Genomic DNA, 288,358 nt, shown 5'->3' on the forward strand with positions numbered 1-288,358 from the left:
ACACATAACAAAATGCACTACGATCAAATAGGTTGATGACAACATTTGATTGAATGGACTGCACTGCGCCATGATTACGGGAAGAAACCGGTTCAAATCCTTTGTTTGGAGCCAATCGATAAACGCAAGGCCTCTATAGCTATCATTGAATACTGGCTAGGATTCCAGTGAGAACATGTTATAAGGCGCTTTTGAAGGCACACAATACCCCAATGGCTTTCCATATTATGTGCACTCAACTATTCAGTATCGAAGCCCGTATCGAGGTTACGTAATGTTACTATGTCAACGGGATCACGCGCAAGTAATGAACCACGATCGAAACAATCAGTACACAAAAGGCATACCAAAATAGCGTGATCGTAATGATCGCCATACAAACAGTGCTTGGTTCCGATACCATCACGGAGTTACGTAACTACTTCGTGGTCTGATAGTTATATGATCAATGGTCTGATCTACTTGGGTTCGATCCTTTTAAGAAAAGAAAAAATAGCTGATAATTTATAATGCAAAAATGAATAAAGTAATGTAGTTACACAATTTGAAACATTGAGGCCGTTCTATTTTTCAAAGGTCATTTAACTGTTAAATGTAGTGGAATATATCACGCATTGATAGGTAGCAGGTGGTGCAAATTTTGTCAGCGGTTTTTGTTGCCGTTTGTTCACAGTCCCTATTTATCTAAAAAAAAAAGAAAATTAAACAAAATTCACAATATTCGTTAGTAAAATGGGGACAAAATCCAAAAACATTTCTTGACCCTTCTTCACATAAAAGTGGGGGCAGAAATCAAGATTCGAACAAGTACTATTCACCATTCAAGGCGCACCCTCTACCGACTGAGCTAACGGGTCAGACAATAGAAGGGTGTAATTTTGAACTGAAGAATATTAAAAAAATATGAAGAAATTACAATGTTATAAAAAGATTTACCAAAATGAGTTAGGTATAACGTATGAATCGATTTACAAATTAAGTCCAATGACACTTTGAGAAAGAATACGGAAGAAACCCCAAAACATTTGCTGCTCTAGCAACTAACCTAGTGACCTAAAGTATTGGGTCATGTCACGATATTTTTTTCTGAGGCATTATGTCCAGGTTGCTCAATTTAACATACACGTATCCTTAATGCTGTTGAGATTTTACAAGGATGGCGCTCTCACATTTCTAAGAATCCAAGAGCGCCATTAGGCGAACGTTTACGGTACCATTTTAAAGCTTATGATATATATTTTCTAAACACGAAATAAAACAAGATTGACCGGGGACCGAGTTTACGGCTGATTCGTAGTGTCCAATCACATATGTAACAATATTGGGAATGAATTCTGAGAAATTAAGCTTTCAAATTGGGTAAAGTTCTTTTTGGACCACACTGTATACAAACTACAGAGAACGCCACATAAAGCTCACAGAGCAGGCAGCAAATTCAAAATCTAATTACAAGCAAAAAGTGAGAAACCATGGAAAGCAAAAATCCAAACCATGGCAAAGAGCAAACCCATAGCCAAGCAAATGGCAACCAGAAGAGCGAAAACTATCTCTGGACCGCACAGACCAGTGGTGTAAGCGTCATAGGGGCACATGTCCCCCCATCAATCTGATATTTTTAAAAACCCCATGGAAAATTGCTGAAAAACGACTTGTGCCCCCCAATTAGATCCGGTGCCCCCCCATGTGATGGCCCACGCTACTGGCACAGACATGCATTTGCCACACAAATTTTGAGCCAATGGCAGCACTGATGCTCAAATACTTAGCAATGGCTTTGAAATTCAACTATATATGCCTTTTTTTCGATTGTTCATCAAGGATGTGTTTAAGTCCGGTTTTCTATGTAGGCCTACATAATGACATACACACATACACCCCTACAGTAATATTGAATTGTTATATTTAATTCATCCAGTAAAAATATCAGTAGACCTGTAAAAAGGCAGGCAAACCTGCTTGGCCACTTAAAGGCACATTATAGAACATCTTAAATTGTGATACGATCTGGTCCATGGAGGCCAAACACGGCAAATCTGAAATTGAGATAAAAGGCAAAATATATGGAGCAACTAGAGCGCGGTTACCACACCATAGCTGAACCATGGGCCATTGACAGCGGTTTCTGAGAATTGAAAAAAAAAAAAAACATGAAAATTGAAGGAAAAAACTGGGGGGAAAATCAGCCAATCCACAGTGTCATCCACTACCTCGATCTCAAGGGCTTAACACCCAAGCAGGTCCACTAAGACGTAGTGACCACACTTGGGGGTTTCTCTTCGTACAGCATGAAGTGGGCTGTCATGTTCAAATGTGGAAAGGAGAGACTGGATTACGATCCCTGCCCACAGGAAAGCCAGCCACCATCCCCACAGGGTCTAAATTGACAATTCTTAGAAACAGCTGACTGTCAAGTGTCAAGGTTCAATTGTCTCCAACAGAAAAACTAAAAAAAAATAATTACTTCAAACTTTCTACTTAATCATTCAGTGAACTGCAAAGAAAATCAGTTACAACTGTATAGCTCATCTTCTACTTTAAGTCACAAACTTATCAATTGCCCCTCATATCTACTGAAGATAGCACATGAATACAAAACAATCGAAGTGCTCTCTTTAGTAGATAGCATGCATGTAATACAAAACAACAATCTAAGTTATGATCTGCAGTAGTAAGCATGTGTGTAATACAAAATCTACCTGGTATGTGCTATCTTCAGTAGTAAGCATGTGTGTAATACAAATCTACCTGGTACGTGCTATCTTCAGTAGATAGCACATGTGTAATATAAAACAATGTAAGTGATATCTTCAGTAGTAGATTGCATGGGTTTCACACAAAACAATTTAGATGCTAATATTAAGTGCTAGTGACAAACCAGCAGTGGCGTAGCAAGCACTTTTTCAGAGGGTATGCAAATAGCGGGCAAGGGGGAGCCAACTTTTAAGGGGGCAAAGATTGCAAAAATGGTCAAAAATGAAGGACAAAACAAATCTTCAGTAGATAGCATGTGTAAAATACAAAACAAACTACGTGCATCTTCAGTAGATAGCATGCATGTAATACAAAACGACAGTCTAAGTTATGATTTTAAAATCTGATCGGGGATATGTTCATTTCAAGTGAAATGTTTACAAAAAGGCCATGTGTCGTGAACTAATAATAGCACAAATTATACATTTTCTTTCAAAATAAAAGGCAAAAATATGGAGTAACTAGAGCGATTACCACACCATAGCTGAACCATGGGCCATTGACAGTTAGCGGTTTCTGAGAATTGAAAAAAAAATCATGAAAATTAAAGGTAAAAACAGGGGAAATTCAGCCAATCCAAGAGTGCCATCCACTACCTTGGTCTCAAGGGCTTACACCCAAGCACATAATACCCTTGTATCTACTGAAGATAGCACATGTATACAAAACAATCAAAGTGCTATCTTTAGTAGACAGCACCATTATGGCATGCAAAACGATCCAAGTGTAACCTTTAGCAGGCTTTTAGTTTAAAAAAATTAATTGAGGTGTGTGATAAATAGCACACCTCAATCTTGTGAGGAGTGCTATTTTGTGAATCATGAGTGTTAAGCTTAAAGATTAAAGACACTTCTTATGATAATTTAAGGAGTGTTGTGGAGTTTGATCACACTCGCACTCCTTAAAACTCAAAGCCTGCTTTAGTAGATAGCATATTTGAAATACAAATCAAACTATGTGCTACTATTAATTTGTAAGCACTCTTTAGCAAAGTCATAGCTCATTGAAAATAGTAACCTTTTGCACACGATTTGTAATTTAAGAGCCAGTCTTCCTTATTATGTACCCAACTGCGATACAAAAAATAATTAAATTTTTTCTAAAAAATTATATTGGTACATATTAACACCAACAACTCACATGTACAATATGAGCATGCACAGCGCCTTCATTCAGCTGAAAAAATCTTGAAATTTCGGCCTCTGTGAGCCTAGTTTACAAATGGCAAACTTTGGAGGGGCATAACATCATCATCCCAACCTGCGTTTTGCATTTTTTTGAAGTACCAAATGGTTACATCACAAAAACCAAGAAAAAAAGTTCTTGATGGTACATAAAAACAGCAAATCCAATGTTTTGATGAAAAGCGCCTCAGGCAAACTTCAAAGCATCATAATGGGCCACTTATAATCGAGATCCCAAGTCCAAACAAGTTTGTAATTACAGACCTCCATGGTAAGTTTCATTTTCCAGCAAAAACTTTTTGGGATTTTGATGGCGCACAGAGTTAATAAAGGTCAAAGGTCAAAATTCCCTATTTTCGGGCATTTTTAAGTGCCTGTATTTCTGCACGTCCCATCAAAGAAGACATAATTCTCTATCAATTAATATAAAAATTAGCTTGGGATCTCTTGATCTTCATATTTTAATGATTTTTTGAAAATTGACTTAGCCTGATTGTGGAGGTCAATATTGACCTCAATTCCCTTGAACAATGACGCGCAGCGCAATGTGGGCTTTTTACTGCATTACAAAAAGATACGCCAATAACAATAAGATCCCAATTTCATTTTTCATGATCTAGCTTCTTTGGTGACTAGTAGACAAAAAACAAGCAAAAGCTACTTGGGCACTGATATAATAGAGGTCAAAGTTCATGCTTTGTGCCAAATTGGCATTATATTGCCTTATGTGCAGCACAATATGGTATAGATGATAAGAATTCTGTACAGACTTTGTCAAAACATAAACTGTATCATCTTCATAATTTTAACTTCAGACTAATGTTTTATCATCATAATCAAATCCCCAAATAAGCAAATATTGGGTGTATCGATGTGGAAACTGCATAGATGCATTTATGAGAGAATCGTTTTCATAGTCAAACCTGTCTTCAGTAGACAGCAATAGCATGCATGTAAATACAAAGCAACAATCTAAGTTATGATCTTCAGTAGTAAGCATGTGTGTAATACAAAACAATCTAAGTGATATCTTCAGTAGGGGGCTAGTAGAATGCACGTGTTTCATACAAAACAAGTTAGATGCTAATATTAAGTGCTAGTTTCAAACTTGCAGTGGTGTATAACAAGCACTTTTTCAGAGGGTGGGCAAAGAGCGGGCAAGCCAACATTTAAAGGGGGTAAACATTGACAAAAATATGCCACTACAAACTCACAAGCCATCGGTTAGCAGACAGTCTAAGTCTGCAATCCAGTCTTAGACCATGCTCACACTGCTGTTCAATTAAATTATATCAACTGGGGCAATGCTAAAATCCTATGTAAGGAGTCCACATGAGAATATACAGGACACATTAAAGAATCAATTTTGATCAGAAGACAAGGACCCAATGTCATGAACAAAGACAAAGGGGTCCATTTTTTTAAAGTCATGTGAATGATCCACTCCTGCCTAATAAGACACCATCTTCAGTCAGGATACATCCAAAATTAGAACATTTCCACTTTTTGCAGCTATTTTGCAAAAAATTGGTTGATTTTGCCCACCCCTCTTACTGAAATTCACTTTGCCCACCCCTGAAATTCACTCCCACAATAAAATTAATTGTGCTGTCACTGACCATGATAGGTGAAACCGTCAAGAATCAATTTTGATCAGAAGACTTGGACCCACTGTCATGAACAAAGACAAGGGACCCACTTCATAAGTCATGTGCATGATCCACTCCTGCCTTATAAGACACCACCTTCAGTCAGGATATATCCAACTGGAGGAAGCACCAATCATCATTTTGATGATGCCCATCGATCATGATCAGTGGCGGAACTACAGGGAGCAGGAAGGCATTTCACCAAAATTGGAACATTTCCACTTTTGCAGCTATTTTGCACAAAATTTGTTAATTTTGCCCACCCCTCTTACTGAAATTCACTTTGCCCACCCCTGAAATTCACTTTGCCTCCCCCCAATAAAATTTGTCACTGACCATGATAGGTGAAACCATCAATGGCAAGTGAAAGTTTTGGTTTTGTTTAAAAGAAACCTTTCATATTGTCTACCAATAACCTTGATGAATCTATTTATATAGCTAGCACCTGTACTATCTTCAGTAGATAATACCTGTTTAATACAAAACAATCTATGTGCTATCTTCAGTATATGGCATCTGTGTAATACAAAACAATCAAAATGTTATCTTCAGTAGATAATTATATTGTTTTGTATGATAAGTGATATCTTTAGCAAATGCATCCTTGTATAACATGTAGAATGGGGTTCGAACCCACAACCTTACGATCATGAGTCCAATGCTCTAGCTACTGCACCACAAAACCCGGAAGTGTATCTTCAGTAGAAAGCACTAACTAATAAAACTAATAATAGCAAAAATTATACATTTTCTTTCAAAATAAAAGGCAAAAATATGGAGTAACTAGAGCGGTTACCACACCATAGCTGAACCATGGGCCAACTTTGAGAAATTTGCACCAAAAATGGTCAAAAATGCTGATTTTTCAAAGAAAAATCATAAAAAGCCAGATTTTGGCCCAAATTTCAAATATTTTTGGTGAAATTGGTCAAAATTCAAAAAATGAAAAAAACGGGTCCTAGATATTTTGATCTAGTTTTTAAAATTAATAAAAAAAATTTGGCCCAAAATTTTTTTTGTTAGGATGCACGAAAAAGAAGTGGGCCAAAAACCGTTATTTTGGGGATTTTGGGCCAAAAATGGCATTTTGGCCCAAATTTGACCTCACAGATGAAATTATCAAGTCTTTGCCATTCTAAATAAGTATACTTTTATATACTTTAGACCAACAATTTAGAAGTTATGAGGCCCGAAAGTTTCCATAATTCCAGGGTTCAGACCAACCTTAAATACAAAACATCTTATCTTTAGAGTAAAAATTTCATTTGAATGAACAAAGCTGCCAACAGTGCGATGATTGTCCACGCATACTGTGTGATTAATTATTGCATGTGTCTAACAGGGAAGAGAATCAAACTCACTCGTGATTAGCTAGTGTTTTTCATTAAGTATGCAAGGTTGTGCGTTTGCATTGTGTTTTGAAATAAGATCGGGGATATGTTCATTCAAGTGAAATGTTTACTATAAGGCCATGTGTCATGAACTAATAATATGATTATACATTTTCTGGAAGGAAAAATGGTATCTACATACAGTAGTAGGGGCAAGTCTTAAGGTTAAACAAAGTGTTGAAGGGCTTTACCTCCAGAAAAAATATATTATTACCTTATACGTAAGAAAATATGTCTACTTATCATGTGAAATAAAAAATCCGGAAAAATTGTGTGAAAATGTGTTTTTAGCCTATTTTTTTAGCTGTTATCAAGCACTATTATTCGATTTGTTTACAAGCGCCAAGCAACTGTCGTCTAGGAGAGTGATTGACATCTTTATTATTAGAGAAGAATGGAATCTGTATAGTTCATGAATATTCATGTAGTATTTACACAACCTGTATCCCAGCCATTTTTGCCTAGTTATCGTAATCGTTCATATAAGACGCCCATATGATCCATGGTGTTAAACTTTATATCTCTCGATCTTTGCGATCCGAAATATTGAATTTCAACTTTAGGCACATCTCTAGCAAGATAATTAAATACCTGTCACAAATAGAGGTCTTGAAATGTTACTTGCAACGTTAAAAATGTGAATAGAGAACAAATCGGGTTCAAACATGCTTCAAAAATATGAAGCTAATTGTCAACGCCTACTACCAGAATAGCCGGAAGAGGGCAGACTTCATAAGGGAGTGTTCATAATATATTTTAGTGGGGGACAAAGAATTTGGAACTTATTTCGGAAATTTCCTGGGTTTTTGGTTTTGTTTTTTATTTTATCTTCCTGTTCGGGTGTTTCGGTTGGCACATTTTGGGGCATTTTCATGCACTTCACAGGAGTTTTTCGTGGTTTCTCTGTAGCTGCCGTGTGTACTTTTCCCCCACGTGCACAGGGTATAAATCCCGGGTATAAATAAATAAATGAATAATAACATCATAAAAAAAGAATCTGGAACTTCAACGTCAAAAAACAAGACAAATTGTACCCTGCTAAAAATATCAACCCCTATCCTCTCTGAGAATAAAAATAATAAGACTCCAACCTCACCTGCAAAAAATATTTTTTCGGGGATAATTTGGGATAAGTTCGGGCCTATTTTATTGCGACAATTTTCAAAATCTATAAGGTGAAATGTGTCGTGGGGATGTCGGCAGATTTGGGGTGCATTTTCAGCCATTTAGTTTAGACTCTGTTGTATTTTTAGCCATGATTTTATTGACCCTCAGTGTCATGAAAATTAGGTTCAAGAAGGGTATTTTCAATAATTTTCTCGAAAAAGTAAAAATTTGCGAAAACTTTCAGTCCAAAAGTTGATACAATTTTGGGTCTGTTTTCTTCAAATTTGGTTTAAAATCGCACCGTAGTTTTTTTTTCGAGTCACAGCCTCACATCCTTACCCAAACCAGCTTGAGAAGGTTCCCCGGTGTGTGCAAATTTGCAATTTATAGGCCTACACTCGTTATTTAAGCCTAAAATCAAAGTGTTAATACCATTAACACTGCCATGGCCCGTTTTGTCGTGATGACTGGCTTCCAAAATGTAGGCCTATTTTAAATTATAAATCTGGTCCCGCTAGAGCAACAAATTATTTATGACGATGCGTGAGATTTTACTCATTTTCCAGCTTTTTGCGTGAGATTTATTACCTAGGCTTGAGATTATACTACCTTGGCGTGAGACCGTGAGAAAGTGACCCAATCGCGTGAGACTCACGGCCAATGCGTGAGAGTTGACAGCCCTGCTTGTAGGCCTACATGCCAGTATGTCTACCGTGATGACAGTAGCGTAGCTGCCGGGGGGGCAATTGCAAAATTGCCTATTTGGGCCCCCGCCCCTAGTGCAAGGAAAAAAAAGGGAAAGGGGGGAGAAAGAGGAAAAAGAGAGGAGAGGGTGAGACTGAGGGGCAGAGAGATGGGGAATCCAAACGATATGCAATACAGCTCAATAGGCCTACCATATACGATTATGATAAGCCTGGCAAAAATTGTCTATTTGGGCCCCCGCCCCCAGTGGGAAATTTGGTGGCTTTGGGCCCCGCCCCATAGGGCCTACAGTCTTGCCCCTCCTGGAAAAAATCCCGGCTACGCCGCTGCGTGATGATGTTGCAAAGTTGCGGAAGTTCATTCATAAATTTCCCATTTCCACTCGACAACAACAGACCAGCACGCAGCGCGCAGTAGCTAATCCCCGAGCTAATCGGAGACATGTGCGTTTCTCTTTCAACAGAAAATAATGTGACCATGTGACTGACACGATGTACGGTACGCTTCAAATAATTATGCTCTCGGCGTCAAAAGTATGATAATGGAAAATATTTATAATGAACACTCCCTTATTTAGCCACACCTTTCTCGTGTTGCCTGGTATATCAGCAAAATCCTACACCTATCGCCTTCCCTTGGTAAAATCCTGATAAAAACTCGTGATATTGAAATTGAATTTCAGCGCCAGAACTTCCGTCATTCTAGCATCATGAGTGGATATGCAGTGGCGCCGCTAGGGGGGCAGTATTTCCCCCAATATTTTTTCTTTCCCATCCAGTTTTTAGGCAAAATCCCCACAATTATGTAATTTTCCACTTTTTGCGGCAATTTCAAGTGCAATAAGTGCCCCCGTCTCAAATTAAGTTCCCCGGGCCCCATGCCCCGCGAAAAAATTCTGGTTCCGCCACTACGGGTATGGCCATAGCTAGGGGCGTCCCCCCCCCCTGTTGCCCTTGGTTATGCTGGACGTATGAGAAATTTAGAGCTTGTTCAATTCCGCCAATTTTAGAAATTTTAAAGGTAGGCCTATACAGTGTAGGCATGTATATAGCCTATAGAAAAACGGATCACAGTCAAATAAAATATAAAAATCGTAGGCCCAATAATTTTACCAATGGCATTTATTGAGCTGCTCACTTCTTGAAAATCCTATGGTTTAATATTGATATTATATAATTGAGCTCCTTGTCAAGCTCCTCAGTAGGCCTACACATAGGAGAGTGACTAACTGAGCTCCCGCTATTTTCAGAAATGAAGGCCTGGCCTATTAAATGAATAATTAGGATTGAGGCAGCCTTTTGTTTCATTTTACAGAACTTTTTTAGTCCCCCAAAATTAGTGTTTTTTTTTAAAATGGGGAGTAGGCTTTTAAAACGAAATTCAAATTTGGCAATATTTTCCATTGCTTAATGAATTGATCTGCGTGAAAATGCCTAAACATGTGGCCAGAGCGGGATGACTGGTATAAAAATCTTAACTTGTGAGAAAGGACGTAGGCCTATGGGGTTGTATGAGGCTGTGGATCACGAAACGCCCCTTTAATGTGTGCTAGGTAAAGTCATTCTTCCTTTCGACCTGCCAAAATTTATTCCCTCCCCCGGCCCGGCTTGCCAAAAAATTGCTTTCTCGAAAGGCTGTGCAATCAGTACCGGTATTAGCCTACTAATTAAAAGCCAAAATTTCCAAGCGACTCGCTAAAATCGCTTGCCTCCCGTCTCGGCCAGCCGAAAATCGCTTGTCCGAACCCCCCTGGACTGCCAATTTTTTGTGGCCCCTATATCCCCCTTGGCCTGCCAAAAATGCCCCATCCCTTTGCATATCTTAATACTAATTACGGCGTGTCCGTCCGTCCGTCCTCTGTCCGCGCGCTATCGCGTCGCGTGGAGCGCTTTCGCTGAGTCCGCGCGCTATCGCGTGCTCGCGGATCGCTTGCGCGGATCGCTTTCGCTGAGTAGCAACGGCAACAATAGACCTAACAGTATGACTACCAGGTGCATCTCATCGGACCAATAGGCCTATTTTAAACACATATTTCAATACGGAACGCGTGCATAGGCCTATTTCAGTAGAACATGACTATGATTTCCGGGGTCATCCAGAATGGTTAACATTAAAATAATCAGTTATGGTAAGGCATTATAACCCGTTATATAGGCGTTATTGCGTTTACTAATTTCGGGGTATTTTCGGGATCCTCCTTGGAAGACGTAGGCCTAGGCGCTAGGCCTATATCATTGTAGTCATGGTAGCTAAAAAGGTCAGGACAGGTATATTATTGGTAACGGGTGTTTAGAGAATAAACGATAGGAATTTTTATTTTGCCTATCCTCTACCGTGTGATAGACGACAGGCAGGTCCAATATTTTGAGTAGTGGATGCCGGCGCAGCCGGTATCCACTACGATACAAATATTGGACCTGCCTGTCGTCTATCATAGGTAGAGGATAGGCAAAATAAAAATTCCTATCGTTTATTCTCATTCTTAGTCAGTTAAATATTATTTTAATAACTGTAAACAATTTTTTAAAAGCAAAAACTAAGTTACCGTCATAAAAACTCCCCTCATTATAAAATGAACGAAACTTGTTTACAACTTCACGTATTCTGTTGCGAGTACTGCTAGCGCGTCGCGTATTCCGCACTAGTCTACGCATTACAGCGCAATACATACGCGCACCTCTACAAGCGTGTAAGGCATTATCAAGACGCATGATGACTGATAAACGGCACCCGAAATCTTGCGATTGTCCAATCAAAAATGTGTCTACGAACTAGACCACTCCCACTGACTAAGAATGGGCAATTAGAGATAGGCCTATTAGGCCTACAAGAACTGCCCGACCCGAGAACCGCGAAATCTAGTAGCCTATATTTAGGCATATGCCAATTTTTTGGGATCCCCAATTTCCATACCCATACCCATACTTTAAATGGATTTCTAAATATCTAGGGCCTACCTGTTGCAAGCGCAGCATTGGCGCTAGATTTTAAGCTAGAAAATACCTAAATATTTTAAAATCCAAACTCGGCAACACCACTTTGTGACGAAAGGAATCGGGCAAATACAGCCCGTCGTAATCGTACGTAAACAACGTGTTTAAAAAAAATGAGAGTGTCACTTCTGTCCAAAAAATTTCGAATTTTGGCCTTGAGCAGCGACAATCAGAGGTAAGAAAAACACAGTATGACGCAGCTTGAAATATAGAATCACTATATCAATTTTGAAGTTTGTACTTCAAAGCACAAGCCGAAACGAGGTGAAATGGTTCGAAAAAAATTGATTTCGCTGTATCTTTTATCGCGAAACTAGACAATTTGGCAGCAGCGAGTCGGAAAAATAGCAAATATCTCAATTTTCTGCTATCGAAATAAAAATTTAAATAGCACCTGCATGCAGAAGAGGGTTTATAGAAATAATGTAGGTCAGAATTTTGTCTATGAAATCTTGCACGGAATTATTATTACTGGTTACAAAACGACATACAAGTGGAGGCCATTTTACTTCAAATTCGGCCAACATTTTAAGCTTACATAAAAAATCGAGACAACCAATATCAAGAATGAATATGCACATTCTTTTATTGACTTGTTTGTAATGTGCGTCGAAGTTCCCAACAAAATCGCCACTTCCAATGAGAAATTATGGCCGTGTTCCCAAAAATCTTGATGCTCCGGATATTGAAAAAAAATTGAAATGTTTGAAAAGTACATTTCATTTTCAGCCAAGTGGAAAATTCAAGCATAATAATGACCCTTACACTTTCAGCTTTTAGACGTAGTTTGCGTTTTCTCTCTCCGATATATATTTCCAGAAATAGATAAGTTTAAAGGGGGCGACGTGCATCCCATTTTGCTTCTGAAAATGGCAAAATTGTGTATAACCTTAAGCAGTCCAAGCAGTATTCTTGTACAGTCCTCATCTCTAATGAAAATTTTGTGTATCATAACGATACATCAACTTGGTGCAACCTTATCAAAGTTTACAATTTCAGATGAGCCATTGCCCCCACTTTGCACCAATAAGGTTGTTTTTGATAGGTGCTATGGTTTTGATGCTACATATTTTTGATGAGAAGCTACTTTGTGACAACTTTGTGATAAAGTTAAAACTTTATTTTGTTTTCAAATTTAAAAGAAGAAAATATGATGCAAAGTGAAAAGTGGCAGTTATGAATGTGGTTAATGACAGGTATTTTGAGGGTATTGTAAAATATCTAAACATTGTGCTTTGCACTGCTCCTGATATTCCTTGATACCAAAGCACAATGTTTTAAGTAAAATTATTTTACAATACCCTCAAGACAAATGATGCACTGTCATTAACCTCTAAACAAAATAGGTAGAATCTGTTAAAATAATAACATAATGTGATGCGATCAAGCAAAATCAGTCGGAACTCGGAAATATTGATTTTGCGATATAGCCACACAAAGTAAATATTTCCTTTTGTTTCTAGTTGCTTTGGAAACTCTTTAGTTGCTCATATCTTTGGAATTGGTTGTTCAATTTCAATGCTGTTTTCTGCAAAATCCAGATTTGTAAATGTTTTTACTATCCTATAAGAAACAGAAAATTTAATATTTCCGAGTTCCAACTGATTTTGCTTGATCACATCACATATTAATAACAAATTACAATATTGCTATGATCTTCAGTTGACAGCATGTGTGGAATGAACTACTTGGCATAGCTTCAGTAGATAGCATACAGACTATCTTGATAGCATATGAAACATACTTAGCATTAGCTTCAGTAGACAGCATGCAGACTATCTAAGTGCTACTTTTAGTGGGATAAAAGTTATTGTGAATCAATTTTGAGGAGATGAGTTTACAGGAGCTTGCAGTGATTACACAGCCGTGACGTTAGTCACGGCTGTGTCTTTTTTCTTACAGGTTCTTTCTTTCTTCTTCTGTCAACCATTACATTTGCTCTAGCACTCACATGCTTACATCGATTTTGACCTAACTTGGTCACAATGATCACTGACCGTGCCCCTACGTGTCACATGAAACTTGTGGGGTCAATGGTCACGCAGGGGTCATAGAGGTCAAAAACGTGATTTCAACTAAAAATGCATCTTCTCCCACATATAAAGTAGGACAGTGATGCCAATTGCACACGTGCATTGTCATTACCCAGTGTCTATGTGGTGTACACAGATTTGGGGTCAAAGGTCATTAAGGGGTCACTTCCGGTATAAAACGAAAAACCTTCACAATTTTTTATTAGCTCAGTCAAACATGGGACAGTAACAGTATGTTCACATATGATCTGCAGTCACCCAATGTATATGTGGTATTTTTTTTATTTAGGGTCAAAGCTCATTAAGGGGTCACTTCCGGTATAAAAAGAAATACCTTTAAAATGCATCTTCTTCCACAAATAATGTAGGACAGAGACGCCACTTGCACACATGCATTGTTATTACCCAGTGTCTATGGGGTGTACACAGATTTGAGGTTAAAGGTCATTAAGGGGTCACTTCCGGTATAAAACGAAATACCTTCAAAAATTTCTATTAGCTAAGTTAAACATGGGACGGTAACGGTATGTTCACACATGATCTGCAGTCACTCAATGTATATGTGGTATTTTTTTATTTGGGGTCAAATCTCATTAAGGGTCACTTCCGGTATAAAATGAAATACCTTTAAAATGCATCTTCTTCCACAGATTATGTAGGACAGTGACGCCACTTGCACACATGCATTGTTATTACCCAGTGTCTATGGGGTGTACACCGATTTGGGGTCAAAGGTCATTAAGGGGTCACTTCCGGTATAAAACGAAATACTTTCAAAATTTTCTATTAGCTAAGAAAAACGTAGCACAGTAACGGTATGTTCACACATGCATTATGGTTACCCAGTTTATATGTGGTATTATTTTATTTGGGGTCAAAGATCATTAAGAGGTCACTTCCGGTATAAAACGAAATACCTTTAAAATGCTTCTTCTTCCACAAATTACGTAGGACAGTGACGCCACTTGCACACATGCATTGTTATAACACAGTGTCTATATGGTGATACACACATTTGGGGTCAAAGGTCAGTAAGGGGTCACTTCCGGTATAAAACGATATACCTTCAAAATGCCCCTTCTCCCATATCAAAAAATGAGACCTTTTCGGATAACTTCCCGATAGTCACCGGGTAGACACCGGCAAATTTCACATGCAAATTAGATAGGTAGCGGGTGACTACCCGATAAATTTTTGGGAAACAATAGTGGATACCTTTCAGGTAATAGGTACCCGATGACTACCCGATGACTGTTTCGGGAAACTATCGGGTAACCACCCGATGACTTTTTTTGGGAACTAGCGGATAACTACCCGATAACTTTTCGGGGACCTAGCGGATAACTTTTGGTGACGATATACCTGGTGACCTCTTTGGAGACTTCCTGTTGACCTTTTGGGGAATGCAGAAGTACAAATTCATGAGTATGCACAAATTTATTAGGCAATTTAGCTTATTATTTGATTTTGGAGAAATATAACTCTGCAGTTATGGCAGTTGAGCTTGTGCTATCTTGCTTTAAGAAACTTGAAAGTGTACAATGTAATTTTAAATATTCCTGATTTAATTTAATTGGTTCACACCTTTATAAGGTGCATACCTTTCAATTAATGTACACCAAATTGTTATGATATCAGCATACGTGTATTACAGTACCTAAATGTGATCACATCACTGACACAGCATAATAATTTTCATATCAAATATTATAATTTTACAACAAATAGCTTTTAAACATAAAGCTGATCAGTTAATTGACACATTAGCTGATGATTTAGTAATTTAATTGACATTAATTTACTGTCAAAATCATGTATGATTTACTAGAAAAGATATAAACTAAAACATTCAAATGTGTCATATATTAGGTACATCAGTGAAAGACTGCATCAATACAAATCATTTCATACAAATTTTCCTACCTGCATTGTCATATGAAATCAAGCATTCAATGCTTTATAATTCCTACAGCATGTTCCAGATTAATTAGTAAACATCTTGTAATGTCCTACATGTAAATCCATACATTTTGGACCACAAATAACTTGAATATTCTGCACAAATATATTCCAACTGCCAACAGCTAGCTACTCCATTATTTGAATTCATTCAGTGACCTTTGACCATATATACCCACCCACGCATTCTTAAGATGCTTAATGCTATTTTCAAGGTCAAATTAAAAGCGGATAACCACCGGGTAACTCCTGCAAAGAATATAAGTTTCTGGGAACCTTCTGGGTAACTCATTTGAAATATTTGAGTTTTTGGGAGACTTCCGGATGTCTACCCGAAAACTTTTGGATAACTTCATTAGGTATCCGCAAGGTATCCGCTAGCGGGCACTTTCGGATAACTCTGGAAAAGGTATCCGAAGGTTTCTGATGACCACCGAATGGTCATCGGGTGGTCACCGAAACTTTTCTTTTGCTATGGGCTGCCACATAATGCATAGCAAAGTGATGCCACGTGGACACGTGCATTGACATTAGCCAATGTCTATGGGGTTTTCATATATTTTGTGGTCAAAGGTGATTAAGGGGTCACAACACGGCTGTGTTCGTGGTCTTAGACCACAGCTAAGTCTAGTATGCCTTTTCTTTGGAATCAATCGGACATACGGTTTTCAAAATACATCAATTACACAGCCGTGACGTTAGTCACGGCTGTGTCTTTTTTCTTACAGGTTCTTTCTTTCTTTACACAGCCGTGACGTTAGTCACGGCTGTGTCTTTTTTCTTACAGGATCTTCTTCTTCTTCTGTCAACCATTACATTTGCTCTAGCACTCACATGCTTACTTCGATTTTGACCTAACTTGGTCACAATGATCATTGACCATGCCCCTACATGTCATATGAAACTCGCGGGGTCAAAGGTCACGCAGGGGTCACAAACGTGATTTCAACTAAAAATGCATCTTCTCCTACAACTTACGTAGAACAGCGACCCCACTTGCACACATGCATTGTTATTACCCAGTGTCTATGTGGTGTACACAGATTTGTGGTCAAAGGTCATTAAGGGGTCACTTCCGGTATAAAACGAAAAACCTTCAAAATTTTTATTAGCTAAATAAAACATAGCACAGTAACGGTATGTTCACATATGATCTGCATTCACCCAATGTATATGTGGTATTTTTTTTATTTGGGGTCAAAGCTCATTAAGGGGTCACTTCCGGTATAAAACGAAATACCTTTAAAATGCATCTTCTTCCACAGATTCTGTAGGACAGTGACGCCACTTGCACACATGCATTGTTATTACCCAGTGTCTATGGGGTGTACACAGATTTGGGGGTCAAAGGTCATTAAGGGGTCACTTCCGGTATAAAACGAAATAACTTCAAAAATTTTTATTAGCTAAGAAATACATAGGAGAGTGATGGTGTGCTCACACATGAATTGTGTTTACCCAATGTATATATGGTATTTTTTTACTTGGGGTCAAAGGTCATTAAGGGGTCATTTCCAGTATAAAACGAAATACCTTTAAAATGCATCTTCTCCCACAAATTACGTAGGACAGTGATGCCACTTGCACACATGCATTGTTATTACCCAGTGTCTATGGGGTGTACACAGATTTGGGGTCAAAGGTCATTAAGGGGTCACTTCCGGTATAAAACGAAATAACTTCAAACAAAATTATCAGCCAAGAAAAATATAGCACAGATACGGTACATTCACACATGAATTGATGTTACTCAGTGTATACGTGGTATTTTTTTTATTTGCGGTGAAAGGTTATTTCCGGTCTGAGACAAAAAACACTTCAAAATGCCCTTCTGCCACAAATAACATGGCAAAGTGATGCCATGTGCACACATACATTGACATTAGCCAATGTCTATGGGGTTTCATATATTTTGGGGTCAAAGGTCATTAAGGGGCCACAACACGGCTGTGTTCGTGGTCTTAGACCACAGCTAAGTCTAGTTATAGTTCTGTTCTCTATAGACTATTTTAGTCTCAATTCCATGAGACTATTAATACCAAACTACCAAGCAGCCCTATGAATATTCGTAAGGAACGCTTCCTTTCTTCCGGTATAAGGTTGGCTAGCAAGTGGATGTCATCAAGCGCCCATCACCTCTATGGAATTCTCCTCTTTTGAGACAAACAGCTGCACCTCTTCTGTTCGACGCATTGTGATTTTGGTATGGCGAATATGCATGATCACCTGTGATAAAATGAAGATTTATGGAAATTAAAATTAATAAAATAACAGCTCAGTGGTTAACCCATCTTTCTTGGAATCATCAGGCTTTCAGTTCAAGTTTAACACAAATAACACAATACATAATATAGGTTTTTTACTCTTGTTACTCTCGTTAAGAGTTTAAGTAATGTTGTTTGTTTAAACTTGCATTTAATTAACAAAATTAAGTTCTTGATTTGAGATTAATGACTAGATATGATTTTTATTGTAGTTCAAATGACAAATATCAATGCAAATGCTGTTTATTTTTTCCTATATGATACAACCCCGAAGGTGGAGTGCATTATGATGGAAAAAAATAATGTGCAAGGGCATCAGTATTTTGACTGCTCTGTGCCATAAGTAGGTAAGCGCAATAGCTGCCCTGTGACCATTTTGGCAGTTTACACACAGTATTGTACTCATACTTCACATGGCAGCTATTGCACTTACCCACTTCTGGCACTGAGCAGTCAATTTGGCATTTGAACATCAACAAACTTGTTTCAAACAAGCCCCATACTAAATAGGGACGGGTACATGTAGCAATCAGTAACTATTGATGTGACGGGTCACATATTCTTTAAATTTTAAAAAAAGGTGAGGAATGGCATCCTGGGCAAGTGGCAAGAAATGGTGAGGTACTTAATTCCAGCACACTCAATTGGTCATAACCTTCCTGGGCTGTCTGGCAGGAATTACTGTTATAAAAATTAAAATTGTAATGACCAATTGAGTCAACATGATAACATTGGGTGCTACTTATGGGTGCACACCACCAAATAGATTTCCTATTCATTTATGTGTTAAAAGGTATGGAGGAATTGATCGTTTTCTCATTGTTAACCCTCCTGGTTCATTCAAAACACCCTTTTACCTAATGTTTATGATATCTTCTACAATATAACCAACAAATATTGGGTAGGTAAGCAGCTCAATGGTTCTTACAATAAAAACACTGATTTTTTTTACCAGCCATTTACCTTGGTGGTGTGATTTGGTGGTGTGGAATCTACAGGGTTAATTTTTTTTCTTAAAACCCCATTTTACATGATCTGCAGCCTTTCTCAACATATCTTGACCATTAAAAGCGAAATTATTCAAGTATTTATGCCGACTCAAATTAATGCAGCATGTGTATTGTTAACCATGTGCTATCTACTGAAGATAGTAACATTAAGATATGATAATCAGGCAGTAGTCAAGCAGCAAACTAAATTCCGTGGCCTTTTTTTGAAGACAATGTGCCACCTATCCTAACATGTTGTTTGGGTCCCAAGTAACATATTTATGCATGTTTACAAAAATCCAGATGCAGCAGATGGCGGCCATCTTGTTTTTCAAAATGGCGGCCATTTTTTCAATAATTTTCCAATATATTTCAAACTGACCTTCCCATTGTGAATTTATTGATACAATAGCAATTGTTTTAGGCCTAGGATATTATTTATGACATGTATGCACTAATATTGACGATTTTGATATTCAAAATGGCCGCCAAATTCAACTTGTTTCCTCTATACATACAATGAGCATTATAAAATATAAGTTTAAGCAAGTAACATGTTAATTAATATACCAACAGATATACAAACTCCACTACACTGCAAATACACACCACACCACCCCCACCCACCCACCCCCACATTCAAATGCTTACCTATAATTCACTCTCTATGATAACATTTTATTTTAAAATAGTTCCTGAATTTAAAATCTGTAACTTCCACCTTAAATGTCTTCATGCCTCCTCATCTGGATATGATAATAATAATTATGTTCCCGCTTAAGTTTGATGTGCCGGGCCAGCCCATACTCATACCCGAACCCTTAAGCCTAATCTTTACCCCGATCACCCCTAACTTGGTATCTAACTCATAGGCCCTAACCCTGTAGGCCTACCCTGTTAAACCTATATCGTACTCTGATATATCTATACCCAATAACATGTATCCTGTACTAGTACCCGAATGTCCTACCCTAATACCCTCCTCGGTTCACATAACCCTGTATTCTTGGTACCCCTAACCCAATCCCTGGCCAGTAGCACTACCCATCCCTGGGGCCCATAGACCCAGCCAAGGGACCCCTTAACACAACACCGGAACCCATAATCCACTGCCCAGTGGCCCATAACCTGATATGTTCTATAGCTAAATTTGATGTATTCGGACCAGCCCATAACCACACCCTTGGCACCCTACCCATATACTTTTATATTACCCTAAGTCTCTTACTCCAGTACCCTTACACAGTCCTCGGTACCCCTAACGCCATCCCTGGGACTCCTAAAGCCAAACCTGGAAACCCGAACTCCATCCCCAGTACCCTAACCCTATTACCGGGACACCTAACAACAACTATGGACCTTTAACTCCATTCTTCCTAGAACCTCTAGTCTAATCCCATCTTTGGTACCGTAACCCCACATCCGGTACCCCTTAACCCCTTTCCTGGTACCCATTACCGCAAGTTCCATACGCAGGGACCCCTAGGCTAACTCCATCTCCATTACCCCTAACCTTATTCCCTGGGACCTCTAACACCAACTTTGGGACTTTTAAACTCCGTTCCTGGAACCTGGAATTCTCGCAAGACCCATACAGACCTGCCAACTGTCCCTCATTTTGAGGGACTGTCCCTCATTTGGGGTTTTCCAAAGTGAAAAACAGGGACAGTCCTGCTTTCTGAAAATTTCAGTGATGGCAAATTTAAATGTAAGAACAGAAGAAAATTATGCAAATGTCACTTTAAAATTTTGCTATAGCATTCTCTTTAGTCTATTGTGATAAATTTAGACCTGCAAAACCTTCCCTGAATTCTGAAAATATTGCACACCTCAAGTCTTTGAATTTGTCGGTACCTGGTTTGTGTACATGTACACAATTTTGGCCTCAATGTCTCTCTTTCTTACTGCGCTAGGTTGGCAAGTCTGCCCATAACCCGTCCCTGGGATCCTAATCCCACCTTTGGTACATGCAACCCCACAACCTGTTTACCCTTAACCAATGCCTGGCACCCCTTACTCTGTTCTTGGTACCCATTTAATGGGCTACCCCAACCCTGGGACCCCTAATTCTATCACCATTACCCCTTACCCTGTTCCTGGAACCTCTAACACCAACTATGGGACTTTTAACTCTATTCCTGGAACCCGTAACTCCGTCCCCGAGACCCATGACCCATCCCTGGGACCCTAATTTTTCAATTTAATTCAAGTTTATCTGGTTTCTTCTCAAATATATACAAATTATTATTAAATACAGATAATTAAATACATTATAAATTATATATCCCATCTTTGGCTCCTGTAACCCCACATTTGGTTGATTGGTTCCCCATATTCAATGCCTTACACCCCTTACCCTGTTCCTGGTACTCATATCCCTAACCCTTGGCCTCCATCCCCATTACCCTATTCCCGGGGACCTCTAACACAAACTAAGTGACCTTTAACTCAATTCATGGAACACCAAACTCTGTCCCTGAGACCCGGCCATGAAACATCCCTGGGACCCTAATACCATCTTCGGAACCTGTTGGCCCACATCTGGTTCACCATACCCAATGCCCAGTACCCCTTATTCAGTTCCTGGTACCCATTTCTCCAACCCTGGTAGTACCCCTCACTCAATCCCCAGTCACCCATATCCTATCCCTTGGACCTCAAACACGCCTCACGATCATGCGACCCATTCCTGGACCCATGACCGGTCATCTCTGAAACCCCTAGCCCCTTCACCGGGACCCATAACCCGTTACCCTGTCCTCAGTACCCCTAGCACTTCCTCAGTGCACCTAACGCTGTCCCGGTACCCATTATCCAAACCCTGGGACCCTTTACTCCATCCCAATACCCCTCACCCTATCCAATATTTTTCAAATTGACCCTTCCCATTGTGAATTTATTGGTACAGTAGGCATTGTTTTAGGTGCCCTAACACCGACCATGGGACTCTCCCCATTCCTGGAACCCCTAACCTCATCCCCCCGAACCCCTAACCCTGTCATTGGTACCCCAAACCCCATTGCTGACACCCCTAATGTCACCCCTGGAACCTAGAACCTTCACCTGGATCCATAAACTATTGTCCCTGGGACCTACTGTACCCTTTACTAGTAGGCCTACTCTTTTATACCCCATCCCTGGTATCCCAACTCCATCCCTAGAAACCATTGAAAATTCCATCCCCCGGGACCCATAAACCATTTCTGGGACCACTCTGTACCTTTTACCCTGTTCTCAATACCCCTCAATACCTCTCAATGTCTGGCCAATGCCATATCCCTGGGGGGTCTTCCTGTTTGAAGGTGTACAGGAAGGTGCCACGGTTTTGGGGTACCTTTTTCAGCGATTTTGGTATATCGATGGGTGGGTTTTCAGTGGAGACCAGTGCAACCAACTGGGCACATTTGGGCAAAATTGTCCTTAAATGGTTCAAATTTTTTTGAAGAACCATGTACCCCCTGCTGCCATGTACTTATGGATGTAGTAATACAGCCTGTAGCCCAAACTAGCACCACCAACTGTTCTTGTATAAAGGATACCCATTATGAGCCAAGAAAATGTTTTTGATACATTTTTTGTGGCACTTTAAAATAATAAACGAAATATACGGGGGTGGAGGGGGTGGGTAAGGGTGTGGGGGTGGGGTGTGCATTTAGTATGGGATTTGTGTGTGTTATTATTTTAATATTCATGTCATGTGTCCAATCTCATATGTTACCAGATTGATGTAGGCTTGTTGTATGTTTGAAGGAAATAAATTGATTTCTGTGGCCATTTTGAATTTTTGGCGGCCATTTTGAATTTTTAAATCATTAATATTGGTGCTACTGCATGCCAACATGACAAAACTACTATAACAAGCCTAAAACAATCACTACTGTGCCAATAAAATCACATTGGGAAGGGCAGTTTAACAAATATTGAAATATTTTGCCAAAATGGGTGCCATTTTGAAAAACAAAATCTGGATTTGGATTTTTGTAAACATTTTGTATAAATATGTTACTTGGGACCCAAACAACATGCTAGGATAGGTGGCACATTGTCTTCATCAAAAGGCCACAGGCCTTAAAAACTGGGTAGTTTGCTGCCCGACTACAGTGCCTAATTTTTTGCTTCTCAGCCTTTCAGATGTTTTTAATTGAGTCACAGAACAGTTCAGTGAGTTGGACTTACCCATGAAACACAGCATCACAGATGGTCACATACATGGTCATATCTGAACAAAAACAAAATTGAAATCAGACAGATTACTGCAACTGCATTAATTAAACCAAACTCAGTCATGTCTCAGAGTCAGTAACTAGTACCTAGCCTACTTGACAAAACCCCAATTTTTCAGGTTAGGCTTATAGGCCTTAATTAATATCTTGTGCAAGAAGAATGGTCTTGACTAGCTGATAAATAATTACATGTACTTGGGCATGGTAAGAATACTTTTTCAGGTAAGCTTAAAGCCTTAATGTACGATTTCCTTCTAAATTTTAAATTTGAAGGAAATCCTTTAACTTTCAAAATTCAATCTGAAGCCATTTTTGAGCATATTTCCAAATCCCTAGCCCCCCCGCCCCATGTAATGCAAATTGCAAATTAGCAAAAAGCTTACCCCAAAACAGACAAAACAGTGGAATCTACAGGGTTAATTTTTTTTTCTTAAAACCCCATTTTACATGATCTGCAGCCTTTCTCAACATATCTTGACCATTAAAAGCGAAATTATTCAAGTATTTATGCCGACTCAAATTAATGCAGCATGTGTATTGTTAACCATGTGCTATCTACTGAAGATAGTAACATTAAGATATGATAATCAGGCAGTAGTCAAGCAGCAAACTAAATTCCGTGGCCTTTTTTGAAGACAATGTGCCACCTATCCTAACATGTTGTTTGGGTCCCAAGTAACATATTTATGCATGTTTACAAAAATCCAGATGCAGCAGATGGCGGCCATCTTGTTTTTTTTTTTTTGGCGGCCATTTTTCAATAATTTTCCAATATATTTCAAACTGACCTTCCCATTGTGAATTTATTGATACAATAGCAATTGTTTTAGGCCTAGGATATTATTTATGACATGTATGCACTAATATTGACGATTTTGATATTCAAAATGGCCGCCAAATTCAACTTGTTTCCTCTATACATACAATGAGCATTATAAAATATAAGTTTAAGCAAGTAACATGTTAATTAATATACCAACAGATATACAAACTCCACTACACTGCAAATACACACCACACCACCCCCACCCACCCACCCCCACATTCAAATGCTTACCTATAATTCACTCTCTATGATAACATTTTATTTTAAAATAGTTCCTGAATTTAAAATCTGTAACTTCCACCTTAAATGTCTTCATGCCTCCTCATCTGGATATGATAATAATAATTATGTTCCCGCTAAGTTTGATGTACCGGGGCCAGCCCATACTCATACCCGAACCCTTAAGCCTAATCTTTACCCCAATCACCCCTAACTTGGTATCTAACTCATAGGCCCTAACCCTGTAGGCCTACCCTGTTAAACCTATATCGTACTCTGATATATCTATACCCAATAACATGTATCCTGTACTAGTACCCGAATGTCCTACCCTAATACCCTCCTCGGTTCACATAACCCTGTATTCTTGGTACCCCTAACCCAATCCCTGGCCAGTAGCACTACCCATCCCTGGGGCCCATAGACCCAGCCAAGGGACCCTTAACACAACACGGAACCCATAATCCACTGCCCAGTGGCCCATAACCTGATATGTTCTATAGCTAAATTTGATGTATTCGGACCAGCCCATAACCACACCCTTGGCACCCTACCCATATACTTTTATATTACCCTAAGTCTCTTACTCCAGTACCCTTACACAGTCCTCGGTACCCCTAACGCCATCCCTGGGACTCCTAAAGCCAAACCTGGAAACCCGGAACTCCATCCCCAGTACCCCTAACCCTATTACCGGGACACCTAACAACAACTATGGGACCTTTAACTCCATTCTTCCTAGAACCTCTAGTCTAATCCCATCTTTGGTACCGGTAACCCCACATCCGGTACCCCTTAACCCCTTTCCTGGTACCCATTACCGCAAGTTCCGCAACGCAGGGGACCCCTAGGCTAACTCCATCTCCATTACCCCTAACCTTATTCCCTGGGACCTCTAACACCAACTTTGGGACTTTTAAACTCCGTTCCTGGAACCTGGAATTCTCGCAAGACCCATACAGACCTGCCAACTGTCCCTCATTTTGAGGGACTGTCCCTCATTTGGGGTTTTCCAAAGTGAAAAACAGGGACAGTCCTGCTTTCTGAAAATTTCAGTGATGGCAAATTTAAATGTAAGAACAGAAGAAAATTATGCAAATGTCACTTTAAAATTTTGCTATAGCATTCTCTTTAGTCTATTGTGATAAATTTAGACCTGCAAAACCTTCCCTGAATTCTGAAAATATTGCACACCTCAAGTCTTTGAATTTGTCGGTACCTGGTTTGTGTACATGTACACAATTTTGGCCTCAATGTCTCTCTTTCTTACTGCGCTAGGTTGGCAAGTCTGCCCATAACCCGTCCCTGGGATCCTAATCCCACCTTTGGTACATGCAACCCCACAACCTGTTTACCCTTAACCAATGCCTGGCACCCCTTACTCTGTTCTTGGTACCCATTTAATGGGCTACCCCAACCCTGGGACCCCTAATTCTATCACCATTACCCCTTACCCTGTTCCCTGGAACCTCTAACACCAACTATGGGACTTTTAACTCTATTCCTGGAACCCGTAACTCCGTCCCCGAGACCCATGACCCATCCCTGGGACCCTAATTTTTCAATTTAATTCAAGTTTATCTGGTTTCTTCTCAAATATATACAAATTATTATTAAATACAGATAATTAAATACATTATAAATTATATATCCCATCTTTGGCTCCTGTAACCCCACATTTGGTTGATTGGTTCCCCATATTCAATGCCTTACACCCCTTACCCTGTTCCTGGTACTCATATCCCTAACCCTTGGCCTCCATCCCCATTACCCTATTCCCGGGGACCTCTAACACAAACTAAGTGACCTTTAACTCAATTCATGGAACACCAAACTCTGTCCCTGAGACCCGGCCATGAAACATCCCTGGGACCCTAATACCATCTTCGGAACCTGTTGGCCCACATCTGGTTCACCATACCCAATGCCCAGTACCCCTTATTCAGTTCCTGGTACCCATTTCTCCAACCCTGGTAGTACCCCTCACTCAATCCCCAGTCACCCATATCCTATCCCTTGGACCTCAAACACGCCTCACGATCATGCGACCCATTCCTGGACCCATGACCGGTCATCTCTGAAACCCCTAGCCCCTTCACCGGGACCCATAACCCGTTACCCTGTCCTCAGTACCCCTAGCACTTCCTCAGTGCACCTAACGCTGTCCCCGTACCCATTATCCAAACCCTGGGACCCTTTACTCCATCCCAATACCCCTCACCCTATCCAATATTTTTCAAATTGACCCTTCCCATTGTGAATTTATTGGTACAGTAGGCATTGTTTTAGGTGCCCTAACACCGACCATGGGACTCTCCCCATTCCTGGAACCCCTAACCTCATCCCCCCGAACCCCTAACCCTGTCATTGGTACCCCAAACCCCATTGCTGACACCCCTAATGTCACCCCTGGAACCTAGAACCTTCACCTGGATCCATAAACTATTGTCCCTGGGACCTACTGTACCCTTTACTAGTAGGCCTACTCTTTTATACCCCATCCCTGGTATCCCAACTCCATCCCTAGAAACCATTGAAAATTCCATCCCCCGGGACCCATAAACCATTTCTGGGACCGCTCTGTACCTTTTACCCTGTTCTCAATACCCCTCAATACCTCTCAATGTCTGGCCAATGCCATATCCCTGGGGGGTCTTCCTGTTTGAAGGTGTACAGGAAGGTGCCACGTTTTGGGGTACCTTTTTCAGCGATTTTGGTATATCGATGGGTGGGTTTTCAGTGGAGACCAGTGCAACCAACTGGGCACATTTGGGCAAAATTGTCCTTAAATGGTTCAAATTTTTTTGAAGAACCATGTACCCCCTGCTGCCATGTACTTATGGATGTAGTAATACAGCCTGTAGCCCAAACTAGCACCACCAACTGTTCTTGTATAAAGGATACCCATTATGAGCCAAGAAAATGTTTTTGATACATTTTTTGTGGCACTTTAAAATAATAAACGAAATATACGGGGGTGGAGGGGGTGGGTAAGGGTGTGGGGGTGGGGTGTGCATTTAGTATGGGATTTGTGTGTGTTATTATTTTAATATTCATGTCATGTGTCCAATCTCATATGTTACCAGATTGATGTAGGCTTGTTGTATGTTTGAAGGAAATAAATTGATTTCTGTGGCCATTTTGAATTTTTAAGTGCCATTTTGAATTTTTAAATCATTAATATTGGTGCTACTGCATGCCAACATGACAAAACTACTATAACAAGCCTAAAACAATCACTACTGTGCCAATAAAATCACATTGGGAAGGGGCAGTTTAACAAATATTGGAAATATTTTGCCAAAATGGGTGCCATTTTGAAAAACAAAATCTGGATTTGGATTTTTGTAAACATTTTGTATAAATATGTTACTTGGGACCCAAACAACATGCTAGGATAGGTGGCACATTGTCTTCATCAAAAGGCCACAGGCCTTAAAAACTGGGTAGTTTGCTGCCCGACTACAGTGCCTAATTTTTGCTTCTCAGCCTTTCAGATGTTTTTAATTGAGTCACAGAACAGTTCAGTGAGTTGGACTTACCCATGAAACACAGCATCACAGATGGTCACATACATGGTCATATCTGAACAAAAACAAAATTGAAATCAGACAGATTACTGCAACTGCATTAATTAAACCAAACTCAGTCATGTCTCAGAGTCAGTAACTAGTACCTAGCCTACTTGACAAAACCCCAATTTTTCAGGTTAGGCTTATAGGCCTTAATTAATATCTTGTGCAAGAAGAATGGTCTTGACTAGCTGATAAATAATTACATGTACTTGGGCATGGTAAGAATACTTTTTCAGGTAAGCTTAAAGCCTTAATGTACGATTTCCTTCTAAATTTTAAATTTGAAGGAAATCCTTTAACTTTCAAAATTCAATCTGAAGCCATTTTTGAGCATATTTCCAAATCCCTAGCCCCCCGCCCCATGTAATGCAAATTGCAAATTAGCAAAAAGCTTACCCCAAAACAGACAAATCTGGTTATATACTATTCCACAATTTGTATTTTATCTTGCTCGGTGATCTAAATATAGTGCATCCCCACACAGTGTTTCTAGAGTATCTGTCATACATGTCAAATACAGGGTTAAAATTTGCTTAAAACCCCATTTTACATGATCTGCAGCCTTTCTTAACATATCTCGACCATTAAAAGTGAAATTATTCCAGTTTTAGTATTGATGCCGACTCAAATTAATGCAGCACGTGTATTGCTAACCATGTGCTATCTACTGAAGATAGCAACATTAAGATAATTATGATAATCAGGCAGGGCCTAATTTTTTGTTTCTCAGCCTTTCAGATATTTTTTAATTGAGTCACAGAACAAATTGAAACAAACATTAATACAGCCATACCTATTGTTAAGTAGGCAAAGCAATAGTTCAGTGAGTTGGACTTACCCATGAAACACAGCATCCCCTTTTAATGGCTTTTCTTGTTTGCGGCGGTTTTCTTGTAAATAGTCAAAATGCTTGTGGCTGAAAGCCTAAAATTTGGTTGTACATGATGTTTTGTTTGAAAAATTAATAAATGATCCCATCAAACAACCGTGGGTTCATTCAAAACACCATGTTACCTAATGTTTATGATATGTTCTTCCATTAACCAACAAATATTGGGTAGGTAAGCAGCAGCTGCCAGCTTGATTTTTTCGCAGTGACGCGTGTTGAAAAATATGTACATCCTGTCAATCTTACAGCACACTGATTATATGTAGTGGCGTCATCTGGTGAAGAAGAACAAAAAACGTGCCTCAAATTTCATAATTGTAACAAATGTAATCTTTTATGCTTAGATATTGAGAAAACCATCCACAAAGTACAGCTATCACAAAGATAGGCACATGAGCCTTCTTTTTGAAACTTTTTTTCCATTAAATCAATCCCGGTGTGGTTCTTACAATAAAAACACTGATTTTTTTTACCAGCCATTTACCTTTATGGTGTGATTTGGTGGTGTGGAATCTTATATAAGTGTCTGTGGCAGGTATGGATGTGCTGGATGTACCTTGCCTTTCCTTGCCCAGGATCTGAGCAAGATTTAATCTGAGCCATTCCTCGCCTTTTTTAATATGCTACCTTGCCTTTTACCTTTTCTCGCCTAGCCTCGCCAAATATGAGCACTTTCTTGTCTTTGTGGGTTTCTAGTGTTTGGTCTGGCCGGGTCTGTAAGCTGTAGCCACTACAGTATTTACTCGTGGTGATGTTGCATTTTCAAAGAGGGGGCATTTATTAGGTCTTTTTCACAACGGTAATTCAAGAAAAAATAGGTAAGCTTAAAAATCACACCAAAATGACTAACTATATTTGGACTTCCGGTTCAAATGTTTCGGTTGAAACAACTGATGGGGCATTGATGGGTGGGGGGCAAAAATAGTGTAAATACGGTCTATAATACGTTCAATATCTAGTTCAATAGCCCGTTGAATGCAGGGGCTCAATAATGTTAAAATTGTAGTGGATTTATTATACTGCAATAAGGCCAAAAAAAAAAGTTGTTTGTTTGTCCTCCACTGCCCGCTCCTCAGATCAAGGCCTGACCATTTTTTTTTTAATTTATTTTTATAAAAATAAGTAAAAGTCAACATTTTTCAAATTTGGAGTATCTCTGGACCTAGCTAGAGCTAAATACTAAGATCTTTCATGGTTGAAAGTAAAAAAAGCCCCCCAAAACATTTTGTGTCTTCAATATGCAAAGTTATAACTTTTAGTGACTTCAAAATACATTGGATATAAAATCATTAAAAGACTATGACATGAACACAAATTATAACTTTAACTGCATATTAAATACACAAAATGTTTTTTTTTTAAGTCACCATGAATGATTGTAGCATTTAGCTCTAGCTAGGTCCAGGAATACGCCAAATCTGGAAGAAACAAAAAAATATCCGCCTGCCCACACGTCCTCTTTCAAAGCTGTGGAGGACAAACAAACATTTATTTTTTGGGGGCCTACCTAACAATTGATTTATATTTTATACGCTAAATACTGGATAATCTGGCTCACTATAAACACGCACATAGAGTAGTGAAGTAAAAATAGTCCTATAGTAAAATAATAAACTAAGCACAATTTTGATTTATCATTGCCCAAATCAATATAAAATTCAAATAACATGGTGAAGTTTTTAACATGGTGAAGTACATGATTTAGGCCTATAATTATGTCAACACTATTATAGTTGATTGTACGAACAACATAATTTTTTTCTAACTCCTTTTTCTTTCATGGCAAGTTTCTTTGAGACGCGAATCAGAAATTCATAATATAAATCTTAATGACCAATAGTCTTAATGACCAATCGTCCCCTATTTGGGACAATGGTCGAGGCCCTTGTCGAGGTCCAATGACCTTTAACCTTTTCCCATCGCTCCAACATGATATGGAATCTATATCAGTATCAGAGAGAGCACAGAGATTGCCCGGGGAGAGATTGCCCCCCCTGCATTACTGGCTTGCTTTTCAATTTCTTACCTCTGGAAACCTCGAAGTCTGTAACTTGTGATCGATATACCGCCATTTCTATATACTTCCTTCTACATTAAGGTTCTTCTAGCTGTAAAATCAAAAAATACAAATTAACAAAGAATAATGAAGAATTAAATTTTACACTCCTGTGTAATAAAATAAGATTTATTCCTATTACTTGGCAATTAAAGCAATGTTCAACGGTTTTAGTCACAGGTTTTAAGAGCCTATGCATATGATCCTAGTCCCAATTCTGCTACGAAAAAGGAAATACTCCTGCTGATCCCTATACAGTCCAACCTCTTTTATACGCCCATGATGGGACCAAGCATTGTCCGGATAAGTGAAAAATCCGGATTTAAGTGAATTACATGTAGGCCTAATTCTGCATTGACTGACCAAGTACTGAAATTGGGAAAACAAAAGATTGTTTCAACACTAATAGATATGTCATTCCTGGCATTCAGAGCATGGAATTAAGGTGTCAAATTATCAAAAACATGTTCTCTAGTGAAGATTTCTAAGCCGGATAACAGAGAGATCCGGATAAAAGAGGTCCAGATAAGAGAGGTTGGACTGTACTGATAAGTTGACAAGGATTTACAAGCATGTCCACTAATTCAACAATAGTCGTGTTCACATTTTGAGTTACACCCGGCGGCGTAAAGTTACGCTAACATTGATAAAAATTCCACAAATTTATTCGCTACGGAACTCCTACCGCGTGTCCACACCTAGCCTACTCCTAGCCAGGGTTTTCTTTAAGCATTTTGCTGAAGGGTATTTTCAAATTTTTTGACCCTTTCAATTGTGAATTTTTCCTCTGAAGGAGTCAAAACATTGCCCAAGGGGTATTTTTATAATATTATTTTTGAAGACATTTTTAACAATATGTGTGTTTTTGGAGCCATAGGCGTAGATCCGGATTGGGGTGGTGGGGATCTCCCCAATATTTTGCCAGGGGGATGGTCCATACAATCATCCCCCAATGTTGACGCCTGTATGTGGGTTTCGGGGCCAAATTAACCTCATATTTGGCCATTTTAGCCCCAAAAGTGCAAATTTGTGCGCGCTTCTCGCGAATTTATTCCACTTTTGCACCATATTTCAACAGTTAAGCTTCAAAATGGCAAAATTTGTTGTACCATAAACTTATTCTTTCTCCATAAGGTGCTGGATTCACTATACTTCAAGACACCCCCCCCCCTCCCTCCGAGTCAAAAAGAAATCTACGCCACTGTTTGGAGCAGTGGCGGATCTAGAGCAGTCAGAAGGGGGTGGGGGCAATTTTAGAAGAAAATAATAATATTTAAAGATGCCCCCTGAGAAGTAAGAAACTTTTGCAAAATGAAGACCTAATTGAAGCAATTTGGTGGATCATTTTGGCAATATAAATGTGTAAAATTTTATTTTAAAAAAGCCGAACATTTGTGAAATGAGCAGTCCATGGAGTCTTGCGTGGACGGCAAGTTTTCCCTATTATGGTAGGCCTATAAATTGTGTTAAACATAAATTGGCAAATGTCGAAAGCAGAAGTGAAAGTGGCCATTTGTTTATCAACTACGCAGGGTGATGTTCCCCCCTTAGAACTTGGAAAATTTTGCAAAATGAAGACCTAATTGAAGCGATTTGGTGGACCATATTACTGTGTAAAATTTAAATTTGAACAGTTGAAAAGCTGAAAATTGTGAAATGCCGGTCCATAAAGCCTTTTGTTGTCCTACATATCGGGAGTATAGGTCTTAAATGCCAAAAGCCGAGAATAAATACACAATATCAGGTGTTTCTCTATTCAATTCTTGCAATATCTGAACGCGTACGTTTTCAAGATTTTGTACGCATTGGACTTTGGAACTAGGGATTTGTGCTTTTGTGTTTTGTGCGTTAAAGAAAACCCTGCTCCTAGCACTATGCCGACCAGATCCACCAAGCATTCACTTCTGGTCGGTGTAAACATCGACTACCACTTCCAGTGTTTCTGTGACCTTTTTCAACCATGCATTATGTAATGTCTTAGTTCCAACCAACAAAAGGTGAAACTTACACCGGGTGTCAGGAGTAGCAGCGTTCACATTGCAACTTATGCCTGGTGGAGGTTACTCCCAACTCGCTACTCCTGACTTTTGTCAGGAGTAAATCGTTGGAAGTACGCCTGGCGGAACTTACGCTGACCATCGTTCACACTGCCAGTACTCCTGGCAACGCCTACCGCTACTCCCAGCAACTTACGCAGGCCCCTGGGGGGTCACTCCCATTGTGGCCTGTACACCATCCGCGATAATGAAAACGCGTAAAAAGGGTAGTTTTTTGTGGGTAAGCACAATAAGCGAGTAGCAAAATTGCAATTGCTAATACGCGGAAATGAAATTTAGGGTATGGAAATTTGATGCAAGGAATAAAATCCGGTTAAATCCCTGTTAGGGTGTGAAAACACTTGTTTAGGTTATTGTTTTAGCCAAGGGTTAAATCCTTGTTTAGGGTGCTTTTCAAAAGTTGATTATCGCGGATGGTGTACAGGCCACAATGGGAGCCCCCCCAGGCGCCGCCAAGGTCCACCGGCGTCGTCCGACAACGTGAACACAACTAATAATCATCCTTTTCAGACTATTTACAAATTGACCTCAAATGACCTTTGACCTTAGTGACCTTGAATACCACCATTACATGCAAGCTCTCATATCGTTGCAATTGGATGTAAAGTGTAAACTATTCATTAGATACATGTACCAGATTTGTTATTTTCAGCCTATTTACAAGTTGAATTGTCAGAACTAAACCAGATGAATTCTCGTGTCTTTCTTGTTCTTTACTCACATAACTGGGTATTAATCTTAGATCACAAAATTACTTCACAAGGGCAGTGGTTCAGCTCTTCTTCTTCTGCAGTGCAAAATGGGGCAATTTCTTTCTAGCCATGCTATAGAAAACTGGTGAAAAACTGGTGAAACTTCGATGACAATTAACATGATGGTTTTTTTTTTTTTAAAATTGTCCTTGCTATCCGCAGCCCGTAGCCAAATGTCTAAGGGCGCGCACCACCAACTTGCTATAATGTAAATCGTGTAAAAATCGGAATTTTGACAAATGAAATAAGGGGGGGCTAACTCATCATATTTTACAATATTGCTATATATAATAATAACAAGTGACTATAACTTTGGAATTTAGAGTGCTCAAACCCATTACATAAATAATTATATATTTTTTTTATCTAACTTTATATGAGTGCCTTTTTAATTAATTTATTTTTTTAATCTTCCAAAATTTGAGAGCTTATAATTAGCAAAAAAATATTTGTCTTTTATAATTGTCACTGTGCATGTCAACTTACATTAAAGGAGGATTTCGTGATCCTAGCATCCTCTTTTTATGACATTTTGCAATAGATATCTACGAAAAAATTTCAGTTGCTTCCAATTTTGCGTTTGCGAGTTATGCATGATTTAGTGTATTACACTGCACTGCTCCATAGGCCACTGTTGTAATTTCGTTCTGGTATACCAGTCCGAAGGAAATTCAAATTTGGTGATATTTTGGCTAAACAAATTAATCTGCAAGAACTTTTTGGTACATATGGGGCTGTGCAATCCCGGGTGTACAATAATTATGATTTCCAAACAGCGTGCCAAAAATCGCTTGCCCCCTCTCTCGGCCTGCCAAAATTGCTTGCCCCACCCCTCTCGGCCTGCCAAAAATCTTTGCCCCCCCCTTGCACATGCCAATTTGCAAACTTTAAATGGTCTATATACACATGTTGCGAGCGTAGCGAGCAGGAAAATTTGCAAATTTAAGCGTTTCCATACGGTTTCCCTACGGAGGCTACGCCTTTTTAGAGCGCTTTTATTTAAAAGGCCCCCAAGAACGCTGCGGCAAAAAATCTCTTGCCCCCTCTCAGCTTGCCAAAAATTGCTTGCCCCCTTTCGACTCGCCAAAATTTCTTGCCCACCCAATTTTGCCCTCCCCAGGCCTTCATGTGCTTTACAGATTATTCCAATTGAATGAACACAGCCTGACATAGGCATAGCATGACAAATTTGTGCGTACACTGCGCGATATACGCCACCTTGTACGACTGTTCATGCCTAACACGGACCCATCCATGCCAATGCACTCATGATTGGTTGGTATTGTATGGTATCCATTGTGCGCTCGACCGCTCATGTTGTAGTTTGAAATACGCAATATAGGATGATGATCGCAGTTGCATTGTGTACAGCTGTTGAAAGCTGCATTCATTCAATAGAGGCTGTCAGTGTGACGTCATATGCCGCCATATTGTGGGTACACGCTGCGATTGTCCTTCGATCTCCATGTGTGATGATGCATGATAACAGTTGCATGGCAAGCTGCGCCCTGCGCGTAGTGTCCGATGCATTAACACGCGTATCATTTGTACCCACAAGATGGCGAAAGGCTGACGGCGCGGCATAATTCCCAATGTAAACAATAACATGAACAAGTGGAATAATTTGAGATATTTGAATTAATCTCAACTCCCTCAAACAAATAGCTTGCCAACTGCATCGGCACTAGCTTTGAAATTGAAGTTCAGCGTATGTTATGTTGGCTTATGCCCCCAGCATACTTTCCTGCCGCTGGCAAGCGGCAGGGCGTTTCAACCAATGACAAGCCTTGATTGTGTATGTTTGTCTGCAATGCGTGTGCGCCACGCCGCTCAGCGGCAGGGTAGTATGAAACCAGCTTTAGCGTGGTTTCTTGTGTGCACATAATTTTATGCGGCACATTGATCGCCCGCATAAAAGTATGTACATGCACCAAGTAACGCTCTGTCCGGAACACGCGTAACTTCAAAGCTAGTGCCAGTGTCTCGAGGTAGATAGACTATAGATAGTGTCACACATGCATGGTGAAACTAAAACCATGTCCATGAATGATGAAAACAATCAATATTATTTTGTATTTTATAGTATACTGTCATGACTGTACACTGTCACTGCACAGAATGTGCAGTTCATGTGTTACTGTAAATAGGCTAAAATATACAGGGTGTATACTTACTTTGCTTAAATCAAATCTGTTTTGTGCATCGACTGTCAGTACATGGTTACAGATTTGAAGTCGCCATGTCCGTACATACATGCATGGATGTATCCTGGAGATATTTTTGCCACTGAGCAGCGACTTCTGATTCAGAAAGTGACGTCGAACGGATCTATCCAAATAACATGGCGGGTGCGGGTTGACTATTGTATACGTTCTTAATTGATTGAGGATTAAGCAGTTTAATTTGAAATGAATTCTAGATGCTTTTACAGCCATTGCATATGTTTAAAATTCTACAAAAATGTTTACAAAAAATAAATTTCATAAATGATTGAAAAAAAAAAAATGTTTGTACAAAAACATAAAAAATTAGGCCCCATGAAAATATTACGGCAGTACGGGGAATTTCGAAATCATCAATTTGGCGACACAAAATATCGGGAGTTATTGATAACAACATCATCCCAAAGACAGACAAATAATACTGTTTTATAATCAAATTTGATATTTTTGTGACATTTTTACACAATTAGTATTTGCAGTCGCTCAAGTTAATATATTGTATCGTAGTTTCTGAATAATAAAGGCCACTTTTAATGATATCATCGAATTTCATATGAATGCCCTAAGTCGCCATCTATACTTTGAACGTAAATAGTATTTAATACGCATTTTCTAATAAAACATTCTTTCTCCCTAATTTCTTGAAAAAACCTTACAAATACAATATAAAATCTTCAATATAATGACATTAGTTGGCAGAAGTAACATGACTGAAAAATAATAGAGATTACGTGAGATACACGGAAGTGAAAATTAGGGCGTATGCCTTAACTGCTAGTCAACTTACAAATCGCGAGTTGGGGCATTTTTGAATGCCCTAACTCGCTATTTATAATAATAATTGTAATAATAATAATAATGACAATAATAATAATAATAATAACAGTAATAATAATAATAATAATAATAATGACAATAATAATAATAATAATAATAGTCAAAACAAAAACAAAAACAAAAACAAAAATACAAATATAAATACATAGAAATGGGCTATAGAGGGCAAAAATGATGTTTCAAATAGATATAGGGTACCTTGCATACAGCTGACTGGAAGCAGCTCGCGATCATCCTCCAGAGCATCACCTTTTAAAAAAAAATCGCTTGAAAAATGAGACAATGCCAGCCAAAAAGGATGTATAAGTTGTGTTTCTTTTTACCCCACCCCTTTTTTTTCCACTGTTTTGTCTATTATGGCAATTTTCTTTGTTTGGTGGATTTTGATAGTTTAGATGGTTTAGGGACCCATTTCTGAAGTAGTTATTACCAGAATTGTATGTTTTAAAACAGGTTGAGTTTTAAGCTCTGATTTAGAGTGTTCAGCCTAAGAGCTGTTACGCACCCATCCCTACTAATATTTTTATGTATATCTTCAAATATAATTAACCAAATCTACACAGTTATGTCATAGAGTGTTTCACTCATTTTTTTTTCTACAAATGTTTTTGCTTTAATTAATATGTATCTTGTATCTATATTATTATTATATGTACTTTATGATAATCAGGAAAGAAGAACACATTGTGCTTGGACTGTTTAGTCTATTTCTTCTTTCCTGGATTGTCATTTAAATTGCTTTTAATGTTTTTTCATGTTTGTAATTTATGGCAATTGAAATAAATATTATTATTATTATACCCGCAAGCTTATTATGCCTGCGTGTAGTACTTTTTAATACTTAAGTAAAATTTGGATTTTCATTGAATCACCTGCAAAACAAAAATTTGTTGACCCTGTATAGGTAGGTTTCCCCTATACTCAATGACACCAAATCAACCACGTAGCGTCATAGGGGCACCAGGGGAGGCATGCCCCCCAATTGATTTGAAAATTTAGAAAATCCCATAGGAAAATTACCCAAAAAATGGCTTGTGCCTCTCACAAATAGGACGACTCAGGCTACACTACTGCACCAAATGTTATAAATGTCTGAAATTTCAGAACATGCTTAATTGATCATTGATAGGGTGTAATTTGACACACTTACTAACACGCCCCCTACACGTTTTCACCGACAACCGGGGACTCATATTGTGTGTGTGGTTGTTAACAGTGAAACCGTGAACCCCCACACATGTACACAGACGTATCATAACCCAAACATGGGACTTCTGAGATACATGTATTTCACCGCTAACCATGGACCTGGTATTACACCCAAGATAGAGGACCCCACCCCATATGCAAAGTTATGCTGTATAGCACCCTCTGCCGCTGTCTTATGACTGTGGACGTCCACATTTCGTAGTGTGTGTGTTTTTCACTACATAAATGTGGACTCAAAGTCCATATTTGTAGGTGAAAACAAACAGAGTTTTGTATGCAGGGATATTGCTGTAAAAGGGCCCATTAGTTTTATTAAAATCCATCATTTGACCTCTGATGACCTTGAAAAATTTTCAATTCCATCACTCATCATATTCACTTAGTTGCAAAAAAAATTCATGAAAATACAATAAAATCTTTTAGTTACTTGACCTCAAATGACCTTCAAATTTTGTCAAGCATATTAATATTTGAAAGTAATTTAAATTAAGCTTCAACTCTATGTCAGCCAATGTTGTTAGCTCTGACGTTTTTCTTGGAAACAGCTAGTGACCATCCTGATCTGATAACGTCACACTAGATGACGTTACCAAAGTTAGAAAATTCCTGCCCCTGGTGCCGCTGGGTTTGATCAGGTTGTCCCACAAAGGATCTAATTCTAATCCTGTGTCTTGGTTCAATGAAGATCTATATAGCTTGCTTCTTGATCTGGAGAGCTTCCAGGACTCTCTTGGGAAAGTTTTGTTTCTTTCTCCAGTACTTTCATATTATCCAAGAGAAACATTGGATCAAGCTAATTACAATATCGGCTGATGACGAGGAAGTTCCTCAAAAAGGCTCCCAGTAAGCGAAATAAAAAAGGAGTGTTGAATTTTAATTTTAATTACTTTAATTTTATTACCACTACATATACGGCGTAGAAGTGACGTCATAATCGGATTAACTACCATAGCAATGGATGAATACAATTTTTGAATTTTTGTACCGTGCTGCACTACATACAGGCAGGTTGCACTCATCACCTGTGCATGTCTGCAATCATAGATTGAATACAATACCACTCTTTTCAATGATACTTATCTGACAGGTGCGAGTGACTAGCATTTCTTTGACATATATGGTTCAATGCATCGGTACCGCATGAACGTTGTAGTGCGGGGCAATATATTCAGAATTGTATTCATTCATTGCTATGGTAGTTAATCCGATTAACTACGTCACTTTTATTACATATAAATCTGCAATTCTATATACTAATATTAAACTCACCAAATTTCCTCACAATAGGATCAGGTTCAGGTTCAGCATGCCAAATGAGCCATAGACATTTCACTTGATAGCCATCCCTCTAGTGCACACCATACCATTTCTTCAATTCCTGATGTTGTCAACCCATTCTGACCGCCTCCTTCCTTTTCATCCCTAAGCAGCTTCAATAGTTGATAGGACTCGGCTGTCTGTCACTTCTTCGTTTCCAGTATACCATACATATTTCAGGCCAGCTTTCTCTTCTTCCTTCCAGAAGTCCTTCCTTCTCTGGGACTCTGATGGTTTTCCTAACCCATTTGTTTGTTTTTCTTTGCCTCCAGCACACTCTCAGAACTCTTCTCCACAGCCACAGTTCAAGGACTTGGATCATCCCCTCTTCTTTCTTTCCCAGTGTCCAACTTTCACAGAGTAAATAAATAGGATAAATTGGTACCAAAAACAATTGAAAATCCAAGGTAATTCACATTTGCACTTTTTTGCATCCGAATCTAGTCCAAGTACTTTGGTTTTTATATATTAGCCTTGCTGTTTCATTTTTGTAGTAACACACACAACATTCAAGGCTTTGACCTAATGGTATTGAAAGAGCTCAAAGTCAATATTATCTCTACTTAGAGCATGGTGTACATTGATGAGAAAATTGGTAACTCAGATTTACGCAAAAAGGACATGCCAAAATGGGGCATGATTTCAATTGAAAAGTTTCCAAGGTGTTCTCACCATTTGAGTTTATGTACTAGGTATCTATAATGAAGTTTAAAATAGCTAGGATGATAGCATGGAGTAGTAGAGCGGAAAAGTCTGGTACTTTTCGTATTACAGTAACTTACATTGTACACAATGTACTTTGTCTGCCCAAAAGAAAGGACCAAATTGAGATAATAAACTATACATAACACAAACAAAAATTTTTTAACCCTCATTCAACAATAGTATACAATAAACCTTAACGGGGATATGCAAATGAGATTCAAACTATAGGCTGTTTTTCAACAAGTCACAAATTGAGCAAAAAATGGGTTTTTAAAGAAAATTTACAGTAAACACACTGTCACATTGATTTAACTGTAAGCTTATAAGATGGCTCAATTTAAAGAGCATTTTGACCTCTTTCACCATTACAACCTGGGCACTTGTAATTTGTAAGTTCTAAGGATTTTGCATGTTTTGGTTCTTGTCCCTGTTTGCGTCATCAACCCCGACCATTCATATCTTGATGACCTACAAGAGCACTCTCTCCATCTCATGTAGTGAGGCAGATATGCGACACAGGTCAAGTGATATGTTCTCTACTGGCAGAAATCATCAAGATTTGTACATAAGGTATGCCGATTTCAAAAACCTGCGGCTACATTTAAACAAATAAAACCATGCAGCTGCACTTCCTCTTATATGTTTTTTCCAATTTTTATTATTTTTTCCCCTTTTACAATTTTGCCTCACCCCTCCCCCTAGATTGTGGCCCCTGGGCCCAGCCCACTGCACATTGTGGTAAATCTGGGCCTGTGACTCTGTATAAGGCCCCATGTCCTTTCACAGCAAAACAGCTGGTCAGATTTATTTTGTTTCCTTTTGCAACCAGCACACCTTATAAAACCCCTATATGTACACATTCTTATGATTTCTGCTACAAGTGAACATATGTGATGCGATCAAGCAAAATCAGTCGGAACTCGCAAATAATAAATTTTCAGTTTCTTATAGGATAGTAAATAGCATTTGCAAAGCTGCATTTTGCAGAAAACCCCATTGAAATTGAACAACCAGTTCCAAAGGTATGAGTAATTAAAGAGTTTGCAAAACAATAGGAAACAAAAGGCAATACTGCCTTTGTTTGGATATATTTCAAAATCAATATTTCCGAGTTCTGCCTGATTTTGCTTGATCGCATCACATTATGTCACCTATCAGTCCCACTAAGGTGAAAACTTAATTTTGACAGAAATATCAGTTGTCACTTTCTGCCATAATATGAGGCAGGGTACAATCACTGACATTGCTGCAAATAGCCTTGCTGAAAAGGGTTTGTCTCAAAGTTGCATTTGTTATGATTTATAGTGCCAAACTTTTGTCTTGGTGAAATCGGTAGGTTGATTTTTTTCCTCTAATATTTGCTTTGTATAATTTTTACAACACAATCAGCAATTATTTAAATCATCTGCCGAAGAATTATTAGATTAATATTTGAGCTGTTATACTAATTTAGCTTGAAGGTTTGATCAGGGGGAAAAGACAAAATAAGAAAGATGTGTTCTGCAACCAATGAGACAAACCTTTTTCTTGGCCCGAGTAACTTGCAAAATGTGAAACAAATATAAACCATGGTATGTTTTTGTTTTTATTGACTTTCAATGGCAACATGTGCTTTTTTAGACTGTTTCTTCACATGTGCAATACTAGCAATAACAAAATATTGTACAACATATTATTTCACAAATAACATAAAAAGTACTCCTTAAAATGTCTTTTATAAATCATCTTTTGTCTAAAGTATGATTTGAAGCTGCTAAATCAAGCAAGAAATGATTATATAAAAGTTTACATGTCACAGAACACTATTTGAGAATCTTCCAACTTCAGTGTTTTAAAATGTACAAAAGTATTTGAACAGTCCTTTTAAAAAAAGCCATGTGATAACAGGCTTTGCCGTCTGGATTTTAAAGGCAAGTGGTTAATCACTCGCTACCATTATGTTTCGAATTTTCACAAATATCACTTATTTGGGTATAATCAAGTAGAGCGCCTGTCTTAAAACAGTATTCATGTGTTTATGTTGAAATGAGCGCAAAGTGCGCTAAATTTTTTGATTTTACCACTCTGCTTGGAGGGGACACAGAATCGATTAAATGCTGAATTGACTGGTTCGATGGCTGATTTTGGGAGACTCGCAGCGAGTGATATTTAGTGTTTTTGGTGAGTGGAAAATCGCTCACTAGAAATCGAGTTTGGGCAAGCAGTGGCGAGCGAGAGCATTCGCTCGCCTCGAACGGCAAGGCCTGTGATAAGTATTTTATGTCTAACTGTTCAATGTAACTGGTGATTGCAATCCAACTCAATAACATGATAGAGGATATTCACTTGACTGCCACCTTCCACCAAGTTGAATCATTTACTAGTACATGTTTACATATACTCCCAAAACATATAGCACGACAACACAGCATAATTTTATACAATGTTGTTACCTGCCAAAACAATGTGACGTGTGTGTGCCTGTTTATTTGCAGGGCAAAGTTTGTCAATGTTTTAAAGTGCTGGAGAACCGGCTTTGCATTTTAAATGCAAAAGGGACAAGCTAATATTTCTGTGCTTGAGCAGAAAGTTCTTTGCAATTTCTTTCTTTTCAGTGATGGTCCACTCCTTAAAGAAGTGCTCCCGACCAACATTTGGGTCAGACCTCAGTTTGGGAAACCCTCGCTTAAACACTTGCTACAAAAACTTGTCTGAAGTGGTAGTATTTCTGACAGAATCTGCAATAGATTCTCTCATATATTCTTGTTAAAAAAAAAAGAGATTTGTTTAATTCAAAGTTGATTCTTGCAACATCTACACAAAAGATACTTTTGAGTGTTTCACAGTCTCAATCAGTATCTCCAGCTCCACATGAATTTGGTGTTCAAACACAGTCCAAAGGCAGCTATATATTTCCATTTCCAATGAACATGGCAGAATGGCTGCTACCTGCTTTCAAAAAATTTATTTGTCTATGAAAAGTAAGCAATTTCAATTTTAAGATGCGGGCACCATAAGGCACCAAAAAATTAACAACCAACCCAGATTTTCCATTTTTAGTCTAGCCGAGCGGCGGCTAGACTCCTGTTTCCCAGTAGTTTCTTTCTTCTTCTTCTTCTTCTTCTTCTTCTTCTTCTTCTTCTTCTTTCTGTCAACATTTAACATAATTTGCTCTAGCTCCTTTATTATTTGACCGATTATGACCAAACTTGGGCACAAGCTCCACTACCCCAGCTTTTACATTTGACCAGACCCCTTTGGGGTCAAACGTCATGCATGAGTAATTTTGGCTAAAAATGTGATTTTTACCAAACATGCTTCTTCTCCTACAGATTACATGGTAGAGTATCGAGATTTGGACATTTACCTTGGCTATAGCCGGGGCCTATGGGGTCCTCATATATTTGGGGTCAAAAGGTCATTAAGGGGGTATTTCGCACATAACCAAATACCTTCAAAATGCTTCTTTTCCTACAGATTCTATGGTACAGAGATGCGACTGACACATATGCATTGACATTAGTTGGTGTCTATGGGGTCCTCACAGATTTTGAGTTCAAGGTCAAACAGGGGACAAAAATGGTTGATTACTGAAAATCACTTTAAAATTCAATATTTTCTGCATATTTCGTGCTGTGATCATCAGAATAATGCCAAAAGGGCTCTAGCATTATGTTCATGTACGATTGTAATCAGATTTGGCTTAAACATGGAGGAGGGGTCTGTTTTGGGGTCAAAAGGGTAAAATTCTAAAGTTTGTCCAATTTAAATGAAAATTAGTATATGTGATCTTGATATGATTCAAAATATATTGGAGGTCATTTCAAGGTCACCAGAGGTCAACGAAAGGTCAAAAGGGGTCAAATTCTAATATTTGTCCAATTTAGATGAAAATTAGTATATGTGATCTTGATATGATTCAAAATATATTGGAGGTCATTTCAAGGTCACCAGAGGTCAACTAAAGGTCAAAAGGGGTCAAATTACAAAGTTTATTCAATTTGAATGAAAATTAGTATATGTTATGTGGATATGATGCAAATGTGGTGAAGGTCATTTCAAGGTCATCAGATGTCATTTCAAGGTCACGGCTAGACTTCGCAGCCTTACTAAGGATGCAATATATCTAGTTTAAATTGAATCTATGCATGTAAAATCGGTTTTTTGGCCAAAAGCAGATTAAGCAAAGAGATTCATTTGGTAGGATTGTTGAGATCATAAACTGGTTAATTATGTTAGCCAAATCCAATAAATATTACTCACGGAACTGAGCTTTCGCCATCTTGGCTGATGGCTTGATCACAGATGAACTGGTCCACTGCTTTTCCCTGAAACTTGGTTGCTATAGACGCATCCTCGTTACCCGGAAGTGATGTTGATTTAAGCAGTGGGTCATATACATGATCTAGAAAGTACGCACCCTCGTCGCGGTTGAGTGAGTTCTTCCCCTTTTTTCTGATTTGGATGGCCTCCCTGACTCTTCTTGAGAAGGCGTGTAATAAATCATACATAGGTGAGACTGGTAGACCATTTGGGGTAAGGAAGAAGGAGCATCAGAAAGACACTGAAAAGATCGCCACCAAAAATTTCACCAGAGCCAGCAGAAAGCTCTCTACCACTGAACAGCACAAGTCCGCAATAACCGACCACGTAGCACAAGAAAATCACGCCATCGACTGGGAGGGGGCCAAATTACTGGATAGAGACTCCAACGCCTTCTCAAGAAGAGTCAGGAGGCCATCCAAATCAGAAAAAGGGAAGAACTCACTTAACCGCGACGAGGGTGCGTGCTTTCTAGATCATGTATATGACCCACTGCTTAAATCAACATCACTTCCGGGTAACGAGGATGCGTCTATAGCAACCAAGTTTCGCGGGAAAAGCAGTGGACCAGTTCATCTGTGATCAAGCCATCAGCCAAGATGGCGAAAGCTCAGTTCTGTGAGTAATATTTATTGGATTTGGCTAACATAATTAACCAGTTTATAAAAGCAGATTAAGTTTGACAAAGTGTTGTATGCATGTAAAATCAGCTGTTTTGGGCAAGAAGTAGATTTATCATTACTGACAAAAATGCGAACAAAGTCAAATTTTTAATATTGCAATTCATTTGGGTGCTTTTTAGAAAAATTTCTTATAATAAAAAAAAAAAGATAAAAAAAATCAGTGCTGTATTTTTTGGAATAGGGAGTAATTTCCAGTGACTCATACGAGTATAGTGTACACACTATACTAACATTGGAAATAGATTAGGTGTTCAAAAACATTTTTGCAGGAATGAATATGCCTTGTGTCAATAAATTTTGCTTCAAATTCTTATGCTACATGTATATGAAGAGTTCAGATGCAACAGCTAATAAATGTCATTTTCAAGTTTTTGAGCTATAAGGAAACTAACGTTTTGAATCTATGATCAAAAGTAGCACACATTATCTTATTAATTTCTTTATATTTTATGAGTAATATTTGCTTATATCTCAAATAGAGAAAAATGGATATATTGGTTTTTGTACCTGAACTCTTCATATACTCATGTATGGATAATAATCAGTAGGTGCACAAGGGATTGTGCAAAGTTTATTTACAATTTCAGTGACTGTGGTTGCTCTTGTAAGCTCTGAATGTCATCGGTTCCTGCATGTCATCGTCTATCACACAGTAGAGGATATGGTCCACATCGTTACGGAACACGCTTGTTGATGTGCGCACTTGCTGCGCGTAAGTAGCACGTTGTAAGCGCAGTGCGTGTTCAACTAAATCTGAAAACATGTTTCGCTCATTTTAGAATAAGGGGAGATTTCCTGACCTTAAGTTTTGTAACTTATTTTTTCCTAAATAAAACTAGTTTTAGTTATGAAAACAGTAGTTAGATAATTGAATACCTCAGTGGAAGAAGGGCCCAACTCCAATTTTTTACAAAAATGAGTTAGACCCAGCATTTTATTTCCAGCAGACTGATCTTCCTTGTGTGTGAAAGATGAGCCAAAATCCACTCTCTAAATAGTCTTTCACGTACACTTAATCATGGTTTTCATGGAAGAAAGGCCCAACTCCATGGAGTTGGGCCCTTCTTCCACAAATATAGGGTTAAAGAGGAATTTTGTTCATCCATGAAATCTGCTTTTCACTACAATAAATTTTCTTGCTAACATATTATTGAGTTCTACTTGTGCAATTAATGGTGATTACGTAATTTCTGTAGCTATTTATAACACAGAACTGGCACTTGCAGTATATTAGTGGAAGAAGGGCCCAACTCCAACTCGTATTAAGACCTGTACCGCTGCCATGGAAACATCAAATATAATTTCGAATGTATGTACTATTGTATGTTCATGTATTAAAGGTCCCCTGAAGATGAAAACGTTCTGTCTATAAAACTTTTCCAAATATTAAGTTTTTTTCTTAATATCTCAAAAACAGTTTTGATGGAGTTGGGCCCTTCTTCCACTCAGGTATTCAATTAATAGTAATTACCATAGTAAATTGGACCTGCCTGTCATCTATCACACGGTAGAGGATAATAAAAACAAAAATTCCTATTGTTTATTCACTAACTATAGAATGCATGTGAAGGGATTACAGTCCAACCCTCCTTATTCAAACTTCTTATATGAATCTATCTATTATCCAGCTGCAAGATCTTAATAGAAAACATGTTTATAATAAATTTATAAAGCTCTGACACCTAATTTTCATGTTTTGAAGTATTTAACAGGCCATACGTCGTATCTATGCTGCAAACAGCAGTCAAGTACCACCTTTCAGTGTTATTACCCCGTATTGAGGAATCCTTTGGTTGTCCCAAATATAGGATTTTGTACATTCAATGCAGAATTATACATAATTCACTTATCCAGATTTTCACTTATCCAGCCAAAGCTTGGTCCCATCATGGCCGGATTAAAGAGGTTGGACTGTATATTGATTTACAAAATCTTTCACAGCATACTCTTATTCAAAATACAGATGTCGGTACACCGACTGTGATAACGGAGGTTTAAAAGTCATAAGTACTGCTAAAAGCTGTGCAATAGTGGCATTGTTGGCATTGTGATTCTTCCAACTATCCAACATAGCAAACACTTGTCCCCAAACGGTGGAATTTTCTTGTTTCCAATGATATAGCTTACTAGTTGGAAAGCCCATGTGAATGGCCAGTTGCTCCCATTCTGAACCCAGGTTAGTAGCAAGAGTGCTCAGTGCTTGAGTTGATACAAGAGATAGAGGAGATCGTGGTTTCATATGACGAAGGATGACTTGGCCTGTATCAGTACTGCTGGTTATTCTTATACATTTAGCTGTTCCACTTGGTCCACTGTCAGTAAGTACTAGAGAGGAAAAACAATGATATAATCATTAATCTATAAAACTGCAGATTGCATTTTTATACTTAACTCTTAAAAGCCAATTAACACAAAGCAATTTCAATTGCAAGACCCATTAATTAGTTCACCTTACAGTAAGGTATGTTACATTAGATTGCATACACTATCCTAGAGAGAAGAGCAGCACTCTACTATTATATATTATATCCTTCATTAAAGGAGTATTTTGTGATTCTAGCATCCTCTTTTTATGACATTTTTCAGTAGATATCCACGAAAAACACCTATTCCCAAAATTTCAGTTGATTCCGATTTTGTGTTCGCGAGTTATGCATGATTATGTATATTACACGGCTCCATAGACAATGCGTTGTAATTTCGTTCTGGTGCACCATAACGAAATTCAAATTTCACGATATCTTTGCTAAACGAATTATTCTGCAAGAAATATTTTGTACATAAACATTATGTAGCCAGAGGTTTCCAGTGATATAAAAATCTCAACTTTTTTTGAGAAAAGTGGGGGATGAGGCTGTGGATCACGAAATGCCCTTTTAATGTATTCTGAAATCAAATCTTACCTGGTTGAGAATAAATCCCTGATGGCTGCTGAAACTGAAGAGATGCACTTTGTGTTGTCACAAACCTTAAACCCATTGGTCCTAGAGGAAAACAAGTACAATCAAATATAAAACAAATGTAAGGATATCTGGAGTTTTTAAAAACTAAGCACGGTTATGTGTTAAAATCGAAATTGTTAAAGAAACTTTGGATCCTGCGGAAAACTTTGTTCCAATTTTACACATATCAGATGGGGCAGCTGTAGATGTACTTTCTTTCACAACATTGAAATTCCTGATTTTAGTGACGTTGCATCTGGAGCAAATTTTATTAAGCGCAGCTTCAAAATGTGAGTGTTCACTCAAAGTGCTCTTTAAGATCAGATGAGGAGTGTAGGTGATGTCAGATTCCAAGAGGATCAGCTCCTTGGAAAATGTAAAGAAATAGTTTGAACTGACTTCTCTGCTTAGTCAATCAATGCAGGGCACCAAGAAGACTGACAGAGGGCTGGTCCCACCCACAATTACAGACAAGGCAACTTTTAGGCAAGGCATGCTGCCTTAAGTTGGAGCTGCTGCAAATGCTTGAGATCACTTTCGCGTGCACCCACAAAGCAAATTAATAAAGAATTGGCATAGTCCAGTCGAGATAGGACCAACCACCTGACAGTATTATGACAAGCATCCTACAATATGAAGCAGCAAATATGCCATAGGTTTTGTATATGAAATTAACAGTTCTTGAGTTTCAATAAGATTTAAATTTGTTGATAATTTTGCAAAAGAGAAAATGTATTAAACTTGCAGAAAATAAATAAATTCTGCAATACCCTATAGTCATATGGTGACTGGAGAATATTTGTTGTTTATTGATAGTCTAAACCACTTACTTGATTGCTGAACTGATCGTGCAATTTCTTGTTCAGTTTCAACTAGTTTTTGATAAACAAAAGTTTGTTCTTCCCTCAATACACTCAACAATTTGGTGTATCCAACATCGCCTTTTCTTGGCAAAATATCCAACAGGGCTTTGGTTTTGGCACGCGCTGTCCTTTCTGCACTTAGATTGTCTTCGTCAGCTGCTGTGAGAAGAAGTTCACCAACAAGGTTCTGGATGATGGTATCAACTTCCAGGTTTTCCATCATGTAGACTCGAACTTTGCGTAAAACGTCTCGATGACATTTTGTCATTGCTCCCATGCTGCCATGTGGGATTAGAGTGTCAGCCTGAGTGAAAAGGAATGGAAAAAATTATAAAGATGAAATATTTGTGGTGGGATGTGCCATGGGATGTATAGGTTTAAAACAGTGATCCGGGCACTAAAATACACTTCAAATTTTAAGATAGCATGACTACAGTACATACAACTACATACTTAAACTTGGCACTGTACATAACTACATATGAGTATGATACGACTCCATACTAAAGTTAAAATTGGACCCCCAACCACCCCTTGTAGGGTCACTTGCTTCTTCCAAGTTCATGTACCACGAACACTCGTTTTTTCCTTGAATCAAATTCACTCACTCTATAAAGTTTAAATTCACACTTCTATCTCATTTCCATGACTACACTGATTTACGTAATCAGAAAAGACAAGTTAATGTGTCACAGCAAAATCATGTGATTGATTGTGAGGGAGCAAAAGTTATCGACAAAGACTCTTGCAGGCAATCAGAAACAATGTGGATCAGAAAACAAACGGACAACCTTATCAACCTTGATGAAGGGACATACTCACTAAAATCATGTATATGACCAGCTACTGCAAAGAACTGTACACTCTAGAGATGAGAGTAGGAGTGTTGCTGGTTCATCGCATTACTGATGAAGTCTTCCGATCGGAAGATGTCTAAAACGTGAGTAAATTATTGGACTTCTAAAACATAATTTTACCAATAGTATATTAAGACAGTTTATGGCAATATCACCTTTATTAACTGTAGATTCATGCATAAAAGTGTTGATTCGTAGAAAATAATCTACAGTTTATTGAATAGACTGACGTCATAGCAATGTATTAAGTCGATATATCCCATCAGTATACTATTCTAGGTGTCTAGAATGCCATTTAATGGTATTTTGGCAGCCATTTTGAAAATAAGCCCTCTAGCGGGAGTTCCCCACTGAACCCAAAAATTCTTATTCAGCACCCTTGAAAGTACAAAAAACATCTTCAAACCTTCTCCGCCTCGTTAGACCCACCGGGTATATTCTACCTCTACTACTTACAAGTTGACCTCAAATGACCTTTGACCTCAGTATATGACCTTGAACCAAAACCAAAAAAAAGTAGCCAGAGTTTCTGACCATGACCCACCTATCCTGAAAATCTGAAGTCAATTCGCCCATCCATGCCCGAGATACAGCATCCGGATGGACGGATGGAAGCACAGACATTGCAAAAACAGTATGCCTCGCAGTGGAGGCATAAAAATCATTTTCTTGGCTAAGAAAAGCATAAGGGGGTCCTTGGTGGGGGTTAGGGGGCGAATCCCCCTGAAGCTGTTGCTTTTTAGTGAACAATAGGTATAGACAAGGCGGTTCTCGAACCACGAGTCTCGCCTGCTTTTGCGACCGCCTGCATTTGCAATTACTTTTGGTAGAGGTAAATGAATTTGGCGGTTATCGGCTGGGCACGATTATCTGGCTGATGGTGACTGTACCCACCAAGAGTCATGCCCATGCAACAGTTTTTACTAATTTGACCTCAGATGACCCCTGGTGACCCTGAAATGACCTTCCAAAAATTTGGCTCTAAATGTTGACTGTACCCACCAAGTTTCATGCCTATCCGACAGTTTTTACTAATTTGACCTCAGATGACCCCTGGTGGCCTCAAAATGACCTTCCAAAAATTTGGCTTTAAATGTTGACTCTAGGCACCAAGTTTCATGCCCATACGACAGTTTGTACTAATTTGACCTCAGATGACCCCTGGTGACCCCGAAATGACCTTCCAAAAATTTGGCTTTAAATGTTGCCTGTACCCACCAAGTTTCATGCCCATACGACAGTTTTTACCAATTTGACCTCAGATGACCCCTGGTGACCCCGAAACGACCTTCCAAAATTTGGCTTCAAATGTTGACAATACCCACCAAGTTTCATGCCCACCCGACAGTTGTTACTCATTTGACCTCAGATGACCCCTGGTGACCTCGAAATGACCGTCCAAAAATTTGGCTTAAAATGGTGACTGTACCCACCAAGTTTCATGCCCATACGACTGTTTTTACTAATTTGACCTCAAATGACCCCTGGTGACCTCGAAATGACCTTCCAAAAATTTGGCTTTAAATAATGACTGTACCCACTAAGTTTCATGCCCATCCGACAGATTTTACTAATTTGACCTCAGATGACCCTTGGTGACCTCGAAATGACCTTCCAAAAATTTGGCTTTAAATGTTGACTGCACCCACCAAGTTTCATGCCCATACAACAGTTTTTACTAATTTGACCTCAGATGATCCCTGGTGACCCTGAAATGACCCTTCAAAAATTTGGCTTTAAATGTTGACTGTACCCACCAAGTTTCATGCCCATCCGCCAGTTTTTACTAATTTGACCTCAGATGACCCCTGGTGACCTCGAAATGATTTTCCAAAAATTTGGCTTAAAATGTTGACTGCACCCACCAAGTTTCATGCCCATACGACTGTTCTTACTAATTTGACCTCAAATGACCCTGGTGACCTCGAAATGACCTTGTAAAATTTGGCTTTAAATGTTGACTGTACCCACCAAGTTTCATGCCCATCCGACAGTTTTTACTAATTTGACCTCAGATGACCCCTGGTGACCTCGAAATGACCTTCCAAAAATTTGGCTTTAAATGTTGACTGTACCCACCAAGTTTCATGCCTATCCGACAGTTTTTACTAATTTCACCTCAGATGACCTCTGGTGACCTTGAAATGACCTTCCAAAAATTTGGCTTTAAATGTTGACTGGACCCACCAAGTTTCATGGCCATACGACAGTTTATACTAATTTGACCTCAGATGACCCCTAGATGACCTTGACCCACTAATCAATACTAACCGGTTCTGTCTCGGGTCAAGATGCACCCACCCACCAAGTTTGAGGAACGTGCGACTCATAGTCTCCGAGAAAATAGGCGGAAAGCAAACTTTAACCAAAACTTTAACAAATTTGTCACATACACCCCCCCCCCCCCACACATACACCCCTACACCCCTACATACGGAAAAGTGATTATATAGTCTCCTGCCTTATCAGGCGAGACAACAGGCGAGACAAAAACCCATAAAATCGTCACAATTCAACCCCTGAATTTGACCAAATTCCGTTCTTTCCTCTTTTCTCTTTTTTTGCTCTCCTTCTTTAGGGGGAAATTGCCCCTGCCTCCCTGTGGTGCCGCCCCTGTTGAAGGGTTCTTTATTAAGGGTTCCTTAAAAGGTTCTTCAAGCTTAGAAGTTCTATATTTGTGGTTCTACAAAGAACCATTTTCTTGGCTATAGATATAGAACCTTTTGTTGGAAAATGCTAGCACATATAAATGCATCAATCCACAAGAACAGCACTGCACGTACCACAAGGAGTGCACACCCATACAATTATTGTACAACATTTACGCACACCTCGTATATTACTAACATTTGCTCTGATTGTTTTCAGTATCTAGGAGTGTATGAATGTAAATTATTAACTTCTAAGAAATAATGCTCTTGATGTAGGTCTTGTCTATGACGTGTTGTTTGGGACCCAGGGCTGAAAATAAATACTGCTGAGTCAGTTTGGTGGTGATGGGAAAATTGAGTAATTTTTGCAATCAGGATGAAAAAATAGGGACGGCGGTCCCAGATAGGTCGTCCGAAGATATGGGTAGTGAACACCACGCAGAGTAAATATTCATGTCAAACTTTTTTTTTTCATTTTCAGCCAATTTACAAGTTGACCTTAAATGACCTTTGACCTCAGTATGTCACCTTGAACACCACCATTACATCGAAAGTTCCCATAATGCAGTTTGGCTCAAGTTAGGTTGCATTTGGATGTGAACTGTTATATGTAAGACCAGATTTTATATTTTCAGCCTATTTAAAAGTTGACCTCAAATGACCTTTGACCTCAGCATATGACCTTAAACACCACCAATAGATGAGAGTTCCCATAGTGCAGCTATGACCCAAGTTTGATATAAAATTAAATCGATTGAGCCCATATTAATTGGTCAGCTGTGAGTTTTAAAATATTGAACCAGACGTAGTTGAGTACAATATTTTAAAACTCATAGCGAGACCAATAAATATTAGGCGTAAAGCATCCAATTTTATCACTATTATGTGTTGGATCTAATATGGATTCATCAAAACATAATAATGGTTACAGACGGATGTGAACTGTTCATGTGAGACCAGATTTTGTATTTTCAGCCAATTTACAAGTTGACCTCAAATGACCTTTGACCTCAGCATATGACTTTGAACACTACCAGATCTGCTGCGTTCAGAAGATTGCTTTACTGTAATTATGAATTGAACTTTGCCTAAATATTTGCTTTTGGTTATTACTTTGTCAATTGTACTTGCTTTGTATGTTTAATTTATATTTTATCACTTTGTCATATATAGTTTTTATACTTGTTTTGTATTTCCATTTACTTTTAATATCCTTGATTCTATTACCTCCACGACCCATTATTCAAAATCGCGCACTGTGATTTGTTGAAACGCGTCACGTGACAGACCATTAATTAGCGATAAAGTGTCAAGGCAACGAACTTTATGTTCTTCTATCATCACAGCCACAGCACACCTGCTTATGTAGGGGAGAATGGAATGTCAGGGGTGTGCTATTGTATGTGCATACCTGCTTATAGGGAGAATGGAATGTTAGGTTGTGTTATTGGAATGTGCATACGCTTTGGCTGCCGTATATGCGCTCCACCTTGAGGTAAACACCTTGAAATATTTGGGCAAAAAATTTGATATTTTCTCTTTAAATCACACTATTTTGTGGTAATAGAATAGAAATAAAGGGTGCAGCATTATCCTTTACACGCAAATAATGTGTCAAAAAAAGAAAAAACGTTTTAATAATGGGTTAGGCTGCGCCTCACCCATTATTTACGCTTTTACTGCCTCGACACATTATTTTCGTAAAGGATCACGCATGATACCCTTTATTTCTTAATTAAAGGGGTAACCCTATTGGTTTTGGATATGGATTGTCTTTAAAATTACATAATAATATCAAATATCGCCTCCTTTATGCTGCTTTGTGAAAAAACGAGAGCATTTTCAGCGTAAATGTGAATAAATAGCCAAATTTGCAATCCAATACCTTGGTATACGTGAATTTACGAATGCTGACATAATGTACAATGCCCGGCCCGAATTGAACGGAAAATGGTTTTTTTTTCGTACCGTTTCAGAAAAAAAGGAAACAAAATATATTTCCCTTGCAATATGTACATTTCAAATGAATATAAAAAAGTTTGGGTAAAATGGAGAGGAAAAAAAAACCTTCCGAGACCGGGTTTTGAACCGGTACCTCTCGGTAAAAACAAACGCGCTAGTCAATTGAGCTATTTAGCACACCACGCTTATTGTTGCCGTTTTCATAACTATATATGGCGCACCGTCTCCTCAGCAGTTAGTGTGGTTCGCTTTTTTCACAGAATGTGTATGACGCGAAACCAAAGTAGCTGTTGCGGTGACTGATATTTCGTTCATAATTCCCTCCCAGAAATCCAAAGTATTTACCATTGTTTACAAACTGGTATACCTGTAAAAACCGCTGTGATTCATGATTTCTCCGAAATACATCGACTTGGGCGTCAAATTTCAGGATAGTAATGAGAAAAATAGTATCTATTATGTGATACCAAAACCTCATCAACAATGAAAAAAATCGGGGATGATGCTGTCGATCGGGTTACGGACCTTTAATGATGTAATGTAACATGTAAATTTATGTAGCAACACGGCCCCAGGGAAGACCAGCTCAAGGGCTGATCTGGGCTTTTCTGTGTATAAATAAAATTGAAATTGAAAAATTGAATTGAAATACCAATAGATGAGGTTTCACATAGTGCAGCTAGGACCCAAAAATTGGATCGATTGAGCCCATATTTATTGGTCGAGCTATGAGTTCTAAAATATTGCATGAGACGTAGTCGAGTCCACTGAATATTTTAAAACTCATAGCGAGACCAATAAATATTGGGCATAAAGCACCCAATTTTATCATTACTACAATGTATGTTTCGGATCCAATATTTTCACACACTTAGATGCATCAAAACATAATGGTTGAAATAGGATTTGAACTGTTTGATGAGCCCAAATTGTTGACGGACAAATGGACGGACGGACACACGACTTGTGATGCCACAAGGTCTTTTCCTTCGGACTACCTAAAAAAGCAAACCAGGGCAGTCCAGGGCTGGGTTTTGGGTTTGCAGCCGGTTTGATCAGGTCGGTGAGTGAAATTAACTTGCCCCACTCAACGGCACGAGGTATGTGCTATAAAATAAAGTTATCCAGAAAACACCAAATTATTTAATGCAACATTTATTATTTGATCCTGAAGTCATTGCAAAAATTTGCAAAATCAAAATGCTGGCAAAATACATTTTATGTTTACAGTATAACCTACTTGATTTGTTGACTCTGCTTTTAGATCTTCTGCCATATCTGGTGTTATGGTCTCCTTCCCAATAAGGAAGTCTAACACTGGTGGGTCAACTGGATTCATACTGTCAACTAGTTTTGAGTAAAAACAAAAATTATTATTTGCACAACAGCATAAAACTAGAATTACGCGGTTCGTAATTAAGGTGGCCCCCACACAAAGGTGTGTAAACAACAAAGGTTTGTGAATACAAATAATATGCAATATGTTAATAAGCTCATTGATATTCATAAATATGCAAATAACATGACACAAAACTATCCGACACATCAGGCCACCATATACTATCACTAGACCGTGTTAAGGTGATCGGTTATTGCATTTAAGCTGCAGAGTGGATTAATGAAAATGAAGGCAACTGCAAAAGCGTGAGGCAAAATATGCAAATAAGCTCATTAATATTCATAAATATACGCAAATAACATGATACAAAACTATACAGCACATCAAGCTACCATGACCAATCACCAAACCATATTTGAAGTTGATCGGTTATTGCATTCAAGCTGCAGAGTGGATTAATGAAAATGAAGGTAATATATTCAAGCTCATTAATATTCATTAATATGCAAATAACATGACACACAACTATACAGCACATCAGGCTATCATATCCTATCACCGTACCAACTACCAATTATCGGATGAATATAAAAAAGAATGAAAGAAAGAAAGAAAGAAAGAAAGAAAGAAAGAAAGAAAGAAAGAAAGAAAGAAAGAAAGAAAGAAAGAAAGAAAGAAAGAAAGAAACAAACAAACAACCAGGCAACCATTTGGATGATAACATAAGCCCCACATATGTGTGGGGCCAAAAACAAAATAATTTGTTAATGGCTACATTATGAATGTGATGCACAATACTCAGTATCCAGTATAACCACCCATATCACAAATAATTTCCCCAGTCCTATACTAACTTATAAATCATGTATACTGAGAACAGCAAAAGCCAAAGACTACTCTGATTGGTGATTTGTTTTATGCAGGGATGGGCAACCTTTTCAACTTGGCAGGCCAGAAATTACCAATAACAAATTGACATTATGTAGCTATTTTTCTGCAAGAGTATAGTAACTGAGTTAGCTACCTTAAAGCAAAATTGTAACATTTTCATAAAAACACACTTTTAATAGTTTTTTACCAAATGCTAGTTTTCACTATCAAATATGTTCCCTTTTAATTTTGAGCCGAACAAATGAGGTAACTCAAAGAAAATCGCGATTTCATTCCAGCACCTATATCAACAATGCGTAGATCGTTAATGATCGGCTTTATGTGTTATGAACATTCTGTAGATTCACACATTGATGATTTAAATTGTGAATGTATGGATAAATTTGACGCTAGCCATGAAAAACTATATAACATATTTGAATACAAATAAAACTTTAGCTTACATTTATATCCGTGTTAGCTATTTTGTTTTATTGGTATTAACTATTGGTGCTTGTGAGTGCACATATATAGCTGATACATGTATGTGCCCAAAAGACTAATTTGCAGAAATCTCTGCATCCCCTTCACTCAAAGCGCTTTTTAAGATCAGATGAGGAGTGTAGGCGATGTCAGATTCCAAGAAGATCAGCTCCTTGGAAAATGTAAAGAAATAGTTTGAACTGACTTCTCTGCTTTACTGGGAGTCAATCAATGCAGGGCACCAAGAAGACTGACAGAGGGCTGGTCCCGCCCACAATTACAGACAAGGCAACTTTTAGGCAAGGCATGCTGCCTTAAGTTGGAGCTGCTGCAAATGCTTGAGATCACTTTCGCGTGCACCCACAAAGCAAATTAATAAAGAATTGGCATATTCCAGTCGAGATAGGACCAACCACCTGACAGTATATGACAAGCATCCTACAATATGAAGCAGCAAATATGCCATAGGTTTTGTATACGAAATTAACAGTTCTTGAGTTACAATAAGATTTTAATTTGTTGATAATTTTGCAAAAGAGAAAATGTATTAAACTTGCAGAAAATAAATAAATTCTGCAATACCCTATAGTCATATGTTGACTGGAGAATATTTGTTGTTTATTGATAGTCTAAACCACTTACTTGGTTGCTGAAATGATTGTACAATTTCATGTTCGGTTTCAACAAGTTTTTGATAAACAGAAGTGTGTTCTTCCCTTAATACAATCAGCAATTTGGTGTATCCAACATCGCCTTTTCTTGGCAAGATATCCAGCAGGGCTTTGGTTCTGGCACGCGCTGTCCTTTCATCACTTAGAAAGTCTTCGTCAGCCGCTGTGAGAAGACGTTCACCAACAAGGTTCTGGATGATGGTATCAACTTCCAGGTTTTCCATCATGTAGACTCGAACTTTGCGTAAAACGTCTCGATGACATTTTGTCATTGCTCCCATGCTGCCATGTGGGATTAGAGTGTCAGCCTGAGTGAAAAGGAATACAAAAAATTATAACGATGAAATATTTGTGGTGGGATGTGCCAAGGGATGTATAGGTGACCTTAAACACCACCAATAGATGAGAGTTCCCATAGTGCAGCTATGACCTAAGTTTGATATAAAATTAAATCGATTGAGCCCATATTAATTGGTCAGCTGTGAGTTTTAAAATATTGAACCAGACGTAGTAGAGTACAATATTTTAAAACTCATAGCGAGACCAATAACTATTGGGCGTAAAGCATGCAATTTTATCACTATTATGTGTTGGATCTAACATTTTCACACACTTGGATTCATCAAAACATAATAATGATTACAAACGGATGTGAACTGTTCATGTGAGACCCGATTTTGTATTTTCAGCCAATTTACAAGTTGACCTCAAATGACCTTTGACCTCTGCATATGACTTTGAACACTACCAATAGATGAGGTTTCACATAGTGCAGCTAGGACCCAAAAATTGGATCGATTGAGCCCATATTTATTGGTTGAGCTATGAGTTTGAAAACATTGCATAAGACGTAGGATAGAGTCCAATATTTTAAAACTCATAGCGTTTCGGATCCAATATTTTCACAAACTTAGATGCATCAAAACATAATGGTTGAAATAGGATTTGAACTGTTTGATGAGCCCAAATTGTTGACAGACAAATGGGCGGACGGACACACGACTTGTGATGCCATAAGGTCTTTTCCTTCAGACTACCTAAAAAAGCAAACCAGGGCAGTCCAGGGCTGGGTTTGTGCTATAAAATAAAGTTATTCAGAAAACACCAAATTATTTAATGCAACATTTGTTATTTGATCCTGAAGTCATTGCAAAAATTTGCAAAATCAAAATGCTGGCTAAATACATTTTATGTTTACAGTATAACCTACTTGATTTGTTGACTCTGCTTTTAGATCTTCTGCCATATCTGGTGTTATGGTCTCCTTCCCAATAAGGAAGTCTAACACTGGTGGGTCAACTGGATTCATACTGTCAACTAGTTTTGAGTAAAAAACAAAAATTATTATTTGCACAACAGCGTAAAACTAGAATTACGCGGTTCGTAATTAAGGTGGCCCCCACACAAGGTGTGTAAACAACAAAGGTTTGTGAATACAAATAATATGCAATATGTTAATAAGCTCATTGATATTCATAAATATGCAAATAACATGACACAAAACTATCCGACACATCAGGCCACCATATACTATCACTAGACCGTGTTAAGGTGATCGGTTATTGCATTTAAGCTGCAGAGTGGATTAATGAAAATGAAGGCAACTGCAAAACGTAGGCAAAATATGCAAATAAGCTCATTAATATTCATAAATATACGCAAATAACATGATACAAAACTATACAGCACATCAAGCTACCATGACCAATCACCAAACCATATTTGAAGTTGATCGGTTATTGCATTCAAGCTGCAGAGTGGATTAATGAAAATGAAGGTAATATATTCAAGCTCATTAATATTCATTAATATGCAAATAACATGACACACAACTATACAGCACATCAGGCTATCATATCCTATCACCGTACCAACTACCAATTATCGGATGAATATAAAAAAGAATGAATGAAAGAAAGAAAGAAAGAAAGAAAGAAAGAAAGAAAGAAAGAAAGAAAGAAAGAAAGAAAGAAAGAAAGAAAGAAACAAACAAAGAAAGAAAGAAACAAACAACCAGGCAACCATTTGGATGATAACATAAGCCCCACATATGTGTGGGGGCCAAAAACAAAATAATTTGTTAATGGCTACATTATGAATGTGATGCACAATACTCAGTATCCAGTATATAACCACCCATATCACAAACAATTTCCCCAGTCCTATACTAACTTATAAATCATGTATACTGAGAACAGCAAAAGCCAAAGACTACTCTGATTGGTGATTTGTTTTATGCAGGATGGGCAACCTTTTCAACTTGGCAGGCCAGAAATTACCAATAACAAATTGACATTATGTAGCTATTTTTCTGCAAGAGTATAGTAACTGAGTTAGCTACCTTAAAGCAAAATTGTAACATTTTCATAAAAACACACTTTTAATAGTTTTTTACCAAATGCTAGTTTTCACTATCAAATATGTTCCCTTTTAATTTTGAGCCGAACAAATGAGGTAACTCAAAGAAAATCGCGATTTCATTCCAGCACCTATATCAACAATGCGTAGATCGGTAATGATCCGCTTTATGTGTTATGAACATTCTGTAGATTCACACATTGATGATTTAAATTGTGAATGTATGGATAAATTTGACGCTAGCCATGAAAAACTATATAACATATTTGAATACAAATAAAACTTTAGCTTACATTTATATCTGTGTTAGCTATTTTGTTTTATTGGTGTTAACTATTAGGCGCTTGTGAGTGCACAGATATAGCTGATACATGTATGTGCCCAAAAGACTGATTTTGCAGAAATCTCTGCATCCCCTTGGATATGTCCCTGGTTTCCTAGTTCACAAAACATTCTAGACAGTGTTACAGGGAGATGAATATTACCTGGTAATAATGTCCAAAACAAGTTAATTATCACACCCATATGCAAGAATCTAGAACGCAACATTATACAGACCGCAAAAGAATTAAGGTACCAGTTATGTTCACCCCTGTATCATTAGCACCAATCCGGCTTGAAATGTGGGGGCGGACACACGGCCAAAATTGTTAAAAAGTGACTGAAAAGAACAAAAACTGACAGCTGATTCATCTCTGTTTAAGTGCTCATATTTAACATGTACATACTCTGCGTGTGGCGCACCATCGCAGGGGAGCACTGTGTTTTAAAGTTTTGTTTCAATCAACATTGAAAAACATGTTTGTTGGTAAAATGCAAAACTGATCATTTTGATAGCCCAATATCACAATTTATAACACGCCTGCACACATCTTGCAATTCTTCTTCCCAATGAACTGATCCCACCAAAATTCATGAAAAGCCCTTTTGTTACAATACACCAGTGCACAAAAACATTAATAATGAAGTGCAAAAACATAGTTTAAGAACGAATTAGCTGCAATGGGGTCATTGCCTTCTCACAAGCTGCACACACGTATGTAGCGTGTCGTAGGGTTAGTATACAAATATATACTGACATGAGAGGTTCTGGTTAAAACTATGGGCCGAGGTGAGATCAATAGTACTATTTTCCTGAGGGGCATCGCCCGAAGGAAAATAGTATTAATTGATCTCAACGAGGACCATAGTCTTAACCAGAACTTGAATAAAGGCAGTATATATTTGTTTTATATACTTCATTAATATGTTCTTTGTTCATTGATTGGTTAAAAGAAAATTATTTGACGTTTTGACTCTCCAGCTCCTATCCTGAGTGAACAGCACGACCAATTTAAGCACAACCTATATTTTTGCCCTTCCAAAAAATCGAATAGGCTAAAATCGGGCTAACCAATTACAGTGCTCAGCATGAAATCACGCTATGGCAGTTTCGCGTGCGTGAACTGTTCCGTCACATCAAATGCTCGCACGCGGAAGGCATGGTCAAAAGTACTATTTACGGCTTGGAGGTACTATTTACGGCTCATCCGGGACATTGCAAATACTATTTATATGGCTTAGAGGTACTATTTACGGGTAGGAGTACATGTACTGATGGTAGAACTATTTTTGGTCATGTGATCCACTTTTAACCAATCAATGAACAAGAATATATTAATGAAGTATATAATGTGTAATATGCATGCGTAAATCGACCGCACTCTGTGTAATCTTGGCTGGTATCAACTACTCAACATATTGGATCTGCTTATCGTCTTTGACATGATAAACAATTGCAGTTTTGGCCATGTGGTGTCATTGTGCACCCTGGGTGCTATTACTGTATACTAGGGGGATTCACAAAAAATGAAATTGGTATTTTTCAATGGGACACCCCTCATTTTGTTCATTTTGGTAATAAAATTATACCTGCAAAATATGAAAAAAATTCAAAAAAGTTTAGGGGGTGCTACCGGTCAATGAACTTTTGTACACAAAGTCAATGCAGGTATGATTTTATTATCAAAATGAACAAAATGAGGGGGTGTCCTGCTGAAAAATACCAATTTCATTTTTGTGAATCACCCTACTGTATACCACCCTGGGGAACTTTCTGTATAGCTGTCAAAAGGTGGGAAGAAATTTGTAGGCATTGTATCTGTAATGCGGATATAACATTGAACTTTCTGTCTGGATAAACCATCTCTTTGCCCAGAATCTCAAGTGCTTTGGTTTAGAGCATTTTTTAAAGATCTGGTGCTTCACAAAAAAATAATATCATTCATGAATTGATCAGTTATACTCACCTTCCTGGGCACCTTTCACAAGTTTTCTTGTCTCTTGCATATGTTCTTTTAAGCTGTCAATATCTGATGCATGTATTGAAACAAATGAAAACTAGAAACGTCACGGTTTTCGACGCCTTGCCAATTGGGATGCCTCCACCATGGGGCGATTTAAATTCAGAAAGATATTATAACAGCTAAATAAGTGATAAACAAACAAACATAACCTCAAATGACCTTTGACCTCTGTATGTGACCTTGGATACCACCAATACATGAAGGTACCCATAATGCAGCTACGACCCAAGTTTGGTTGCATTAGGATTTACACTGTTCATATACAAGACTAAATTTTAAACAAAAGTAAAAATAATGATATTTTACAAGTTGACCTCAAATGAGCTCTGACCTCAGTATATGACCTTGAACACCACCAATAGATGAGGGTTCCCATGTCGCAGCTGTGACCCAAGTTTGGTTGCAATAGGATTTGAACTGTTCATACGAGACCAAATTTTAATTTACAAGTTGACCTAAAATGACCTTTGCCCTCATTATATGACATTGAACACCACAGTTTCTGATCATGGCCCACCTATCCTGAAAATCTAAAGTCAATCCGCCTATTCATCACAAGATACAGTATCCGGAGGTACGGAAGCACATACGGACAGTGCAAAAACAGTATGCCTCACGGTGGAGGCATCGAAAATTATAGATTATCTGGCACAATGTGATCCTCTAGGACAGGGGTTCTCAATTATCAATGTTCAAAAGCCATTAAATTAGGTCAAACATATTTCAAAGGTGCCTGCTTGAAAGCTGTCTGAATTTACCCCAGCATTTCAGCATTTTTTGGAAATATTATGTACTCCAAACTTATCTGAGTTGAGCTTATGCAAGCTTTTCCTGCCCTAATTTACCACAGGGATTTTCTTAAATATTATTAGGCCAGGTATTCTTGAATTAATCTTTAATATTCTGGGATTTCCAAGCTCATTTCAAAGGGGCAGAGCAGGAAAGTCTATATCAGGCCTAATGATCTATATACTTGCCTGCATTCTGGATAACTCTTGCAACTACAGGATTCCCGCCTATATACAGGATCATTGTGCTGAAAGATGCTGCTACTTGTTTGCGTCCTTGTTCATCTCTTTTAGGAAACCTGTTCATATGCACCAAATTTGATATGTATTGTAGAGGTAGAGCATGAAATTCTATCTCAGGCCTAATGATCTGTTCTTCCCTTTCCTTGGCTGAAGTCATTGGAGGTGTATGGCATAGGTGAGTTGCATCTACTGCTGTTTGGTATTTCTCTATTGCAACTACAGGATTTCTGCATAAATACATCATCTTCGTCATTGTGCTGAAAGATGCTGCTACTTGTTTGTGTCCTTGTTCATCTCTTTTAGGAAACATGTTCATATGCACCAAATTTGACATGTATTGTACATCGAGCTTGCTATATGATTCACTGATAGTCTCAACAAGAGACTGAATGTACACTGATCCCTGGTCTGTACACATTGCATCTTCACTTAAACCTGGTAAAGCTGCATAACTAATAAAGAAATCACGGTCATGAATTGGTATGGTTGGTATGTCATATAGCTCTTGTGTCTTGGTGACACCACAAGGCTTAATAAAGAACAGCTTTGGCTTCCCTTCTAATGATGGGCAAACTACTGGTATGAAAAGTTGTATCAGCTTAGAAAGTGATATGGGTGTTACATCACCGCCATAGAGTTCACTCTTGCTACCATATCCTAATATGAAGCATATGAAAGCATCAAACTTGGAGTGGTCTGTTTGGCGCTTTGAATCCAGGACTTCATACATGGCAGATGATGTCAAGTTGGTGTGTACTTCAACCTTATAATCAAGCTTTTCAAATAGGCACTTCAGCTTTTCTGAAATTGGGAAGAACAGAATAATACATAGCAATATTTATTATCCATCACTATACTAAGGAATGAAATCAAAAGGTTCTGGGCGGTTCCGACCGGCTGCCATTGTTTAGAACAATAGCAACCGAACGGAACCACAAGTTGACCTCATCAAATGACCTTTGACCTCAGTATATGGCCTAGAACACTACCAATAGATGAGGGTTCCCATAGTGTATCTATGACCCAAGTTTGGCTGCATTAAGATTTAAATTGTTCATATGAGACCAAATTTTAACTAAAAGTCTTAAATAATGATATTTTACCAGTTGACCTCAAATGACCTTTGACCTCAGTATATATGACCTTGAACAACACCAATAGGTGAGGGTTCCCATCGTGCAGCTACGTCTCAAGTTCGATATAAAATTGGATCGATTAAGCCCATATTTATTGGTCAATCTATGAGTTTTAAAATATTGGACGAGACGTAATTGAGTCCAATATTTCAAAACTCATAGCGAGACCAATAAATACTGGGCGTAAAGCATCCAATTTTATCATTATTATGTTTTGGATCCAATATTTTCACACACTTGAATTCATCAAAACATAATAATTAATGGTTGCAATACTCAAGATTTGACCTGTTCATACGAGACCAAATTTTAATTTACAACTGGAGGTATGTACGGAAGCATGGACTGTGCAAAAACAGTATGCCTCTCGGTGGAGGCATAAAACTCTATCTGTGGTATGGCTAAAAGCTTCATCATACTTCTTGGCATTCACATCTACTAGATTCAGGTCCAGGGCATAATTTAGTGATCAGATTTTGCATAGCAAAAGTGCTATACAAAATTCTAATTGTATGCAGTTTCTCAAGTTTAAGTAGCAGATTTTATTCCCTCCCGATTTCTTAGTCTTAGCGAATTCTTACGTGTAATTTATTTTCGTTCAAACGTGACGTAAAATACACCAAGGCTCCCGCTAGCCTTCAAAACCTATGTGTCCGATCACACAACTGTAAAACCTGGTCGGGAAATGTGTTTCCCACAAAATTTGTGTGTGTCCGTACATGTTGATGTATTGGGCAACAGGGAATACAATTTTACAAAGCCCCCGATCGCTAGTATTGCATTGTATTACATTGTAGTTTGATGCAAATTTTTGATGATTTCCTTCCATTTTCCTGATGAGATTTTAAAGATTTACGTAAATATTATTGTCAATAACAAATTATGTGAATGCAAACTTGCTGACACTGTACGATAGCTTAGAAAGTTGCATTTGTGCTCTCATGTTTCTTCACACATCCTGCTGCCGACCGTAAGAATTTTCATTAACTGTTTACCTCGCAAAATGGGAGTGGTTAAATATGAAAGGTCAAAAACTTGTTTACTGATTGGTCCATTGGTCTAGTCTATATGTTGCTAAAATATTGATTTATGCACGATGCAGGTTTAGAATATAATAAAAATATTTATTTTATTTCATGAAAAGTAGATTGAGTAACTTTATACTTGATGTCATGTTTTGTAAGTGGTAAAATTTTGCGATGCATCGAAAATAATGAATCACAAGTGACCTAGATTGAGTAGCAATGCGATGTAGACTAAATTATGCCCTGTTCAGGTTCAATAATCTATACTCACTTGTATCCGCTGCATTTTCTGTCCTATCCTTGATATGAAGACCTGTTACAGCCTTTCCTGGGATGATGTCTCCATTGTTAATGATTACACATAGGCCATGAGGTTTATTTTTCATGGGATAATGGAGATGCTCACATACATCACAATCAGCAGCTGCTGCTTGGGGTTTCTCTTCAGGTTTTGTTGAGGCTCCTGTGTCATTATACATGTAGATTTCAAGAGAATATTAGAAGTTTATGTTTATTTTTAAACAAAACATAAGCAAGAGATATAATTACAACAACCTACATACATGTATACCCAACATAGAAAACGTTTATATGTCAGGTTGAATAACATATAGTATATAAAAACCTTATAATAGGGATGACCAATGAACCATCAACTTGATTAGAACACTCCCATAGACATGCAGCTGCAGGGAGCTCAGCTGTGCACTGCTAGCACAGATATTTCTAAATTGAGCTCATTCTTTAATTTTTCAACATTTTTCTGTAAAAATTGCGGAAGTTAATGCCAATTATATGTTGTAACTATCCTGCAAATTACAGCAACATAACTTATTTTGTTTTTCTGTAAGTGCGAGTCAAAATTGGTCCATCGCCACAGTGCGCTTAATAAGTTAATTGCCAGTGGCTGGGTTCAGCACTGCTCAAGAACAGTGTTGCCAAAACTTTTCAGCATCAAGGCGCGGCGCATTGACTCGCCAGGCCGGGGTAAAGGATTTTCAAGTAGCCCAATTTTTAACGTTCCAAAAAGCGTCCAATACCGGATATTTGGGCGGATTTACCCAAATTTAGAACGCAAAACACCCAATTGGGCGGAAAAGCACTTGACTTTAAAACTTCCGGTACTTACTGGGAAGTTACTGACCGATCAATAAATGGTCACAAAACCCATTGTAATTTCAATTTGGAGCTTCAGGAACTCAAAACCTTTATAAATCGGCTAAATTGAAAGGAAAATACATCAAATTACTGCCGCGGCTTGAGACTGGCAAAAGTAGCCCAATTTTAGGCAAGTAGCAGCATGCTTTTTTGAGTAGCGACAAGTGATTGCCAAGTAGCCCAATTAGCGCCTAAGGCGCAAGGCGTTAGCATCACTGCTCAAGAATGGCACAAAATATTCAGATCAATAGGATCAGGTGAAAACCTTGGCCTACTGAGCTGTAATTTGGCAGAGTTGCCAGTATACCTCTATCATACCCTCTGTAAAAAGGTTAAAAAATTGAACAAGTAGATCTCGAGTTACAAATTAAATCACCAGCTTCCCTTTAGAATTTCCATATTCCTTTCAATATCTTCAATATGAAAGGTCAAAATTTTCAATTGATCGTCGGCTTTTCTTCCTAGCTACATACGCTTTAGGTAAGCTGACAATATTATTTATAAGATTTCCTGCAGTAGAACGGACGCGCCGCATCTATTGTTTTTTATACCGCAGGCCGCCGACACAATTAGTTGTTATCAGCTAATCTGTTTTATCACCGAAAAGTGTGAGACTGATCAATAAACACCCTCGCATCAACTCAATACGAAGCCTACCGCGGTAAGCTTCCAGCACCGATCTATTTACATAGGCCTACCTAAGGCTGCGATCACATAGAAGTATACTATTCGGGTATACGGTGCACGTTTTACAGGTGCACGCGTATATAGTTAAATCGAGCAAGGCAATTTCATAGTACCGGGTCACATAAGGCTACGATCGCATAGAAGTATACTATTCGGGTATACGATGCACGTTTTGCAGGTGCACGCGTATAGCGTAAATCGAGCAAGGTAATTTCATAGTACCGGGTCACATAAGAGCTATTCGAAAAGGCCGTATACCTGCGTATAGTATAGTATAGTGGGAATCGCGCATGTTCGATTTTAGTGCAGCGTATACCGTCCAAACTTTAAAAACCTAAACCATATGTGGGCAAATTCATTTTTTTAATAGATGCGCTATCTAATTCTGCACATTATGACACCTCATTGAATGCAATGTGACCTCAAGAAGTAAAGTTACAAGCATTTGATAAGACGAAGAAAATGGGTAAACTGACAACTCGCTATTCGCTATAAGAAATACGCTCATTCGATCAGGCTGAGTTCACATAGTATACTCCTATATGAACTCAGCCTGAATGAATGAGTGTATTTCGTATAGCGAATACCGTATACCGTATACTTCTATGTGAACTCAGCCTAAAGTCACTGATTTGAAACTATTATCTTAAATCATGTTTATATTGTTAATTAACATATAACTGCTAGGGGAAATGGCCTGGCGGGGTTGAAGCTTTTAGATAATAGCTTTTTAAAAGCCGATTGGGAGCCATTCTGGGCTACTGATTTCTTTATTAAAAATGACCCTGAAAATAGGACTCATTTTAAAATCGCTGGTAAATTGGTAAAAATGGTTTAACCATTATGGTAGACCCTGGGTATAACCTAGAAAGGTTTTCGATTTCAACACACCAATAAATGAGCCTAATAGTAACATAATTATAACATTCCTCATGGTAATGTTACATGGGTTATATATCTGTTTTTATACCGCGAAAACTTCAGATAACTGTCCTGAAAACATCAGTCGCTCATCGCATGCAATACACGGCATGACGGCAATCCCGTTTTCCGCATTAAAAAATCTGCACAATCGCCTCGTGTTTTCATACACCCCACTACACCTGCGAAAGGGCAATCTTTCCCAGTTTCGTGGGATTTTTAGAAAGGAGGGTGAAAGCATTCCCTGCGTATTTTTTTCTACGATATCAGAATCAGAAGTTATGCTGAAAAGTATAGTCCATATTTATAATAAATCTTCCCAAGAGAGAAAAAATCTGATTTTTATATAATTTTATATGAGCTTAAACTCCTTAAAATGTACTTAATTAAAAATTTTAATTAGTATATTTGAAAACGCTTCAGCACAGAGTCGGGTTTCCCCTTTACATGATAAATGAAAACATTGGGCGATCTAAAACATGCTTCAAAGTCTTACTTTTTAATCGAGTCGTATCAATTTCATGTATATGATCAACCAATTAGCTTCATTAATATAATTATAGTCCTGAAAACGTTTGTGACAATGTACAGTATTTCCTTGTTTCCAGTATTTTTTCGACAAATTCAAATTATCCATTTCGTAGGTTGTCATGATCTGATCGCCGATACACCTCCTGATTGAATCGCCGCCCCAATTAACATTGTTTGAGCATTCAATGGTATAATGAGCTAATCTGTTAATTCTGTTTACCACTGAAGTGTGTGAATTGATTGACCGGGAACGGGACCGTGTTTACAACTCTATCGTAATTGCGAGATTAAATCAATTACATGGGATTTGGCAGTTCACATATTGGATTTGGCAGCCGTGTTTACAACTCTATCCTAATTGCCAGATTAAATCAATTACATGGGATTTGGCAGTTCACACATAGGATTAGGCAGCCACAAGTCAATAATATTATAATAATCTGCATTGCGTTTGCCACTTCGATTTTCGTTTTGCCGGCCAGTTCAAATCAAAAACATTTAGCCTATAATCTGCAGCATTTTGGCCAATTCGATTTTCTTTCAATGACATTATTTGGCCGCAATCGACCGCCCTAATTTTGAAAAAGGGAAAAGGTGTACAAAAGAATACCGACCTTAATTTATAAAAATCAAGAAACATTTGTCACATTTTTCATCTTTTTGCATTTTAATACCACAAATATGTTTTTATACAACAAAATTTACCGTTTAAAAAAACCCAAAATTTTAGAAAGACTGTACTTTCAATATTATTTCCCGTGACAAAATTGCTGCTCAGTGTGTTTGATAACTCGACCTTCGTCAGTTCTCACCTTTATAGCTTTCGGTGAGAGTCTAGACACCGAAAAAGGTGGTCTTTCAGTGAGAAGATCCAAAAAAAAGAATCTTTCCGTGAGACTGAGGAAATTCTGACCAAAAAATGGTCATTCAGTGAGACTGGGAACAATTTTTGGTCAAGATATAAAAGTTGATACAAAACTAATGAAAAATAATGAAAAAATGGGGTCATCCAGTGAGAGATTATCAGAAATTGTCCCAACATTTTTGAAAAAGGGGGTCTTTTGGTGTAAGGAAAACAAAAAAGGGGGTCATTGGGTGAGAAGGAGTTCAGTAAAACAAGAAATGGGGTCATTGGGTTAGAGGGAGTTGAAAAATGCGGGTCAATGTGAGAGCAAACTGTAAAAAATATGGGGTCATTGGGTGAGAGCATTATTTTTGGCATTTGGTGAGAGCAAGATATAAAAAATATGGGGTCATTGGGTGAGAACATAACCTTTTTTTATGGAATCTTTGGGTGAGAGCCGAAACAGCGCAACACAAACCTCTAGTTCAAAATGGCTTCAAATTTCTTTGTTTGATCAAAATAAGTGACAACATCAGTGATAAATGAAAGTTGCTGTTCAAATTGAACAAGTAAGGGTCTTTGGGTGACAGATCAAATGAAAAAATAAGGGGTCTTCGGGTGACAGAACATGTGTTCGTAAAAAAATATGGGGTCTTTGGGTGACAGCGATGCTAAAAAAGGGGGTCTTAACAGCCCTACATACGCGTCACCTCCAAAGTTGGAGTGTCCCCGGGCACTGATGAGTAAAAAAAATCCTACCCAGCTCTGTGAAGGTATAGGCTACATTTAAATTTAAAAAAAAAACCAACAACTTCATTGAAAAAAATTATGATTGCCCCCAAAGGCGGCAAAAGAAAAAAGAGAAGAAGTTTGCCTGTCCCTAACTCCCTAGCCCCCCCCACAAAGGAACCAAAATAACCGTTGCATAAATGTGCAATTTTTTTTCTAATAATTCAAAATCGTTGAATGCATTCGTATTTTTTGTCAAATCGATGTAAAAAATAAAGTGTCGTGGACATGATAAAATATTTACTAGTTTAATTTCATTTTGTTTCTAAAATTGATTTTATTATCGAAATATGTCAAAGCCTTTATTTAAAACGCATGTTTGAGAAGCACAGTTTGATTCCTTAGACCTATTTACTAGTATTTACTTCAGTCAGAAAAAAGTTCCACCTGTTCGATTATTTTTTTTTAAAATCCAGGGGCCAACTACATCAGGCCCCGCCCAAAACATACTTCCAACACGAGATCACGACGTATTAATGGTCACGTGGTCATTTTTGATGAATGAATGAGAGAAAATAAACTCATAGTCATAGCGCGATGTTATTGCGTAGTGATTAGAAGTTTCAGAGCTCATTAATTATTAATCATGCCTGCCGGCACCATTTCCCGCAGAATATGTATTAACAGAAAGTCACGTTAACTTTCGAAATTTTCTTTTTTATGCTCTAAATTTTAATTCCAATCCACATATTCGAATGCTCTAGATATTGGTTGGCTAATTGGTTATACATGTATGATATTGGCGCTGAGACAAGCAGGAAGAATTTTACAAAAAAGAAACAAGAAGAAACTGAATATTGATAAATCTGTGATAACGGTCATGCGTGTATATAAAATTCGGGAGATGTCTGATATCTGTAAATAAAGATCAATTATCAGATCTTTATCATTTATAAGGCCTATAAAAATTGAAATTATTATTGAGAAAGTAAATAGATGCAAAATAAATTGGAATTGGAGAGGAAAGGCAAGCATTTTTTGGCAGGCCGATGGGGGGGGGGGTGATTTTTGGCAAGCCGTTTGGAAATCACCCTCGGGCTCATAATTATTATTGTCCAACCCTATAGATAAGAGGCTATCATTTCCTTCGGGGGAACTTTTCCAAAAGTTAGCGTCAATAAAATTGCGTTCCCCCTATTTCGGCAAATGACCCCACCCACCAGAACCGATAGGCCTACACCTTACCCCAATAACCATGTTAACAGGTTAAAATTGTATTGAAACCAGTCTTTTTGTGACTCCCTCCATAAAATATTATGACCCCCCCCCCCCCATATATTTGTGACAACGTTAACCCCACCTCCCTTTCCGAAGAAAATGACAACCCCGTTATTGGCCAGGAACATTGGCGGAAACTATAATTATGAAACAACGTGGCTGCCTATGACCCCCGTAATTATTTATTTATAAGCCTGACACCCAACCCCCGGGACCCCAACCCGGCACTCCAACAAGCTGGTCAATTGAGACACAGTATTCATTAATCGAATACCCCGGGATCGAGTAACATGTTGACAACAGGCCATTCATAAAATTATAATAAGGTGAACTTGTTTCAGCTAAGCGCTGTGATTGGTTGTATGCGTCGTATACCAGACATTGACCACAAAGACCGTCGTCCCGTGTTACCATGGTTACAACTAGATGTCTTGGTACACTAGTCTCGGGGTAAAGGGTATGTTGGCAACATTCCAGAAATAATATAATCAACTGTTGCCATGGTAGGCTACTAAATTATTGGCCTAGATGGCAAGGAAGTAAATAGCCCGCTACATATTCTCCCGTTCTCGGAGACATGTTTTCAAATTTTCAACATGTTTTTTCCGATGATCATGTAAAGTGGTTTTATGAAGCACCTGGTAGTGAAACTTCTCCAAAATATTAATCGGACCAAGGGCCAGGTCTGGGCAGGCAGATATCTCTGACCAGGCTAGTGCAGAAGTCCGTCGTACTGCGGTGTACCGCGACTGATGCCACTACTAGTAGTGACCATTGATTTTATCGGAAAACTCAAGAGGTGCCAATTGCTACTTACTTGTGGTTGAATATCGCCTACCCCCCCCCCTACCCCGGTATGAGAGGAATGACGGTGATTCGTTCAACAAAATAGGCCTATGAGGAAATAACATCCTGTGTGTTTCTTTTTTTGTGAAACTTTGACTTGACATGAAGAAGTGTAGATTGTATATGCCTTACCCGTAAAAAAGATCGACGTGCAGCGGTATTAGTATTATTAATACAATCGGTAAATCAAAGTATCAAACCCAATTTTTGGACATATCTTATAAACAGAGCTCAAACACGGATTTAATACATCGCACAGCACCATGCTAACACAATACTAGTGCCGCCCGTAAAGCAAAAATCACTAGCTACCAATACCATCAACAATAGCTGGTTAATACTGTAACAGTAAACAGTTATATTCATCCATTATCACACACTCCCTAGAATCTGTGTATAGTTATATTGACCCATGATTTAAACCAGAGTAAACAATGAACATTGTTTATTCAATGTGCACTAGTGCAGAAGTCCGTCGTACTGCGGTGTACCGCGACTGGTGCCACTACTATTAGTGACCATGGATTTTATCGGAAAACTCAAGAGGTGCTAATTGCTACTTACAGAAGTGTGACAAAATGGGATGAGGTACGCCCCATTTGCGGGATCCTGCTAAAAACCGCAGTGCGACTGGGTAGGCTTTATAAATAATATTGTCAGCTTACCCTAAGTACATATCATTAGATTTTTAAAGTTTACTATATGAGGACTGTTATATATCAAAAATTTTAAAACTATCAAATTTTAATAATTTGTCATAAAATTTGTGTTGTATCACAAATGTCAAAAAATGAAAATTATTTGATATCAGAAGGACTTTCTTCGTATTCAGAATGCAGTTCGATATGTCTGATGTGCTCTCATATCCCACAAAAAATACTGTCGAAACGCTCATTCTACATCCCTTAATAGCAAATTCAGCTTAATTTTGAGATGAAATCATTTCAAAATCAGGAACATTAGTCTTTTGGAGTCTCTTTTTTTTCATCAAATTTGATACATTTTCGGGGTTAGTTTTCCGAACCCCTGCTGTAGAGCTGGAGTGTGCAATCCATCCAAACTCAATTTACCCCCCCCCCCATGGGTAAGCATGTCAATGACAAAGCAATGCCTGTAGAAGTATAGGACCTTAAAAATGGTAATATAAATAGAACTACATGTATTTCCATCAAACTACTACCAGAGAGAGTCAATTCAATTTTATTAGTCCAAGGGTTTGTTTATTTATTTATATATTTAATCTTTCTTTAACCAGGGTAGCCCCTTCAGTACCTGGTAGTGATCTTCAAGATGGGGGAAATACTTATTTGTCCCAAATAGTAATATAGTAAAGGGATGGAAGTCACATTATAGCCACCAAATAATAGATATGCTTATCGACTTCAAGAAAATGCTGTTGTCATTTGAAGGGTTCATCAATAACTGCACAATATGAAGTTGTTCTATTACAGGTATCACAGTAAATTATTCTAACAATCTGAACAGTAACATGTGCCCACACATAAATCATATTAAATACCGTAAAGGTTAGCCTAATGGCGCACATGGGCTCCTTTGCCTTGGGGTAAATTTCATGTATAAAAAGCCCTCCTCTGAAAATCCCCACAAGAATTAAGGGTATGTGCCCTTATTTGCTGGTGGGATTTTTACGGGAGGGTACTTTTAGATTGTGCCTAAAATTCCAGTTAGGTCAAGGCAGCCAATAGCGCCATAATCTTTATGGTATGTGTATTAGTGCACAGAGACAGGTCAATGCATGGTCTGTCACCTTTCAACCAGCCTAAAATGTATGATACCATCCACACTTAAAATTGACAGTGCCCAAGACCTGCAAATACCATATTCTTATCTACAAAAATATCTAACCTTCTGTCTTTGTCTCCACGGCATCTGCATCTGTCTCCATGTCGACACCCTTAACATCATCGTCTTTGACAGATGTCAATGGTGCACTACTGGCAGTTACTTCTGCTGCAGGTTCACTGCCTTTTGATGCATCATCACCATGATCTCTGCTAGTTTTGTCAACATCTATGTTGGTCCCATCACCAGCTTTACAAGACTCGTCAGTAGTCTCCTTGCCAACTTCCTCATGAGATTCCTGGGAGTCTGTTTTTGTCTCTTCTTCACTTGTTCTTCCTTCTTGGGTCTTCTTTTCCTCCACTTGTTTCTTTTTTGCTTCCTCTTCTTTCTGTCTTTCCTCACTCTCTGCTTCATCAAGCTCTTTATGGGATGCTAGCAATGGGCCTGAATAAGATTTGAAGAAACAATTTATTTAAAAAAATACCCCCTCCATGTGCTTTGCATATTTCTACACATTCTTTCAGTTTTTAGGGTCATGGCTTAGGATTATGGTGGGGTACACAGAATACTACTAATTTGTGTTATCCACCCAAATTAACTTTGTTGTATAAGTGCCCTATATGCTAAAGGGAATGAACACTGAACAAACCACCTGTTCTAAAACACACAAACGTCAAACAAAAACCACACACATAAAAAAACTGAAGAAAATTTCATTTTCGTTTCAAGAAGAAACTGAAATAAAGAATTTAGAGATTGGATTTCAGAGAAAATTATCAATGTGTATATATCCATATCAAAACGATGCACTTGTCGGCTGCTACTTGTGTCTCATTTCACATAATAGCTATAGGAATAAACACCAGACTCATTTCAAGTGGAGGTCACTTCAAATCATCCTCAAGTCACATGGTTTAGGAATACAGAGAACAATCCATGTGACTTGAGGATGATTTGAAGTGACCCCCACTTGAGATGAGTCTGGTATTTCTAGCTATTATGTGAAATGAGACACATGTAGCAGCCGACAAGTGCATCGTTTTGATATGGATGTACACAAATCTGATATTGCCTTGTTTTTAGATTTGACATTTTTGTGGAGCTGTACTCATTCACAAATTCAGCTCATCCTAGTTAATGCCAAGATCTGAGGCATTTAGATGATTTTCCAAAGAGCACACACATGTATAAAGGCAAAAAGTCAAAGACAGGCAAAGATATTGAAAAGAAATGCCTTGATGAAATGCTATACCTTAATTGAATTAATTCTCTTTCATGTGGAATTTACTTTGGCAGTCCAGAAATTAAATCGAAAGTTGGTTAATAACCTCTCCAGCAAACATTCTGAATGTGAATATTGATAAATTGATCTTCTTGAATTATGGTTAAACAAAACGTACATGAGCCGCACATGAGGTCTTCAGAGTGTTCCTGAAAGAACTATACCAACAGAGCTGTCAATGTCAACATTCAATATTGTATCAAGTGTGCGATAGCTGGTTTATTTCTCAACAACATCCAACAATTTAGTCCTGTCTGGTTCGGGCATTAAAATATCCAAAAATAAAAGTTTCATATGGCACAATTTTTGGCAGAGCTCTAATTTCACTCTGGAACAACACATTGTAATTATATTTACATGTAAATTTCTCTTCTGTTGGAGACTATTATTTATCTACAGTGTCAAAGGGGAGGGGCATTTCCCCCCACAAACTTGGACTTTTCCCCCAGTTAGAACAAAAAAAAAACTTGGTGCCGCTACTGTTTACCTACAATGTACTTTTGACGTTCTGTGTGATTAAAGACAGACGTATCAGGAACCAGATCATGATCAAAAATATTATGTGTTATTAGTTTTGCAGTGTGCAGTTTCAAAATGAAGGCACTTAAAATCAAAGTGTTGAAGGAAAAATAAGTACAAATCATTTGTTTGAAAATGGTCCACTACATTACAGTGTGCGTCATGTTTTTGTGACATGGAAGAGTTATTAATTGAGGCCCAATTAATTGAGACATAATTATTTAAATGGTCTTTCAGGTGCTAATTAGTCAAAGATAGCGAGTCCTAATTTATAAGATGACATACCTGCTTTAACATCCTGCACAGAAATGTACTCTTCACCTTCTACTTGAACACCAAAAATGTTCATTTCTGTAAGCCAGCTGCTGTTATTTTTGTTTGCTGTTATCATATCTTTGGCCGATTCTGGAGGTATTAGAAACACAACCACAATGCATCCTTCATTCAGAGCTGCAAATCTCACTTGCTGTGGTTTGAGTCCTAGCATCTGCACCAATTTCTCTCTGTACTTTTCTACATCTTGCTGTAAAAAGTGCTTCACGTCCCCTTCAATCTTAAGCTCCACAAATACATACTCATTATCTGTTACACAAAACAACACAAAAATGTGACAGTAGACAGTCAAGTACATAAACTGGTCCCAAAAAGTAACTTACCAGGTAAGAAATTCGTCTGTCAAGTTCAAACGACAAATCGTATTATACTGAATAGCATATGAGTGGAAGCGGTGTACATTTACGCTGAGTTTGACACCTCATTTGTCGCAAACAGATCAAAACTTTTGAAGTTATGCTCATTTGAACAAGCCTACTATCAAATTTGAAAGTTGCAGGTCCGCCCCAATGAATTCACACAATAAACAGACACATGAAAGGATGTTCAGAACTTTGATCATTCTTCATCCTCACAAGAAGCAATAGGAAAGTTAGTCATGCAAAGAAGAAGAGGAGAGCACTGATTACACCTGTATACTGCCAACCATCTCAAGTGGTATGAGTGCAACTTTCATTCCAGTGGATAGGTTCGGTTAAATAAGCATAACTTCAAAAATACTCATCCGTTTGCAACAAATGAGGTGTAAAAATTCGCGTCAATTAACACTGCTTCCACTCATATCCCATTTAGTGTAACACAATTTGTCGTTTGAATTTGACAGACAAATTTCTTACCTGGTAAGTTTCTTTTTTGGAGCAGTTTATAAAGCCATCAGTAATATCAGAGAAGATGACCAAACAACAAAAAACCACAGTTCACAAAGCATATGCACAGGCAGGTATCACATGTGATGCGATTAAGCGTCATCATGCGAACAGTCACATGGTCACGAAAGCTTGGCGGGCAAGCCACTCCCCGTGGCAAGGTAGGCCCGCACGTGTCTGGCACCAAGGGTCGGTGGTTCTAAACCGCACCCGAGAAAAAAGTTTTCTCTTCTTCTTTGTTTCTTCCTTCCTTCTTTCCTTCCCCCTCGCCAAAAAGCAGCTAGGGCGTTAGGGTTAATATAGCCTTGTAAAAATTTGTTATAATAATTATTAAGGGGTACTACACCCTGTGGTAAATTGTGACTATTTTTGCATTTTCTCAAAAATAATAACACACTGGTAACAAGAGTTATGTATATTATTGGGGCAAGGAATCCAATTACTACACTGAAATTTCAGTGACCCAAGACAAGCGGTTCAGTATATATGATAGGAAATGAGGTACACCCTAGCGGTACCTTATTTCTTGTCATAAATAACGAACCGCTTATCTTGGGTCACTGAAATTCCAGATAACTTTTGTTACCACTGTGTTATTAGTTTTTGAGAAAAATGCAAAAATAGGCACACATTTATCGAGGGGTGAAGTACCCCCTTAACAACATTTTACTCATAGTTAGGCTATCTTTTGAATAAAGTGCTCAATCCCAAAAGGGAGAGCGTATAAAAATTCAAAGAACAGACCTTCCAGAATAGGTAGTCGTTACTCTGAGTTTCATGCCTAAAAGGCAATCGTCAGACGACACGATGAAATGCTTTGAGTGGACATGGAACAATATCCTGGAAACGGCAATAGCTCATTTGCATGAGCCGCACTGTTATGTAAATAACGTATTATTATTCAAATTTGCTCCTGGTCTTATAGTCGGCGCTATTCATAGCATGCAGGCGGAGCCTGTCCGAACTAAATGGAAGTGTGCAGGCATGTTAAATTGATGCGTAATATCACCTTTCTGTGTTATGTATAAGCTAGTATATTTCGTGCACCTTGGTTATATAAAACAGAATGTAATATTCAATGTATTGAAGTGTAGGACATTTGACATATAGTAGCCTTGTTATTGTCTGAAATGCAGAGCTCTGGCGACTTAAGCTGGGCGATGTATGCAACGTGTCCGTCCCTGGCTGCATGTAGAATTCAATTCCAATAATATTGAATTATATCCGATAAATTTGAAGCAATCACAATTGGCCTGCATTTAAAAGAAATGTTAATTCCTAAAGATATATAATCGAGCATCACGATGTCATTCAATCATGTTAAAGCAGCTATAGATCTTCAAAAGTTCAAGGACATGGGTTACGTAATTTCCACAGCACGCGTTTGATGATAGACCTATGAATAAGGGATAAAGTACTCTTCATTTATGATCCGCTACTGAACAACGCCGCCATCACTGGCACAATAATTAAGGATTAAACCTACAAACTTACATCCCTGTTAGTGTTAGCTCATGTTCATGAGAATGAGCCTTGGGTAGGCATATGCTTTATATTACACAATGAATCGGTGATTCTGATATTTAGACTCGGGTATTTTAGGCCGAGATTTGTTTGTGGGTAGGGCCCTAGCCTATACTTGCTTCCTTTTAAAATTTTGTTTTTATTTCCTATGATTATGATCACACGCGTTTCTCTCGATCGGCATAGAATCAATCACAGATAGATTTGTCAACAGTCTGCACTGACACGTAGATAGTTGGCGTACATCATGCATCAAGGTGTGCAATGACACAGTTAGTAGATCCTCTTTTGTTCTGGGGTCTGTACAAATGTAGCTGAAGGCGTCGACCTATCTGCTCACCTATGCCCTAAAGCAGACTGTGACCAATCAGATTTTTGGTCCATTGGTGCTGATATACATAACTAAAATGGCAATATGATGTAAATTTCTTTACATACTTGTAAAAACATTACTTCACGCCCATAGCCGCAAGCACCAATATGTCTGATTATTGCAGATTGATAATTTTTTAATGAGAATAGGAAAGGAATACAAACACACATACAATACCCCCGTACAAGCTAATATATCGCCATGTTGAAAGGTCAGATGTCATGTCAAAGGTTTTATTGACTTGAAATACTACTTGTATTTCATACCTTGCATCTGACACGCGCTTTCATCGCATTATTGACAGCAAGTCCTTATTTCAACATTACTTTTGTAAAAAGTCATTCCCGACTCAAACTAGTAGACTTTCTGGAAAAAACAAATCACTGGTGCCTGATGGGAAATACTAGTGCGCCATCACCGGATTGCTCCCTGCTCTGCTAGCTGGCGCTCTTTCAAGCTTGCTACTCGCATTGAACAGGCAGAGTTCGCAAAACTAACGGCGTCGTTATTTGCCAACCCTAATTAAACATGATCAAGGGATCGAAATTAATTATTCATAACCGATCGATAACTGGCCTCATTTTCTAACGAGCAAACCAGCGGGGTTTGTCATAGGTTTGCGTTGGGAATAGAACAACCGTGAATTTAGTGTCACCCCTTGGAGTGGACTACCATCTCTTAGGAATGTGAAAGAATATACATTCCATGGTGTCAACACAGCCAAAGCAAGTCTATCCCAGAGAGAGTAACGACTACCTATTCTGGAAGGTCTGTTCTTTGAATTTTTATAATAATTATTATAAATATCCACGCCATATATTTATAGGATTACAGATGAATGAGCAAACAGATAGATATGAACAGAAGGAAAAAGAGCTGTTTGGTTTGTGGGGAACAATTGGGTCCCAAATAAAACATAAAAGGGATGGCAGTCCCAAATAAATGATTCCTAAAAAGTAACACCCCCAAGACATTTCGGTATAATCCAATAAGGCGGTTCTCGAACCACGAGTCTCGCCTGCTTTCGCGATCGCCTGCTTTTACGATTACTTTTGGTAGAAGTAAATGAACCTGCAACAACCCATGGCGATTTGCCTGTTCAATTTGAGCTTGATTGGACCAATATTGGAATTTGACCTTTGATCCCTAAATTTTGGTGGGTCTCGGCTGGGCACAATTACCTGGCTGATGGTGACTGTACCCACCAAGTCTCATGCCCATCCGACAATTTTACTAATTTGACCTCAGATGACCCCTACTGACCCCAAAATGACCTTCCAAAATTGGGCTCTAAATGTTGACTGTACATGTCATGCCCATACAAGTTTTTAGTCATTTGACTTCAGATGACCTCTGAGTGACCTCAGATGACCTTGCAATGACTGTCCAAAAATTTGGCTCTAAATGATGACTGTACCCACCAAGTTTCATGCCCTGTGAGTTTTTAGAAATTTGACCACAGATGACCCATGGGTGACCGCAGATATCCCTGAAATGACCTTCCAAAAATTTGACTTTAAATGTTGAGTGTCATGCCCATGGATGACCTTTGATGATCCCAAAATGACCTTCCAAAAATTTGGCTCTAAATGTTGACTGTACCCACCAAGCTTCATGCCCATACAACAGTTTTTAGTAATTTGACCTCAGATGACCCCTGGGTGACCCTGAAATGCCCTTCCAAAAATTTGACTCTTAATGTTGACAGTGACCACTTAGTGTCATGCCCATACGACAGTTTTAGTAATGTGACATCAGATGACCCTGAGTGACCTTGGATGACCCTGAAATGACTTTCCAAAAAACCCCGAAATAATCTTCCGAACATTTTACTCTAAATGTTGACTGTACCCACCAAGTTTCATGCCCATACAACAGTTTTTAGTAATTTGACCTCAGATGACCCCTGGGTGACCCCGAAATAATCTTCTGAACATTTGACTCTAAATGTTGACTGTACCCACCAAGTTTCATGCCCATACGACAGTATTTAGTAGTTTGACCTTAGATGACCCCTGGGTGACCTCGGATGACCCGAAATAATCTTCCGAACATTTGACTCTAAATGTTGACTGTACCCACCAAGTTTCATGCCCATATAACAGTTTCAAGTAATTTGACCTCAGATGACCCTGGGGACCTTAGATGACCCAAAATGACCTTCCAAAAATTTGGCTCTAAATGTTGACTGTACCCACCAAGTTTCATGCCCATACGACAGTTTTAGTAATTTGACCTCAGATGACCCTGGGTGACCCCGAAATGCCCTTCCAAAATTTGACTCTTAATGTTGACTGTAACCACTAAGTGTCATGCCCGTACGACAGTTTTAGTAATTTGACATCAGATGACCCCTGGGTGACCTTGGATGACCCTAAATTAGCTTCTGAAACTTTGACTCTAAATGTTGACTGTACCCACCAAGTTTCATGCCCATATAGCAGTTTTAGTAATGTGACCTCAGATGACCCCTGTGTGACCTTGGATGGCCCCGAAATTACCTTCCGAAACTTTGACTCTAAATGTTGACTGTACCCACCAAGTTTCATGCCCATATGGCAGGTTTTAGTAATTTGACCTCAGATGACCCTTGGGTGACCTCGGATGAACCCGAAATAACCTTCCGAAAATTTTACTCCAAATGTTGACTGTACCCACCAAGTTTCATGCCCATACGACAGTTTTTAGTAATTTGACCTCAGATGACCCCTGGGTGACCTCGGTTGACCCCGAAATAATCTTCCGAGCATTTTACTCTAAATGTTGACTGTACCCACCAAGTTTCATGCCCATACGACAGTTTTTAGTAATTTGACCTCAGATGACCCCTGGGTGACCCCCGAAATAATCTTCTGAACATTTGACTCTAAATGTTGACTGTACCCACCAAGTTTCATGCCCATACGACAGTTTTTAGTAGTTTGACCTTAGATGACCCCTGGGTGACCTCGGATGACCCCGAAATAATCTTCCGAACATTTGACTCTAAATGTTGATTGTACCCACCAAGTTTCATGCCCATACGACAGTTTTAGTAATTTGACCTTAGATGACCCCTGGGTGACCTCGGATGACCCCAAAAGAATCTTCCTAACATTTTACTCTAAATGTTGATTGTAACCACCAAGTTTCATGCCCATACGACAGTTTTAGTAATTTGACCTCAGATGACCCCTGGGTGACCTCGGATGACCCCGAAATAATCTTCCGAACATTTGACTCGATGTAGCACCCCAACAGAGACATTTTTGACATAAAAACCCGTTTTAGACATTTTTTTGAAAAAATGCTTCCTTCACCCTAAAAAGGTGGTTTTAAATATTCAGTTTCCTATCCTTTTGTACATGAGAGACATTCTTCAAAGTCTTTTTTTGGCCTAATAACTTGGCCTACATGCCCGAAATTGATATATATAATGCGCAATATAAAACATTATTTCATTAAATTTTGACCCCCCCCTCAACTTCGAGTGTGGGAGGGGGCCACATGGGGGGGTGCTAATGAACATTTGACTCGATGTAGCACCCCAACAGAGACATTTCTGACATAAAAACCCGTTTTAGACATTTTTTTGAAAAAATGCTTCCTTCACCCTAAAAAGGTGGTTTTAAATTTTCAGGTACCTATACTTTTGTACATGAGAGACATTCTTCAAAGTCTTTTTTTGGCCTAATGACTTGGCCTACATGACCGAAATTGATATATGTAATGCGCAATATAAAAACAATATTTCATTAAATTTTTGACCCCCCCCCCAACTTTGAGTGTGTGGGAGGGGCCACATGGGGGGGGGGGTACTAATGTGCATCCTCTCGTCATACTACCCCCTACCACATTATGTTGACCGTACCCACCAAGTATCGTGCCCATATGACAGTTTTTAGTCATTTGACCTCAGATGACCCCTGGATGACCTTGGGTGACCTTGACGCACTAACCAATACAAACTTGTTCTGTCTGGGGTGAAGATGCACCCACCCACCAAGTTTGAAGAACGTATGCGACCCCTAGTCTCCGAGAAAATAGGTTTTTGCATTTTATGCATAAATTATGCAAATTAGGTACTTAATTACCATATTTTTCGCTGAAAATCGAATCGGGTTGAGATCCTCTGGTCATACTACCCCCTACGAATCCCCCAGATACAGCTCCACAAGGCGGATTTCTTCAGATTTCCAACCATATTTGTAGAATCGTTCCGCATAAATTATGCAAATTAACAACTAAATGCGCATACTTTTCAGCGAAAAACTAATCAGGTGATCAGCAGATGTGTATCATAGCTGACACCCGGTTTCGTTACCATGCGCCCAACGGATCTTGAGATAGTCTGTCCCCAAACTCCGCTATCAATTTGCGCTGATTTGCGCATAAATTATGTTAATTTGCATATTTTTCCCGAAAACATACGGTTACGAGCAAACTTGGATACCCTTCCTCCCACCAAGTAGCGTCGCCGTAAGTCTTACGGACCCAGATACAGCTCGGACGGACACACATACATACACACACACACCCCCCCCCCCACACACACACACACACACGCACGGACAGACAGAAATAGTGATTACTAAGTCCCATCCTGAACAAAGTTCAGGCGAGACAAAAACGGATTGATCGATTCTCTTCTTTTAAAGTTTGGAACATAGACTGATTAGTTATGCATCGATTGAGCAGGTTTTGTTGCTACTTTTTATCATCTTCATTGCAAAATACAGCCATTCATGAAATTTTCGACCAAAAAAAAGTTGCATTTTTCTACATAGGCTTTTTATGCTTCAATTTGTGTTTGACCATTTTTTCCCATTTAGTGAGTATTTTAATCAAAAAGAAGCATCTTTAATTTAATTAAATTTAAGCTTTTCCTGATTTAGGTGTCTCACATTCAAAAACAGTTTTTATGGTTCAGTGAATAATTACAATGAATGCTGCAGCTTATTAATGTCTTTCAATAATGAAAAGGCCTTCCTTCGTGTGAGATGGCTTCCAAGCATGTTCTTCTCTGCTGTTGGTCAAGCTGGTTCCCCGCATGCATGCTGCAGGATTTGCTGCAATGTCCTTTAAGGTGGTGTTGTCCCTCAATTGTACGCTTGTAAGAAGTTGAGTCTTGATAACAGCCACCCATATAATGATTTTTGAACCATTCAAGGAATGACCAATGAATTAAGTGTACTGGGATCCAGCATAAAAGATTTAACCAAAAATCTGTTGGTCCATTGGTTAAATTAATCAATGAACACAAGATTTATCATTGAAGTTACAGTTGTACCTTCCTAATAAATTTAATTAGAATGAAAAACTTGTTAAATTTACGCATGTTTAATGCATACAAAGAGTCAATTTAGAAAAGTATGCCTCCATGATTTCTCACTAAAACCATAAAACATGTTTGAAATGTGTAAAAATTAATTCATGAACATCTAATTCTAAACTTAAGTTATTTTGATAAAAAAACAAAAATATAAAGAAACATTCCTTTTTGATTAATTTGCTTAAAGTGGAAGAGGTCTGAAACCAAACGTGATGCATAAAAAGCCTATGTAGAAAAGTACAACTTTTTTTGGTCAAATGGCAAAATTTCTCAGTGAAGATGGTAAAAGATAACAACTAAACCCTGTTCACTTGATAACTAATCAGTCTATGTTCCAAACTTTAAAACAAGAGAATTGATCAAGCTGTTTTTGGATTATACCAAAATGTCTAAGGGGGGGGGGCTTACTTTTTTTGTACCGTTTATGTTGTCTATATGGGTAGTGAACACCATATAGAGTGCAGCTATGACCAAGTTTGATATCAAATTGGATAAATTGAGTGCAATGCACATATTGGTTCAACTTTTGCAAAATAGCATCCCCTAAATGCAGTCTCTGTTTTACGCAGCCTCCATTTCAGCTTAAAATTTATTCAACCTACCTGGGTCTCTCTTGACATATCTGATGCATAATGGTTGCCGTTCTTGTATTGCCTTGCCATATTTTTTAACATGTTCCACAGAATCATCATCCTCTCCATATTGTAGGGTAAGTATCATGGTTATGAAAACCAAATTATTGCAGTTAAACAATTTGAAGCTCTCAAGGCACTTTATTAAACTGTCTACATCATGGATTGCATCAATTCTCTTTTGATGAATACCTGTGTCTGTTGTGAAAGTAAGTAAGACTTAAGTAAGTAAGTGAATGTTGGATGTCATCAATTCCAAACTTTTTGAACAAATCATCAGTGGCGTAACTAGGGGGCAGGGGGAAACGTGCCCCGGGCGCCACCAAAATTAATTAGTGGTAGGCCTTATTTGTCCAAAATTTTGTGCTCCACGCGTAATTGTTTCAAGAATGGGGGCGCCATTATGTATGGGTGGGGGGTAGGGGTGCCAATTTTGTTTCTTGCCCCGGGCATTACCAACCCTAGTTACACCACTGCAAATCATATAATAAAAAATGTGTCTGGCTATAGTTTGAGATAATCATCATCACCAAATATTTCTTTGAAAATATGTTCTCCTAAGTCAAACTGTTTATATTTTGAAAGCCATTATAATAGTATACTAATTTTCAAATGGTATAACTGGTGTAATCAGCATGAATCCATGGGTAACACGCATGAAAGTATCATAAACTTCATTGGTTCCTATTATCTTTCAATCCAATAAATCTTGCACACTAGAGATTCCCTAAATATGTTCTTCTTACCCGACAAGTCAAGACGAATAAAAACGGGACAATGTTACTCACAAGTCAAGAGGAGAATTTTGTTGTGTTTTTGCTGGAATCGACCATTAACACTTATGCGTTGTGCATGTACATGTATGTGCATTAGCAAATACATGCGTTGTATGTGCATGAATAATTTTTGGGGACAAATAATGTTTTAATGTTCTGACACTAAAATCACTTATAATTTTTAAGTCCCGGTACTCTTGCAGCAAAATTAACAGTTTCAGTTCAGGTTTAAGCGCAACTTTGGAATCTGCATTTTTTTTTTGCATCAATAGCCCAAATATTTTTGCCAAGGTGATCCATTGAATGAAAAAGATGCAGATTCCAAAGTTACACTTAAACCCATTGAAAATGTTAATGTTACTGAGAGTACCATGTGATGTTAGTGTTATATAGGCTCAGCCTTTCAATTCAACTTTGGAATCTGCATCTTTTTTTCACAAACAGGGTTCAAGGGGCTATTGACACACATACAGAGTGTATCAAAATGATTGCTACCCATCAATATGCAGTGAGCATGACCAGGGACAAGTGATTTGTGCAGAAAAAAATAGCCAATTGCGCGGAGATTGCGCAGAACTTTTTTTCAGTGCAAATCATGTATCCCTGCCTATAGGAAAAAAATAGCCAATTGCGCGGAAACAAATTTCCACTCAAATCACTTGTCCCCGAGCATGACCAAGACCGCCACATCAAAATATAGTATAACATCCATCTAATTTGTTCATTTATGTTATAAATGGTTTGTAAGGTATTAATCCATGCAGAACATAACTTTTTTTTGTTATTTCAATTTGAAAATTTGGAACAATTCTGGAATTCTGGATTTCCGCAAACTATACCCCAAACTCTGACCGATCCTAACTCTAATCTAGCACACAGGGTGTGTGGGGCAAACCAGAATTATGCAGGAAATTTGGATGCAGGCACAGATTTTTAGTTACTATCTTCCAACAGCGGGTATGTTTTGTGATGTGTCTAAAAATTGTTTTAAAACTCACCAATTTCTAATAGAGTTTTCATATCCACAACATCTGCTTTAGAAATGCGTTTCTTTAGATTCCTTTTCAACATATTGTAAGCTAGATTTGATGGCATCGCATCAGCACCTTGTGGTAGCTCTTCCACTTCATTTGTTGCAGATTCTGCAATGTGAAATTGTAAATTAAAATACAAGTTATCTCTTTGGTTTCTGCAATTAATTGTTTTAAAAAGAGGCATTCAGAGATTTTTGAGTTTAAAAATTTGTTCCCATAATTTGTTTTTATGGAGACTAACGCCCTGCGGGGCAACCCGAAAATACACAATTTATGCCATGGACCGATCGGGACCGACTCGGACCAGAAGCGGATCAGATTGAATTTTTTTTAAATTTACAGATCGGGGTGGATCGCCGGGTCAGGGCGGATTGGGGTGAGTTCTCGCTGAGTTGAAATGGACCGGGGTTTTTACTATCGGCTTGATGAGTCAAGATCAGTGATGAGTATCGCCAGAAGTATTACACAACAGCGGTGTTGTTTTCACCAATTTCTTTATTCACAGTAATATTTCACTTCAGGTGAGTGCAAGTGCCCGTAATATAATTTTATAAATCCATAATTATTATGAGTATGGGTGAGTGCATACATGTAGATCATTCTTAGTTTTCATTCAACATTGATTGGATCCGATTTGAAACTTCGGATTTGGAAAAACCAGAATTGATCGGAATGAGGTTTTAAAACATCATTTATAACACATTTATTAGTTTGTTCCAAAAATGCTAAGATTATAATTTTGACAAATTACTTGACTCACCAGTTTCTGCTGCAGCTTTGGATCCATTAGCATAGTAATTCTGTATAATATATACATCTCCACGTCCACCTCTTTGTAGCTCTGTTTTTAATTCTTTTATCATCGCCTCTGTAATAGTCATGCTACGGATCTGGATATTGAAAATTCAAAAGAATCTCACATGTTCTTTAACTGCAACAATTTAGTATAAATGTAAGAAATAATATTTTACATTATGTACTCCCAATTCCAAAAAACAGCAATCAATTGAAAAAAAAAGTACAGCATTTGACCTATTTAATAACCAGACACTATAAGTTGTTCACCTCCGGGGCCCTTACATGTATCAAAGACTTGCTCATCTGGATATCAAATTAATCACTGGCCATTTTATTTGTCACTGATGTATACATGAAAGATAAATAATCATTTTCAGGTTTTCATGACTTTTTTTAACATTTTCCTAAATTTTCAGCAACAATTTCCTAATTTTCAAGAGTCAACTTATATTATTCCAAAAATACTTAAATAGCATACTTTGTGCTAAAAATCTAGAATCAGATTGAGAACCTCTGGCCATGCTACCCCCTACCAATTCAAGTAACGTCACTGTACTCCATACGTGTATGTATCTTCAGATATTGGGGGAAAATAAAAGCCTTTAGCCACACATATAACTTAAGCAAATCAGCTACTTAATAAGCATATATTTTGTGCTGAAAATCTAATCAGGTTGAGAACCCCCGTACACCCCCACATGTAATCACCTCCAAACGTGGACGCTGTTTAGGACTATATAATATGCAATCATGGTCGTCTGAATCTGTACTCATTCGACATACCGAGGTCGTTTTCTGTCATTTTGTTTGTGTATTTTTGTGTGTATGGAATTTAACCTAGCAACTGCGGAAGTTATATTTCACATACGATAGAGAATGTTATTCGCAAATACATTAGACATAAAATTGGGCTCATTTGCAGACCTCCTTGAACCAAGGATGGTCCCCCATTGCAGAGTGGTCCACGGTTTAATTGTGAAGTGCGAGTGTGTGTCCTGTCTACTGGCATACACCTACAAGATCCTCATCATGTCTAAACACAGGGTTTGGGTAAACCACATGCCACATTAAATTTGCCAACTTCTCATCAGCTTTGAGGCACTATCTTCTTTTCTTTGGCTTAATCACAATTTAAAGACACAATGCCACCTTAACATTTCTACAACTGTACCTCTTTCAGTTCGTCACTGAGTGTGTTTGCTTCTACCTCCGTGAAATGACCCAAGTCTATCATCAGGTTTACAAAGGCCTCAATTTGTTTGAAATATGTTTCAAGTTCAGTTGAGTCCACCTTAAGTTGATGTCTAACGGCTAAATGATCCAAATCACACCGTATCTCAAATGCCTGTATAATATAATAAAGCAACAAACTTTTTTTTAAAGTGAAGGTTATACAAAACTAATTAAACAAGCAACTAATACCATCTTATGTACTTACATGTAAAATTACTATTGTTGTTTATTATCTTTTGATGGTGAAAATAAACTTGAGAACTTAAGATGACAAGTTCTACCAAGCAAGTCAAGTAAATCTATCATTGCTACATGCATTATTAGGCCTGTTATCGACACATGATTTCTAATTCTAATTGGTGACAAAAATATGACAATCGACACGTTTCGAAACTCGTAATTAGATTTAAAAATGCTGAAAAAAGTTGATAGATAAGCTTAAAATCACGCCGATATGAGTTACGATTGTTCGTTCTACTTCCGGGTTCAGGTCAACTTTGGGAGGTAATTTTCGACTTTCCAATGTAAATGTGATTCGGACAAAATAGCATGGAAATTTCATTTTTTTCTTTTTGATATGTGTCGTAAAGTGTTGAAAAAGGACTTTATTTGTGTTGAAAAAGGATTTATTTTAACATGTTGGATTTAGGGTCATAACGATAATACGTCAGTCGATAACAGGCCTATGCATTATACATGTATAATATATGTACATTGTATAATACAAACCAAGCCTGCTTGTAACCAGTCTAATCTCTTTCTAGTGCCTCCATGAGTAATAAATGTACAGGTGGTGCCATTTCGCAAACACATTAAACAAAGAAATAATTGCTTTGCTTCTGTTCCTCATCATTAAGCCTATGTATTGTAACAAAATTTAGTTTTACCAAAAACTATATACAGTACATGTACATCATGTACATGTAGCAATTGCGATTATAATTTTCAAGCACATAATATGTTATCTATTATAATATTATCTGTTCACTACCTGCTGTATGATCTTCCCATATTCTTCTTGTTTCTCTTTATCTTCAGGTTCAGGGTTGAGCTGTGGATTTAAATACAATACAATCATGTTCAAAACAGAAATTTCAAAGCTTAAAATCAAATTTAATCAATTGAAATGCAATAATCATGCAGGTGCTCAATTTCATCAAACTTTGCAGGAATCAGCTAGTATAATAAGGTTTTCAAAATGCACATGGATGAAAACCATTTGTGACATGATCAAGGGGAATGAGTCGGATGTCGCTAATATTGTTTTTGAGATATTGGCAAAAACAGTATTCAAATTCTTTTGCTTTATATTGTTTTTAGCCATTGATAAATTGCTCACAACTTGTTAACCAGATGTCTGATTTTGATGGGGTTTGCAATCAATATGTAGCATTCGCAAACTGCCAGAAAATACAATTGGCGACATGTGACTCACTCCCCTTGAGAAATTATTGGTTCTTAGTCTTGTTGCTGCCATGGTGCTTGTACAGGCCAAACCAACTGACCAATAGGAGTCATCATTTGACCGGGTCAGTCATCTAGTCATTCATGTTTTGGTTCCATTCAGTCATACAAAATTTTTCTCACCCACCTCTCCCAATGAGAAAGGGTAATTAATTGGTGGTTAATAATGAAATTATATTTAATCTTGTATCTATTAAGATCGTGCTGCAATCATTTTTGTGAGGAGTATGAACGTTAATATTGCAAAAAGGAAAATATAGTACCAGGCTGCAGTTTTTATCCTTGGGCTTTTGAAAATTAACTTTCTCTCACATTCATTCTTTCAGTCATTGCAACTTCCAAGTCATGAATACATGCATGTACCTTGAGGCTTCTCCCGGGAATTTTGCAGATGGAGCAACTGAATGTACGCACTTATCATAGAATGAAAAAATTTTATTGTTTCATCACAAATTTTGCACATTCTTTTTTTTTAAAGCTTAAAAGCTCTCATGACAGAAGGTGAATTTCTCTACAATGACAACACAACTAACAGAAGCAACACTTTGAAGTATTGTACACTCATCTATGTGATATCCTGTATTTGTTGCAGGCATTGTGTATGATAGAGAAATAATTACCTTTGTTACGATTTTCTCTAACTTCTCCCATGACCCACAGCATACGCTGTCATCTTTCAGTATCTGCTGGACCTGATGTTCTCTCCTTTCTTTACACACCAACAATGGACCAAAGTTCTTGATAACAAGTAGTAAGCTTCCTTCATCAAATTCATCGAATGAAGCCATCTGATGAAACTTCTTCAACTTATCCTTTGGTATTTTGAAGACAAATGCTTTGGCAATTTGAAGAGGATCCTTGTGGAATTCAAAGAGGATCAGATTTTCCCAATTTATATTTATCTTTTTTTTGCCAGACGAATACTGGTTTATGGCTGCTTTTACAGAATCTACCCACAGGAGACAATTGTCACAGTACCCTTTCTTTTCCATTGTGGGTCCCGATTGCTTCGTATCAAGTTTGCGACACACTTCGGGAGTTTCACAGGAACCTATAACAGGTTTGACCAGATGATGCCATTGCTTGACAACTGCCTCTACACATGGGGCCGCCTTGAGGGTCACTTCCACCAAAGCTCTCTTAACTCTCACAAAGTTTTCTATCGTTCCATCTTTGGCACCTCTGTTTATGTCATTATTATTTCCTACACCTGCTGGACTTCGCTCAGTTGTTGTGGAGGTGACAGTAGAACCAGTTTCGCTACATGTACCTCTGCTATTGTTGTCAGTGCCTCGAGAGTTGAACGTAGAATTGGGTGTGTCATCTGCATGTACATCTTCCTCTTCAATGCCACCACTTGAGTTTGATGGTGCATCATTTATCTGGATGTCATTTAAGGAATTCTGCATCTCAGTGTCACCAAACAAGTCCAATGTATCACTTTTGTCTCCATCTTCAGATTGTGGTGAGTTGTCAGAAGAATCTGAGTCACTTTCATCACCCGGTTTTCTCCACATAGAGGAACTCATGCTGCATCTAAAAAAACAGAATGGGGGGGGTTACAAGAAATACATTATTTTATTTTATGTGATGTATGTATGGGCATAGTAGTCAAGTTAGCTCAATCGATAAGGAGTTCGACTATAAATCACTGCGCTTTTTTTTTTTTTTTTTAAATGCTTAAATAGCAAATTTGTTATCAAATGAAGGTGGCACTATATACACCCCTTGATAAATTTGTGACCATTTTTGCATTTTTCTCAAAAAATAATAACACACTGGTAAGATAGGGGCAAGGAATCCAGACTTTACTACACTGGACTTTCAGTGACTCAAGACAAGCAGTACATTATTTATGATAAGAAAAGAGGTACTGCTATAGAATGTACCTCATTAAAACATAATAAACCACTTGTCTTGAATCACTGAAATTTCAGTGAAGTAATTGAAATCCTTGCCCCTATAATGGTCGTATGCCATGAACTGGGTACGCTAAAATGGGGGAGCCATTACAATTCAACTTTTTTTTTCAAGTTTCATTCTAGTTTATTCTTTTAAGTACTTGACTGTGTTCAAAGTATTTGGGATCAATTTATTGCTAGAAGTCTGCTCTAAAAATAAAACCATTTCTAGTCCATTTGGACTATTTATATTGTGAGAGTTATAGTAAAATGAGCCAGTCCCCCGGGGGGCCACTCAGCTATATTGGTGTACACATGCGTGAACAACGGTTTTAAAAACACCCCCTAAACAGGTTCTACCCTGTTTTTCAAAATCACCCCCTTAACAGGTTTTTAGCGCACTTGCTTTCCCACCCAAAAGTACCCCCCTAACAGGTTCTGGTCAAAATGGGACCCCTTAGCAGCTTTTTTATTAAGGTGGAATCCCCCCGGTTTGGGTGATCTGGAATCTAAAGCTTGTCTAGGTAAACTTAGTGAATGAAACTTCCCATAACTACATTGTAGATGGCATGTATACCTTAAACAATTTCAAAATGGTCATATTCACCCGTTGCCATGGTAACGGTCGCCATATTGGATTTGGTAAATTTCAAAGGTAGATACCTTTGGAACATGATATCTCAAAAAGTGTTTTATCAACAGAAATGAAATTTTGGGAATGTGTTCTTCATAGACAGGACTCAAATTCAAAATTTAATAATTATTGTTGTATGCTATTTTGATGCTGCCATAGCAACAACATAGTTCCCAAGCTTGGAATTACAAACTTCTAGTTCAATTTATCGCCCTGCAATGCATATCAGCAACACTCAGTTCAAATTTGAAGTTCATACATGTACCTCAAATACTTTTTGAGATATCATGTTCCGTGTGGACATGTGTTCGCGAAAAAAAGTCTTTGAGATATCAGCAATTTAGTGAATTTTAGTCTAGAAACACTGTTTTTAGGATTTTTTATATTTTAGAAACACTGTGTTATTACAATTTTGATTTGGAAAAGATCAGGGCTGTCAACTTTTTGGAATTGCTTGGCGTGAGACACGCGTACCGGGATCTGCCGAATCCAATGTTCATTTTGTACCATGATTATTTGAGCCACGGTGCTCGAGAATGTGAAAAGCGGGGTGGTAGGAGCAGCAAATTATTCATGACGATGCGTGAGATTTTACTCATTTTCCAGCTTTTTGCGTGAGGTTTACTACCTAGGCGTGAGATTATACGACCTTGGCGTGAGACCGTGAGAAAGTGACACAATGCGTGAGACTCACGGCCAATGCGTGAGAGTTGACAGCCCTGAAAAGATATACTTGAATTAACACAAATAATAGTGAAGATTAGAGGTCAAAATCTTGATTATTTTTTGAGATATGATTTTTTAAAGAGAAAAACGTTAAATATCGCAGCTTGAGAAAACAATCAAATACATAAGAATTAATTTTAAAAAAATTGCCTTGCGAAGTTACATTTTTGAATATAACTTTTGAATGGAAGCTCCGATTGTTGTCAAACAAAAAGCAAAAGAAAGGTATTTTTTTCCTTAATTCCAATTTATAAAGTTAATATTTTTGCCCACAACCGGGGGGATTCCACCATTAAATTCAACAATACACTTTAATGGAGAGGGTCACAATGGCTTTCATAAACAGTAATCATCAATCCTCCTTTTGAAAAAAAAAATACCCTGGAATTTGATATCATAGATAAAAAAAAAGCTAGTAGTACAATCAGCGTTCGAAAATTTGGTTGTCCGGTTGCCCGGGACAACTAAAAAAGTCACCGGACAACCAAAATACTGATTCGGTTGTCCGCAGGACAACCATAAATCTGTAGCCACAAATCACCTTTGTACATACGGACAACCAAAAACTTAGACGGACAACCAGATATTGTAATCTGGTTGTCCGTGGGACAACCATTTATTTTTCCTTAATTCGAACACTGAGTACAATAACTTTTAAGTACCATGAGCGAACTAGATGAAAGGATACATGTATTCATTCATTCAAACAAAATATATAAATTCATACATTCACACAGCGGGAAACTCATATTCCGGTGCCAAAATATGCACCCGTGGCTAGCCTCTGTCACATGCTGCTTGTTCTTACTTCGTCGACAGAGTAAAAAACGATCGAGAAAGATCGAGCATGTGGTGGAGGCAATGGGTGGAAAATTCATCTCGTTTCATGCAGAAATGAACGCTATACATGTAGGCCGTGTGTCTTGAACATTCCTTTGCGTTTCGTTAGTAAATTTCTAAGATCGCGCATCATTTTGCATTGAAACATTCATAACTTCCAAATTTTAGATCCTATCATAGCAAAAGTAAACATTTTCTGAATGGAAAAAGTCCAATCTTTCCAAAAATGGCATCTAATTTTCAGTAGGGGTAAGTCTAAATCAGGTAAAAATCCAAATATGCATTAAAAAGTTGTCAAAAAGTAGCACCTCCTCAAAAATATGTAACATCCAAACCATAGCACCTATCTAAAAAATAACCTTATTGGTGCAAAGTAGAGGCAATAGCCCACCCAAATATGTATACTTTGATAGGGTTACCCCTACTCAGGGGTGTCTATTCTTCCAGAAAATTGAAATTATTCCCTCACCCTACCGCGATGTGTCACATCCGTCCCCAGATTCTTCCCCAAGTGAGATCCCAAAAAATGGACCCTAAAGGGACAATTTTAGGCTGGTTGCTAACTATATACTTTTCCTTATTTTCTTGTTCCCTCCCTTCCTGCCTGAACATAGGTGTGTTGTCAGACCCAGAAACCTCTTTATACAACTGTCTAAGTTGTGAGTTGTTCTATTCTGTGTCTTCCCTAAAAACATCACATTCTTTCCTAGATGGTACAGTCTGGACACTGAACCATTGCATCTATTAAGGACTAATGGTTCAAAGGGAAGACAGGCTGGCAAACACCTCTAGGCTCTTTATTATTTTCAGAGCTACCTGTGATTTATTATTTACAGGGGTGTGAGAGTTCAGCTTTTTTGTTTTGATTTTCAGCTTTTTTTGTACAAGTACACTTGCTCTGTACAAAAGTATAGGATCTTCCCAAATTTTTAGTTTTTTGCTAACTGTTTTCAGCCCTTTTATATATGTGGTGACTCACATGCCTCCGACTTATAAAGCCTTAGAATTAAAATTCTTCTATAGCAGAGTTCGGAGATTGCCACTGAACTATTGCATCTAGGCCTAGGGAAGGATAATCAAGGAGTTGGATCTGAAGCGGAGGTTTAAAAGGGAAGATAAACTTGGACAATGCTGTTAACTAATTGATGGTTCTGTCTTCCCTTAGAATCCCAAATGCTTCCCTAGATAGGCATATGTCCAAACTAAAAAGAAAATGGATTTTTTTATGAAATATGAAAAGCAGAGCTCCCTTAATTTGTGTGCATTATTACCTATAGTATGACCACTAGTCATTATTGCCCAGGCAGGGAAGAATTACTGACCCAACTTTTCCCTGTTTTATGGCAGAGTCCATGGTTTCCCTCAAAATAATTATTTTTGGGATGGGAATGGGTAAAAGCCAAAGGACCACTACATGTATGCTAATGCTTTATGTACCCATTATAATTCTTCCCTAAATGACACTTGATGAATTAACCTACCCTGTAGAGCAGTCACTGCCAGCCAGTGACCATCTATTTCATTCCAAAAATAGCCATAAAACATAATAATAATATTCCAGTTATACATTTTTCCCTAAATTAGTTAATTTTATTTTTAATCTTCCTTGAATCATGTTGACTTTCTTCTGTTTTTCCCCACTATTTTTTTTTCTTTTTCAAAATGCAAAATTCTTCCCCAAAGGGGTAAAATTATTCCCTCCCCTTTGGGGGGCGATTAACGGAAGAATAGACGCCCCTGCCCCTACTTGATGTACTTTTTTGATACACAGAATGACACGTGACAAAATTTTCCATCAAAATTTGAGGAAAATACAAAAATAATACTTGAATTGCTAAAAGGGCCTCTTTATACTAAAATCTTAGTGTATTCTTAAAAACATTAATACATTTGTAAAGTGCAAGCAACAACCATCCTAAAAATGTAAAAATGTTTACTTTTATAAGGTTACATGTACACCTAAATAGGGTACTTTCTGTGGAGTGATGTCACGGTACACCGAAACATGCCGACATAAAAAAATTAAATTTTGTTGAGTTTAATTAACAATTAAAAGAACCAATCTCTTGTGTTGACTTCAAACATGAACTACATGTACATGGGTAAAACTACAAGTTTAACTCACTTCAGATTCTTTCTAGCAATACTTTCGGGCAATGTTGCTTTTATATACTATCCAGAGAGGTTGCACGCAACCAAGTCATACCAAATTCACCTGAATTTTTATTACTCTTACTCTTTAAAAGCTCACATGCAGTGAGCAATTATAATATAATCATTTATAATATAAATGTGTGCGTATTATTTTAAATGTCCAGTTTTAAAATTCCAATATTATGAATGAGGCTGAGCAAATATTAAATTTTGGTCTGTACATGTAGCTATTATTTATCTATTTGGTCTGTAGCTATTATTTATTTACTTATTTATTCATTTTTATTTATTAGTTAATTAATTAGATAATTAATTAATAATTAATTTATTAAATTAATTTAATGAGTATTTAATACAGGCCTGTTAAAATCAATTACAATTGATTTATGGCAGTTAAAAAAACCTGAGATGGTTGTCTTCAGATTTCGGTGTCCCAAGATCCGTGTTAATTAAAAAAATTAATTAATAACCGTCCGTAATTAATTAATTTTAATTAATCTCAATTAATTAATTAATTAAATTATCACAAAACAAATAGATCTTTTAAGTAGAGCTTTAAAGACTTCATTCACTGTTGTAATGTAGAAAACCATGATGACCTGATGAGTGCTTGTTTCTCCCATAGACTTTACATGGTGCCGTATCCCAATTTTGCACCACCCGGCGTAAATGGCACAAAAACCAAAATGACCGCAACTATGAACTTTACCGCGAACAAAGCAAGATTGTCACAAAGTTGATTAATAATGCAAAATCTGCTTATTATAAGAAAGAACTTGACACAGCAGACACGAAGCAAGTGTTTCAGACACTCAATACTCTGTTGAACAGTGGCTGTAAGATCCTCCCTGCCTGTGAGTGTTTGAGTCAGCTGAGCAATGATTTTGCAATTTTCTTCAAAAACAAAATTGCTCTGATTCGTGATAGGCTTGATGGTCTCGAAACTGACACAACCGCTAGTGAAAGATTATTTCCGGATGAAAACCCAAGATTGTGCTCTTTCAACCAAGTTTCTGAAGAGGAAGTATCAAAGATCATCATGAATCTTCCCAATAAACAATGCACTTTGGATGTTTTCCCTACTTGGTTGCTAAAATCAGTTACTGACACGCTTATCACTCCACTTACGAGCATTATAAACAGGTCCCTTGTTCTGGGAAGTTTTCCAATGAACTTAAAATCAGCCATTGTGACACCTATAATCAAGAAACCAAGCATGGACTCTAACGAACTCAAAAGTTACAGACCTGTTAGCAATATAAAGGTCTTTTCAAAGATCATGGAGAAAGTAGTTCTTCCTCAGATCAGATCTCATCTTGTTATTAATGACTTAGAGGAACCATTTCAGTCAGGATATAAACCATCGCACAGTACTGAAACAGCCCTACTCAGAGTAAGGAGCGATATTCTGAATGCCATCGACAGGAAGCATGCCGTCTTCCTGGTCCTCCTGGACCTACATGTAAGCGCGGCTTTCGACACGGTGGACTACCCTACTCTTTTCAACAGACTAACCAGCGTTTATGGCATTACTGAAACAGCGCAGGCATGGCTTGCATCTTATCTCACCAAAAGAGATCACCAAGTTTGTGTGTCAGGAGCCATGTCTGAAAGCCTTCCTCTGCTTTATGGACTTCCACAGGGGTCTTGCATCAGCCCGGGAATTTTTACAATGTACACTTATCCAATGGGAGCAATCATCCGCCGTTATAACATCAATTACCATCTTTACGCTGATGATGTGCAACTTTATATTGAATTTGACCCTAAAATTCCGGGTGATGCTGCTGTTGCAGCTTTTAAGCTCCAGGCTTGTATTGCAGAACTTAAGAAATGGATGAGCACTAACAAGCTGCAGCTAAACGAAAGTAAAACAGAGTTCATGGTGTTAGCTTCAAAACACAATCTGAAAGACCTTTCTACTGTCACTTTGAATTTAGATAACACCACCATCATCCCTTCAACTGTCATTAAGAACCTCGGTGTCAAGTTTGAGTCTGACATGTCAATGACTGCTCAGGTTGCTTCCATATCTAGCTCCACTAACTATCATCTCCGCAATATCAACAGAATCCGTCGTTTCATTGACAAAGACACTTGCGAGCAAGCAGTCCGGCGCTAATAACATCCAGATTGGACTACTGCAACTCTCTGCTTATTAACATCACAGCCAAAGACATACAGAAGCTTCAAAAGATCCAGAACCGCTCTGCACGCCTCATTTTCCGGACAAGCAGGCGTGAGAACACTTCTCCTCTGATTCAAGAGCTGCACTGGTTGCCAGTCAAACAGCGAATCATCTTTAAGACCCTTCTGCTTGCTTACAAGTGCCTGCACAATCAAGCCCCATTTACCTCACTGAACTCCTTCACATTTACATCCCGTCTGTCAACCTGCGTTCCGGGCACGACCAACCTCGCCTTGTTGTCAACAGAACTTTCACTACTCAAGGGGATCGCGCTTTCACAAATGCTGCCCCAATGTTATGGAACACTTTACCAAATGTCATCAGAAACTCTATCACAGTTGCGTCTTTCAAGAGCCAAACAAAAACTCATTTATTCCCGGACTAATTTCTTCCCCCATGTTTCATGCTGCTCTGTTTATTTGTTTAAATTAGTAATGTAAGATGTGTACATGTAGTTTAAGATATTTTTTTCTTCTGTAAAGCGCCGAGGTCGTGTTTTGCTCATGTTACGGCGCTATATAAAAGCTGCTTGTTGTTGTTGTTTGTTGTTCCCGCTAGCACCAACCTGGTGTTTTGAGCGCCCGATTGTGCAAATAAAAGCCGCCTAACACCTAGAGAAGATGCAAAGACGAGGAGGGTTAATAGAATAATACAATAGAGATAGCAGGTAATCCTGTCGCATCTATTCATACATATTCCTTTTGTTCATCCATTTGTACATCTATATGAATAGATGCGACGGGATTACCTGCGGAATTATCTCTATTGTATTATTCTATTAACCCTCCTCGACCTTCTCTAGGTGTAAGGCGGCTTTTATTTGCACAACTGTTGGAACTGTGTTGTGTTGTAAACTTTAATCATTCTTTTGTCTACCTGTGTTTTCGCGGAAGGTGTAAAACGGGTGATGGAATGCAGTTTAAAATTTCCGCCAAGGCCGAATCATTTCACATTTTGGATGCATTGTAGCCGACGGGGACCCAACTAAAGGCTGCTAGTCAGGTGTAGGAATGCGTGTATTTGGATTCGTCTATAGGCCTAGTAATATCCCGCATAAACAGCAAGAATATTATAAACTTGTCATATAACTTGTAAACCTGAGACGAAAATACACATCTCAGTTGAAAACGTTTATTTGGTGTGTTTTTTTAAAAAGCAGGATATTAAATCTTAGGTGTTTTCAAATTTATCTACATGTATAGAAAGAGTATGATAATACGTAATATGTATTTGTTTTTCATACATTTAGCAATATTATTATTGTTATTATTTTATATATTGTTTTATTCAATTTTGAATTAAATATTCAACTATGGTCTTTCAGACTTTCACATTAATGTAGATTATGTGGTATCTTAAATACTTTTACTTACCGTACCGGTACATAAATAAATGGCCAATGATTTAAAATAACTTTATAACATATAGTTTGAAAGTTTAAAATTTCAATATTTATTTTATATTATTAATATATTAATGATAATGATATAATAATAATATTTATGTCATAAATTACAAACATGAAAAGACATTAAAAGCAATTTAGATGACAATCCAGGAAAGAAGAAATATAGACTAAACAGTCCAAACACAATGTGTTCTTCTTTCCTTGATGATGATGATGATGATGATGATGATGATGATGATGATGATGATGATGATGATGATGACAATGATGCTTATAGCCAATATTATTATTTTATATTTTATGACTTTATGTAGGTCTATGTTTTTGATATATATATGAAATAAAACCAGAATGAATGAATTATTTTAACATTGTGATAACTTTTCATTGTTGGATAAACGTAATGGCGATGTCACTGGCTTTAACCTTTGGCGGACAATAGAATAACCATTGATTGACAAGGTTACCCCCTGCGTCCCCCTAGCCGCTTGTAATAACGCGTTTTGCTGACAAAAAAAAACACCCCTTTTTGATGAAAAACGGTGTTTTTAGACCCCTAAACACGGAACATGCGTTACGCGTTCGTCAAAAAAAAAAGGACCCTTTTACGCTGCTTTTTGTTCACACATGTGTACACAAATGTAGCTGAGTGGCCCCCGGCCTGGGCCAGTCCATGCTAAAAATATCCCCACCCTAAAGTCAATCTTTAACAAGATGTAACTTTGCTACGGAAAGTGCTATGACAAAAAGGTTTTCAGTTTTGACTTTCTTTACTCAAGGGCTTTAATTTGATATATAAAATGATGCAATTTGATGGCAAATTTGAATTCACCTGGCTTATGTACAATGTCAATGATGTAAGGTAAGCTTAAATTTATTTAAAAAAATTATTATTATGGCATGCATACCATTATTACCAGATGACACTGACGATGATGATGTGGAGTTTCTGCAAGTATTGAACTATATTGTAGCTTACCATGGCCCCCAGTTCCAAAGAATAGTTCCTATTGAATTCTTACGATTCGGTCCAACACTTGGTATACCCCAACACTTGTCACTTTGGCAAAATTCTACGTTTAATGTTTCAAAACTTATTTAAAAATATTATATACCACCACTTCTACACCACTTCGGAAGATTATACATATTAATGAAGTGATGTCATACTCTTTGTGTGCATTGTTGAACCCAGAATCGCGCCACGCCTGCCCACGGCCTATGACAACTTCATCATTAATATTTATTAGTAATTCTACATCCGGGTGCCTATATACGTGCTGTGAATCGTCGAAATGGTGAAAAGAAAACATTACAAAATTCTGTAACTCAGCTGAGAGTTTACAATACTTTGGCTAATCATTTTGAATTCAGTTAACAGAGAAAAAATGTCTGAACATGCAAGTGGGGCCAAAATCCTCTTCAAGAAGAGAGGAAGGCTTGTGAATGCCAGAAAAAGGAAAACAAGTGACAGCGAAGGTGAGGACATGGACCATAAAACGGGCTGCCGAATTCGGAATTAATTTGGCCAGAAGCCAAATATTTATGAACATTTCCATAAAATTAAATATTAAGTATTTCTTTTTCATAAAATGTTAGCTTTTACTGTCAGATATGTCCCATTTTAATTTTGAGCCGAACAAGGGAGGTAGGCCTACCATACCGTACTAAAGCAAATCATGCAAATGCGTATAGCCAAAATATTAAATTAGGCCCTAGGGCAGGGCTCATAATAGCGCGCCAAGGCCACATGTGGCGCCGCCGTGAGCTTCCCGAGTGGCCAGGCGCCGTTTAGATTTAAAAAAATAATAATAAACAATGTGATTCCCATGTTATCCTGGTAAAGACAGGCTAAAATAGTACAAAATGTTTCACCAAATGGCGTCATTTGCACCTTAAATTAAAAAAAAATCGATAGCTTCAGAGGGGGGTAACCCCCTCTTACTACCCCCGCGAATTCGCAGCCATTGAGTGGCGCTTTGCAGGTTTTTTTTAATTTAATGTGGCGCTTCAACAAATCTATTTGAGGAAGCCTGCCCTAGGGGTTCATTCATATATTTTCATGACTAAACGATTGTTCATACATACTCACGATATAACGACGTTTCTGATTGGATTTGGGCCCTTTTTTGCTGGTCATAAATTCCGTTTATGACCAGTACGCAGGGCATAAACAAGCTGCGCCACGCAGCGTTGGAACCCAATTAACACGATCCACGATTTGCTAGTGTTGCGTACATCGCGCGCATGTCACAGCGCCAATCTCCACGCGGAGCGCAAAGATGACGCGTATCACGCGTTGACTCCCGGCCGTTGACCTCATGAGCCGAGCTGCTTCCTGCAAGTAGGCCTACTCATTTTCTTCCAATTTATGAAGGAAAACGGTATGGAAATGTTATTTAAACTTGTAAACCCTTTTTATTTTCATCTGTATTGAATTGCTAAGAATGTTGGGTATGTATGAGCGAACGGGTTCATTCATAGGATTCGGGCATGATCGCTGTTTATGCCCTCGGCTCACGCCGGGCATAAACAGCGATCATGCCCTCAATCCTATGAATGAACCCCTAATTTATGCCCGAGGGCATAAACAACGTTTAGTCATGAAAATATATGAATGAACCCCGTTCATACATACGCAACATTCTGCTTGCTGTTATTTCCCTCCAAAAATAAAAATGCCATCATTTTAAACTAAAACTACCAGTTCCTTATCATTTTTAACAGTTTCTCCATCGCTAATTGTAAGAAAACGCTTTCTTGCTCAGTCCATCGTGCTTGAGGCGCGCTAACATCGCGCGTACATCACTCGCGCTTTGCGTAAATAGCTCGCGAACATAGACGCGTATTATCCTACTCGCGAGCGTCCCTCAGTTCTCGCGCGGCTTGTTTAGGACCGGAACGCCGGGCACAAATGTTGTTTATGCCCGCCTATCGACCAATCACGCATGCTGTTATATAGCGAGTATGTATGAATTCTCGATCATGAGAGCCAACTTGGGTACGCACAGTTATTTGCGCCGAGCGTACTACGCAAATACCGGCGCTTACGGCGCAAACACAGCTTTTGAGATTTGAAAAATCACACGGTCGTTGCTATAATCAAATTAGGCAATTCTTGGCCAAACTGGAACATGCGAGTTGCGTCCATGTAGTGTTCTAAGCGTGTACGCAGTGTATTAAAGGCGCGTGTATACTTTCTTTTGTACTGCGCTATATTCGCGTGTGTTTATCGCGGAGCCACTAGCGTTCACAGTGTTCCAGCATGGCCAAGAATTACTTAATTTGATTATAGGCAAGGTCAAGGTTCGGTCATGCAGGTCGCGCGATCGTGTTATTTTATTCTATGAAAAGTACGCTGACGCAGAAGGCACACCTCTCATGATCGAGAAATTGTTATTTTGGCTATAGGCCAATTCCATGCCAAAAGTGCCTTTTGTAACGTCCGTAACAACATTTTGGAACATTATTGCTCAAAACAGGAGCATTTATTTCAAACTTGCTAATCATGCCTCCATAGATTGATGTCAGACCTACTTCAAGATAGTAAAGAAAAAAATCTGAGGAAGCACCTTGACAGTTTTTTTTCATTATGTAATTAAAACGTTACGGACGTTACTTTTGAGATAAAATGTAACGTCCGTAACACTAAATCAACAGTGTAGGACAGTACAGGAGTATTAATCTCAATCTTGCTTTTCATGTTTACATAGAATGGAGTCAGGGCTTGCTCAATATAGTTAACAAAAATAAATAAAACACAGAACTGAATGGAGATTTAAGGATATGCACCATCTGTCAAAAAGGCAGGCACTTTCGCGTAACGTCCGTAACGCTTGTTTCTAATTTCTGTAGCTAATTACTAAGAAAGCCAAAACAAAATTGCTTCATTATATTGAACATTAGAGTGTGTACTAGTAGCATACTAAGAAATAAAGTGTTATCCTAACAGCAAACATGTGTGCTATTCACTTAAAAGTTGTAAGTTGCATGTACATGTATCTGTAACGTCCGTAACGGTGGAATTAGCCTATAGTAGAGTATACGTCGAACAACTGAATACAAGCACAACGTATGGACCAATATATTTTTGTAAACATTTTAGGCCTATAACAAAATGTATATTTCGTACAAATTGTACAACTATTCTACCCTATGACCTATAAAAGTATGTGTACCTCTTATCAAAGTGTCCGCAAAAAAATGGTCATCGCAAGTATCTTTGATGCTGAAAACTAAGGATATACGCAGGGACAGGCCAAAAACCTTACCTCGATCGTAAAATCCAGCCGATGCATGTCCTAAATAATTCATTATTCCATTGTGTAAATGTCAGTGATTGTGTCCATGTAATGCATGTATTGTTATTGCACCTGCGATCTCGCGCGAGAGCAGTTGTCAAGCTGAATTTATACTCGATCGCTGGATCACCATGTGAATTCGCATTGTTGTTGCATCGAGCATGCTGACTGGCTTAGCAAAATTTATCAAAGTGGTTTTGTAAACTAATCAGGTTAGACGTACTTTACTGGCGAGTCACATTAATTAATACCGTAAAAGGCCGTCGCGTTCATTGATTGGCTTACGATTTCAAAGAATGGCTTTTGCAACCAATCACAATACGGGATATGACACCCGTCGGAAATTTTGCATACGTCCACGATGACGTCATGCCCCAGTACCACGAGGCTGGCTTTTCTGCGAAAGCGAGCAAGTGGTATTAAGTCAGTTTCACACCTGTGACCTGTGTTTTAATGGAGCACATCCACAGCGCATTTGACAGATAAAAATGAAATTGGCAATTCTGAGCAACAGGATACAGGATCGGTAATAATTAACAGCTGGTCTGCTGTATTTGAAATGTATATTGAAGTTTGTAAGTTTGTGACTTCGTATGTTATGTGCAATTGATATTATAGGAAGCTTAAATTGGCAGGCTAGTCATGCAATTCATCCGTCTCTTCCGAACATATATGGACGTTCAGGGCAAGTCATACTGAAGTATGACTTGCTCACACAGGGTATAGTACAAAAATGTAGTAGAGGCGATCTTTTCCTTTTTTTAGACCACCCTTGCTAAATTATTAATATTACTTTTGCATCAAGTTTTTTTTTTTTCTGGTTTTGGAGTGTCCCTGGACCTAGACCTAGATGCTAGGATCATTCATGGTTGACCTAAAAAAAAAAAAAAATTCAAGATATTTTGTATTTTTAATATGAAAATTGATACTTTGTTTTCATGTCATACTCTATTAATGATTTCAAAATCCATTCAAATTCAATGCATTTTGAAATCATTAATAGAGTATGACATGAATACAAATTATCAATTTTCATATTAAAAATACAAAATATCTTGAAATTTTTTTAATTTTTTTTTTTTCAGGTCAACCATGAATGATCCTAGGTCTAGGTCCAGGGACACTCCAAAACCGAAAAAAAATAAACTTAAAAAAAAAGTTTACAATTTCTGAAATTTTTCGAAAAATGGGGGGTGGGACTATACTCGAACGTGGGACTATACACGGACGAATACGGTATATTGAGGAGGGCAGGGCTTCAATAAATGAGGAAAATTATGGGGTAAAAAACAAGGTTAAAACAACTTTTTGAAAACAAGTGAAAATGGCTATTCTGCTAGGAAGTTTTTGTCACAAAAAACAATTCAAAAATTATCGGAAAAGCAAGAAACATACCTTCATAAAATCAGCATCACTTCTGTCACATAAAAAGATGATCAGATGAGTGGAAAGTGGCAAAGAATTTGTGAAATGAGGGATTTTTTTGAAGAAAAGTACATCGTGTTTTTCGAGAAATTGCGTCATGCAGTAAAATACTGTCAAACGCGCTTGAAAATGCTTGATACACGAGCGTAAATCACCGTCAAAACGGGTTTTTTTTTATCTTCTCTATGCAGGAAGTGACAACAATGAAGAAAGTACCAGTGCCGTAGTGAGAAAAGAAAAGAAAGCTGATTCTGCCAATCCTCTGAAACAGAGGGTAAGAATCAACAGGTCAAGAGGGTGATATCTGGGTGGAGGGGGTTTATACATTAGAACTAAAACTTACCTCACGTGCCATCTAAAGTTTGTCCTGGAAACTTGACTTGTATAATTTTACTCCCTTTCAAGCTCTCTTTCAAATTGTAACTTGACACCAGAACATTTATGGCTTCTTAAGGGATCTAGAATGAGCGTTTATGCGTTTCGACAGTATGTTTTAGGGACATGAGAGCACCTCATCGAATTGCATTCTGAATACGAAGCATGTCTTTCTGATATCAAATAATTTTCATTTTTTGAAATTCACGATATAATACAAATTTTATGACAAAGTATTAAAATTTGATATTTTTCAAATTTTTGATATATAACAGTCCTCAAAATAAATTTTATAAATCTAATGATATATTCTTAAAGTGTATGTAGCTGGGAGGAAAAGCCGACGAACAATTGAAAATGTTGGCCTTTTATATTGAAGATATGGATTTTTTTCCCCAAAAAGACCTATTTTTTTTGTGTGTTTTGGGAACATCAAAACAAGGAAAGCACTGGCATGGAGGGCATGTAATAAGCTCACTAAAATCTGGAAATCCCATCTTCCAAGGCAGATTAAAGTCAAGCTATTCCAAGCAACAGTAGAAAGCATCCTGCTCTATGGTTCAGAAACATGGACAGTGACAACAAAGATCCGCAAGTTGTTGAATGGTTGTTACACCAGGCTACTTAGATCAGCTCTTGATATAAGCTGGAGGACACATACCACAAATAAAGAACTGTATGGAGAACTCCCAAAGGTAACTGATAAAATCAGGAAAAGGAGACTACAATTTGCTGGTCACTGTTTAAGAAGTACAGGGCAGGTGGTGTCAGACCTAGTGTTGTGGAAACCCAGTCACGGCAAAAGAAGTGTGGGGCGGCCGAGCAAGACCTATGTGGATCTTCTGTGTGAGGACACATGGACAGGAACCAAACGAAATCCGGAGCTGCATGCAGGACAGACACATCTGGAGAGCCATCGTAGGAGTCCGACAGAAGTCGTCCGAGTGAGTGAGTGAGTTTTGGGAAAAAAAAAATCCATATCTTCAATACGAAAGGTCAAAATTTTCAATTGATTGTCGGCTTTTTATCCCACCTACATACACTTTAAGTATAAATCATCAGATTTATAAAGTTTACTTCAAGTACTGTTAAATATCAAAAATATCAATTTTTAATGATTTGCCATAAAATGTGTTTTACATTGTGAATTTCAAAAAAATCAAAATTATTTGATATCAGAAGGACATTCTTCAGATTCAGAATGCAATTCGATATGTCTGATGTGCTCTAATGTCCCACAATAAATACTGTCCAAACGCTCATACCCCTTCCCTTAATTCCGCAACCCCCATCAGTATGTTCCCTCACAAAACAGAGACTGCCACACGTGCATGCCTAATACACATGATACAGGCTGTATCAAAATGATTAGTACCCACCGGGAGTACCCATCAGTTTCCAGGGATTATGGACATGACTAGCCCTGCCATATCTTGCAAAATGGCAATTTGATTAATAATAATACGAGGAATAATATTTTGAGGGCACTGTAGTGCATCGCTGGGTAAAGACTTCTTAATCGTGGGGCAACTCAAGACAGGAGTTCAAATCCCTGTCTGGCCAATGTGATATTAAAAGCAGAATGATATACATACATCAGTGTTGCCAGTCTTCAGGAAATTTCCTGATTTCAGGAAATTTTACTCAGTTTAATCTGTACAAATGTATGGGCAAAGTACATTTTTCAGGAATTTTTTTGCCTTTTCAGGAATTTTTGAAAACACTGACTGGCATCTTTGATACATACATTTGAGGCATTTATATAGCGCTACATGAATGATATAGCGCTGAATGATTTATTCAGTGGCAGTGGAATAAATTGTTTTAAGTGCGCTGATCAAAGGTGAAGTGCATGTTAATCACAAACATTTATTTATTTATTCATTAGCATAGAACTGGTTAACATGATAAGTTGACTGTCTCCATGTGGATGCAGTATGTTTATCCCAATTAGGTAGAACCAAAGAGTACCGACTTTGCTATGTTTGTGTGTTGCTGCAGGAACACAAAATAGTGGACCTCCAGATCAATTTTGCTGTGCACCCGACAAAATTCGATTCAAAGTGGGTTGTTGGTTGCGTTGTGCCAAAATGTGCACTGAGTGCACAAATCTTTGTAAGCTTAAAGATGCAACTTATTGTTATACCCGCATGCGAAGCATGGACGGGTATATTGCCATCCTTGGGTTTCATCTCCTTCTCCTCCTTCATCAAACACATCATTCTGTCAAGGCTAGCGCTAACACTACAAGGCCCTGGGGCCCATATGTGGTACACTTATGAGCCCTACCCCGTAGAAGTGCCTTTTGCCCATCTTGTCCCCAGAGGTCAAAGGTCACGGGCCCCAGGGGCCCAAATGTGAAAATACAAAGCATGCCGTTTCTCATCAAATGAAGCAGCCTCAGGGCCCTCAGTTGGTACACTGATAGCCCTAGGTGTACTCTATATTTACAAATATACAAGAGCCCCATATGTCATATGGGCCCCAGGGGCCCAAATGTTAAAATATGGTGCAACAGATTGACAAGCCTAGCTCTAAAAGTACAAGATCACTAGGGCTCATATATGACATATGTATGGGCCCTAATTTATAGATGTGCCTTTTGCCCATTTTGGCCCCAGATGTACAAGGCTAGGGGCCCCAGGGGCCCAAATGTTAAAACAAAGGGCCGGCCGTTTCTCAGCAAATAAAGTAGCTACAGGGCTCAGATTTGGTACACAGATAGGTTTTCAGTATTATATTGTCATATGTATATATGTATCCCATATGTCACATAATATGGGCCCCTGGGCCCCAAACGCTAAAACATAGGGCCGATCGTTACTCTGTAAATAAAGCAGCTTTAGGGCTCAGAGTTAGTACACAGATTAAGCCTGAAAATCACATTGTTATATGTACATGTGAGCCCCATATATTACATTATATGGGCCCCAGGGCCCCAAACGCTAAAACATAGGGCCGGCCGTTACTCTGTAAATAATGCAGCTTTAGGGCTCAGAGTTAGTACACAGATTGCACCTGAAAATCACATTGTTATATGTACATGTGAGCCCCATATATTACATTATATGGGCCCCAGGGCCCCAAACGCTAAAACATAGGGGCGGCCGTTACTCAGTAAATAAAGCAGCTACAGTGCCCAGCTTGAGTCTACTGATAGCACTAGAGAATTAAACTTCAACATATGTCCATGGGCCTCATAAGTCAAATATTATGGGCCCCATGGCCCCAAATGTTAAAACAAAGGGCCAGCCGTTTCTCATCAAATAAAGCAGCTTCCGGGCTCAGAATTTGTACACAGTAGCACCTGAGAATTATATTGTTATTAACACCCACATACCCCCCCCCCCACCCTACACACATAGGACTAAACAGACATATCCGTATTATAATTATTAATATAATAATTGGAAATACCAGCGTGAAGCGTTAAGGCTGTTCCAGTTAAATTACATACCCATTGGCTGTTCTATTTAATTTACATACTCCCTCTGAAATGGTCCCAAAATAGACTGTTCCGTTTAATTTACATACTCCCTCTAAAATGGCTGTTCCATTTAATTTTCATACTCCCTCTGGAATAGTTTTCCCCTAATCATATTGTATAGCCTCACTGTGAATAAGAGAGACTGACAACAGCAATCTATGGAGAGACAACTCCCCTGGGAGGGGACTTTTTACAAGTTCTTTATTTTAAGCGCTACGAGAGTGCAACCTGCATTAAATTAAAGCTTGTGACTTGGACTTTTAATTTTTACACATTTTCCACCCAATTGGGCGACTTTTTACAATTTCTATGTTTCAATTTGTACACAGATAGCACCTGAAAATTATATTGTTACTAACACCTACGCACGCACCCATCCACCCCACGTAGGACTAAACAGACAGATCGTATTATATCATTATAATTGGAAATACCAGCGTGAAGCGTTAAGGCTGTTCCAGTTAAATTACATACCCATTGGCTGTTCCATTTAATTGACATACTCCCTCTAAAATAGCCCCAAAATGGCTGTTCCATTTAATTTACATACTACCTCTGGAATAGTTTCCCCTGAATCATATTGCATAGCCTCACTGTGAGTAAGAGAGACTGACAACAGCAACCTATGGAGAGTAAGAGAGACGACTCCCCTGGGAGGGGACTTTTTACATTTTCTTTATTTTAAGTGCTACGACAGTGCAACCTACATTCAATTATAGCTTGTGACTTGGACTTTCACTTTTTACACATACAATTTCTTTATTTTAAGTCCTCAGCAAATAAGGACTGTAAGTTTGGGTACACCGATAACATGCGGGTATAGCCGTATTTGTGTACAAATATATAGCCTTCTAGTCTTATTCTGTGGTTTCTTCTCCTCCTCCTCCTTCTCCTCCTTCTCCATCAAACACATCATTCTGTCAAGGCTAGCGCTAAAACTACAAAGGCCCTGGAGCCCATATGTGGTACACTTATGGGCCCTACCCAGTAGAAGTGCCTTTTGCCCATCTTGGCCCCAGAGGTCAAAGGTCACGGGCCCCAGGGGCCCAAATGTGAAAATACAAAGCACACTGTTTCTCATCAAATGAAGCAGCCTCAGGGCCCTGAGTTGGTACACTGATAGCCCTAGGGGTACTCTATATTTTCAAATATGGTCATTTTCACGGTAAAGGGTGTAACTTTTGATTTTTAGGGTCAAAATTTCAAACCACTTAAATATGTTTCTGTTTACTGTAATCATGCATAGAAGCAACTTAAATTCCAGTAAAATAGTGTTTCAAGGCTTAAACCTTTTGATTTCTGATAAAAAATTTGACATTTCCATAACATTTTATTAAAAATATAAAAAAAAATGTATTTTACATAAGCTCAGAAAATTATGACATGAAAGCTGGAATACATGTGAAATCCCATTCCAAAGTAAGTCAACAGATATAAGTTAAATTTTATACCATGTTTTGCTATGTTTGTAATTGCAATTTTGAAAATTTTTAACATCAAGGGTCATTTGCAATGGAAATTTCCCAACCTTAAACATATTTTTTTTAAGTTTTAATTGGGTTCCTAAAATAATTTAAATGTCTAACTTCATGTATAAATACTACTTGATGAAAGGAACCTCCCAGCCAAGTTTCACAGAAATTGGAGTTATTTTTTAGAATTGGCAATTCAAGCGATTTGTGTTTCGGAGGCTTCAGTTAACAACACAGGTGATCATAAAAGTAAAATATTTGGCTAACTACTACAAGTTGACATGAAAAAATAGGTAAAAAATATCACAATTACCAATTTTCATGCTTTGCTTCTAAGTATTGAATTTCAGTTGTGACAAAAATTAAATTATCACAGCAAGTCATTTTTTTTTGTTTCGGAGGCTTCATGTTTACAATGGTTAAACATGGCAGAAGTAGTTTTTTTGGAAACAACACTGTTGGGATCATCTAAGCTGTTATTTTCTTGTGTGTATTGAATCAATGATTCTATGCGGCAGATATTGCAGATTTATAACATGATAATTTTTTCACCCATTTGTTAAGTATGGTGTTATTTGCATGTGAAGCCTCCGAAACGGGCTTTCTTGGATATCAGTATATTTTTCAAGCATTAACCATAATATCAATTTTTTTTAATTTATGACATTCTGCACATATCATGCAACAATTACAATGCAGATATCAATATGGAACATACCAATTTAGATATGCATAGATGATAATTAAGTTTACTGTTGTTTCGGAGGCTTCATTTGTTTCGGAGGCTTCAATTGTTAACGGAAAGTTTGTATTGGGTCCCATTTTCAAACGGTGATATATATCTCCATGATTTAAAAACAAGTGACTTGAGGATCTACTTTGCTACATTTTGATAAATAGATTGGATGAGCTCTTTTATTTATATTTGCCCAAGCTTGCTGAACAGTTTGTTTCGGAGGCTTCAAAAAGTTAACGGAAAATCGGCTCTTTGAAGTCAAGATTTTATAAAAATTTTAAAAGCTTGCAAATCAACTAATTTTTGTTACCCATTTCAAGTTAAGATATCAACTGTTATGAATCAAGAAGAAGTGAAGAAATAACCAAGAATTATGAACCAAAGCTATACCCACAAAGTTTGTTAACAATTGTTAACGGAAAATGAAGCCTCGAAACGACAAATATCAAGTCCGGTTCTCAAAAATACAGGGCTGTTCACAATTAAATCTAATGTGGCAGTGTTTACTGAACATATGACCGTACTTTCAGGATAAGAAAAATTATCCATGAACTAACTGAAGAAAACAGGGTTTTACAAAAATGTTATTGGTTTTTACAGTTTTTCAAAATGGCAATATTAGGTACATTTAAGCCTGCTAAAACTGAACGCAGTAACTCCCGAAGATGATTATGCTACCCAAGGTAGCTGCTAACTAGATGACTTATGTGGCCAAAAATCATGGAATTCTGTGGCTTTATTAGAAAACTACGGATCGAAATGTTAAAAATCCAAAGTTACACCCTTTACCGTGAAAATGACCATATACAAAAGCCCCATATGTTATATATTGTGGGCCCCAAGGGCCCAAATGTTAAAATATGGTGCAACAGATTGACAAGCCTAGCTCTAAAAGTACAAGATCACTAGGGCTCATAAGTTGCATATGTATTGGCCCTAAGTTGTAGATGTGCCTTTTGCCCATTTTGGCCCCAGATGTACAAGGCTAGGGGCCCCAGGGGCCCAAATGTTAAAACAAAGGGCCGGCTGTTTCTCAGCAAATAAAGTAGCTACATGGTTCAGATTTGGTACACAGGTAGGTCTTTAGTATTATATTGTCATATGTATAAATAACTCCCATATGTCACATAATATGGGCCCCAGGGCCCCAAACGCTAAAACATAGGGCCGGCCATTACTCAGTAAATAAAGCAGCTACAATGCCCAGCTTGAGTCTTCTGATAGCACTTGAGAATCATACTTCAACATATGTACATGAGCCCCATAAGTCATATATATTGGGCCCCAGGGCCCCAAATGTTAAAACAAAGGGCCGGCCGTTTCTCATCATATAAAGCAGCTTTATGGCTCAGAGTTTTTACACAGATTGCACCTGATAATTACATTGTTATATGTACATATGAGCCCCATATATCAGATAATAATGGCCCCAGGGCCCCAAACGCTAAAACATAGGGCCGGCCGTTACTCAGTAAATAAAGTAGCTACAGTGGCCAGCTTGAGTCTACTGATAGCACTAGAGAATTAAACTTCAACATAATTATGTACATGGGCCTCATAAGTCAAATATTATGGGCCCCAGGGCCCCAAATGTTAAAACAAAGGGCGGGCCATTTCTCATCAAAGAAAGCAGCTTCGGGCTCAGAATTTGTACACAGATAGCACCTGAGAATTATATTGTTACTAACACCCACACACCCATCCACCCCACACACGTAGGACTAAACAGACAGATCGTATTATATCATAATTGGAAATACCAGCGTGAAGCGTTTTAAGGCTGTTCCAGTTAAATTACATACCATTGGCTGTTCCATTTAATTTACATACTCCCTCTGAAATGTCCCCCCAAAAAGGCTGTTCCGTTTAATTTACATACTCCCTCTGAAATGGCTGTTCCATTTAATTTACATACTCCCTCTGGAATAGTTTCCCCCTAATCATATTGCATAGCCTCACTGTGAGTAAGAGACACTGACAACGGCAACCTATGGAGAGTAAGAGAGACGACTCCCTGGGAGGGACTTTTTACAATTTCTTTATTTCAAGTGCTACGACAGTGCAACCTACATTGAATTAAAGCTTGTGACTTGGACTTTCACTTTTTACACATGGGCGACTTTTTACAATTTCTTTATTTTAAGTCCTCAGCAAATAAGGACTGTAAGTTTGGGTACACCGACAACATGCGGGTATAGCCGTATTTGTGTACAAATATATAGCCTTCTAGTTCAATTTCTGGCTCTTTCATGAAAATGCCGGTGGTATAGTATTTGCCCCCCACGAGGGACAAACCAATAGCAGATTTACCATAGTGTTATACATGTACATACAGGGCAATTTTGAGTCGGTACTCTTTGGGTATAATCTCTATGGTGGATTACCATAGTGTTACTTATACACACACAGGGCAATTTTGAGTTGGTACTCTTTGGGTATAATCGCTATGGTGGATTTACCATAGCATTACACACAGGGCAATTCTGAGTTGGTACTCCTTGGGTATAATCTCTATGGTGGATTTACCATAGCAGTACACACAGGGCAATTCTGAGTTGGTACTCCTTGGGTATAATCTCTATGGTGGATTTACCATAGCATTACACACAGGGTAATTTTGAGTCGGTACTCTTTGGGTATAATCTCTATGGTGGATTTACCATAGCATTACACACATGGCAATTTTGAGTTGGTACTCTTTTGGTATAATCTCTATGTTGGATTTACCATAGCATTATACACAGGTCAGCTTTGAGTTGGTACTCTTTGGGTATAATCTCTATGGTGGATTTACCATAGCATTACACACAGGGTAATTTTGAGTCGGTACTCTTTGGGTATAATCTCTATGGTGGATTACCATAGTGTTACACACAGGGCAATTTTGAGTTGGTACTCTTTTGTAATAATTTCTTTGGTTTTTCCACACTTGTTGTACTGCAAGTGTATGGTGTACACCTGTTTAGATTTTGTGTGTCGAGGAGTAAAATTCAATTCTTGTTAATGTTTTTTTTTTTTTCAACAGACCAAACAGTTGAAAGTGAAAGAGAAGTTGGATTACAGCAGTGACAGTGATGAAGAGCAAAAAGCCATTGGCGTGGCTTACAGATCAACAAGGACTGCAGTAAGTTGGGTTATTCCTTTCTGTAATTTTACACAAAATTAGAATTAGGGTTAGTTTAGGATTAGGGTTATGATTAGGATTAGGCTTAGGGTTAGGATTAGCTTACACAAAATAATTCACTGAAGGATCGACGGTAAGTTGACAATTTGCTTAAATAAATCATCATTTTTCTAAGTCAGTGGCAAGAGTCTAGCTGTATAAGATATCGGTTATTCACTGCCCCATTATGCTATAGTATTAGTAAGCTCATTTTAGTCCCCTTCCTTCTACATTGTTGAATCTGGAGTGCCACAAGTCACAGTTCTGGGGCCTTTGCTGTTTCTACTTTAGATAAATGACATCAGGGAGAATACCAACTCAACCATTCACTGATGACTGACTGCCTACTATTTCGAAGTATCAAAACATCAGAAATTCACTGATGTTGTTTGCTTTGTTTGTTTGTATGCTTGCTTGAAAACAACCCTGGATTACCCAAGAAAATCTTGAATAGTCGCGTTCACATTTTGAGTTACACCCGGCGTAAACTTACACTAACATTGATAAAAATTCCACAAATATTTTCCCTACTCCTACCGCGTGTCCACACCTAGCCTACTCCTAGCACTACGCCGACTAGTTCCACCAAGTATTCACTTCTGGTCGGGGTAAACATTGGCTGCCACTTCCGGTGTTTCTGTGACCCGTATCAACCACGCGATATGTTATTTCTTAGTTCCGACTAACAAAAGGTCAAACTTACTCCGGGTTCCAGGCGTAATCTGCATTTACATTGCAACTTACGCCTGGCGGAAGTTACACCCAGCTCGCTACTCCTGACTTTTGTCAGGAGTAAATCGTCGGACCTACGCCTGGCGGAACTTATGCTGACCATCGTTCACACTGCACCTACTCCTGGCAGCACCTACCGCTACTCCTAGCAACTTGCGCCGACCAAGTTCCGCCGGGCGTACGTCCGACAATGTGAACACGACTAATGGGTGGCTTTATTTCCATGGGGAGTCCACAACAATTTCTATCCAGATATCAGAATCATCAGTACAAAACTGTGACTATCCAAACAGCTCCAGGATGGATTGGAACAGTTAGGGGTAACACTCTAATCTTCTTGAAACTGACCGCAAGCTATTATATACATCTCTGTACACAAGACATAGTACTCTCATGGTTCATTTGCCCAATTCTAAATTCACCATGGGGAGAGCGGTAGTCAAAATTTAATCTACAGATTTTGTCCATTTTTTTTTAGACTTTTCCAAGTCAATATCCTAGCCAACCATTACACCATGTTCTCCCTCGAATATGTTTGTTTACTTACTTGTTTACTTGTTTGTTTGTTTACAGAAACCAGCAGGACCTGATGACAGAGGAGCCACAGCTACCATAGAAATCGACACAGACTATACAACAGATGCCAGAGCATTGTTTGAGAAGCAACAAAAGATTAATGAGGTGAGTATAGTTGATATTAATTAATGCTCTACATATCGTGCTAGCCATAGGCTTCATCATAAAAAGTCCCCAAGTTTTCAGATATTTTCTCAAAATATCAAGAGTCAGGTTAAGGATGATGAAAGGTTCAGAAAGAGCGTTGGTTTCACAATTTTGTGCTATATATGTACATGTTGGTGACCATCAATTTAAAGTAGATAGTGTCCTACTACCTCAAAATAAAAATCCACTGTCCCTCTGTAGCAGTGCCAAACTGACCAGGAGGATAGGGGGAAATTGACCAAGACAAAATGTACCAAAATTTAAATTTGCCATTATTAGTATCATTGTTTTGGCCTGTTTCAGAACAATTAATTTACTTGTGGCCCATTTCAGCATTGCACATTTTTATGCAATTTACGAATTAAAAAAGGGGGCTGGCATTTTCTTTGGAATAGGGTGGGTCCCAAATATACTGGGGGTCATAAATTTTTGGAAAGAAAAATAGGGGGGTCATAAAATTTTTGATGACCAAAATGTAGGGAGTCACAACTCACAAGATGACCACAGATAGTGTGTTTATTTTATTCAAAATGACTGATTTCAAAAAAAATTACACTGATAAGGGGGGTAAGGTGTATCGGTGGTGGGGGTCATAAAATTTTTGTTGCCAAAATATAGGGGGTCACAATTTTATTAACGCTGACTTTTTGTAAATTTGTGACCCCCCTTCCAAAGAGAATGCCAGCCCCCCTTAATTGTGTCAGGTCGCCTTGCCACTGCTCTCTTGTGCTCTTTCATGTTTCCACAAAATGACTGAGAAACTTTGCTTATATTCTCAAATAGGACCTGAAGGACAAGGAAGACGATAAAAAATACAGAGGGATGAATAACTACCACACGTACATTGAGAAGAGAGACACAGCTCAGGGAATGCGGCTAGCGGCCATGTCAGGTAGGTTGATGAGTATTTCTAGTCAAATGATGTTACTGTATGTATAGACCCTGTGCAATACTACATCATCAAAACAAGATGGATTCTTGTGAGCAGTGTATCAAATATACTTTGAATAGGCGAAGTACCTGTAGTAGTAGTCAAAGAACCAACTTGGCTGCCACTTCAATTTTACTAACGTTCTGGTCAGTCTATGGCAAAAAGTCGGTATATTGCACACTTCTATTTTAAAATATTGTATCTTTGAAACAATGTGCAAATTTTGATCTATGGTAATTAAGAAAACAAGGGAATGGGCTTCTGTATACGCACCATACACTGGTACATAGAAAACTCAAACATTACAAACTAGTGCACAGGATCAAATTAAAAAAATAATGATGCTTAAACTGCATTTCTTAACAGGGGAAAGAAGAACCCCACATCACACACTTGCACATTTGAACATGATTTTTCAGTGGAAACATAACATGCATTGGCAGATAAGCCAGAGAAACCCTCCGGACGTACTTCCCTGTGTGACGGCTAATTAATTACATTTCTGACTATTATATGTGCCAACTGATTGGGTTCTGTCACTGTCGGGACTGGTCACAGCACTTTTCAGCTATTTATAAGATGAGGTCATCTAATCCTAGATCTGTGAGTCCTGAAGTAGACTCCCAAAAATGTGTTAAATTTACAAGTCTAATCCTGTGCATGTTGAACACTGTAAGAAATGTTCACCAGTAATATGAAAGAGTGTAGCATAACACTGAAGTTTGTTCTATTATACAGGAAAGGTCCTATAAGGGCGCCAGCCAATCTGCGCGCCACCACCCGATGGGATTACGCTCCGGACATCTGCAAGGACTACAAGGAAACAGGGTTCTGTGGTTTTGGGGACAGCTGTAAATTTATGCACGACAGGTCAGACTACAAATTTGGTTGGCAGTTAGAAAAAGAGTGGGAAGATGGCAGATATAACCAGAATGAAGGTACACACTAAGGCTTTGCTAGTGTCATGTGTAGCAATTTCCGTACATGTTTACACCAATCAATTTTAACGCCCTTGTCAGCAAATTGTGTTGATTGTGTACGGCAAAAAAAAAAAGGTTAGTCTCAAAGCTTGCATGCGATTTGTAAAATCTCACGATTTGGAAAAAAAAGAAATGCGAATTTTTTTTTTTTTTTTCAGTTTTTCCAGAAAAATTCAGCGAAAATCAGATTTTTTTCTCAAAATACCACAAATTTCAAGTCGGGAATAAAAAATAAAAAAATCGCATTTCGAATTTGTTTTCAAACCACTCGTGAGCTTTGAGACAAACCTTTTTTTTTTTTTTTGCCTAATAACAAAATTGAATGTAGTTGATATTCAAAGAAGGTATTCACAGATATCCCATAATACACTGCTGTGGACCTTGTGCCAGGTTCCTATGAATTCAGTAGTGAATAAACAATGGTCATCCCCAGCAGTTGTTGAGTCAATACAAAGTTCTACAAGACATCTCGTCATAATCTTCAGGATACTTGCCGTATCACAGTCAGACTTCTGTAGGTTTATTACCAGATGACAAATGCAACTCCAACCCATTACTTACTTCAATGATGCTGTTGTCAAGTTGTGTTGTGTCCACATTTCTCCATGCTACATTTGGGGTTTGCAGTATTTGTATCACAGTCGGACATCTGTGTAGGTTTATTACCAGCTGACAATTGCAATGCAAACCCATTACATACATTATTATGTTCTCATAATCTTCCTTCCTATACTTTGTACAGAGTTGAAGAGTCCAATATAATCAAAACTTGGACTGTGTTGGATAGGCTCACCTTTTCCCAAAAAATTTTGTTTTCTACAATTTTTTGACCAAACTCATTTTAGACTTGCTCATTTTTGACCAAAATCAAATTTTTGACCAAAAATCACATTTTTGGCCAAAAATCAAGAAAAGATTCTGAAAACATAATAATGATAAAATTGAATGGTTTTTTTCACCCAATACAATTTTTTTTCACATTTTTGACCAAAAATCAGGTTTTTGACCAAAAGTCACATTTTTAACCAAAAGTCATGTTTTTGACCAAAAGTCATGTTTTTGACCAAGAAAAGATTCTGAAAATATAATAATGATAAAATTGATGTTTTTTCACTCAATACAAAATTTATTGGTCTCGCTTATGAGTTTAAAAATATTGGACTCGACTTCGTCTCGTCCAATATTTTGAAACTCATAGCTCGACCAATAAATTTGTGTATTGGTTCAAACCATCCAATTTTATATCACAATCACACTGTTGTCAAGTTGTGTTGTGTCCACGTTTCTCCATTTGGTATTGGATAGAATACAGTTTCATTTGCTTGTCAAAATGTGTTGTATCGACATTTGTCCATGTAACATTTTGTGTTTGGGGTGGTGTTGGTGTTATATAAAATAGAATACAGTTTCAGTTGCTTTGCTCAGTTGACACACTCTGCTCAGTGACTTGGGTGAATCTAACATTATGTTGAAAAGATATGCCAAATCTATTTCTTATGGAAATGATACAATATTGTTTTAACAACTGATCCTCTCTCAAACTCTCTGTTTGCTTTTCAGATATGAGTAAATATGAAATAGACAGTGATGAGGATGATGATCTTCCATTCAAATGTTTCATCTGTAGAAATTCATTTACAAATCCAGTAGTCACAAAGTAAGTTATTCTGAAAACGTGTGTCGTTTATAACTAAAATTAATCAAGGTTCGCTTTTTGTTTTGATAAAAATTGCCTGTCTTACATGTGATCTTACAAGCATCAAACAGGCTTTTAGTAGCATACAAGGGGTTAAGTTCATTTCTGAGTTGAATCAAACTTCAATACATTGCAGACCCAGTAGCAAACCTGGGGGGTTACTCAGTACTAATGATCATAAAGGTATGTGCTGCATACATGGTCATTTGGTATAACAATGACTCCCTTTTCTAGGCCAATTTGTAGTGCGATCAAGCAAAATCAGTCTGAAGTCGGGCATATTCAATTTTCAGTTTTCTACATGATTTTATAAAGCATTTTGCAGAAAACCCCCTTTGAAATTGAACATTTATTTCTAAAGATATGAACAGTTGAAGTGTTTTCAAAACAATAGGCAACAAAAGAAATAATTTCCTTTGTTTGGCTGTATCTGAAAATCAATACTTCCGACTGATTTTGCTTGAACACATCACAATTTGGTATATGGATGAGTCATTTTTTGAGCCCAAATTTTTTGAAATTTTTGAAATATTGTAAAAACTTTTTGACCTTTGACATAGCGATGGGTCCAAAAGTCTTGGAAAATTGTGAATGGGTTGACTTTTAGCAGCACATCCCTACCCAAACCAACCTTGAGTGCCCCGGTAGCAAACTCCCTGTCATATGATATTATAAGTGGCCCTTTGAAATGACTAGGCTAATTAGGTTCAACATGGTACAGGCATTTGTATTAATTAAAAGTTTTTAAATACCAAGTCGGTGATAATCTGTATTGATTTCTTCATGCAGGTGTAAACATTATTTCTGTGAGAAATGTGCTCTGAAACAGTTCAGGAAATCCGCCAGGTGTTTTGTTTGTGGAGAGCAGACCAATGGGCTATTCAATGTAGCAAGAGGTGAGTAGATGGTATACAAGAATGATCTGTCTGTGACTGATATTGCAGAGTATTTTTTGTGGGACCTGAGAGCACATCGGACACATCAAATTGCATTCTGAATGCGAGGAATGTCCTTCTGATATCAAATAATTTGGATTTTTTGAATTCCTAATTAGGTCTTTGGGGAAACTTTATCCCAGCTACTTACACTTTAAGAATGTATCATTAGATATATTAAGTTTACTTTGAGGACTGTTAATGTCAATTTTTAATAATTTGCCATAAAATTTTCATTATAACACAAATTTCAGTATGTGTATAAATTTTGTCATTTCTCAAACTTGTATGTTAAAAATTTTGAATTCAGTTGGAGGTAGCAGCCGCTGAAGCTACCCTCGCAATGTAAACCATGCAGTGCAGGCAATGCGGAACGAATCATTGTCAAACGGTGATGAATAACAGTGAATCATGATTAAATCCTTAAAGATTTTCTGATAGTGATTTTAAGTGTATCATAGTAGCGTTTGTAAAAACTCATTCTTAAATTTTTTTTTTCTGTTTGTTCCAGAATTAATTTCCAAACTAGACAAATACAAAGCTAAAGAAGCGCTAAAAGAAGACCAGAGCAGTGATGACTCGGATGACAATGGATAACATCAAGGCTAGGCTAGAGATACTAAAGGAACAAATTATGTGCAAATTGGCCAAGTCCAGCCTCATCTGTTAATGAAGGCCAATTCTGACCATGGAGTGTGCAAGACAAAATTGCTGCACCTGCCCTATTTTTAAAGGCGCTATCATGATATCTGTTGTGTAAAAGCAGAGGAACGGAGCGTTACTTCTTGGATATGGGCAATAGAACAATTGGCCCTCAAGAATATGTTAGAAACTTTTATTCCATACAAGTCAAGAGGAGATATTTCTTCAACAGTCGACTTGAACACTTTTGTTCGGTCAGGGAGCAGACGCTTTGTGACAGGGTTGCCAACTCTCATGCATTCAGCGCGAGGCTTACACATTTGGGCACTTTTTCACACAAAGGTAGTAAAATCTGACACCAATTAGGTATCTCGCCATGATAGTAAAATCTCACACATCGTCAAAATAAAGGGAAATTTTTTTGTGTCCCTTTCCTACCCTCCTACCTCAGCTATTTAAGATTCTTGAGCTCCCAGGTGTAACATTGTAACATCTTTATTTGACAACAAATATATTTCTGTCCAGTACGCCCTGTACAATATCTCATGCCAAGCATTTCCTAAAAGTCTGCAACCCTGCCTTGTGAACTGCAAGAAGACTAGGCTAACGATGCAGTGGAGTCGTGTGTAGTTTGGCAAGGATGAATGTAAGCTGCACAGCCCGACAAGCACAGATGCCACTTTTCAGGTTTTAGCGAGTTCAAATTCCAGTGTTTTTTATTTATTTTCAGTAGTTTGTTTTGCCACAGAAGGACAAAGGTATTTAAAAGGGGACGGTGTGAAGTTAAGCATTTTGTGTGCACTTTGCTGGGAGTGATGCAAGTATTATGTATAATGCATTCTACATTATCATTATTATTTATTGTTGCTTTTTTGGATTTTCACACAAAAGTGTACATTCTGAGCATTGTGTCAAATGTGATTGTGCGCATAATTCCTGAAAGCTCGGACCTTGTTGACTGGTTGCTTAGCAACAACAATGCGTAGCATGATTTCTTTAATTTATTTCGAGTTGCGTGTAGTTTACAATGTCATAATGCATGTGGAATACTCGTGGTCCCACTCTTTACTTTCAAATTGTACATGTCATGTCTGAGAATCAAAATAAAGCAACAGTAGTAGGCATTATACATAATTATGCTGGTGACAAAAAATACAAAATAAAATGTATACTGGTGTTTACCAATTGGAGCTGATGGTCTGCGTAATTGACGAAAAAAGCAATCTTAAGGGAAGGGGTATGGATGTTTGGACAGTATTTATTGTGGGACATTAGAGCACATCAGACATATCGAATCACATTCTGAATACGGAGAATGTCCTTCTGATATCAAATAATTTTGATTGTTTGAAATTCGCAATGTAATACACATTTTATGGCAAATCATTAAAAATTGATATTTTTGATATTTAACAGTTCTCGAAGTTAACTTTATAAATCTAATGATTTATACTTAATGTATGTAGGTGGGAACAAAAGCCGACGATCAATTGAAAATTTTGACCTTTCGTATTGAAGATATGGATTTTTTTTCCCAAAACACAAAAAAAAATTAGGTCTTTTGGGGAAAAAAATCCATATCTTCAATATGAAAGGTCAAAATTTTCAATTGATCGTCGGCTTTTCCTCTCAGCTACATACACTTTAAGAATATATCATTAGATTTATAAAATTTACTTCGAGGACTGTTATATATCAAAAATTTGAAAAATACCAAATTTTTATAATTTGTCATAAAATTTGTATTATATCGTGATTTTCAAAAATGAAAATTATTTGATATCAGAAAGACATTATTCATATTCAGAATGCAATTCGATACGTCTGTGGTGCTCACATGTCCCATAAAAAATACTGTCGAAACGCCATAAACGCTCATTCCAGATCCCTTAAGCAGATCAAGTTCTCTTGAATTTTATTTATAAACTTGTTTAGCAGTGACGTCGCCATGTTACATATAAATTGGAAATAAGAAACCGATGAACCATGTGCATTATATGGAAAGCCTACAGTAGAAATAAATCCACTGACTTCTACATCATGTAAAACCTGCATCAGGAGTGACTTTTATTATGTGATCTGTTTGCATTGCATGTAAGAGTGTGTGTACTACCAGTCCCTGAACCAGTCATAAAAATTACCGTATACACAAATGAAAGTTTTTCAACTGAGTGTTTATTTTCATTTACAAAGCAACTACAGATATAATTATGACATTAAAATTATGTTCCATTTCAATAAAAATGATAGCCTTTTTTTATTCAATGCTCATTTGCAATTTCCTTTTCTACATTTGACAGGTGAGCTATGATCAATAATGTATGGCCAAAGAGTACAGACTCCGCTATGTTTGCAAGTCATTCATGAAGGGCAAATAGTGTACTTCAGGATAATTTCACAATCCACACGGCAAATTTTGATTCAAATCATGTTAATCGTGTTAGGCGCGAACCTGTTGTGCCCAAAATGTGCCCCATTAGCGCTTCAGTTCACAAACCTCTGAAATGCTCAAGCTTTTATGCTAATTAACATTCAGTTCAAAGTTCAGGCTTGTGCTAAAATAATGACAGAGGTACAAATCCTCCATGAGCGACACAAAACCAACATAGCATATTTACCATATAATATCGTTACACACAGAGTAATTATGAGTCGGAAATATAATCTCTTTGCCCACAATAAAATATCGACTTAGCCATAAATAGTTGGCAAGTTCATCGAAAAGAATTTTGTATTATTATCGACTTGGGTCACGATTGCATTGGATTATGTCACATAATTATGATCCTCTTTATATAGCCAAAGATCAGTTATCATTTACATTAGGGAACAATCCAAAACAAGACATATTCTGTCATCGTAATAGTTTTCATAAAAGGTTGAGCTCCGTCCCCATTTGTAATGAAACAAAAGGTGAGACATAAAAATCATTATTAAAAAAGTGTATACTATGGGGGATTATATTAACATACAGTAACAACCAGTTATATAACCAATCTTCCTGGTGAATACTTCCAATTCATAGGACTTCACAAATGTTTAGGTTTGTTCCCTTTCATTAGCATGAAATTGGAAATGTTAAAAATCACCACTAAAATGATCAATTTTTTAAACAATTGTAAAGTAAAAAAAACCCACAATTTGACCCAAATTGCTCAACTATTTTTGGTGAAGTTAGTAAAAATCGGAAAATAATAAAAAACAAAAATAATGGCTTCCTTCATGTAGATCTTCGTATCTAGTTTTTGAAAATAATTAAGAAAAAAAATTTCCTGAAGATTTTTTTATGCTGTCCACACAAATTTGGGTCAAAATCAAGACTGAGCCTATTTATACATAAATCGGACATCACGGTTGGATTCATCCATTCTAAATATGTTACTACATGCTTCAGACAACCATTTATATACTTTTAACCAACAATTTAGTAGCAATCGGGCCCTAAACTTTCCATAATTCCATGGTTCATACCAACCTCAAATACATCATGGATTTATATTGTGATTTATAGTACCCTATGCCAAACCCACATGTACTTGCAGTTAAGAAGAGCTGCTCACTGGGTACATGTACCAAAATGCTCATGAAGTTAAAAACATCAAATTCCCCTACTTGCAAGCCTATACTCTAGTGGAGTGTATAAGAGACATCTTACAACAAGAGGGTTTTGAAACATGTATACCCATCACTAAAATTTGTACACTTAAATGTTATGCCAAGTCCTTTTTAAGCGCAAGTCTTCACATATATATGTAAGCACACAACGTCAAGCGTGTGCATTAGGCTGCGATCACATAGAAGTATACTGTATACAGTAAACACTATACAATATACGCTCATTTTATCAGGCTGAGTTCACATATTATACTCCTGTGAAGTCAGCCTGATCGAATGAGCGTATAGCAAATACAGTATACTTCTATGTGATCGCAGCCTTATGCCACAGCAAAAATATGTGCTGGACGGTTTATAGCAAATTTCAGTATGTGCATAAATTTGGTCATTTCTCAAACTTGTATGTTAAAAATTTTGAATTCAGTTGGAGGTAGCAGCCGCTGAAGCTACCCTCGCAATGTAAACCATGCAGTGCAGGCAATGCGGAACGAATCATTGTCAAACGGTGATGAATAACAGTGAATCATGATTAAATCCTTAAAGATTTTCTGATAGTGATTTTATGTGTATCACAGTAGTGTTTGTAAAAACTCATTCTTAATTTTTTTTTTTTTTTTTGTTTGTTCCAGAATTAATTTCCAAACTAGACAAATACAAAGCTAAAGAAGCGCAAAAAGAAGACCAGAGTAGTGACGACTCGGATGACAATGGATAACATCAAGGCCAGGCTAGATACTAAAGGAACAAATTATGTGCAAATTGGCCAAGTCCAGCCTCATCTGTTAATGAAGGCCAATTCTGACCATGGAGTGTGCAAGACAAAATTGCTGCACCTGCCCTATTTTTAAAGGCACTATCATGATATCTGTTGTGTAAAAGCAGAGGAACGGAGCGTGACTTCTTGGATATGGGCAATAGAACAATTGGCCCTCAAGAATATGTTAGAAACTTTTATTCCATACAAGTCAAGAGGAGATATTTCTTCAACAGTTGACTTGAACACTTTTCAGGAGCAGACGCTTTGTGACAAGGTTGCCAACTCTCATGCATTCAGCGCGAGGCTTACACATTTGGGCACTTTTTCACACCAAGGTAGTAAAATCTGACACCAATTAGGTATCTCGCCATGATAGTAAAATCTCACACATCGTCAAAATAAAGGGAAATTTTTTTGTGTCACTTTCCTACCCTCCTACCTCAGCTATTTAAGATTCTTGAGCTCCCAGGTGTAACATTGTAACATCTTTAATTGACAAGAAATATTTATGTCCCAGTACGCCCCTGTACAATATCTCATGCCAAGCATTCCTAAAAGTCGGCAACCCTGCCTTGTGAACTGCAAGAAGACTAGGCTAACGATGCAGTGGGGTCGTGTGTAGTTTGGCAATGATGAATGTAAGCTGCACAGCCCGAGATCCCACTTTTCAGGTTTTAGCCTGAATTCAGGTTTTATGCGAGTCCAAATTCCAGCGTTTTTATTTATTTTCAGTAGTTTCAGGTTTTTTGAGTGAAACTGAGTGGCATCTCTAGACAAGGGGAAAGTGTGAACCCTGTAATGCATATTTTGATGCATATTTCTTGACTGTTGATGGCATAATGATAAAGCATCTTGGACCCAAGGAATTCCTTGCTTGATTTTTGGTTTCAGTGTGGATGTGCAGCTGAAAACTAAACCTGAAAATGCCTTATACTAATGGTGTGGACTTGATATTATTTATGTTCAACATGAGGTTAATTTACAAATTTAAACTATTATTAACCAATTTTGACATTGCTTCAAAAAAAATGTGCACTTCCAGATTTTTTGGAGAAACTTTGATTTAAAATATATATCATCCCATCTCTACATCAATTTTCTGAAATTTGTGACACATCATTCCAGTACACATCCTGAAACTGCCTCCTTACTTAAATCCCTATATAGTCCATAAGTTTGATGGTCCCAAGGGAATGTGGCTATAGCATAGCTTTGCCAATTATGAAGACCTTTGCTGTCACTGGTGCATTGTGTTTAGGGTTATAACTAAAGTAAAGTTAAGTTTAGTTGAGGTCTCAAGACATTGTTGGATTCCATGAATAATTAATTAATTATGAATTCATCATGAACTTTGAAGAAACAATTTCTTTGGACCTTGGAAATTTCAGAGAAATAATTTTTCAACCAAGAACCACTGTGATGAGGGCAGGATTTACCATTATTGGGCCAGATGGGCCGGGCACAGGGCCCCCAAAATTTTGGGGCCCCAAAACTTGCCCTGCGCATCCTTTCATATATAGCAATTTTTGTGTTCACTTTTGGTTAAAATAGTCAGAAATTGATTTGTTTTGCTCGCTTGGCACGCATATTAATTGTAAAATCTGAACAATATATGCTCGTCTTCATCTAAATTAAATTTAATGTATCCGCCGCCACTGTCGATAGTATACGTAAACCAAAACTTGGCCACTTGACATGCTTGAGTGCACAATCTGAACATTTGCCTTCCTCACGGTGACTGTGGGGGCCTCCAAATTTGGGCCTGGCCCAGAGCCCCCAAAAAGCTAAATCCGGCCCTGACTGTGATCTTGTTTTGGATCATAATTGTTAGGTGTGGGCTAAAACACCCTAATCCACACTCTGGATATGATCTAGCACTAAAGTGGCAAGGTGGAACTCAACTTCTTATGTCGGTCAAAATATATTTAAAAAAGACAGCAAAAAACAGCAAATGGTAACCAGTGGATCAACATTTTAGAAATACCTATGATCTTAGATCAAGCAGAAGTAATTTTTCAATAGTTTGTTTCAAAATTAGGTTGTTTTGCCACATAAGGACAAAGGTGTTTACAAAGGGACAGTTTGAAGTTAAGCATTTTGTGTGCACTTTGCTGGGAGTGATGCGAGTATTATATATAATGCATTCTACATTATCATTATTATTTATTGTTGCTATTTTTAATTTTCACACAAAAGTGTACATTCTGAGCATTGTATCGAATGTGATTGTGCGCATAATTCCCGAAAGCTCGGACCTTGGTGACCGGTTGCTTAGCAACAACATTGCGTAGCATGATTGCTTTAATTTATTTTGAGTTGCGCAATAAAGCAACAGTAGTAGGCATTATACATGTGCTGGTGACAAAAAAATACAAAATGAACTGTATACTGCAGCTGGTGTTTACCAATAGAGGTTATCCACTTTACTCATGTGTGACAAAAGGTGCCGATTCCCGAAGTATTCCTCATTCAAACCAATTCACTGCACGACCTCGGAGTTACCTGAATTACTTTGGCGGGCTATATTTGAAACAGTCATGGTTGCACATGCAGGTACTTCTTTTGAAAGTCCTGAACAAGGTATAGCAGTCGTTGATAGGATATGCAGCTTATAGAACACGGATAACCTCTATTAGAGCTGCGTAATTGATGAAAAAAGCAATAAAAGTTCTCTTGAATTTTATTTTGAAGCACACTGTATACTTGTTAAGCAGTGACATCACCATGTAACAGTGACATCACCATGTAACAAATAAATTGGAAATAAGAAACCGATGAACCTTGTGCATTCTATGGAGAACCTACTGTAGAAATAAATCCACTAACTTCTACATCATGTAAAACCTGCATCAGGAGTGACTTTTTATTATGTGATCTGTTTGCATTGCATGTAGGGGTGTGTGTACTACCAGTCCCTGAACCAGTCATAAAAACTACCGTATACACAAATGGAAGTTTTTCAACTGAGTGTTTATTTTTCATTTACAAAGCAACTACAGATATAATTATGACACTTTAAAAATTATGTTCCATTTCAATAAAAATTACAGCGTAAACTTTTTATTCAATGCACATTTGCAATTTCCTTTTTTTAAATTTGAAAGGTGAGCTAGCCATGATCAATGAGGTGTGGCCAAAGAGTATAGACTCTGCCATGTTTGCAAGTCGCTCATGAAGGGCAAATAGTGTACCTCAATAGTGTAATCACTATCTGCTTGACAAATTTTGATTTATGTTATTTGCATCAGGCGTGTGAGCCGCTGGTGCTAAAATTGTGCCCTATTAGCACTGAGTGCGCAAACCTCTGTAATGCTCAAGCTTAAGGGGGTACTACACCCATTGTATTTTTTTATGCGTTTTTTTTGCATTTTGTGAAGAAATGAGAAAACAAAATTGGACAAAGTGGTATGCAAAATGAAGGGGCAAATCTTCTCGATCTATTGGTGGCATCGGTATCAATGTAGCTACATGACTGATGTACCGCTTTTTGGCTTCTACCTTGAAAAGGATGTAAGCTACATTGATACCGATGCCACCAATAGATCGAGAAGATTTGCCCTTCATTTTGCATACTATTTTGTCCAATTTTTTTTCTTTTTTTCAAAAATGCAAAAAATGCAAAAAAATGCAATGGGTGTAGTACCCCTTAAAGATGCTAATTATCATTCAAGTTCAGGCTTGTGCCAAATCAATCCTCCATGAGCGATAAAACCAACATAGCATATTTACCATTATATTCTTAGTCAGTGGGAGTGGTCTATTACGTAGACACATAATCTGATTGGACAATCGCATGCTTTTGGATGTCATCTATCAGGCTGTAGACAACCCCACGTCATCATGGGCATTGATAATGCATAACACGCTCAAAGAGGTGCACGTATGTATCGCGTTGTATGCGTAGACGCAGTGCGGAATACTCGCTAGCAGTATGCGCAACAAAAGATGTGAAGTTGTAAACAAGTTTCGTTCATTTTAAAAAAGGGGAGTTTTTATGTCGGTAACTTAATTTTTGCTTAAAAAAATAGTTTACAGTTATTAAAATAATATTTAACTGACTAAGAATGAGAATAACGATAGGAATTTTTATTTTGATTATCTCACCTATGATAGACGACAGGCAGGTCCAATATTTTTATCGTAGTATTGGACCTGCCTGTCGTCTATCACACGGTAGAGGATAGTCAAAATAAAAATTTATTCTCTAAATAGTGTTACACACAGAGCAATTATGAGTCGGTATTCTTCAAATATAATCTCTTTGCTCACAATAAAATATCGACTTGGCCATATATAGTTAGCAAGTTCCCCGAAGAGGATTTTTGATAATTTCTTTATTATTACCAACTTGGGTCAGATTGCATTGGATTATGTCACATAATTATGATCCTCTTTAAGGCCAAAGATCAGTTATCATTTAAATTAGGGAACAATCCAAAACATGACATATTCTGTCAGCGTAATAATTTTCATAGAAGGTTGAGCTCCGTCCCCACTTGTAATGAAACCAAAGGTGAGACATAAATATCATTATTAAAAAAGTGTATACTATGGGGGATTATATTAACATACAGTAACAACCAGTTATATAACCAATCTTCCTGGTGAATACTTCCAATTCATAGGACTTCACAGATGTTTAGGTTTGTTCCCTTTCATTAGCATAAAATTGGTAATGTTAAAAATCACCACTAAAATGATCAATTTTTTAAACAATTGTAAAATAAAAAAAAAACCACAATTTGACCCAAATTGCTCAACTATTTTTGGTGAAGTTAGTAAAAATCGGAAAATTATAAAAAACGAAAAGAATGGCTTCCTTCATGTAGATCTTCGCATCTAGTTTTTGAAAATTATTAAAAACAACAATTTCCTGAAGATTTTTTATGCTGTCCAAACAAAATTTGGGTCAAAATCAAGACTGAGCCTATTTATACATAAATCAGACATCGCGGTTGGATTCATCCATTCTAAATATATTACATGCTTCAGACAACCATTTATATACTTTTAACAATTTAGTAGCAATCGGCCCTAAACTTTCCATAATTCCATGGCTCATATATACCAACCTCAAACACATCATGGATTTATATTGTGATTTATAGTACCCTATGCCAAACCCACATGTACTTGCAGTTAAGAAGAGCTGCTCACTGGGTACATGTACCAAAATGCTGACTGAAGTTAAAAACATCAAAATTCCCCTACTTGCAAGCCTATAGACTAGTGGAGTGTATAATGGACATCTTACAACAAGGGGGTTTTGAAACATGTATAGCCTACCCATCACTAAAATTTGTTCACTTAAATGTTTTGCAAAGTCCTTTTTAAGTGCAAGTCTTCACATATTTTATATGTATGCACACGATGTCAAGCGTGTGCATTACATGTATGGATAGTTAGCAGTACGCTTATTTATAAGGAATTTGGCAAAACGTTTTAATAAACTGTCGCCAGCCAAGCATCACTTGCACTTGTGTATTCTTTCTCAAATCTGCGCTGCTTGCCGACACCAAGAAGGATCACATTGCATAATTAATAAAACACACAAACAAATTTTCCCCACTTTCTTTCATCTTCATACATGTAAGAATTTCAATTTTCAATGGCTTATGAAAATCATATTACAGATTTCTCCAATACTTGTCAGCAAAAGAATGGACACACTTACCTTGGACAATGGTAACAAATTAGTTTGATCTTTTTGATCGACCATCAATGGTTGGTCGATCCTTACTATCTATGAAATCAATCAATTGACTATTGTTAATTGTGATAACATATGAATCGTTGCCCGTATTGATTTTAACAAATACATGAATAAATTTAGCATGATTAATTAGGTGTTACTAATAACAAGCATCAAAGCAGCATTGACGATCCAAAGATTGAACAAATGTGTTTCTGGTGCCTTACAAATGATTGGCAAAGATCTTAAATATTTACAATATATACACTATAATAAAGCAGCAGTCATCTAATGTCTGCCTGGATGAGATAAAAACATGACAATATCTAAAACGCAGATTATACACAATCATTGCACTCCGCATACTTTTCAAACCGCACTTCTGTTTGGTTGCTTTGATATAGGAGTATGAAAGGGTACTCTCAGCTAAATGATTGGCACCAACAAAGAAAGAACATTTTGCATAAAAATCCATAAGGGAGCAAGTACTGTAAAATGTCTCAAAATACCTTAGCAAGTCAAGTATTTAATTTTGCTATGCCAAACAAAATAAAAAGTGATGATGTAAATGAATCATTTGTTACGCAATATCCATATTCAGTTTTTAAAAAAATATTCTTGCCGGTGTCCACGTTTTGATAACATGCTAAAATCCCATCAAATTGAACTAAAAACAACAAGAACCAAAAACGCTGATCTCAAAAAATTCCAATTCAGTTGAAATCATACAACCCCTATTATATAGTGGAAGATATGACCTCAATTGCCCACACATGGGTTATAGATTTCAAATAAGTCACCCATTCAGGTAACCCCATTTGAAATTCAAACTAACTCCCTGCGTGGAAGATTAAGGTCATGTCTTCCATAGAGGGTGACTACTGGTATTGGGACAATGTATGCTTAACCTCACAAATTGCTCTGCGTAAAATTTGCATGCTTCATTGCGTTCCCTTTGCATTCAAAGCCCATTATTTCAAATATAGTGCTTACATGTGACGCGCTTTAAGAAATCACAGTGCGTGATTTCCAATAATGGGTGGCAAGAGTAATAGTACAACTTCTAATCTAAGGCAATGTGCACTTTTTAGTAGAAGCATGAGAGTTTCCACACATGAAGTTCAAGAAGCCCAAAAATGAGGTGTTTGTATGACAAGTCCATAACGATAGGTCGTAGATAGCACAAACTATACATTATTTTAACCCTTGTGATTAGATGAGTAATTTCGTATGTCTCTCAACAAGATCGGAGCATTTTCAACTTTATATCCTGTATGATATTCTGTTATCTTTATTAGCGGTCACCAGTGGTCAAATCCAAAATGGCTCCAAGTCTTAAAATCAACATTGGATGTTGAATTTCATGTGTAGAAACTCTCATGCTTCTACTAAAAAGTGCACAATGGTGCCCCTGTTTGGGAGCTTAGCAGCTCTACTAATAGAATGTATGATCTGCTACATTGACGGACGGATGAATAGCTGGATCATTCTACTTTGGGAACGGCTCACGTTATTATTGCTGCTTCTCAACTTCTACTATACGATCTGCTACAGCAACATTTCAATCTATTCATACTCCGGAAAGGTCAAAGTTATCTGCTGGATCTCGATGAAGAGCTACTGTACGACCTGCTACGGCGACGGCGACGGATCGATCTACTTCTACTTCGGGAGCGGCTCAGCGACCGACTGGATCTTGATGATCTTGACCTGGATGAGCGCGATGATGAGCTTACTGAACGACTACGACGTCTCCTCCTTGGACTCGCTCTGTCTCTGGAATAACGTCTGGGTGATCTACGCCCTCTAGGTGGAGATCTCATTCTTCTGCCAAAAGTTCTGAAAACAGTCATAAATAATGCAGACAAAATTCATGAGTATTACAAGTACCAACAGTTCCACTTGAGTGAGAGGGGTGTTGAGATGTCAACACATACATGTAGTTCCTCTTGAGTGAGAGGGGTGTTGAGATGTCAACATATACATGTACAGTTCCTCTTGAGTGTGAGGGGTGTTGAGGTATCAACAAACACACCCCCACTTGAGTAGAATTGTGGAGGCATCCACACACACGTCTATGGGTGAAACCTAACACCCCTCTCAATCAAGTGGGTGAGTCAAGAGATAATAGTACCAATAATTGATTTTTCAATTGTTCAAAACTTTGTTGGCTGATTATCATGCATTGTTTAGCATTATCGAGATTCCTGCTCATGATTCAAATTCATAAGAAATCGGACCATTCCATTTGAAATCCACACTGCCCCTGTGGAAGATTTAGCTAAAGTCTCCCACAGAGGGAGTATGGGTTTCAAATCGATCAAGCAATTGGGTAACTTCCATCTGAAATACCCCAATTGTGGAAGATGTGAATATAGCCATATATAGGGGGAGTAAGGGTTCAAAATAATTAACCCTGGCCATTCCATTTGAATAACACACTCCCTCTGTGGAAGACTTTTCTTACCCCTATTGGCAAAACACTTCTAATTAAGTAAATATAAGTAGTATTAATAAAACAATTTTGGCTAAATATTATTCAGCATAGTAACTAGTAGTTTCACGCCTCACAGCGATCGTCAGACTATTGTAAGTAGTATTAAATACTATTTTCTTTGGGGCTACAGATTCCAATTTGAACACAACCCATGACGTTTAACCCTTAGTATCAACGTACCTTCTACCGCGGCTTGGAGATCGGCTTCGTCTAGGTGATCTGGACCGGGATTTGCTGTAGCTGCCACGCCGCCTCCGGTCTCGTTCAAATCGTCCACCCGATGGACTTCTCCTAAATCAATTCGACAAGAAATAGAAAATGGGTTTTGTTAATGGCAAAATATTATTGGCTTGCATCATTGGACATACAAGCCTGCTATTTTAATGATAACAAAGTTCTAGTTTGGGGTACTTTTTGAAAGTCCATGTCAATATCAAGTGCCCCCCCCCCCTGGGTAATGGGCAAATACAGTACCAGTAGTAACTAAATTTAGACAAAACTGTGTTACTTCTACCTATTTTTCAGAACTGTATGCACAGGCCCCACAAATGAAGTAAAAATTTTGAAAAATCCTATTGAAATTTGGATAATCGTGCTTGGTGCTCCCCAATCGAATGACTGGCACTACGCCACTGTTTAGAGATTGTCATGATCACAAAATCACATGGTCAACTAATATATGGATGGATATAGGATATATTCAACTAATAAATGGTTGGGCTCACTTTCAAATTCTCCATATCCAATCCACACTTGAGTACCACTCCAGTAGTCTTTGTCAAAGACACTCAAGATCCTTACAGAGCAGGGGAGGTGGCAAATTCAAGCTACAAGCAGCGAAACCGCGAAACGTTGTAGGCCTGCTCACTTTTGCGGCACCGCTCTTTTAACTACTGGGTATTTATAAATTATACTAATACAATATTTTTGTGGGTAAATAACCAACAGGCCTTTCAGAAAGGCTACCCCCACCGGAAATAAAAGAGTAGTCATATTTACCTTCTGTCTCTGCCATATCTTGGTCTGCTTCTTGAACGACTTCTTGATATTCTCCTCCTCTCCCTTGACATGGACCTGGATCTTCCTCGTCTACCTAGCGGCCTTCTAACAGGACTTCTTGAGCGTGACCTTGATCTGGACCTACGCCTGGGTCTCCTTGGAGATGATGAACGCCTTCGTTTTGGGCTGCGCGAACGGGACCGGGACTTGGCAGGTGAAAATATCCTGGAACGTTTTGGTGGTGACCGACGTTGTGATGGTATACTCCGACGGGATGACCTGTCCTCTGCGCGTCTCACAGGGCTTCGTAATCTGGACCTTGGTTGCGAAGATCGTCTCACTGGACTGCGAGATCTGGATTTGGAGCGGGATACTGACCTTCTTGGAGATTTGGTCCTAGATTTTCTCAAGGGCCTATCTTTACCTCCGACTGGAGTACGGGATCTAGACCTTGTGGGTGATCGTTGTGGTGTTTTACGCTGCCTTGCTGGGGACACTCTCTGATCATGAGACCCAGGTTTTTCACGCAACTCTTTGGTATGAGAACGATTACTCTGTTCAGTTGGTTTAGCTGGACTGCCAGAACTAGAATGTGAAGATGCTGAATGTGATCTGTATAAACATTAAAAAGTAAATAAACAAACAATGTAAATAAAACAAAAAGCAAATTTACCACATTGGGCAGATTTTGATTTTGAGGTCTTAGACAAAATGCTGAAAATTTATTTAATTTACACCCTGATGTTTTTTGATCTCTTAAGGGGTGGGGTATGAACCTTTGGACAGTATTTATTATGGGACATTAGAGCACATCAGACATATCGAATTGCATTCTGAATACGAAGAATGTCCTTCTGATATCAAATAATTTTGATTTTTTGAAATTCGCAATGTAATACACATTTTATGGCAAATGATGAAAAATATATATTTTTGATATTTAACAGTACTCGAAGTAAACTTTATAAATCTGATAATACCGTATTTAGTCAAATAAACGCCCCGAGCGTTACATTTTCCCAAGGGGGGCATTTATTAGAGGTCATTTTTAGCACGACAATTCCCGTTAAAATCATTAGGTAAGCTTAAAAGTCACGCTAAAATGACGAACTATGACCTTTTGACACTGACTTTTGGTTCACTTCCGGGTTTCGGATGCAGATTTTCGCCATTTATTGACGCTATTATCAACCATGTGAGCAACTTGGTAAGCTTGGTTGAAAAAAAAGTGGTGGGGGCATTTATTTGAGGGGGGCAACTATTTGACTGAAATATGGTATGTACTTAAAGTGTATGTAGGTGGGATGAAAAGCCGACGATCAATTGAAAATTTTGACCTTACGTATTGAAGATATGGATTTTTTTCCTAAAACACCAAAAAAAATTAGGTCTTTTTGGAAAAAAAATCCATATCTTCAATATGAAAGGTCACAATTTTCAATTGATCGTCGGCTTTTCCTCCCAGCTACATACACTTTAAGAATATATCATTAGATTTATAAAATTTACTTGAGGACTGTTATATATCAAAATGTGAAAAATATCAAATTTTAATAATTTGTCATAAAATTTGTATTATATCGTGAATTTCAAAAAATTAAAATTATTTGATATCAGAAAGACATTCTTCGTATTCAGAATGCAATTTGATATGTCTGATGTGCTCTAATTCTAATGTCCCACAAAAAATACTGTCGAAACGCTCAAAACGCTCGTTCCAGATCCCTTAAAGTGATCCAAGTCATTAATAAAACTTCTATCAGATGCAGTGTTTTGTATGAGACATTCTGACCATATTCGACGAAATAGCACTTTTTTATTATGAAAGTTGATCTGGACATTTCCAATGTAAAATAATTTTGCAATTTAAGAAAACAACAGCAACGACAAGAACTGTAAAAACACTCCCATGGACCATGCGCTTGACGAATCATGTATGGCATTTCACAGGCTATATCCCAATTTATAGTAGTCTGGTACTGAGCTAATCTATTTAAAGTCTACACTCCCCCTGTGGAAGATTTTGGTAACATCTTCCACAGGGGGAGTGTGAATTTCAAATGGAATTATTCGCAGGTCTGTCCTGGCTAAAATGCAAACGTGAAGTGATTACCGCTTTCATCCTTATGAAACGCCTGAATAACCAATCAATGCGATATTGTTATACAATCGCTCAACAAACGCTTTGTAGAACAGCTGATAGCTTTGTAAGAAAAAACATTTGACACATTTGACAACTATTTGAAACTCACCCTCTATCTGTGAAAATTCACATTGAATCTTTCTCAGAGGGCATTCTCAGGTTTAGTCATTCTCAGACTGTGTATGAAATTCAAATGGAGCTGCCTAATGTGTTTATTCCATTTGAAACTCGTACTCTCCCCGTGGAAGATATTTCAAAAATCTTCCACAGGGGAGTGTGGACTTTAAATGGATTAGTCCAATTTATCATTATGGAGAAATCATGACGACATACATCATATATTTATATCTGATACATACCGTGATCTATGGCTGGACGCTGACTTTCTTGAGGATCCTCGGCTTCTGGACCTGGCTTGCCTACTTCCAGGTCTATCACTAGTTTGAGCTTCAGCACCAGACTGGTTTTCCACACTCCTCCCACCCCTGTCACTTTCATTTCTCCTATCATGTTCTGCTTCATCGCCTTCACCCTGTTGGTTGACTCGGGTCTGCCCTAATCCTTCCCTCAACTCATCCCCTCCATATAAGTCGTGATCATCCTGGCTCGTTTCTTTAACGTTGGTATCCACTTGAGGAGTCGGGCTTGCTTCGCTCTCGCTCTCACTACTGCTGTTCGATGAGCTATCACTTTCACTGCTGCTACTACTGCTCTTATGATCATCCCTACTGCCATTTTCAACACGTGGAGGTTCCAACTGCTTGCTGACCTGAGCGCTGTGGATATCGTCATCATCATCATCATCCTCGTCATCCTCTTCAAACCGTTTTCTTTCCTCTTCCGCTTGATTTCTCTCATCACCTACTGATGGTGATTTAGAACCTCCCGATTCACTTTGCTGACGCTTTGACCTCAGAGGCCAGCTACTTCTTTCTGTTTGTACATCAGTTCTGGGGTCATCATCGGTGTCTCTTTCCTGCGACTCCTTTTCTCTGCTATCTGGACTTTGATCATCATCGTCACCAACCCTACCAGCGGCTTTCTTTTCTTCCTCTGCCACAAATGCCCTTATCTTCCTGTTGTGAGATGCAAGTGCTTCGAGACGAGCTTCAAGCTCGGACCAATGGGTTCCGTTCTTGTCTATCGCCCCTTGACTTTCTGGATGATCATCATCGCCCCTTCTCCTGGTTTCTTCCGACTCATTTGTTTCTTCGTTATTCTGAGAGTCCTCATCCTCATATTCTTCTTGTGGGCGTTGAGTATCTGCTGCTTTTTTCGATTCTGTTATCTCTTTGGTGCCTTCATCTCTGACCTGCCCTTCGTCATCCTCTTCCGGTGGCTTCCATAGGAAGCGTTCTTTCACACTTGGACTCTTCTTCCGCTTTTCTTTGGACTTCTGATACCGTTTACGATTTTTACTTGAGTACGGATCGGTTACATCATCATGCATCTCTATCCTTTTGTTTTCCGGTTCCATTCTCTCAGGACTCGACGATCTTGAGCTTTCTGACGATTTGGAGTCACGAGATGATTGCCTTCTTTGAGGAGAGCGTGACACACTCCTTGATGGTGATCTACGCCTTCTTGTGTGTAGTTCGGGGGATGGCGATCTATGCTTTCGTGGCTCTCTTTTGTCTGATGGAGATCGTTTCTTCAATGGCTGTTGCTCTGTAGATCTGATTCTTTGTAATGGAGGGGAATCTGGAGATCGGGTTCTTTGTAATGCAGGAGATGGACTTCGAGTCTCAGGTCTGTAAAAATACAAGAAAATTAATAATTATTTTTGTTAGAAAATAAAAACTCACAATAAAGAGTTATTGTTTTCGTTCCATTAACTGCCCATGCCCACTCACATTTTGGTTAAACATCTATAACTATTAATTAAGGTTACGTGGCCTTAATATCAGGGCATGGTGACACAGCAGTATGGGCTCTTGTCTTGCAATTGGTGGATTACGCATTTGAGCCCCGGCAAGGCACTTCACCTTCCTCTCTACCCAGGGGTGAAGCTGTTATGATTATTGTCCATTGAGCGCCACCCAAAGGTATGAGCATGCCTTGGGTATTGTATGGCAGCTGACATATTCTAACGACAGCGGAATAAATGTAAAGCGCTTTGATACATGTGCACATGTGAAAGGCGCTGTATAAATACCAACATTTATTTATTTATTTTACAAATGCAAAAGGGATGAGTGATGCATCACTTTTTTCTGCCACACACATCTCTTTTTAAAAGCAATGCATCGCAATAGTTCAGCTTAAATCCAAGTACATGGTTCACAGAGTACTTATCAACAGTCAAAGTCCCTGTGCATTGTATGATGTGAATTCTCGCATATTCATGAGGGCTGATTGTTCGATCGTGCAGTGTCCAACAATCACGCCAGCTTTGTGTGCCTTCGCGTACACACGATAGAGTGTTGCGTGCTTTCGCGATTACGCTTTAGGCTGTGAAAATACCCGGTAAGTGCATAGCAGTTTTGCCTGTCACATGTCATGAAACAATTGGCCCTCATTATCGGGTGATGCAGAGACTTTTGACTGGTTGTACGCGGTCTGTTATCTCTTTCGTCCATGACATGGTTATATTACACCAATTAGCAGCTTACCTTACTGGTGATCTATGTCCATCTCTGTCTTGTCTCTGTGGTGACCTGTCTCTGTTGTAGCCGTCTTTGTCTTTGGTATCTCTGTCTTCTGAATACCTTGGTTTCCACCGCTTTTGACCGGGTTTCCAGTGAGTTGGTGGTGGACTTTCATCAAAGCCTTGAGCCGATTCTCTGTAAGATAACAAAAAACAATTCATCAAAACTAGTCAAATTACACAAATTTATTATATGAATTATTGGTCAAGTATGTGTGATTTGAATAATATGTAGAAGATATGTGACATGGCATATCAAAAGGAGACACTTTTGGGCAGGTTATCAATTTTGCGTGTTTTAAATATCTTAAATATATAGATATTTTGCTCCGCAATGCCGTTTCCCTAATGTAATTGGACGTTCCTAAGCAAAGATATTGAGTTCATAATCTATGGTATTATAAAATTGGAAATTGAGATACCGACCTTTAAAAATATTATTGACAATTGATATCCTGATTGACATCTTGAAAAATATTTGAAAAAATACAAGATGCCAGGTATATTCTGGTCTGAAACTATCAGACAATATTTTAAACATTATTAACATCACAAATTTGCAACAAACCCAAATTTTGAAAAAATCACCCCGGGCAGATTTTTTGCTATTTCTCCATTTACGATCCTGAACCAAAGGGCCTCCTTTCGATATACCACATCACATATATACATCATGCTACATCTGTTTCCCATTATTTCTGAACACTACCTTCATTGACCTAAAACTGTCCAAGATATACCTTCCAGTCTCAACCCTGCTTCTTCAAAGGACCCATTATAGTTAACTGCTAAGAATGCAGACAAATCACATAAAAAACATCTTAAGGGGTCGGTCACCCACCTTTGCACAGTATTTTTTGTGGGACCTGAGAGCACATCAGACATATCAAATTGCATTCTGAATACGAAGAATGTCCTTCTGATATCAAATAATTTTGATTTTTTTAACGATATAATACAAATTTTATGGCAAATTGATATTTTAATATTAAAAATTGATCATACATAATGTATTTACACCATCCTCTAAGTCAAATTTAAGTGTATGTAGCTGGGAGGAGAAGCTGATGATCATTTGAAAATTTTGACTTTTCAGATTAAAATATACATTTTTTTTCAAAAATGACATAAAAATTTAGATCCTTTAGGGAAAAATGTTTATTTTCAATAAGAACGGTCAAGTAATTGTCGGCTTTTCCTCCCAGCTACTGTTTTTTTCGCCTTATGAATCCAAAATTTAGTAATTCTACTCACCTTCCTTTTGATGGCAGTTGTCTTGTGATTGTCACAACAAGAGGACTCATTGACCTGCGACGACCTTGTGACCTCTCCCTGACTTTTGATCTGTCATCTTCTGGTGTAAACCTCCTCTCAATTCTGATGTTTGGTCGCGATTCTCTCTGACCTCGTGGTGATCTGCGATTCTTCCCCCTTTCTTGCGACTCCTCCCTCCTTTGCCCGTGACCATCTTCCGGTCTTGATCTCTTGGATCTGCTTTCCCTGGAAGGACTTGCCGATCTGGATCGAGATCTGGACCAGTCTTTCGATCTAGACCTCCTCCTCTGTTGCTTCTTCCTTTGTGGTGACACGAGTGGTGAAGCAGATCGTTCTCTTGTCTTGTGATTGATTCCGCGAGATGCGACTGGTGAGCGAGATGTAGAAAACTTTTTCGACTGGTCTTTAGATGGCATGTCTCTGCCGTTTCTTGCTGATGGTCTGCGTTTCCTTGGAGACTCTGACGCAGATCTTTCTACAGACGAGTCATCACGGTGTAACCTTTTATTTCTGCTGGGTTTTTTCAGCAGACTCTGATCCTTTCTTGTCTTTACTTCCTTGGCTTTTCTTTGTCTTCTTGGTTTTCTTTTCTTTCTTGGACCTTTGGGATATCAAATCAAAATATCATGATACAGTTGGTATTCTGGTATTATTCCCAATTAGGCAAGAAAAAAAACCTGTCCTACATACTAAATTGACCCAGATGTTGGAATTTGTTTTTTAATTTTGGTGATTTGGGAAATTTTTGGGGGTCATTTGCAAAAAACAACAAGTCCTTCTGTAGAACAGATTGTTTGTTTTTGTTTTTATATCACCTTAGTATGCACCATGAAAACTATGTTGGGTGTGGTCTTCTTTTCATCCTCTATTTCTTGCCCTTCTTCTTACTTTCAATTTCATGAAAGACCAGCATTCTTACACAGCCGTGACGTTAGTCACGGCTGTGTCTTTTTTCTTACAGGTTCTTTCTTCTTTCTTTCTTTCTTTCTGTCAACCATTACATTTGCTCTAGCACTCACACGCTTACATCGATTTTGACCTAACTTGGTCACAATAATCATTGACCGTGCCCCTACATGTCATATGAAACTTGCGGGGTCAAAGGTCACGCAGGGGTCACAGGTGTCAAAAACGTGATTTCAACTAAAAATGCATCTTCTCCCACAACTTACGTCGGACAGCAACCCCACTTGCACACATGTATTGCTATTACCCAGGGTCTATGTGGTGTACACAGATTTGGGGTCAAAGGTCATTAAGGGGTCACTTCCGGTATAAAACGAAAAACCTTCAAAAAATTTTATTAGCTAAATAAAACATAGCACAGTAACGGTATGTTCACATATGATCTGCAGTCACCCAATGTATATGTGGTATTTTTTTTATTTGGGGTCAAAGCTCATTAAGGGGTCACTTCCGTATAAAAAGAAATACCTTTAAAATGCATCTTCTTCCACAAATTATGTGGGACAGAGACGCCACTTGCACACATGCATTTTTATTACCCAGTGTCTATGGGGTGTACACAGATTTGGGGTCAAATGTCATTAAGGGGTCACTTCCGGTATAAAACGAAATACCTTCAAAACATTATTTTAGCTAAGTAAAACATGGGACAGTAACGGTATGTTCACACATGATCTGCAGTCACCCAATGTATATGTGGTATTTTTTTATTTGGGGTCAAAGCTCATTAAGGGGTCACTTCCGGTATAAAACGAAATACCTTTAAAATGCATCTTCTTCCACAGATTCTGTAGGACAGAGACGCCACTTGCACACATGCATTGTTATTACCCAGTGTCTATGGGGTGTACACAGATTTGGGGTCAAAGGTCATTAAGGGGTCACTTCCGGTATAAAACGAAAAACCTTCAATTTTTTTTATTTGCTAAGAAAAACATAGGACAGTAACAGTATGTCCACACATGAATTGTGGTTACCCAGTTTAAAAGTGGTATTATTTTATTTGGGGTCAAAGGTCATTAAGGGGTCACTTCCGGTATAAAACGAAATACCTTTAAAATGTTTCTTCTTCCACAAATTACGAGGACAGTGACGCCACTTGCACACATGCATTGTTATAACACAGTGTCTATATGGTGTACACACATTTGGGGTCAATGGTCAGTAAGGGGTCACTTCCGGTATAAAACGATATACCTTCAAAATGCCCCTTCTGACACATGCATTGTTATAACACAGTGTCTATATGGTGTACACACATTTGGGGTCAATGGTCAGTAAGGGGTCACTTCCGGTATAAAACGATATACCTTCAAAATGCCCCTTCTGCCACAAAAAGCATAGCAAAGTGATGCCACGTGGACACGTGCATTGACATTAGCCAATGTCTATGGGGTTTTCATATATTTTGGGGTCAAAGGTGATTAAGGGGTCACCACACGGCTGTGTTCGTGGTCTTAGACCACAGCTAAGTCTAGTTTTCTTTTCTTCCCCTATTTCATGCACATGCTATTCTTCTTTCTTTCAACTTCATAAAGGGCCAGCATGCTTTTTATAAGCTTTTTTATAAAATGGATCTGGGCTTTGGTCTAAGCATGTGCCCTTACCAACCAACCAGGTAAATAAACAAACAAACAAAAACACAAGATATACCAGATAAGAACTTACTTGTCTTTTTTATGCTTCTTCTCCTTCTTTTTCTTTGTACTCTCTTTTTTCCTGTCATTACTTTTTGCCATTCTGCCGTCATCTTTTTCTTTCTTCCTGCAAAGCAATGAATCGCAAAAAGAAAATGCTCACAATGTGCATTGGCTGCTCCAGGGTAAGATTAAAATTTGTTCATAAGTAATAACTTTCAATGCTCACAATTGTTTGAAGTTTTTTAAAAACATATTGGTACTAAATTTGCATTAATTTTCCTTAAAATCTTTGTGGTTAATCATCATCACATGAAGAGGACCAACATGATTACCTGTACCTCTCAATATTACATAGAAAAAGATATGCATTCACTTTGATGAAATGAGGTCTATATGCTTCACCTTAGCAGGACATTAAGAAAATGCAAGACACAATGTGAGCTCAAGGAACACAGTGGAACAAGATTTCGACCAGTGATCAAAATGCCCTGGGTTCACATCCCTGTTGAGTCCTGATTACCTGTACCGCTCAATATTATTGAAAAAGATATGTATTCACTTTAAAGAAATGAAGAAATGAGGTCTATATGCTTCACCTTAGCAGGACATTAAGAAAACGCAAGACACAATGTGAGCTCAGGTAACACAGTGGTACAAGATTTCGACCAGTGATCAAAATGCCCTGGGTTCACATCCCTGTTGAGTCCTGATAGTTCTCACTCCCACATTATGTTACATCAGTTTGACCCAGCTTCATAAAGATTTTTTGATAGCTATTTTCAAATAAATTTTCCTATTTATTCCATTTTGGGCAAACATTCTACTATCATAATCACCCATATACACCCAAATCTAATTAGAATCCTTTCAAATTCTTGATTTCTGCTGAGTCATATGCCCAATAAAAGTATATCATTTGCTTATCTCTCGCTTCGGATATCTGGCTACTATAACATTTTTCACCCTGATATGGCAGTGATGTCAGTGCACATTCCATTGGGCGCAGCTACAAATCACTTGTGTTTGCTCAAAGGGCTGGCGTACACATGCATGCACTTAAAGAGGAGGCATACATGCACGCACGAAAAAGCTGCCTCAATATCTTGACATCACTGCCACATTAGATCAGCATAAAAATGGTTAGCATTAATAAATGACTGATTTTATTTACAAATAAAAAGTCTTCTCCCAGATCTTACGATGCAACCACAACCAAACTATGTAAGAAAGGTGACTTCTGTCATAAGGCTTAACCCTATGGGCACTAAATTGGCCTCTAAGAACTATTTTGATTGGTTGCAAATACAGCTATATCATGTAATGAACCAATCAGAGATATGGTCAGTACAAGACGGGCTGAAGAGGATTAACTTTCAAATTGCTCAGAAATCTAAAAGCTCTATTTTGATTGGTTTCTTAGATAATTACATCATGTAATTAACCAATCATGGGCAATGTAACCCCATTGGGGTTATCATTTTGTTTTGTTTTCTTACCAATCTATCTCCTCCAGTGCCTTTCCTCGTTCCCATTTCTCAGGGGACATTCTGCGCCTCCTGTCTCCAGCAGGTCCTGCTTGCTGCACCCTAAACCATCGTGGATTGGCTTTACCCTGTTCTTGTCGCCTTTCCTCTGCACGCCAGTGAGGTGGAGTAATACTACGGGACCGGGATCTGGATGGTGTACGGTATCTCTGCAAAAGACAAAAACCGTTACAAAAACTGTTATTTTTAGGGATCAAATTTTTCATTTATTGAATTAAAAAAGTAAGAGCTGGATTTAATAATCTATGAATGACACACATTCTGATTTTGTTATTCTTTACCCAAAATGCTGAAATAATATTAGTAATAACCGTCAGGTTTCTGTCCATTTTAAGCCAGAATAATGAGGTAAAATGAAGAAACCCCACTGGCTACTTTGACCATTTAATGTGGAGTTCAAAGTCTTCTTGGAAATGGAGATCTGGAAGTGAAGTTATGGTTCATCAAAGGTCAAATTCCTAATATAATTTACATAGAAATCCATATACTGTTTTTGATTGTATCTCAAAATGGAAAATGCCGACTTTACGACCACAATCGGCATTTTCCATTTTGAGATACAATCAAAAACAGTATATGGATTTCTATGTAAAGTATATTAGGAATTTGACCTTTGATGAACCATAACTTCACTTCCAGATGTCCACTAAAACGACAACATGTAAATATACAGTAAGCCAAAGAATTAAGGTACCAGTTGTGTTCACCCCTGTATATCCTCAATAAAGATAGATATGTCAATTAAAACAAGCAGCCTGTATTCTTTAGCTCTGATTTAAGACCTCATTTGTTGAAATTGATTGAGAATGAAAGAAACAGTGATCTAAAACCTAATGAAGAAACAAAATCAAAAGTTGTTCTAATCAATGAAAGCACAACGCTAGTTTTAACATGCTAATCAATGGAAGCATGGCGCTAGTTCTCTTGTTCACAAACGCTTTGTGTACAAATCAATAGGGCATGCAATGCAGCAAACTGCAACTTTTAAAATTGTATCGCTGTGTCTTTATTTCTTGAACAATTTCAACGAATGAGGTCTTAAATTCGGGCTAAAAGATGCAGCTATTGGCTGCTGGTTCCAATTATGACATATCTGTCTTTGTTTAGGATATACAGGAGGCTTACTGTATTCTTTTTGTGTATAGTTCAATGTAAGAAAACTAAGAATCACAAATTTCAAAACAAGGGAAACAGTTGGCAAACTGCGAAAAATTAATCGCAAAGAAAATTCTACTTTTACAGTATCTTAACCCCATGAGAACTACCTGCCGATTGGCCAAAAAAAGTTTTCATTATCAGTTGGCCCAATCGGCAACATTGTTAGAATAATTTCACCACTCGAAAAATTGAGGTGAATTATTTGCAAAGCTCCATTCTGATTGGTGATTAAAGTGAAGATATCATGTAATTGACCAATCAGAGGCAATGTCAGATTGGCAGGTAATGCTCAGGGGTTAAACTTGACTAATATGATCACATCCTTTCTGATTGTTCACATGATATACATTACATTATGTAGTCACTACAGATTAAAATAATAACTATAAAATGTACACTTACCATTTGACCTCGACCTTTGACCTTTCTTCCAGATCTTGAAGTAGTCGGTCTGAATGATGCCCTTGACTCTCTTTCATCATTTCTGCAAAATTGGGGAACAAATCAATGTGTCACTTTTGTTGGTTTGCAAATGTATGCATAATCATGAATAAATTGGTTTGTCAAAATAATGGATCTGTTCCTTAAAGCCTGATTGAATAAACCATTTACCCCATGAGAACTACCTGCCGATTGGTCAAGATGAATATTGTGTCCAATTTTGAGCCAATCAAGGAGGGTATTAATAAGATCATATGCAAATGAAAGTTTGACCATAAATAGTTTAAAGCCCTGTCATAATTGGCAATTGAAATGAGCATTTCAAGTTACCTACCAATCAGAAATGCTGTTAGATGACCAGTAGTGTCCAGAGGGTTAAATTACCTAGGATCTGATTGAATAGATATCATAGTTAAAATGAGAATGCAAATCCTCAAAACCATAGCCAGGGGCTAGAAAATGCCAATCTGAAAAAAGGTCCACTTTTGTTTGTAAAATACATTGAAATATGAGCCCTTATTTGAAGGAACAACTCACAAAAGGTCCACTTTTTAGCCCCTGTATACCCATTCCCCTCCAAAAAAATCCTGGCTCTGGGCCTACATACTCTTCAACTTGTTATGCTACAGGAGCTTTACGGAATAAATGCCATGAATACACCACTTACAAGGTAAGCAATGCTCCAGGAGCATTACCTGTGGACAATATCTCAAATATCACAGTTCATCTCACAGAAACAAACTAGAGCCTATAAACATTTTGAGCTAATATTACTATCTGCAACCTTAATTTGCTTGAATCCTGCCAAATTTCAAAACTATTCTTCAGGCCTTTCATTATCTGTAGTATAATAAGATAATACCTGTATCTTGCATTTATAATAACTATAGTCCATTTGACTTCCTTGTAACAGTAGCATCCGCGAGTGATTCACACACGATCAAAGGCACTGTATGTGTAGCGTGTGATCAGGCCGTTGCAACTCATATACCAGCGCAATGCAAAAAAGTGGGGACACGGTCGGCTTCCCCCGTGTATTAATAGCCGGGGCCATTATCATGTGACTGAAGAAAAATGCTGCTGCCACCACAGAATTAGAGGCAGAGAACCGGGACTCGACCGCCATTATGAATATCAGGGCTGTCAACTCGCACGCATTGGCCGTGAGTCTCATGCATTGGGTCACTTTCTCACGCCAAGGTAGTATAATCTCATGCCTAGGTAGTAAATCTCACGCAAAAAGCTAGAAAATTAATAAAATTTCACGCATCATCAAAATAATTTGTTGGCCCCACCTCCCATCCCGCTTTTCAGATTCTCAAGGGCCGTGGCTCAAATAATCACGGGTCAAAATGAACATTGTAGTCGGCAAATCCCGGTACGCCTCTGTCTCACGCCAAGCAATTCCAAAAAGTTGACAGCCCTGTGAATATATGAATGTATAATTACAGAAAAATGCTGCTGCCACCAACGATAGCTAACGATATAGGCTACGTAAATCGCATATTTATATAAGGACTTATTTTTTGTCACTGTCCTCACGTCGGTGAACGCAGTTGCAAGGCCATCGAACTTCATGCTCTATTATTCATCCATGGTGTGATCCGGTGCTAAGTGACAGATACACACCTTTGATTTTGCATGTATCACACACAGATTCTGATGTCTCAAGGAAACCAAATGAGCAATATAAATAAGTGAAAGAAACATTTTATGTTTACGAATATTTAGGAGCTAAAGACAAACCACACTTCTTACTTATCCAACTTTGGCGGACTTCTCCTCAGCAAGAAAGCATTGGAAGGTACGTCTGGTATTTCATCAGGGTTGATGCTCACGTTTATACCCGGCAAGTCACTCTTATAAACCTTGGTTGCTTTTTCATCTTTGTCCCTGCAGAGAGAAATCAAAAAACATTTTACATCCACACTTTTATCTAGTCGGACCAGGAAATAAGAACCACAGCCGTACAGTCTCTCTCAATATTGCAGAGGATGAACAAGCACAACAACATTTCTACAAGAAAAACAATCATCTGTCCTCTATTGTTTTCTCTACCTTCCTTTATGGTTATAGATATGAAAGCTGAACACTATGTAAAAGCTTAGAAAAGAAGATTAAAGCCTTTGAGCTGAAACGATTTTGTCGTCTCATAAGAATACCCTACACAGCTCACATAACATGAGTTATCAGAGCAGAGATAAGTGCAAGTCTTGGAAACCACAACTTCTGCAGATAGTGAAGGAATACAACCTTTCCTGATACGGTAACATCACAATTTCTCCATAAATCCTCACCTATACCACCTTCCAAGGCTCAGTGGAAGGCAAGAGAGGAAGAGGTCACCCAGAACATCTAGGCAAGATCATGGACAAACCTGTTTCCCTATCAGCAACTGGAACCAGCTACTAATTGTTTTGTTATGGAGACCCTACATACACGTTTCAATGGGTTTAGAGTAAGGACAGGTCATTTTGGCATGTCACATAGATCATAATTGTCATTTAGTGCTTTCAAAAATTATAATTGTACTTTTTAGTGGGGTTGTGACTATGTGATTTAGGCTTTTACTCTATCTAGCAACAGAAAGAGTTTGCAACAACACAGTATGAACATAAAATAGCACACATTAAACTCTGTATATCAGACAAGCCTATCTTTGTATATTTAGTGATGTAAAAATATTACCAGATCCTATAATTTTCACAAAATGTGCTGTTTTGTCAAAATAAACATGTTGTTTTAACTTTCACTTTGTATTTCATGTTAAATATTTAGGAATAATTAGAAAATCAAAATATGGAAATAAAAAAAATTAAAAAATCACCTGCACAAACTCTGTGAATGTGCCTTAATACTTACATTTTGTCATCAGCTCCATCACCTTTCTTCTTTTTAATACTTTTCTTCTTTCTCTTCTTCTTTTTCTTCCCTGTGTCCGAGGCACTGGAGCTGTCTGATTCACTTGAGCTGTCCGAGGATGATGATGATGATGAAGATGAACTGCTGCCAGAGGAGGAAAGAGATGTTTTGCGCTTCTTGGTTTTGGCAGCTGGTAAAGCAAACAGACAAACAAAAGATATGTTCACAGCATCTTACTGTTAACTTTGGTAGTGAGCTTTGGCAAAAATTGCATTGATCATTTCATAGCGAGTGTAAAAAAGAATTCAAATATACTTTTTGTTGGTCCTGTGGTTCTTGAGTTATGTTGTAAAGAGTGCTGAAACGACAACACTTTTGTAAAACGTACATAACTCATTCACGATAATAAATCAAGCAAGTTTTCAAAGAATGTAGCATGAACATTTTTGATTTCGCATGTATAATGACTTATGTACAACTCTATGGAGAATGCAAACCTTACTGATGTGTTGAAGCCATCGAGTCCCAAAGCCAATATCTCTCAGAAATGTTGTCCAAGGACATATTTTCAACATACCTGAAGTTGATGGTGGATCAAAATGCCTGACATTGGTTTTCAGGGGGGTCAAAATGTACAAAAAATGTACAATTGGGGTTTTGCATGGGTAATATCTCAGCTAAAAATATTCTAATAGGCTCAATATTGGTTAAGAGTAATGGCCTACCAAAGGGCTCTGACTAGCAAAAAAATGGACAGTAAAATTATTTTTACTTTTGGAGTTTTGACCCCCCAAAGTTGGTCCCGGATGGACGAAGTTGCACTTTGAGGGCCCTATATCTTTTAAAGTAAAGGAGTTAAAAGTTTTCTGATGCCAGATTTGAATTCTACACAAATAAGTACCCCAGGATACATACTTTTCAAAGTTGTAAATGGTTTCCTTTATACATTCATGGACCTCCAAACATCGTCTTTCGCGTTGCGACACATTTTTGACGCTGACCCCTCTAAATTTCAAATTGATGCCACGGGAAAACGAAATGGAGTATGAAGCTCAAATTTTCGAAATTTTACTTTCTCATCAATATCTACCACCACACAGAAAAAGAAAAAAATTGAAGAGGTGCTGCGGTGCACATCCCTGGAGTTGACATGGAATGGGCCAGTATAGATATTGATTTAGATATTGAAAATCATTTTTTTTTGGCTGCTTTGAACAACAATACCTCATCAACCCTTAATCTCCACATCAAAATCATTATAAGTTGACTCTAATACTAATTATTGTTTCCCCCACATCATCCACTGAACAAATATTTTCATCATTGATCAGGATCTGAACCTTGAACCAATCAGTATCTAGCCAGTACTATAACCATCTGAGCTATCAATGAAGAGCTTATATGGTTACATACCCAGGATCCCAGTTTCAAATCCTGGACATGGATGAACATTTTTCTTCCTTAGATGACTCAAGGGCTAGACCATCTATTGTATCTCTCCTTGTTGACTTATTAGGGATGGCTTCAAACCCTAACAGGCGGTTGACTGCTGGCGCCCTGGCAGGACCGGTTAACCTCATTCTATTGTTCCGAAAAGTAGAAAATAAGCTCAAGCACCACGGTCGACCAGTGGGATAGTTCTGAAGCCATCCCTTTAGAATGTTAAACTGACCTTTGCCACGCTGCTTGAGAACAAGTTCTCCAGAGTTGGTGATGCGGATATCTTCCGATGGTCGGCTCTTAGCATCCACTGGCATGTTCTCGATGTCATGCACTATTTCCTGTCCATGTAGCACCTCACCAAACACAACATGGACACTGTAGAGTAAAATAGAAATGCAACTTGGGTCCATTAACAAAATGTGTCACCTGTTTTCATGTTTGCTACTTTGACAGTTATACCTATTCCTTGTTATTTACCAAACAATATGTTTGTCCGACACCATTATTATCAAAGTTCTTTCTTTTTTGATGATGAAGGGCGTGTAAATATGGAAAATGGGGTCTTGACTGGCTAATTAAATCCCATGAAATATCAGCACCTCATGTTGCCTATGTGGATCGACGCTAAGTCAGGTACCAAATGAGCAAACTCAAAATTAGCACAAACAGCGCGAGCATACACAAAAGAAACTTCGCGCGTAAGATAAGCGATGTTGCCAGGTCTGAACGCTGTGTACCGGCGTGAGCTGAATTCGAATACGCTTAGAGGGCACAGGCATGGAAAATTCCAATCTGTGTATTTATTTATCTACGGTTGAATAAGTCACGCAGCTCTGCGTGACCCTGGAGCGACCTGGTTATTTTCACGCAATAACATTTCTGAGAACTGTAATATTTGTGAAGAAACCTGAATTGTTAACAATGACCCCTTGATAACCTTTGACCCCAAAGTCCTGAGCACTTAACAGAGGATAGAAACATGACAGAGCTAGGAATCCTCTCACTTTGCAATGCCTGGGAAAATCATGAGGATTCCTTGTACCTGCCTGAGATCCACTGTTGTTAATTAGTAACTGCACATTGCATTTGCGCTGGCAAATTAATAAGTTTGCTTGGGTCTTGCACATCGCATATATTCACGAGGTAATGAATTGCAGGTGCTTGTTTGCATTTCGCATGAATGCATTGTGCCGATGACGCATACCAGATGCTACACACACAAAACCTTTGTAACATGCAAACTTAAAGACGCATATAACCGTTTGATATCGGGTTTTTGCCGATAAATGTTGTACACTAGCAAATTATCGTTCAATATCACAGGTAAACTATTTTGGTCTTCATATGTAATAAACTACTGTATGATAGCATTACATACAACTTACCCGTCAAGATGAGGAGCGGCTTTTGTAGTGCTGTTGATGTGGGAGCGTAATACCGTACGATACAAACCAGAATAAAAGAACAAAAATTGAACAGATGAATTAGTACAATGAAATATATAACAGCACAAGTCAAACATTTCTGTTTCTCCAATAGTTATTACCTATAACTTGAGCACTTTTCATTTGGTTTGAATAAACAGCCAATATGAAACCAATATTTTACTGTATTCAATAGTACTGTTTGAATTATGAAGTTAGCCTCTGAAACAGTTTACTCCTTCCTCTTGGAAGTTTTTTTTATTACACAAACATTATTATGGTAAGTAATGATGACATTGCACATTTTGTACAACAATTGCATAAAGATGAAATGTTTCGCATTGTAAATATCATTCATGCACAAAAAATGGTATAATTCTTACTGAATTCAAAATTTTGAACTACGTATATTGCAAATTATTTTGAGGTAGTTTTGTCAAGACATTTTTTGTACATTGGCACAAAATACATGAAATCAAGTCAAGAATAACCCCCGATATGTGACATCTTGTTGCTTTACGTCTAAAAATGCCGGAATATTCGTAGGTGAAAACTTGATACTACTCCATTCAATAATCATTAACCATAGTCACTCAACAAGTCACCTTTTGACTTTTGACATACTGTGTGACCTTCATGATGTCATGTGTACTCATTAACATAACCATATATACATGAAAATTGGACAGACTGATCATCATGATCATATAATGATCACTCTACTGATATCAACCTGTTGGACATGTAGTAATAAACACACTATAGGGAGTTGTTATTTGATTTCTAGTTACCTGCATCAGTTGTAGTGTAAAGAAGGATTTCTGTAAACAGTATCCAACACAAAAATAGCAAAACAAAGTGTCATGGACGAGAATATAATCATATACATAAACTTAATAAAAATACTTGCGACTGCTTCGTGGAGAAAAAATATTATTATACACATAAAACTTATTAAATACTAAATAAACGTGTCGCCTTCATCAGAGATCCATCAGTTGAAATTAATCATTACCATCCAATTTTTCAAAAATTCAGAACAGAGTGCATTGTGGGTAATATTCTGAAAAGGTTAAAGTGAGAGAACAAGGTCATAGGTCACAGTCACACAGTATTTCAATGCCATTGGACACTTTGTAAAAATTGCTTTTTACTCCTGTCTTGCACAATTGCTTGGTATTGAGGTCTTCATAGCACTTACATATAACTAGGAAGTATTGGGTGACCCTGGTAAGAAGTGCCAATGATGTAAATGGCAAGTAAAATCACAGGAATTCCCGGCGAGTCACAGGGTCGATGGAGGATATTGTGTTATTTCTCCCACTTAAGCATTCCTAATATTAACCACAATGCACTCTGTTCTGAATTATCAATGTTCTAGCTTTTGTTAAAATTCATCAGAATAATGTATGTTATACATACTTCAAACAACCTAACATCAGTGCACCCTGGTAAGTCTTGATAAAATGGCACTTGCATATCGTTTTGTCATGAAAGTGACACTTAAGCCAAAAGTCCATGCAAAAATAAAGGACAACACAGGCTAAAAAAATGCCAGAAAATAATCCAAACGTCTTCTGGGCATTTTTCTTTTACAACAGAGACAGCGGTCAAACAAATTTGCCATGCATCTTCCTTTGCAGAAAATGTCAAAAAAGAAAACAAAGCCCAAACAAAGCTTATTACTTCAGGAGCAGAAAATCACAGCAGAGAAGCAAAAATTGCTTTCAGCGAATCGAAAAACATGTCATCTGTTGTAACGGAAAAATGCCCAGAAAAACATTTGTCACAATTCAATGGTATAAGTACAGTAAAGTAGGGAATAACTAAGCACTAGTGGACCAAGGAGGAGACCTTGGGGGACACAAGCTCATGTCAATTATAAATCTGCAAAACTCTGCCTATTTCGGCCCTCATCAATTTGAACACATTTCTAATCCTACATGTACGGATACTAAATGTAAGATTATTAAAGTCCATACACCGCCAACCTAGGGTGGGTGCTTGTTAGGTCAATGCCATGCCCTTACCCTCAGAATGCTCACCAGATTACACAAGATTAGTCTACAAAATAGTGGCTAATCAAGTTGAAATCCACACACACCCAACATGGAAGACATGACCTTAATCTTCCACACAGGGAGTGTGAATTTCAAATGGGATTACCTGAATGGGTGACTCCATTTTAAATATATACCCGCTGTGTGGGAGATAAAGGTCAGGTCTTCTTTAGGGAGGATGTATGGATTTGGAATAACCCATTATGGGGTCATCCACCTTACCATCTTTAATAGGGGATATTGAGCTCCTTCAGAAAACTTTCAGGGTTGGTTAAGGATAGCTTACATGTACTTCCATCAAGAGTGAATAAAATGATGCAAATTTTTAAAAATTTCAACATCAGCTTAAGGCCTATTGTTTTTATTCTAATTGATCCTAACAAACTGCAATGTCCTTAAAAAAATTTGCACTTCTATTATTTGTTACAAAAATCCTTAACCGACTTCTAAGAATTGGGCCGCTTTCCATATCCCTGTCACGTCCTATTCGGTGGGTATCCCTTAAATTTAGTAGCCTCTGAGCACTATTGGGCTTTGCCTGGCTTCGGCTGAATGATTATAAATAAATAAAGCCATTCTAGTCAGGGATATCATGGAGTTTATCTTAAATATTCCTCCTTAATTAGCTCATGAATATTCATCTACTGCTTATTCAAATTACCATTGAGTTTATCTGATGGAATACTTACATGAAGAACTGTGAGCCATTCGTGTCTTTGCCACGATTGGCCATTGAGAGTAAAAATGGCCTATCATGCTTCAAGTCAAAATTCTCATCTGAAAAAAACAATAGAAACAAACATTATACGCTTGTCACACATCAGCGGATCAGCCCTACATACAAGAAATGGATGGTATTTTAGTAAATCTGTTGTTGTTCATGATGTTTGTTAAGGCAGTCAGCAAGTCGTGTCCGGAGTGTGCCGAATACACATGTTCGGTAGTTGTCCGATGTGTGTTCATAGTGTACAGTATATTTCCCAAGTTTGTTTGTTATTCTTTCGTTTATATGCTGCAGGTCTTCAGGAGGGTTCGCTGGTGCTGGCGATGGATGCATTACTGGCAAACATGGGTCGGATTCGCCTGTCATTTGCCGGACGTTGAAAAAATACATATTGGACATAAGAAAATCTTTCTTATCAAGCTTACAGTTCCTTTAGAGCCCAACATTGTTTGCGCCCACATGAGGAAGGTAAAAAAGTATGCCAGCCTTGTGTCCGATTTGAAAGATAAAGGGCTCATTGTTGATTTACTTGCTCTGGAAGTAGGAAGTAGAGGTTATATTTCACCTGAGAATTTGAAAGCATTGAAGCAGCTGACTAAATTGTCTCATGTAATTGTCTCCTTCAAAAACATCCATGACCAACTCAGCAAAATTGCTCTTTGTACTTCTTTTAGCATATTCTGTTCTAAATTCAAACCCACCTGGCAGGAACCAGATATTTTTAAATTGTAATCATATTTTTGCCTTTTAGATGCATTTCCACAGCTTCACATTGTATTTTAACCGAGTGCCTGGAGCCCATGGACATCGGCTGCATTTGTGGTTGCGGCACAGAGGGGTTGAGTGCATTTGATCCACCTTTTCTGCTTTCAAGTCTTCCGTGCTCTATCCTCTGAGTCCTAATGTCTTTGCGTTCAATGTACTCATTATTGCCAAGGATATGTGTCTAAGTTATGAACTGCAAGTGTTTATTTTTAACGTTTAAACTATTGTGTTATTGTATGTGTATACTTGTCTTGTGTTAAAGCTTGCTGATGAAATTAAATTATAGGATGCCTGCAGGATTATAACCGGCCACAACGCATAGAGAAACTAACTGAAATCGGACAAAACGGCCAGAACTGATGAATACAGAATGCATGCAGGATAATACAGAATACAAGCAGGATAATACAGAATACATGCAGGATACCTACAGGGGGAAGAACTGATAGATGGTGAACCGACACCAGGCAGAAAGTGGTCACCCCACAAGCCCTTGGAACACTGGTCATTTGAAAGAACTAAATATTGAAAGAAGAAGTGTTGCTGCTGCAGAATATAGTATTATTATGGAGTGTCGGGCCAGAGTAGCCCTGCAGTGTACGGCAGCTTTACTGCAGACACAACTAAACCTGCAGGATGCCGATATGGACATGAAGAGGTATCTTGACGGAGGAGTAGGCGCCGCAACTGATATAAATTCTATTGTATTTAAAAAATCCTTACTGTTTAGTTTTTTTTCCAGAAACATGCCCTTATGTTGTATTTTTCTTGGTATCATGGCAAATCTGAAATTGTTTTGAAAAATATTTTATCCCACGTTATGTTTGTTTTTTCTTTGTAAATTTTGAATTCTTAATTTCATATTTTATAAAAGTACTATGTATTTAAATTTGATGCAATATGTTGTTTATTTTGAAATTGTATATGGGTTAGTTTGCCCATTTTAAGTTCATGATTGTGTATGTTTATTATATATTTATGTATCCTACATATTTAAATATTTTGTTTAATTATTTTGATGCATTTTGATGTATATTTTAATGTGACCCCTGGGCCTCTTGGAAGAACAGAAAATACCTTAAAACATCCTATGAATGAGTAACCCAGGCTAAAGAAGAAATAAAACAAACAGCAAAGATGATAGTGGTCAAGGACATGGTTGAGCCCCGAGAGACACAGGCAGTTTGGTCTCTATGACCAGCTGATGGTAGAACTGCGGCAGCATGGACCCTGCAGCATTCTGCAACTTCATGCGCATGCCTCCTGAGATGTCTGACGAGGTGTCGGCATGTGTGGGGCCACAAATCACAAAGCAATACACCTGGACGAGGACACTGCTTGAGCCAGGGTTGAAGTTGGCCATCACACTTGGCCATCTTGCATCGGGTGCAAAGTACATGGACATGTGCTACGGTAGGAGAGTGCTACACAACACCATCTCCATGTCATGAAAGAGGTGATTATCTTTTATCATCATTATGATGTGTGGTGTTATCGTTTTTATGTGCATTTTTATTGAAACATTAGTGTTGCTCAAAATGATTCTCTATTTCTGTGATGTTCTCTATTTCTGTCATTTCAGGTGTGCTAATTAAGTGAATATAGATGAGTATGTGGACGTACACTATGGAAGCTGCTTATAAATATCTCGTTGGTGGAATACTCATCAGCAGTATGGGATCCGTATACCAAAGTTCTTACCAACAAGATCGAGATGGTCCAGAAAAGATCTGCACGTTTTGTTTACAATGACTATACTTCTCAATCACCAGGAACTGTCACCAGCATGTTGAATACACTGAACTGGACCTCGCTGGTGGACAGACACAAGGCTCACAGGCTCCCCATCCTGCAGCAAGCATGCCTAGGTCACTTATCTCTGCCAACCAGAAAACTCCCACAGCCCATCCAACGTCAATTGCGGTATCTTCACTCAAACGCCTACGCTACTATAGCTACAAATAAAGACTGTATTTCCCACGGACCATTATTTACTGGAACGCTTTACCAGAACACTTAACCAACATATCTTTAATTCCACAATTTAAAGAAGCCGTAACCAACAACATCAAAGAATCAGCCAAGCAACGTCAAGATTAAGTAGCAGAATACATGCGTGCACACACCCTGACTGTTTGACTCCTTCAGTAGTGTTGGCCAGTATTCGAACATTGACCCAGTCAGTCTATGTGTGACAGAGACACTAAACAAATTCAAGTTTGTATGTGCAGATAGAATCACTAACCCTTTCAAGCAACATTCAGTGCAACATTGTTAGCTATCTGCCACACAAAATGATCAATAAGCATAAATAGTTCAATTTCATGATAATAAATCATACATTTTCAAGAAATTTGTCAAGTAATTCCTTCTTGAAGTGTCAACTGTCCTATCATACAGTTCATACTAAAATCATAGTACCATCTGCAAACATAATTATGTTGAGTACAGTTGATGTTGTTGTTGTTGTTTTGCTTATATCTTGTGTACAATGTAATTCAGCCTCCGGGCAGCGATTTTGTGTGAATAAAATTATATCATATAAAGTTGCCGAATTTGACCTCTTTCCTGCTCGTACAAAGTTACTTATCAGAAAAACTAAGACCTAATACCACAGAATTCCATCTACAATTATATATGCCTCTAAATGATTTTTTTGGACGAAAGAGACGAAAGGCAGACACCCTCCACAAAAACACTATTTGGACTTAAAGCAACTATGTTACTGATACAGGCAGCTGTACAAACATGTAATATTGTAAGACCAACCTATTGTAATGTTACTGCGGGCTAGCCATATCAATCTGCAGTGCCGGCCTTGGAAGTAGTTTGCATGATACATGGTGCACATATGTGACATGATCAAGGGGAATGAGTCACATGTCGACCCTGGTCGAAAATGAGTTTTAAACATGTTTCTAAAGAGGGCATGTAGAGCTTCCAGAAACTGAAAACCTTATGTTGATACATTTCTTTGCAAAGTTATGTCAATTTATCAATCGCTGAAAACAATAGAAAACAAAAGAATTTGAACACTTTCTTTGCCAATATCTCAAAATCAATGTTAGCGACATCCGACTCATTTCCCTTGATCGTGTCACATATTACAATGCGGTAAACATGTTAATGGGGAAAGAGAGTCTTTGTCCATGTCAGAGTGCATCAAGTACTTGATTACTCAAATTAGTTCATGCTCTGGCCATTGCAGCTAATTAGCCTGTATGTTTTATGGCAATGGTGCAATTTTAAGGCAATACTATGCTGTACAGCACCCCAAGGTGGGTAGTCAAGTTTTGTGTGGGTAGAATATGTCTATTTATGTAAGATTTTATTTTTGTTAAGATTTTAAGATTTTTTGGTCAGATTTTAAATTAAAAAAAAATTGGGATCAACATCAGCAAAAAAGCCCCCCCCCCCCCTTTTTATACCTTAGGAGGGCCCACATTGTTTCGCCAAATGAAACACAATTTTGCTATTTTTTTAATTGAAAATTTGGTCCAGTTAGGATAAAATTGGGAACCATATTTGCAGAATGTCCATGTGTGGTCATTTGTACTTAGTGTAGCCGCCCCCCATCATGGGGCAGCTATAGTTTGATCATCTCGTAATCAGCGGTCCTTATAACATCGCTGATTAATATCAATATATTCTATTCTGACAATTGCGCTATGACATCTCGCCAGAAGCATCACAAAGCTTTAATTGAAGTCCTATACTTTGTCTACTTTATTTAACACGCACAATATAGACCAGACGGGTCAACTTTATTCTTCTTAACGTAGGTCTACTTTTTGGCGTCTGGCTAAAACCCTAACAATTCCCGCCGATTACGAGCTGATCAAAGTAAACCAAATACATCACTCACCTGCAAATGTGCCCCCATATATGGATTCTCCACCAGTGCCATTACCTGTAAAATACAATGAAATCGGACAATTTAGCAATGCAGTAATATGGTTGGTACGGTAGTACTTCATCAATATGTTGTCCAGGATCATAGACATGTACCGAGCCCTATTTGTGAAAGTCTGTAATCACTGTGATTAACATGATTAGTATAAATGCAACAGCGAGGAGTGATGCATCGCTTTCCACAAGCAATGCCTACCACTTTTCATAAGCAATTACCCATTGTTTCTTAAAATCAATGCATGCCAGGGTCAGAAATTCGGCGAGAATCAGAGAATCTCTTCTCGCAAAGATTCTCGTCAACAAAATTGCAAGAATCTAAATGGATTCTTGTAAATATTTCAATTTATCATATAAAGTAAATTGGTGAGAATCCATGGATTCTTGCAAAATTCCACCAGGAGGATCCAAAAGGATTCTCACACTTGGTTGCGAATTTCTGACCCTGCATGCGATCTACTAAAATTCAGCTTAATATTATGTAATTTTCAATTATAAATTGACAATTCTAAGTTTCATTTTAACAATTCTAAGTTTAATTTTAACTCTTATAAGTTTACATGTAAGTGAGTGTACCTACCTGCACTAAAATCACCCCCTTGGATAATAAAGTCCTTCACCACACGATGAACTGGGGTACCCTTATAGTGCAGGGGCTTATTGGTGTTCTTGCCATTTCCCTTTTCACCTGGATCAAATAAAAAGAAACAAAATACATACAATATCAGTTGAGTTGGATTCAAGTCCAAACTCTGAAAAAGTTTTTTAGAAAAATGGAGAACCGTAAAACTTTAAAAAAGTTTGAAATCAAACATAAGAAGGAATCTGTGTATTAAACAAAATAAGTCATTTTACACAAATCTGTAATTGCTCTACTTAGCTACATGTATTTGAATTGGCTTAAACATTGTCAATACTGGTGTTTTTCCTTGTTTTTTGCTAAATTTTTCATTTCAAAACCTATTGACAATATTGGCAATTATGGTCTTCGCAATTATGCGTATAAATTAACCAATGTTGTCACCAAGACGACTTAAACCAAAAAACCTTTTCATTTCAATATTTACATCAATATTTGTAAACCTGAATCATAAAGTCTGCAGAACTCAACTGATAAGAGGACATGGGAGTCAAAATTTCACATTACATGAGATAAGCATTTTGAGTGTTGACCTGATAAGAACAATTATGTGATGTGTAAAAGATTTCTGAATGAATTTCTAAGAATCAATGGAGATGATATGGGAAAAACAAACAAACACACCAAGTTTATAAATCAAACTTCAATCCACTCAGAGACTAATACAGACTATTTTCCAACAGTCAAAGTCCCTGTGCATTGTATGCTGTGAATTCTTGTATGAGGGTAGATCGTTCGATCGTGTGTGTCTAACAATCACACCACCATTGTGCGCTTTCGAGTATATACGATATAGCGCTGCCTGACTTCGCGTACGACCGTAAAAATATGTGGTATATGCGTAGCAGTTTCACCTGTTGGCTGTCGCACTTCATGGAACAATCTACCCTTATTACCCAGTGATGCTGAGACTTTGCCTGTTTGGAGTTGTCTGTATCTCTTTTGTCCATGAATCCGCTACTCACCTGTGCACAGAGCACGGAAATTCTCACAAGTTAGGGGGCACACACATCTGCAAAGAGTTTGAAGATCACACGTCCGACTGCAATAAAAGAACATAGAAGGTTAAGCTTAATGTTATAATCAACAAATATTACTGGACTATTGAAACCCAGTTACGATCTTTTTATTTTAAAGTTTTTCATAGGGCAATTTGTACAAATAATTTTCTTCACAGAATTGGTAGGGTGGATTCACCCAATTGTTACTTTTGTAATGAATTGCCCAAACAATTTTGCATTTATTTTGTGAATGCAAGAATGTGTCTCCCATGTGGGATGAACTATGTTTTATATCAACAGTGTCACTGGGGATTCTTTTACATTTTCCAAATTTGATAAAATGTTTGGTATCAGGGATACCTCAGAACATGACCTTTGTATTAATTTCCTTTTTCTGTGCCTTAAATTTTACATTCATAAGTGCAGATTTAAACAGACTAACCTTAGTTTCAATGCTTTTCTGAATATGGTCAAATTGAAGCAGAAAATTGAGTATAAAATTGCTGAAAGTAAAGGTAAACTGCGGCTCCATTTCAAAAAATGGACCATTGATCTTGAAGCATCTTAAATTGTTGTCCTTTTCTTCAATTATTTTCAAACTGATTATGGCAGGATCAAGATGGGTGTAACCAAGTAATGTGTGCACTTGTTTGACACAAGACTGGTGCTTGTGTTTTGTTTGTAAGAGTGAAAGTTCTATTTATACATTATTTTTGTATTTTTTGTGATTGTCCTTTGTACCTGTTCTTAAAATTTTTGTCTATAATATTATGATTTAATTCATGATCGTTGGGAACTGGTGGCCCATTGTGTATGTTTTTCTCCCTCCACCAGTTCCAAGAACAGGGAATAAAAAACTTCAAAAAAAAAAAAAAAAAAAAAAAAAAAAAAAAAAAAAAAAAAAAAAAATAAATTACTGGATAAATGTTTTTTCTGTACAATATTTCCAGTCCCTTTATGTATATAATGTAGCACATCAAAAGGGGGGACTTTGCAGAAAAGTGCTTTTTAAGATCTATTGATATATGAAAATAGAAAAAAATAAAACATATATATACATCGTAAGAATTTGGGATGCTTTTTCACTTATAGAATATGAATGCCTTGATCAATTTTAGCAAATGAGGGGTCATTTTAAAGCTTGCAAAGTGCTTTCATAGCAGAAATGCTGAATTCAAAAAGGACTTCACCTGCATATATAGCCCCCTCCCCCTTTTGATGTGCTGCAACATAAGTAGTGACTTCCCAGTACAAATATCCATACAGGTAGGCCCCGGCAAAAAACGCAATTTTTTGAAGTAAAAAACAAGATTCAAAATTTTGAAAAGCGAGAAAAGCGAGATTTTGCTTTCAAAACGCCAGAAAATGCAAAAAAAAAAAAAAAAATTTGCTGCCCTCTATTGTTCAGAACATGACAATGTTTAGATGTAAATAACATCTTTTACCGACGGCCGGCCGGTGTGGAAGAAAAAAGTGACAAAAAATTTACCTTGAATTATGTTTTATAGTCAAAATATTCCAGTAATTCAGTACATATAATGATATTTGGCCTAAACTTGAACTCATTTGAAATGAAATGTCAGTTTTTATTGAGTAAAGGATGGCTTTTTCACTCGACCTTGTGCTTTGGCGAAGTTGGAACTGCATTTTAATGGAATTTGGCAAACTTTTATGGCATAAAGCAACATTTTTATAGTAAATGCACTGCTTGGAAACTTTTTTAAAAAGCGAGATAATTGGTTAATAGCGAGAATCACGGCGAGAAAAGCGAGATTGCGTTTTTTGCCGGGCCTTACATTTATATACAGGGATGTGCTGCAAACATAGGTTGCATTTTTGGCCATTTGGTATATCAATGACTCCACTTTTAGACCAATTTTGGTATACATTTTTGTATGGATGGGTCATTATTTCCAAATTTTCCCAACTTCCTGTGATTGTAGCCAAAATTATAAGAATTTGCCAAAATTTAGGGAAAAAAGGGTGAAAAACCTGGAAATTTGCTTTAAAGTTGGCTGAAAATGTTGCAATTTATTATAATAGCGATGGGTCAAAATTTCTTGGAAAATTGATATATGGATGGGTCCACTTTAAAATTCTAAGTAGCACAACCCTACACAAACCAAACTTAAGCACCCCAACAACAACAACAACAACAACAACAACAACAACAACAACAACAACAACAACAACAACAACAACAACAAAATACAATCTGTTATTTTTTGTCACTTTACCTTGCTCTCCATTAATAAGGAAGTCAAAAAAAGCATCTGGGATTTTGTTCCTTCGTCATCGTCACAGCAACCTCATCCTGCAAGAATGAGAAAATGCACTAATTAGGTATGAAACAAAACAATTTTTGAGTAGGTTCTTTATTTATTTGTTTTTTCCAACATCATATGATACTGATATATCGTCGGCTGTATTCCATAGTGGCGTATAGTGATTTTTTGTCATTTTTTTGAAAATTGGCACATATGTTTTTAATGATGTTCTCTTTAATTTTTTCTAAATCTCATCAGTCATAATTAGCTAATTAATTAGTAATTAATTAATTAAATTGGCGTATAGTTACAAAGTGACATTTTTTTTTTTTTATAGTGGCGTATCGACCATACGCCACTTTTTATACACATTTTATAATTATGAAATATTGGCAAAAATGAAAAACATCGTATGTCATAGTGGCGTACGTGTACGTATCGGACCTATACGCCACTATGGAATACTTTAACGACTAAAAGTAACGCCATAGGGATTACACGCGACCGAGGTGGCGTGCACGTTAACGTTAGGTTAGGGTATTGCGTTTTGTTTGTTTTCCATAGTGACGTATAGTTTTATTTTCAGTTTGCCAGCAATAGTATGTATTTATTTCTTTTGAAAAATATATAAAAATAAAATCTATTTAGTTTACTACAGAAATTTCACATAATTTACAAAATATAATGAATGTCTGATTTACACAACTCGATTTTAAATTGGCATTTCTTCAAACCCGATTTTCTCGAAAAGTTGTTTATTCGCGGCGCCCCACTATACGCCACTATGGAATACAGACGACGATATGATACTGATTTTATCACATAAAATATATCAAACAATGAAATTTAAGAATCTTCATGCAGTGCAGATGTTCTTTTTCAGTACGGTATGTGAAAAAAAATTTATGCAGTTCCATTATTTGTTTCATTGTGCTGGTTCTTTTCTTCAGCACTGCATTTCTTTTTCACGATCAAACTTGTCCTGTTACACAGTGTCGACGTCCTATACGATAAATATAAATTTAATACTCCGTTGGTGAGCGACGGGCGAGTGGTATTTCACCGAACGCAAGAAAAGGAGTTCTATCTGATTGGCTAGCAATCGATCGCTTAGGTAAACTTAGTAGTCAACTACAAACTCAAAACTGAGCAATGTATTCAATTCGATTGAAATCGATATTCTATTATTGACGTAGATAAAGAGAGTGATAGTGTGTCAATAATGTACATTGTATTGCAGCTGGATTTTACATGCATTCCTTTATATTATTATTTTTCTCAAAGAGTTGAATATGATCACAATTTTTACCCAGGATTTCAAATTTTTTACCCGCAAATTGCAGTTAAACATATCCACAGCAAAATACCGGTCCTCACTAATTAGTGTATTTAATTTCCAGTTAGTGTATTTAAGATAAAACCTGACAACAAATAAAATTTTCTTGCAATAGAAATATCATATGGGATACTGATATGGTAGGCCGCAACCGCCACAACGTGGAGCTGATACGCGTAGCTGACTTTTTGCTCCGTGGAGCCAAATTGACCAATCATGATCATGTTAGAGTTTTTCATTACTCGGAGGTAAAACTGACCAATTAAGTACAACTTACTCATTACGTGAAGCGAATTTATTCATTAAGAATTTGCCAGACGAAGCGTCACGTGGTTGCAAGATATCCTCGGTCACGAAAGTTATGATTCAAAAAGTAGTTTATGAAAAGTACGAAATGACTTATTATTAAGATGGACATGCACTCATAGTGCTGCGATCTGCAGTGTATCGCCGGGAGCTAATTTGTATAACTTGCGCGGTGTCCCTGCGGAATTCGACCTTCAGCAAACTGCAAACCAGTTCGGATTTACTTTATATACTAGTAGTAGGCCATACATACTGTAGTTACTGTCCGTTTTCCTATACACAATACTCAGTGCGCTCACCATTGACGCGTGACCTCTACAAATAGTGTATGTTAGAAGTATAGGCCATTGCCTAGTTGATGTTACTGTGTAAAAAATAACCGGCCAATATTTAAAGTATTCTCTGAAATTCTAGAAAATATAGTTTTGTAACATGTCCTAAATTTTTAGCTAATTTAGGTGTTTGGAAATATTGGTACTTTAGTGTTTTAGGAAGGATATGTAAACGACAGATAACACCAAAAAATATGAAGAAATTATTTCTAAACCGTGTTAAGTCATTAAGCTTCTCATTTTCAAGAACGCTGGTTAACAATAAGCAGACTATTGTCTCATTTCGTAAACAAAAGCCCACAGAATTGTTACCTTGCGTTCACTTTATAATCGTTCACCCAACTGAAACTATAATACCAGCTCATTGCTCATTGCACAGGTAAAACAGACACAAGTGCAGTGTGTACTTAACCAGAGAAGATCGGAAGTAACATAGTTGAGCTGTTTTCATTGAGTGTTATCTTGGTTTAATAGCTTTTAATGGGGTTTAAGTCCTTCAAAGGTCGTGGTGAATTCTACTGTAGACATGACTGCATCATGATTATTTTAAAGTCAACAACATTCAACAATATGATCACCGTGATAGTATGACAGTATCAGTACCGTGGGTGTCAGTGATCCTGGCCTGACACAGTAGACAAACAAACAAACAAACACGCCACACACATGACACATGCATGCAAGGTAACATTGACTATACACTAATCAAACAATGGTATTGATCCTGTACAACTGGTCGTGGTTTATTTACAATCGATTCATTTAAAATCCCCACATTAATTTTGGCAAGAGTTTTCTCTCTCTGGAGCGAGGATGCATCCACTGGCTCCAGCGTAATGAAAAGATCTAACATGATTGGTCAATTTAGCTCCATAAGCGAAAAGTAAGCTACGCGTAGCAGCTCCATGCACGTTAGGCGGTTACGGCCAGCCATATACTGATCATGCGAAAATCGTAAAAACATAGAATAGAAACAGTGTGGCAGGCTCTCAAAATCTCAAATTGTATGCTTAGCCTAAGTCGCTCGGCCTATCTCGAATAAAATCACCATGCGTAGCTGTTGAAAAATGTGAGGATTCATCGTACTATCACGGCAATTTTTGACACGAAGATATAGGGACGATGACGGTGTGTGTTAATCCTGTACAAATAAGCGTTGCCAATTTTTTTTAATTAAAAGAAATGTGATTTCAATGGAATTTTTTTATTTAGATCTATTTTTTTTTTATTTTAGGTATTTACAAAAAATCAAAACCTGTTTTTTTCATGTAAAAATTTCAAATAAAAAATGTGGTAAAATTATGGGTAACAACCTGTTGAATTCTGCACCTTGAAGATGAATATTTTGCAATAGATAAAATGATACCATAGAGGTATTTTAATTTAAATTGAGTTAGCTTGAAATTCCCCTGGACAAGGAACTTACTGCTTATTTGTCTCATTGTAACCCGTCATGAAACTCGGGGAGCTGATCCTGGTTGCGAAGGTTATTTGTGGAATGTCTAGGGTGTGCGCTCTTGAAGCAGCAAAGTCCCTGAATTGTTGTTTAATGGTTTGTGGAATGACGTGGGGCCGTAGTGGTCAGAGACAACCTGTAAAGTGTGCTGAGGCTTGTGGATCAACGTCTAGGCATTGTGCCGGTGCGTAGCGCACTATAAATCACTGCGCCTTTATTGTGTCCAGAAGTTGTAGAAGCATTACGAATGAAGTAAAACAGTCAGTCTATGAAATTTTTTGTTGTTGGGGGACGGTGGGGTGGGGGTAGTCAATACAAATATATGACGTCAAAAGAAAATACTAAAAAAAATCCTGAATTTAAACAGAATATATGTAGAACAATCGATGTCAACTGGTACCCAAACATGTGGAAAGTACCCGGCAGGGTTCGATTTACTTAGCAATTTGCGCAGCGAAAACCTTATTTAGGCGATGTTCTTATAATATGTGACCGTCCATGGCGAATGAGCTGTAAATTCCTCCCCCGGTCAATTTTGTTTTATTTCGTGTTTAAAAAATAAACATCATAAACTTAAAAATGGTATATCATTTGACTTCAAACGATATCCAGAAGCGGGGTTATGGTTTGTTAAACTTTGCTCCTTCAACAAAATTATAGCTTTTTATGCGTTTTTACATGTGTCTCTTTTTCCACATTGCTGGCAATATATATCAAACAGTCATAATTGGCGGTCATTTCAAATCATCCCCAAGTCAACGAGGTTTAAGAAAGTTCTCTCATTGTTAATTGTTGGTTATGCATACCTGTACAAAATACAATGCCTGGTAACCCACCACTTGAACAGGATTTAGCAAAAGCAAACAAAGACTAGAGCTATTAAAAGTTCTATAGCCGGCCATCTAAGGTAGAAGCTTATTATCCACTTCAACAATAGGATTATTGATTAGTTTTGACTATCAAAATAAGACGGATGTCGGGCCAGCTTAAGTTATCGATGAATACGACCTTCGTACACATTTTACACCGTAACACAGAATACAATTTAGGGAATTTACGGCTCGTTTGTGCTGCCGGGTCACATATTAGCATATGTTTACATTGTAGAAAAATGATATACACAGGAATGTAAGTGGCCTATTGTATTTTGGCCTGAACTCCCGAGCGCTTGCGCGATGCGTTCTGCAGGGGTCGAGGGTGCACAGCCCCCCGTGGGGGTTGCAATGGGGCAGCGCCTCTCGCAGAAAATTTTTGTAATTTTGACAGTGAAAATACCCATTTCCTGGCTTTTGGTCCCCTTAATTCTAAACATTTGATGCTGTTTGTGGTAATGTAGTCACAATTATGCACAACATGCTGTCTACCTGATTCACCACTTCAATTCAGCAGATGCATGAAGTAGCTGCAAAACAGCCCGGTAATGTCTCATTGGTGTCTTTAATCTTGCATTTCGTCTTGTGTTATATCTGATGTGCCGTGTTTGAAAGCGCCTTCTTACCACTTGAACGTTGAACCATACGAAATGGTACATTTCATGATTTGCAAACAGTACACAGCGCTTCGCCGGCAGTATTCACGTAATCCGAATAGTAAAATCCACTACACATGAGTGCATGTATCGTCCTTTGATTCAAGCAGGCTGCGACAAATGGCTTGCCCGATTGCCCGGGGCAACCACTTTTTTGTTCGGGCAACTGTTATTTACAGAAGCTCTGCCCGATCGGACAAGCTTAAATCATGAGTAGGCCTACAACGGGCATGGCAAAACATAAAAGTACTCACATTATTATTCACAAATCACCACTTTATCATCAACATTTCCCGACCTTTTTCTCTTAATTTGGGCCGTAAATAATCATATGTGTTCGAAGTTTATACATTTCACAATAGACCACCCATCGCTCGTCTTTAAGCATTATTCCTGGATTATTCAGTCACCTGTTTCGTAAAATGTAAACAATGGCTCAATCGAATGCATCCCAGAAGTCATTGGATTATTAGTACTGCGCATGCGATCAACACAACAGAAGTTTCAGAACCCGTGAAAACAGGTCTAGGTCAGTTCATCCACTGCCACGTGGCTTTTGTTTACATTTTCACTGCTAAATTTTAAGGTTGCATATTTCGTGTTGATTTTATTTTCATACATGTAGAAGGAATCATTCATGCACACTCTATCCCATTTTCATTTCATCCCGGAAATTACATGTTAACTTTATTGTAGGCCAAAATTGTACCATCATAAGGCATTATTCGGGCATGTTCGGGCAAGTAATTTTTAGACTAAGCTTGCCCGACCGGGCAACCTGAAAAAAAGGCAATTTGTCACAGCCTGGATTCAAGCCATTCATGCATTCCCATTTAAATTTAACGCGTACAGTAGCATCAATCTTTCTTACATCGGCAGGTCTATCTATCAACGATTTCCATGACTGCGATAAGCGTTCATAAATTTTAGCTGACCTCATATGCTCTCATGCAACTCGAAATTTCACAACTTCACACACGAACTCTCGGGTCAAAATGCGTAATGGCGGACTTTCACTCGCGCCTCCCGTAATCACATTCCTCATTTTGACTACAATATGAACGATACGTACGTCAACCTGTTATAACTGTAGTGATCAAAATACATAAAGAGACTATCAGATCTTCTTTATAGACTTTTATTCCAGTCGTTTTACTTTTTTATTTTTCTACATTTAATTTTTTTATTTATTTTTTTGGGATTCCAACCGGATTTTTCTGGCACAAAGAAAACGTGCGTGGCCGGAAATTTTTGCAAAATTACGTAAAAGCCGGATTTCCGGCAATATCCGGAACTCTTACATGTATCCCTGTATACAAGCTGAAATTTGTGTACTGTACATGTAGCAGGTTGTCCAAAATGGGGAGCATTTTGCTCCACGACACCAGTTAAATCGAACCCTGGTACCCGGTACCGCAAAAAATCACGAGTTCTTTAACTTTAAAACAATCAAAATATTCACACTTGTAATCTTTAATTGTGTAGCTTCTTTCACTCAAAACTTCCAAAAGTTGTGGAGCGCTTTGCGCCTTAGTGCTGGCAATGAATAATTTGTCTAGAGAGTCTGTGTAAGTGGGAGCCTGGAAGGGGGGGGGTCATAAAAATTTTCGATCCAAGATAGGGGGGTCCAGTCACTGAAAATGACATCCCCCCCCCGAGTCATTTATTTTTCGGCTGAGCATGCGTGAAAGAGAAAATAACTGAAAGTGCATAAAAAGTTAGGCATGACTAGACTCGCTGCCAGTCCTACACTGTACCTACATGTACCGTATTTCGTCAAATAAATTACATTTTCCCAAGGGGGGGCATTTATTCAAGGTCAATTTTAGAACGATAATTCCCGTTAAAATCATTAGGTAAACTAAAAACACACGCTAAAATGACGAACTATGAACTAGAAACACTGACTTCTGGCTCACTTCCGGGTTTTTGATCCAGATTTTCGCCAATTATTGATGCTATTATGTAGGTAACCCAGGCAAACCTTAGTTAACACATTTGCTAGTCAGCCAAATTCGCCGACAATGTCAATGCATATTTACATAGAAATTTAAAACAACTGGCCGAAGAAGGAAACGTACATAAGTGGTCGCATGTCATAAGTTGGGTATGCAAAAAGGGTGGAGGGATTACACTTTTCTGAAAATTGTGATACAAATTTGATTGGCTTTCCGTAACCCCATATCCTACAGCAGTGGTTGATACCTCATTTTAAGCCTAATTTTATACTCTTTCAATCTACTGAAGCATATAATTATACATTATTCAGTAAAAAAATCACATCAGTTGAAATGAAAAATGCCAGGGGTGGAGGAGCAGGCGGATGTGGAGCAGGCGGATGCGGGAGTGTGCAATAGGGCCTATGTGAAAATTCACATATCAGCATGTCATAACTACTGGTTATTTTTTCAAATCTAGTGAGGGTATGATGTATTGACAGCTTTGAATGTTGAATTTGTACAACTAAAACAATTACTGACTACTTAAGGTGGCACTACACCCCCTGATAAATTTTGTGACTAATTTTGCATTTTTCTCAAAAAGTAACTACAAAATTACTACATTTTGTGTACACACTGGTAACAAAAGTTATGTATATTATTGGGGCAAGGAATCCAATACTTTACCGAAATTTCAGTGATTCAAGACAAAGGGGTTCATTATATAAGTTAAAAAATGAGGTACATTCTAGCGGTACCTCTTTTATCATAAATAAAGTATACCGCTTGTCTAGAGTCACTGAAATTCCAGTGTAGTAACTTGATTCCTAATACTCCTATAATTTACATAACTTTTGTTACCAATGTGTTATTATTTTTTGAGAGAATGAGAGAAATGCAAAAATAGTCACAAATTCATCAAGGGGTGTAGTACCACCTTAAATGGTTATAATGTTCCATTTTTTAAAAAATGAAATCCTCAGTATTTTTAGCAACATGCTAATGTACATTTCTCTTCTTGATATTCATTTCCTTAATAATAGAATAACCGTCTCGCTAATTACTTGTAAAAAGGTCATTGACCTTCACAATGTAATTAACATACGTACAATTATTTTAAATAGTTTATTTGAAGCATTAATGTATTGAGACCATATCCTCCAAATCTGATGACATTCTTGCATAAAATAAACATTTTACAGTCATTTTTGTAATTGAGGTCTGATTTGAGAAAAACGCATTTGAAAATTGAGATTTACATAGACACCTGTGTATTAATTAATTAGTAATTAAGCATTATCTCACAAATTAAGCATGTGATAAGGTTAAAAATGGTGTTAATTATTAGATGTTGTCAATATATACAACATACCAGGTATCCAAAAATACATTTTTTGTCATTTTTGACCATGTAATGGAAATTGTACCCAACTTATGACATGCGACCAAATATGTTTTCTATACTTCACTTGACCCAATGATTTTTTATGGTGATAAGTCACTCGCACATGGAATTTTAGAGGGATTTGGATAGCAGTTCCATTAAAAAGCTGCTATCATAATGAGACTAAGATCTAGAAACACCCCGAAATGCCGTTTTGGGGAATTTTGCTAGCTGAAACTTTTTGATGAAAGTCAATCTTTGACAAGATGTAACTTTGCTACGGAAAGTGCTATGAAAAAATGGTTTTCAGTTTTGGCTTTGTTTACTCAAGGGCTTTGATTTGATATATAAAATGATGCAGTTTGATGGCAAATTTGAATTCACCTAGCATACCTATATTATGGACCATGTGCGCAACTTGGTAAGCTTACACAAGATAGCATGGAAATATCGGCATTTTTGAAACATCTTGGTTGAAAAAAGTGGTGGGGGTGTTTATTTGAGGGGGCGGCTATTTACGAAATACGGTATGTATGGTCGTGTGCCATGAATTGGGGGCCAAATGCGTTACATACTTAACAATTGAACAATTTACATGTTTTTGTACTTAAACTGGTCTAATTCATAAACTGTTCATCAAAACCCTGTAAAATTATATATCACTGTAAAGCTTAGAGTACCGTACCAGGAATGCACACGTACAAACAATTGGTCAATATACAGGGTGCTACAAATGTCATATAGGGTGGAAAAGTTGAATTTTGGTTCAAAAAGTATACTTTTTTGTTCCTCTCTTATTTACTAACATAAACACCTGTTCTGCTAAAACCTTTTTAGATGTGCTAATAACATTGTAGGCTTTCAAAAAAAGCAAACTTGTAAAGATGAGTTATGTTGCCTAACTGAGATACAGGGTGTTCAAAAGTCGTACATAATTTTTATGATTTTTATTACATTTTCAATCAAAACTTTTTCCTCCATGCCTCACACAAAAACCAGTGGCATATTTGAATTCCTCATCAAATTTCCATCCAAAAAATGTAAACTTTTACAGCAGTGGGGTAACTCCTTCAAGAAATATGACCTTCAGAACATTTCGGAGCATAAATGAATAGTTGACACAGTAACGTACCGGTATAGGAAAAGCCTAGAACCCATGACACAGAATGCAGCACACTTACAACAAATTAACCTAGCTTGGAGTAAAACTGGTCAAATTGTAATCTAGACATCAATACCAAAACAATGGTACATAATTCATCTCAATACCTTGCTGGGTTACAAAGTTGCAGTAAAAAATAAATTCGAGAGGAACAAAAAATCAATATTCCCTATACTTTAACACATGCCTCAACCGTAGGCACCTCAACCGTAGGCACCTCCACCCCAACTCTGCATCGTTTGAATTGCAATATCTCAAAAAGTATATACAGTGTGAAGTTTTTACTTTCCACAATTTTAGCTAGATAAATTAGCAACAAAATGAGACCAAAACTAGCTCAGTACCCCTCTCCATTCTTGAGATCTGGGACAAAACGTCCCGAATAAAATGAAAAAATGTAACGCCTCCACCTTTTTCTATACCCCAATTCATGACGCACGACCGTATATTTAGGACTGGCTTACGCCATTTTCTAATTGTCTATGGGAAATACACACTTAATGATTTGCACAGGTCAGAAATTAAAAAAAAAATCTTTAAAATGTCACCAAAATGTATATTTGCAATTGGTACCCATCAGATTGTGCTTGCAAATTTAAAGATCGGTTGAAACAAAATTAATGATCGAACCTGCATTTTACTACTTTCCAAAAGACAAAATGTCAAAGTTCTGCCGAATTCTGCACCCTTGCGAAGGGTGCAGAATTCAAAGAAAAGGAATAAAAATTCTGATCTTTGCGCATGTGCGGTCAAAAGCCCAAAATTACACTTTTGAACGTACTAACAATATAGAATAGAACATTCGGCGTCAACTTGTCAAAAATATTGAAGAAAATGTGCTCACCAATTGACCAAACATGTGGAAAAGTACGCACAAAAATTCCCATTCAAACGAGTGCAGTGGGAAACTCAAACTGAACATGCTGAAAGTGCATAATCCAGGCTAGGCGTGACCTGGTTCTTTTTACGCGATAATCAGGAAGAACTGTCTTACATTGCTGAAGGTTATTCAATATTCACTGTAATACATGTACTGTTTTAGTAAGAGATGATAACATCATTTTAAAGCTTTTCTCTGATATTTCAAACTGAATTATTTGTATCTCGCAACACATTTTCATGCCTCTCAAACATCGATAGTTCCGGCATGGAACACTTTCATTTAATCTTTATATTGTTCTTTACATTTAATATTTATACATGTACCGTAAAGAAAATGATAATGTTAATTTTAAAACACAAATTTTGTTTGTTTAACACTTACCAAATTTTCTAAAAATCACAATGAATCCGCAAACATGGCCGCGGCGTGCTGTATAGATAGCCTGTCGCCCTGAGCCTGTCGCCCCTAAAAATGAAGGGCGCATATCACTATAAAAATACAAAACAAATCATTATTAATTTAAAATCAAAACTGTAGGGGTGTCCGGCGTAATGGGAGCAGGCAAAATTTCGTCCCCATTTGTCAATTTTAGCTAGAGGGAAGGGGGGGGGCATGCCCTAGGTCAACATAAAAAGAATAAAACAGACGTTTATAGTTGTAATGTTATGATGTTGCAAAGGCTGAGTCAAAGAAGTAAACTCATGTTTGAGGGGCTGTAAGCCTAACTAGAGACTTGTAAGGAATTTGCTAAAAATTGAAATATCATTAACAAGAGCAACTTCAATCTACACGTCTAAATAATAATTTAAAAAAATGTTGCAATTGCACACAACAAACTCAAGTTATACTTGATTTTGATTTAAACTTTTGATCCAAACACAAGGAATTAATTCCTACCTCGGAATTTTCAGATGGTACTCCATCTTTCATCAGCGAGTGAGTGACTGTATCAGGTCGTGATTTTCTTGACCTTTGACCTGATAACAGACTCGTAGACTCCTGAAAGCTTGAACCGGCCCCCGTCTTTGTTGAGAGATGGTTGGTTGGCTTTGATGTGAACTGCTTCTTTAACTCCACGTTGGAACCACCTGCTGTCTCTGTCAAGTATGCGGACCTTATCCAAGTCCACAAAATGTCCCGGAGACTCGATGTGAATGTGGTTTGAGACCTCTGATGCTGTACTACTGGGTCTCCTGTGTTCATTGAAACGTGTTTTCAGAGAGCGTTCAGTTTCGCCAATATAGGCTTCTTTGCACTGTCCGGTACCGGTAACAGTTTTGCCCTGGCAAGGGATGTAATATACCGGACCTGTAATGTCCTTCTTATCTGTCTTGTCCTTGGGTGACACAAGGATTTGTCTAAGTGTGCGGGTCGGTTTGAAGAAAACGCTAACACCGTAGTTGCTAAAAGTCCTTCTAATGGCTTCAGAAGTGCCTTTGATATAGGGAGAACTACGTGACCTTTGTTTGGGCGTTTATCGCCCACGTCTCTCTTTTTGTGAGTTTTTGGTTCTGTAGCTTTATCGAGAGCCCATTTGGGGTAACCGCATTTGACTAAAGCATTGTTCACATGTGCTTTCTCGTCTTCGCGATCCTGGAGGTTAGTGACCACGGTGTCGGCCCTATGGTACAAAGTTCGGATGACTCCAAGTTTGTGATCAATGGGGTGATTAGACGAGAAATTGAGATATTGATCGGTGTGTGTGCTTTTGCGGTAAATGGTGACTTTGATGGATCTGTCAGGTTGGATTACGGTGAGAGTGTCTAGAAAAGCAAGCGAGTCGTTTTCCTCTCCTTCGGTGGTGAATTTGATGTCCTTGTCCAGCGAATTTAGATGGTCGGTAAATTCTTGCGGTTCAAGCTTTCAGGAGTCTACGAGTCTGTTATCAGGTCAAAGGTCAAGAAAATCACGACCTGATACAGTCACTCACTCGCTGATGAAAGATGGAGTACCATCTGAAAATTCCGAGGTAGGAATTAATTCCTTGTGTTTGGATCAAAAGTTTAAATCAAAATCATGATTTATACCAACACAGATGAACTTTCATGAAGGTCAAGTTATACTTATTTGAATACAACCACCCATTTTTGTAGCTGCACACAGTTTCACTTCCCAAGTAGGCCTACCTATTAGGCCTATATGTATTGATTGGTAAGGCGCGATATTCAAATGCAAATAAAGTCTTTATTAATTTTATGGTAACAATTTGGTCAAAATATTTGAAGATTTAGTTGGTGAATTTGATATTCATATGAACAGGAGAAAATATAAATTTTATGGCAACAAAATTTATTAATTTTATGGTAACAATTTGGTCAAAATATTTGAAGATTTAGTTGGTGAATTTGATATTCCTATGAACAGGAGAAAATATAATGTGCATTTATTTTGTGAATGTGTTAAGGTTACCCCTATATTTGGGATGATGCTTTTTAATTAATAGTGTGTCTGGGGGTCTTTATTTTTACCGATTTTGAGAGCACATCAGACACACAAAATCGGCACATTTTGAATACGAGGAATGTCCTTCTGATATCAAATAATTTTGATTTTTTTTAATTCCCGACATAATACACATTTTATGGATTAAAAATTGACATTTTTGACATTTAATAGTCCTCAAAGCTAAGTAAATTGTATTAATCCAATGATATGCACTTAAAGCGTATGTACATGTACCTGGGATGAAAAGACACCATCAATTGAATATTTTGACCTTTCGTATTGAAGATAAACATTTTTCCCCAATAGACCTAAAATTTGTGTCTGACGTGCTTTCAGGTCCCACAAAAAATACTGTGCAAAGGTGGATGACCGACCCCTTAATCAAAGGTAACGCAATTTCATTTTTGCTGTGTTTGGCCAAATTTGGATATTTTCCAATGACATGTGGCCTCTGCAAGTCGTCTTATATATTTTTACATTTCACTGTTACTTTTCCTTTGTGAAGTTACGAGCTAGACCTGTTAGGATAGACTACCCACCGAAGCCACCATTGTAATAAGTAGAATTGAGCTCTTTTTTGTTGCAATTTTCAACACTGAAATATGTGCACGTTTCTTTGATGTCACTGATGACAGTGGCGTTTCGCGGCCGCTCCTACCCCGGTGAGTTCGGAAAAAAATTCTTGAAGTATAGTGAGCTATAGTGAATCCAGCACCTTTTATTTTGGCGACAGAATAAGGTTATGGTATCAATGCGCGCGAAGCGCGTGAAAACTTTTGCCATGTTGAAGCTAAACTGGTAAGATATGGTGCAAACGTGGAATAAATTCGGGCGACAAAAATGTGCAATTTTGGGTCTAAAATGGCCAAATATGAGGTTAATTTGGACAGAAATCCACACACGGGCGTCAATATTGGGGGTGGGTGGGTGGGGTGATTGTATGGACCATGCCCCCTGGCAAAATATTGGGGGGATTTATCCCCCAGCCCCCGGGATCTACACCTATGCAACAAAACCCCGTTCACTTCATCAGTTTATGTTTCAAACTTTAAAACAAGATAATTGATCAAGCCGTTTTTGGATTATACCAAAATGTCTTAGAGGGGACTTACTTTTTTGGAACCGTTTATATCATTACCACGTTACCTTCAGTAGATAGCAAATTATTGAACTGATTAGTTGGTTTTAAAGCAATGGTCACAATTATATGTCATTACCATGCTATCTTCAGTAGATAGCAAATTAATTGCACTGGTTAGTTGGTTTGAAGGCACATTATGTTCAAAATTGTATGTCATTACCATGCTATCTTCAGTAGATCGCAAATAATTGCACTGATTAGTTGGTTTGAAGGCAAATTATGGTCAAAATTGTATGTCATTACCATGCTATTTTCAGTAGATAGCAAATAATTGCACTGATTAGTTGGTTTGAAGGCAAATTATGGTCAAAATTGTATGTCATTACCATGCTATCTTCAGTAGATCGCAAATAATTACACTGATTAGTTGGTTTGAAGGCAAATTATGGTCAAAATTGTATGTCATTACCATGCTATCTTCAGTAGATAGCAAATAATTGCACTGATTAGTTGGTTTGAAGGCAAATTATGGTCAAACTTGTATGTCATTACCATGCTATCTTCAGTAGATCGCAAATAATTGCACTGATTAGTTGGTTTGAAGGCAAATTATGGTCAAAATTGTATGTCATTACCATGCTATCTTCAGTAGATAGCAAATAATTGCACTGATTAGTTGGTTTGAAGGCAAATTATGGTCAAAATTGTATGTCATTACCATGCTATCTTCAGTAGATCGCAAATAATTGCACTGATTAGTTGGTTTGAAGACACATTATGATCAAAAATGTATGCCACTGCCATGCTATCTTCAGTAGATAGCAAATAATTGCACTGATTAGTTGGTTTGAAGGCACATTATGATCAAAATTGTATATCATTACTATCCTATCTTCAGTAGATCGCAAATAATTGCACTGATTAGTTGGTTTGAAAGCACAATATGATCAAAATTGTATGTCATTACCATGCTATCTTCAGTAGATCGCAAATAATTGCACTGATTAGTTGGTTTGAAGGCAAATTATGGTCAAAACTGTATGTCATTACCATGCTATCTTCAGTAGAAAGCAAATAATTGCACTGATTAGTTGGTTTGAAGCCAAATTATGGTCAAAATTGTATGTCATTACCATGCTATCTTCAGTAGATCGCAAATAATTGCACTGATTAGTTGGTTTGAAGCCAAATTATGGTCAAAATTGTATGTCATTACCATGCTATCTTCAGTAGATCGCAAATAATTGCACTGATTAGTTGGTTTAAAGACACATTATGATCAAAAATGTATGCCACTGCCATGCTATCTTCAGTAGATAGCAAATAATTGCACTGATTAGTTGGTTTGAAGGCACATTATGATCAAACATTTAATTATGTCATTACCATGCTATCTTCAGTAGACAGCAAATATCAATAATTGCACTGATTAGTTGGTTTGAAGGCACATTATGGTCAAAATTGTATGTCAATACCATGCTATCTTCAGTAGATAGCAAATTAATTGCACTGATTAGTTGGTTTGAAGGCACATTATGTTCAAAATTGTATGTCATTACCATGCTATCTTCAGTAGATAGCAAATAATTGCACTGATTAGTTGGTTTGAAGGCAAATTATGGTCAAAATTGTATGTCATTACCATGCTATCTTCAGTAGATAGCAAATAATTGCACTGATTAGTTGGTTTGAAGGCACATTATGTTCAAAATTGTATGTCATTACCATGCTATCTTCAGTAGATAGCAAATAATTGCACTGATTAGTTGGTTTGAAGGCACATTATAGTCAAAATTGTATGTCAATACCATGCTATCTTCAGTAGATAGCAAATAATTGCACTGATTAGTTGGTTTGAAGGCACATTATGGTCAAAATTGTATGTCATTACCATGCTATCTTCAGTAGATCGCAAATAATTGCACTGATTAGTTGGTTTGAAGGCAAATTATGGTCAAAATTGTATGTCATTACCATGCTATCTTCAGTAGATAGCAAATAATTGCACTGATTAGTTGGTTTGAAGGCAAATTATGGTCAAAATTGTATGTCATTACCATGCTATCTTCAGTAGATCGCAAATAATTGCACTGATTAGTTGGTTTGAAGGCAAATTATGGTCAAAATTGTATGTCATTACCATGCTATCTTCAGTAGATCGCAAATAATTGCACTGATTAGTTGGTTTGAAGCCAAATTATGGTCAAAATTGTATGTCATTACCATGCTATCTTCAGTAGATCGCAAATAATTGCACTGATTAGTTGGTTTAAAGACACATTATGATCAAAATGTATGCCACTGCCATGCTATCTTCAGTAGATAGCAAATAATTGCACTGATTAGTTGGTTTGAAGGCACATTATGATCAAACATTTAATTATGTCATTACCATGCTATCTTCAGTGGACAGCAAATATCAATAATTGCACTGATTAGTTGGTTTGAAGGCACATTATGGTCAAAATTGTATGTCAATACCATGCTATCTTCAGTAGATAGCAAATTAATTGCACTGATTAGTTGGTTTGAAGGCACATTATGTTCAAAATTGTATGTCATTACCATGCTATCTTCAGTAGATAGCAAATAATTGCACTGATTAGTTGGTTTGAAGGCAAATTATGGTCAAAATTGTATGTCATTACCATGCTATCTTCAGTAGATAGCAAATAATTGCACTGATTAGTTGGTTTGAAGGCACATTATGTTCAAAATTGTATGTCATTACCATGCTATCTTCAGTAGATAGCAAATAATTGCACTGATTAGTTGGTTTGAAGGCACATTATAGTCAAAATTGTATGTCAATACCATGCTATCTTCAGTAGATAGCAAATAATTGCACTGATTAGTTGGTTTGAAGGCACATTATGGTCAAAATTGTATGTCATTACCATGCTATCTTCAGTAGATCGCAAATAATTGCACTGATTAGTTGGTTTGAAGGCAAATTATGGTCAAAATTGTATGTCATTACCATGCTATCTTCAGTAGATAGCAAATAATTGCACTGATTAGTTGGTTTGAAGGCAAATTATGGTCAAAATTGTATGTCATTACCATGCTATCTTCAGTAGATCGCAAATAATTGCACTGATTAGTTGGTTTGAAGACACATTATGATCAAAAATGTATGCCACTGCCATGCTATCTTCAGTAGATAGCAAATAATTGCACTGATTAATTGGTTTGAAGGCACATTATGATCAAAATTGTATGTCATTACTATCCTATCTTCAGTAGATCGCAAATAATTGCACTGATTAGTTGGTTTGAAAGCACAATATGATCAAAATTGTATGTCATTACCATGCTATCTTCAGTAGATCGCAAATAATTGCACTGATTAGTTGGTTTGAAGGCAAATTATGGTCAAAACTGTATGTCATTACCATGCTATCTTCAGTAGATAGCAAATAATTGCACTGATTAGTTGGTTTGAAGCCAAATTATGGTCAAAATTGTATGTCATTACCATGCTATCTTCAGTAGATCGCAAATAATTGCACTGATTAGTTGGTTTAAAGACACATTATGATCAAAAATGTATGCCACTGCCATGCTATCTTCAGTAGATAGCAAATAATTGCACTGATTAGTTGGTTTGAAGGCACATTATGATCAAACATTTAATTATGTCATTACCATGCTATCTTCAGTAGACAGCAAATATCAATAATTGCACTGATTAGTTGGTTTGAAGGCACATTATGGTCAAAATTGTATGTCAATACCATGCTATCTTCAGTAGATAGCAAATTAATTGCACTGATTAGTTGGTTTGAAGGCACATTATGATCAAAATTGTATGTCATTACTATCCTATCTTCAGTAGATCGCAAATAATTGCACTGATTAGTTGGTTTGAAAGCACAATATGATCAAAATTGTATGTCATTACCATGCTATCTTCAGTAGATCGCAAATAATTGCACTGATTAGTTGGTTTGAAGGCAAATTATGGTCAAAACTGTATGTCATTACCATGCTATCTTCAGTAGATAGCAAATAATTGCACTGATTAGTTGGTTTGAAGCCAAATTATGGTCAAAATTGTATGTCATTACCATGCTATCTTCAGTAGATCGCAAATAATTGCACTGATTAGTTGGTTTAAAGACACATTATGATCAAAAATGTATGCCACTGCCATGCTATCTTCAGTAGATAGCAAATAATTGCACTGATTAGTTGGTTTGAAGGCACATTATGATCAAACATTTAATTATGTCATTACCATGCTATCTTCAGTAGACAGCAAATATCAATAATTGCACTGATTAGTTGGTTTGAAGGCACATTATGGTCAAAATTGTATGTCAATACCATGCTATCTTCAGTAGATAGCAAATTAATTGCACTGATTAGTTGGTTTGAAGGCACATTATGATCAAAATTGTATGTCATTACCATGCCATCTTCAGTAGATAGCAAATAATTGCACTGATTAGTTGGTTTGAAAGCAATTATGATCAAAATTGTATGTCATTACCCTGCTATCTCCAGTAGATAGCAAATAATTGCACTGATTAGTTGGTTTGAAAGCAATTATGATCAAAATTGTATTTTAAAAATGACTTTACCTGGACTTTTAAAAATGACTTTACCTGGACAAACACGCAATAAAATATTAATGCTAAAATGGGCCAAAATGAGGACAATTCTGGCCTAAAATAGCAACTTTTGGTCAATTTTGTCCCAATATTTCTATCCGGGGGGAGCACCTCAGCCCCGGTTGGTACACATCTGTAAAACATACCCCACCAACACAATTCAGCAGGCCCAAATTAGTGTTTACATTTTGCCATAACTGAGAGCTAATCAGCATATCACCCACTCAGAGATGCCACTCAGTTGCACTAAAAAAAACCCTGAAACTGGTGCTAAAAACATGAAAAAAGCATGCGAATGCAGGCCAAAAAACCCCAAAACGGGCTGAAAATAAATAAAAACATGGGAATTTGGACTCACAAAAAACTTGAATTCAGCCTTTCAAAGTGGTATCTCTGCATTACCATACAAAAAATCAAGATGATTTTTAGAAATAAATAAGAGACACATACATAGTTTTTCATTCAATTTTTTTTATTAACAATTCAAATAACAATATACATGTACAAGCATAAGCTTACAAAACATAAAAAAGATTGCCATAACCGCATACCTGCATCCAGCAATACTCAACACACACTGCATGATTCTGTTAATACTTCATGGTTCTTTTCTTCGCTTTTTAATTTCAAAGACATTAATACTTTCATGAGACTTAAAAAACATACTACATGTACCCGAATGATTGTCATAACATAAGTATCTTGCATGACATGTGACAAAATATACTTGAAAATGTGATTCATGTAGATCTGTAGCCTCTTATAGGTACTGCCAATTGTATTTCAAGTATCATAAATATATCAGGGATTTTGTATTTAAACATTTGACAGGAGGGGGAAATGTGAAATATGGCAGTGGTAAAAATAAGCAAATTTGCCTAAAATTTCACATGTTTTTTGTTCTGAGTAGGGGAGAGGGCAACCTGGGGAGCCCTCTTTTGAGGGAAATGTCCCAGCCTCTCAGTAACATGGGTCATCATAGGGGGGGGCACTGACCATGATTGGAGGGCACCAGGTATGATTGGGGCACAAGTCATTTTTTGGCAATTTTCCTGTGGGAAAAAATCCCCCTCCCGCGCACCACTGCATCCTCTTATGGCACTGCCACTGATTCAGACAAAATTTAATGAATGAAAAGGGGCCAATATAAGAAAAACATTTTAAAAAGGACTTTTATCCAAACATGCTTTTCAATTAAGGAAGGTTGGTCATAAACCTGGAAGGTTTTTCTTTGAAAAAGTTTTTTTTTCTCTAAAGGGTCATTTGTCTGAGACGCATTAAGTCCAAAGGATGGTTTGCCCGAAAATGTTGGTAATTTCTCTGAATGGTTATTGCTCCAAGAGATTGTTTCTCCAAAAATATGTTACACCCACTGGGGCATTAGTCCGAAATTTTTGGTATAATTCCAGCAAACACAAAAATGTTTTCAAAACTTAATAAATGCTATAAGCATGTTTTGGTCTAAATGTTTTAATAACATTTGAATGTCGGTTTATATAATGGTTATGAAACGGTTATTAAAACATTTTCACATGGCAAAACTACATTTTAGAAATGTTGTCAAAATGTGATTATAAATTGCTTTTTGGCAAGCATTTTTTAAAGATATTTTGTCAACACTTTTAGAATTCTGTTTTGCAGTAAGTTTTCAAAAATATTGAAACGTTTTATGGCCTTTATTTATCCTTTATACAACCAGCATTTAAATGTTTTCTGCAGAACATTTTGGGTTTGATGGCTTTTATTTCAAAGGGACATTAGTCCAGTAATGGTACAAGGGTTATTCAGAAGATATCTTACCCTTCCCACAATCCTTTGCAATATGATACATCACCTCATTTCATCAAATAGCACTCCCATTACTTTGTACAGGTTCCATTTGTTTTTAATAAACTGGCTAAATATGGGTTGATAGTCAAGAAATAGACATAGCCCTTTTAATTTATCATCCCTGCAATTTAGCCTCCCCGCCCCAACCAGGAAAATGCCATCTATTCTGTTCTGTCCCAACGTTGGTGGTTTCCTCTGATAATCACTCAACCCTCAAAACCGGACCCTTTTTCTCTGGTGGGCCAGTTTTCGGGGTTGGTCGGTTTCAGAGTGAGCCTGTCAGCCACCAATGTTGAAGGTTTATAACTTTTGGGTCAGAACAGGATAAGGGGGAAGCCTAGATTGCAGGGATGATAAATCAAAAGGGGCTACGAAGTAGACTAAAAAAAGGCCTTTTAGGGAAATAACCATAAAGTAGTTTTGGAGCAAAAACCCTTCACAGCAAATGAACCTTTGGGACAAAAACACTTCGGAAGATAGACCTTTACCCTAATATTGCATACCAAAAATGAAAAGAAAACCCATATATATACATACACACAAAGAATTCTTATCTGTTTGTGCCCTATGGGCATTTGTTCAGACAACCACAAAACACACATTTCCTTTAGAAATGTTTTTCAACTAAACTCATCTAATAGTTGCAGTATTGCTATTATTCACTAGTAAATATCTCAGTATTGTTCATTTCAGTTGAGTTGTTAGTTTGTGTGGCATCTCTCGGCTGCTGAGACCTAAGTATTGCACTGGGCTAATCCAGTCAAAATTCATATATGGAAGACATGATCTAAATTTACTATACCTAATACCTCATAAATATTTATTAGGTAATCCAGATATCTTATTGGTTAATGATGCCAGGCTCCAAGTACAGTATTTTGAATACTTCCCTGCGCCTATGCAATTATGCCGGAAAGTAGTAAAAACTTCCGCACCCCTAGTCCCCTACTACATGGTGTCTCAACCCCACTCATCATCATTCTTTCAGATGTATAGCATTTTGCTACACAACAGTGATTCTGCAGATGTGTTTATCACGAAAACAGCATCTGCTGTAGTTACAAGATTACCGATGTTGTGTTAGAAAGACAATTAGAATAATATAAATCTAAAGTGTTTGAACATAAATCCTCCAATAAAATCAGGTAAGCAAAATCATGCCGGTGTGTTTTGACTTTTGTTTACTTTTGCTAAGAAAGTGAAAATATTTATGAGGTAGAGTAAAACAAATACATGCTCCATTTCGAGAAAGTAGTTAAAACTACTGGTCTCGAGGTGTTGGATGATTCGACTACTTCCCTCCACTGACACATCGGGAATAGTCACATCGTCCAACACCTCCGTACCAGTAGTTTTGACTACTTCCCCTCAACATATGTTGTATTTGTATACTCCCACACAGGGGGTGTAGATTTCATGGAATAACCCTTTCATTTGAAAGTCACACTCCCTGTGTAGAAGGTTAAGGTCATGTCTTCAATAGGGTGTGTATGGATTTAAACTGGAAAACCCCAATATGTTCTTGAAAGAGGATGGTCTGAGTAGCAGCCACATTCATAAAAATGTATTTTTCACATCAATTAAAAAGCTATGGTTCTAACTTCTAAAACACTTTGTCCAAATTTTATAGACTAGTTAGGAAAACCTAGTCACACATTTACTCTATATAAGACCTATAAATGTATATCATCCCTTATGCCTGTAGTATCAAAACATAAGGAAATACAGCCAAAATGGTTCGCTGAGCTCAGCCAAGTTTTGCTGCATTTACTGAAGGTTATGCTAGCCTTCAATAATAAGAAGCGAACGGTATACCGATTTGCTTACCGTATTTCGTCAAATAAACGCCCCCAGGGGCGTTACATTTTCCCAAGGGGGGGCGTTTATTCAAGGTCAATTTTAGAACGATAAAAAACACTAAAATGACGAAATATGAACTAGAAACACTGACTTCTGGTTCATTTCCGGGTTTCCAATCCAGATTTTCGCCAATTATTGACGCTATTATCTACCATGTGGGCAACTTGGTAAGCTTACTACATAAGATAGCATGGAAATATCGGCATTTTTGAAACATCTTGGTTGAAAAAAGTGGTTTATTTGAGGGGGGCGTTTATTTGAGGGGGGCGACTATTTGACGAAATACCGTATGTATCGGAGCCTTCAGCAAAGAGGTATCAGCAAATTGCACAATTTATAAACTGGGGTCGATAACACAACCATAATCAATTATGTGTTCAGTAAGTGCATAACAACCCAGTATTCAAATGCTCGAGTGGTTACTTAAACAAGTATGACTTGGATCTATACATGTATATGCGGTGCAATAGAAAGTCAATATTAAGTATGTAACTGTAAAGTGGTACAATTAGGTGTCAAGAGGTTGTCAATTCAAGCAATTGATCAATTTTTGGTTAACGGTGGTATTGGAGCGGTGTGTGTAAAATTCAGCGAAGCCTGACAAAGTTTTTTACAGGCTTGTATGGGTCTGGGCTTTGTCAAAAAGCGGGTAGCCCTTTCGCTAGAATGTGGTATTGAAGGCAGCAAAGCTTGGCTGAGCTCAGTGCACCATTTTGACTGTCCTCCCTAAAGAAATTGAAAAATTACTTCAAAACCCATGACAGGAGTGGGATCTAAAGCCACCAATCGAAGTCAAAACACCCTGTAATGAAACTGGACATAGCATTGGACCATCCTCCTTTTAAAAGTCTGAATACAGCTCTTTCTTCCTTATTTATACTATTATTATCACATTATTGTTCAGTTTAAATTAATATACAAGCAAGTAAAATTTCAGACTGTTATAACTTCGGTCATGCCCAATGAGTTGGAATCAAAGAGTACCAACTCTGCCATGTGCACGCTCATGGAGGCAACTTAACATACCTATATTATTTCACTATGTGCCTGGAAAACTTTGATTCAATGTTTGTGGTTGTTAAGCACTGTGTACACCTACCTTTGTAAAACTCAAGCAAGGCACAAATTATCGTTGGATTTCTGGCTCTTGCCGATGAATGATAGAGGTACATTATCTGCCCTCCTTGAGTGACAAATCAAGATGGCGAATTGACCATAGCATTACGTTACTTACGTATGGCGCAATTTTGAGTTGGTAATCTTTGGTTTTGGTCATGCCAGAAGTTTCATCAGATGGCAAAGAATAAGTTAACATTCATCCCAACTATAAACATAATTGCACAGCTTGAGTTTTAAAGTTGCAAGCGCACTATAAAGAACTCCTAGATGTTTAAAAGAGTTAATTACACAAGCACACAAATTGTGCAGTAATAATGTCTGAATAATCTTTCTGGAATTATACCATTTTTCACCCTGATGTGGCAATGACGTCACTGCATATTTCATTAGGCGCAGCTTCAAGTAGCTAGCTGACACTCAAAGCGCTGGTGTGCATGCCATACGTTCGCACTTAAAGACGCTGCATTGATGCGCTCACAAAACAGCTGCCTCATGCAATGCGTTGACGGTGAAAATTATCATAGTTAGTTTTCAGCCACTATAAACAGTTTGAGTAGTTGCAGGTGGGCTATAAATTGCTCTTCTTGCTTGCTGATATTTAGAAGAGTTTATCAGACAAACACATTGATCAGGAAAGTATTCACGTTGTGCAGTAGCAACATTGAGGAAAGCTATGAATAGCACTCCTGGTGCATTGAAGCGTTGTGGCAAGTCTAAAATAATCATAGTTCATGTCCTATCATGACTGTTGTTCGATTCAATCGTTCTGACATCCAGTAGCAGTGACCTACACTTATAAATCTTGCTGCAGGTTTGAGCTGTAATGCCAACTCATCGTCCAATCTTGTTTTCAAAAACGTCTCTAATATGAATGGAAGAGTATTGTTTTATATGACTTAACATCATACCAGTAGTCATGTTTCATCAGTTATCAAATAACAAATAGCGGTGGGGTGTAACATCAGTTAGGCACCACTGGTGAACACAAGTTTTCGGCCGTCTACAAGCGTCGCCTGAGCAAGAGCACATTCTTGGGTTGTTTTGTGATTAAAAAATAGCACTGTAAAGCATGATACCACAAATAAGCAGCCCTATGGTGAGAGGGGCAACCTGCATGGCATTCTATGTGTTATCAATGATAGCCTCTCTGGCTACGATTGGTCTTGGGTCTCACTAGTTTCTGGCTACAGGAGTACTAGTTCTTGAATGCCAACCACAAGAGAAATTAAATTCTGATTACGGCAAATAGCCTGCAAACCACAAGTCGTTTTGGAGATTGTGACTTACCAATAAACTGTGTACCTTATGCCTAAGAATTTCAAGGCATTAGTTGCAAGATGTATTTTATAAGCAATATTGGCATTCTTTCTGCTATTACTGGATGTAATTCAAATAAACCCATATTACTCCAATCACAACATAAACAAATGTTTTGTTCACAATTGTGTGGAAAGAATTCTAGCAGCCATAAAATACCCTCATCATGCCACCAGTCTCTTCTAGTACTCTTGCTGTCAAAGCATTACCAATCTGAGAGTCTTTAGCTGCAGTCAGATAATCTTGCAAGGACTACACCATAGTGCAGCCAGCACTGCTTTACTATAGTCAATGCCTTTGTGCCTTTATCCCTGCCTGTGCTACCTTCTGTCTATTTCAGTGATACTGATACTCGAGTCACTATCATGGCTGTCATCATCTAGCATAGAGAGATCTGTGTCGTAGGCAGAGATCTCATTCCGTGACAGATGGGCTTCACCAGCCACAAAATCTGCAAACCTGATGGAAGAAGAAAAAGGAAGGATCGGGAACCACTTGTTAAACATGAAATATGCAATTTGTAAATGTATAAAATTAATGGTTTGTCATATAAGTGAGGTACTGGTATGTTATAATATCTTAACCCACTCATCTTTCTTACCAAATATATTAACCCTTACCGCCTAAGGGCTTTTTGGCGATGGGAAGGGAAAGAATAAAGAGAGAAAAGAAAGAAAGAAGTTGTTTGCTCTGGGTGGGATTCGAACCCGAGACCCCTCGCATGCCAAGCACTCGGTCGGCGACACTTTGCCACGGATCTTGGGCTTCGCTGGCCAGCGAAACCGTGCATATATATCACTTAGGGCGATTGCGTCATCACACCACATGGGATGCACGCACGAACAGCGCATATATCAAGTAGTATTTTGTAGTATACTATACAGGCGGGTTAGGTTTAAGAAGTGGTGAAATTATTTGAAAAGTTCGAGTTTGCCAGCTTCTTTCACAGATCACAATTATCAACTTCACAGCTCAAGTACTTTACATATAGTCATATCAAGTGCTCGCTTAATTATTATGTACTATGTTCTAAAAGTCAAATTGGACATATCCAATTGTGCAGCCAGTGAGGGGTAGTTACCTAGGGCCTCACGCCTCCAGTCATAATGGTCTGTTGGTACATCACTGGGGGTCGGTACATGGACTGTGTAAACTGAGTGACAGTCCATGTTAACAAAACTTGTCAAAATCTGCGATGTACTTATTCCTTTTGGCCTGTGTCAGTTCAAATTAATCTAATTTTTTTGCCCATACAAGCATGAATATTGCAAAATGTTGCATGCTTCAAACAAATTTGTCCCAGTAAAGTCATTCAGGGAAATTTGGGCTGGTACACCACTGCAAGCTACTGAAGGGGTTGTCACTGACATGACGTGGTTGACAAGAGCACTTGTCAGTACATTCACATGTTTGAGATCCCTGTTCTGAAAACCTGGCTATGCCATTGGACATATCCTATGAAAAACTATGAAAACTTTGTCATTGCAACTCAAGGCACAGAGAGTTTTTATATTTAAAAAACAATATTTTAGCCCTGTGAATATGCTAAAAAATGCAGCAGAAGGGGTTGCTTAAATGTGCGTCAGTGGGCACTAAATGGGTTATCCATTTATAATCCACACTATCCCTGTGGAACATTTTGGAAATATCTGCCACAGAGGGAGTATGAATTTCAGATGGAATTAGCACATTAGGCTGCTCCATTTGAATTTCATACACCCTTTGAGAAAGATTCAACCTGAATCTTCCCCTGAGGGAGAGCGAGTTTCAAACGGAGCTGCAAATATGTTAATTCCATTTGAAATTCATACTCCCCCTGTGGCAGATATTTCGAAAATATCCCACAGGGACAGCATGTATTTTAAATGGAATAGCCCAATAAAGGTAGAGTATATGTACTGTTTTTTGATTAATTGACCCTTCAGTTCATACCTTTTAGGTGATTCCAACCTTGCCACCATTTTCCAAGGATCACATTGCGGACTCCTGCAGTATTCCCTCAGGTCAGCCAAGGCTTTGCGTGTTTCCTCTCTGGCTTGTTCCTCAAATTCTTCTGGTGATAGCAAACGTAGCTTGGGTCTTCTTTTCCAAAGGCCACTGTAAAAAAGTGAAGACATGTAGAGGCATGTTAGTACATGAGCTGGAAGTGACAGACATACAGACACAAGAGAGAAACAGACAGAACAAGACAATGAGAGACATGCCGATACAAAAAGTTAGAGAGAAAGACCAAGGGAAAGAGAAAGACAGAGGGAGAGGAAAAACAAAGAGTAAGCGGAGCTTGGGCCTTCTTTTCCAAAGGCAACTATAAAATAAAAGACACAGAGGCATATTAGTACTGGTAAGATGAGAGCTGAGAATAACAAACACATATGGAATCTGACTCAAAAGAGAAACAGACAGAACAAGACAAAAAAAGTTAGAAAGAAAGAACAAGGGAAAGAGAGAGAGAAAGAAAGAGAACAAGAAAGAGGGAGAAGAGAAAACTAGAACATCGTTCATAATTAAGATGGCCCCAAAGAAAGGTGTGTAAATAACACAGGTTTGTATATACAAATAATATGCAAATAAGCTCATTAATATTCATAAATATGCAAATAACATGACACAAAACTATACAGCACATCAGGCCACATATATTATCACAATACAAGTTAAAACCATTCAAATACATGTAGTTAATCTAAATACGGTCAGTATATAAACTACAGATTCATGTAAATGTCTTATTTTGTCTTTTAATACACAGTTTTCACCTGAACCAGTAGCAGGCTATGTTAGCATATCTATGACAATGACAAAGGTACCAAAATCTGAATTTTGATGATTTTTATGATCGTTCAGATCGTCCAAGCGAGCAAATCACTGAATGGGCCATTAAAAGGCACTTGTAACAGTGCGTTCGCTCAAATGCTAACTGGGTATCTCAAATGACACTTACCCAAATGACGTCACCCAATTCATCACACTATCTGGCACAAAAGCCAAACAAATCAGGCTCACGATAATGATAACGGCTGCAGCATCATGATGCGTTCCCCCGTATACGCACAACAAGCCAATCAGCTGCAATGACCACTGTAGGAGCTTCACTGTCCGATGGTTGGTGACCGGTCCAAAATAATAGCACACAGCAAAACTGACCAGTCCAGTACACACTACATAGCCGATGAGGTATTCTTTGTACTGAAGCTCTAAGAAGTTGGACACAACCCAGTTAAGAATATACAGGCAGAAAGCCCATCCTCCTACTAGCACAGATATGGCACCAGTTTTCTGTGTGCAAGATAAAATGTAATTAGCATAGATAATTACCGTACTGACGCGAGTATAGTCCCACCCCGTTTTCTTTTTTCTTTTTTTTTTTTTCGGTTTTGTAGTGTCCCTGGACCTAGACCTAAATGCTAGGATCATTCATGGTTGACCTAAAAAAAATTGGGGGGGACTTTACTCGAAGGTGGACTATACTCACGTCAGTCACGGTACTTTTTTTTGTTGACCTGCAGGCATAATTGCATTCCTTATAACCCCAAATGGGCTATTCCATTTTTTTTCTGCCACCAAAAATTTCCAGTGAGACACCAACATTTCCCAGCAAGGAGCTTCCTATTTGCCCATCTTTTTCCAACCCTGTCTATGGGGGAGTATGAATTTCTAATGGAATGAACACATTAGCAGTTACATTTGAAACCCACCACCTGAAGTGGAAGATTCAGGTTGAATCTTTCTCAGAGGATGTGTAAAATTCAAATGGATCTCTAATGTGTTCATTTCAATTGAAATTCATACTCCCCCTGTGGAGGATATTTTCAAAATCTTCCACCGGGGTAGTGAGGATTTTAAATGGAATAGCCCAATGGCCCATAAACTTTATTCAACTTAAAATAGTTAAAACCCCTCATTAAATGAGCAAAGGGACCATTTGCTAAAGTAAACTGATCATATAGCCCCCATAAATATGACAATTCTTTGGGCCCTGGTATTACCCACCCTCACCCTGCTCCAATATCAGTATTTACGAGGATGTTGTGGTTTTCAAGAGGCTAGGGTTACAGGTAGTACAGGCACATTCTACACAATACATGTAGAAATATGAATACTTATGAATATAGTCCCAACTATATTTTACACAATACATGTACTTCAATACTCACCCTAGGTATAAATCTACTGAGTACGTAAACTAGAACCAGTAACGATGCTAGCACACCAATGGTCACACCAGCAGAATAATGGAAAACAAAATTGCTGCAACAAAAATCAGTCAAAACTACAATCAGTGATGATAATAAGTTCCTTTCCATTTAAAGGGATTTTTATCATTTTAAGTTTTCAGCAATTCATATTATGTCCATATTTTATGTGTATCATATTTTCTGTATCTGTTTTTGAAAGGGGGCATTTATTAGGCCAAAGAAAAAAAGTTTGTCTCAAAGCTCACGAGAAATTTAAAAACAAATGCGAAATGCGATTTTTTAAATTTTTTTATTCCCGACTTTTTTTTTTTGTATTTTGAGAAAAAAGTCTTGATTTTCGCCGAATTTTTCTGGAAAAACTATAAATTTTTTTTTTTTTTTTTGAAATAAAAAAATTTCAGCATTTGTTTTTGTCAAATCGTGGGATTTTACAAACGCATAAAGCTTTGAGACAAACTTTTTTTTTTGGGGCCTTACAAGCAAATTTTCAGTGAAAAAAGCTTTAAAATGAGGTCAAAAATCAAAATTGATTCCCCTTTACAAGTTACATCATTTTACTAGGAGAGGGTCAATGAAAGGAATCACCAATGAAAGAAGTTGGATCAAAGCTAACGAAGGAACACAAAGTAAATAAATATCTCAAAAAAAGCAACTAACCCCCCTTAAATAATGGCCATTATTCAAAAATGGGCAATTGTATTACAAATCTGTAAAATGCATTGGAAGCTGAATTAATTTCTGCACATTTTGGCACCTCATTTGTAGCAATTGACTAAATATTGACGCCACAGCGTACATTTAAATCAATATAACCCAAGATTTGAAAGTTGCAGTAAATTTTATTGATTTGTATTCAGTATAATGGAAGGAAATCTGTGTAATGATATCTGAGTGTTTTTGTCCCGGGGTTTTTGTATTGTTGTATAGTAAATGCAACTATCAAATCTGGACCTCACTACATTAAATTGGCCGGTGTTTTATTTTTTTCTTGGCTATCGTGTCACATGAGGTGTCAAAATGTGCAGAAATAAATTCTGCCTCCAACGCATTTTACAGATTTGTAATACAATAGCTTGTTTTTGAATAATGGGCATTATTTAAGGGGGGCTAGTTACTTTTTTTGAGATGTTTAAATATGAAACACCAGTTTACCATATAGGGGAATGCGAGACGTCTCACCCCAAAACACATTCGCCCCAAAAGGTTCACCCAATACACAATACATACCACGACCAGTTACGCCCCAATTGACTCACTGTGTAACGTTGCGAAGTGTGCATGCGACCAATGCCAATCAATACGATCAATCATAACCGTTCCGTCACGGAGATCATTGTAGCATTATTGTAAGCTCAAATAGAATACGCAATTTCTCGCTGTGAAACGCACTTTTTAGTGCTAATTTTCAACCACGGAAATCTACTGCTGTGCCGGGAAACAGGCCACTTCGAACCTCTCCACTTCCGTTACACGCCAATTCAATTACACTACACTCCCGTGCACTTTCGTCCCCATTTTATACCGCGGGTATTGGGGCTGTTGTTGACTGTTTCCTGGTCGATTGCTTGAAGCCCGGCGTGTATATTATAGTATTTAAAGCAAATGGTATGCTGATTGCTGACGGACTGAAGATTGGTACTCGTAACAAAACCATAATGCACGATGATACGCCCGTGTTGCAAAATAAACTTTTGATGTCACACTATATTAGCTTAAGTTATATTTTCATTAACAATAATTAATTTAATACATGTGTAGGCCTATGTCTGAAATTTAGGCCTTGATTATGTATTTTTTATATAATATTAAATCCTTGTGTACTTTATTTTACATAACAATATTATGCTTTCACAAACAAAGGATTTATCTCATTTTACAAATCATGTTAACTTCATATTTTGTATGATATAATAAGTAGTGTTAAACATGTAAATTACTTATCGCCAGTATGGCTATGTAATAATTTACATAATATGGCAAAACAAAACATTATATAAAAAAAAAAAAAACAAAAAAAAACTCTTGCGAGTTTTGTGTATTTTTATTTTACCGACTCAAACTCAGTTAAAATAAGTTTGTGATGTTCAAAACTTTCAAAACTTGCAGTCCTACATGTATAAACATACTAAATAATGAAACTATTAATACTGAAAATATTTGACAAATTTTTCAAAGACAAATGAGCACAACTAGCAAAACAAACGCCAGCAGCAGCTTTGAGATATTTTGTGGGTTCCGTGCTGTGCACTGACTTTTGCCCAGCGTGTTAGCGGCGGATTATTGCTGCCACTTGCACGAAAACGCCGGGTGTGATATGTGTTCAATCAACGGTTCCGTGCACCAAGCACGCAAAAAGTACTAGAACACGGCGTACCTTGCTTGACAAGTCCCGGGCCCGCGTCCGCATGCTTTACACACTGATGTACGATCGATTGCTTGACAAGTCCCGGGTCAAGTAGTCTGCTCTCAATTTGATTAAGACCCGAGAATTACGGGCCGTGTTTTGTGTTTTATGACGAAGCGTGGGAGGCAGTGCCGCCAAGAAGAAAAAATCCAATTATTTTGTTTGCAAAACTGGTTAATCAAAGATATAAATCTAAATTAATAAAAATATATCTTTAATTAAAATAGGGCCTACTATTATTTTGATTATATAATTTTGTATTTTATATCAGATTCATTTATAAAGGACATACTTCTCTAAGGTAAGCTGACAATATTATTTATAAAGCCTACCCAGTCGCACTGCGGTTTTTAGCGGGATCCCGCAAATGGGGCGTACCTCATCCCATTTTTTCACACTTCTGTAAGTAGCAATTAGCACCTCTTGAGTTTTCTGATAAAATCAATGGTCACTAATAGTAGTGGCACCAGTCAGACCTCTGCACTAGTGCACATTGAATAAACAATGTTCATTGTTTACTCTGGTTTAAATTATGGGTCAATATAGCTATAAAAAGATTCTAGGGAGTGTGTGAATGTGTGATAATGGATGAATATAACTGTTTACTGTTACAGTATTAACCAGCTATTGTTGATGGTATCGGTATAGTGATTTGTGCTTTACGGCACTAGTATTGTGTTAGCATGGTGCTGTGTGCGATGTATTAAATCTGTGTTTGAGCTCTGTTTTGGGCTTTATAAGATAGATCCGAAAATTGGGTTTGATACTTTGATTTACCGATTGTATTAATAATACTAATACCGCTGCACGTCGGTCCTTTTTACGGGTATGGCATATACAGATACAATCTACACTTCTTCATGTCAAAGTCTCACAAAAAAAGAAACACCCAGGATGTTATTTCCTCATAGGCCTATTTTGTTGAACGGATCACCGTCATTCCTCTCATACCGGGGGGAGGGGGGTAGGCGATGTTCAATCACAAAGATTAACGTGAAAACAATGCATTGTTCACCTTTTTCTGAAAACAGATAGGCCTATGCGTTTGTTGGTAAAAAAATGCGTTCACAACATTATTTCATTTTGACCCATATAAGAATCAGTGATAGCTATATGACTATAACTTATAGGCCCCTATTTGATTTAATTAAATTAAGCCAATCGGTTTTCCCGGCCCTCTCCCGCCCAGGCAACAATGCCATAAGACTAAAGTTTGTTTGCTGTACCTCATAGACCCACACCGGGGACCCACACTAATTCGTTTGCAAGCAAAAACTGATGAGAAAACTTACAAAAATTATTTTGCCGTAGGCCTACATTTCGCTTAAAATGGATGACGCATGTGTGACCATGCGTTTTCCTTTCACCAAAAGACCCCCTTTTTCAAAAAATCTCTCACTGGATGACCCCATTTTTTCGTTATTTTTGTATCAACTTTCATATCTTGACCCAAAATTGTTCCCAGTCTCACTGAATTACCCCCTTTTTGGTCAGAATTTCCTCAGTCTCACGGAAAGATTCCTTTTTTGGGACCTTCTCACTGAAAGACCACCTTTTATGGTGTCTAGGCTCTCACCGAAAGACCCCTAGTTTCGAACTGCTGTCCGCAGATTCCCGTCACTTTCAAAGTCGAGTACCCTCGGGCCTACAGCTATAAAGGTGAGACGAAGGTCGAGTTATCAAACACACTGACCAGCAATTTTGTCCCGGGAAATAATATTGAAAGTACAGTCTTTCTAAAATTTTGGTTTGTTTTTTTAAACGGTAAATTTTGTTGTTTAAAAACGTATTTTGTGGTCAATTAGATTGCAAAAGGATGAAAAAAGTTTCTTGATTTTTATAAATTAAGGTCGGTATTCTTTTGTACACTTTTTCCCTTTTTCAAAATTAGGGCGGTCGATTGCGGCCAAATATAATAGTATCATTGAAAGAAAATCGAATTGGCCAAAATACTGCAGATTCTAAATGTTTTTGATTTGAACTGGCCGGCAAAACGAAAATCGAAGTGGCAAATGCAATGCAGATTACTATAATATTATTGACTTGTGGCTGCCAAATCCGATGTGTGAACTGCCAAATCCCATGTAATTGATTTAATCTGGCAATTAGGATAGAGTTGTAAACACGGCTGCCAAATCCTATGTGTGAACTGCCAAATCCCATGTAATTGATTTAATCTGGCAATTAGGATAGAGTTGTAAACACGGTCCTGATCCCGGCCAATCGAGAACAATTCACACACTTCAGTGGTAAACAGAATTAACAGATTAGCTCATTATACCATTGAATGCTCAAACAATGTTAATTGGGGCATCGATTCAATCAGGAAGTGTATCGGCGATCAGATCATGATAACCTACGAAATGGATCATTTGAATTTGTCGAAAAAATACTGGAAACAAGGAAATAATGTACATTGTTACAAACGTTTTCAGGACTATAATTATTTTTTATTAATGAAGCTTGGTTGATCATATACATGAAATTGATACGACTCGATTAAAAAGGTAAGACTTTGAAGCATGTTTTAGATCACCCAATGTTTTCATTTATCATGAAAAGGGGAAACCCCGACTCTGTGCGAAGCGTTTTTCAAATATACTAATTAATTTTTTTAATTAATTAAGTACATTTTAAGGAATTTAAGCTCATATAAAATTATACAAAAATCAGATTTTTCTCTCTTGTGAAGATTTATTATAAATATGGACTATACTTTTCAGCATAACTTCCGATTCTGATATCGTAGAAAAAAAATATGCAGGGAATGCTTGCACCCTCCTTTCTAGAAATTTCGCGAAACTGGGAAAGATTGCCCTTTCGCACGTGGTGGAGTGTATGAAAACACGAGGCGATTGTGCAGATTTTTTAATGCGGAAAAGGGGATTGCCGTCATGTCGTGTATTGCATACGACGAGCGACTGATGTTTTCAGGAATCAGGACAGTTATCTGAAGTTCTAATAACCCACGTAACATTACCATGAGGAATGTTATTATGTTACTATTAGGCTCATTTATTAGTGTGTTGAAATCGAAAATCTTTCTAGGTTAAACCCAGGGTCTATGGTTAAACCATTTTTACCAATTTACCAGCGATTTTAAAATGAGTCCTATTTTCAGGGTCATTTTTAATAAAGAAATCAGTAGCCCAGAATGGCTCCCGATCCCGGGGCACTTTTCAATTTATTTTTTGGTAGGGGTGTGCCACCGTCAGTTTCGAACTCGAGGTCTAAGGAACTGATCGGCCGGCCAAAAAGGGGGTCTAGGGAACAGATCGGGCGGCCAAAAAGGGGGGCTTGGGAACTAATTAACCAGCTAAAAAAGGGGGTCTTGGGAACTGATCAGCCGCCAAAATCTGAAAATGGGGTCTCGGAACTAAACCATGCAGGCCAAACCAGGGCTCAATTTTGTTACGTTTTTGCCACAGATTTTTGAAGGAATCGATTTCACTTTGTCAAGAAAACCATTAATGTAAAATTGGTCTGGGGTGGCCTACGATGGAAATCTCAGCAAAGCAAAACAGCATTCGGATCAAAATTACTAGACCCTGCAGACCTACCTATAGCCCATACCATACTAGCAAGTGCAGGTATAATGGTACTTAACAAAACTCCAACAAAACCACCTTTCTGTACTATAATTTTTTTCTTCAATTTGCATCAGCCAATTTCCGTAAGGTGTGTCTGTGAGGGAAAGACGTTTCTTCTGCGTAGACGCTTGAGTGAAGTATGCAGAATTTGGCAACCATTCCACTAAACCAGTAGATCGTAAATTACCTTTTAATTCACTGTTATGGCCAGCTGCAAGGACGTGTACATAATTATTTGAGGTACTTTTCCTTACATTTGGCAATTTTATTCCCAAAAGAGATCTCAAAATCATTTATTTCCAGCAAAATGTTTATCAGCTGAAGGCCTCGGCACTCGCGGCCGGCAGTGCTGCAATCACTGTTTACAATCAACCAACCAGTGTTGCCACTACTACAAGGAGCCCAAAATCTGCCTTATTCCTTACAATGTGTTTCAATCGCAAAAGTAGCTTTTGGTAGGACAGAAAACACGCCAATCAAAATGCCAATGAGAGCGGAGATCGGTGATCTGAGAGTCTATGGAACAGCTAGAAAAATTTTGGGGCTTCAAGAGCGGCAATCAATGAATTCAGTGGGTCTAAGGAATGGCTAGCGGCTCTGAAAAAGGGGGTCGTCGCCGCGGCACATACCCGTATAGCTGGGGAATGTCAGTGCCCCCCGGGCTCCCGATCGGCTTTTAAAAAGCTATAATCCAAAAGCTTCAACCCCGCCAGGCCATTTCCCCTAGCAGTTATGTTAATTAACAATATAAACATGATTTAAGATAACTGGACTTGAGTTTCAAATCGGTGACTTTCTATAGCTGAGGAATGTAAGCACAAGTGGGTAAATACATCCAGATCGAGTAGACAGTGACAATGTTTGTTCTTCCATGCTTCCAAAGAGGTATGTAAATAGATCGGTGCTGGAAGCTTACCGCGGTAGGATTCGTATTGAGTTGATGCGATGGTGTTTATTGATCAGTCTCACACTTTTCGGTGATAAAACAGATTAGCTGATAACAACTAATTGTGTCGGCGGCATGCGGTATAAAAAACAATAGATGCGGCGCGTCCGTTCTACTGCAGGAAACCTTATAAATAATATTGTCAGCTTACCTAATATAAATGTATTTTTACAATTTTGATAATTGTGATTGACAGTTATTATGATTCATTTTGTTTTTCTTAATTTCTGCAACTTGCCTGTCAATAGGCGTGTTTCTATTGGGACCATTTACCAGTAAAGAGAAAGGGATTAATTCTTCCTGGGCTATCATGATTTATAAATCCTCTTGCTCAAGTCAAAGGGATAGGTGGGATATATGTCCCTGTTTTTTACACATTTAGTTTTCTTGTTTGATCTCATTCTGCATAAGACGAACTCAGTTTCATCCCATTCAAACTTGCTCAAACTGTTAATCAATGTAATTTGTCAGTTGAGTATACCCGTAATAATTGTTCATCGAGTGGTTACTTATTTTATTGAATTCATACTAAAATATGACGACACAGACAACAAAGGTACCATACTGCGCCAATTCACCAATTCAAAGATCTATTTATTTTTGGTAACAAAGGACCACTTCAGATAGGCCTAACTTCCAAATCTGGGTGTTTGATATACCTAGATTTGGAAGGCGGTGTACATTACTTATTATTTAAATTTGATTATTTAAATTTGATTTAAGGCCCCCTCCGGTTGTTACTGATAATAGTCATTATCAAATATACATTCTAATGTTAACGTTATTATATATAGGCTATGTAATATGTTGCATTGATGGAAATGCTAGTATTCAACAAAAGAATTTATCGGGATTTTAAAAGCTCTTTAGACTATGCCATAGTCGAATTTTATTAAAAATATGTTATTATTATTCAAGATGAACCCATTTCGTTGAACTCAAAATTATACTGATGTTTATTAAAATTAAAGTATTCAATAGTAAAATGGTCATAAAGAGTTAAAAATATCAGATGATTAGTGACAATAAAAGTAATTGAATGCAACACTATCTTGCATAATTATAATGGCTCACTTTAATACTGAACAATTCTGATTTTGGAATCTACCAGTTTATTGATAGCGAACCCGAAAATCCGACTATGGACTTTGAATTTTAAGCAGAACTTTACACGGGACTTTGCTCTCTAAAACACACTGTCAAGCATACTTGTTTATTAGAGTCACGCGTAGCCGTGACCAGCAAGTTTTAAAAAAAAAAGACTGATAAAGAAGACTAATAACAGATTCTCCCGCGAGACTATATTTACAGCTAACATTAAAACACTTGACTTCTATTGTTCGATGTTGATTATAAGTAACGCTAAGCTAATGCAGAACACGCTGAACTTCAAAGCTAGTGCCGGTGACTCGAGGTAGATATATAGACTAGGCCTATAGTAGACGGTACGCGTGTGAACAGGAAAAATAATGAGTTATATGAAGTTTAAAATGATATCATGCATAAACACGAACAACCTGTATCTTCCAAATATGGGTGTTTGATATAGGAAAGACCTATATGGTTGAATCCAACCAAAAGTGTCCACGGGCCAAAAATAAAAGTCCAAAATAAAAATGTCTCCACAATTTTTTCCTTTTGCCCATTGATTGATGGCATGTTGGCCTTATATGAACCAAAAGTGCCATCACTAATCTTGAAAAATAAATCCAGGACGTGTGATAGTAAATGTGACATCAAAACCCAATGTTACCTACGAATACCAGGATGCTTTCACTATCGCAATACTAATCAACCTAAAACAAATGGAATATTCCCATTAACACTTTTTTCGTGTAATGTAGACCACGGGGTGTCAGGAAAATGCTAGCTCAACCAGAAAATATTTGTTTTATTTTTATAACGCGATCAATATGATCTTAGTCAATTTATGCTAGTTTATATTTGAAAATGAAGTTTAGGTCAGTTTCTGTATTTTATTTATCAAATGAGTATGAATAAATTTACATATTGTATAAGAATGAGTGGGATATCTGTTTTCAGGAATATTAGGAATTATACGCATACACCTAATGCTTTATAAAATGATAGGTGAAGAAACCCGGGTATTCGTAGGTAACATGAGCGATTTAACAATTTCTATATTGAGTTTAGAGGTTCAAATTTTGCTGTTATGATAATGAATGAATAAAATGGTAGTTTTTAGATCTCTTTCAGATGGTACGTCCAAATGAATAAGTGCTTTTACCTTAGATCAACATTTTTTGATGCTTTTAGCAAGATTTTGAACACTTCATTGTGATATACAAGTAGTTAAACAGCAAATTTACATAATAAATAATTGTTGAATGAATCCGTATATGGGTAATAATATTGTCCGGGGGTACCGCTTTAAGTTTTTGACGATTAATTTCCATTGGTAGGGACACTTCATTACACATGTCATGTATTATGCTGTATTCGTAAGTAACATTTCAGTATTTGTAGGTAAGAATTAGACTTTTGGTGGATATCGCAATCAAATCTTCATTTTATAAAGCACTTTGAATGTATTATTTTCTTTATGTGCGTTTATTGATACTTGAGACCCTATCATGTATATTTAATGTCGGTTCACAGTAGTTGAAAGAGGATTGAAGTAAGAAACAAAGGCACTAAAGTGACTTTAATTTGCTTAATTGCACACAAATCGCTTTAAACCGTTATTGCAGACTTGTGAAGTCCATCTTGGAGTCACTTACGTCTTGTGGCCTTTTGTTTGAGGGCAACTATAATTACCTTTATACTAGGGTCCACCACTGTGTTGTCTAGATCATGAGACAATAAGTAAAGTCGGTTTTTTCATGGTATTCGTAGGTAAACTTAGCGAAAACGTCAAAAGTTACCTTCGAATAAACCAATTTGGAGACAAATTACTCAGAAACCAGAACATGCAGAAGGTCGGTAAACGTTTAAAATGAAACACACATGACAGCTGACAAATCCAAGTATTTATCCCCTTCTAATCTTCTTCGAATCTGATTTTCTTTCAAATGAGCAGACCGTCGTCTATTTCAGTACATATTTTTCAACAATTAAGCCAGTATTCAGTTTTGCATGGTGGGCATGTATGTGAATTCGCAACTTCCATTGACATATGATTTGATAGCAAACATACAGGCCTTCGTTATGTACCAATATGGGCATTGGCATAAATGGTGGTGTTTCACAATACGGTCATGTTGTCAAATTGTATTCGTAGGTAACATTCGGTTACCGAAATTTACCTACGAATACTTGCTTTTATTGTTGACATCTCAGAAATATTTAAACGTAGGCTATTGAAACTTTGTAGAAATAAAGAGTGTATTACCCTGCACCTATTGCTTAACTATTGTTTACTATTCTCTCAGTTTGTGGAAATGACACAGCTAAAACATGTATTCGGACGTCATGCATATCTTTTACCAAACCTACCTTTGTGCCATTTAGAATTTCTGGCAGCTAAACACAATAATAAAGATGTCCGAATGCAATGCATTTCAGTATTGGACATATCAAAGCTTGTATCAATTATGTATTTATTAGTGATTTCCATTTTTTAAAGATATATCTAGTGCTATGAAAAATTGTATTAAGTAGGTAATGTAAAAAATACCACTCAAAAATTATCACAAAAATTCATAATTATGTACAAATATGTGAAAAATTGAACAGGCAACCTTTGAATACACACCTTTCAGGAAATCAATTTAGATTCAATCCAATGACTTCTTTTCATAACTGATTTAGATGTTTTTAAAAATACATTAAGAAATATTTTGAAAAAATGGGTAAAAATAGCATGTTTTGGGGTCTCTGTGTCTAAGTTTTTTCACAGAAGGGGTCTTATTATATATGGCGCGAAGCGTATGATCAAGACGAATAAACACAATACAAAAACGAATGCCAATTGATATAATACTTTTAAGTTATGGCCCTGAACATGTCGTGTACACTTTTTGTTGGATTCGACCATATACTTGCACGCGTCAACAGGGACAATAACGTTTCAAATTATATCGAATCAAAGCCCCTATCAATAAACACGTTACACAAAATGGTTCCATTAATTGGATTTTTTTTTACCCATGGTAGGTCCAATATCTTAAAAAAATAATGAATTTGGCCGTGTTCAAAAACATTAAATAGGCTATCGCCACTTTTTTTTAACATTTTTAAAGTAAAAACAAAATTGAAGAAGAAAAAGTTTTTTCTCAGAGAATAACTAAATTGAGTATCTCTCATCTCGTGTGAAACATTGTATTAGGCCTATATTAAAGCCACGATTTCTCCGTGTTACGGAAAAACGGAAAAATTAACGGAATTCGGGGTTTGCCCACAGAAATTTGAAAATGCCACAAAATAGTAAAAAACTGAGTAAAATGTCTAACTGTTGTGTTGATTTGCAAAATAAAACAAAGAAAGGTGATTATTTGGCAGTAATCAAAACCATTAAACAATCCATTTTAGCATTAATTCTAGGCCTACAGTAAAGGGTAATACAAAATACACTTATAAAACATGTTTGTTTTCACTTTTCAGTGCTTTATATTGGAAAATGGAAAATCACAGAAATTGTCCAATTTGTAACACAGAATTTTGTAACACGGAGAAATCGTGGCTTTAGCCTATATTATGTTGTAAAAGAATTAAATGGGAAATAATTTCCATTTCGAATTATAGCGGAAAGAAAACACAAATTTGGATTTATGCGCGCAAAAGTAATATTTTCCAATTCCGCGCTCAATTATTTTATTCTGTTCAATACTGTTCATGAAGGTGTGCGTTATGTAACTTAGGGGTGGAGTCCGAGGGTGGAGGGGTGTATATTATAAAAAAATAGTTGTTTTTAAAAGGTTTAGTATGCCTACAACGTCAGAAATCCCATTCTTGCATGAAAAGTATACATACCGGATACATTACCATGCATGAAGATATAATAATGTCTCATACATGCTGCATGCATGCTGCATGCACTGGAAGACACCATTATCATGAGTAGGCCTAATGTTTGAGTATATGGGTGACCGATCATGACGATGTGTGTTATGTGTGTGTGTGGGGGGGGGGTATAGGCCTACCGGGTGTGGTTGTATAGAGAACAACTAACCAAGCAAAGAAACAAAATTATTTGGGAAAGATTTTCAAAACTCAAATTCAGATTTATGTGCTAAAAGTAACATTTTCCATTTCAGCTCAATGTTTATACTGCTGAACGAAGGTGAACTTTATGTGGTGGTGCGTGTGGGCGGGGCGGAGTGTGGAGGGGTGTTATTGTTAAACGTTTAGTATGGCGTCAAAAATCCCACTCCCAACATTAAAAGTATACAGTACCATGCATGATGATATAATAATGTATGTAGGCCTACGTTCAGACGCATGCTGCATGCACTGCAAGACACCATTAAATCTTTTGGCTGCCTGCAGATCTGAACATAATGGGATTTTTCCCACAAAATGGTCTTAGCCCGGGTTTTGGGAGCAAAAATTTGCCTTTTGCGTGAAAAAAAGAAGGACATGTGGGTAAAGGAGCGCGTTACTAATAATATTTTGGCAAAGGATAACCAAATTAAAATTTGACCGAAATCTTATTAATAGACCTACTGGGCTTTAACCAGTTTTGCAAACAAAATCCCAACTTTTTCTTCTTCGCGTGCCTCCCGATATAGGCCTACGTCACAATTTCAAAAAACGGCCAATAATTCTCGGGGTAGTAAAAACATACTCGATAAAATAGGTAAGTATAAAAAACCCCATATGGATGGAAAAGTACATGATCAAAAATAAAATGTTTTCATAACATAAACATAGTCAGCTCAACTGAATCTCGGGGCTGAATCACATGGGTTTCTAAAAAAATTCATAGCATTACACGTTTATAGCACCAGCCAGCGCCAAATTGATACATTTTAATGGCATAAAATTCATAGAACACCGTCAAATTTGTTTACAAAGATATAGGCCTACAGTAAATAAACAAATTAAACAACACAATGTAAAGTGATTCAATAATTTTATAATAATTAAGATATGATTAATATTATACTAGTACTATTAATAATAATGATAGTTATTTTTTATTGTTATCATAAGAAAATAATAATAATACTATAATTTTTACTATAATATTAATTATTATTATATGAATATAGGTCGTATTGATTATTCCATAATACATGAATATAAATGCAAACAATTGGAAGTTGTATTGATTGACCATATGACCGCATGCACTGCACTCACAGCACTTTACAGTTTACACAGTGAGTCAATTGGGGCGAACTTGTCGTGGTATGTACGTGTATTGGGGCGAACTGGTCGTGGTATGTACGTGTATTGGGGCGAACTGGTAGTGGTCTGTACTGGTGTGGGGCGAAACGTCCTGACACCATATAGGGGAATGAGGGCTATGTGGGCATCTGAATTTCATAAGAGTAATAAAGATCTTTTGTCCTTACCCGCTTAATCTTGGTGCAACAAAGAATAGAATTATACCAAACAGCATAGTACACAGGTATTGGAGATCATAAACTGAAAAAGACAAAAGATAAATTAAAATTTATCAGCATCAATGTCTAAACTAAGAAAAGAATTTTAACATGAATGGCACACAATTGATGGATGGTGTCAAAAAGACGTACCGGTACCTCAAGTTTTTTGGTCACAAATTTGACCGTCATCACAAGACTGGCAACCCACTCTTGGTAACTTGTATGAAAGGATACTGTTCCATGGGTTGCCAGTCTCCTGATGAAGGTCAAAGTTGCAACTGAAAATTTAGGTACATCTTAATGTTAGGCTCAGATCATACATGTAGGTTAAAATGAAGTCTTCCAACAGATGAACATTCATTTTATAACATACAGTATGTGACACAATGGAGGCCACTGGAGATATTTTTCAATCTGAATTTTAAATTTGCTGCCTTTGGCCTCGATGGACTAGATTGTGTCACATAACATATTATATACTGTACTTAAATAACATGTGCATACTTAGTTTTTGAGTCCAGCAAATTGTTTAATTTTTTTTTCTTTTCCCTTCTACAACTAAAAGTTTAAGTATCATGCAAACATAGGGGAGTCTGCCTTTTCCAATCTATTTCAATGATAAAACCACATACTATGTGTCGTTGATGTTATCCTAAATCCTCCTGTACTCTGAATACCCAGGCATGAGTTGTTGAATGGTGAGAGTTTTCTGTAGCCAGACCATGGTGATAGTCGACTGTAGATGTGTCTCCAAGAATTGGACTTCTCCTTGCGGTCAATCACTTCACCAGTGCTCATACCATCTATGATGAGAAGCTTCTCACTCTCATCGAGAGGTTTAACTGTTACCTGAAATATACAAAATATGGGCTATTCAGTTGAAATCCATACACCCTTATGGAAGATGGAAGACATAACCTTAATCTCTCACATATGGGGTGTAGATTTCAAATGGAGTCACCATTCCGTAAACCCATTTGAAATTCAAAATCACACTCCCTGTGTGGATGATTAAGATCATGTCTTTCTTTAAGGGTGTATGGATTTTAACTGTAATGGCAAATAGAATTTATTATGGACTATTAATTTTGTTTTCCTTTCTGCCATCCATTATCCTTGTCAGTTCTTATGCTCCACCTTTGAAAACAAAGTCTTTAAAATTAGTTACCAAATGAATGCTCCCATTTCTGTGCCTTAGATCATAGGCATCTGTTCAAAATATATACAATATTTTTTGCAAAAAATATGTATGATACTGATCTGATACTGATATGCGACATCTCTAAATAAATCCCAGTTCTACGGTCGAGTGGACCTTTCAAGTAGGGTTGGTTTCTTTGTTTTGAGTTCACAGAACTTATTCATGTATGCATTATTTTTGGAATAAATGTCACAGGCACACACTGTAAAGTGTACTGAGTCATGCGAATCAAGGTCTAGACATGCCTGCGCGTTGCGCACTATAAATACATGTAACTGTGCTTTAACCCCATGAGAACTACATGCCGATTGGCCAAAAGGAAGTTCTTATTATCAATTGGACCAATCAGCAACATTGCTAGAATAATTTCACCACACAAAAAAATTGGGGTGAATTATTGGCAAAGCTCCATTCTGATTGGTGATTAAAGTGAAGATACCATGTAATTGACCAATTTGATCAGAGGCAATGTTAGATCGATCGGCAGGTAGTGCTCTGCAGTATGGGGGTTAAAATTTTTTTTATCTGTCCAAGGAGCAAACTACCTGTCCAAAATGAAAGGTGGACGGGTGACTACATGTAGCTAACACCCTACTCCAAACACACTGTCTTATTTATAAGCTGTTTTAACACATGTAAATACATGTAAGTCAAGAAATCCTTGCTTCAGCCCCTAAAAATACTTAAGACTTCAAATGGTCTTACCGTCAGACTACTCCAGATGCGTAACCACTGCCACCTCTGTTCAGGTACATGACAGAATATATGGAATTCACCTCTTGAGTCACGTCTAGTAGGCCTGATTGTTTCAGAGTGATTTTCTTCCAAGTCATGATGTAATTCCTGGCCTGCTGGGTAAAAAAGGTCAAATTGTAAAAAAAAAAATGTAACTTTTTGAAGCATCCTGGATTATATTGCATATAAATAATAGGCCTAGATTCTTTATTTCAATTTCCGGTGGGCCAGAAATAAATGCAATGAAAATCTACACATTTATATAAATTTGTTAAATAACGGGCACACCTTAGATTTCCAGAGAAGGGTATCTACATGTATACTATTAAAGAGGAATATATATAGTATTAAAGTTTGGGTCAGGATGGTCAAAAAAATCTTTTAAACAAACTTTTAATTTGGGCAGTAAAAATATATTTCGATAGAGTTTATGGCCCCCTAAAAATGGTTCAATATGACATCTTTCTTTTCTCCCAAGTTTAGTTTAGTTTGTTTTTTTTACTTGGCCTTATTTCATGTGGAATGTTAGTGAGTTATAGTCATTGGTATTGCCACTCAACATTACCGTATAATCAGTGTCCGAAATAAGGAAAATATGGAGGTTGTCCTGAGGACAACTAAAGCATGAATTCTGCTTGTCCTCAAAACATTTTGGCTATCCCCAAAATATATGTCATGTTTTTGAGTGCAAAGAATCCAAATAGTGGTTGTCCAGGGGATAAGTACTTAGCTCAATATGGTTGTCCCCAGTGATTTTTGGACAAGAGGACAAGAGGATAAGTGCTTATTTCGAACACTGCGTATAATTTACAAGATCAATGATAGGCGCATGATCACATTTTTAACATGTGAGAGCTTCTTGTGTACCAAGATCCTGTCTTTAAGTGTAATCCAATAGAAATACAAGTGCTTAACATTGCGTACATACGCTTAGTACGCTACATGGACACAACGCGCATGTTCCAGTTTCCAATTTTACTGTAGACGATGAAGTTTACAACAATTGTAGGAAAGGATCATGAAACTCAAACTTCAAGGAAAGCAGTAATCAGTATTCCATTATTTCAAATGTCAGTATATGTATGATAGCAGTCAATGTCTGTACATATGTGCTGACTAAACAAAGTTGGACATGGACAACTATACCTGATACTATACATTTGTTATGTCTATAATGTCTAAGATTACTCGAGAACTCTAACATCGAATTTGCATAGTTACGCATTCGATGCTAGAGTACTCTAAGGTATGTCTATGGTTTTTCGGTCGGACAGCGGTGCAATTTTTTGCACGGGATGTATCTCATGAACTGTTAAAAATGTTGAAATTTGGATTAAGTTATTTCGATGAGTCAACTGTAGGCCTATCTTTTGAGCAAGATTTGCCTTTTTTGGACAGTGTACTTTTTAGCAACATTTTTTGCAATCGCCGGTCGTGATCGGCTGTGTTTACTTCTGAACTTACATTGCTTTAGTTTAATTTGCACGGTGTCATGCTTCAGTGAATCCGATTCGATTTTGATGGTCTCTAGCCAAGAATGTGAAGCTATCGATGAGCAAATTCTTGGCTAGACTTCTCGAGCAAGTCTATGCATGTATGATGACTTAAAACCCTATTATAATATTTGCTGAGGAGGACGCCCTCACTGATTTTTTAAAATTCATTTTTACACGATTATATTGCTTTATTAAACCAATATACCCTGCAAAAAATCAAGACTCTAGGTGCTGTAGTTTTGTCAAAATCCGAGATTTTGAATAAAACGATGGAACCGGCGTTTTATTATTACGATGGAATTATTAGTCTAACGCATACATGATGTTCATAAGTATAACACACAGAACGGACACGGCGTGCGAGACGGTGATCGACACAACAAAGGGTCGTACCATAACATGACTGAAGGAGTGGTACGTATTGTAGGTATGCCAGGTGAATTTAAATTTGCCATCAAACTGCATCATTTTATATATCAAATTAAAGCCCTTGAGTAAAGAAAGCCATTTGAAACTAAAATAAAAACCTTTTTGTCATAGCACTTTCCGTGGCAAAGTTACATCATTTCAAAGATCGACTTTCATCAAAAAGATTCTGCTAGCAAAATTCCCCAAAACAGCATTACGGGGGTGTTTCTAGATCTTATATGATGATATAGCAGCTTTTTTTAATGGAACTGCTCTCCTGATCAAAATCCCTCTAAAATTCCATGTGTGAGTGTTATGCCTGGTCGAGTACCCTCACAGACCTGAACGTAGTGAGGGTGCTTGGTATATCCGCCATGTTTCAAATACATGGATGGCCAGCATAATGGCCCGCAAATTTAAGCTTTATGAGAAGCCTAGCTATTTTAGTTGCAAAATGAGAACACAGAGTGCATGGCTTATCTTTAACCCACATTCTCAATCTCTCATGCCAGAGGTTAAAATAAAACGATCCCTAACTAATTATCAAAAGATCGTAAATTTAATTTCTTGAAACGTGCCGGCGAAACGATTTGTTTACAAGTAACAATCCTTGTTCCAACACCGATACCATTCATTCGGCTTCATTCAGCAAACCACGTGATCACTCAGGTGAACTAGGATTGACGATCGATTGCGTTAAATTTTATCCAGGTTACCGGGTCATGCCTAATGGCGATACTCGCGTCTTGTAAATATTTTTCAACCATGTTGCAAAATGATCGAAATACACCATCAAGGCGACTTCGATCGGTAAGCATCATTGAAACTAGGCAATATTTAGTACGGTATTTCTTCTTTAGATTTTTTCGATAAAATTGTAGTTTACAGTTTTGATTAGTTTGATGAGAGTGGATTTAAAAACCAGTCCACATAGTAGACGTTGTAATTGACAGTTTGACAGTTCCGCCTAGCTCGAGATACTCTCTAGCTAAAATACAGGTTTACATTTACTATCTTACATTATCTTGCTGTATTTCAGCTAGAGCTCCAAACGACAAGCTTCCGGTTTTTTGGAGAACAATACTGTTACGTAAGATGAAGAAGAAACCCGCCTCGAGCCCGCCCTACTCATTATTTCATTGTACTTATTGCAATTTGCCTCCACACATTACGTAATCAACACAAAAGCTTTTGTGAGGATTAGTGAGTGGATAAGAAATTGACAGTGGAGGATACGAAGGACACGCCGATTGTTAGTTGTCAATCATGAATTGCCGCAACATATTAATATTTTACTGCATGGCATTCCGCAAACACCAAGACAAATTATGCCGTATTTTTCCAAAGATCATCTCATATGAAGTAAGCTGAATGCGATCTGTACTTTTGTAACATTCCGATCGCTTTTGATCACCTATTATCGGCGAATTTGCTTGAAAACACGTGAGTTCATGTTGTGTAAACATAATTAGCATAGACACAAATGAAATTACGATGCAATACAATGCAATTTGAATGCGCAGCAGATCTATAGAAATAACGTTGCCCGGTTTTATGCAGAATTAGACCCTGTCTGGTTCCGCCGGAGGATAATGTGAATCCATAAGATGTGGCGATCAATTTCACGATTAAAATCTTTCCTTTGGGGCGATTTCCATTTCTTGCTATCATTTTTGCCTGAAAGCATCAATACTAAAGATAGGCTATCAGTCGCTTGTGCAAATATGTTTAAAACATTAATATTGGATTCCATTTCTTGTTTATTGTTCACCGTATGGAAAAGCCTGTTCTGTTGTACAATGTATGTATTGGTTGTATTTCCCACGCATATATGAGTGTCTCATCACCATATAAAAAATCATATATTTGGGTCAAGTGAAGTATAGAAAACATATTTATGTAGGTTTCCTTCATTTCCTTGACCGACTACGTAGCTGTTCTTGAAAAAAAATTGAAATTTCTATGTAAATGTACTAAATTGTGTTTGATCAAATGGTCCCTGGTCTAGGCGAATTTCGCTGACTAGCAAATGTGTTAAATAACTGTAACTCGTCATACCTCAGGTCAGTAGGTGTCATTATGTTTATGATAAAGACTAAAGTCTTGCTCGCAGGACTAATGGCATACCCAGTCATAGACCTTAAGCATCATATTTCGAGGTGCGGAAAGACACCAAATTGGTGTCGTATGACCATTGACATTCTTTTGTGGCGAGTGACATGGTATTTCGATTCACGCCGAGTGTCCTTGACAGGCGTGACTATGCTTCAGTGGTCATGAAAGAATTCAAAAGATAACCTCTGCCCCAATAATCCTGAGCTATTGTCTGAAACTGCTCCTCGGAATTCACATACAAACTACTAACACAACTATAAGGTATGCAAATTAGCTTGGCACTGAATGCATGCACTCATCACATGCACAGAACTGACCAATCACATGCATGGGATCTGAAAATTTAGGGGGAAAATCCTTGCGCATATGGTCATTTTCACGGTAAAGGGTGTAACTTTGGATTTTTAATATTTTAATCCGTAGTGTTCTAATAAAGCCACAGAATTCCATGATTTTTGGCCACATAAGTCATCTAGTTAGCAGCTACCTTGGGTAGCATAATCAGCTTTGGGAGTTACTGCGTTCAGTTTTAGCAGGCTTAAATGTACTTAATATTGCCATTTTGAAAAACTATAAAAAACAGTAAAATTTTTGTAAAACCCTGTGTTTTCTTCAATTAGTTCATGGATAATTTTTCTTATCCTGAAAGTACAGTCATATGTTCAGTAAACACTGCCACATTAGATTTAATTGTGAACAGCCCTGTATTTTTGAGAACCGACTTCGATATTCATGTCGTTTGGAGGCTTCATTTTCCGTTAACAATTGTTAACAAACTTTGTGGGTGTAGCTTTGGTTCATAATTCTTGGTTATTTCTTCACTTCTTCTTGATTCATAACAGTTGTTATCTTAACTTGAAATGGGTAACAAAAATTAGTCGATTTGCAAGCTTTTAAAATTTTTATAAAATCTTGACTTCAAAGAGCCGTTTTTCCGTTAACTTTTTGAAGCCTCCGAAACAAACTGTTCAGCAAGCTTGTGCAAATATAAATAAAAGAACTCATACAATCTATATATCAAAATGTAGCAAAGTAGATCCTCAAGTCACATGTTTTTAAATCGTGGATATATATATCACCGTTTGAAAATGAGACCCAATACAAACTTTCCGTTAACAATTGAAGCCTCCAAAACAAATGAAGCCTCCGAAACAACAATAAGATTAATTATCATCTATGCATATCTAAATTGGTGTGTTTCATACTGATATCTGCATTGTAATTATTACTTGATATGTGCAGAATGTCATAAATTAAATAAAAAAATTGACATTATGGTGAATGTTTGAAAAATATACTGATACCCAAAAAAGCCTGTTTCGGAGGCTTCACATGCAAAAAACACCACACTTAACAAATGGGTGAAAAAATTAATATGTGATAAATGTACAATATCTGCCGCATAGAATCATTGATTCAATATACACAAGAAAATAACAGCTTAGATGATCCCAACACTGTTGTTTTCAAAAAAACTACTTCTGCAATGTTTAACAATTGTTAACATGAAGCCTCCGAAACAAAAAAAATGACTTGCTGTGATAATTTAATTTTTGTCACAACTGAAATTCAATACTTACATTTTGTAGAAGCATGAAAATTGGTAATTGTGATATTTTTTACCTATTTTCTTATGTCAACTTGTAGTGGTTAGCCAAATATTTTACTTTTATGATCACCTGTGTTGTTAACTGAAGCCTCCGAAACACAAATCGCTTGAATTGCCAATTCTAAAAAATAACTCCAATTTCTGTGAAACTTGGCTGGGAGGTTCCTTTCATCAAGTAGTATTTGTACATGAAGTTAGACATTCAAATTATTTTAGGAACCCAATTAAAACTTAAAAAATATGTTTAAGGTTTGGAAATTTCCATTGTAAATGACACTTGATGTTAAAAATTTTCAAAACTGCAATTACAAACATAGCAAAACATGGTATAAAATTTAACTTATATCTGTTGACTTACTTTGGAATGGGATTTCACATGTATTCCAGCTTTCATGTCATAATTTTCTGAGGTTACGTAAAATACATTTTTTCTTAGATTTAAACCAAAATGTTATGGAAATGTCAAATTTTTATTAGAAATCAAAAGGTTTAAGCCTTGAAACATTATTTTACTGGAATTTAAGTTGCTTCTATGCATGATTTCAGTAAACAGAAACATATTTAAGTGGTTTGAAATTTTGACCCAAAAAATCAAAAGTTACACCCTTTACTGTGAAAATGACCATATTGCTTCCGGGCAACATGAAGATGGGACTGGGCAGCACAAATTCACACACAGGCATTTACAATAAACTTTCATCTACTAGATTCAAAATACCTGGACCCCCAGTTTAATTTTTAACTCGAGTTCTAGGAAGAATGAAACTTGCATGTCTTCAGTTTTGAAAATTTTGTATGCAGTGACGTGAGTGAGCCAATGCAGAGGTGCATATAGAATGTCATGTGATGTCATTTTAATGAGGGGTGCTATTTATGCTGGTTGATCTGGCTAGCTTCTGTGGTTGTTTGGCATAATATAATTCACATGTAAATGGTGCCACACAGCTATCACAGCTCCTTTAATCTTAGAGTTGTACAGTGCCAATGGGACAAGTTTGTTTGTGCGGAAGATGTATATCCAGGCTGGACACATCACACTACCGTGTGATGTGTCCAGTTCGTCGCCGAACTTAAGATGGAGAGTTTAGCATAACGGCCTGCCTATTTACGCTTCCTGAAAACACTCTTGCACATAACATACAAAACCACAAATTCACTAACTTCAACTTGCACTACCGACACCATGAAAACTATTTTAATTATTACCGATCCTTCAGAATACTTGCAAATATTGGCAGTTTCATAAAATCCTGCTGCTGAAAATCGTAAATTCCACAATCTTCTGTCAGATCCAGGTCAGTAATCACAGATGGGCGAATCTACCAGCGTGACAAGACCAGAGATAATAAAGGATGAGAGGCCACGCCGCAAATAGCTAGCCTGATTGGCAAGCGTCGCCGCTGGCCAGATCTTCTACGGTCGGTATGATGAGTAGAGACCATAGAGCCCTATATAGGGCTCTGTGGAAGAAACGGTTCCAAATTTTGAAGCCATGGATAATATATTCATTTATACGAGAACCATATTTTTGTACCAATCACAGAACAGAATTTCACTTACTCACAGCTGTCAATCATTCTTGTGAAACGTAAGCTCCGCCTAGTATCAAGGTCTTCTTCTGCGCATTGGTTGTGCGCATTAACTAGCCTCCAGCACAAATCCTGTGCACACGATCAGGTTGGATGGGCGGTTTACGCCTGGTTTACACAATAGGAACTGCGATGCATCCTAAACTGGATCGCTTCCGTATTCGCATTGCATGTAATCGCCTGCCAGTTTGCGTAGCTCCACGTTCACAACAGTTTAAAATCAACACAGGTAAATCCATATAAAAATTAACATGGACACAAAATTGACATAGCTTATGTTACAATTCAAATAATAAAATAATAAAATGTAATATTATCATGATAGATGCACGTTTTATTAAAACTTAAAAAGATTATTAAGTCCAATAATTTGTTTGTGTTAGCTTGCACGAGTCACAAAATGGCGACCCATCACGCATTTTCTGCATGTGCCGACATTAGTAACTCATAGTGACTGTCCTCAAACTAGCGCCAGTGTGTCTCAGGCCGAAACGACCCCAGGTAATTTTATGCAGAAAGTTTTCTTGCGAACAGCTGCAGGTGACAATTAAACAATGAACACGGCTTGTTTATGTACATGCGTGGGGAGGCTTGTACGTCAGCTGACGTGTTTTGGACATGTTCCGCGTAAAAAGTGTCGCTTTTTCTTCATGAAAAATACCAGCGATGACCAGTTTTTGTGGGCTATTTGATTTACAGGTATGTCGGTTCGTCATAGGGTAGAAATGATAGCTGTACAATTTGTATAACATACAGTTTAACATAGGCCTAAACATTTATGGGCACAAATCGACCTTCCGTATTATGCACTGTAAGTATGTGGAAGTGGCAGGCATACGGAAGATGTATCATAAGAACTCAGCTCAAGTCTTCAAATGTTCGGCTCAAAAATAAAAGGGGATATATCTGACAGTAAAAACTAACATTTTATGGCAAAGAAATGCTAATCTATTTTGTATGAAAATGTTATAATACGGCTATAAGTATCAGTATCATGATTCAATTGTCATGATTGTGTATTGATCATTTCAATTTTCATTGACTCTGATGTTGATGTGATCATTTTTAAGCTTAATGAAAATTAATTAAACAGTAAATCAGTGTATTGTAACTTTACCTCCAACATCAGCTGCAAGAAGAATACAAGATAGCAAGAAAAGTGAAATCATTGTGGTACCAGGAGGATGCATAATCAGCTTGAATTGGTAGTCAGTTTGTGCAGGCCTGAAGCTGAGCTTGTCGATCATGCAAGAAATTTCACTGTTTACCCTGGGAAATTCTTTTCTCCACTTGCACTGAAAATTCCCTAGACATAAAATACAAAATGTTCTTTTTTCACAAAGAGAAAAAGTTTTGTATCACATGAACTTAAAGCAAATTGCTTGATTCAAAATAATTTGCTAAAATAATTTTAAATCATTAAAAACGTCTTTGACAAACAATAAACATGAATTTAGAGTCCTATATGGCTTAAACCTAGAAACACAAAACCAAGATGTCAGCTCCCATGCGAAGAACGTGATCGTGTTGAATGCGAGACGTCTCACCCCGAAACACATTCGCCCCAAAAAGGTTCACCCAATACACAATACATACCACGACCAGTTCGCCCCAATACACGTACATACCACGACCAGTTCGCCCCAATTGACTCACTGTGTAACGTTGCCGTAGTGTGCATGCGACCAATGCCACTGAATCAATACGATCAAACATAACAGTTCCGTCAAGGAAATCATTGTAGGCTCAAATAGCTAAATATAATAATTTATAAATATAAACAGAACATATAAAAGAAAATAAAAACAACAAAAAACTCTTGCGAGTTTTGTGTATTTTTATTTTACCGACTCAAACTCAGTTAAAATAAGATTGAGATGTTCAAAACTTTCAAAACTTGCAATCCTATAAACATTAAATCAGAGAAGAAAAAAACGCCAGCAGCAGCTTTGAAATGTTTTGTTTTGCTGTGCACTGACTTTCGCCCCCCTTTTGCACCGCGCGGTGTTAGCGGCGGATAGGTTGCTACCACTTCCACGAAAACACCGGGTGTGAATGTGTTCAATCAATGGTACCAAAGCACGCAAAAGTGCCAGAACACATCGAAAGCGTACCTTGCTTGACAAGGCCCTGGGCCCGCGGCCGCGTGCCTTACACACAGATGTACGATCGATTGCTTGACAAGTAGGCCTAGTATGCTCTCAATTTGATTACGACCCCGAGAATTACGGGCCCGTGTTTTGTGTTTGCGACGTAGGTGTATCGGGAGGCAGTGCCGCGCCGCGAAGAAGAAAAATACAATGATTTTGTTTGCAAAACTGGTTAAAGCCCAGTATCAGCTAGTACGATTTCGATCAAATATTAATTTGGTTATTCTTTGCCAAATATTATTATAGTAACAACTTTTTCCGGAAAATTTTCTGGTCATTCTAACCTGTGATGTTCTAAAATAATCAAAGATATAAATCTTATAACAATTTTTAAAAATTAGTCTCAGATAATTATTCATCCTCATACGCGTTATATCTTTTAATTGAAATTCTATTATTTTAATTATATAATTTTGTAATTTTTATAATGTTTCAAATACATTTATATGTACATGTATTCTTACATATGACTTTGATAATTGTAATTGACAGTTATCATGATTCATTTTGTTCTTAATTTCTGCGACTTGCCTGTCAATCACGGACCAATTATGATTGATTTAAACACCAAGGCACATCTTACGCTGTGTCCTAATCCTCTCAATATGCCAACAATTTTAAGGCGGGATTTTTAACTCGATGATGTCAATACAAATGTCGGCCTATATTTATTGATTTATATCATAACCTACACTAAGGTGCGCTTCAGACTCCGTATTGTACGTACAATATTGTATGTACAATATTTTTCGTGACGTCAAAAAGTATTGCACGTCCAATAAATATACGTGCCACGACGAGTTGAATCAGATTAAATAACGCGCTATATAATATGAAACCCTGACGGTTCATTGTTTGCTAAATCCAAGCGAGGTCACCCGAAAATCTATGCAAGAGAAATTTCTACTGCTGCTGATGAAAAATCCTAGAGTGCGTTTGGAGGTTTTTCTGCACTTTACCAGTAGGCCTAATAAATTCATTAAAAATAAAAATAAAATAAACATTTAGAGGGAATGTTTTTACTCACTGCTCATCTGAGGAAACTAAATACCGATACTCCTTAGTTTTATCCCTGACTTTCCAGACATAATTATGAGTAAACATCAAATTTAATGTTTACAAAACAATCAAATATATATACATTCGTTTGCATTTTGTACATTAATATTAATATTAATAATGTACAAACATTAAAAAAAAGGGGCCTAAGAGTATGTCTATTTTTAATCATATACTAATTCCGCCATGCCCAAACATATTTTATATATGAAATCGTGTAAAACAGACCACTTGTAAATTGGAACCCCAAATTCCAATCAAAAATAAAAACAACTTTGTTGTCAAATACACTAGGCCTATACATTGTATTACAGGAATTTAATAGATGGTGCATTTTAATAAATAAATAGATTAACACGGATAACGGACGAGAAATATTTGGCAATACCGGATTTACCACAGAGCCAGTGGATAAAGAAATTAATTAAAATTAAAACAAATTAAATGAGAAAATGAAAGCAAGGACATTTGGTGAAGCATTGTTTTAGAATGCGAAGGAGTCCTAAATGTTACCCAGGCCCAGGACACTGATTAATGTAAATTCGGCATAACTACACAATACCCACCACACCATGGGCACAGCCCTGAGCTGCTTCAAAGGGAATAGCCCCCTCAATTTGATATTTTCTTGTATTTTGACAAATAATCCCCCTATAGTCACATCATAATTTCTTTTACATTTTGGTTCTTGGACAAATGTCTTCAACGAAGCGCCATCTATCTAGTAGTTGGACAAATAATCCCCTACAGTCACGACATGGCTTTTGGGATTTTGGTATTTGGACAAATAATTTCAGACAGAGAGGGTGTGTTGGTTGAAAACAGCCCGACGGTGTTGGTCGGCGTAGACGCAGTGTCTTCAACGAAGCGCCATCTATCTAGTAGTTGGACAAATAATCCCCTACAGTCACGACATGGCTTTTGGATTCTGGTATTTGGACAAATAATTTCAGACAGAGAGGGCGTGTTGGTTGAAAACAGCCCGACGGTGTTGGTCGGCGTAGACTCAGTTGAAAACTCATTATTTGAGTACGTCCAAGGTTCCACACCATGGGCCATTAACCAAGTGCGTCCATGTCCAAATAGGATATGCACGCAATTCTTGGTTTTATGTTGGCGCAGTCGGCGCAGACGTAGTTCTGAATTCGATAGAGGGCTTATAGGTCTTGGTTTTATGTTGGCGCAGTCGGCGTAGACGTAGTTCTGAATTCGATATGGGGCTTTGAAAACAACATGCTTCTTAACAGGACATAGACACACTTGCGTGTAGGTCTTGGTTTTATGTTGGCGCAGTCGGCGCAGACGTAGTTCTCAATTCGATAGAGGGCTTATAGGTCTTGCTTTTATGTTGGCGCAGTCGGCGTAGACGTAGTTCTGAATTCGATATGGGGCTTTGAAAACAGCATGCTTCTTAACAGGACATAGACACACTTGCGTAAACACAATGCACGACTAAACATAATGTATGAGGGAATGCCTCGTTCTAACAAGAAAGCCCGACTGCGCGTTGGGACGAGAGACCTTATTTTTGTAGTATATTTAGAATCAATCGTATCAAATTTTTACTTGAGTTGTAAAACCATAAAAAGAGTCTCAATCAGTCTCATTAATTTTTATGTATTTTGCTGTTTGTTGATATAAGAAAATATGTAATAGTAAGTGCAATGCATCGCAACAAGACCAAAGTCATATAATTTGGATTCTATTATTTTTTAGAATGTAGTTCAGCCATCAATTCGCGGGAGAATTTTCCCAATTTTAACGTGATAAAATGGACTTTACAATCCATACCCGATGACCCCCCCCCCCTTTTTTTTTTTTTTTTTTTTGCTACCCAATGAACCCCTTTCTTTGGTTGCGGCTACCCATAACCCCTTTTTTCTATAATAGCATCATCTAAATGCAACTAAACAATGCAGAAACCTGTCCAATTTTGCTTCATTTTTTCACAATTATGCCGAAAGTTTCAAAATTTTGCTACATTTTGTCACAATTTTCTATCCGATGACCCTTTCTTTAAATCTTATACTCGATGACCCCTTTTTTATTTTGTTTGTACCCAATGACCCCCGTAGTTTTAAAAATAACGCTTTGTACCCGATATGCCCCTACTTCGCGACTCCGGTAGGTACATACCCGTCACTTCCAAAATTGAGTGCCCCCCCTCCCCCCGAGGTTCAAGTTGGATATGGTATACAAATGTGACTCAAAGACAGAGATATACCATATACACAATTATTGTTTAATTCTTGATGGTTTATTGATAGTAATAACAAAATATACTTACAAAATTGGATGCAAATATAAGTGAGATGATTGTAGTCATACAGTTATAACAAGATTAGAATGTACACGAATTTGTTTGCCTTATTAAGAAATACAGAAAGGTGTACAATAGAGTTGATAATGGTAATCATGGCTATGTGTCATTCTTTTGAAAATATGCAAGCTTCATAAGCATGTAATTGAAGATTCCGCATGTTTTGAAGGTGATAATGATACTTTTTTTTTTTTTTTGCTATGGAGCACGGGCCCAAAACGGGAGGCTGTATATTGCACGTCCCACGGCTGGTACCAGAGGATGATTTAAGCACTTCCCAGCAAGTCTTGCGGTTAGCATAGCTGTGGGGTGAACATGACACCACTGCCCGCCCACTGCATACACACGTACACGTGCATGGTTAAATTTGAATTTGGACAGATATATTTACAATAAAAACACCTTCAAAAAGTTGGCCGATTTCACATTTTATGTTATCTTATCTACAGAAGGTGTGATTTATCCTTCGTGCATACATCACTTTACATCTGAAATCGACCAAGTAATAATGACACACGGACAATTCTTAAACAACATCTTTTGCACAGAGTTCAATGGGATTTGAAAAATATAGTGGCAGTTGAAACTCAGAGGATGATTTTTAAAAGCACTTCCCAGCAAGTCTTGCGGTTAGCACAGCTGTGTGAGTGAACATGACACCACTGCCCGCCCACTGCATACACATGTGCATGGTTAAATTTGAATTTGGACAGATATATTTACAATAAAAACACCTTCAAAAAGTTGGTCGATTTCACATTTTATGTTATCTACAGAAGGTGTGAATTATCCTTCATGCATACATCACTTTAGATCTGAAATCGACCAAGTAATAATGACACACGGGCAATTCTAAAACAACATCTTTTGCACAGAGTTCAATGGGATTTGAAAAGTAAAGTGGCAGTTGAAACTCTAGTGATAACACTTTTACAATGCATCATGGGGCTTCCTTAAATCATCCTCTGGTTGAAACTCTAGTGATAACACTTTTACAGTGCATGATGGGGCTTCCTTAAATCATCCTCTGGGCTGGTACGTTCAATCTCAGCCCATTGTCATTTTGACAATTCAACAGGAAGGCCTGTTTCCATTGCTACATTCTTGATGTCTTATATTAAACGAAAGTACGATTGCCGGATTCCGAATGATATTGTTGATTGTAACACATAATAAGTTCTATGTTAAAGCTTTGTTTTACATTACCTAATTACAATTGGGTGAACAATGTGTTCGTATGTTTACTGCGCTCTGTACAAAATAGAAGAATAACATTACATAAAACCCTCCACCACTAAATACTTACAAATTAATACATGAAGAAAATAATATTTAAACTGGACTACTTACTGCCTAACATTTTGTGTCTTGACTCTTGAGCTGTTTAAGGTGGTTATGCAGGCATTGTAAAAGTGCTCTAAACAGATTAATTGAGTAGACCAAAGTAGGCCTACACTGATCAATATGCCTTTTCTTTGGAATCAATCGGACATAGGCCTACGGTTTTCAAAATACATCAATTTATATTTTCTTTGTATCGTATTGTCTTTATCAATAATCAATCAAGTCAATAAGCTAAAATGACTGGAGAAGCTCATTAACATATAATTTTTGCCAATATTTTGCTAAAAATCCATGCATAAATGTTCGGGGTACTTTTATTTTGCATAAATTTGCCCTGAAACTTGGTCAAAGTGTTTCTAATATGTTTTAATGTATTATATAGTGAAGGCCAAGTTCAATAATAAACAACATGTTTTACATCCGACTTATTCAAAACAAGGTGGAGGAAAGGGCATTTTATTTTTAGAGCAGAATCGTGAATACCCATAATTATAGTTATTCTAGCATACACTATGTCTGCACAAAAGAGAGGAGAAATCTTTTATTTGTTATACTGACATATATATTCCTAAAGTGTTTCTAGTTTATTAGCAAGGCATATATTGTTTTGTTAAAATAACTGACTTTCACAAAATACAAATTTAATTGAAGAAACCTCAACAAAGGAAACAAAGAAGACGTGAAACATGTTAATTTTGTTTATTTGGCCTAACTTAAGGGCTATATGTTTTACATCCTACAGCATTATCGTTGCTCAACAATGTAAAAACGTTTTTGTAACATTCCTAAAACATTTTTGAAAACTTGGTACAAATCATTCTAAACAGAATGTTATTTTGGAGTTGCAAAATATTTTGAAAAACATGTTTGTCCAAGTATTTACAATCACGTTTTTAAAATGTTTTCACGACCTTTATATAACGCGACATTTAAATGTTATTAAAATGTTTTACGTTCTTATAACATTCCAAAAACATTTTTGAAAACTTTGTACAAATCATTCTAAACATAATGTTATTTTGGAGTTGAATATTTTGAAAACGATGTTTGCTCCAAATATTTCGTTTTTATAAATATTTACAAATGAAGGTAAAATGTTTCTAGTAAATGGTTGAAATTTTAAACAGGGTCAGTCCATATCAAATCAACCAATTTCTGAAAAAAGTTCCCAGGTGACCCTCTCAGATTTTGATGAAATTCCATCAGAATATTCTTTTGTGGCCACAATGAACCCATACAAAATTTGGCTTCATAGGCCATGTCGTTTTTGAGAAATGGCCCTTTGAATTTTGGCCCGGACCACCCCCCTTTTGGCACTCGCGAGTGTCATTGGTGATTTTACCAACTTTGGTGGCTCATAACTTCTTGTTCTGAACAGATATAAAGCCGCAATCTTGGATTCTAGCTAACCTTATGTCATATGTTCAGAATCTGGCTCTAAATTTCAGATATCTGCTTTCCTTTTAAAGTTATGAGCACCCAAAGTTGGTCATTTATTCAACCGCAAGTGTGATTTTGTCATTTTGGGGGTCCCCTGGTGTCAAAAATATGTGGTCATATGACTCAAATGTCATAGATACATTGTCTATAGGTGGTCGAATCCAACGAAAAGTGTACACGGCATGTTCAGGGCCATAACTTAAAAGTATTAATCAATTGGCATTCGTTTTTATATTGTGTTTATTCGCCTTGATCATACGCTTCGCGCCATATATAATAAGACCCCTTCTGTGAAAAATTTAGACATAGAGACCCCAAAACATGCTATTTTTACCCATTTTTTCAAAATATTTCTTAAGGTGTTTTTAAAAACATCTAAATCAGTTATGAAAAGAAGTCATTGGATTGAATCTAAATTGATTTCCTGAAAGGTGTGTATTCAAAGATTGCCTGTTCAATTTTTCACATATTTGTACATAATTATGAATTTGTTGTGATAATTTTTTGAGTTGTATTTTGGTAAATTACCTACGAATACAATTTTTCATAGCACTAGATATATCTTTAAAAAATGGAAATCACTACTAAATGCGCAATTGATATAAGCGAAATAACGATCGGTCCCTAATAGATATCGAATAGAGAATTACAGCAGGAGGCTTTGAGGATGCCGTAATCCTCTTGATAATCAACCAATCAGAGAGACATATTTCAGAAATATGTTCGTATAGTTGAAACTCCTTCAATATTTTAAGTAATCGCGTTTCACATTTAGCAGAACTTTGGCTTGCAATAAAGCCACGAAGGACGGTAATGCTAATATATGATTTCAGTCAAATATTGGTGCAAATATACGATTTCGGTCAACTATTTGGCTATTCTTTGCCCAAAATTATGAAATGTTTATTAGTAACAACGCTTAGGAGGGTTTTCGAGTAATTTTAACGAAATAATGAGGTAAAATAAAAGAAAGCCCACTATACAATTTTGGACGCTTAATTATATCACAATTAACATGTTTAATTCAAAATCGTTGTACTACAAGCACGTGTTAAATGGCTCGATTCACATTAGGTATAAGTTGGGACATTGTCAGATTGTGTGGACATTACAAATACAAACAATAAGGTTAAAAAACCATTTAAAAATGATTTTAAAAGATCGTCTATTTTGTAGCTTACACTGATTAGACCAAATATCTGCCTCTGACGAAAAAAAAAAATGTTTTCCATGCTGATTTGTTTTTGTAACGAGTATATCATTTCAAAAAGAAAGAAATAAAGGCGGATATTACTTTTAAAAATCTCAACGCATTACTATTAATAGGCCTATAATTAATGAAAAAGTATAGAAGGCGTTGCATCCGGGTCTACAGGCCTACAAATGATACTTAAGAAACTGACTAAATCAATATATGACTAAATATAAATGAATCTCTAAATCAATTAATCAATCAGTAATCAATCAATCAATCAATCAATAAATAAATAAATAAACAAATAGGCCTAAATAAATCAATCTATAAATAAATAAATAAATAAGAACTGAATGTGCCATTTATATTATTATTACAATTTTAATATTTTTTATATTAATATCAGTATTAATATTATTAACTTTAAAGGTGCCCATTGATTATATAATAATTCAAGTACAGTTGAATACAAGAAGACATAAAAGATGTTCATCATTCCGTGCACGAACACTGCACTAAATTTACCACTTTAGAAATTTGGCAACTCCGTATCAATTAAGCAACCAATGATTGTGGCAAAATATATATTTTCCCGGTACATACTTTTTATTGTACGTGCAATACTTTCTGACGTCACGAAAAATATTGTACATACAATATTGTACGTACAATACGGAGTCTGAAGCGCACTTAATACATAAGCTGCAGGTATCTAAGTTAGCCTACTCAAAACCCCGTAACGGCCGTTGTAATGGACGCGTCCGTTAGTGCAAAAAAGGCCATCATTACACCTTGATTTAAGATCTGGTTTTAATTTTCTACATTTTCTCTATTCTTGGTCCTTAAACGGGTCAATATAGTCATCTTAATCCTATATTACTTGTTTCATATAGACATTTTCCATTCGTGCTTATTGTTTCTCTCATTATTATCTTCTAGTTTCTGGTAATATCACATTTGTGCCTCCTATAAACATGATAAATTAAATTATTAAAAACAATTTTCTAGTTTTTTTCTGAGTTAGTTATTTTTCATCTAGGCCTACACGAGCACACATAGGTATATTAACCCAGATTTGGAAGCATAGAAAGTAGGTCGGCTTTATGTTGTTTGCATGTTCAGATATAGGCCTATACATAATGGCACTTTGTCAAAAATATTTATACGTGTTTTTTTTTTTCATTTGTGCTTTTTGTGTCTCTCATTATTTCCTTCTATAGTTTCTGCTGATATCACATTTGTGCCTCCTATAAACATGATAAATTAAATTATTGAAAACACTTTTCTTCTGTGCATCCTATTCAAGAGCACACTTACAGGTCTTCCATATTAAACACCCACATTTGGAAGCGTAGAAAGTGGGTCGGATTTATGTCGTTTGCATGTTCAGCTCAGGCTAGCCATATAGGCTCAGGCCTATACATAAATACAAAATACTTACTATAATTGACATAAAATACATAGCCCTATGTTTCTTTTGTGCCTTTTGTGTCTCTCATTATTTTCCTCTATAGTTTCTGCTCAATGATTTGTGCCCCGTAAATTAAATTATTGAAAAAACTTTTCCGTTAACGAGCACACATTATACAGGTCTTCCATATCTAGGTATAATAAAAAAATTATGAAACACCCAGATTTGGAAGCATAGAAATTGGGTCGGCGTTAAGTCGTTTGCATGTTCAGGCTATAGGCTTATAAATAATTGACACTAAAATACTAGTATAATCATAACTGACATAAAAGGCCTATGTAACTTTCGTGCCTTTTACTATTATTATTATTATTGCATCATGGTTTTCATCCATTTTCACTTTTAATCTTTGTTTTGATCCTTCATTCGTGTTTTCACCACTCACTCGTTCATCATATGGAGAATAGGAGGAATCATCATGTTGCTTTCTCAGTAGGCTACATCGTAATATTTTTTTCGCAATGAACAGTCCGATCACGAACGAAGTGGAATAAGGTAGTGTATAGGCCTACTGGGTCGGCAATCATATGGTTCGAACTTTTTACTTTATTCTAACTTTTTTACCATATTTCATCAGTTTAGCTTCAAAATAGCAAAATCCAAAAAAAGTTTATTCTGTCGCCAAAAAGGTGCTGGATTAATTGACTTGACCCTCAAGAATTATTTTCCCAACTCTACCCCCCAATGTCAAAAGAAATCTACGCCACTGCACATAAGGCGCGTGAAAGTCGATTCCGAGTTTATCGTCCCCCGCCCGCGTCACTTTTTGGAAACCAAAAACACCCGCGTCAATTTTTCAAAAATGCCGAAATAATTCATTATTTTCAAAGTATCAGTGTTTTCAAACGTTTTAGCAATTGGAAACATATATTTTTGTTTGTACAACATATAAATTCATAACTTGGAAGAAAAACCAGGCTCTTTTCTAACTTTTCTAGTCCCTACCCATATAAAAACATGTTTATAAGTATAGGCCTATGAGTGTGGCTTTAAATCAACACGTATTTTAGGTCAATAATGAAATCTGATGAAATAATGAAAAAGTCACCTCACCAACCTGGGAAAAAAAAGGAACGATAAACTCGGAATTGACTTTCATGGGCCTAACGCACACTTTCATGAGCCGTATTGAACACACATGGGCATATTCGAAGAATTGAGCGCGGAAATGGAAAATGATACTTTTGCGCGCATGTTTTGTTTTCTTTTTCCTGTAATTCTATAATCGTTCTCATTGACCTTGGGTTGTTTATTTGTTCTCTCTACATCCACTCCCGCACACACACCCCACACACACCCCACCTCACCCCCTATACACAACACACACCTTCACGAACACACCCCTCGAAGAATCGAGCGCGGAAATGGAAAATATTACTTTTGCGCGCATAAATCCGAATTTGAGTTTCTTTCTCGGTATTTGACGGTGGTGTTTGTTAGAAATCAGTAAAGAAAATATAATGTGCAGGAAGGTATATTCATACACATGATAGATGAAAGAAAGAAACATAACAATAACAATAATAATAATAATAATAATAATAATAATAATAATAATAATAATAATAATAATAATAATAATAATAATAATAATAATAATAATAATAGAATTATTAATTTAGACAAGTGTATATGTGGCAGCCTGATCATGCAAACGACATCCTCTAAATTAATTTTCTGAAAAATAAGACAAACTCAGTTTCATCCAAAGTTGTTAAAATAATAACTGACATGATGACAATGATTGATAGTAAGTTTAATGATAGATATATCCTAATCCTATGAGATAAATCTTAAAAGGGTCAGGCTAAAACTATTCAGCAAATGTAATAAAAACTAAAATAAATTTATAAAGAATCTGTCTTGTCACATACATTTTTGTAACAAAATGACCACATCTTATTAGGCCTTACCTATATAACTTCCAAATCTGGGTGTTTAATATACTTATAGTCTAGATTTGGAAGACATGTGTAGGGCCTACTCCAGTTCTTTATTCATGATTGTCGTACACAGATATATACTTTATATTATTAACTGATATAAATATTTTGTCACATCAGAAGTTCCCCAATCAGGGATTTTCCTTCTAGCAAATGAGCCGCAAAAGTGGAAATTGACGTGATTTTGGGGGTTTTGCCTCAAAAGTGGGGGGGGGCAAACTGGGGAAAGAAAAATATTGGGGGGCAATGCCCCCTTGCCCCCCCCCCGTAGCGCCGCCACATGCTCGTCCATGTCTTGCCTCATAGGCGTCTATGTAAAACAGTCAATTTTCAGAATAGTCCAAAAGTGACAAACAAAGAGATATTGTTTTTCTGTCTGGTTTGGAATGATTATTTATGACTGACCACAGTAGGCCTATTATGTTTGTAATCATTCCTTATTAAAGGCTCAAATGCATAAAACTTTTTAACTCATTTATGTTAAGTACAAACTTGAGAACGTGTTCTTCATTTTAAGTAAATCATGTCATCAAAACATTTTATTAAGTATACCAAGAAATGAACTAAGTACTCAGCATATAAATTTGTGCCCTCCTTGTGGGGTTTTAAGACAAAATAAAGAAAACAAACATACAAACTTTATCTGCTTGCATTCTCCTTTTTACAGTGTCGTTTCTAATAGCTCATTTTTAAGCTAAAGGTCCTCCCAGTGAATGTGAAATCCAACATTTTTATTCAATCACTACGCTGTCTTTTTTAAAGACATTTCTTGTTAACCTTTCTCTCGAAACGGGTCCCATTTTTAAGCATATGCCACTGAAATAACCAATTTCTAGGATATTGCTTCAAAGGAACCAAAATGTTTTAGCATCTGCCCGCAAAAGTCTCTCATTTTGTTAACATTTTCCCTGAAAGATTTCTATTCGTGTAATTTTTGCCACTTAAAAGACCCACATGCTGACTTGCGATGTCGCCCCAAACTACCAAGGTACACAAAAGTGGCAAAACTGTTCCATTCATTGAAATTTTTTTACCCAGGGTAGCTCCAATACCTTACAAACATAACGAATTTGACCGACTCCAATGTAAGCTTGGACATGTTTAAACATTTACATGTCGCCACTTTTTCACATTTTTTAAGTAAAAATTGAAGAAAATATGCACAATATATTGTATCAGGCATATTATTAGGTTGTAAGAGATGCTTTTGTATTTGTGTTGCGTATGTTGCTCTTATTCTTTCTATCTAGTTTTTTGTCTTTTGTCTTGTTTAAAAACAAATTAATTGAATAAATAAAAAAATGGTTGAAAAGTATTTTATAAAACGATCGTAGGTCTACATTACCAGAAGGCCAGTAAGGCCAGAGGGAGTCACCCCCTTTAACAAAGAAATGTTACCATCAAAGAAATAAAAAAACAAACAAACGAGAAACACAATGCTCAAGAATTAATCATATTTTGAGATCAAAGTCACGTTTAGGCCTATATATATTTCGGAAATGTTTCACTGAATTGGCTGTTTTTATAGAGTTTGGCAATGAATTCCATAATATTGGACCAACAGTACGAATGGCATGGTCAGTAAATGTTTAATTGTTCTTCATTAAGTTGAATCTACTCGTTTGGTAATTATGAATATTGGAACGAAGTACAAAGAAATCATCAAATACACCCGGTAATTCATTATTACTGTACTTGTACATAAATACCCCCAACTCAAGCTTGTAGGTGTCGGCAAGAGTTAAAATATTGTATTTTGTAAATCATAATGTATATAGTAATTTTTTTTTTTTATCATATGGAAATAATAATAATAGTAGGTCCCCTACTATAAATTATTCTTACTGCAATAATAATAATAATTATTATTATATTTATTATTATATTGTTGTATATTATTTTTAAAGATTCTATTATTAGAGCCTATAGGGCCTAATATTTACGCTAAAAGCACACTAAAAATACATCCATGCACTCGAGAGGTGACACGCTGAATAGCGATGGGAGGTCGTATTGATTATACCATAATACATGAATATATGCCCTAAATGCAAACAATTGGAAGTTGTATTGATTGGCCGCATGCACTGCATTCACGGCACTTTACAGTTTACACAGTGAGTCAATTGGGGCGAACTTGTCGTGGTATGTACGTGTATTGGAGCGAACTGGTCGTGGTATGTACGTGTATTGGGGCGAACTGGTAGTGGTATGTACTGGTGTGGGGCGAAACGTCCTGACACCATCGTGTTGACAACCTTGCGTTTGCATGTTTTTGTATGTTTGTCAGCTTGCTTAAATTACAGATAAAGTCCAATTTAGATCAATGGAGCCAAACGAGAACATCCATGTACGTGGAAGGCATTTCCACTGTTCTCTGTGCGACATAAAAATCACATCTGGTGAGTAAGCTTAAACCAACAGTGTCATGACTAAATTTATAAAGTCAACTAACAACTTAAGGTTATATAGGCTTATATATTGGTTTGATTAGTCTAAAAAATATTTTTCATTTTTTAGCTAGGCGATATGAGCATGGATCACGTGAAATAAAAAAATCAATGAAAACAAATCATTAAAGTGTCATTTTTCACCTATTTGTCTTAAAGTTGACGGGTTGTTAGGGACGCTTGTTAGCGATGTAAGTAGTCTCATCGATAAACACATTTTACAGTATTAGACTCGCTACCAGTCCTATGTGTATATTTAGGACGTACAAACGCCAATTTGTAATCAATAAAAAGTACACAGGTCGGACATTTGAAAACAATTCTTCACAATTTTGTATATAAAATCGGTACACATCTCATTGTGTTACCTAATCAAAACTCTATTCAAACAAAATTAAGGATCGAATACCTTTTAGTGTCCAAACAGGCAAAATTACCGTCAAAGTTTTGTCGAATTCTGCATCCTTGCCAATGCTTGCGAAGCCCCCGGACGTGCAGTCGTGAATAAAAATATCCGATTTTTGCAATCTAAAACACAAAATTACAACTTTGGATGTGCTCTGAATAAAAGACACTATTGCCAAATAATATAGAACAGAACATTTGACGTCAACTTGACAAAATATTGAAGAAAATGTGTTTCATAAAAATTTTGTAAGTGCGCAAAACAATTCCTATTCAAATATAGATATTGAACTGAACAGAACACAAGGCAATGTAATTTGTTCCAGTCCCAGTCAGCTTGGTGCTCCTTCAGTATTTTAGCACAAGCCGCCGCCAAACTGGCTGGAACCAACCAAGACAAACCAACCAACTCGACCTAGTGCTAACTCGGCCCCAAACGCACAGCCCTCCCTATATCAAACTTAAAAGCCAGAAAAAGATAAAAACTAGGCCAATAAAAAAAATTTATTATAATAGTTCGTGACTGGCAATCCTGACAAATATTTGCGTAATTACCCAGGACTATAGGGAATAGTGTCGTAGACAGGACATTTTTGAGACGGGGGTGGCAGGGCAACTGTCAAGGGGGGGGGGGGGGGAATCAAAAATGGGTTAAAAGGCACACAAAACTGGCTTACTAATTTTAAATTTCAGGGTGGTCAGCATCTGAACAAGACTTGGGTGGGGGAGCTGAAGTTCTACCGACCAGAATTGCCCTATGAATCTTCTTTTTAGCCTAGTATTCAGACTAAAACTCTGCCAATATACCGTAGAAACTAAAACACTTAGCTTCATGTAGAATATGTTTTCAGTTTTGCCTATTGACAACTGACCCCTGGTAGACGCACTATATTAGACTAAACAGTAAAAGGTCACCAGGTCACTTTAGTGCTAAAGGGTCTCAGGCTACTACATAATTATGCCATGTGGCTGGACTCCTGTGCAATACCGGGGTGGTAATTATCTGTCCGTGGGAGGAGGAATGGAAAAATGACCAGCCAAAAATCCTTCCCCTTGGCTTGCCAGAAATTGCACGGCCTGCTAAAAATTGCTTGCCCCTATATGCCCTCCTTCATGGACTGTCCAAATCTTTGCACCCCCTGCACACCGACATCGCCTGGCTAATAATTATTTGGTGCAGCAGATATACTAAAATAAATACACGGGATCGATACACATGAATTGCTATGCACGATTTTGATATCAGACGAAAATCTTTGGATACCGGGGTGGAAAATAATGAATATCTCCCGTAAATGATTTTGTCTCAAGAAACCAGATCTGGTCTCATACACTTGAAAATACTGACGTGATGAACAGATATGATAGTCGTTAGTTTGCGTCTTGAGAAAAGGCCATGCGTCTTGAACTCAAAATCTTACCAAAATTCTAATTTTATATTGCGTTGGTCCTGCATGGACTACAGCGCGCAGGCTATATACACTACAAGATTCCTGACGACGGAGTACCTCTGCTGCAATGTTACTTCGCGGCTATTACCGCTGCTCGTGCATAGCAATTCACGTGTATCGATCCCGTGTATTTATTTTAGCATCTCTGCTGCACCAAATAATTATTAGAAATACCTAGTAGTTACATTAGTTTCCATAAATCATCCGCCCTTTTTAATTAATAATTTTTTCTCCCACCCATTCTGTCCCGCCCTTTTGTCTTTAATAATTCCTGTTTCCACCCCTTCATCTTCCGCCGCGCCTTCTTTTTTGCCCCTCAAAATACGCCGCATGCGTAACATGAGAGTATGTGGCCCCGGACAAACAAGAAAAAAATTCATAGCACAAAAGAGTTGGGGGCAGCATGCACCATTGGGCAAATGTGAAACGATTTTTGGAAGGGGCAGATATATTTGGCAAATCAAAAGAAGACACGACTTTTTTGACACCCATCATTTATGGGCTCCTTTTAAACAGTATGAAAATATCCTAGTACTCACTACACTCGTATTTATCTATCTATACCATTTTGGGTTTGCAAATTAGGTTCTCTGAAAACAAAGTAAATGGGAGCGTCATTTGTTGAGGGGATGTATCATATTGCAAAGGATCGAGAAGGGTGGTATTTTCTGTGTTTTGAGTTGCAAAATAGGACCAGGGATTTGTTTGCAGGTGGAGAGGGTGGGGGCAAGGTTTTTGGCATGCCAAGGGGGGGCGGGGTGCAAGTATTGTTTGCCAGGCCATTTAAATTTGCCCCGAGGGCCATATTATTATTTCACTACCCATCTGCTTGGTGATGGAGGGGGGGGGTTGAAAAATATGGGGAGGGGGGTCCTAAAAAGGGGGATAATAACAATTCAGTCCTTACAGGGAATGTTAAGCATTTAATTATGAAAGCCCATACTCTCAAGCTTCAATTGCATGCACACTTTACAATTTGGGTGTAACACTATGACTCAAATGAGTAATAACTCCAAACGGTAATTTTTAGCTAATGAGTTCATGACATATATTTTTGGTTTCTTTTTTATGAAGGGGGTCAATATATTTAGTCCATGATAAAAAAAACACCCTTTTTTACGAATCATGATGTCTTAGGTTACAACTTTTATAAACACTCCCTTAGGTAAATATTATTTCATTTATTTTCATATTTTTTCTCATGCATTTCGCTTAGGCCTATGCATTTTGTTCTTATTTAGAGGTTTTTCTAGTCCTATATGTTATTCTAAATTTTTGTTCATTTATTTTATATAATTTAGGCCTATGTTATTTTTATGTATCCTTCTTTATTTAATTTCATATATTTTATGGATTTATTTTAATTTTTTTTTTTATAGAGTGGAGAGGAGGAAGAGACAGAGGAGGGGGAGTGCGGGAGAAAGAAAGAGAGGAAGAAGAAAACGGCAGATAAAATTGGACACAGTTGTTTGCCATAGCGGGGCAAATTTGCATTGGGTCAATTTGGTTCTGAAGCGAGTTGACCTCATCAGTGAGTAGTGACGTGCAAAAACCTGTTTATTTTGATTTGCAAGTAACATGTGAACGCAGCTGTCATCTCGAACTAATTATGATGAAATTTTGCACTTTTCTACATAAATGGTGAGTATTTAGTTGGCGATTACAATTCCAGGTTTATTAGTAATCGCATGTCCATTGCGCATTCAACAGATTGAAAGGTATAGTTAAAACGGGTGATTTTGTCATGTGTATTTCTGTCATTGGCTATAACTCGAGATATTGAAATCCTTGAAAATGACGGCATGGATGCGAATAAACGCATCGGATATTTCGCTTTTGGCTAATCCTAGTAAAATAAGCATACCACATGCTGTTTGTAAAGGGATCATAGAAATAATGTAGCTAAGAATTATGTCGACAACATATTCCACGAAAACAATATTATTGTTGCAAAATGACAACAAAGTGGTACCAGATTCCATTGAAATTCTGTCAATACACTGAGCTATGAAAATTAAATCAACGCAAGCTGCATAGAAAATAAATAGCTACATTATTTTGTTGACCTGTTTATAATCAGTAGCCAAATCGAGAGTAAAATCGGCTATGCGTCAGGAAATTATGGCCTCTGTCTTAAAAATCTTCATGCTCATGACACGTGAACAAAATTGAAACACTTGCAAAGTACATTTGTGTATGAGCTATGACGTTAAAAATATTATAATAATAATCTCTAGAGGGCCACCTTTAAGATGAAGTATAATTTTTGGGCCTACCATGTTTATTTTTTGAAAAAATATTTTTTTTAGGTGGCTACGTACAGCCAGTTTTTGAAAAAATTTTGTCAAAATTGTGTGTAACCTTAAAGCATGAAAGCCATATTGATATTGTAAACATTTTCATAAAATAGATTAGTAGTTCTGTACACAGGACCGACGGCTCAACGTCTCCTCCAAAGGAGTGGGGGGGTCACGCTCATGTGCCTCCCACCCGTGTCCGAACACCTCTGAAATGCATCCTTAATGGCGAATTTTCACATAACCAAATTGCACCCCTTAATGGCGAAACACATGCAAAATCCTACCCTAAACATGTAAATGGCATGTATTTTGTAGCACATGCAAAAACCATACCCTAAATGGCGTCAACTTGGAAATATCTATAGACCCTATGCAATAAACCAACCGGGACGGTATAACAATTGAAATGGCAGACATGTTGGAGGACAGTTCTAAGATAGCTTAAGATGACAGAGGGACAGGTCTCTAGATCGATTCCACAACCATTCATACCTATTCTCTGTTTTATAGTATTATCATGCGAATTGGCCTGTGGTACCTTACGGAGGACAGAACTTTATTTAAATGAGGATGACTCTGTCATGAGTGACGTAGTATTGCATACCCTCTATATTGATGTAAAGTGGCGTAAACAGGGAAAGGAGCTAATTTGATACCCAAGATGTCTTTTTGTAGGTAACCCAGGCAAACTTAGTTAACACATTTGCTAGTCAGCCAAATTCGCCGACAATGTCAATGCATTTTTACATAGAAATTTAAAACTTGTGCCCGAAGAAAGAAACCTACATAAATATGTTTTCTATACTTCACTTGACCCAAATATATGATTTTTTATGGTGATAAGTCACTCGCACATGGAATTTTACAGGATTTGGATAGCAGTTCCATTAAAAAAAGCTGCTATCATAATGAGACTAAGATCTAGAAACACCCCCCGAAATGCCGTTTTGGGGAATTTTGCTAGCTGAAACTTTTTGATGAAAGTCAATCTTTGACAAGATGTAACTTTGCTACGGAAAGTGCTATGAAAAAATGGTTTTCAGTTTTGGCTTTGTTTACTCAAGGGCTTTGATTTGATATATAAAATGATCCAGTTTGATGGCAAATTTGAATTCACCTAGCATACCTACTTTTTGATGTTGCAGACATATAGATACTGAAGAAAACATGCACAAAAGTAACAAGAATCAATTAAAAAGTGTGCTGGAGGCTTACATGGCGATGCCTTCTGAAAAAGTACCCCTTTTTCAAAAAGACGTCGACACCGCTGTGTGGTGAAAAACATGTACCCTTTTAGACGTTTTTCTTAGACACGGGTGCGTAGCAAGTCAAGTAGTGAGTGACCCCCCCACCCCGGGGTACTTTCATGATTAATTTACCCAATTCTAAATGAACCAAAAATCTGGAGTACGGTAACAGAAATACATGTATGTATGCCTGGGTAGTATGGCATGAGCCAAACCAGTGCGCTAAAGTTTGTCCACATAGAAGTACAAAGTAAATAGACCTCGGAAACTGGAGGTATGAGAATGATTATTCCAATACAATGCTTCTTGACTTTGGCGCGCTAACTGCTGCGCAACTTGTACTTGCCGAGCGCACAAGGCAAAGCATCGACCCCGATGCCACAGATTTGGTTTGTACTTCTATGTGGACAGACTGTAGCCACGGACACATGACTCTCTGACCATTTATTTAAAAGCAAAAAAGCAAACCTAAAACAGTACCAGCTGACCAGCAGGGAAACTTTGAATGGATCTTAAAAAGATTCAAATAGTGTACATATATCCAAGGAAAATAAATGTTAAAAAAATCTCTTGCAGTGCTAGCTACTAGTGCTACTTGTTTTTACCTTGTAAAAGGGATGTTTTTATGCTCCCGAAACGTCGGTTGTTTTGTCTTTTTAACCCTAAATTTTGGATGTTGTTGTACATATTAAACAGTTTTTAACATTTATTTAAAAGCATGTTAGTATGAAAGCTCAAACAATGAAAAGAAAACCAATGATTTTTTTTGCAGAAAAAGCAGTTCAGGATCATCTCGGTGGCAAAAAACATCAGAGAATACTGGACCTGAAGAACTTCCGACAAAAACAGGTGGAGAAGAGCATATTTGTTGGTGGCCTGAATAAGCTGATGTCCGAGTTAGTTCTGACTGATCATTTCATGAAGTTTGGCGATGTATCAAAAATTGTCATTGATAAAGACAAGGTAAATAGGGAGAAAAATCCCGGCATACTTGCCACTCCTAACCCTATTCTCTTCATGTACCCTATCAAACTCTTTTAATTTAAGGCCAGTCGCATAGAATTAATATTTTGGTTCTTGTCCGAAGAATATTCATTTTATTTTTTGCAATACAAAATTGGCATTGCTGGAAGGTGTAATCCTTTTTCAATGCAATCATGTAAAACAACCAGGGGCATACTTTTTTATTTGAAGATTCTGAGAGCATGGAGAGGTAGGCTACAAAAGTGATTCATAATTGCTTAGTTAATTTGTTATCATCATATTAATGAATTGTTGAAGCCCAGGGTGAAAATAAGAGCTTTTCTACAGACTCAGTTAGAGGAAAAAGAAGTCGATCCTGGTTAACCTGAATTTAGTTGGACCATGACTCACTTTAGTCTAAAAAGGACTCACTGTTGTTTTAGTAACAGTCAGAATTTTAAGCCAAAATGGTCTAATATCTAATGGCACAGTTCAAGAGTCTACTTTCAACAATGATAGCTCAAATTCTGACCTCACATTGCAGAGAAATGCCTTTTTGGTCACCATTTCCTATTTCTTGAGTAATCTTAATGTATAGACTGTATGGTGACGTGTTACAGTTCAGGGCAAAAGGTGTAACCTGGTGTTGTGATTTTTAATCTCAACGGGCTACAGTAGAAAACTCATGGGGTTGAAACAAGTCCTGTAGCCTGCATATTTCCACCCTTAGTTGAAGCATTAACCCTTTGAACCCTGGCCTACCACGTAGTCCCGTACATCCAACCCTGAGCTTCCTAATGCACTCGAAAATTGCCTCAGCATTTTGCCCGTCACGCCAAAAGAAAAGGTCTCCGACCCCTGAACCCAGGTCTCCCAGATAGCCAAAGTATTCCGATGTAAACAAAACATATCGGTATCGCAATTGATGTTACGTGAGCCGCTTTAGCGACTCTTCTGGTTTTTGACACACCATATGGTCGTCAGGACTACGGTACAGGTTAATGTGAGCCGTTATGGCGGCTCGTCGGGTTCAAAGGGTTAAAATCGAAATTGAAAAAGCAATCTCTATGGACTAACTCCAGAAAACAATGTAGGCACTAGCTAGACTGGGATGGGGGGCAAAAAACTAATATATTACAGGGCCATCTCCTGACTCTTAATTCTTACCTTTCATGCTTGAGAACCATAACCATTACCTAACTCTGCTAACCCTAAACCTAACCCGACACCCAATCTCTTCAGGTAGCAGGTAATTGAGTGATGTTTTGTGTACATAAAATCAAATGAGGCAAGTAAACAATTACTGTATTGTTTAGTAATAAACGCCCAGGGGCGCTTGCATTTTTCTAAAAGGGGGGGGCGTTTATTGAAGGTGAATTGTCAGTGAAAAAAACTTTAAAAATTGGGTTAAATTTCCTGATGGTGCTCCTGTAGTGTAGAAAGGAGGGATTTACGGCAATACTAATTAAGTTTTATGGCGACGCCCATGGAAAATATAATTTTTGTGGTAAATATATCAAAATTACACCCGTAAGTGCATCATCAAGCAAGAATCTGGTGAAATTCTACCATAATTAGACAATGGAATGGATGGAAGTGTGAGTCATAATAGGTTTTGTCCATGCAATTTAGCGATCACCACTGACAAGATTGACATAACTGATGCCAGAACAAGCTTACTCACACGATATAGTATGGAAATGTTTGCATTTTTGTCAATTTTTATAGAGGGGGAGCGTTTATTACAAACAGGGAGGCCAATATGTTACCAGGCTGACTGGACTTTATATACAGTGGTATTCCGTAGGGTTGCAAAACTTGTTTAGTTGTCGACTACTCGACATCAAATAGTAAGATTGTAAGATTTGTAGATCCGAAGATTAGAACATTTACTCTTGTTCATGATATTTTATTCTTATTCTTGGTAGGGTCAGTTTGCAATAGTAGAATTCAGTGAAAAGGAAGCTGTGTTAAAAGCAACAGAAGAAGAAAAACACACCTTGCAAGGATCGAAAATCACCGTCAGACCACGGGAATACAAACCATTTGCAGTACATCGACATGAACCAACAGGAGAGCACGGTAGAGCTGGGTCTAGTCCGCAGGCTAATCGATATGGCACAATACCAGCAGAGCTACAGAAAGCTATTCTACTGAGGCTAAGTCCAGCTGAAAACGTAAGTTAATATAATATTTGGTGAATAGATTCATCAGGTTTGTACTTCAAATCAGTTGACATTTTTTGCTTGACAAAACCAGTAAGTTTTTACTTACAACTATTTCATCCATTTCATCGGAGCATTCATCTAGTGTATCAAACAAGAACCTTAAAATAGGCGGCAGAATGTGAAAAATGTTTTAGCGCTAGCTGTTCCTCGTGTAAAGTCCCACCCCCTAATTCCTGAAAATATTTAGGTCAAAAATTGGTGGGACTATATTCGCCTCAATACAGTACTTTTGTGTACTTATATCATAATTACTTTTAAATATACAATGCAAAACAATATCAAAAATTTTCCACTTTGAGTGATCCCACATGCCCCCATGAGGATCCAAAATAGGCTGATTTGTCATTAATTTTCATTATTTATTATTATTATTTTATTATTACACAATAATAAACACCCTCAATTTTACTCAGATTTCTACTTTTTGCATAATTATAATGCCCAGTGGTGTACTAAAATACCACGTAAAAGACTAAGCCTGAAGTACGGTACTTTAATAATGTTTCAGTAAAATTTAACTTTGTATATTAAAACCGGTCGACCCGGTTTTATTCAGAGTTCATCGATGGACCGCTTGCTAACATCTCCCGTGGATGTCAGCTTATGTGTACACACGGCGAGCCGGATGCTCCGTGCAGTATTACATGTTATGATCGGCGAGCGTAGTACGTACATGCATTGTAGGCGCTGGAATGAAATCGCAATTTTCTTCGTTATACCTCTTTTGTTTGGCTCAAAATTAAAATGGAATAATGTGATGAGGGAAAACAAAGATTTAAATAGGAATCTATTCTTTATCCAAATCACACATTATTGCTTTAATTTTGCCCTCGCCACCCTAGCCTCAACTTACACACCTGCACCACGCATTATAAATATCCTATTTTCTATTTGAAGGTTTCAGATCAGATGAATCAGTTGGTGTCTCTATTAGAGCTTCCCACATCAGCCATCAAACTACGCTATCTGATCTGCAGTCTCCTGGAGGAAGTCTTCAAGGAATTCTTCCCGATGTGCCAGGTGTTCCCATTTGGTTCATCTGTCAATGGCTTTGGTATCCAAGGCTCAGATTTGGATCTTCATCTGGAACTTGATGCGGCCGGTTTTGAGTATAAGTTTGCAAAACCCTTGATAGCAAGTGCAACTGAAAAGGTAAATTTGTGATTCTTTTGAACAGTATTACTGCCACAATCATAATCATAATCTTGTCAATAATTTGGGAGTTTTTACTGATCATCATACCTAGCGTAACCTGTATACAAGCCCGGACAAAAGGGGGATGGAAGTTGGGAGTATGCCCCCAAATACACCAAGGTCCATAAAGTCCCCTTAAATGCAACCAGAAAATAACCCAAAATCAGTGGCATAGATTACGTTTTGACATTGGGGGGATGGGGTTGGGAAAAAATCTTGAAGTACAGTGAATCCAGCACCTTTTGGTGACAGAATAAGTGTACAGTACAAATGCGCAGGAAGCGCACACAATTTTTTGCTATACTAAAGCTAAACCGGGGAGATAAGGTGCAAAAATGGAATAAATTCACACATAGCGAGCCAAAATTGGCACTTTGGGGGCTAAAATGGCCAAATATGAGGTTAATTTGGTCAGAAACCCTCATACAGACATCAACATTAGGGGGATGATTGTTGAAATCCATGGAGCCCCTGTGGACAACATGACACCCCCCGGATCTACGTCTTTGCCCAAAATCCAGAAAATAGGCACAATATCACCCAACATTTTTTAGAAAAAAACTCCCAGAATCCACCCAAATTTGCACAGCCCCTCTAAAAAGTTTCATTTTTTCACAGATCTACCCAAAAGTCTTCACTTTTTCAAAACTCACCCCTTCCCCAAAAGGGGTGAGTTTTGAAAAATTGCCCTCCCGATCATGAGGACCATTTATTAAGCTATTTATGACCATTCAACAATTTTATATTCATATACATAAATATAATTGAGATAAATAATGATAAATAATGATAGATTTCATAATATAATAATAATATAATAATCATAGCACTTTCATAGCAGTTAAGACATAATATAAATAGTTATTTATCTTCCAATAAATATTATTAATAACACAATACAAGAATTATTGGAAAATGTGTACAACAAGCCAACCATATAGGCTGGACATGCAAGAATTGACTTCTGTATCACATTTAACCAAATTTCATCTTAAGCAAATACAGATACCTCTTTGGATCAAACAGAGGATTGAATTGGAAAACAATATTTATAACGCAATTATTAAATAAACAGAAATCTCCAAAAGAAGAAACAATGCCAACTCTATCAATGAATTAAATCTTTAAATCCCTATATAAGCTGGTAATTATTGAAAAGTCAGCCAAAATTTACTATAGAAAATATATTAATAATGAAATAATCCACTGACAAAAACAATCAAGCCAAAAAGATGCTTCAAATAAGCATAAATTACTCTACATAAAGCGTAGTAGAAAGTGGAGACAATCTACAGACAAGTTTCATCAGGTATTGACGAGACTCCAAGTTGATCTCCTTTTTCATGCATATATTTCAATAGGAGGAGTCTTCAATGGAATCTCAATCGGATGTGATTGACAAGCTTGATGACCAGGAGGGCATGGAGATTGATGTGAAGACGGCATCACCGGAAGATATCATGGACCTGGTGTGCAAAGTGCTGCGTCAGTGTGTGCCAAGCTGCAAGGCTATCAAGCCTATATTACATGCTAGGCGTCCGGTTGTCAAGTTTCAACACAAAGAGTCTAAATTGTGTTGTGATATTTCCATGAGTAACAGGTAAGAGTGAAAATATCATACAAGAAGGCTCCATCTGCAAAAGCTGCCAGGTGTAACATTTTTTAGATGTGTATAATGTAAAATGCAGAAATTATCAAATGTTTATAGGGCAGCTATTGCAGTTAGGACTTTCTTGCATTAACTACTTTACTGAACATGTGCAGTTTAAGTTTAGTTCAGTTCATTTCATCACAACACATATAAGTAAAGAATGTAATACAGACAGGACATTTTTAGAATTACTCAGTACCAATATACAAAATGCAATACATAATAATTATATATAAATGAGATGATAATAGCATCATTACAAGGCGATTCTATGATAATGTGGTGTGTAAAATGTGGATGCTAGCCTACAGAAATGCAGAGCGTGTAGAATTGGGCCACCTATTGAAAAGTTACCTACCACTGAGCTACACAGACTGTCCCTGATAAACAGGACTCAAGTCAGGTACGGTACTTATAGATGATATCCATACAGCCCCTGTGGAAAACATAACCTTAATCTCCCACACATGTCTTCCACAAGGGGTGTATAGATTTCAACTAGAATTGCCCAGTGGATAAGATTCTTGTAGTACCAAACTTACTTGTATACATCCAGGGCTACTTTTTGTTACCATCTTCATGTTATTTTCAACAGACTTGCTCTGAGGAATACCGAGCTCCTTTGTTACTACGCTAACCTAGATGATAGAGTGAGACCACTCATCTATGCCATCAGACACTGGGGTAAGGTACGACAACTGGCGGGTAATCCCAGGGCGGGACCAAGACTTACCAATTACGCTCTCTCACTGATGGTAGTGTACTACCTGCAAACTAGAGAGCCATCTGTTCTGCCAACTGTGGACCAACTCAGAGGTGATAAAGGTGTGTAAAGTAAAATGCCTAATTCCTTTAATATGCATGCAACGTGAAGCGTATACCATCCAATGCCATTTGTCATATACATGATTTAGTGAGTGTGTCCCTTTATCGCGGTTGATAACGTTGGCCACCGGTTTTGGGTGTGATCTCGCTATCTGATGTAAGTCTTCTGATCGGACTGATGAAGTCTTCCGATCAGAACTGAAGACTGATGAAGTCTTCCAATCGGAAAATTATTGGACTTTTAAAACATAATTTACCAAAAGTATGTGCAGTATTTTCTCTTTGTTTGTTTAGTGTGCTAGGTTTTGTTTTATTTGAAGGTTTTCCTTCAATTATAAATATTGTTTAATATTGATTTGTTTTTCTCTTTTGACAGCAAATGCAGACGTCATAGAAGGATGGGATTGCAGCTTCTGTGAAAAAGAAAAGAATACCACCAACACTGAATCATCAGGTAAACATATAACTCGGTGATAGTTGATATTGCCAGGCTTTGCAACATAATTATATAAATGTTATGCCCATCTCTTTAGCAGTAGTTGAACTGTTAGGGGTACTTATTAGGCCAACAAAAAAAATATGTTGTGTTGCCCTCCGCGGCCGGGTCAAAATCGCGAAAATCTGGGCCCGGGTTTTTTTTGTTTGTTTTTCAAAAAAAAAAAAAAAAAATTCAAAAAAAACAAATTTTTTTTTTTTTTTTTAATTTTTTAACAAATGTTTTTTTTTATATCATACATGTACCCCCAAGCCTATTCCCGGATCCCTGATGTTCACTAAAAAGATTGTGCCCCAAGCCAGCACTTTAATTGGATAGTAGGACTTACTCATTGAATCCCAACAACATGGATGTTAGGCCCTTCACAGTTGATTTTGAGTTTCCTATTTCCCGCCCGTATCAAGAATTGAGACTTGCAAAATATTTAATTATTTGATTTTTATCTGTCATTTTCTCTGTTAAATGACATTTTTGTTACATTAATTTGCTACTTTCTTACTTTGATCATGAATCCTGAACAAACAAATAACACATATTATTATCAATGTATAAAATCAACCATAATATATGATCTGCAGTGCCAAAATGTACCATGCAAGATGTTGATATTGGGCTGTGACCACTTGTTTCAAAATGAAGAAAATAATAAGTAATAAATAACTAATAATTAAGTTACCCCATGCCTTTTTTTAAATCTTTAAATAGTAAACTAAGAATTAATTGTGAAGGGTCTTAATATTAATATTTACTTCAATAAAATATTCAACATTGGGTAGAAAATACAGCCAATATTATGCATGCCTCTCTTCACTCATGTTACTGTGAAATAGTAGGTATGAAATGGTTGAGTTGGTAAAAAAAAATCCGGCCGGCTGTACTACCAGATTTTAGGCTTGGGAGGGCAACACAACAATTTTTTTTTTTTTTTGGCCTTAGCTGCTTATGTAGTGCTGTTATTGTTGTCAGCCAACTGGTTTGATATATCCGAGTGGCAGCCGGAATAAATGTTAAGATTGGTCTTAACCCTGGAATTACGTAAACTTTTAGGCCTCATAACTGTCAAATTGTTGGTCTAAAGTATATAAAAGTATACATATTCAGAATGGCAAAGAATTGATAAATTCATCTGCGAGGTCTATTTTGGGTAAAAATGCTCATTTTTGGAGAAAATCCAATAAATGAATAAATGTTAAGAACTTTGTGATCTGTTCTAAAGCTGCTATATAAATGATAAATTCATTCATTCATTCATTCATTCGGAATGAATGTTAAGCGCTTTGTGGTCTGTTCTACAGGTGCTATATAAATCATATATTCCTTCCTTCCTTCATTCCATTTATTCATTCATTCATTATTTTGATTGATTGATTGATTGATTGATTGGAACAAATTATACTGTATTAGATGTGTTAAATAAAATAAAACAAACGTTATTACACAACAGAATTTGTGATATTTTGTACACAGTTGATCTGCTGAGGGAGTTCTTCCATTTCTACTCCACCTTTGACTTCACAACCAATGTCATCAGCTTGAAAACAGGAACCGCACTCCCAATCTCCACTTTCGCACCACCAGAATCCCCAGTGTTCGAAGGTCAGAGCTTCAGACTTGGTCCTCTAAACATACAAGATCCGTTTGAGTTGTCGCACAATGTGGCCTTCAATGTCAATGAGAAAATCATGCAGAGTTTTTGTAAGCAACTCAAGAAGACCTATACTCTGTGCCTTTGTCTCAAGTTCAAGAAGAAGCCAGCTTCCTCATCAGTAGATGTGATGAGCGTTTGGGGATTACCAGTACTGTTTGATGCAGAGAGTTATGCCGATCAAGGTCCGAGACGTGGAAGAAGTGGGTCTACATCAACAGAAGGGTCAGTACCAGAGGAAACTAGCACCACACACAGGTAATTTTATCAATCCAATGTCCATTTTTAATTGCCGGCGATCAGGGACTTTTGTGTGTCTTTATCAGTAGAGGACATCAGAAAAACTGGGCATGTCCCCACTTGTACAAAAACATCCCAAGTTGTAAAATTACAAATCCCAACATAGATGTGTTGTCTGAAAATATGAACAATTACATTATTTTAATTTGAAATGTTTGCATTTTGGGGGTATTTTTGGTTCTGACGAGGGAGGGGGAGGGGTCAACCCGGGAACAAAGCCCAAGATTGGGGGAATGCTTACATGACCCACTTGGTGCCACAGTCAATCAGTAGATTGGATTAAAATTTGCAAAAATCACTGATTTGTGTGACACATTTTGATCAAACTTGTTACTTTTTAATTGCATTTATTCCACTCTTTTGTTGTAATTACACAGTATTGTTGTCCCGATGAAAGCATCCCAACTGTCTGAAGCGTTTGTGAAAGCACACAGTACACCAGAAAGCATGAGAACAGCCTGGTGTGATGCTACAGTAGTGCTCATCGAAAGGATTCTATCCGATGTGCTCAAGATCCATTGTGAGGAGATGGCTAGTGATGAGGACCAAGCAACGACCAATGAAAGCTTACCAAGTGCACAACCTTGTACCGCCACAGGTGATGAAAACACATCGCTTATGGAGGAGGGTGGTGCTGATAACGATAAAGAGGAATCATCACTAATGCAGACCGATTTAAATGCAGATGACGAGAAAGCAACAACCAGTGAAAGCTCAACTACTACACTACCATGTACTTCTAAGCTTGAAGAAATTACAATCCTACCAGATGGTAGTGGTGATAGGGCTGGTAAATCTGAACAATTAGACAGTAACAAAAGGATTAGTGATGCCGAACAGGTATCACCCGGTAGAAGTGTGGAAAGTAAAGATAATGGTGACCAAAGTGAAGCTCTTGACGCACAGGCAACTAGAAAGCATCAATTAGATAACGTTGATGATGATGATGATGAGAAGAGTGCTCCAAGGAAAAAGGTCAAGCTGATGGATGATAAAACTGATGCAGGTGTGGATCTAGAAGCAGCAATGAGTGAGAAGACTGAAGTGATGTCTGTTGATGAGAAGAGCAGAAATGGGGAAAGCTGTCCAGATGGACAAAAGTCAAAGTTCAACCAAACTGAGGAAGGGTGCGACGGTGAATCACAGAAACTGGCAGATGAACAAGCAGGTAAGATTGCAGATAATACAGACAAGATACAGTGACATTTTCATAACCTTTCCAAGATCATCTACCTCAAGTCACCGGCACTAGCTTTAAAGTTCAGCGTGTTCTGCGGTAGCTTGGCGTTACTTGGTGCGTGTACATACTTTTACGCGTGTGATCAACATGCCGCATATGTACACGCAAGAAACCACACTAAGCCAACGCAGCACATGCTGAACTTCAAGCTAGTGCCAGTGACTGGAGGTAGATATATGAACTATAGTCAATCATTTAACTGCCTGAATCAAGCCAGCTCAGCAAGTGTATCATTCAGAGGAGGCAACATTTATAAAAAAAATTTGCCCATTGAAAGAAATCATTCAACATTAACATTCATCCTGATTTATCCCAAAATATTTTTCTGTTGGGCAGTTTTCCCCTTCTAAACCAACCCCCTTGTTTATGCCCCTGGCAGCATAGGTACAATGCAGACAGCATTACCTGCAAAATATGAGAACAAGTTTTGTTACCATTAAGTTATCAGACAATCGGGCATATATTTCACATGAAAAGGATGATGCATTGGCCAGACAAGTGAAAAATCCAGATAAGTGAAATATAAGTAATAATGTATGCCATGGAATGTCCAAAGTGCTAAATTTAAGACAACAAAAGATTACTTAATATGGTGAATATCTGTGAATATTCTGAATCATCCAGTAGATTGTTCAGTAAATTAAACATTCAAAACATTTTAAAAATGTTTTTGTGTTTGCTGGGTAATACCAGTTTAAAGTGTCACATAATGTGACTCATTTTGACATGTACTCTTGCAAATAAATCCTGGGGGAGGTTCTTAGTAGAAATGAAGGTATGGGGATGTGCGGTAGATTCGGGATGCATTTTCAGTCATTTTGGTTATTGATGGCGCTGAATTTTATAAAAATTTGATTCAAGAAAGGGTGTTTTTTCACAATTTTCTGTGGAAAAGTGCCAATTGTTCATTTTTTTTCAATTTTTTTTCAAAAATTGGTATAATTGGTTAAAATCAAATGATTCTCACAAGCAACTGTTGATTCATGCACTGTGAGACAAAATCCTATGAGAGAGAGGCTAAAATAATAGGTTGATTTCGCAGATTTGGAGGGGAGGACAGTGGCTATCAGGCTCAGTGCAGATATACATGATACACAACATATTTGAAAGATGATTCAATCCAACATGAAAAAACAATCAAGGGGTTCTCTTGAAAGTAGGAGTGTAGCTTTAATATGAAGTCTTTTACACTTTTTCAGAATGTCTCTTTTTTATCTTAAAAAATATGGCAACTTGAAATGACATCCAACCCCTAGCTCACACCATAATAGATTTCCATGTTGACTCTTTTTGTTTGTTTTATTATGTCATTGACAGAGGCGAGACAATTCCACATGAAATGCAGCATCAATCACCAGGTCTGGTTGGGCCGAAGGAAAGTAAGACGTCAGCTGAATCAATCATCAGACCAAACGCAACAAACAGCGCCCTCAGATGACAAAGCAGCACTCTCTTTTGAAGATAGACTCAACATAGAAACTCTGGTCACGGATCATATCATTACGCAAGACTCTGTGAGCAGCACACAGCCTCTGACTACATTCAAAGTTGGTTTGGAGAAGCATTATGAATCTGGACAGTGTAGTATTGATGTGGGATTCCAACCGATAGATGGACCGGTCCATTTTAAAATGCTCTTTCATTTCTTACAGACATTCCTCGTCAAACTGATGGATCAACACCAGGTTTAGCCTACTACGATTAGGCCCGTTTTATATTAGTATTGTCTATTCTATCAGTCCGAGTGACATCCCTCCCTGTGACTGTGCAATCCGAGTAAAAAAAGGGCCTAGTGACTTTAGGTTTGAACTTTTGATCTCTCTATTTGAATATTTGATTGTTTCTTTACTCATTTAGTTATTTATTTAATTCCATGTTTGGCAACTCACATACATGGGTTCCTGCCCTGTAGATAAACTGAGCAGGTACTGAAATCTCATATCTTTAGGCATTGAACCCAAAGGATGGTGAATGAGGTCTTCATTTGTATGTTTCTTTATATTTCTTAAGTTTTATTAGTTCTGTAAAGATATGTACAAATTATTGACAATTTCAGGCATGAGAATTTTCAGTTTTAAAACTGAATTAATTTTTTTCTGCAATTTCAGCCTGTTTTTGGTATTTTTTGCCTAATTTCACTTTTTTTTTGTCAGTTTTTTTAGGAAAATGCAGTCTCATGTCTGATATTGAAGAAACATTGGTTCTCTTGAAAAAGTGATATTTTAAGTGTCCTAATCCTAACCCCTAAGGGCTTTTCGCGACGGAAGGGAAAGAAGGAAAGAATAAAGAGAGAAAAGAAGGAAAGAAGTTGTTTGCTCTGGGTGGGATTCGAACCCGAGACCCCTCGCATGCCAAGCACTCGGTCGACGACACTTTGCCACGGGTCTTGGGCTTCGCTGGCCAGCGAAACCGTTCCTATATATCACTTAGGGCGATTAAGCGTCATCACACCACGTGGGATGCATGCACGAACAGCGCATATATCAAGTAGTATTTTGTAGTATTCAGGCGGGTTAGGGTTAAGGAAGCCTATACTGAGTTTCGATAGTGGTAACCTAACCCTAACCCCTAAGGGCTTTTCGCGACGGGAAGGGAAAGAAGGAAAGAATAAAGAGAGAAAAGAAGGAAAGAAGTTGTTTGCTCTGGGTGGGATTCAACCGAGACCCCTCGCATGCCAAGCACTCGGTCGGCGACACTTTGCCACGGGTCTTGGGCTTCACTGGCCAGCTAAACCGCGCCTATATATCACTTAGGGCGATTAAGCGTCATCACACCACGTGGGATGCATGCACGAACAGCGCATATATCAAGTAGTATTTTGTAGTATTCAGGCGGGTTAGGGTTAAGCAATTCACCAAGCGTGTGGGCTTTGCAATCGATAATAACATCACCTGCTGAAAAAGTGGACATTTTTGTGCGATTAATTTTTCGTGCTTTTCCAATTTTGAACTGTTTCCCTTGTTTTTAAATTTGCGGTTCTAAGTTTCCTTAAATTGACCTATACGCTAAAAAGAATGTATTTAGCATTGATATTTTTGGGGTAGCAGTTTGGGGCACAAAAATAAATGTAGCACAAAAATTTCTACTTTTACAGTAGTCCATTTAATACAAAGTAGTAGTTTTCCGCTATTATCAGTATGGGGTAACATGATGTTATGATGCAAACATACTGTAGAGTTGAGATTTGTTTTTCTAAAATGCTAAAGCGTATTATCTTTAATTTAAAACAATGTAATCTTGACTTTTATGTAGTCTGCATTATTCTCTACGTTGAATTGGAAAATCTGTATAAAAACACTTGTCTTTTTTCCTATTCATACATACATTTTGAGTGATTTGACTTCTGATATTTGTTACATGCTAAGTTAAGATGAAATAAAGGACAACATTTAATAGCAAGATTGAAGAAACCAAAATTGTTGAGGTTGTGTGTTTCTTGATGTTTAAATTCCACATTTCGGGGTTTTCCAAACTTTTTTCCCAGTGACTCAAATTTCATAAGAAAGCATGGCCCACAGTGTAATACAAAATTTATTTTCAGAAACTTATACCAGGCAAAATTTCCAAAAGTGCACAATTTTTAAGATCTAGACACATCACATAAGTAATTATCCCCTGCATAACAAGATAATAACTATGCATCAAATTTTCAAACTGAAAGAGCAAAAAAGAAAAGAAACCTAGTTTTGTTCAGCAAATTTATGCCTCATTTATCTTAATAGCCCAATATTTGTTACCATATGCTGACCCTTTTAAGTTGCACCTAAGGCTGAGTTCACATAGGAGAATACTATTCGGGTACACAGTGCATGTTTTGCAGGTCACACTAATAGCTTAATATCGAATAAGGTAATTTCATAATACCGGGCCACATAAGAGGGCTATAAAAGGCTATGTACATGCATACAGTATAGTATAGTATAGTATAGTATAGTATAGTATAGTATAGTATAGTATAGTATAGTATAGTATAGTATAGTATCGTATGGTGGGAATCGCGCATGCTCGATTTTAGTGCAGCATAATTATACCGTCCTAATTTTAAAACTAAACCATATGTGGGTAAATTTATTTTCTGATATAATTTTGCACATTATGACACCTCATTGAATGCAATGTGACCTCAAGAAGTTAAGTTAGCGTATAGCGAATACCGTATACAGTATACTCCTATGTGAACTCGGCCTAAACCCATTGAAAATGTTGCTTTTGTTGCTAGAGTGCCTGTTCGTCACTGGTCACTGTGTGTCATCCTTGATCAGTCATGTAGAGAATGTGATGGTACACTGAGCTAACTTTTTAGAGCAACTTTTTTATTCGAGTCCCCATGGCTACAAATTTCGAGCTATCCAAACAAATAAAAGTATCCAAATTTGCAGAGCTAAAATGGGGTTCTTTTTGCTATTTCAGTTTTAAAATTTGATACATATATAGGAGTTATTTTCTTGTACATTGTAATAAAGGGGGTAATTAAATGTATTTTTTGTGATGTATTAACACACTTAACATTTGATTTGAAATTACTTGGTACTCTAGATCGGTAAACATGAGTAAGGATTGATCTATCCCTAGAGAAGTCCTTTTGAGAGGGCTGAGCTTTCAGAACTCTAGAGAGTGCCATCTTCATCTTGGCTCTGAGGATGGCACTCGCTAGAGTTCCAAAAGTTCAGTCCTCTGAAAAGGGACTTCTCTAGGGAAAGATCAAACCTTACTCACACTTAACATTTGTTCTATGGATATTATTTCTATTTTTCTTGAACTGTAGCTGGATCTTGCATGAAAAATGTCCAGTTGGACTTTCTGTGTGTTGTAATTACTAAAATGGCCCTTCGGATGATTTACTGAAATGCCTGGGGAAAATAATGAGGGTATAATAAAATAAGTCCTGAAGCTTAGCTGTAAAAACAAACAAAACACAAACAAAATGTAATGACTACAATGTCCAATATTTTTGTGAAATACAAAGTTCACTTTTATTGAGGTATCACCATGGCCGCTTGACATGACTTGTGTCTGATGTATCAGCAGCAGTAGTCGTTTTTAACATAATTATATTATAAAAATATGTTTTATCAAAATGTCCAAAAGGGACAATTCTATCAAGATATTTTTAGCTCTAGCTCAGGTTCAAAGTCCTCAAGAAAGGTTGCCATTATAAGATGATGACCAACTCTTTCAGATTCCTATTAGAGCCATCTGCACAGGTACACAAGGTACTAAGTTGGTACTGTGCAGTATCAGTGTAGTGCAAGCTGCAGTACCACTGCTGGGGTGTCCTGTGCAGTAGCAACATTGATACTGTGTAGGTACTCTGCATACCAGTCAGGTAGAACATGCCAGTGAAACTGGGCTTTTTGGTGATGGTCTCTGGAATTTCACAATCAATGGACTTGCACCATGGTCAATGGGAAGTGGCAGTCATTTTAATGACTTTTTGCAGCCACTGGACTTGTACCATATCCTTAGGGCTCTGATTAAGAGCTATAGCACCTGCAGTTCCATAGGTCTTGCCATTCTTGATTTACAGCCAAAAATGTACAAACATTTTTTTTTTCATATTTCAAACAAGTATTTTAACTACAAGAAATGCCAAACCAATAGTAGAAATATGTGACTTCATTGCAATTTTGACTATAAATGACTTTTATGAAGTTTGGGCAAACTGACAAAACTTTCTACCATAAGATACATAACTGCCTTTTGAAACATATTTTATGATTGAGAACAAGATCCCAAGAACTTTCAAACACTCATGGATCCTGTATCATGTATGTATTTAAATATCATGAAAAAACAAAATAGAACAAGTAGCCATTGGGCTATTCCATTTAAAATCCACACTAACCCTGTGGAAGATGTTGGAAATATCTTTCAGAGGGAGAGTAGAATTCAAATGGAATTAACACATTAGGCAGCTCTATTTGAAACTCACCTTCCCTCTGTAGAAGATTCAGGTTGAATCTTTCTCAAAGGGTGTAAGAGTTTCAAATGGAGCTGCCTAATGTGTTCATTCCATTTGAAATTCATTGCAGTTCTTGATTTACAGGCAAAAATGTACAAACACTTTTTTTTCATATTTCAAACAAGTATTTTAACTACAAGAAATACCAAACTAAAAGTAGAAATATCTGATTTCCTTGCAATTTTTACTATAAAATGACTTTTATGAAGTTTGGGCAAACTGACAAAACTTTCTACCATAAGATACAGAACTGACTTTTGAAACAGATTTTATGATTGACAACAAGATCCCAAGAACTTTCAAACACTCATGGATCCTGTATCATGTATGTATTTAAATATCATGAAAAAACAAAATAGAACAAGTAGCCATTGGCTATTCCATTTAAAATCCACACTAACCCTGTGGAAGATGTTGGAAATATCTTCCACAGGGGGAGTAAGAATTCACATGGAGTGTAACTTTCAAATGGGGTTACCTAAACAGGTAACTCTATTTGAAATCTACACCGTCTGTGTGGGAGATTAAGGTCATGTCTTCAACAGGGGGTGTATGGATTTCAACTGCAATAACCCAATCGGTCACACGCCTTCAATTGCAAATCAGTACTAACATATCTTGGCACTTCTTCTGCATTTTCATAGTGCTTGCTGCCTATAGTATAAAACTATGATGTAATGGTATTGGTAGCCCATTGCTTGAGTTCACTAGGGCAATTGGGATAGATTTTCAAGCCTTCGGTTAATTGTGAGTTAGTTATCAGTAACGTCATAGCGCGGTACTCCTTCTGAATTCTCGTACCTTTTCCCTCAGCAACTCGTACCAGCTCCAATGCAACAAGATGTTCAAAGGCCTGTATGTAATTGAAAGTCAAGTAAAACAACCATTGATCAAATTTTAGTCACCAATACAAATAACGATGGGATAGAATATGGGAACAGCCCATTAGCCTGAAGGGTCATTAGTCCAAAAAGGGTTAAATTTAGGTTTTAGAGCATTTTATGTTAGGATTAGGGTTAAATACATTAAGGTTAGTAGGGTTAGTATTGTTAGTGATAACATTGGGGTTAGTGTTAGGAATAGGGATAGGCTAGGGTTATGGTCAGTTGGGATTAGAGTCAGTTACGTTTAGGGTTAGGTTTGGGATTAGGGCTTAGGTTATAGGTTAGGGTGATGGTTAGGATTAGGTTAAGGATTAGGGTTTACAAGGCCCAAAATCGCATGCGATTTGACAAAAAGAAATGCGAATTTTTTTATTTCAAAAAAATAAATTTTATAGTTTTTCCAGAAAAATCGGCGAAAATCAAGACTTTTTATCAAAATACCATGAAAAAGTCAGGAATAAAAATTTTAAAAAATCGCATTTCGCATTTGTTTTAAATTTCTTGTGAGCTTTGAGACAATAAACCTTTTTTTTTTTTTTTTAAGTAAAACTTGCAAATCCAAATCCCTTCAGCAAGTTGTAACCTGGTTTTAGCGGTTTGTTATTAGCTACTTTTAAATTAGCAGATTTTGTGCTGAAAGCCTAATGAGCAAACTATCAACTAAGGATTGCTATTAGGTCAGAACTTATTCACCACCTACTGACATTCTTTTGTACGTAACCACACAAATGGATTTTAGAAAACGGTAAACTTCGGACTCTAACGTAACCACACAGCTATGCCACTGTAATGCATGCTAGCCACAGACCTAAAACAGACATTTTTTTAAAGCTGAAAAACATGGGGAAATTGGGGTAAAATAGCTCAAATTGGGTTGAAAATAAAAAAAAACCTGTAAATTTGAGCAACAAAGAAAGCCAAAAGCCGCTAGAAAGCTGGAAATTTTCCCGTCTAACCACTCAAAGTATGTCAACCTTCCCTAACTTAATAATGATCTCATTGTTTGTTTATTATCAAATTTAATTTCACTATCTTACCTTGAGAACCACAGCCTTGTCAAATCGCTGGATAGAAAGAGCCTTTTTTTGTACAAATTTCTGGTACTCTGTAACAGCAAATAGCAACAAGCACAGATAATTTATACTCAGAGCATCAATATCATGTGTAGCAATGTTACATAGGGCCGTTCTGACCATTAGGCCAGGTAAGGCGGTCGCCTAGGGCGGCAAACGCACAGAGGTGCAATAAAGGGCGAAAAAAGAAAAAACGGGAATGGAGAAAGAAAAGGGAAGAAAAAATGAGGGCGGATAAAAAGAAAAAAAGTAGGATAAAAAATACAGAAAAGAAGGAAAACGGTTGTGGGCAGTATACAAGTACGTAAAAACTGATGTGTTTTCAAGAGGGTAACCCCTTAACACTTTTTGGTATGCTTTGGTGGGGTGGCAGGGAGAGCCTTTGCCTAGGGCGGCAAAATCCCTAGGAACGCCCTGACATAATTGTAGTTTATCCTTTTATATTGTGTGTTCAGTGGCAGCTACACATGGCAGCTATTGCACTTACAGACTTTTGGCACTGATTCGATTTGTCCTTGTTTAACAGGGATTAACTTAAAGCCACGATTTCTCTGTGTTACAAAATTTAAAATCTGTGTTACAAATTGGACGATTTCCATGATTTTCCGTTTTCCACTATACAGCACTGAAAAGTTAAAACAAACATTTTTTTAAAGCGCATTTTGTCTTACCGTTTACTGTATCATGACCAGAATCTTGCATCGTAGGCCTAGTAGAATTAATGCTAGAATGGATTGTTTAAATGCTAGAATGGATTGTTCAATGGTTGATTACTGCTAAATAATCACTTTTCTTAATCGTTTTATTTTGCAAAATCAACACAAAGGTTAGACATTTTGCACAGTTTTTCCCTGTTTTGTGGCACTAAAGATATCCGTTTAATTGCCGTTTACAGGCCATATCCATCTACATCTAATGGTCTCAAAACGAGTGAGTTTCTCGATGAGTTTGAAGTCTTTCTCGGTGACATTTCCTTATTACCGAAAGGTCTTGCTTACCGGAGACTTTAACATCCACATGGACGAGCGGAAAAATCTGAGGTTAAGCGATTCACGTGCTCGATTTTGGATGCAGGTCTAGAGCAATCCGTTAACGTCCCGACTCATAAGGATGGTCATACCATCGACCTGCTGATAGCCCGTCCAGAAGACAACTTAATTGTGGAATGGAAAGTAACCGATACTCTGCTTTCTGATCATTTCTTCGTAGGATGTACTCTCCAAAGGAAGAAACCTGACCCTGTAAAGATAATGAAGTCTTCACGTGACTACCACAATATGGACACGAATACCTTTATAGGTGACCTAAATAAACATCTTCTAGAAGCGAAGCCTACTGATGTCAGCGCTAATGACTTAGTTGCACATTATGAAACATCTCTCAGTAGCATCGTTGACAAACATTGTCCGCTTACAACAAGACGTTATACTATTCGGCCTCGTATGCCTTGGTACAATGACACTATACATGAGGCTCGGCGCGATCGTAAGCGTTTAGAAAATAAATGGCGAAAAAGCAGGTTGAATACTGATAAAGATCGTTATATTGTGCAAAAGGACATTGTTGAGGACTTGATTGTAAAAGCAAAAAGTAGTTATTTTCATGACAAGCTTTTTACTGCCAACAGCAAACAGCAATTTGCAACTCTTAATTCATTGCTTAATAACAATACCAAGTTACTTCCTGTCTCCGATTCTGAATGTCAATTGGCTGAAAGATTTGCTGATTTTTTCGTTGACAAAATCCAAACGATTAGACAGAATCTGGACATGGAAAGTGACTTGGGTGTTTCTAATAATGTCTCCATCGACAGTAATAATATGTGTATATCTGATGGTGCAGATGTGACTTGTAATCTTCACAATCTGTCTGATGGTATGAAATGAGTTGAATCTATTGAGAGTCATGATGTTACGGAGCTTCATGAATTGAAGCCGGCTACCCTTGAGGAGATTGATCGCACCCTCCAAAAGTGCTCTAATAAATCGTGTCTGCTCGATCCGATACCGACGTGGCTTCTCAAAGACCATTCGACTCTTTTCATTCCAATTTTAGCTGAAATTGTCAATGTGTCATTTAATACAGGTATTTTTCCGATTCTTTGAAAGATGCTATCATAACACCCGTTATTAAGAAGCAGAGTATGGATCCTAATATTCTTAAGAACTACAGGCCCATCTCAAATATCAAGGTTGTTGCTAAAGTTGCTGAAATGGTAGCTTCTAGTAGGTTAACTGAGCATCTCAATCAAAATAACCTAAATGAGTCGTTCCAATCTGCTTATAAACCATTGCATTCTACCGAGACAGCACTGCTTAGGGTAAAGAATGACATTGCTTCAGCAATTGACAACAAGAATGCAGTCTTTCTCGTCATGCTCGACTTATCGGCTGCATTTGATACAATCGATCACACCATATTTGTCAACAGACTTTGTCATACTTTTCATATTCAGGGTTGCGCTCTACAATGGTTTGCTAGTTATCTTAAAAACAGGAAAAACCGTGTTTGTATTTCAGGACAGTTCTCCAACGAGCATGTATTGAATTTTGGCCTGCCGCAAGGATCCATCTTAGGACCCAGGGATATACAATGTATACTCATCCTGTTGGGGACATTTTATGCGCAGGAACAACGTCAGTTTTCATATTTATGCTGACGATACCCAGGTGTATGTTTCATTCGACCCGCGAATTCCTGATGAGTGTGAGCGAGCTCTCAACAGACTCAAGACATGTGTACATCAAATAAAATCTTGGATGTCACAAAACAAGTTGCAGCTAAACCAGGAAAAAACTGAGTTTTATATTGCTGCGTCTACGAGATTTATAAGTAATCTTTCGGTATCAAGTTAAATCTTGATGGTGTCATCATTGAGCCTACATTGACACTGAAGAATCTCGAGTCATTTTCGATCCAGTTTTAAACATGTCTAGTCAGATTTCATCAGTTGTGAAGTCGTCAGTTTTCACCTCGCAATCTTTCCAGGATTCGTGCGTTTTTAGATCTGGACACATGCAAGCTGGCTGTTCAAGCTCTTGTATTTTCTCGCATAGACTATGGTAACGCCTTTACTGTTTGGAGCCACTGAATATGACCTAACTCGTCTGCAACGCCTACAAAATAGAGCCGCTGAGACTTATAATGATGGTTGGCCGTGATACATCTAGTGCCCTCTGTTACGCCATCTTCATTGGCTACCGATCCGTAAGCGTATCGAATTCAAGCTATTGGTCATCACATACAAGTCGTCAACTCACAAGCTCCGAATACCTGCAAGAACTGATCACATTTCGCAAAACCAAAGTACGCCACTCGTTCATCACTTGACAGAACACTTCTCATTGTTCCAAAAACCAGGAATCTCACCGGTGACAAAGCGTTTCAAACCGCAGGTCCTCGTCTATGGAATTCACTTCCAATCAACATCAGGCAGGCCAAAACACTGGACATTTTCAAAACCAATTTAAAAACTCATCTGTTTGTTTAATTCTTTGCTTATCTGGTAATTGTATGTTTATTATGTAGAATGCATTGATTATTGTTTTATTATTATTATATGTGTTCTTTTTTTTTGGAAAGCGCTGTGGTCCTTGGAGGGCGCTATATAAATGCTTGGTTGTATTGTATTGTATTGTATTTTCAAATTTCTGTGAGCAAACCCCGAATTCCGTGAATTTTTCAGTTTTTCTGTATCACGGAGAAACCGTGGCTTTAGATTAACCCCATGCAAACATCCCCCACACACCGTCGACGTCCTATACGATAAATATAAATTTAATACTCCGTTGGTGAGCGACGGGCGAGTGGTAGTGAGCGACAGGCGAGTGGTATTTCACTGAACGCAAGAAAAGGAGTTCTATCTGATTGGCTAGCAATCGATCGCTTAGGTCGCTCAGTAGTCAACTACAAACTCATGCATTCAATTCGATTGAAATCGATTATTCTATTATTGACGAAGATAAAGAGCGTGATAGTGTGTCAATAATGTGCATTGTATTGCACCTGGTTTTACCAGCATTCCTTTATAAAATAAATTTCTCAAAGAGTTAAATATTATCAAAATTTTTACAGCGGATTTCAAATGTTTTACATCAAAATTGCAGTTAAACATATCCACAGCAAAATACCGGTCCTCACTAATTAGTACATTTAATTTCCAGTTAGTACATTTAAACGAAACCTGTGATTTACGTGACAACAAATAAAATTTTCTTACAATAGAAATATCATATGGGATACTGATATGGTAGGCCGCAACCGCCACAACGTGGAGCTGCTACGTGTAGCTGACTTTTTGTTCCGTGGAGCCAAATTGACCAATCATGTTAGAGTTTTTCATTACTCGGAGGTAAAACTGACCAATCAAGTACGACTTACTCATTACGTGAAGCGAATTTAGTCATTAAGAATTTGCCAGACGAGCTTCACGTGGTTGCAAGATATCCTCGGTCACGATAGTTATGATTCAAAAAGTAATTTATGAAAAGTACGAACCGACTTATTATTAAGATGGACATGCACTCACAAGAAACTCATACAGTATTGTACACAACTATATAGCTAGGCAGAGTGGTGGTAAACCATGCACACAATTCTGCAATCTGCAGTGTTCGACTTTCAGCAAACCAGTTCGGATTTACTTTATATACTAGTAGTAGGCCATACATACTGTAGTTACGGTACTGCCCGCTTTTCCTATACACAATACTCAGTGCGCTCACCATTGACGCGTGACCTAGTGTATGTTAGAAGTATTATGCCATTGCCTATATAAGACGTCACTGTGTAAAAAATAACCAGTCAATATTTAAAGTATTCTCTGAAATTCTAGAAAATATAGTTTTGTAACATTTCCTAAATTTTAGCTAATTTAGGTGTTTGGAAATATTGGTACTTTTGTGTTTTAGGAAGGATATGTAAACGACAGATAACACCAAAAAATATGAACAAATTATTTCTAAACCGTGTTAAGTCTGCAAACCATTATGCTTCTCATTTTCAAGAACGCTGGTTAACAATAAGCAGACTATTGTCTCATTTCGTAAACAAAAGCCCAGACAGTATTGTTACCTTGCGTTCGCTTTATAATTATTCACCCAACTGAAACTATAATACCAGCTCATTGTTCATTGCACAGGTAAAACAGACACAAGTGCAGTGTGTATTTAACCAGAGAAGATCTGATGTAACATAGTTGAGCTGTTTTCATTGAGTGTTATCTTGGTTTAATAGCTTTTAATGGGGCTTAAGTCCTTCAAAGGTCGTGGTGAATTCTACTGTAGACATGACTGCATCATGATTATTTTAAAGTCAACAACATTCAACAATATGATCACCGTGATAGTATGACAGTATCAGTACCGTGGGTGTCAGTGATCCTGGCCTGACACAGTAGACAAACAAACAAACACGCCACACACATGGCACATGCATGCAAGGTAACATTGACTATACACTAATCAAACAATGGTATTGATCCTGTACAACTGTTGGTGGTTTATTTACATTCGATTCATTTAAAATCCACATAGTAAACATTAATTTTGGCAAGAGTTTTCTCTCTGGAACGATGATGCATCAACTGGCTCCGCGTAATGAAAAGATCTAACATGATTGGTCAATTTAGCTCCTGAAGCGAAAAGTAAGCTACGCCAGTAGCAGCTCCACGTTAATGGCGGTTACGACCAGCCATATACTGATCATGCGAAAATCGTAAAACATAGAATAGAAACAGTGTGGCCGGCTCTCAAAATCTCAAATTGTATGCATAGCCTGAGTCGCACGGCCTATCTCGGACAAAATCACCATGCGTAGTTGTTGAAAAACGTGAGGATTTATCGTACTACCACGGCAATTTTTAACACGAAGATATAGGGATGATGATGGTGTGCCCCACACACCCCCAGCGACACCCCACACACACATCTGCCTACGTGTAATCGCCTCTAAATGTGAACGCCATTTAGGACTATGCAAACGCGGCCGTCTGAATCTACTCAATCGACAAGGGTCGCATTTAAGGAGTTTGCGCGTCCAGGGACTCCTTATTTTTTTATTTTGCCCATTTTGGACTCCTTAAATCTCAAGTTGAATGTGACCAAAGGGTCCGATAAAAACTGTATGGACTCCTTAATTTCACGATGCACGGAAATAAAAATAAATTAAAAATAAAAAAATAAAAAGATCAGTAAATTTTTTGAATCACCATAGGCCAACAATTAACACTAATAATATCACTGGAATATTTGACAAGTTCTGAAGTTTAGAATTTCGGAGAGATGGACTCCTTAAATTCTCATCGGACCCCTTAAATGTTGGTTTTGCAGGTACTAAGGGTCCAGAAAAATTAAATTGGACCCCTTGATTTTTTGTGCTCGCGCTACCCCTGTCGACATACCAAGGATGTTTTTTGCCAATTTGTTTGTGTGTATGAAACTTTACCTAGCAACTGTCGATGATATATCTCACGTACGATAAAAGATGTATTTCTCAAATACATTACACATGCAATTTGGTGGTTTACAGACCTCCTTGAACCAAGGACAGTCCCCCCATTGCAGAGCAGTCCACAGTTTAAATGTGAAAAACGAGTGTGTGTCCTTGTTTGAAACACATACGCACATATTATACTCACCATTAAATACCATTTCAAAGTTGAATGGATCACCCTCATACAAGTCTGTGAGATGTTTCATGGCAATGATTAAGCATAGCTGCAATATAGAGACACCTGCAAAATAGAGCAAGTATTATGTGGAATTTATTTCAATTGCAAATATTCTGCTACTATCAACAGTGCCATCAAGACCTGGCCTGGGACAAGTAGATTAGATGAAAATTCAGGATCTTGTTCATTCTAAACACAAAAGAAAAGTGATATTTTTACAATAAAGTGGTCCTTCAAAAGGCAACTTGATTTGGGCTAAACATAGTTTTTGTGCTCCTATCCTGACTAGGAGGAAACATCAATAATGCTAAATGACAGCCTTTTGTTGTTCAGGATGCAGAACTAAAATCAAAATCATTATTATACCTATTATATAGATTTCTGTAATCTGATTGGCTAAATGTGCGGCCAGAGTTTTGACTATGCCTGTTGCCCTGGGTGACGGTGACGCACAACGTATTCTGTTGTGCATACTGCTATCACGTGCAAGTATTCCGCACTAGTCTACGCATACAATGCGATGCATACGCACACCTCTACAAGCGTGTTACGTGATATCAACACTCATTATGGCGTGGGGTCATCTACGGCCTGATAGACAGCACCCGAAATTATGCGATTGTCTAATCAGATTGTGTGTCTATGACTAGACCACTCCCGCTGACTAAGAATGGCTCTTTGTAACCAGTTTTAAAATAATTCTTAGAGGCCAATAATTTGCCTGGTAGTGCCCATGGGGTTAAAGTACTTGAACAATATAACTGAAGACAGAATTAAAAAAGACTAGAAAAAGACTAGTCTGGGTCTTACGTCATTTGTCAATCAAACTTGGGCACGGTTTGTTTACAAGTGTCGTGATGATGAGTTCCTGAACGTGGCAGTAAAACAGGGTGCCTTATGGTTAATTTTGCACCTTCAAATACACAACCACCAACAAAAGTTAGGTCTTTATAGTAAGAAACATTCCTTCCTGATGGCACAATGTCTAGGCCTTGTAAAAGATAAGCACCAGATGAATCGGCCATCCTTTTACGCACTACTAACCAATCAAGGGTCGTATGGAATTTGATTGACAGTGACAGCAGATACAAACTAGTCTTTTAAATTCTGTCTTTAATTATAGTTACACCTCTTCATGTTATCAACTTCATATGCACATGTACCTTAATTGACAATTGGTAAATCCCATAATTCCTTGTGGTTAGACCCGAGATGTCGTCATTTGATGTCACACCTATGCGCACATCGTTTAGCGAACATCATTACTGTGCATTGCAAGTCGGTGAGACGTCAAATGACAACATCTCAGGTCTAAACGCAAGGAATTATGGGATTTCCAAAAAAGTCAATTAATTCCCTTACCATGTAGCATTGCAGCCTTTGAGTCTGTACTGTGAATCTTACTGGCCTCAAGGAAATCAACTGGCTCTAGCGTGGGATGACCACTGCTCAGGCCACACACAGGGATTACCTAAGGAGATAAAAAAATGTGTGAAAATTTGATGCCTCAAAAATAAAAGTTATAAGGCCAAAAAAAATAATGGTCTGTCTCAAGGCTCACGAGTGGTTTGAAAACAAATGCGAAATGCAATTTTTCATGGTATTTGGAGAAAAAAATCAGATCCGGAAAAACTAAAAAAAAAAAAAAATTTGAAATAAAAAAATTCTGCATTTCTTTTTTCCAAATCTCACGAATTTACAAATGCGCGCGCGAGCTTTGAGACAAACCTTTTTTTTTTGGCCTAAGCAGAAAGCACAATATTTTTGTGGCACAAAATTTTCACAATTTGAAAAGAACCATAATTTTGCAGTATGTAATTTTGCACAAAATTGATACATTTTTAAAAAGAAAATGAAATATCTGCAAGCATAAAACTTTAGTGAATTCATGTCACTCATGACATTTTCACGCATGCAAATATTTCATGCTCTACAGTAGTTCATTATAATGGCCCATGCTTTTGAATGACCACTGGTCTATCAAAGCGTCGTCTGCTCACCTAATTTTCACCGTGATGGGGCTGTGACATACTGAAACAAATTATGTGCAGGGGAGTATGTCGACACTTGCTGAAACATACTAATGGTAAAAATACTTTCACTTTCCTAGATCGTAGGCAGGAGGGTAATGGGGTTAAGGGGAGGGGGTTAAGGGGGAGGGGTAACTGGGTTATAGCCAGTTGTACTTTTCCTAGCTCTTAATCAGAGCCCTCGTGATATGACAGAAGTCAGAGATGCCACTTAAAGGGTGTTGTCAAAATTTCCTGAAAACATGGAAAAATCCTGAAAATGCACTGTCCCCTATTCTTTTGCGCAGGAATGGCAGATCAAAAAACCCCTGAAATTAGTCAATTTTCTGTAAAATTTCCTGAAAAGTGGCATCTCTGAGAAGTCCAGTTTTATATCTGGTTACTAGGGCACATATCATGCACAAACCCGCTGATCATAATCACCAGGTCATGAGACTACCCCTTCCCTCTGATCACAAAATATTTAGAGACCGAGAGCATATAATAATAATAATAATAAGCCGCACTTATTAAGCGCCTTTAAACCAAACAGGGTCTCAAGGTGCTTTACAAACCATGAAAAATGCGATCTTAAAACTACAAATTACTACTTAAAATACAGTCTTAAAAAACTACACAAAAATATGATATAAAGTCCAGTGTAGTGACTAGGGTACAAACCATGCACAAACCCTCTGATTGCCACAAGTTCTGAGACTGCCCCTCCCCTGTGATTGCAAAATATTTATTGGCCGCTGTCAGGCGAGGCTTGTTTCACTGGCACATAGAACAGCTCGGATAGGGTAGGTCATGGCTTTCACATTTTATTTTTAAGATAACATCTTTATTGAGGACTCATATCAAGACTCAGAAGCTGAGATTCTTTTTCCTAGTCTATTTATTTATTTCATCAAGCCATGTTGCATCAGATAAAACAAAACTTTAAAAAAAAACATCACTTACCATCAGCTTGTGAAGTCCTCTGATAGTTTTGTCAAGGTCGAATGTTTTCCTGAGAATTGTTAATATTGAGTCATACTCACTCAATACCTGCAAAAATGAGAATCACAGGAATCAGTTGTGATGAGAATAAAATATTCTACATGTTCATGTGGTACACTACAAGATTCACTACCAACACATATAAATCTCTACCAGGGGTTTCTTTAAGCAATTTGCTGAAGGGGTATTTTCAATGTTTTTTTAACGCTTTCAGTTATGAATTTTTCCTCTGAAGGAGTCCAAAACATTGCCCAATGGGTATATTTGTTTTGGAAGACATTTTAAACAATATTGGGTATTTCTCTATTAAAATTAGGGGTGTGATTTTCGGTAATTTTGTGCCCGGGTACCCGGCGCATTTTTTTTTCGGGTTTCCGGTACCCGAAATTGCAAAAAAAAAAAATACAAAAAAAAAAAAAAAAAAATTTTTTTTTAAATTTTTATTTCAAAGTTTTTTTCGGTTTTGTAGTGTCTCTGGACCTAGACCTAAATGCTAGGATCATGGTTGACCTAAAAAAATATAAAAAAATTGAATTTTGCACATTGTTTTGTAATTTTAATATGAAAATTGATACATAGTTTTCATGTCATACTCTATTAATGATATCAAAATGCATTGAATTTGAATGCATTTTGATATCATTAATAGAGTATGACATGAAAACTATGTATCAATTTTCATATTAAAATTACAAAACAATGTGCAAAATTCAATTTTTTTTTTTTTTTTTTTTTTTTTTTTTTTTTTTTTTTTTTTTTTTTTTTTTTTTTTTTTTTTTTTTTTTTTTTTTTTTTTTTTTTTTTTTTTTTTTTTTTTTTTTTTTTTTTCGGGTACCCGGGCAGGGAATTTCCTGCCCGGGTAATAGGATTATCGGGCGGGACTCGAATTCCCGGGACTCGCTCACACCCTTAATTAAAATCTTGTAATATTTGACCGCATACATTTTCAAGAGTTTGTATGTGTTGGACTTTGAACTTTGGATTTAAAGGGATCCGCAAAGTGCGTGAACGCGTAAATATGTGTGTTTTGTGCGTTAATGTCAACCCTGATCTCTACATTTTTCCTCCGTCAACAAGGTACCTGACTGGTGCACACACAAAGTACCTACATACATGTAGTACCAATGCTGCTTCTGCACAGGAGTAGTGGTATTGCACTTAGGAGTAACAAGCCTTCAGAGTATTGACCCTTAGGAATAAGACACCTTATTGTAAATTCTGAGTAATGACCCTTTGGAGTAATGAGTCTTACAGTGTATTTAAACTCAAAATAAATAATAAACCTTACCGTAAATTTGGAATAACAAACCTTTGAAATACCGAAGCGTAACTTAACCCCCTGAACACTACCTGCCAATCTAACATTGCCTCTGATTGGTCAATTACATGATATCTTCATTTTAATCACCAATCAGAATGGAGCTTTGCAAATAATTCACCCCAATTTTTTTGCATGGTGAAATTATTCTAATAATGTTGCTGATTGGTCCAATTGATAATGGAAACTTCTTTTTGGCCAATCGGCAGGTAGTTCTCAAGCGGTTAATTTTCACTACTGCCTCACCTGTATATGCTTATTCCAGTGAGTTACAATATGTTTGGGTTGAAAGCTTGGCGGAAGACTTAGGATGTCGCAGAACTTTTCCACATACTGTTCAAAGTTAAGTTTGTTGAATATGTGGATCTGTCTGTGTGAAAAACGAGACTTGACACGCTTCTCTAGCAATTCAATGACATCCTGAAATTTAAACAAAGGGTAAGTTTAAGTGTAAGGTCCAAGGTATAATAGTAATAATACAGTGCAGGGCTTTAAGCCCACCCTTGCAAAAATATAGGAATAATGTAGGAGCATTTAATATAGGACAAATATGGGACGGAGGAAATCAAATACAGTGGATGTTACAGACTAAAGTATTGTTAAGGGAGAAGATATTTTAATTTTTGCAAGATGTGTGCATCATTTTGGACTGGTATGATATCTATAAACAAGAACACCAATGGTGCTGTAGCTCAATTGTTTCTGGATATAGGCATGTCATTGGAACTAATATATGTGTACATCCATATCAAAACGATGCACTTGTCGGCTGCTACATGTGTCTCATTTCACATAATAACTATAGGTATAATACCAAACTCATCTCTGAAGTGAAGGTCACTTCAAATCATCACAAGTCACATGGTTTAGGAATATACAGAGAACATTCCTTATACAATTTGACTTGGGGATGATTTGAAGTGACCTACACTTGATATGAGGTTGATATGAGTTTGGTATTTATTCCTAGCTATTATGTGAAATGAGACACATGTAGCAGCGGACAAATGCATCGTTTTGATATGGATGTACACATATAATTATGATATTGGCATCATGGTATTGGTGCATAATCATGATAATATCACAACTTATTGTCGGTTACCATATTCAGCATTATTATGGACTGCGCATTTACCTAGATAGAAACAATGAATACAAATTTAAATTGGAAGTATGAGGTAGAGTTATTTGAAAAACTGCTTTCCTGAAGAGAATTGGACAGATCAGCTCCGCCATCTGACAGCCATTTATAAGGAACTGTCGGTAGGAAAAGCTCCACCATCTTAAAGCCCCATTTATGGAATTGTAAGTGAGAAATGGAGGATTTATCAAAGAAGGTTGAAGGAAAATGTCAACATTAAAGCCAGGCTCATGCCCTTGAAAACTGACCTTTGTACATATGAACTGCATCATGAGATGAACCTTTTTAAAATACCGCTTTCTTGAAAAAAATGGACAGAGCTCTGCTGTCTGACAGCCCCATTTTTAAGAACTGTCAGTAGAACTAATTCTAATATACTGGACAAAAAATAGAGGCCAGTAGAATCTACCCCCGGCCTGCTGAAAAATTACAGCACGCAAAGAGGGGCAAACAGGTAAAATTCATCCATGGTCTAGTTAGGAAGGAGTTACTTTAAACCATATTTGAATACTTACCAATCTACATGTGATACCAATAACAGTTACTGGTGTCTGGGCTGACTGGGATATATCAAATAAGTTGTAGAGAAGTGTCTGGTTTTTATGATGAGCAAACAGGTCAAATTCATCCAGGATGAATAAAACTGGACTGGTTTCCTTGTCACCTAAACACATGGAAAAGATAGAGGAATATTGAGTAGATTCATTATTACCACCATGTTGAAAATGTGCTATTCTATTTAAAATCCACACTACCCCTGTGGAAGATTTTGGAAATATCTGCCACAGGGGGAGTATGAATTTCAAATGGAATGAGCACATGAGCACATTAGGCAGCTCTGTTTGAATTTCACACACCCTCTGAGGGAGTTTCAAATGGAGCTGCTAATTTGTAAATTATATTTGAAATTCATACTCCCACTGTGGAAGATATTTCCAAAATCTTCCACAGGGGTAGTGTGGATTTTAAATGGAATAGCCCAATATAAATTGCCATTAAAGCCATAATATGTGTATGATTTCCATCAAAATTTACTTTAGTTATTCTTTTTTTGCCAAAATTGTGAAACAATATTAGTAACAACTGTCAGGAAGGTTTCTGTCCATTTTAAGCCAAAATAATGGGGTAAACTGATTAAAATAAAGCTGTTATACCCACTTCACTGCTTAACTGTATAGTTCTATGAATGATTCAATGCTGTATAGCTGTTACAAACACAACAAATTTGGCTGATTCCAATTAGGTAGAAATTGTAAGTTTGAAAAAAAAATTACCCAAATTCATTTCAAAGTACATTATGGCTTTAACACTACATATCTCAGAAAACAGTACAATGTAGCAAAATCGAGGAAAAGAGGGGTCAGCATTTTTTACTCATATTTTGAAGTTTCATTAGGTTCCCTAAAGTATTCATGAAAATGGTGATGAAAAATTCTCATATGCCCCCTGAGCAAGATACCAGACCCCCCTAAAACCGCCCTAAAATATGCTTCTGTTAACCCCTGACAAATTTGAAAATATTGAATTTTGCACACATTTCAGATGATATGTTTGAATATAACACAATGGTTTATCATTTTATTTTTTCTGTCATGTAATATTACATATTTTTACAATATGAAAATGCACAGCAAGCTTTAAATATGTTTGGAATGTTCCATTTTCAGCATGAGGGGTGAGACTATATTCTTGTATTTTTAAAATGTTGAAAATGCCTAATTTTCCCCAATCTTTGATGGAAAAAATAAAAACTTTCATATCTTTTTTTTATTTTTTATTTTTTTTTTGTCATAAATTACCCCACTATTGATGTTTACAAAAATGCATTCAAAATCATGGAGACTTCTTTAGTATTTTACTTACATTTCCACCAATTCAGGGCACTTTTAACGATTAGTCAAATGAGGCATTTGTGTTACTTACACTTCTGCTTCCATATCACTGCATATATGATGATGACTTCAATTCAAAACTGCAACATTTTGTTTATCACTCTATACCACATGACTACGGTGACACAAACATGGGAAATTAGCAAGGGTTAGTCCATTATTTCAAGGGGGTGTTAGTAGAAAACTGGGATATCAAGGTTTTTGCTATATTCCACTGTGTAAAATGGCTGATATTGAGCAGATTAATAGCTGTCCGGTCTGCTAAATGCTCATATCTCTACCGTATGATGCTAATTAGGAGAGTTGCATTAACTTGGTCAAACTTAACAAATATGGTTATAACAATAAACAACGAAAGACTTTTTTTTTTTTTTTTAAAAGATTTTTTTTTAATATCCAGGTCTCCATGTTCAAAATGTTCAAAATGCCTTAGTTAGTCCTAATTTTAATTTGTGTGTTTTTTTAGGAAAATATTTTTTGTTAAACATTATTCCACTATTGCTGTTTGCTGTTTGCACAAATATGCAGTCATATCATTGAGACAACCATTGCATCTTACTTACTTACTTTTAGGATTGTCCAATTATTGCAGAGAATACCATAGCATCTAACAATGTCCACCAATTCAGTGCATTTTTAACAACCGGTCAAATGAAGCATTTGTGTTTCTTCATGTGTTTCTTACACAAACTACTTATCACAACAGATGGTAATGATTTCAACAAAAAATACATTTAACATTATGTCACTGGGGTGTTTGTAGAAAACTTATTCATCATGGTTTTCGCCGTATTTCACTGTTTCGTATTCGTATGGTTAACATTGAAGGGATAATATACAAACGGTCTACCAAAATGCTGACCAAAGTTCAATCAAAACACGATCTGGATACCTTGCAAGAACCAGTCCATAAGACACAATGCTTATATTATCCGGAGTTACGTTCCACACTTAGAACATGTAGAAATGCCAACTTCTTTGCATTACCAATTGCCCCAAGCCAGTAAAGTTAAAGGTTAATGATGATTCTAACAATAAGCATCAAAAGGATCAAAAAATGTCTTTTGATGTCCTTTATGCTATGTCCAAATCTCAACTATAAATTATATAAGGAATGCTACATAGATTTGAAGCTGTACTACTTAATGAAAGTATGTAAAGGTATCTACATTCACATAAAATTGTATCTATGGTGAGTGGAAAATTGCTCACTAGCATTTGTGTTTGGGCAAGCTGTGGCGAGCGAGAATGATCACTCGCCTCAAACAAAATTTACCATTTGCACCTTGTGACTATGACTAAGTATTATGACTGATTTGGAATTCAGATGCACTGTGTTCAGCTTTTTTATTCAAAATATTTATGTCATGTAAATTTTCTCCATTTTAGTTTCTAGGATGACACCCATCTATAAAAATGGAATAACTCAGATGTCAAAATACATTTAATTGTCATATTAAGCATTATAAAGGAGACACAAACAAAGGCGGCGCAAGTTTTAGGGGAGACAACTGAGGAAAGAGTTCTGACTGGGGGAATTTGTTGAGGATAGCACCCCTCCCCCGTGGCACCCCACTGAAAACAAATCATATTTTAATTACAAATACATAAAAGATTAAAAGCCCATATCTTAAAAACATCTGCATTCTAGCATTTCCAAAAAGTAGTTCACTTCTGGCATGTGTATCTCGTAAATTAAATATCCTCCATGACTTGTATTTCTTTATTTCATTAGCCTGGAATTAAGGGCTCGGATAGCGGCGTTTCACGTATTTTGTATGTGACCTGAGAGCACATCAGACATATCGAATTGCATTCTGATTACGAGGAATGTCCTTCCGATATCAAATAATTTTGATTTTTGAAATTTATGATATAATACAAATTTGATGGCAAATTATTAAAATTTGATATTTAACATTCCTCGAAGTAAACTTTTAAATCTAACGATATATACTTAAAGTGTAGGCCTATGTAGCTGGATGAAAAGTCGAAGAACAATTGAAAATTTTGACCTTTCATATAGATATTAAAGATATATTTTCCCAAAAAGACCTAAATGTTTTTGGTGTATTTGAAAAAAAAAAATCTATTATATCACAAAATTATTTGATATCAGAAGGCTCATATGCTCTCAAGTCCCACAAAAAATATGTGAAAATATATGGAGGTTTTATTTTTGCATCAAAATATTGGTAACAAATCACATTATTCACTTTTTCTGAAAAAGTGAAAATTAGGAAAACCCCTCCCCAAAATGGAACAAACCAATCAGGTTTTTTTACTTTTTCTCTTATATTCCTAAAGAGCAATTTAACTTAACACATGCAGATTATACTTTTTTGATTGAGAAGGGTTTTCTATATCTTTGTTCATCGTGAAAATACCAATTTTCTATTTTGTTGATGTTATTGGACCATTATAAGCTAACTTTCTTGAGTGACACCTCTGTATTATTATTATAATGGTTTAACCCACAAATCAAAATACCTTTGATTGTCATAATAGACAATATAAAGGAAAACAAATTACTTTTAATTAAAACCAAAATCAAGACTTCAAATAACCATGATAACCAATTAAATTCAATATATTTACAACATCTGCATTCTAGCATTAGGAAAAAGTAGTCCATTTTCGGAGCCTGTATCCGATAAACTGAAGTACCCTCCATGACTTTTACTTTTTGATTTAATTAGTCTGGAATACAACTAGTATACCTGTGAAAATAAAAGTAATTAAAAGACATGAAGGTTTTTATTTTTTGCGTCAAAAAGTGGGCAAAAACGCATTTTCACTTTTTTTTCAAAAAGTGAAAAATAGGAAAACACCCCTCCTAAAAATGGAACAAACCAATTAGATTTTTTCACGTTTTCTGTCATATCTGTTAAGGGTAATATATCAACTTAATACCTACAGAGTAAATTATTTTTTATTGTGAATGGTTTTCTATATCTTTGATCATCGTTAAAATACTCATTTTCTAGTTTTTTAGATGTCATTGGCCCTTTATAAGCAAACTTGAAGATGTTCTAGAGTGATACCTCTGTATTATAATGGAATAGCCCAGGCTTCAAAATACCTTTGATTGTCATCTTAGACATTATAAAGGAGAAACAATTTCTTTTTATTAAAAATACACAATCAAGACTTCAAAAAACCAATTAAACTCAATATCTTTACAAGATCTGCATTCTAGAATATGGAAAAACTAGTCCACTTCCGGGGCTTCTATCTCATAAACTAAAATACTCTCCATGATTTTTATTTCTTTATTTATTTAGTCTTGCATGAAACTAGTTTACATGTGAAAATAAAAAAATTAAAGGGTATGAAAGTTTTTATTTTTAAGCGCAAAAAGTGGGTAAAACGCATTTTTCACTTTTTCTCAAAAAGTGAAAAATAGGAAAACACCCTCCTAAAAAATGGAACAACCCAATTAGATTTTTTACTTTTTCTTTCATATCCGTTAAGATTAATATATCAACTTAATACCTGCAGAGTATATTTTTCATTGTGAATGGTTTTCTATATATTTGATCATCTTGAAACTACCCATTTTCTAGCTTTTTGTTGTTGGAAAGGGGAAGCAGGGGGTCATTTTAGGGGGTCTTGTATCTCATACCAGAGGGGTCGTGAGATTTTTTTAATGTCACCAGTGTGCATAACTTGGGACACTTGCTCAACCATCAAAGCATGAAAGAAATCTGCCTACCCTCGTTTTCCTCGGTCTGTCTGCTTCTATGAGATATTCCGTGTTAATACCATTGACTGGTACATCACAATATCTCATATAGCCTCAGACTAATTTAAATTCAGTCCAACCTCTTTAAATCTGCCAAAATACGACCAGCTATTGCCGGATAAATGATAATACTGGATGTGGTATTCTGCATTGAGTGTTAAAATTGGACAACAAAAGATACCATAATTTTTTTTTATCTCAAAAAAATATCAATTTTGACCAGAATTATAAAGTAACACGATATCGAAAATATGTGCTGGTGTGTAACATAATTTCGGCCAAATCAGGATTTTTTTCTGTGTGATTTAGAGCTTTTGTTTGATAGAGGCAGTCCAGTTTACTGGGGGTATCGTGCCAAAAATTCCCCTGGTCCAATTTTTCTTTGAGCCACAGGCAATTCAAGAGGTGTTGATAAATGTTGGTATTTACATGTATACAGCGCGTTTCACATGTGCACATGTACCAAAGCGCTTTACGTTTATTCCGCTGTCGTTAGAATATGTCAGCTACCATACAATGCCCAAGGCATGCTCATACGTTTGGGCGGCGCTCAATGGACAATATTCACAACAGCTCCCCATTTCACCCCTGGGAAGAGAGAGGCAAGTAAAGTAAAGCACCTTGACCGAGAGGACAACACGATGGCACCGGCGCACCGGGCTCGAACTCATAATCCACCGATAACAAGACAGATCCTTACCGCTGTGCCACCGTGTCCCTACTGATCACACTATGCTAAGTATATAGGGAAAAATGGATGATTGTCTCTACTTTTATGCAAATTACCATATCTTTGGATGTATATAGATGCTATAAAATGGGATGGGATGGGATGAAAGACATTGTTTTGAGTAGTTATTCTGATTTCTACTGACATTATGAGTCATGTAAACAAAAAGAGCCCTTATATTTTTTCTTTGGAATGTAGCATTTTTTGACATACATCTTATTTATATCAGATGGTTCGAAAAGTAAAAAAGGAATTTGTTGTTTCAGCTGAAATGGACTCGCTAAGAAAAATTAAAGTGCTACCGGGCTTTGAGACAACTTTTTTAGCCTAACAATGGTACGGTCAAGAATAACATGAAATCAGCGATTGTACTGTATGTTCAAAACTGTATTGTATGGTATACTATTTTGACAGCATTTGTTTTATTTATTTATTTATTTATTTATTTATTACACTTTATCACTGGCACAGAATTACAAGAAATATATAATATTGCACATAAGTTACATCAAAAATTACACAATATTATGAAAGGAACATTTGTTTTAAAAGTCCAGTGAATGGCTGGAGCGAACAGGTGCCAGGCACCTCTAAGACCGCCCACCAAAACCAAAAAAGAAGGAAGGAAAAATAAATTAGAGGGGAAAATGCAGGTAAGTTACATTTGCCTGCAATTTGGACAATTACAAAAAGAGGTCCAAGTGCAAACAGAAGTTGCATCAAAGGTGCGAGCAAATTTGGACTGGTAAAACTCCAAAACTTGGTGCTTAAATGAAGCAACAGAATTTGTAGATCTGATAATACTAGGGAGCTGGTTCCAAATGGGCACCATACGCTGAAAAAGCCCATCTTGTGGCACTCAGTTTTAGAAAGCTGATTTACCAGCAACAAAGGATCAGAGGAAAATCTGGTGGTGGGACGGTCTTTGTTAATACCATTAAAAAAACTACATAATCATCTAGATTGATGTCATATAATCCCAGATTGCACTTTATTTGGTTGAAAAATGGTGGCAGTGTTTATTAGAGTGGAGGCTTTAATTAGGAACACAGTATCTTTATTAGTGAATTCACAGCATACAGAATTTAAAGACTACTTTGAGAATAAATGTTCACATAACACAAGAATTCCTTCAGAATTCTGAAGGTTGTCATTTCATTTCTTTACATACCTCGCTTTAAGGCTTCCAACAAGAACGATAAGTTCTCAGAAAATGATCCCTGTCAAGAAAGAAAAAATATGCTGTTGAAATTGGTCTATATTATGTTGTATTTTTCCTTGTGTAATGCACCTTAATATTTATGACACAGAATAATACAGATTTTTTTTTGTATTGTACATGAGCGTATCATGATCAGAATTCATTAAGTGCTTTATGTTTTCCGTTCATTATACAGACCATACTATAATGTGTTTGGGTCTGTAAGATAATGTTAGCATTTATTGAAATTCTGTCACCCAAATAGTTGTGCAGTTGTGACTCATTGGTTTTGACTACTCTACTACTACAATATCTGAAGTCACATAGATGCTAACTGCAACACGCTTTACTGTAAGCAGACAGTTCTAGTTCTACAAGTTTCGCAGTTTCTTTCTCGTGCAATCAATGCAAATCAAGTAAGTAAGTATGAAGAGAAAAACCATGGTAAATGTAGCATTTAAGACAAACGACCCCTAACCCTAACCTCTAACCCTAATTAGCATAATGGTGATGTTTCTGTCTTAAATGCCACATCTACCAACACCATGTCCTATCATCAAGGTGGACTTGCAACTAACAAGCCACTCCATTTCTTTAAGAAATGTAAATTTCTAGTATATAGTATAAAAATAGGGAAGGGGTATGAACGTTTGGACAGTATTTATTGTTGGACATTAGAGCACATCAAACATATCGAATTGCATTCTGAATACGAAGAATGTCATTCTGATATCAAATAATTTTGATTTTTTGAAATTCGCTATGTAATACACATTTTATGGCAAATCATTAAAATTGATATTTTGATATTTAACAGTACTCAAGTAAAATTTATAAATCTGATGATTTATACTTAAAGTGTATGTAGGTGGGATGAAAAGCCGATGATCAATTGAAAATTTTGACCTTTTCAGATTGCAGATATGGATTTTTTCCCAAAACACCAAAAAAATTAGGTCTTTTTGGAAAAAAAATCCATATCTTCAATATAAAAGGTCAACATTTTCAATTGATCATCGGCTTTTCCTCCCAGCTACATACACTTTAAGAATACATCAGTAGATTTATAAAATTTACTTCGAGGACTCTTATATGTGACATGATCAAGGGGAATGAGTCACATGTCGGCCCTGGTCAAAAATGAGTTACACATGTTTCTAAAGAGGACATTTAGAGCTTTCAGAAACTGAAAACCCCATGGTTGATACAACTTTTCTTTGTGAAGTTGCGTCAATTTATCAATCGCTGAAAACAATATAAAACAAAAGAATTTTAACACTTTCTTTGCCAATATCTCGAAATCAATATTAGCGACATCCGACTCATTTCCCTTGATCGTGTCACATATATCAAAAATTTGAAAAATATATCAAATTTTGATAATTTGTCATAAAATTTGTATTATATCGTGATTTTCAAAAATGAAAATTATTTGATATCAGAAAGACATGCTTCAGATTCAGAATGCAATTCGATACGCCTGAGGTGTTCTCATGTCCCACAAAAAATACTGTCGAAACGCCATAAACGCTCAATTCTAGATCCCTTAAGGTCAAGCACTTACAAAAACTCTGTCGCCCACTGTGTTATCTAGGTGAAGCTGGCGTGTGATCTCCTGGATAGCGAGCCGGTCGTCAGTTTGTAACAGTCCATTCAATCTCACCGTCAGCAAGGTTTTGCTCACTTTTTTGTTTTCTTTCAGTTCATCAAGAACAGAGTCAAGTAACTGCAACAAAAAAATTTGTGTGTACAAGATTTAGAAAGATAAATATATGTTTTGAGACATGGTAGCCAATTATCTGGATGACAGCTGATAATCATGAATCATCTGACAGCCCTTCTCTGGCAACAATAAAGGCCTTTAATTTGTTTTGAGGAGAGTGGGATCTGTCACTCTCCTACAGCTCTCTTTAAATGCTTTTGTTATGGGCGCACACCACTAAATAATCGTCCCATTGAAATACGTGTAAAAACACCGGTTTTCTGTGCTCGCTTTTGAGGCCTTTTCAGTAGCTTTCTGAGAAATTTAATGATAACCAGTCGATTGCAAATCGATGAAAGTTTAACATATGTTTCAATGTATGGGTAGTCTTCCACCTCGCTTTTCCGGTAGGATCCACTAAACAGCGCCTCACTGTTTCTGACATGCTCTCAAGACTGTAAACCTGTTTCTGCCCATTTTGTAATACGCGGACCTATTTTCTCGATAATTATAAAATGCGACTTTTTAGTGATTCAAATTCATGCACAGGCTTTACACTTTAATTTAAGCTATAATTCGCCACTCTTGCTGATTATTATTCCAAAGAGCAGCCCACAATACCTCAAAAACTTTCTGTATTTTACCGAACTCAGTAGGGTTGCACAAATGGCGCATTGATTTAGTGGTGTGCTCCATTCAAGGGTTTCTGATGTTCATAAAATTTAATTCTTTTATCTTTTTCTTAAAATATAAAATGTTTTGAGTAAAACGCTCAAACAGAATTGCTCTGTGACATTCAGTTCAAGAGAAATGCCCCTTCAAAGTTATATGGTGGATTCCAAAATAGGCAAATTTTCAACATTTTGACCATTCATGCTTACTCTTCTATATTTGCATTAAATTCCAATTCTCATGATAGTTTTTGACCATCAATCTGATAAAATTCGGTTTTAAATGAGAGTAAATTACCTTTCACAATTGCAAGGGTCTACTGTTAATGATTTGTAACAATCACCCCCCCACCCATAAAAAAAAAACAAGATTTGGCAGCTTTAAAAGGCACGCACCGATTTGTCACCTTAAGCCCAAATTGCTTAAAATCCAAGAAATCTCGTTTTCACACAATCTTACTATAATTCACCAGAATCTGTCCATCTGTCCATCTGTCCATCTGTCTGTTTGTTTGTCTGTCCGGCTCTTTTCTCGGAGACCGGAAGTCGCGCGTTCCTCAAACTTGGTGGGTGGGTGCAGCTTGGTATGAGGAAGAACGAGTTTATATTGGTTAGTGGGTCAAGGTCACCCAAGGTCATCCAGGGGTCAAATAAGTAAAAACTGTTTTTCTCAGAGACTGGGGGTCGACGCCTCAAACTTGACGGTGGGTGCGTCTTGACCCTGGACAGAACAAGTTTGTATTGGTTAGTGGGTCAAGGTCACCAGAGGTCATCTAGGGGTCAAATTAGTAAAAACTGTCATATGGGCATGAAACTTGGTGGGTAGGTGCATCTTGACAGTTTGTATTGGTTAGTGGGTCAAGGTCACCAGAGGTCATCTAGGGGTCAAATTAGTAAAAACTGTCATATGGGCATGAAACTTGGTGGGTAGGTGCATCTTGACCTAAGGCAGAACAAGTTTGTATTGATTAGTGGGTCAAGGTCACCCAGGGGTCATCTGAGGTCAAATTAGTAAAACTGTTTTCCGCCTATTTTCTCGGAGACTATGGTCACACGTTCCTCAAACTTGGTGGGTGGGTGCATCTGGACCTCAGACATAACAAGTTTGTTTCAGTTAGTGGGCCAAGATCACCCGAGATCATCCAGGGGTCATCTGAGGTCAAATTAGTAAAAACTATCGTATGGGCATGAAACATGGTGGGTACAGTCAACTTTTATAGTCAAATTTTTGGAAGGTCATTTTGGGGTCATCCGGGGTCACCGAGGGGTCATCTGAGGTCAAATAAGTAAAAAATGTCGTGTGCGCATGGAACTTGGTGGGTACAGTCAACTTTTAGAGTCAAATTTTGGAAGGTCATTTTGGGGTCATCCAAGGTCAAATTACTAAAAACTGTAATATGGGCATGAAACGTGGTGGGTACAGTCAACATTTAGAGCCAAATTTTGGATGGTCATTTTGAGGTCACAAGGGGTCATCTGAGGTCAAATTAGTAAAAACTGTCCTATGGGCATAAAACTTGATGAGTACAGTCACCATCAGCCAGGTAATCGCGACAGCCGAAAACCGCCAAATACGGGTAACCGCCTAGTTTGAGTAATTTGTGACAATTTCTTGAACTTTGAAGGCCTCTGAGGGAATAATCTTAACGCGACTTGCATCTTAAACGCATTAAATACATTCACTAACATATAAACTATCTATTTAAATCGAAAAAACTGCAATTTAATCAAAAGCCGATTTCAATTTTGGCTGCATCTCTGAAAAGCACGGTTTTACTCCTAGGCCTTTCGAAGGGCGCACACCACTAAATAATCGTCCCATTGAAATACGTGTAAAAACACCGGTTTTCTGTGCTCATTTTGAGGCCTTTTCGGCGCTTTCTGAGAAATTTAATGATAACCAGTCGATTGCAAATCGATGAAAGTTTAACATATGTTTCAATGTATGGGTAGTCTTCCACCTCGCTTTCCCGGTAGGATCCACTAAACAGCGCCCTCACTGTTTCTGACATGCTCTCAAGACTGTAAACCTGTTTCTGCCCATTTTTTACTATTCGGACCTATTTTCTCGATAATTATAAAAATGCGACTTTTTTAGTGATTCAAATTCATGCACAGGCTTTACACTTTAATTTAAGCTATAATTCGCCACTCTTGCTGATTATTATTCCAAAGAGCAGCCCACAATACCTCAAAAACTTTCTGTATTTTACCGGAACTCAGTAGGGTTGCACAAATGGCGCATTGATTTAGTGGTGTGCTCCCTTATGAGCTATAAATCACTCCCCTGAAATGCAATCATGTTCACTATGTATTCACAAATTGTGACTAATTCAGTAAAACACACTAGAAGTCTATTGACAGATTTTTACCCAATTCAAAATTACACTTTTTGCATTCTGGGTGTCCTTTTTAATTTGTCTCTTGTCCAAAGATTGGTGAATAAATATCTTTATACATGTATGCATGCTTAAACCATATTTTTTGTACTTTTTCTCAAAACTACAAAAACTGTTTGGCAATTATCGTAGCAGGGTGACGATATATGAGCTGTATGGTATTATAGATTAATATCCTCCCACACCACCACCGCTACTATAAAGTAATACTTACCATGGATTTGCCACTGCCTCTAGGTCCTATGAGCAGGACAGAGTTACTCTCACCAAGGGTGGCACATCTGTAAATCAGATCCATTAGATGCCTGGGTGAACAAGAAAAGCATGTTATTTCATACCATATATAGAAATATGGTTGAGTGACCATAAGGCAAAAAAAAATTGTTGTATTGCCCTCAACCATCCTACCCTAAATCCTGAAAAATCAGGGTCGCAATTTTGTTTGTTTTGTTTTTTGAATGATGATTTTTACTTGTTCAAAAACTCAATGTATTTCACTTAAAATTAATATTGTAATATTGTAAGACTAGTCTTTAATTGTTGTCTAACAGGTATCCAGAAGTCAAAATTGACAAATGTCCCTGATTGAACAAGCATTATTTAATATTTGAGGGGATTTTAAAAACAGAAGGTTTAAAAAAAAAAAAAAAAAAAAAAAAAAATCCGACCTTCCGTCCCAAATTTCCCATTTTTCCACTTGAGGGCAACACAACAATATTTTTTTTTTGGCCTAAGGGTTCATATCACCAAATCTGTGTGTGAAGCGGCCCACCAGATCTGAAGACAGAAGACACTGATACCAAAGCTATTTGTATGGGCATTTGTCGCCACGCAAGTGCAATGTCCAGCAAGCGCTGACAGCCTGACACACCAAATAGCATTTTAACTTTTAAACAATATCTCATGCCAAGCAATTCCGAAAAGTTGACAGCCCTGAAATTATAACACACAGTGTCGACAACCTGTAAATAAAAAATTTTTTCCCTGCAATGAATCATGTCTTTTAAAATACCGTACTCAGTTGGTGAGCGACGGACGATTGGTATTTCACCGAACGCGAGAAAAGGAGTCCTATCTGATTGGCTAGAAACCGATCGCCCAGATCACTCAGTGATGGAGTACAAATGTAGAGATGTATTCAATCCATTTAAATCAATATACTATTATTGACGCAGTCATGCTGCCAGCAAAACATCCCTAAAACATCTCAACTATCTGTCCTGTAGCATAGGCTGCACCCATCCAGTATGGAGCACTGTACAACCAAGTACCTAGGACACAAAGAAAGCCAACATCAAAGCCAGAATTCTCACCGGTACTTACACACTCCAAGCAAATAAAGCCAAATTCAATCAATTTGATGTACATTTTTGTAGACGGCACATGCAGACTGTGTGACGATGGCGTCGAAAACAGGGAGCACTTTCTCACAACATGCTCTGCACTAGATGCCCAAAGAGCACCATATATTGATCAACTGAAAGGAGTCATCACAGAAGAACACGGAGAAGCAGTATGGTTAAACCTGTATGGTAACTCATCGTACCTCACCCAGATTGTAATCGACTCCTCAACGCAGATACCAAATTTGCCAACATTCAACATCGTCAAAATTGAACCAATCAGCAGGAACTGGTGCCACAAATTGCTTACAGCAAGAATGTGCCTGCTGAAGGCACTTGTCGACTAACATCTGTATGTGTATGGTTACATGCGTGATCTGGACTTTGCATGTAACTTATGTTTCCTATCTATTATGACAGGAAACTCCCCTTCCCTCCATATCCCCCACCCCCACTTGCATCAATTGCCTTTTGCATGTGTGCATGTACACTTCATCATCTACCATCTGCATGAAACTTATTCATCACTGCATTAGGTGCTTTGGGTGCATGGCTTCCCTATGTGTATTCAGCTTTTCTCACCCTTCTGTAGCTAACTGTGACACTAAAACTGCTTATTATGACTAAAAACTGCATATTTATGACTACATGTATGAGACTAAATTGTGACTTTACACACACTATATAGAGACTTTATACATCCGTTTCCCGGATGGTGCTCCTGTAGAAAGGAGGGAATTACGACGATACTACTACTACTACTACTATTGGCCCAAACCCAATATAAATTTTACATATAGAAAATTAAAAGAAAAGATAGGTCAGGGAAACCTACATTATAAATATGTTGTCTTAGTCTATACTTCACTTGACCTATCACCTATACCTGATCTCATGTACCAATCACATGTACACCAAATACAGCCCCCGAAATGGTCTACTTTTAGCGTGCCATAACTCCGAAACAGTTTAGTCAAAGTTAAAAATGCGATCCCCAACCCTTTGCTTACCTTTGGACATATTTGTTGTAATCTCCGCTAGCTCCGTTTTGAAAAATGTCCGGTACTTACCCGGTACAAACATACAAATGACCAGTGTTCGAATTTAGGAAAAATAAATGGTTGTCCCACGGACAACCAGATTATAATTTCTGGTTGTCCGTCTAAGTTTTTGGTTGTCCGTAGGCATACAAATGTGACTTTTGGCTAGATTTATGGTTGTCCGGCGGACAACCGAATCAGTATTTTTGGTTGTCCGGCTACTTTTTTAGTTGTCCCGGGCAACCGGACAACCAAAATTTCGAACGCTGCAAATGACCACATTGGCTTCAGTCCTGGTATGAATATTTCTTCCGTAATCCAATGGTTCCAACGTGGGCCTGTTGTTCAACTTGTTGTGCACACGTCACACATATATTACGGCATGGCAGCAGATAGGTTGCGCTGTCCTCTGACCCTGACTGTTCGTCACGTAGACAGACCGTGACCTGGGTACACGCAGGGGATGCGACTGCGAGCCGCCATTTTGACACGCGGCATCTACTCTTCAGAAAAAATACTTTTGTTGACGTTTTATATCAAACAGTTTTCATAACGGATTTCTACTAGGATTTCAATTTTTTATTAATGAAGGTGCACATAGTTTTGAGGAATAACACGGGATGTTTTGAGTTTTATTTCAACTGGTGGTGTAGGAAGGTTCACGAGTGAATTCGTGAATGAGGCCGGGGAATGAGATTTTCTTGTTTCAACGATCCGATAGTAGGATCCGGGAGTAGGATACGAAACGTAGGCTAAAAATGTCTATTGACGTCATTCATTCGCCATGTTTACATGAAAACATTAGCTGCTGCGAGGTCAGTGTCGTTCAATTCGTTACCTAAATTCCTTTCAGGATATTCTGATTTCACTTATTTATAATGTGTACGAACGTCCTCCATACAAACTCAAAAGTATGAATGCAAGGTGTTATTGCTGACAATAGAAACATTGTTGCAACGTCATTAAAAACAGTGTACTACAGACGTTCTTTCGCTGAAACGTGATACAGGCTATACTAAAATGCAGTAAACCTTTGACGAGCGCATATTGTAAGGATACATCGCGTATTTACTGCGTTGCACGCACTTGTCTCTGATTGGCTGCTGAGGCGATATGTTGTTGCCGAGTGGAAATTTATGACTGAACTGTGCGCCGTACGCGTTGTTATCGCCGATTTTGCAACATCACGGTAGTCGCGCTCGTCAAAGGTTTGCTGCATTTGAGTATAGTAAGGCAGTCTGACTTGACCCAAATATATAATTTAGGTATGCCAGGTGAATTCAAATTTGCCATCAAACTGCATCATTTTATATATCAAATTAAAGCCCTTGAGTAAAGAAAGCCAACACTGAAAATCTTTTTTGTCATAGCACTTTCCGTAGCAAAGTTACATCTTGTCAAAGATTGACTTTCATCAAAAAGATTCTGCTAGCAAAATTCCCCAAAACAGCATTACGGGGTGTTTCTAGATCTTAGTCTCATGACGACCGCACCTTTTTTAATGGAACTGCTATCAAAATCTCTCTGAAATTCCATGTGCGAGTCTCTCATCACCAAAAAAAATCATATATTTGGGTCAAGTGAAGTATAGACCAGGGGCGGCGCCATAGGGGGGGCAAGGGGGCAATTGCCCCCTATGATTTTCAAAAAAGAGGTAAAAGGAAGGAAAAGAAAGAGAAGAAGGAGAGAGAAAAGGAGGGGAGAAAAGAGAGGAGGGAGAAAAAGAAAAGGCGACATTCCCCTCCCTGGCCATGGTTAGAAGGAGGAAACTCCCCTTCGGACATCTTGCCCTTGTGGAATGCTGACCTCCACGCGGTTTTAAAATTGTTGGGTTTTTATATTTTGGGCCCATTTTCGGCAAATTTTCCCCCATAAAAGTCACATGGCCTCTCTTACCTTCTCCCAACTACTTGCGCTCGCTACACTCGCGAATGGGCAAATTTTGTCCTATTCTGACTGAGTGAAAAAGCATAAGAAAAACTGGACCTTTTCAGCTTTTAGTGATCATAGGGGGCAACTACCTCCCGCCTATGCTCTTCATTGCGGCTTTCAATTTCAAATATTTCCAACCTCAAGACATCCCCCATTCATATCATTTTATCGTGCCAATTTATAAAAAAAAATCTGGCAGTCATAATTATACAATGCAACTGACTTAACATAGGCCTACACCGCGTTGCGACCAGAGGTGTAGATCTGACCCGGGGTGTGGGGTATAAATCCCCCCAATATTTTGATAGGGTAGATGGTCCATACAATCATTCCCGTGTTGACGCCTGTACAATGTATGTGGGTTTAGCCTAAAAAGTGCCAAATTTTTTCGCGCTTCGCGCGAATCAATATACCGTTTCCACCATATTTCACTTCGTGCACATTTGTACCATGAACTTATTTTGTTACCAAAAGGTGCTGCATTTACTAATTGAGTAGGTCCATGCCTAAAACCATCGGGCTGAAAGTCGGGCCCATGAATGAAATCCATAAAAATATGTGGTTGGAAAATAAATAAATAACCCTAAAAAGGGTGAAAATGGTGCATCAAATGGCTTCATTTGTGCTTTCATTTTGAAAATTTTCTAAATTCTGAGGGGGGCACATCCACCCTCAGACTACCCCCTGCGTCGCGAAAGCGCGACGGGCAGCGCTGCCAATGAATATCAAAATACCCTGGCGCCGCCCCTGGTATAGACAACATATTTATGAAGGTTTCCTTCTTAAAAAGCTTCTTTTTAATTTCAATGTAAATTTGTATTGCCGGTTTAGGCCATTTTGACTGACTAACAAATGTGTTAACTGAGCGAGGTTTCCCTGTGATACCTATATAATTTATTTTTGTGATGAGACAATCGCACACTGTATGGAATTTTAGAGGCATTGCCATTGCAATATTAGCACTTCTAATTTTCTATGCTGTTTTGTTTTGCAGAATAGGCCTACATTTGTATCATTAAATGTTGGTAAATGAATATTTGGTCTGAGACTGGGACTGATTATAAACAAACAATGACTAAAAAGCAAGTTTATAAGCTTACCGTCTTTGGTCTTGCAAATGATCAAGATTCTCGGGAACTTCATTACAGCAAATCCTAGCTCTCAGTACATGTTGAATTTCTTGAACAGTAGACTCATCTATATCGATTTCCTTGACACTCTTCCTTTTGCGACTCATCGTTCAATCGTTGATCTTAGGCTTAAGACAAAAAAATTTCAAATTTACACGGCTGGTGGACGCTGACATTGAATCTGTTCAGTTTGTTCCCTTTTAATAAATGGAGAACCATGTCACAAAGCCGATGCAGGGCGCATACCACTAAATAATTAACACATCTCCCAAACACTCAATCCCGGCGCTTTTAGGGACCGTTCAGAAACACTTGGTAGGGGGGGCCTGATGCAAAAAATTTTTATCGTGGACATTTTTAGGTGCCCCCTTTTCAGACCTCAAAATTTTCAGGGCCCCGTTTGTGACATGAAAATTATGGGTCAACCCCATAGAAAAGCATATAGGCCCTAAACTCAATTTTCCCAGGAAAATTTGTGGTCTTTTTCTTCAGCCCCCCCCCCAGGAGGGTCAAACAATTTAAGGGCCCCCCCCCTTTTTTTGCATCAGGCCCCCTAACAAGTGTTTGTGAACGGTCTCTCGCTGTTCCCCTCATACCCTGATTCTAGTTATCCGGTAGGGCCTACTCTAGTCCAAGATTATGTCTTATGATCTTTAGGGAGCGATCGTTATTTATGGCAGGGGGGGAATGGGTAAATTTAGGGGGAACACGAAATTTTTTGTGATCTTGAGGGGGAACCTGAAATTTTAGTTGAACCAGGAGGGGGATTGTTAAATTTTAAATGGAGAAAATTGGGAAAACAAGGGGGAACGCGAAAATTTTGAGCGGACGCGAGGGGGAACGCGAAACTTTTTGTCGATATTTTTGCCAAAACACCCATTCCCCCCCCCCCTGCCGTAAATAACGATCGGTCCCTTAACATATTAGCCTCATGGATACCCCGAAAGGGATACCATGGCCATTTTTTACACTTCATTTCCGTTTAACGATATTTTACCTTTTATTTAATTAAAACTAAACAAACTAACCTTAAAGTACGATTTTCTTCAAATTTTACATTTGTTTTTCTATACTAAAAATGCTGAAATAATAGTAGCCTAATAATTGCCGGGAAGGGTTTCTGTCCATTTTGAACTGAAATACGGCTAAAGTGAAAGAAACCCTACTGGTGGTTGAACAAATTCATCAGGATCGGTAGAGTAAAGTCAAGGTTCTTATTTCTGATCCAATAAATTGCACTTTATTGGATCAGAAATAAGAACCTTTTGATTGAAACCCTACTGGTTTTTTTGTAGGATTAGACATAACCATGAATCATGACGTCGGACTTTGTTCTGTTAACCGACAAACACAACTTTAACACACTTTGGCCGATTCCATATTTAGGTGCAAGTTGGGACACGACATGTATAGTTAATATGCCAAAAAATATATTGGAAAATAATTAACCAATTTCATATTATAAGATCGTACATTATGGCTTCAACCTAAACTTCACAAAAAAAGCAAAAAATAGAAAATCCTCACAAATATCCAACGCCTAATATTTTGGTGACACACTGAACCAAACTAAATCCTAACCCACCTGCCAAAAATTCTTTGCCCCATGCACCCTTTCGACGTGCTATACCTGTCCCCCCTATAATTCACCACCCCGGGGTACACGTCCATACCGTCCATATTTGTCGTGAAATACTTGTAAATAGCAAGGTTCACAAGCTTTGCATGAATGGGGCTGTTAGGCAAGAAGGCGTTTTTGGTTATTTTGGACTTTTGGATTAATAATTAATAATCTGTACTACATGAAACATTATTGTAAAAATTGTCAACACTAAAGAACAAAGATATTGCAGCTTTTTAGTGATTTAAAGAGCAGAGTAGAAAGAACTGACACAAACCTCAAAATTTAGTTATAGACAACAAGACAATTTTTAACACTTCATACTAAATATATCTTTGACTATTGAATGACTTGTCAAAATACATAAAGGACCTGATCAAATACCCTTAGGGGAAGGTGGGGCATAACGGAACACTTAACTTTGAGGATGCTCTGTGGCGTCACCATAAGTAATATGACTGTAAAAATTATATATTCAGTTGAAGTTTGTATTTACCTTTAATATACCATTAACCAATATAACTTGAATCTTACAATTTTTTATAAAAATGAAGAAATATTTTCAACAAAAAAAATCCGTTTGCCCCACTATCGGGGCAAAACGGAACCCCCCTATGGGGCAAAACGGTACCCTGGGTGCAAACTTATATCAGTTGTTCCATCGGTAGGCCCTAGGCCTAGTTATATGTAGGCCTATATTCAGTTACAATATTAAGTGGGCCTACCATCTCTGTGGAGTGAGTGGTTAACTTCTTATAGGCCTAGTAGGCCTATAATATGTATGACCAATATTTGATTAGAAAGAAATATTCAGTAGGCCTACCATCTCTGTGGAGTACCTAAGTGGTTAACTTTTAATCATTAATTCTATCTGTAGGTCTAGTTATATGTCTATGTTTCAGCGAAGTGTTTACCATGTTCGAGTAAGCCCCTAGATAACGCCTACATTTCCTTGAGTGAAGACAAGTTATGTCCAATTGGGGCAAAACGGAACCCATCTGTGGGACAAAACGCCCGGGGCAAAACGGAACCCTGTTCCGTTATGCCCCACACCTAGGGTTCCGTTTTGCCCCATACCCGATTTTTTAGAAATAGGTTGCATGCATAATACATCGTAGCATATAGGCCATGCACTTAATACAGCTCATGGCTAGTAGGCCCTACCTTCGTGTTTACAATATACATAATTATTTGGGAATCCGATATTAATGAAGTAAAATTTCAGCGCATTAAACATCTACATATCTTACACCAGACGGGTAGTAATTTTTTGACTCGATCTTGCTCGAATGTCAGTGGATTGTTTCAGATAAAATTTTTGTTGTAAAGCCTCCTGGCCATACTTGTGTTCCTCAATATAATTTGCATAGACGGCAGTATTGCCAAGGCCTATTTTTCCAGGTGGTTCCGTTTTGCCCCGGGGGTCCGTTATGCCCCACCTTCCCCTATATCTGGAATGAACTTTTGTTCTGGTTTTACTGGAACAAATTTCATATTTATATTTTGTTTTATAATGTTTGTTAAAGTTTTTACACTCCCCCTTCTACGTGCCCCAAAACTTTTAACCCCCCCTGTTCATACACCCAAAACTTTTTAAACCCCTAGAACTCCTAAAATTGTATGACCCCCTACATATTTCCAGCTCCCCTACCAAAGTATTTATGAACACACAAAAAAGAAAGGATTTTAGGCGCTATCGCCCTAAAAAGCAATGTACCATTGCTTCAATTTTTTTCGCCCTCTTTTCTTTACTAATTCTTTTTGCCGCCCCTTCTTCTTTTTGCCGCCCTTCTTTTTGCCGCCCCTTCTTCTTCCGCCGCCCCTTCGTTTTTGCCGCCCCCGCTTTGCCCCCGGGGGCTGGCGCCCCCAAAGCCCCCCACACAAAAA

The 288,358-nt window shown here is 37.4% G+C and overlaps 7 protein-coding genes and 2 long non-coding RNA genes across 10 annotated transcripts; 2 read left to right on the top strand and 7 right to left on the bottom strand.

The window, feature by feature from the left end:
- Positions 1 to 17,473: 17,473 nt before the first annotated feature.
- On the bottom strand, positions 17,474 to 28,775 carry LOC140142925 (uncharacterized). Its single transcript, XR_011857604.1, has 3 exons — positions 28,707 to 28,775; positions 23,202 to 23,244; positions 17,474 to 17,998 (listed from the first exon to the last, which is right to left on the bottom strand). It is a non-coding gene; the product is annotated as an uncharacterized lncRNA (long non-coding RNA).
- Positions 28,776 to 28,968: 193 nt separating this feature from the next.
- LOC140142926 (uncharacterized) lies at positions 28,969 to 33,716 on the bottom strand. The gene is made up of 3 exons (XR_011857605.1): positions 33,592 to 33,716; positions 30,784 to 30,865; positions 28,969 to 29,032 (listed from the first exon to the last, which is right to left on the bottom strand). It is a non-coding gene; the product is annotated as an uncharacterized lncRNA (long non-coding RNA).
- A 10,971-nt stretch (positions 33,717 to 44,687) lies between these two features.
- Positions 44,688 to 62,241, bottom strand: LOC140142923 (uncharacterized). The gene is made up of 7 exons (XM_072164952.1): positions 62,182 to 62,241; positions 58,746 to 58,852; positions 57,507 to 57,843; positions 55,413 to 55,519; positions 48,670 to 49,006; positions 47,801 to 47,881; positions 44,688 to 47,222 (listed from the first exon to the last, which is right to left on the bottom strand). The coding sequence occupies exons 1-7, from the start codon at positions 62,219 to 62,221 to the stop codon at positions 46,846 to 46,848; spliced, it is 1,386 nt and encodes a 461-aa protein (XP_072021053.1). The 5' UTR covers positions 62,222 to 62,241; the 3' UTR covers positions 44,688 to 46,845.
- A 904-nt stretch (positions 62,242 to 63,145) lies between these two features.
- On the bottom strand, positions 63,146 to 101,257 carry LOC140142921 (uncharacterized). Its single transcript, XM_072164949.1, has 11 exons — positions 101,132 to 101,257; positions 90,993 to 91,908; positions 89,900 to 89,959; positions 88,847 to 89,020; positions 87,638 to 87,767; positions 86,842 to 86,985; positions 85,038 to 85,265; positions 76,314 to 76,610; positions 74,291 to 74,671; positions 65,702 to 65,893; positions 63,146 to 64,070 (listed from the first exon to the last, which is right to left on the bottom strand). Exons 2-11 carry the CDS (start codon positions 91,899 to 91,901, stop codon positions 63,196 to 63,198), a joined length of 3,390 nt encoding a protein of 1,129 aa, XP_072021050.1. The 5' UTR covers positions 91,902 to 91,908; positions 101,132 to 101,257; the 3' UTR covers positions 63,146 to 63,195.
- Positions 101,258 to 101,471: 214 nt separating this feature from the next.
- LOC140142628 (E3 ubiquitin-protein ligase RNF113A-like) lies at positions 101,472 to 126,843 on the top strand. The gene is given in 10 exon segments (XM_072164634.1): positions 101,472 to 101,702; positions 106,141 to 106,223; positions 115,045 to 115,143; positions 116,488 to 116,595; positions 117,421 to 117,499; positions 117,502 to 117,529; positions 118,307 to 118,506; positions 120,109 to 120,205; positions 121,034 to 121,140; positions 126,066 to 126,843. Coding segments are annotated over 10 exon segments (978 nt in total). The 5' UTR covers positions 101,472 to 101,611; the 3' UTR covers positions 126,152 to 126,843.
- A 6,385-nt stretch (positions 126,844 to 133,228) lies between these two features.
- On the bottom strand, positions 133,229 to 187,621 carry LOC140142122 (uncharacterized). The gene is given in 20 exon segments (XM_072164088.1): positions 133,229 to 133,724; positions 134,563 to 134,673; positions 135,382 to 135,993; positions 137,884 to 139,275; positions 140,137 to 140,307; positions 141,426 to 141,976; positions 141,978 to 142,047; positions 144,081 to 144,176; positions 145,549 to 145,745; positions 147,157 to 147,238; positions 148,954 to 149,088; positions 150,058 to 150,247; positions 151,730 to 151,875; positions 152,886 to 152,915; positions 155,674 to 155,761; positions 160,339 to 160,383; positions 160,963 to 161,070; positions 161,988 to 162,030; positions 162,033 to 162,064; positions 187,549 to 187,621. Coding segments are annotated over 20 exon segments (4,419 nt in total). The 3' UTR covers positions 133,229 to 133,477.
- Positions 187,622 to 188,071: 450 nt separating this feature from the next.
- Positions 188,072 to 217,063, bottom strand: LOC140142714 (nuclear envelope integral membrane protein 1-like). 2 transcript variants are annotated; one of them, XM_072164715.1, is made up of 8 exons: positions 216,804 to 217,063; positions 208,440 to 208,585; positions 207,166 to 207,382; positions 206,501 to 206,573; positions 193,040 to 193,133; positions 191,827 to 192,161; positions 190,818 to 190,982; positions 188,072 to 189,344 (listed from the first exon to the last, which is right to left on the bottom strand). In XM_072164715.1, exons 1-8 carry the CDS (start codon positions 216,931 to 216,933, stop codon positions 189,206 to 189,208), a joined length of 1,299 nt encoding a protein of 432 aa, XP_072020816.1. In that variant the 5' UTR covers positions 216,934 to 217,063; the 3' UTR covers positions 188,072 to 189,205. The 2 variants fall into 2 exon arrangements, with proteins under 2 accessions (XP_072020816.1, XP_072020817.1); XM_072164716.1 differs by having other exon boundaries at positions 208,440 to 208,582; positions 216,804 to 217,056.
- Positions 217,064 to 230,852: 13,789 nt separating this feature from the next.
- Positions 230,853 to 249,253, top strand: LOC140142833 (speckle targeted PIP5K1A-regulated poly(A) polymerase-like). Its single transcript, XM_072164844.1, has 10 exons — positions 230,853 to 231,010; positions 237,234 to 237,424; positions 239,353 to 239,601; positions 240,550 to 240,804; positions 242,208 to 242,446; positions 243,093 to 243,322; positions 243,699 to 243,776; positions 245,286 to 245,721; positions 246,141 to 246,931; positions 248,321 to 249,253. Exons 1-10 carry the CDS (start codon positions 230,935 to 230,937, stop codon positions 248,692 to 248,694), a joined length of 2,919 nt encoding a protein of 972 aa, XP_072020945.1. The 5' UTR covers positions 230,853 to 230,934; the 3' UTR covers positions 248,695 to 249,253.
- A 3,922-nt stretch (positions 249,254 to 253,175) lies between these two features.
- On the bottom strand, positions 253,176 to 285,049 carry LOC140142946 (origin recognition complex subunit 4-like). Its single transcript, XM_072164974.1, has 11 exons — positions 284,821 to 285,049; positions 279,620 to 279,710; positions 276,198 to 276,359; positions 274,604 to 274,652; positions 267,581 to 267,729; positions 266,168 to 266,341; positions 264,565 to 264,651; positions 262,955 to 263,063; positions 261,560 to 261,655; positions 254,887 to 254,954; positions 253,176 to 253,818 (listed from the first exon to the last, which is right to left on the bottom strand). Exons 1-11 carry the CDS (start codon positions 284,955 to 284,957, stop codon positions 253,633 to 253,635), a joined length of 1,308 nt encoding a protein of 435 aa, XP_072021075.1. The 5' UTR covers positions 284,958 to 285,049; the 3' UTR covers positions 253,176 to 253,632.
- Positions 285,050 to 288,358: the final 3,309 nt, after the last annotated feature.

Source organism: Amphiura filiformis, chromosome 20, assembly GCF_039555335.1.
Source record: "Amphiura filiformis chromosome 20, Afil_fr2py, whole genome shotgun sequence".
Classification (NCBI taxonomy): domain Eukaryota; kingdom Metazoa; phylum Echinodermata; class Ophiuroidea; order Amphilepidida; family Amphiuridae; genus Amphiura; species Amphiura filiformis.

Excerpts from the sequence above, each read along its gene's own strand:
- LOC140142833 (XM_072164844.1), top strand. The coding sequence starts at position 230,935 with ATGGAGCCAAACGAGAACATCCATGTACGTGGAAGGCATTTCCACTGT. Across the intron at positions 243,323-243,698 it reads CCAACTCAGAGGTGATAAAG|CAAATGCAGACGTCATAGAA; the intron begins GTGTGTAAAGTA and ends CTCTTTTGACAG. Across the intron at positions 243,777-245,285 it reads CACCAACACTGAATCATCAG|TTGATCTGCTGAGGGAGTTC; the intron begins GTAAACATATAA and ends TTTTGTACACAG.
- LOC140142946 (XM_072164974.1), bottom strand. The coding sequence starts at position 284,957 with ATGAGTCGCAAAAGGAAGAGTGTCAAGGAAATCGATATAGATGAGTCT. Across the intron at positions 267,730-274,603 it reads GTTGGAAGCCTTAAAGCGAG|GTGACAAGGAAACCAGTCCA; the intron begins GTATGTAAAGAA and ends CCATGTGTTTAG. Across the intron at positions 266,342-267,580 it reads TTGGTATCACATGTAGATTG|GATGTCATTGAATTGCTAGA; the intron begins GTAAGTATTCAA and ends TTTAAATTTCAG.
- LOC140142714 (XM_072164715.1), bottom strand. The coding sequence starts at position 216,933 with ATGATCGACAAGCTCAGCTTCAGGCCTGCACAAACTGACTACCAATTC. Across the intron at positions 208,586-216,803 it reads TCTTGCAGCTGATGTTGGAG|CAGGCCAGGAATTACATCAT; the intron begins GTAAAGTTACAA and ends TTTTTTACCCAG. Across the intron at positions 190,983-191,826 it reads AATTGGGTGACGTCATTTGG|TGGCCTTTGGAAAAGAAGAC; the intron begins GTAAGTGTCATT and ends ACTTTTTTACAG.
- LOC140142921 (XM_072164949.1), bottom strand. The coding sequence starts at position 91,901 with ATGAGTTCCTCTATGTGGAGAAAACCGGGTGATGAAAGTGACTCAGAT. Across the intron at positions 76,611-85,037 it reads ATATGTCAAGAGAGACCCAG|ATAATGAGTATGTATTTGTG; the intron begins GTAGGTTGAATA and ends TTTGTGTAACAG. Across the intron at positions 74,672-76,313 it reads TGTGCAGGATGTTAAAGCAG|GCCCATTGCTAGCATCCCAT; the intron begins GTATGTCATCTT and ends AATCTTATTCAG.
- LOC140142923 (XM_072164952.1), bottom strand. The coding sequence starts at position 62,221 with ATGCAAGAGACAAGAAAACTTGTGAAAGGTGCCCAGGAAG. Across the intron at positions 57,844-58,745 it reads AAGCAGAGTCAACAAATCAA|GCTGACACTCTAATCCCACA; the intron begins GTAGGTTATACT and ends CTTTTCACTCAG. Across the intron at positions 55,520-57,506 it reads ACAATCATTTCAGCAACCAA|TTGACAGTATGAATCCAGTT; the intron begins GTAAGTGGTTTA and ends ACTCAAAACTAG.